Consider the following 288,358-nt stretch of genomic DNA (forward strand, 5'->3'; position numbering starts at 1 on the left):
TGGCTCCACTTCACTTGGGTGTATCCCACATCTGGCCAGGATCCCAGGCGTATCCAAGGAGTTCCTGTCTTCTAGGAAACAACTGGCTTAGGGTCCAAAAATACATATTTTTTTAATCTGTAGTTTTCAGAGGATATTACCATGGTCATATTTTGTGCTGATACGATGCTGGTTGGGAGGTTCACTCAGAAGTCAACTCCTAGGTTCACTCAGAAGTCAACTCTGGTTTGAGGCCTGTGGTTCAGACTTTGTTTTGAAGTCTATGGTTTAGGCCTTTTTATGTCATCTCCCCAGTTGAATGGCAATATCCCAGAATTCAGAGGAGAGAAAACTCCAAGAATGTGTCTTCAGAGGAAGCAAAATAATACAGACCTGCAGGATAATTAGAGAAGTATTTCCATGGCTGTTGAGCTGTTTGATCAGGGTAAGATTGCCGGGGACCTGGCCTGATCCCAGACAGCAATTTCCCAGAGGTAAATAACAGGAACATGTTGTGGGATCAGTCTGTCATCATTTTATAGCACTGCATCCTGTCTAGAAATAACATTGTGAATAGGCTTGAGACCTGGGAGATTAGGACTGCTGTATTACAAGGCAGCTGTGTTACACAACCCGATATTTTTTCCTCCACTTGTAGTAGGGTCCTCATGTCTACGTTTCTGATTTCAGAGTTGGCAAGATAATTAGAATTATTCTTTCTCCCCTTGTTGCCTAAGTGATCTGGGAAAAATAGGAAAGCAGATTTCTTGCCTTCTTCCCCTCCCATGTTCTCTTCTTGAAGACATCCTAATCTTGAGAAGACTCTGGATTTCAAGAAGAGTAACTTAAACTGATCAATCTCTAGCAGCTATGCAAAACCTATTCAGTTGTCAGATACCTAAATATTATAGAGGTCAAACATTTCAAGCCACCGAGCAAATGATCTGGCTTGGCAGATCATCCTGTCAATGTAACAACTCACAGAAACTACACACCATTAATCAGGTCTCATTAGAAAGTTAACATTGCAATCTCATGCTCTTCTCATGATTCCCAGCCTGGCTCAAAATGCTTCAAATCTGAAGTTAAAGTCATAGCACTAGTTTTCTTTACTACTCTTCTTATCTTTTTTGTATTGTATAATATTTTTGCAGTTACTTATTTTTAAAATATCTGAGAAAACTGGGCTCCAGTCTGTGCTGGTTATGTGCCCTGAGTCCCCAGTGTGCACATCAAGGGTTCCAGCAGCAGGAATTCCAGAGGAATAGGGAGTATCATCAGATATAGTGTATCCACATAGCACCTTCCAGTCAGACAGGACAGGCTGCTGGTGATTTGTGATTTTCATAATCCTACTATCAATTGCAAAGCACATGAAGGGCTGAAAATCAATTTAACTGCTGTGCCCATATTCAAAACATGAGAACTATATAATGAGATATATTCTGGTGCTCATGCCCATGCTGGAGACCATCCTCATCTGCCTTCCCACTGAGGTACACCCAGTGTAAGTGCTATGAGCAGGCACTTCAGATTTGGGCTCATCAATATTTACAGGAAACAGCAATGTCCATGCATAAAGCTCAGCTATCTTCCTAATTTACCCCTTTTTCTCTATAGCATGATTTAGTTTCTTCTTCATTAATTTTGATGACATGGGGAAGAACTAGCATGCAGTAATCCTTTGGCCTGCTTAATTTAACTCATGCATTTCATTTTCAATTAAGACTTCTACTTGCATATGCTTGCAATTTTATTCTTTTATTCTTTTTGCTGTCAAATTTGAAGGTAATCTTTGTCTAGATGATTGTTCCATTGCAGGGCAAATTTTGGCCAACCTCGTGACTCAACAAATTAGCAAGATCTGATTTGTGTTCTCAGATATACTTTAAGCCCTGTTTATGCCCCAACAGGTAAAAAGAATATTTACCATATTCTCTACATATCATTTAAAACTGTTGCTACTTCAGTTCTACACCATATCTGTTTATCCATATTAAATTTTACTGCATTTTTCTGGAATAAGCACAAATTTTGATTACTGTCTGTCCTGTGGCGTATTACTTTAGCTGTAGCTACGATGACTTTACAAGTGGAACCCTGTTTGCTAAGCAGGGTTCCTGATCTCTGTCAACCTTTCTGGCAAGGAACAAGTCAAAACAGAATAAACCACATGAGGTAATTTTATATTGTTTTAAATATATATCTACTATTGACTTTCCCCCTTTCACTTATTTAAGGCGGATTTTTTTTTATATATATAGCCTATTAAGCAGTCTTTGTCTATAATTTCACTTCTAGAAGTTGAGCTCTTGTACTTAATGCTTAAATCAAGTTTCCATCTTAATAAGTGATACTCCGCCTGTGCAATTTTTTCCCCTCCATGGAATACAATTCAACTGACAACAAAAATTCTGAACTAGACCCCTACATAACAGATCAATGTAAATCACTATGATGCTGTTGATGTAATTCCTAAAATTTGTGCTGTGAGAATGTGTCTAAGCTTAATTCAACAAGCATATGCAGCCCACCATCCACTGCACAGAAGCTCACAGAAAGGTTTTAGATATGAAATGGGCGTGGTTTAAAGCATTACTATACTCACTGTAAATCATGTTCTAAATACTTTCATTTGAAAATATTATTTTCTTGCAATTATTTGTGACTTCTCAATTTCAATTCTAAGTGCACTCATACTTACCTATGGTCACACACATGAGTTCCTACTGCTCTCAGTAAGGCTAGGTGAGGCTGCGATTTTAATATTTTAATCAGGCTGGGGTTTTAATTGTGCTATCTGTATGTCTTATAGAACAAGTGTTAATGCATGCAAGACTTACTGTAAAATTTTTCTGGGCGTTAAGTGATAATGATTTGCCATTAAAGAAATTTGACCTAAATTAAACACAAAGCATTAAGCAATGTATTGTTGTCATCTTTCATCTATAATAATTAGAGATGTACAAAACATAAATTCATAAATCTTTTCCTGTTATCTGGACTTCTTTACTTCTCTAATGTCCCAACAGCTAAAATGCAGTCCTGCTTCTGACACTTGTAAGACTTACATCATGTGAGGACTGTTGTTCAATGATTTCCAGTTTCTCATTTGTAAATCAGAATCTGATGTTGCTCTCCTCCTGAATGGAGGAGAGGAGAAGGAGGGGGAATAAGCAGCCTTCACTGCATTAATCAGCCCATATCTTCAAAATGAAACCTGTAACAGTAGTCACTCACATGATGGATGTTTTTCACGATTGATGTGCTGAAAGGATGAAAAAAAAATTAGGGTTCTTAGGATTAAGATAGCCACCAGTGCAGATTTGGAATTTGCATTTTGCAGGGAGCAGCACTAGGCCACTCAGGCCATCTTTAATGAGGAGCTAGGAAGCAGCAATAAGTAGAGTGGGATTTGTGTCCCAACTAGCAAAGAACATGGCTGCTCATAGGCAAAACCTGTTTTTAAGAAAAAAAGGACTGTCATCTTATTTACAGAGATTTCAGAGTTTATGCAGTTTCTATATATCCAGAATCTGTTTTGTCCCAATATGCCTCTGTGCATATTTGTGTGTGTATACATGTATGTGCATGTGCATATGTATATATACATGTATACACATAGTGAGAGTATATCCTATTATTGTTAGGCTCACTGTGCCGTTCTTCCAAGGGCCACAACTGCATATGGTCATATGCATAACTCTAGAAATCTCTTCAGGTTTGATCAGAGGAGCAGATATAGAGGAGCAAGTGGTTCTGACTGCCCCCCAGCTGCTGCTTGTCAACACAATACATTAACCTCTAGTATTCAGTGAAGACATATTGCAGATTCACAAACCAGAGGGGATCACTTTAGACCTCAGTTCTGGCCTCCTGCTTGGCTTCCACATATGTCAATATTGGGCCCTTAGACTGGCACCCGACTTACAGTTTTCTCAGAAGAACCATCTGATCTGATTTCAGAGGCTTCAAAAGAAACCACCAGATCTTTTGGAAACTAGTTCAACAACTGAACATTGCCTGTTAAAAATGTGGCAGATCATTCTGTGTCATCTAGCCTTGACATCTCTTGGCTCTTCTTCAGTTTTTCTGCTGAAAATCAAATAATTCCCCAGTACTTTCACCAATCCAGAGAAAGAACTTGTACATTTATAAGTCATTTCAGAGAGTTCCTTTTAGTAAAGCTTCACAGCTCCTGAAGTCTCTCACTGGGAACAAGGTCTTCACATAGCACCAGAAAGAGAGCAGAGACAAAAAATACACCTTGGTATAATTTAATTGGATTGCTGGGGTCATATAGGAGAGAGATTTGATTTATGCAAGAATGTTTGTCAAGTATCACAGTACCACAGGCTCCATACTCCTCCATGTCATAATCATTCTGAATGGTAGAAGTAAGGAACTGGGGTGGAGGATGCGGGTGCAGATTGTGACTGGAAACTTCTGTGAATCCCACACAAAATATCATATTTACTTGGCCTGCAGGAGACATGGCCAACACAGCAGCAGCTCTAGACTGTGGCTTATACAATCCAACTGCAGAGGGCTTCCTAAAATTTCCCTTCTTGCAGCACTGACTGTCTGGATTAATTCTGGATCTTGTCCCAGTATCAAGCTCATGGCTTATAGAATGGAAGATGCTATCAAATATACACTAGACTGGACTTAGGAAACTTGGCTCTACCTCCTACCTTGGCCACAGACTTATGTCATCTTGGACACATCACCTTGACCTTGCACATACCTATGGTCAGAGGGAGTTTCAGTCCTTGCCCTTCCCTCGTGCTTGCTCATGCCTTAGTTCAATGCAAAACACCATGTGGGTGCATGCACCTGATGGGTCCCACAGTGCTCTCCATAAAGTGCCTAGTACAAATGAATGAGGTTCTTTGTTCACAGCTCAGTAAGGTCTGATTCAAAGGCAGGCCTATCCTTTGGCTATACTGTGGAAATAAATAAAATGACCATGGATATAAATAAAATTACTAGAATCAGACATGTGGGTGACCTCATCCCTTCTCTCACATGCCCCCACTGCACACTGGGATGATTTGTCTCTGCCCTGTCTATTGCTCTGCATATGCTCATGGCCCTGCTCACTATAGATAGCTGCTGTCAGGCCTGCTAGGCTTTGAAGTGGGGTGATTTGCACTAATGCATTGTGATGACTTGGCCAGGCAGCTGTTTCATGGCATGAGCACTTTTCTGCAGGAATTTTAACTGATCCAAGCACCAACTCTTTCCCAACACAGTTAATTCAGGACCACATCACTTGCCTTTTCTTTTCTCTTTCCTGGACGGCATGTCAGGAGAGGCAGCCGCTGTGGTAGACATTGTGAGTGAGTTTGATATCTTTCCTGGCATGACAAAGGTGAAACACCAAGTTCTCCTCTGATCCTCTTCGATTTCAGCAAGGCTCTTTCATTTTTGTGAAGAATCTTCTGCCCGTTGCAGTCATTCCAGACTCTCTTTTGACATCTTATGCATCACTGGAACAGGCAATCTGTGTTCAGAGTCCCTGAAGATGTGTATGCTTATTGATCTACAAGTGAAAATTGATGGTTGGGAGTATTTGTTCCTCACTGTCTGGATATACTCTGTGTTCAGTCACAAAAACCCTCTCACAAGCATACATCCCCAGTTCTGTTACATGCAGACCTGTAGTCATAAAGTTATAACAATACCTTGCCCTTCATTATCACTCACTGAAGGCTGGTGCAAATCAAGACTTCTAACAAACATCTGAGGGGTGGGAACTGTTTAATCTCTTCCACTATCAGCCAGTATCAAATTAGATTGCTCATAAGAAGTGCTGATAAAGTCACAAATGAAATTTTGCTTTAGTTACTAGCTGTTGAGTTGGAGTCCTCCAACATGTCTCTTCATCTGGCCAGCTGAGTGGCTTTGAAAGGGCTCAGTGGAAAAGCTGACCAATGACTTAGTCAACATGTTGACAATAATTCCAGCTGCCTCAGGCAAAGAGGCTTTGACCACATCCATACAGAAAATCTATTCTGAGAGAGATATGGCAGGGCTGTACTGGCCAGGAGGTAAAGTGACATCAGTCAAAGAGAAATTACAATATAAATTATATCTGAAACATGGTAGCCAGTGAGGGAGTCTTTTTTTAGAGTCCTGTCCTACTTCCTTTAATCAAGCTACAAAAAGTGTCTTGCTTTGGAGATGATTTTACAAAAGGGATAGGGCTGTTCACAGAGAGCTGTTAAGAAGTTGGGTAAGGCACAGGACAGTTCAACTATTGCACGCTTGGCTGCATAATTGTCTCCACATTTGACTGAATACAGATGAGGGGGGGTTATGTCTAATACACCTGAAAGTCATAGCAGACAACTGTGGGAGAGAGGCAAGTTGACATTGGCCTGTCAGCCCTGCACAGCCTCTGAGAAGCAGCAAGGCTTTGATGAGAAACAGACCTTGGGAGAAAGATAAGAAACTGCCGAGTTGTGCTAAGGTGGCAAGGAAAAACAACGGACGGCTGCAACACTCAACTGTGGAAAAGTATTGAACTGTGAGAAGTTACCACCATGTGAACAGCGCGTGAACAAGAAGTTGATTGGTCTGCACAGCGCGTGTTAGAGTGGTCTTGTGCTGATAGGAGAAAAGGTAGATAGCTGTCTAATTGCTGATTTGCTAATTATGAAGGAAGAGCTTTGGCAAGAGTATAAGTATGTACTATTGTAAGTAAAAAAAAGAGAATAAAGAAAGAAAACAGCCCCTGCCCTGCAGAAAGAAAAAAGAACACTCTGACTCATTATTTTGGCCACTACAGGCAATATATTCTACCACCCCACAGAACTATGTTCTTACCCCATGGTTGCATATCTACAACATTTCCATTCAAAAACAAAGCCATCCAGGATGATCTTTCCTGTGCACCACAACCCAAAATAATTTAACAGACATTATAAAGCCTGCAGGTACTAATTGTTCCTGTCTGTCCTGGGGACACTTTCAAGACCATGGTTGCTCAATGTCCAAACATGCAGAACTGCCATAAAGGACTCTTGCCACAACCTAGTCTGGTGCAGTGCAGAAACCCAGATGTTGGAAATGCCGTACATGTGGATGGTACAGCCCAGACAGAGGATGCTAATAGAGCACTTGGGATTTGCTGAGGAATGAGTAAACAGAGATCAGAATTGCAAGACTCCTATTACAGCATCACTGACTGGACTGCTGATAATGGTCCAAGCTTTCATGGCCTTCGTATAATTTCTTATTTAGAAATTGGCCTTGACATGGAAGGATACATTTGACATTGTTCTGTTGAGATCATCTGCCTTGGCTGTGGGAGATCTGAGGGGAAGAAAAAGATATGGGAGCTACCCAGCTGAGTCAGACTTACCCTGTCCAATTACCAGTTTCTAACTGCAGGAAACTAGGGAAAGAGTATGGGTCCTCTGTAACTTTAATCTAATTTACTAACATAACAGACACACTGAATCAGTCTAACATAAAACTCAATTAATCACACTAATGTAATCAGTCACATTTCCTACTCAAACTACTTGGATTCACACTGGTAAAGCAAGTTGATCTTGAAGTTTCAAGTAAATCTTGAAGTTTGATATTCTCAAGTTCAGGTTCTAAAGCAGAGAAGTGTCAAAGTGCTACTGGTTTCAGTGCATGATGTGGTACAAGCTATTTTTTCCTGGCAAGGCTGCAAAGACAGTGCATAAAGCCACACAAGGCTCAAACTGGGCTACTATTGCTGTGCTAGCACTTTTCCAGCACTGCATTCCAACTCCCAGAAAGGCAGCAGAGTGGCTAGAGCACAGCTTGCTCTGTCAGTGTCAGTGGAGGAACATTCCCATAACTCTGCCTCACCGATGTTACAAAAAAAGAGTATGTGCATGAGTTGACTATTTCAGCTAGAGGTCTCTCGTGGCTTAACCCTAGTAGGCAACTAAGCACCACACAGCCACTCACTCACTCCCCTGCAGCAGGATGGGGGAGAGAATTGGAAGAGTAAAAGTGAGAAAACTCATGGGTTGAGATAGACAGTTTAATAGGTGCAGAAGCTGTGCACACAAGCAAAGCAAAAGAAGGAATTAATTCACTACTTACCATTGGCAGGCAGGTGTCCAGCCATCTCCAGAAGATCAGGGCTCCATCACGTGTAACAGTTACTTGGGAAGACAAGCTCTGTACTTCCCCCCTTCCTTCTTTTCCCCCAGCTTTATATAGCTGAGCATGATGTCATATGGTTGTGGTCAGCTGTCCCTGCTGTGTCCCCTCCCAACCCCTTGTGTACCCCCAGACTACTTGTTGATGGGGTGGTGTGAGAAGCAGAAGAGACCTTGACTCTGTGTAAGCACTGCTCAGCAGTATCAAAAACATCCCTGTATTATCAACATAGATTTCAGCACAAATCCAAAACATAGCCCCATACTAGCTACTATGAAGAAAATTAACTCCATCCCAGCCCAAACCAGTACAATGTCCCTGGGTCTGACAGTGACTATCTAGCAATAATGCTTTTAAGGAAATTCAGCTGTTTCATAGTACAGACATTGCCATCCCCTGAGGCCAGAGATATGAATTACATGACCTCTTTGGCTTGGAGCCTCTCTACTTGTTCACATCATGGCTGGGATGGAGAGGACACTGTATGCAAGGCAAATACATGGGTCCTACATGCATAAAACAGTAGCATTCAGCTCAAACTGGAGTCTGGACAGCTCATGGGGCTGATATGAGCAGAGAGCCTTTCAGTTTCTGGTCAGTCTACGAATTGACAGCCATTCAGTGACCTGACTGAAGTTAACATGTGGTCTTACGCTCTGATTCCACACCCCTAGAGTCAATATAACTCCACTGTGAGAAGGCACTGAGATCCAGCTCTTGGTCCACAGGCAGGCACAAACATGCATAATCTCTGCACTGGTGATAATCATGTAGGAATGCTCCCCATCACCAGTGCAAGCTGATATCAGTCCTCATCAGACATCTTTCAGGACCTGGAATCCTCTCATATAAAAACCTTCATAACACCTTATGAAACATATCAACAAAGTAAAGAAAATCCTGTTTAATTTAAGACATACTTCTCACCCTCATTAAACTCCTTAACAGATTACAGGCCAAATGTTTCAAATCAAACATACACTATAATAACATTATCTCAGTACTCCTATAGAGTGATAATGTACTGCTAAATGTCACTGCCTTTCAACAGAATGGATCTTCACAAATTGGAATTACTTTCACCTTACTTATTAACCACTGTAACAGTATGATACCTCCATAAAACTAGGTTAATTTTTCAACTAGTACTGGTAACCATGCCAAACTGGAGATGGGGTCTCATGCTCTGAAGATATTCTTCCTGGTTGAAGAGGACACTTTTATACTCACATAAATGTTACTGTAATGAGGTATGAATGTTAATAAAAAAATAACAAACTATCCCCATATTTTAAACAGTGTAAAGTGTCTTTCTACTCATTCTCATTCCCTTTTTCTATAAAAACAGGTTCTTTCTACCTGGCTGCTATGTTAGTTAATATAATGAATTATGTTATTAGGGAAGATATATTGAACTTTATGTTCTGGGGCACAGTTTCTGTCCTTTAGACATTATCATCATACCTGGTGGGATGATTTTTACCCTTGCCACGGTTGGTGCTGAGTAGTGTCAAAAAAAGGACTCTGGACTAATGGGTATCCAGCTGACCAATTCCTGCAGCCTTCACAAGGAACATAGGCTATTCCTGACCAGGTAAAGCATTAGTAACTGCTACTCCACATACTCCTGTAGAGTGAAGTCCCCCACCTGGCGGAAAACTTGGTGGATCTGACTTCATCTTCATGAGTGGTAGCCTGAAATCATGGGGCCATGACATAAAAAAATATTTACTTCTATCTTGCTTACTCCAGATGGCCACTTACAATGAAGTATGCTGAACATTTTCCTGGTGATAAATTCTTCCACAAGGGAGAAAAACTGCACCTCTGAACAGAATGCCAGTAAGAGAGAGGGAAAGACAGGTAGGATGGCTGGAATAGTGTAGCCTGTAGAACAAGATAGAGAACTACAGATTAAGTAGTGGCTATATCTGAATACATTTGATGTCCATACAAGCCTCAAAACAGCAAAGTCGAAGGATGTTGGTGGACACTAGGTAGCAGACTTTCATCATTCCCTCTAGGACTGACCCCAGCATGGTATTGTTGTATTTATTGAGGTTTGTGGCCAGTACCTGGTCAGTCACTATTTTAAGTAAATGTCTCATTAATGCCTGGAGACCAAGGTGTCCAGTGTCATGGTCCATTTGGATCTCTCAGATTTACAGGACAATGTACTCTGTAAATTAAACTTTATTTTATGAGCTCATTAGGAGACAAAACAAGCAAACATGACAAACAAGGGCTCAACCCCCTTTGTACAGACTAGTCTAACACATGAATTCACTAATTCATCACTTAAGTAATGAGCTTTCTAACTCAAATTCTCTAATTCATAACTCACAACTTGTAATTTGTAACTCATGCACTTACGAACAAAACAGTTACCTATTCAACAGTGAGAGTGCTCACCCTTCCTCCACCATCATGGAGCTGGTGTCCCCTGTATCACACAGGGAAGCACAAAAGCCTCAGCAGTCCAGCAGCTGATGGATCTGCTTCAAAATCTTTTTGGGTAAACTGACATATTTATACCTTCCAGCTTGGAAGTTTGGTCTATGCCACTTCCATGAGTTAGCAGATTCTGAAGAAACTGCCAGACAACCAATATGCAAAGATTATGCCTGCAAGAGACAGCAAGTTGCAGGTGAGATGGCTGCATAATGACATTTAGCCCTTTCTGGCCATCATGTCTTGCCTGTATGTGTTGCCCTCACTTTGACCTAATGGTGCTTCTCCCAGCATACATCAGGCCTTAGCATGAGGTGTGTGTTATTCAAACTTGGAGCAGAGTTGAGTGAACAGCCATATTTCACCCCACTACCCCAGTGAGTGGAGGTACTGTTACTCCTCTTGTCTCACTGGGGTGGGTGTAGGCGAAAATTTTGAGCACTTTCACTGAAGTCTGTCTTCAGCTAACAATTTATGTTATGTGTTTTCAACATGGTGAGATAAGCAATAAACAGATATACAAGCATAAAAATAAAAATATCTAGTAAACCAGAACACAATGATACAATGATCATAGGATATAACATAAGATGTGATATGCCACTTACAGATGGTGCATATCCCATAAAAATGTCACACCAATGATGTCCAGCAGTTTGTTCAATTTCTGTTGCGATTCTGACAATCCAGCCAGTATCATGTTTGACAGCAATAGTCACTTGTTTATGGTATGTAATAGGTTTTTCATGTCTGGTTATTAAGGTTTCCGGCTCCTCAATTTGAGACTCCTAAGGCTACGAACCAAGTTGTAGGCTAGAATTCCAGCAGTACTGATGTGAGATTTTGGATCTGTTGGACCTCACTGTCCATGTTACAGCAGAAGTTACCAGCTTCTGTGGGTTTGCTTGATTGTTTATGTGGTAGAATGCCAGATTTCCCAATGAAAGGGTTAGTATTGTCTGATACATGAAGCTTCCCGCCTTTTTAGATGTTGTCAACATTGTCTCCAGTGATAACACCTCACCATATAGAGTATTAACAAAGTTCCAGGTAATATTTAGTATACTTTCTAGATGGATACTTTCCATAGTATGCAGGTTGAATGACAGCTTTCATTTATTCATTTAATGGTTCCTAGGGAGGGAGAAAGAAGACTTAGGTCTTGGATCATATCCAAGCCTCATTTAATGATTCATTTAATTCCTACAGTATCCACAGTTTCCTTTATTCCTTCCTCTTGAAAGTGCTGCAAAGTGACCCAGTTTTTTCTGAGTGATAGGTGTTGAATTCTCACCTGATCTCCTGGATACCACACCAAGGTGTTCAAAGCATCTTGCTGGTGTTGTTTCATTAAGAGTATTAACTATACACTTTTACTGGGAACAGCTGCAGTAAGTGGTTCAGTGGATCCGTAATCTAGGGTTAGTCGCCACTTGCCATTAGGTTTCTTTACTGGCCACACAGGAGAACTGTAGGGAGAATGAGATTTGATAATCATTCCCCATTCTTTCAGCTCTTTTTATCAATTCAGTAACAGGACAAATATCATCAGAAGGTAACTTGAATTGTGGAATATTAATTAGCTTGCTATGGGGTACCTGAGCAACTGTTTGCAACAGACTGACAGTCAGGGATGCATTCATACGAGGTGAACTGTGGGACAAATGGTGTGGGGTCCCTACTTCCCATTTTCCCCCTGAGACAACCCATGGCTGCCCCCTCAATGAATTTTAGCCAAAATCTGAGCAGGAATTGAATGAACAGTCACAGTCCAGGAGTCTAAGTGCCTAAAGCTTAGCTTTTAAATCTGCATTTCAACACTGCAACAACAGGCTTACTTTTCTTCAGTGTGGTGTTCCAGTCAGTCTGACTGCACTCTGCCACCATTGCTCAGTAGCTATGACAATCATACAGATTCATACGGGGTTTAACTATTGACCATCATGTCTAATTGTCATTTGAAAAAGCTGGTCCATATTTCTGCTATTACTTGTTCAGAAGCAGTGGGACACATGCACTGTGTTTTACAATGTGGGATAAAGCGGTATTACCTACTCCAAACAGTGTCACATTCTCCATCATAACTTATAAGAGCTTCACAACATCCCTCTTCAGTGTGAGTTTTAATATATCTAAAGACTAGAGTATAAGAAATGTAGAATGACTGAAGTTGTTTTATCTGGGTTTCTTGTGGGAAGCCTGTGTCACCACAGGGCAAAAAACTTGTAATAGAGCCTGGTTCTATCAGGCTTATTCCAGAGCAGCATATATATGGAGGAGAAACATCCTCACAGTGAAAAAGTAAAATGCATGATGAAACTGCCTGTCCTTCGGCCCTCACTGTCCCTCCCCCTTTGTGTTTCACATACTCATTGGAACTGCATATTTTTTCTGTACAAATCTATTTTTATTGCAGAAGAGTTACTTTACCTGGTAAAGTACATGTTTCAGCTTGGTAGTTCAGGTACTAAATGTTTAGTAAATGTGACAGAGGACCCTGTCAGAGCAGCTATATACCAGGCATATATATACTTGTCACAGCCTTGCAAATCAGTTACAGCATGCAGATGTGATAGTATAACACAAGCCTCTTCAATGTTGTTAGTTGCATTAAGGTAACTGGAGCTGAAGAAAGAGAGAATGGGAAGATCCCTCTGCCACCCCGAATCATGGTGATGGAAGAGGTTGCCCATTTCAGGGGTGGGAGAGAGCAAGCAGGCCAGAGAGCACAGCCTTACTTGCCTGCTGCTGCTCATGTGGAACACAAGGGAAAGTGGACAAGGCCAGGGTCTTTTGTCTCCCCATGTAGTAAGGTAGCACAGACCTTGAGCAAATTATAAATCTCCCTTCAGCCTCCACCTTCCTTCCTTCCCTTTCTACCAGAAACTGCATAGCTGTGTGTGCAGCTGTTGTAGCAAAGACAAATCTAGGCTTTTAGTGTTTAGCTAGATCTAACCACTGTTTGATCTGTCCTGTGTGCTATCTATAGAGAGCGAATACCAATAGACCTGCCAGCGGAAGAAGAGGAGAACACCTAGCAGATGTGGACTCATCTGTCTCCAGGACAAGCTTAACTACAAGAGAATGACCTCAGCCCCAAAGCAGGAAACATAATAGCTACAAAAATGCAGCTGAAGTATTCTCTTGTGCAGTCCCTCTGGATTTGCACCTGGTGCTAACAATATAGTGATCATGCATGTGCTGTGAACTAGAGAAACCTGATAGTGTCAGTTCAGACATTGATAGCTCTTGTCTATACCTGCTTTAACAATAAATTTCATTTTTGCTTTTTTAGGTAAAGATGAAAATGTAACAAACACAGGTACTTTCTCCAGTGTGGTAATGAAGAGGAGAAAGGGGAATGACATGCCCTGCAACTTAATTTTAACATTAATTCTTTGATTCTTATGAATTCTGTAATTCATAAAATCTTGCGTTTCCTGGGGTGTGAAGGTAAGAAGCAGTCGCAGCCCTGCTCCTTGAGAGAAGTGGAAGGTAAATTGCTTGCACCACCCAAAAATACCATTCAGAGGGCAAAAAACATATGAGAAAAGAGGTGGCTCTTATGCAGTTACCATTTCCTTGGAGAGCTCTCTGAGAAGCCAGATACTACAGAGCTTGCAGGACAGAAAAAGGATCAATAGGAAAAAACGTAAGCACAAAAAGGTCCTGCTATGGATATCTTCAGACAAGTATGTGGTTCCAAGTACGTGATTGCTCTTCCATGCAAAGGTTCTGTGTTGAGATTCTGTAATATTTCATGTACAGAAAGGAGGAGTGATTCAGGATTGAGCCTCACACTCTGTTCTCCAGAATCAACAGCTTTGAGAACAACAGTAGTGTTGCTGTCACATTTAGTTCACACCTTTGCTATGCAGGCTGGAGGGTGAAAAGGGGAACTTACAGGTGTAGACAACAGGGTCATTAAGGGGCACCTCCAGCTCTCCAGCAGAGAAGTACTGAGGCTAGTGAGTTTAAAGGAAAGCAAAGGAATTCCCTGGATAAAATGTGTTGCCTACCTACGTTGCTTGCTCAGAGTCATGCCACAAATCACGAGGAGCATTAAAAAGAGTGACATAAACGGTGCCACAGGTCTAGGAAGTAATTATTAGAAATCAAATGGATGAGCTACCAAGACCAGGCATGTGCTGCAATTTATCAGTCAGCTGAGCTTCCTGTTCAGGACTCATTTTCTAACAACTGCTTTTAACTCATGAGCATTGAGAAGTTAATATTACCTCCATCTCATGTCTTTCCTTCCTGCTTTCACAGTCCCATGCAACAGCTGGCTTGAATCACCCATTAAGCTGTGAAGCATGAGAAATTGTAGTTGGCATTTTAGGAATGTGACTTTTCCTCTGCTGATCCCCAGAACTGACATTCTGTCCTTAAAAGAGAAACAGGTGAACAAGCCATCTTGTAATTATCAGATTTTATTTTAAACCCAACAAATAATTTGGGAGTCCAGGCTCTCTCCTGGGCTACTGTGCAAGTGCACACAATGCACACAACAGAATGAGGGTAACAGAGGTGATCTTGACAACTTTCTGCCCTGTAGGCAACATTGGGTCTCTGGTGAAACGTGCAACAACCAAGGGGCTGATCTCAGTCCTACTAGCTTGGAGATTTTGGACCTTTCAATCAGCCTCACAGAGGCAGGTAGTGAGACATTATATTCAAGGTTTATCTCTGCAGTGGGGCAGTCTTGCAGTGCTCAGGCAATGGACAACAAAAAAAAAATTGGTATTACTGACATGGTATAGATTTAGGGTAGCTAAAAGAAGAGCTCTCTATTAATGAAGAGTTAATTATTTGCTCTGCTCATGACAGAAGTCCTGTTTGGCTGTCTCAATAACATCAGTAAAGTAGAAGCCAATCTGTTTCCACAGAGAGCAGCAGGTCACTTCAGCCAAACAGACTATGAAAGTCTATGCAGTCAGTCCTCCACTCCTGTGGTGGCATTCTCAAGGGACAATATTAGTTACTTTCAAGGCCTAGCATGTCCTGTGATAACAGGATGTTGTGGTTTGAACTCAGCCAGTAGCAAATCACCACGTGGCCAGTTGTTTACTCCCCCCACCCCATGTGAAATAGGGGAGGGACAAAAGAAGAAATTTGTAGGTTAAATAAAAAAAAAAAATTACTAGCAAAACCAATAGTAATAATAGTAGTCCAAAACGGGTAAAATGAAATAGTGGCTCACCGAGTGGTAACGAGTACAGAGCCCATCCCCAGCAGTGATCCAGCTGCACCAGAGAAACCCTCCCAGCCGATCGGGAAACCCAAAACAAAACAAACAACACCCATGAGAGAGCACGCACCTGCCTATATGCTGAGCTTTGACGTCACATGACATGGAATGCTCCAATGATCAATCAGGGCCCAGCTCTTCATCTGTGCTCCCTCTCAGCCCAAGGAAATTTAACTCTATCCTGGCCAAAACCAGGACACAGGATCTCAAAAAATTCATCTGAAGCTCAAAAAAAAAGTCCATTGTCCATTATTTGAAACTCTCTGCTAGAGACAGAGACAAAATTAATTTGTCAGAGGTTCTCTACAGATGAGTGAAAGCACTGGAAGTCTTTTCCCTGAAATGAATAGAATAGAATAGAATAGAATAGAATAGAATAGAATAGAATAGAATAGAATAGAATAGAATAGAATAGAATAGAATAGAATAGGTCAATTAGAAGGGATCTACAATGATCATCTTGTTCAACTGCCTGACCACCTCTGGGCTGACCAAATGTTGAAGGATATTATTAACAGCATTGTCCAAATGCCTCTTAAACACTGACAGGCATGGGGCATCAACCACCTTTCTAGGAAGCCTGTTCCAGTGTTTGACGACCCTCTCCATAAAGAAACGTTTCATAATGTCAAGTCTGAAGCTCCTCTGACGCAGCTTTGAACCATTCCCATGCATCCTGACACTTGATACCAGGGAGAGGAGATTAGCACTTCCCTCTCCACTTCCCCCTTTATATACTGAAAGGTCACAATAATGTCTCCCCAGAGCCATCTCTTCTCTAGGATTAACAACCCCAACACTCTCAGCCTTTCTTCATAGAAGAAGTCTTCCAGTCCTCTGATCATTTTTACGGCTGTCCTCTGGACCCACTCTTAACAGGTCCATGTCTTTCTTGTACTGAGGACCCCAGAGCTGGATGCAATACTGCAGGTGGGGTCTCACTAGAGCAGAGTAGAGGGGGATAATCACCTCCCTTGACCTGATGGCCATACTTCTTTTTATGCAGCCTAGGATATGATTTGCTTTCTGGACTGCAAGCACACATTGCTGCCTCATACACAAGTTTTCATCCGCCAGTATCCCCAGGTTCTTCTTTGCAGGGCTGCTCTCAATCCATTTATCTACAATCTGTATTAATACTGGGGATTGCCCCCACTCAGGTGCAGGACCTTCTACTTGTTCCTGTTAAACTTCATGACATTCACATGGGCCCATTTCTCAAGTCTGTCAAGGTCCCTCTGAATGGCACCCCTTCCATCAAGTGTATCAACTGCACCACACAACTAGCTGTCATCCACAAACTTGCTGAGGTTTCACTCAATCCCACTATGTCAGTGATTAAGATATCAAATAGTGCTGGTCCCAGCACAGACCCTTCAGGGACAGTATTCATTACTATGGACATTGGGCCATTGACTGTAACTCTTTGGACATGGCAAACCAGCCAATTCCTTATCCATGTAACAGGCCATCCATCAAATCTGTAACTCTCCAATTTAGAGGCATGGATGTTGTGTGGGACCATAGCAAAAGCTTTATAGAAGTCCAGGTAGATGGTCTCTGTAACTCTTCCTTTGTCCACTGATGCAGTCACTCCATTGTAGAAGGCCATCAGATTAGTCAGGCACGATTTGCCCTTGGTGAAGACATTAGCTGTCTCTAATCACCTCCCTGTCTTCCATATTTTTCGACTTAGCTTCCAGGAGGATCTGTTCTATGATCTTACCAGGCATGGAGGTGAGGCTGACTGGTCAGTAGTTCCCAGGTTCCTTCTTTTTACCCTTTTAAAAATGAGTGGGATGTTTTCCTTTTTCCATTCACTGCGGACTTCCTCTGACTGCCATGACTGATGGACAGTGAGTGGCTTGGCAACTACATCAGCCAATTCCCTGAGGACTCTGAGATGCATCTTGTCAAGTCTCATGGACTTGTGTGTGTTCAGGTTCCTCAGGTGGTCTCCAAACTGATCTTGTCATATGATGTGAGGGACTTTATTCCCCCAGTCCCTGCCTTGAAATTCAGGGACTTGAGAGATGTGGGAAGAGAGTTTACCATTGAAAACTGAGGCAAAAAAATTGTTGAGTACCTCAGCCTTTTCTGTGTCAGTTGTTACCAGTTCTCCTGTCTTATTTATCAGGGACTTACAATTTCTTTTGTCTTCCTTTTCTAGCCAATGTATCTGCAGAAGTCCTTCTTAGTATTCTGGTAATGCTTCTCCTCTCATTGGGCTATCTATCCCCTGGATTAAGGAATTATCTTCAATGCAATCTAAGAGTCTCCTGGACTGCTTACAGCTTGCTGTGCTGCTTTTCCAGCAGATGTCAGGGTAGTTGCAGTCCCCCAGCAGGATCAGAGCCCACAAGTGTGATGCTTCCCATAGCTGATGTAAGAATGTTTTCTCAACAGGCTTTCCTTGGTTAGGAGGCCTATAGTAAACATCAACCATGAAGCTTCCTTTGTTGGCTTGGTCTCCAATTTTTACCCATAAACTCTCAAGCTGTTCATTGCTCTTTTACAATGCTCTATGCAATCAATCCATTTTTTTTACATAGACAGCAAACCCCTGCCCCTCCTTCCTTGCCTGTCCCTTCTGAACAGTTTATAAACACTGATTGCAGTGCTCCGGTCATGCAGTTCATCTCTTCACATTTCAGTGAGATTAGACCACAACATTCTAGCTGCACAGTGGCTTCCAGCTCTTCCTGTTTGTTACCCATGCTGCATGCATTTGTACAGAGGCACTTCACCTGGGCTATCAAACATTTTACCTTTTTAGATGAACACATCCTAATTCCTTTGAGGCATTTCACAGGTGTTTCTCTGTTGGTTCCTAACACATCAGCAGCCCTGTCTCTTCTCTGTTACTCAAAATTCCATCCCCTTCCCTGCTAAACCTAGTTGAAAAATTTATAAGTTTGGCCAGCTTGTTGGTGAAGACACTCTTGCCCCATTTGGTCAGGTGAATCCCATCAGCTCACAACAGACCCAGCTTCCCAAAGGTAGATCCATGATCACAGAAGCCAAAATCTTCAGTATAGCACCAGCTATGCAGCCAGGCATTCAGTTTGTCTCCTCCTTCCTAAACCCTGTAGAACTCTAACTGGGAGGATAGAGGAGAACACAACCTGTGCTCCAGGTCCTTTAACATTGCTGTGAGGGACTCTCCTGGTTTCAGATGGGATAGAGTTAATTTTCTTCCTAGCAGCTAGTATAGTGTTGCATTTTGGATTTAGTGTGAGAATAATGTTGATAACACACTGATGGTTTTAGTTGTTGTTAAATAGTGTTTAAACTAAGTCAAGGACTTTTCAGTTTCTCATGCCTTGCCAACAAGAAGGCTGGAAGGGCACAAGAAGTAGGCATGGGACACAGCCAGGACAGCTGACCCAAACTGGCTAAAGGAATATTCCATACCATATGATGTCATGCCCAGTATATAAACAGGGGGGAAAGCTGGCTGGGGGCTGCTGCTCAGGAACTGACTGGACATTGGTCGGTGAGTGGTAAGAAATTGCATTGTGCATCACTTGTTTTGGATGTTATAATGCTTTTATTGTTGCCGTGGTTTGAGCCCAGAGGGCAACTGAGTACCATGCAGTCATTCACGCACCCCTTCCCTCCAGCTCTGGGAAGAAGAAAAATGAATAAAAAGGCTCAGAAATTGAGATAAGGACAGGGAGGGGTTGCTCACCCATTAACAGTCACATGTAAAAGGCTCCTTATGGGAAGAAAAAAAATAAAGGATGTCACTTTAATTCAAAACACTAATGCTAACAACACCTAACAAACATAATGGGACAGTGAGAAGCATTGCCATATATTAAAAACACCTCCCCCCACTCCTCCCTTCTTTCTGGGCTCAGTTTTGTTCCTGATATTTCTACCTCCTCACCCAGTGGCACAGGGGCAGGGAATGGGGGTTGCAGTCAGTCTGCAGCTTCTTCCTCCAAGGTGTGTGTGGGGGAAGCACTCTTCTGCATTATTCCCCCTGCTCCATGTGGTGTCCTTCTCATGGTAGACAGTCCTCCACAAACTTTCTCCAGTGTGACTCCTCCCCATGGGATACCTTCTTCTCAAGATGCTTTGGCATGGGTCACCTCCACGTGTTGCAGTCCTACCAGCGCTGAACTACAATGGTGGGGGCTTCTTCTTTTCATAGAGTCCCAGGGGTCCTCCACAGGCAAATCTCTGCTCCTCTGGTGACCTCCATGGGTTACAGGAAGTGTGGCCTTGCTATCTTGCCACGAGATATAGGGGTCTCTCTCTGCTCTAGTGCACTTCCCCCCGCTTCCTCCTCCTTCCTTACAAGGTTGGTAACTTGTCCTCAAAGTTCCTTAGTTGCTTCTCATGTTTCCCTTAAGTACATTAACACAGAGGTGTTACGAGCTAATTGACTCAGCCTTGGTCAGAGGCAGGTCTGACTTGGAGCCGGGGGAGCTTTCAAGAAGCTTCTCACAAGGGGCCACTGCTGTAGCCCCCTCCCCCACTGCCAAAAACCCCGCCACACAAACCAAGCACAATTATTATTACCATTATTATTATTTATTTTCTGTCTTGTTAAACTGTCTTTATCTCAACCCATGAGTTTAACTTTGTTTTCTGATTCTTTCCCCCATCCCAATGAGTGTGGGCATTTTCCCTCAAACAGGGCTCATTACTGCTGTCCCTTAAAGAGGGTTCATTACCCGGTGTGCAAAAGTCAATCTCACACACAGAGCCGAGATATCTGTTTTATTCCATAGTTGCACAAAGATGGGTGCTAGGGGGTAATCCCACAAAGCTAACATGCTACACAAAGGAACTACAGCCTATTTATTCCATTACATGATTAGTAAAAACCTATCTAAGTTTACACTCATTGGTCCATAATTACCATTCCACTTGCTATTGGTTTTATTTAAATCAGCCTCACTTGCTGTGTAAATTAGCATGCATGTTCCTTGCAGGTGTGGGGGTGGCAAGTTTTTTCGGTCTTGAATGGAGTCAGTGGTCTGCTGCCTCTACTTCTCCCCCAGTTTCCACAGATTTTTGCTGACCATGCTGCTTGGGCAATCACCCAGTTTCTGGAACCAGCTGCTCACCTCTTATCACTTCACCATAAAGAGGTCATTAGCAAGGCCTGGATCCTATCAGGTTTACACAATTAGAGTCACAAAGTATCAGGCTTACACAATGGAGCCAGTGATTAGTGGTTCTTGTGCTTGATGAGAAACATTGGTACGGGTTACAAGGCTACAGGAGGAGTGAGCGAGCAGCTGTGTGATGCTTAGTTGCTGGCTGGGGTTAAACCATAACAGGGACATATAGTCCCCCCCCTACTTTTAAATGATCTACTGCCTTGTCGCGGTATCATTAGACTCTGTGTGGAATAGTAGGAGCTGATGACAATCTGCAGAGTTCACCAGGCTCAGCAGCTTCTCAGTGACATTCTTACCTGCCTCATGGGTGTCCAACCCTCCAGCTGGGTGCTCACTGCAGAAACACAGCACTCACACTCATCCCACAGGCATCCCACACTCTCAGGTCCCCCCAGATACCAGCACAGACTCTCTCCCCACCTGATACCCCAGCCCATACCCGAGGTTCCCCTGCTGTCCAGCTGGTCCAGTCTAAAGATTGCCAGTGAATACACCACCCCAGTATCCCCCCATGCACAGCAGGCTTGGGGAAGATACAGACACTCACCCCTCCAGCAGTCAGCACCAGGCACACACGCTGTGACCCATGGTCCTGCTTCAGCCACCAGTGCTGAGCACCTCACTCACACCGATCCCCCCAGAGCTGGTTTTCAGGATACAAACTCTTCTCACCCAGATGGCTGGAGGTTAAAGACCCCTCTGGCTTCAGTCACTAGCACTAAGACCCTCCACTCACTCCAGTAGCCAACACCACAGGTCAGGGGCACCTATACCCCCCAGTCTCACTCCTGCAACTGGCACCCACTCCTCTCACACCAGTCCCCCAGCAGCTGGCACTGAGTCCCTGAAGCACTCACACACATGGGATAGAGAGTGAGAGTACACAGAGGTAGTTAAGAACAGACAGGACAAACTGCGGTGATCAGCACAGGGCTCAGCCAGACAAGTGTACTGACTGGCCACAGTTTACAGGCAACTGGTCCCTTTTGTACTCTTGTCCATCTACCCCACTTTTTTGTTCCTCCCTGCTCCCTCTTCCCCTGCACATTGCCTCCTCAGCTGGCATAGTCCCACTCACACCCTTCAACATCCTGGACTTTCTGGTTTGCATCCTTATCCATTGCAAAGTTTCAAGTTTGCCTGCAGTTTCTTGATAACCCATCAGCTGGTGTGACTAACCAGGTTTAATTCTGCTTATTGTCTTGAATAATGGTAATTGCTCAGACTTTAAGACTCTCTGTTTTTCTCCCTCCTTTTCTTTATCATGCCAATTTTGCAAGGTCCTTAATCAGATAATCTTATGGTTAAAAAAACAAACATTCCTACACTCCACATATACATACCAATTAGAGTGACTGACCATGTTTGTTCTCACCACTGCTTTTCCTATCATTTGTCAATCAGATTTTTTTCTCTATATGTTCTGATTTATGGCTTCTTTGACAAGATACCCTTAAAGGAATGGACACACTCCTTCCACAGCCCTCAGTGTTCTTCCTATATATTTCACTTTCCATATTTGCCCCATATATTTTTCAATGCAAGCAGAAAAGCAGTGTGATTCAAAGTTCATTTTTCTGAAGAGCAGCAGATAGAATTACTCCATATAAAATGGGATTAGATGAATAACAATGTACTGTCCTGTTATCTACAGTAAAATCATGCCTGCAAATGAGATAATTTTGTCTTATCAGAAAGGCCTACTAGCTTTCTTCTTGTGATTTCTTGTCGGGGGAGGCAGCGGGTCTGCCACCAGCCTGATTCTTCTGAAGAAGAATTTGGCCTTGACAAGATTCCAGTGTACCCTTGAAAAGGGAAACGTTTGCTGAAGTAAACAAGATAAGAGGAACTGTGGGCAAGGGCGTAGGATGGAGTGGCTACAATTCTGCACGTACTAAGGAGCAGAGAAGAAGAGTAAAAGCCAACCAATAGCAATGTTGAAAAATAACTGTGTAACCAATCAAATGAGCACACAGCTTTGTAAAGCATATATAAAAAGAAGAGCGTAAATAATAAAGTGGGGACATTTTGTCTGCATCAATCGCTTGTCGTGTCCATCTCTACCGCAACAAATGGTGACCCCAACGTGATAAGCCGACATGATAAGCCGACGTGATTCTGACAAAGAAGCAAGAAGGCGATTTTGACACAGAGAGACTCTGTGTGGGCTGCAGGACAACGTGCAGCGGAGACGGAGCCCGGTGAAGCTGAGAGCAGTGGGAATCTGCCTGGTCTGGACCTGAACTTCGACACCTGATAAGGTGAGCCAACTTAGTTATGGGCCAACAAATGACAAAAGAAGAAGAAACAATATTGTCCACATGGAAGGCCCTATTAAAAAGAAAAGGGGTAAAACCACAGACCAAGGTTTAAAGAGAATGCTTATGTGGAGTAAGATGCAAGGATTTGAAGCTACTGCAGCCACTGCATTCAGTGTGTCTGCCTGGCAGGAAGTAGGGCAAAAACTATGGGATGCAATTTCAAAAGGACAGAAAGACACCGTCGAGTTAGCTACTATGTGGCGGCTGTTAAGTGAGACTCTGAAAGAATGGAAAACAGAATGTGAGGAGAAAGAGAAATCATTACTGAAGGGGAAAGAAATCAACAGTGACAAAGGACAGAAAGGGAGCTGTTCTGCTCTGTCTGCGGTTGCGGGGAGAAAGCTGCATACTGGGAAGATTAGATCCCATCCTCACACCCAACCTCCTGCTCCACCTGTTCCTAGTAGACATCAAACCCCTTTTGAGCATGTACAATTAACCAAGTCCAAACAGAATAGTATTGAACTTACACCCTCGGCACCTCCCTTAGAGGAACAAGACTCGGTCTCCCCTGAAGGAGGTGATGGAGAGAGTAGGGGGGATAGTGACAGTGACAGTGAAGAGGGTGAAGAACAACAAGAATTGAGTGCAGCTATGCAATCATTACAACTTTCTGGCTCAAAAAATCATACCCGGTGTGCCCAGCCATGGACTTTACCTCCTGCCACTATAACTGTTAACATCACGATCTGATCGATTCTGGGAGGAAGTTAGAAAGCAAGCTGCTGAAGTGGGAAATTGGGACCTAGTCGAAAGATTTGGCCCACCGTATTCTGCACCACCCCCCAAAACTGATAAACATAGTGCCTTCCCTGTATTCAAGGCTGTAGCAGCCACTCAGCAGCATGATAAACACAGCCGAAACTGTCGGGTCAGCAGGATTGGATGTATCCACTGCCGACACAGTAACACTTTTAACAAAAGACATTGTTAAAGTGCTGCTCGATGCAAAAGGACCTATAGGATGGGGATTGAGTGCCCTATTAATCGGAAGATCTAGCAGCACTTTGAACGGATTAATTGTGCATGTGGGAATTATTGATGCCGATTTTACTGGACAAATTTGTGCTATGATTTCTACTCCTTACCCACCAGCAACCATTCCAAAAGGCACTTGCATTGCTCAACTTATACCCTTTCTGAGTTGTGTCCCAAAAGCAGAGCAGCGCCTCCATGGGGATGGCAACTTCGGATCGACCGGATCACCGATTGCCTTGTGGTCACAACCCATAGAGATGCATCATCCATCCATGAAATGCACCATCTACAACCGAGACAGTCATCCTCCCTCTGCTGAAGTTCGTGGACTTCTGGACACTGGAGCAGACGTAACTACTGTCTGTCGCACCGACTGGCCACTTAACTGGCCCACAGTGATAGCAGACACAGGAATTGTGGGGTTGGGAGGAGTGTCTCATTGTGAGCTCTCTGCTCTTCCAGTCATGATTATAAATCCTGAGGGGCAGAGAGCCACCGTTCAACCTTATGTTACAGTAACACCTTTAACTTTGTGGGGACGTGACTGTTTATCCCAGTGGGGCGTAAAAATCACTACGGATTTTTGACGGGGGCCACTGTGTTGCAGGGTGTTGAACAACCCACGCTTGCATTAACCTGGTTAACAAATAACCCTGTGTGGGTGGATCAGTGGCCCCTGCCAATTGAGAAATTAAAAGCCCTGCAAGAATTGGTGGCAGAACACCTAGCTGCTGGGTATACTGAACCTTCTCATAGCCCATGGAATACCCCAGTGTTTGTAATCAAAAAGAAATCAGGAAAATGGTGATTTTTTTACATGACCTACAGCAAATTAATGTTGTCATGGCTACAATGGGGGTCCTACAACCGGGCCTACCCTCATCTGCCACGATTCCTATGGATTGGGAAATTGTTGTGATGGATTTAAAAGACTGTTTCTTTACTATTCCATTGGCCCCCCAAGACAAAGAGAAATTTGCATTTTCTGTGCCTTCTGTAAATCATGCGGAACCTTCAAACAGGTATCAATGGAAGGTTTTGCCACAAGGCATGAAAAGTTCACCAATAATTTGTCAATGGTTTGTAGTGCAAGCTTTATCATCTGTAAGGGAAAAATTTCCTGCTAGTTATTGTTACCATTACATGGATGACATCCTGTTAGCATCAAACAGCAAAGAGCAGTTGAACGACATGGAGAATTTGGCCAGAAATTCGTTACAACAATATGGATTGGTTGTTGACCCTGAAAAGGTACAAAAGGTAGAACCCTGGAAATATCTAGGAATGATAGTTACAGGTAAACAGATAATGCCTCAACCTGTGAAACTTAACCTTGAAGTTAAAACCCTTAATGATGTATAGAAATTAATGGGATCCTTGAATTGGATCAGGCCCTATCTCAGACTGACCAATTCGCAATTGCAACCATTATTGGAATTATTAAAAAATTCCAATGATCCAACAGAACCCAGAATATTAAATAAGGAAGCGTTAAATGTAATTCACATGGTGGAACAATCTATACACGAGAAATTTGTTTCTCGAATAGATCTGTCTCAATTGGTACAACTCTTTGTACTAATTGACAAAACTGTGCCATTTGGTGCTTTAGTGCAGTGGAATCCTGAGTGGGATGACCCATTACATATTTTGGAATGGATGTTTTTATCATTCTGGCCATGAAAAACTGCTCCTGGACTGTTTGAGCTCATTGCTGATGCAATCATAAAAGCCAGAAAACGATGTTTAGAACTAACACGGTGTGACCCAGCTACGATTGTTTTACCTGTTCAAAATTGGTATTTTGAATGGTGTCTGGCGAATAATTATGAGCTGCAAGCAGCCATGGCGGGCTTTCAGCGACAGATATCATATCACCTGCCATCACACCCGCTGCTGAAATTTGCTCGAGAAGTACCATTTGGTCAGAAAAGTTTAAGCCAACCAGAACCAGTGGACGGCCTCACTGTTTTTACAGATCGTTCAGGAAAAACAGGTAAAGCAGCAGTAGTATGGAATGAAAACCATGACTGGCAGAACAAGGTGGTATATCAAAAGGGCTCTCCACAGGTAGTAGAGCTACGTGCTGTGGCTGTTGTTTTTTCTAGTTTCTCTTCTCCTGTAAATATTGTAACTGATTCAGCATATGTAGCCAACTTGGTTGCTCGACTAGACAAAGTAGTTTTAACTATGTCAGACAATTGATTGCTATTTGAAGTACTCCTGGAACTCTGGAAGAGTATTCACCAACGAAAAGAACCCTACTTTGTCATGCATATTTGTAGTCATACTACTTTACCAGGGTTTTATACAGAGGGTAATGTCAGAGCGGACGCTCTTGTTTCTGCTATGGCTCTGAGTACTGTTCCTAACATAAAGCAACAAGCTGTATTATCACATCAATTTTTTCACCAAGGATTTCGAGCTTTACAACAGCAGTTCGGCTTGTCTCATACTGAAGCTCGTTCCATTGTGGCTGCCTGCCCTGATTACCAAGGAACTCACACACCAGTATATTTTGGTACTAATCCCAGAGGTATGTGAGCCTTACAGATTTGGCAAACTGATGTTACTCATGCGCATGAGTTTGGCCGACAGAAATATGTTCATGTTTCTATTGATACTTATTCTCATGCCTTAGTAGCAACAGCACGTAATGGAGAAACAGGAAAAGATGTAATTCGACATTTCCAAAAGGCTTTTTCTATGCTTGGAGTACCACGTCAAATCAAAACAGATAATGGCCCTGCATATGTTTCGAAGAAAGTTCAGACATTTTTTGATATGTGGGGTGTTACTCACATTACAGTCATTCCACATTCCCCCACAGGGCAAGCAATTGTTGAATGTGCGCATGGCACGCTGAAGCAGCAGCTTCAAAAACAAAAAGGTGGAATGATTGGGGAACCCCGCCAGGCACGTATAGATAAAGCAGTTTATGTTCTCAACTTTCTCCATTATGGGGATAATTCTTCTCTGCCTCCTCTTTTTCAACATTTCTCTTTTTTCAAAACAGGACTTGCAAAAGGGCGTCAAACTGCATGTTAAAGATCTAGTTACTGGCCAGTGGAGTGGACCGTGTGAGCTATTAACCTGGGGCAGGGGTTATGCTTGTGTCTCTGCAGATGCTGGCCCTCGCTGGGTTCCAGCTCTGTGTGTTCGGCCTGTGCTGGAACCTGCATCAGGGTGAAGGATGGGTAGTTCCACAACCCAAGCAGAATGTCTGGGTAACTTTGGCAAACATGACACATCAAGAAGCTTTGTGCCTCTCTACTGTGAGCCCTGAAAAATCCATTCTCCATGTGTTTGATGGGATTGCCAGTAGACACATGGCCAAACCCACAAACCCTTCAGCCTTTCTCTCTTTGCAACTCTCCAAAAAGGTGTACAGATAATTGGGATGGTATATATAGTCACTCTCCCAGGTTACGCAAGAACCCCAAGAACTAGAGTTGCTAGGCTCTGTCATAATGGATGCTTGTGTGTTTTTTAATTATTCTTATAATACTTCCACGCGAAGAGGGCAAAATGTTAATGCAACTAATGCTGCTTATCATAATTCAACCGCTTGGTGCAATTATACCTCAACTAACGTCTCACGGTCTTCTGCTGTTCCTCTTGCACTACCTCCTTGTGTCTTTTTAATTTGTAGAGATCGAGCATGGGGAGGTATTCACTCCAAATTAAATGGAGGTCCATGCAGCCTCGGCTGTCTCACCCTTTTGACACCAAATGTCACAATGTAGCTAGGCATCCGAAACGAAGCTGGAGGACTGTTCATCAATTTACCTCTGAATGTAATGACCAAATAACATCCTGGAACTCAGGCAAAATTATTGCATCCTCCATTCTTGCACCAGGAGTTGATGTTGCAAATGCTTTACCAAATTTAAAGAAGTCAGGGTGTTGGCTTAGCAAACAAACTAATGCTACATTAGCCTTTAGTGGCCTTTTAATTGATGTTGATAGTGTTAGACATGCTACTTTACAGAATAGAGCTGCCATTGACTCTTTGCTTTTAGCACAAGGACATGGGTGTGAAGATTTTGATGGAATGTGTTGCATGAATTTGTCTGACCACTCATAATCTATTTTTAAAAGCATACAGCAGCTAAAAGATGGTGTCAAGCGTTTAACAGAAGATGATGGCTTAGATTGGCTAACAAGGATGTTTAACGGTTGGGGACTGTCTGGATGGTTGGTATCTCTGGTCAAAACTGTGGGGGCAGTGATCTTGGTAATTGTATGCTTTTAATGTTGCCCTGTCTTGTCAGTCTTCTGCAAAGGGCCCTGAAGAGGACTGCTCACACAATATTTCTAGCACAAATACAAAAAGGGGGAATTGTCGGGGGAGGCAGCGGGTCTGCCACCAGCCTGATTCTTCTGAAGAAGAATTTGGCCTTGACAAGATTCCAGTGTACCCTTGAAAAGGGAAACGTTTGCTGAAGTAAACAAGATAAGAGGAACTGTGGGCAAGGGCGTAGGATGGAGGGGCTGCAATTCTGCACGTACTAAGGAGCAGAGAAGAAGAGTAAAAGCCAACCAATAGCAATGTTGAAAAACAACTGTGTAACCAATCAAATGAGCACATGGCTTTGTAAAGCATATACAAAAAGAAGAGCATAAATAATAAAGTGGGGACATTTTGTCTGCATCAATCGCTTGTCATGTCCGTCTCTACCGCAACAATTTCTTGAAGAAATGTTCAAAAACATAGATTTCCCTTGTTTTTCCTACTAGTAATTCAGGTTGTATGTAGTTTCAAAATGCTATGATCTTTTCTGGACTTGACAAATTTGTCATACTATTATGCAGATGTGTGGCCTGAACATCACAGTGGCAGTCTGGCTGATTTCATGTGCTGTAACTACACCTTATTTAAAAAACCAAAACAAAGATCCTGTTTAAGGTCAACATGAAAAAAGAGGAAAAAACCCACACAAATCTATTAATTATGTGTATATTCCATTCATGACAACTTTAAAATACTTGTCTGCAAGTAAAAGTGGTAATATTTCCCAAGAAGTCTTCAGACCACTGTAACACTCATGCACAAGGCCGTTACAAAGGATGATATCCCTTATACACTACTGTGAGCTGAATTATATTTTAATCCTCAAACCCAAGCTAAGACTGTTCTAGGTCTGCTCAATATTTAGGATGTAAGAAGTGGAAGAGAATGTGTCAACTACATAGCAATTGCATCTCACTGTGCTTCATCCTTTGAGAGGAAGTAGGTTCAACTTCCACTTCCAAAACAACTCTGGTGACTAGAAAGGCAGGCAACAGTCCATGCAGAGCGGCCAGCTTTTAGACAGTGGGTAGAAAAGCAAGAGGAAAGTACCCACTGTGATAGCATGTGGGATTAAGACTGTATGTTGCTTTGATGTATTTATTTGAGGGGCAAGCCATGCTTTAGAAAGGGTTTGCAAGAAAGCATGGACAGCTCTAGTCTGGTTGCTTTCCCAGCCTCCCAGCTCTCTTGGCACTGTTGCCAAACCCTGTGCTCCCACTGTACTTGTGCATGAAGCCTACTGGTCAAGACAGCTTGTGTGAGGCAGTTTCTCTGCTTCTCTCTTGAGGTAGAAACCACTTTTATTGTGCTTTGAGGCTGCTAATATGAAGAGCTTTGAACCTTGACTTCAGCATGGTCTTCCCACTGCTTTAAGCTTTCTTGTAGGCAACTGACTCCTGTTTTAGCCCCTGTAGGTCAACAGAGAGTGGCAGCAGAGTGTGCACTCTGCTGCACCAGGGTGTGGGTGTTTGTATTATGCCAGGGCAGTGAATTCACTCCAGCCCTTAACTTAGGTCACACTGGTCACTGAGTTTCCTCTGCTAATCAGTATAGTTCCTTCAGGAAGGTGAAGTCCGACAGGAAGGATGGCTCAGCCCTCTGAGACCCTTTTATCTGAAGCAGAGACAGTGACGAATGGGAAGATCTGTAAAATTTTCTCAAAAGGGTTTTGACTTTGAATGTGCATCATAGAATCATCACAGCCACGTCAGTCATTTTGCCTTTATGAGTGGTGATCTGCTTTATCACTTCATGGTTATTGGTGAACAGTCATTAGTTCAGCACTTCTGATGTTCCCAGGCACTGTCAGGGAGGGCAGTGTTCCAAGGTCATTCTCCATCCTGAGGTGAAGTTTAACCAGAGGGAGATGATGTGTATTCAGGCAGCATCAAACTTGAGACATGGGATATGAGGTCCGCCACCAAGATGCCATGTCTCTAAGGGCAAATCATTGCACTTTTCCATGCCTTTGCTTCCCTTCTTCCTCTTTCTTCTGCATATTTAGACTGCAAGATTTTCAGGGATATGGACATGTTTGTACAGCACCTAACATAATGGGGTCTTGCAGTCGACTGAATTTTCTTTAGGCTGTCACACTGCAAATGCAAAGGAAGAGAACCCAGAGCATCTGACATACCTTTATCTCTGAGGTCTACCATTTAGGGTATTTCCCTATTGCACCATTTCATTTGCACCATCAAAGTCACTCTGAATGCTAAAGTGTTTCTGCTCTCTCTGTGTTCAGTTATTGGTAAAGTTCATGAAGGGTGACACACTGGTAGTGATAAGACAGAAGGTAACAAGTATGTCATGCAAGAACTGTCAACAATACAGCCAGTTCTTGGCATGCACAAAGCCCTTCTCATTTCACATACATTCCTTGTGCCTGTTGATGTACAAATAAGCAATTGTGCATGTTCTTCAGCTATGATGTGTGCTTAGCTTCATGATTTTTCTTCTCTGCTCACTGAGCTTTGCCTAGGGTGAGGTATTTGCAACTCAAATGGAAGCTACAGCAGAGTATAGCAATGACTACTTGAGAACTGGGAGCCCACCAACAGTGCAACTTCGAAGTAAGTAAATGCTGGGATGGAGTATGAAGAAGGAAATCAGAAGACCCTTCTTAAAGCTCCAAGATTTCTGTGTGCAGTCTGAGGAAAATGTTATTTTATTGCAGGAATAGAGGACCTGAATATATTTTCATGCATGTCCTGGTTTAACCAGGATAGGCTTAAGTTTCCCCAGCAGTGGGGGAGGGAGCTCTAGCCAGGTTATTGAGATACCATGCTGATGTCACATCTCCTGGCGGGGGAGCGCGGTGCACACGTGGTTTTGTACATCTGCTCCTCTCACTGCTGTATTTGGTAGCTATTTTGCTCTGTTCATTGCTATCACTATTACTGTTATTGTTATTGTTGTTGTTGGTTGTGTTGCTATTGCATTGTTGTATTAAACCTTTCCTTATTTCAGTCTTGGGGCTTTGTATTTCACCCCCTTGTGGGGGAGGGGCAGCGGCCGCGTGGTCTCAGACCCCGGCAGGGGCTAAACCACCACAACGCATTACAAATGCTAATGTTTGTTTCCTGAGAGATGTGTCTTACCTTCTGCCTTTTGCATTTCCCATTCTTCAGTGAGGTCCGCAATGTCCCAGTAGTGGCTTCAACAGACTTGCTCTAGTCCCTGTAGATCCAGTACTTAGCCAGACGCTAAACCAGTGATTCCTGGAGGAGTCCTGTGTCCAGTGACTCCTACAGGACAAACATAGCATCTGGCAGGACTGGCCTCCAACTTAAAAATGGCAATTTAGGCTACCCCTGCAGTAGGCAGCAGGCAGTTGCAGATGTGGAAAATGCAGCAGTCATGAAGTTGGTGTCAGTGGAAATATCTTGTACACCACCTGTACTGTTGCACTCAACAATGAGAGTTTTAAGTCCTGTTGATTTCATGTCTTTCTCAACTACTTAAAAGACAAATTAATGTCTGGAGGAAGCTGGATATGCATTTTCTCCACAAGAAATCTGCAGGTGAACATGTTTATTTGCCTGTGGAGTAAAGAAAACATTTTTAAAATATGCATATCAGCTTTTTGTTGAGAAAGGTATCCTTTTAAAAAATCTGACACAACTCCCTGCTGAATTAGTTCTTTCAACTCACTACCATCTTGTCAATCTTACTTGCAGTAGATTTTTTCTGTGTGTCCCTCTTATAATCAGGCATTTCAGCAGCACTGAGTGGGGCAAAACAGAGATAATGAAAGATTCAGGGTAAAAATCATCTGATTGCAGAGTCTGGTTTACACAAAGCCTTAAACACCACTTCAAATGTTACCAGCTTTTAAGAGATGCCTTGGGCACAGGGGAGGTTTAACTTGTTCATTTTTTTAATGAAACAATATATCTGTATCTATCTCTTGTAATGATATTATTTTGGAAGGGCTTGATTTAAATTTAGAACCAACAGGAAAATGGAACTCCTCAGCTCCAGAAGTAAATGAAGTACAATGCACTGGAACTGTCAGTTCAATGGACTGGACACTGTTATGTGTCTTTAAGACTGCTGACCCATATTGCACAGAAAAAGCCTTCCTGAACTTCCAGATAGACTGTAGTCTGCAGTGCACGCTAGATGAATAGATGAAGTAGCTTCATACTCCAAAAATATCTTTTGTTTGCTTATTTCTGGAAGGCAATCTAGGTGCAAAAAAGTTAGAAAGATTGTCTTAGTTGAAGGACTGATGCTATTTTCACACCTTTCCCTGTAGTATAAAATCCTTCAGTATTCAGATCTGCAGTTTTGGAGGGTTCACAAAAAAGGAAGACTGTGCCACAATGCAGTCTTATGCAATATCTTCAGTATGGGAGTAGTTTTAAAGCAACTTCCCCACAGGAAGTGAGTGAAAAATGAATCATCATAAAGCAATAGTGGCTCTGTTCATCTTTTTCTGCTATCTGCGTATTGCCTGGAGCTTCATGCAGTCTGCATGTGCTTGTCCTACAGCAGCAATCTGAAAGAAGTGTAGACACCTTGGAAAGGCAAAGCAGAACACGTGATGAGAAAGTACTTCAGACCCTTGTGCTCCACAGGATCACAAGATAGGAGCTGGTGAAGTTGTTTCCTGATTCGGGGATGGAGACATCAGGGGTCAGCTCTGTGAAGTTTAAGCAAACAAATCAAGAAAGGCTTTGAATGGCCTTATGTAACAGCTGGGACACATGGATCATGGCAGCAGTAGGCTACATCTCCCAGAGGTTCTAGCTTTCTGGGGAGTCATGGTCACATTTTCCCACACTAGGTGAAAATCTCAATCACATGACATGAAGGAGTGAGGGAAAAGAGTGGCACAGTGGAGTAATGCTGGCAAAGGCATGATTTGCGGAAACCTTTCCCACTCACAGCACTGCACAGGAGAAGATGTAAATTTCGCTAAGTAGTGATTTTTCATTGGTTATGTATGTATCAATTTTCCCATTACTTTACTCTGTCTGAAAACCAAACCCAGCTGGATTGGCTCAGCAAACACAGCTGTTTACTTCAACCCAGAGGTGCATGCACACGTGCACAGAGACACATTCATCACTTTAAGAGAAACCCTTAGTTGCATTCCTGGTATCTTCTCACACAAAGGGATTAAATCATGCAAACTGAATAATGCTTATCTGACAACAAAGCAATAAACTGTTATTCCTGTGACAAATTAAGCTTACTGACATCTCTGGGTTTTTTGCATAAACCGGCAGTTTGCCCCTGCACCGTGAGCGGCCTGTATCAACCGCGCCCCGCTGACGCCTTCCAAGCTGACGGCAGCGTGAGGCAGTCGCTGATCCCCACACGTGCCTGTACGGGACGGCTCCGCCTGGGCACCCCTCATCGCCCGGCATCAGCGCAGAGAGCTTCTCTCTGTGCGAGTAGCAGTCCCGCCCCGCCCGAAGCAGTCCTCTCCTGGGCCGCCGCTGCGCAGCGTGCACGCGCCACCGGTGCCGAGCGCAGCCCCTGCAATCGCCCGGCCGGCCAATCGATCGCAGCCTTTCCCCCCCCGCCCCCACCGTGCGGTCGCCGCCACCGGAGTACCGTGCCGCTTCGCTGGGCATGGGGAGGGGGACGCGAAGCAGAGGGCGGGCGTCTCGCCCGCCGCGGGAGTGACGAGGTTCCTGAAGACCAGAAAGGGGAAGGGCCCGCGGCGGCGCCCGTGCCCAGAGGCCCGCAGAGACGGAACACGACACAGGGCGAGGATGATTCCAGGCTCTGCGCGCAGGGTCTACTCGGGGCGGGCTGAGGCTCGCTGGGCCCCGGCGATCGCGGCGCGGGCCCCATTCCCCCTCCCCCGCCCGGCCGAAGGGACGGCGGGGACATCACCACAATAAAAGGGCGGCAGGCTGCCGCGCCTGTGTGCTCTCCGCGGGTCGTCGCATCTTGCGGCAGCGCTGTTGCGATCGACCTCGGGGAGGCGCCGGACCGCCGGCGGCGCGCTGAACGCTCCCGCCCGCCGGGCTGGCACAGGGCGGACGGAGGGAGGAAGCAGGCGGGGAGACTTCCTCCTCCTCGGCAGCCGGGCGGCTGCGGCGGTAGCTTCTCCCCGGGAGCAGCCGACACGGCTCGACATCGGCCTCCGCTGCCCGGTTAAGGGCTGCGCCCCAGCTGGAGGCTCCCCACGTCGCCCATGCCGTCTGCGTGCCCCCATTGGCGGTCCTGACCGCTCCTCCGTCCCCGTAGCGGGGCTGCTCTCGCGAAGGCGGGCGCCGCTGATTGGCCGGGGCGCGGAGCGATGCCGGTCGCCGCTCGCTCAGCGCCCCGCGGGGCGCAGTCCGACACCTGCTTCCTCGGCCCCACCCGCCGGCGGGACCGCGGCGCCGCTCGGTGCGGCGAGGAGAGCGGCGGCGAGCGACCACAGCTCCTCCGCCAGGCCAGCGAGGCGGTCCGGCCCGGCAGATGGGTGGCTTCTTCCGCCGCCCCCTTCCTGCCTTCCCTCTCCTCCTCCCCTCCGCCGCCCCCCGCCTCCTCTGCTGCCTCCTCCCCCGCTGCTGAGGCCGCAGCCGCCGCCTCCACCTCCCCTTCGGCTGCCTGCCTCCTCCCGGCACCCCCAAGGACCCGCGCTCGCTCTCGCTCCGGCTTCCCCGGACTCGCCATGAGCGGCGGTGCCGCTCGCTTACCGCCGCCCCCCACCCTCTGCCCGCTGCCACCACCCCTCCACGGGCCGAGCCTGCCGGAGTCGGCAGTGCGAAGCCAGGGCCGGGCTAGCCCTGCCGGTCACGGCGCACCCCGCGCCGTCCTGGGCGCCAGAGGCCCGCCACCAGGTGAGCGGGAAAGGGGCCCCGGGGGAGGGGGAGTAGTTCCGGGCGTCCCACTCCCGCTCGGCAACGCAGCCGGACCGGAGGGCCGCGAAGTTGTCCTCCGCAACGCCCGGAGTGGCGGCCGTCCCGGGGGGCTCGTCCCCAGGTGGGTGGCGGGCAGCGGGATGAGACAGAGAAGAAACTCCCGCCGGTCACAGCACAGTGTGAGGCAAGTCGCGGCGGCTGCTGACAGGCCATGTGTCCCCGGCCAGCCACGGGGTGCTTGGGGCCCCCTGCCCATCGGTGACGGGCTCGGCGATGGCTTTTTCCTCACCGGTTGGGATGCGGTGTTGTGAAGCGCAGGCGGCCCGCGGTACTGGCACTGGCGGTCCTACCGCTGCTAGCGCTTCCCTGCCCTGCACCCCCGTCTGTCGGCCGCCGGTGCAGTCGGAGGGGTTGCGTTGCGCTGGGCGTTGGTGCTTGCTCACCCTCGCGGCGGTGGTGGCCGTGTGTTATGCGAGGTGCCCTCGGCAGCGCCGGGGCCTGGCCGGCCCAGCCCGCCCTCCCTTCTCCCTGCAGCGGCCGCCGGGGCTGCAGGGGCGCCCGCTGTGCCGCTCTCCTGAAAGGTTTGGGGGCTGTGTGTCCGTGTGCGCGCCCGTGTCCGAATCAGGAGCTACCCCTCGCAGCGGGCTGCCGCTATCTGTGGGAATCCACGGTTTACAGTGGCAGGTTATCTTACGTTCCTGCGTGTAGTTCCAAAATGCTTTGAAAGTCAGACTGCCTCTGTGGGATCCCCGGCTGAGTGCCTCTGGGGCCCTCAACAGCTGCTCCTTAAACATGTTCTCCTTCAGTTTTCTGTTAGAAACATCCAACAGCAGGGTCTCTCTGAGGAGCTGGTTTTGGGCATGTGGTTCACTCAACCTGGAGCTATGGTGTTTTCAGGACTGAGGTCCCAACATCTGGGTCGATGTGCTTATCGTCAAACGCCAGAGCTGCTTCCAAGACTACACTGGAGTTTCCCATATGGTTAAATTTAAACGAATGTCTATGTGGTTTCAGCACTGGGACCTTAGATGTTTTCCTAAGCTGTTGTTTGTGAACGGCAGCAAGAATGGAACTGTTTATGTATATATGAAGTTAGTAATTAGAAAGTGGTGTGGGAGAATGACAGAAAACCGGACATCATTCTTTGGGTCTGGAAGGTGAAGAAATGAGGTATCTAATTAGTCTTTTCCTAGAATGTATTTTTAGAGGTGCTCCTATCTCCAGGACTTGGGTGATTTACAAGTGTATTCAGTATGGGTGTTTTACGCTGACAGAAATCTTGCTCTGAAATGAAGTAGGTTTTATAGACAAGTTCCTCTTGAAATTTGTGGTTGACAGCATATTAAAGGATTCCCATGTGGAAAGTTGAGGAAGAACTTGAATTTTTACCTTTGAATTCTATTACATTATAATACATTTTAATATATACATTATAATACCGAATAGATTTTCCTTTGTGCTGAGGCCACAAAGCACATGGGGAAGATCAGTCACTCCTGTCTAGCTATTTGGGCCTTCCAAATAAAATACATAGGAGAAAAATATTCTTCCAATATAGGTGATCTGGACATGGACGTTTCACCTGATGAAACTGTATTTCAACTTTTTGTTTTAAAATTGCTTGGACATTCTTGGTGTAGATGATAAGGTTATCTTAAAGCCTGATCTCAAAACCTCTCCTAACCTTCCTATGGTCTTAATAATCTGATAGATGAATTGACTTAGTATGCTGCTATTGGGAGATGAACCCTTAATTTGGAAAATCTTGGTGGAGAAAAGAACTTAAACCCTTATCGTATAATGAATTCATCACAGGCCTAGTGTACAAAGACCTTACTGTTGGATGCTGAGCTTTTTTTTCTCTGAAAAGGGACAGGGCTTTTTTGGTTTGTCCTGAAGTTTTGATATTCACTAGCACAGATCCTGTGCCTAGAAGTCCTGTGCTGAAATAGTCAGAACCAGCTTGTTCAAAAGAGCTCTTGCAGATTTCCAAGTTAAATGATTAAGTTTTACAATATACTTAAGTCACGGTATCAAGTGAATGTTTGTTGTTAGTCGTGATCTCAAAAATACATAAAATGTTTTCATGTTGTATGATCTCTGATTCATCTTCTAATTTTGAGATAACGTGTCATAATTTACAGACAAATCCAGGATATTTCTGGATTGGGGATGAGAATTTGTTTTTTTTTTTCTCCAAAGGGAAAGGCTCTTCTGACTTTATCTAAGTCTACCAGTTTCATTCAAATATTTGCCACCAGAGGAAAAAATTATGCATCAAACTGGCATCAGGGCTCAACTTGGATTATTTTGCTGAGCATCCTCTTGGTCATGCTCTTGAAAGGGTCTTCTCCTGGTGGTCCTAATACATTAACTTTTGATAAAAAACTCTACCATGATTTGGTCTTCAAACATTAGGGGTTAGTGAAATTCCTGTAGTTTACAAGCAGAGTTGAGAGAATGTTTACTATTTCCCCCAGTAGAAAAACATTTAGTGAAGGCTGCTGCTTCTTTTTGTTGTTGTTGTTTCTTCTGTATTCTTCTCCCAAACAGCATGTGTCAACAGAAGGGAAAGTCTCCTTTCATGGCTGTCAGATTAGTGAAAGAATATTGGCCTAGAAAATACTGCACTGAAGAGCTGATTCTTTGATTCATTCAGGAAATTGGTCCTGATCTTAAGAGGCATTTCACCTTCCATACAGCTTTGCTGCCGCTGGTGTACGTGCCACTCCTCAGTGAAAAAGAGAAACCCACCTAGAGGCAAAGTTATCAGCTAGGAAAAGAAAAGTGTGTCCGTAGTGGAAATTCTTAGACCTTTTCAGCTTCACTTTTTTTGTAAGGTCTATATTAACATTCTCAGGTTTTGCAGCACTTGGAAAGATGGTTTTGAAAGTTGCAGTGTACTTAAGATACTGCTGTGATGTCAATAGCAGCTTTTCTCTTGAACATCTTTGTTATGCATATCAGCTTTTTGTATGTTGCCTGGTAAACTTTGCTAAATTTAATTAATATTGCTTGTTCTCCTTATGTTGCAAAGTCTTCAGTTAGAATAACTTTAAAACTAAAATTATTAAGATGCACATGAGGCTAAGTCCTATCAGAAAATACTGTTAAGAGGAGTAATGGGAGGTGCTTATTTAGGCAGATAACTAGGCACCTGCTAAGTCTTTCAGTTTGGAGAAGCTGAAACTGCTGCTGAGAGCATCAGTGCCAGTTTTCAAACATGCATAACTGCAGTGTGGAGAGGATGGACTTGCTTGTAAAGACAGTACTAATGTGTTGATTAAGTGCAGTAGAAAACTGAATTTATAGTGATTCTGCCTAATGCTATATATGCTAAGCAATTGTAATAAAAGTACTAAAACTCCTTGTTATGTTCATATAGACACATGTAATTTTTTGTGCCGTTAGCAGTTGTGCATAGTTAAGCCATCTATGTGTGGTTTTGTTAAACTGGAAAGCAGTTACTGTGGCTTTACAGTGAGTGTCATACTTAATTCTGGCATGCCTGGAGATAGATGTGAATTTTCTGATTTATGTCACTGTGATGCCTTCACAGTTTTATATGTAAAATAAAGCAAGATAGATAACTTAGTAAGAACAAGTGAAGCACATTCAGTATGTAGATGATTTTCAAGAGTTGTGATTGATATTGATAGATTAAAAAGAAACAAAAAAACTGCAAACTAGTATTGCCACACCTTTATTTGAATTTGGTTGAAGTGTGATGTTCGTAAGTAAAGAAGTGGCTTGGTGGTGGTACTTGGTTAGAATTACCACAATATTGTAAACCTGTTACTGTGCATGTTTGCTGGGTAGAGCTAATCTGTCTTGGACACTAGATTGTAATTACTTTTAGTATTATAGAATTATTTATTATAGTGTTGGTGTATTGGTTTTGGTAGTTTTGAATTATAAAGGAAGATACAAGGCCTTTTTACCTAAGTAGTTGTGCTCTGAAAAGATTCTAGTAATCATGGAATGAATGTTAGCAGACATACATTGAATAAATTTATTTCAAGAAGTTAGTTATAACAGAAATGAGTTGCATAATTATGGGATTAATTTGGGAAATAAATGCAAATGTACTTAACAATTGTCTTCAGATACTGTACATTTGTTTTAAGTCATTCTCTGTGACTATCACTTTACTTTTTATTTCACTTTGACTTTCTTTGCTAAATTAATATGTAGTGCTTACATGAACTGGAAATTATAATGGCCTGAAATTGTTCTATGCCATAACTGTTTGAAGTTATTTTGGAGGTATGCTTTTTAGGTGACAGCACCAACCAGCTCAAGTGAATGCTAGCAAATATTGATATTTTCCCCCCGATGTAAGTATTTAAAGACGGTGCAAGACTGAGGTAAATGTATTTTAAGGAAAATTAATAAAATAAAGCAAATATGCAGATCTTTTAATTGTAGTTCTTGTAGTATGAACATCTTCATACTTGCATGTTTCAAATGTAAAATATGCAGGAGCACATTTGAAAAATGAAAAATTCCAAATTGTCTCTGCTAATTTCAGTTTAATAATAACAAAAAGACCAGAGCTAAGCATTTAATTTTGAAATGCACACTCTGCTTTGCAACATCTGCTTATGAAATAATCTGAATTATCCTTTTGGTCTAATCCATCAAGGTACTTACTGATTGTTGTCAATCTCAGTTGGTTCAAACTGGATGATCTACTGGAACTGATGCTTCAGCAGTTAGAAGGACTGTGACTTTGGGCTGCTACACAGAAAGACATCATACAGAGCTGCAATGTAGCTGGCAACTGATTTGGTCTGTAAACTCACTGGTCTTTTGTTAGCTACAAAACTTGTAGCCTTGGGTAAAAGTTCTTAACTGCCTGGAAAATGGGGGAAAGATTAATTTTCATTAAGAGAGAAAGTGTTAGATGTGTTGATTTTTCTACTGGTGTCACTCCACAGGCATTAGTGAAGATGGCATAGATTTTCAGCTGAAAAGCAATTTATGTCTGACATCTTGCACAGTTTTTCGTTAGAGTTTGTCTGGTTTTGAAACTGATGGTCTCATCTCAGTTAAAGTAACTAATAAGAGATAATTGATGATGCAGTGTGCAGTACAGTCTCAAAGAAAAAAAATGTCACAAAAAATTACAGGTATACATATATATATGTGTGTGTGTGTATTAGCTTTGTTCATGTCCTAATAGTTACATGTGCTATTTGAGCCTTGAGCTATTTCTTCCCAAGATGAAATTTCTACAGAAAAAATGTTAGGCAGCAGAGCAGATTTTGTGCTCTCACTGCTTCATACTTTCACAGCTTCACCTGTTCTTTCAGATGGAAGTAAAGACTGAAAAGTCGACGCTCTTCTCAACATAGTTTGAGAAGTTTGTTTGCCTTATCACAAAAAGGTTAAAATGAGAAATTGCGTTAAATAATATTAATAAACATGATTGTGAACATTGTAAAATCTTGGAAAAGCTGTGCTCAATTGAAAAATAAAGTGGGGTTTTTTCCTTGACTTTTTATATTTCCTTTTGCTGCTTTTTTTTCACCCACAATTTATCTTGGCAAAATGAAATCCACACATGCACAGAATCTTTTTGACCTGTGGTTTTTTTCCTGAAAAAAATAGGCTTTAATTCTTTTTCGACCAATAGCATTGCAGCTTTTTTCTTGGATCTTGGACCTGAGGTTTTTTAACTGGTCTGTCATATGGTATCTGCTTCATATCAGAAGTTCAGATGGATATGAGTCATCTAAACATAAGAGTTGTCAGTGTTAATGTGATGCAAGATGTGGGTGGAATAACAAGAAGGTAGAGTACCAAAATGTCAGAGATCATCTTAGGAAGATTGCAGTGGGAGCTCCCTTTGCAAGAATATTCTAATGTGATAGTGCCGCTTTCTCCCACCTTGTTTTTCTGTGTTTTGTTTGGTTTGTGTGGGGTTTTTTGGTGCTTTTTTTTTTTTTTTAACACCTTCTGGTTGCATTCTTCTATGCTTGTTCTGAACTATTTGTTTCTTCTTTCTGTATGTGAAGTATAGTAAACGCTTGTTTGTTAGAATTCCCTGAATGAGGAAGAGAATCTCCATTCTTGAGGGGAAAAATACTGTTGTTCTTGCACTCTGTCAGTGACTTGAAATAGTTTCCTTCTGGACATTACTTGATGTGTAATGTAGAGCAAAGAATGCATACCTCGCTTTATTTAGGGAAAGATGCAGGAAGTGCTTTTTGAAATGGTAAGCTATAGGTATTTTCAGAATACACATTGTATAGCGTTTTTGTCTTCTGAGCTTCTCAAATGCACACGCGTGCTCCAAATGTTCATTCTTAAAAACAGTCTTCCCTAGATCTTGCTCTGGTCAGAGCCTGTCATCCCAGCTCTAAGCTCCTGGGTTGCTGTTGCCATTATCACTGGCATCATGCTTAGGTTGAACCTCTGCATCCTCCTTCTCATGCAAGTCCTTTGCAGCTATGATGTATGAAAAAGTAACGTCTGTGATCAGTCTCTTGGTGGTAAAGTGTCAAGATGTTTATCTGATTTCCTTTGTATTGACTGGGGTTCTTCATCTGCACACATTATCTGTGTTGCTTGCTGCATTGTCCAGAAGCTGTTGTGGTTTCCTTGGACATGGGCTGTCATAATAACCAGCTTTCAGTAAAACACTGTAGAATTTCAGAGCTTACAATTCTAAGCATTTGGTCAACAGCTTCTGGAACAATCCCAAATGGGAAACAATAATCTTGAAGAAGACATACTCTATCACTTCAATTAAAAAAAAATCAGAGAAGCTTACTTAAGACTTTTATTGAATTTTGGTTCTTTTGTGTAATGTACACAACTGTGTTGCACAAGGGTATGCAGCCAGTATCATAAAGAATATTACACTGTTAAAGGGTGTTTATGATTGTTTTCGATATCCCTTATGAATAAGGGAATTGTACTTTTTCCTGTAATACTACTGATTTGTGCTCCAGGGCACACTTTTTTTGGAAGGAGGACAGGAGAAAGGTTGTTATTTATGTCATTTTCTGCCAGCCTGTATATTGAGGAGTAAAGTAGGAATTTTGTGAATCTTTTCAAAATACTTCATAATCTGCATACCTGGAAAATGGCCTGTTAGGAGGACTCCCCTTAATTGCGAAAAGCCATATGCAGTATTTGTTTGCATGACTTCTGTTTGTATGAGAGCCTGAGGAGTGGCTATTAAACCACAGAGTATGGCCAGTTACGTTAACTGTGATACAGAACATTTGGGTCTGTTGAAGAATACATGAACAGCACCAGTGCTGTATGACTGAACCTGCACCAAGGAACTGCAACATACAGTTTGAAAACATTTGCTGCATGTTTTTTCAGCCCAGCTGAAAGTTGTACTCTCTTTATCTTTTGCTGCTTTGCACCTGGCATACATTCAGGTTCCAGAGTGAAAGCATTAGCGATTTACATTTATTCTCTGCTTGGATTCTTGCTCTGCAAAGATTTGTTGTTTTAGGCCCATGGATACTTCTGCTTTCATTAAGAGCATGGGCAAAAGTTTGCAGGATCTGAATTATGATGTTTTTTTTTTTTCCTCAGGTACAGTTGACATTTTATTTTTTTATTCCCCTTAAAAACATCTTTATTTGCCTGTTTTTAGTGTGTGCTGGCTTTCTGTATAGATCTTCTGCAAGGCATCACATTTTTCCTGTTTGTAAGTTGATATGGCAGCAAGCCAAGGAGGAGTAAGCAGTAGCTTTTGGAAATAATTTTTGTGCAGATTTAGTGGTAGGTTATTGAGCCTTTTGGCCGAGAAACCCCAGGGAGTCTGTGATCCTTGTGGTTTGTGTGTGTTTTTAAGCAAGATTACATAAAGTGTTTATAATTTGATTTGAAAATTGCTTTTGCAGGTGATTTTGGAGGTTGGATACAGGTTGGAATTTAGAGCAGTTTCAGAAATTCCTTTATGATTTTTGTCAGCTTGGGAGTGAAGGCTTTTAGCCGCTGATGTGAGAAAGGTGTTCAAAATTAAGAAGTCTGTGACTGTGCTTGTAAAGAAGTAAAGCGGTGAACTGTGGTACATGCTTCAGTGGCATATTCCAAGGAAGTGGGAAGTCAAGATTCTTCATAAGTTGTTGAGTTGGACTGAAAAAGTGAGGGAGACACACCCAAAAAATATTCCTTTCTTCATTAAAACTTAATTTCGTGTAGTAGTCTCTTGTGCCCGTAGGATCTTCCACTTGCTGACTCTGTAATATATTGATTCGTCATCCCTGATGCTAAACCACAGAAGTGTGTATATTAATCCCGGTTTAAACCAGTAATCTGCAGCAGTTTTGGATTAATGAAGTGTTAAATGGATTTATTTTTCTCTTCCTAATTTTAAATTGGTCTAAGGGTGGGAAAATTTGTTCATCCTGAATGACCCTGAGTTTGGTGGTTGGGTCAGTTGCATTCTGAAACCTGCACTGGAGTTCTCAGGAGAAAATGTTTAGCCAGTCTGTAAATTCATAATATGCTGGTTAGCTTCTAGTCTGGAAAAATAGGTATTTTCTCTTTTCTTTTTTTTTGGGGTGGGGTGGGGGGGGGGTGGGGTAGGGGAAGGGGAGGAGGGAGTGGGTCTTAAATCTTACTGATCCTGCTTTTATGCAGTGAGGTACAAAAAATACCAATAATGAAGAATTTGAACATTGAGGAAAAATAAAGGATTTGTTGCATTTTGGCTGCTTTTTTAAAAAGGGGATAGTGAACATGGGAAATTAGGGAAGAACTATGAAAGTGGTCAATATGGTAAAAATGCTATGATGGTGTCACCTTACAAACTTGAAAAAAAACATACTATTACTGAACAACATATCTCTAGTGGAATAGTGGTCCTCCAGCTATTTCACAGATTATGCCGTACTGTGGGGACTAGCCAGTGTGCTGGAGGGCAGGTGTGCTATTCAGAGGAACTTTGACAGCTTGGAGAACTGGGGACCTCATAGCATTCAGCAAAGGCAAATGCAGAGTCTTGCCCTGAGGCAGAATAACTGTGTGCAAATAGTCAGGCTGGGGGCTGAATGGGTGGGTAGCAGCTTTGCTGAAAAGGCAGATACTGACTTAGTGGAGTGAGCTCTCTTGAGGATACCAGGGTGCTGTAGAGGCTGGAGCATGTGACCTATGAGGAGAGGTGGAGGGCACAGCCTGGTGAAGAGATGTCTCAGGGGAGATGTCAGTGCCCTCTACCCTTCTCTCATGGGAGGAGGCAGGAAAAATAGAGCCAAACTCTTGTATACTGGTAGGGCAAGAGGCTGGGAATAGGTCTCAGGCTGGAACACATGAATTTCTGTTCAGATATTAGGAAGAATTTTTTTCGTCCTGGAGGTGGTCAAGTACTGGAGCAGAGAACTGGAGACATTATGGAATTTACAACTTTGGAGATATTAAAAACTTAGCCAGACAAGGCACTGGATAGCCTGCTCTAATTGGCCTGGTCTGAGCAGGGGGATTGGATTAAGTGACCTCCAGCAGTCTCTCTCAACCTGAATAACTGTGTGATGCTGTAGTGGGCATGTTACCTGTGTCTCGGGGATGCCTGCTTCAGTCACTGTAAATAGAGAAGTAACAGTAATTTGGGAGTGTAAAGTTGGCAGATGGTCAGAAGTGATGGTGAAAACTCAATTTGCTTAGGCATACGAGTGTCACCTGTCTTGTGAGATTTTTTTTTTCCCTCAACTTTGATATTTTCACCATGATAACCTTAACATGCTTCCTCCAAACTACCTTTTGCGATGGATATTTTGTGTATAAATGCTTTTGGATAAAACATCAATAGCTGTTTGTATTTAAAGGGATGCTGAAAGCAGAACTACGTTTCTGCCTCTCAGTCCTTCCTCCTAACTTACTTGCTGGTTTATATACAAGCAGTCTGTTTTCTTCTGGAAGACAAAAGAGTGCACGTAAAATTTTTTTTTCTTTTTCAGTCTTAAGAGGTGTGGGAGATGTTGAGTCTTGTCTTTGCTGTCATACTTGGTACACTTTCACAGAAGGTGCCAGATAAATAAATTGAGAGATGTGTTGTCCAGTAACGGGAGAGTTTTTTCCAAGCTTGTAGGGTATGTGAGTAAAATATGTACAAAGAGACAAAAAATATAAAAGATATTCACTGCTGTATTTTTGTCTTTTTCTGTTAGTCTTTACCTAACCAATATTTATGATGTGAGCATATCTACTAGAGCATAAATCTTCTACAGTATTTTTAAGGAAAAAGGGTAGAAACAAGAATTCAGTCTATAACATAAAATACAGGTATAGCAGAAAGTAGGCAAAGAGAGAAAAACTGTGGTATATGACCTCCTCAGATTGCCTACCTGTGTAAATGTGAAGTTGGCGTTCTATGTAAAGCTGTCATGCTTGTTCTTTTAGTCCTGTTTCTGTGTAAATAGCTTCTGAGTTGAGGGAGGCTTTTTCATTTCTTAAAAATAATTGTAAGAAATCAGTGGTTAAGCAGCAGGTAAATCAGTCTGCCCTCTGAAGAAAACACTATGAAGGGAGCTGATGCTGTTCTGTTTGGCTTATTGACCCATGGAGTTAGGTAGTTGCTGGGCCCTTAAGCAGTGATTTGCTTCCAAACAGATGCAGTGTATGGTCTCTCTTACAGGGACACAAGAAAGAATGGAGGGCGTCAAGGACTAGAGAAGCCAAAGGAGTTGCAGGGAATGCGAATTGTAAGGATTTGGAGGGGAACTGGGGTATTGCAGGGAAGGAACATAAAAATGCAGAACAAAAATCCATGAAAACCAGTTTTCATTAATTCTGCTACTCATGTAACTACTGATATCTTTTGAGGATCACTCTTAAAACATCTATATCATAAAAGAGAATATGCTAAGTAAACAAGTTTCCAAATTGTTATGGACTTGTTTAAGGTGAATTAACCAAAGTATCATCTCTATCTCTTGGTAACCAGCTACACAGAAGCTGTGTGGCAAGGCAGGTAGTGAGGCCAAAAGAGGATACCAGAATTTTCTGGAGTTCCTGAGTCGCCAGTTAAGTTGTGGCAAAAGTGGCCTTAAAGCATTTTATAGTAAAGACTTGTGCCATTTATTTCATTTATTATTCTTTAACATTATGTTTCTGTGTTAGGTCAAGTGTTTGTTTCCTATCATTTTTTGGATGCTGCATTTTCTGTTTGGGACTGATGTCCCAGAGAGACAAATAGTAGCTTAGTTTTCCCTTACCTTTGTGTTCCTCCCTTTTTTGCCACTTTACCCTTTTGGTTTTTTTCCTCAAGTTTAATAGTGAGAAAAAGAGAAGTGGCAGAGAAGTCTTAATAGTCTGCATCAGAAGGGAAAACATAGGAAATCATTCTATCATTTTACAAGGCCATAGGAGAGCTTTGTTTTCAAGGAACCATGTCTAGTTTTGGAGGTCTTTTAAGTGTCTAGGGATTTTCAGATTAAGGCAGGTTGTCCAGCAAAGAGATACCAAAATGATTGCCTATGGACTATTTTTAATTTTGATCTTCTAAAGATCTTGAATTTATACAGTTTGGAGAAGAAATGCTGGCTATGGTTTATTGCATCTCTGTAGAGGGTGGGCCTAGAATAACCACTGTAGACAGCAAGAGGTGAAAACACTTAAATACTGCTTAGGACAGTTGGGATGACTGTTGTTGAATGTGTACTGACATGCTTTGGTATTTATTATCTAGCATCTTTGGACTTACTGGTTAGGATTTGTCTGTGCTAGAAAGTTATGCTGTGCTAACTTAATCAGCTAAAGTGGCAAAGATGGTCTAGTGACTTTGAATTCCTCATTCTGGGAGAATTTTTGTTGTTCTGAGAAACAAGGGTAAGTCATCAATAAGAGCATTTTGGTCTGATAACCTATTGTTCTTAGGTTATAAACACAGTGCATCTGGAGAATCGCTGCTTACCAATACACTCGCCTGTTCTCTTAGGTAGACCACCAGCTCACAAATGCTTGAAATTCAAAGTTTCTAACAGTTATGTTGTTACTGAAAAAAAATTTCCAGTCATGTTGGGGGCTCATGTGGTGCTGTTTTGGAGTGCTTCAGCCTCCTTGTCCTGGCTGTCCATTTGATAAAGTTGACATGATTTCCTACAAAACATCTGTGTTTTATGCCTTTATCTTGCTTCTTCTAACTTTTGCTGTTTTGATTTTGTTGTTCCTTGTGTTTAAAATTGTGCCATCTCTCAGCTCATTTGACAAGTCATGCTGGAGCTGCTTAGATTGACCTCATGGCTTTCCAGGCTTTTTCCTTGCTTTTGCTACCTCTCAACCCAATTAAGCTTGGTTGTTGTTGAAGGAAGAAATTTCAAAGTGTAATAAAAATACTTTGGTGGGCTGAGTGTCTTGCAGATTATGTTCATCATTCTTTTGGCCACTGGAACTGTTTATGTTATCACAGAAGCAGTGGCATCAAAATGGGTGAGCTATCAGGTAGCCTTAGGAGAGGGGAAACCAGGACCTGTAGGTATCTGTTCTCCAGGGCTGTCCAGAGGTCTTGATGAAAAATCGAGGTTGTGGCTTGTCAGATACCCATCTTCATTTCAGTGAGGTTGAAGAAACACTTCTGGGAGACGCATTTCTGGGATGTGAAAGTGATTCTGAGCTCTGGTAAACAAAACACTATGTTGTTCCAACTGCCTGGATTTCCTCTGAGGAATTTGTATGAACACTGACAAAACTGGGCTTAGAACTTTTTTTTGTGGTGTTAACAAGGAAACTTTTGCATGTGAAGCAAACTGCTATTGTTAAGAATTTATGACTCTCAAGAAGGGGAAGTGGATCTTGATTGGTCTATATATAAAAAAGAAATGTGGCAGTCTGATCTCTGGTTATGTCTGAACTCCTGGAGTTTTGCTCTGGATATGGCATATTTTGTGTTGCAAAAACTTGGGTAGTGAGAGCTTAAATTCTAAGTTTACTTACCCAGGCAATGCAGCTGTTACTTTCCAGAAAACACTGTGAAACAGAGCAGATGCAAGCAGGTTTTCAGGAGCAGATTTGGTCTACTGTTTCCAGAACTGTAGGCATAATTCTCATCATCAACCACTAATACTCATGCTTCAACTTTGCAAATCAAGTATCATGAAAACAGAATTGATCTGTAATCTATTGGTCTGTGTTTGTTGATTTCACTGTTTATGCCTATATTAAAGGAGGCATATGTGCTCTTGTACTGTGAGGTCTGTATTTGGAAAGGGGTAGGCAAGAGACATTATTTCTGTTGGCTTCCATTACTATAGAGAGGCTACTAGAAGGCTTCATTTCACCTTTGGGGACGACCCAGAGGCTGTTGAAGTAGGAGCAGCCCTGAGAAAAGGGTGGTTTGCTGAAACAAAGATGGATACCTTAAAAGTCACAAGGTTGTTGTTCATTAAAGGTCTCCTTTAATTTACATTTGTGTTGAATATTCTCTATTTTCCCACTTGCTGTTATTACTGTTATTAGCATACTGATGCTCTTAAAGAAGAGTTGGGAGTTCAAAACATGCACAACTGGTGATAAATCCAGTGTCTTGGGTTCTAACTCTTTTTTGCCTTGCATATTCTCAGTTGTTCATTTGCTGCTAGAGACCCCATGCATGTGGAAATGGTCACAGGCAGTCTCCTGAACTTACATACCTCAATATCTGAAACAGGTACCTCTGTGTCTCTTAAAAAGATCTACAGTTTAATAGCGGTCACATTCCTTGACTTCTGATCGCCTCTGTGTATTATTTAAGGTATAAAAAGTGGTACTGCTGAGGAGGAAACTGGCTCCCCAGCATCCTAGATTTATGTGTTGAATGCATTGTAAACTTTATGGGGTTCTTCTGTGAAACTTGTCTACAATATATAACTCTACTAGCTAATGACTTGCTATTGGGGCTGGCTGACCTGGCTACTTAGATACTTCTCTTCCAGGTCTACACGCTGCTTCATGAGATCTTCAACTGAAATATGCCTAAAAGTAAACTAAACTATACATATGTTTTTCAACCTGTATATATACACTGTGTGTAAATCTGAGAGCCCTCTGTTCTGGACTGGATAGAGGTATGCCTTCATTAAAAGCAAAAGCTAACACATTCAGTTGTATAAAGATACTGGTAATAGCAGTCCCCATCAGAAGGAGTTGGTCACTTAAAATGACTGTATAGGCTGGGTATAATTGCAGTAAGTTGTCCTCTTCATCAAAGTTGTCATGTATCTAATAGAATTTGAACTCAAATGGGCATTTTTGCTGTTAAGTTGTTAGATGAACAACTGGAAACTGCTGAGCTAGGTGAATATGTCACAGGTACTGGCTGACGTGCATCTGTGTTGCTGCTTTTGCTTTCAGATGTTACCATGAGTATCAGTTGGAGCACAAGGAGCTATGGTAATAGGAATGTTTGGGAGAGCTGGGTCTTGTTTACTTGAGAAAGGTAAGAGTGTGATGGGATTGTGAGAACTCCTGATGGAACAGAGTGAAAGTGGGTGATAACTAGCCAGGAAAGACCACCAGGAAATAAGATACCTTACAAAGTTCAAAGAAAAGAATATTGGAAGTTGAGAATTGGCAACTACAGAGAAGGAAACACTAGGAAATCCATTAGAAAGAAAAGTGAGCTGATTACTTCTGTATCCTGTTACTGAATTAGACATGAAGAAAATTCCAGAGTGCAGTTTGTGCAGAACATATAAAATTAGAAACAGTGGAAACTAAAATGACATCTTGTGGAGAAAGAAGGTTATCATGTTGTGGTGAAATAACTTTGGCTGGACTCTAGGTGCCCACCAAGCTGTTCTATCACTCTCCTTCCTCAAATGGACAGGAGAGAGAAAATACGACAAAAAACTTGATGGTCAAGTTAAGAACAGGCACATCACTCGGTGTGTACGGTCACAAGAAAAACAGACTCAGCTTGGGGAAATTAATTTAATTCATTGCCAATCGAAAGAGTAGAATAGTGAGAAATACAAACAAATCTTAAAACACCTTCCTGTCATCCTTTTTCTCAGGCTTAACTTCACTACAGACTTCTCTATTTCCTCCTCCCAAATGGTGCAGGGGGATGGGGAACAGGGGATGTGGTCGATTCTTTACATGTTGTCTCTGCCGCTCCTTCCTCCTCACGCTCTTCCCCTGCTTCAGCATGGGGTTCCTCCCATGGGAGACAGTCCTCCATGAACTTCTCCAACTTGAGTCCTTCCCATGGGCTGGAGTTCTTCACAAACTGCTCCATGGGACTTTTCCACAGTGTACAGTCCTTCAGGAATGGACTGCTACAGTGTGGATCCCCTGTGAGGCCACAGGTCCTGCCAGAAGACCTGCAGCAGTGTGGGCTCCTCTCCATGGGGCCACAGGCCCTGCCAGGAACCTGCTCCAGCACAGGCACTCCATGGAGTGACAGCCTCCTCCCATCTACCTGCTGTGGCATGGGGTCCTCCACAGGCTGCAGGGTAGATATTTGCTCCACCGTGGACCTCCATGGGCTGCAGGGGGACAACCTGCTTCATCATGATCTTCACTGTGGTCTACAGCTCTGCTCTGATGCCTGGACCACCTCCTCCCCCTCCTTCTTCACTGACCTTGGTGTCTGCAGAGTTGCTTCTCTCACTTTTCTCTCTTGGCTGCTGTTGTGCAACAGTTTTTCCTCCCTTCTTAAATATGTTATCACAGTGGCACTACCACCGTCACTGATGGACTTAGCTTTGACCAGCAGCAGGTCTGTCTTGGAGCCAGCTGGCACTGGCTCTGTTGGGCATAGGGTAGGCTTGTGTCTTCTCACAGAAGCCCCCAGCTTCAAAAACTTTGCCATGTAAACCCAGTACAGGATGGTGTGGAGCAAAGAGATCTGGAATTATTTGCATAGATAACCAGTTCAGACAAATGTTGCCTATCTGTATGTGCTTATCTCTCCTTTGACTACACAAGGAATTTGAGCTTGTAATTTTGTGACAACTGCAAGACAGGTGCTTGAAGAAGGAGACATAACTACTTTCCATAGGGTGTCCTGTGGCAAGATGAGGTGTATGAAGAGCCAGGTGAAAAAGCCAATGTAGGAGAGTACAGTCAATTCAGCACCTTTTGTTATTTTGTGTGTGATTACTTGTGGCTTAAGCAGTTTGCTGCCTAGAAAAGTTCTACAGCTGAAAAGGGTAATGTAGTTGACCCCAAAGACAGGTTTTTCTGGTTTCCTCATCTATGGCTTGCATCTAAAATTGAAAACAAGATGCACAGCAGCCATTATTTTGAATAAAGAAATGTGTATATACAGAAGGATCTAGATAAAGGCTAGATAAATCCTACTGATGTTCTCTAGATTACTCGCTGGTCAGAACTCTTAGAATGGGGGAAAGTCTGGAATTGTAAAGAAAATAAAATTACCAAAGTCAAAATGAAATGCTAAACCTTTTGATGTGGAGAGAGATTGGTATATTGTGTCTTTTGCTTGGCTTTTGGGGGATTTCAGATTTTTAACTTTAGCCAGAAGGCTTCCAGAAAGTTGTGGTGTTTTTGTGCTGGTGTTGCTTTTTTTAATTTTTTTTTTTTTTTCCACACAGCAGAGAGAAAGCAACTGCAAGACTAACAATGATGCAGAAATAATCCAGCTATATAAATGGAATGTAAACAGTAGTGTTCAGACTGATCTGTGATTTGCAGTAAAATTACTTATGAGTGACTTGTTGCTCTGTCATTTGATAAAATTGCTGTACTTTGTTTTTTTGTAAATGCAGTACCTACATTTTTGTGTGTATTTTTGCAAGAATCTTTTAAATGGATTACATCTGCCTAATACCTATCTTGTGGTCAATGGCAGCGATGTTCAGAGTAAACTTCAGAAAGCAGTCACATCCATCACAAGGACAGAGGAAGCTTTGTTATGTATTTTCATATAAGGACAGAGGTCAGCAAGGTTGTTGGCAGAAATAAAGAGTAATAAACTTGAGTTCTCATCAGTGAAACCATGTCTCTGGAAGAATGCATGGGGTTTATGAGTAAGGAGGAAAGGGAAATGGCTTCTGTCTTATAAGGACTTATAAGGAAGTGCTCCTTTCTGAGTAGATTTGGTTTGCATATGAAGAAGAAATGATTAGGCACCCTTGTATTTGTATGGATCAGTTGGTGTTGCTCTAGGTGACCCATTTTGTATTTTGTACTATGGTGAAAATTGGCCCATTTTAAGCCTTTTCAAAGTGCTGTGACTTATCCAAGGCATCAGTATTGTTTGAAGAAAATTTTACAACATATGTCTGAAGGGATCAATTTTTCACTGGAATGAGTGCTTGTGTGACCTTTTCTTGAACTCTTAGGTAGGTGGTCCCTCCAGGAAGCTATTACCATGATGACACACAGTCTTTTCAGTGTAAAGAACACCATCTGCATCCACTGCTAGGAATGTTTCAATATTGGGCAGTCTCTTTCTGTGTATTGAGTGTGAGGCTGTGGGACCTTTGTGGCAAAACAGGGGAGGAAGGTGAAATTAGGACATGCTGCAAGAGCTGATTTGGTTTGTGGGGGGTTTTTTTGAGTGTTTGGCATTGGTTGCATAAAGGCAGATAAGGACAACTTTGGTCTTTTCAGAGTTCATAAAGCATTTGGTTTGTGTGTGTGTCTGTGTTTTCTCTAGTTCATGTCATGAAGCTCTGAATCGGACATCCATTTGATAGCTTTATTATCTATCTAGAAACAGTATAAAGAATGTCCTAAACACTAACTTTATTTCTAAGGTCATAACTTCATGCATGCTTAAACTGCAGCTAGAGTAGCAGAAAAAGCTGCCTATTATCACCTGGCTTCTGACCACCTTTCTCCTAAGTTGTATAAATGAACTGCTGCAATTTAACACTAGCATTAGGTGTTAACTGAGGTAAATCCCTTGTCCAGGTTCACTGTGTGTTTTTACAGATACATACCTAGAGTATGTGGGAGCTGGAAGTGTTTCCCTCAGTGACAGTGCTGTACTAATGGGATCAAGAAATGAAAGCAAAGAGGTTGCAACCATTTCTTTTCAATATGCAGAGTAACTTCTAGGTGATGTTTGTTTCACCCTCTCTTCATCCATTGTACCTGTTTGGTAGATTGCTAGGAGCACTGAGTAACAGGGAGGGCTGCTAGTTACTACAATGTTGAATGTAGAGATCTTTTTATTTTTTCAATAATCTGAAAGATTATTTGCTGTAACTAGTAATTTATTTTGATAGTCTTTAGGGGCCTGTTAGGACATACAGATTAAATTTTGGGCAGACCCACACAGTAAACAAATGCTTTGTAAAAGTAAATAGTGATGGCATTGATTTATTTATATTTTTGGCTGTTAAAAAAATTCCCCATGTGGAGATAATGATAGAGATAGCATCAATGATGAAGGAATATATACTTGGGAACTTGGGAAGAGGAAGAAAGAGAATAACTTTGTATTTCAGGAAGAAAAGGTTTTATTTTGTGTTGCGGGCAGATCTACAGTAATGCTAAGTGAATGAAAAATTTCACAGATGCAGTGGCCTTGATGTGCAGCTATTTCTTTGAACTTTACCTTCATTTATGTGATTCAGTTTGTTCACGAATCAAAAAGAATAGCTTGGTTTCCACTCTGTACCTGCAATTTTGAGTAATCCTCACTATTCAAGAGACTGAAGCTAGAGGCCACTCATTTTGGGTAGTGATCCTTCCCACCTAACTCTCAATACTATTGCAAAGCATAAACCTGCAGGCTGGTGAATGCCAACCTCAGATGCTGAATGTAATTTTTACCAGGCTCTGTTGTACAGTTTGCTCATGTAGCCCCAGTGCTTTCCTCCTGTACTTACAGTACTAGTACACGCGTACTTTTGTGCTTTTTGCCTCATGTTTGATGTGCGCTGACAAATATAATGTAAACTGTGTTCGAGGCATATGATGAATATTAGATAGCTGTTCTTTCTTAACAAGTAAAAAACGGAAAACCTGAATCACCCTTACCACCCAAAAGTGTGTTACCGTTTCACAGAAGTGTACTAACCCTGTCATACAGAACTAAAACATCTGACTACACTTTTCCAGCTGAACTGTTCATTAGAAACATTTTAGCATCACAGTTATTTTGAACTTAAGAGTTCATTCTCATAAGCTTTGTAGTATGGTTGCCAGTATTGGAGAGAAACAGTTTCCTATAAAAACTGGGAGTTTCCCATCGTACGATGAGCGTTCTGTTATGAAAATAGTGTGGAAGACATTGGCAGTTAGGCAAGTGAGTATCTGTGTCTAGAAATCCAGAGCATAGGTTAGTCATTTGACTCTAGGAGGACTAACATTAAATGGCTTACTGAAACAGGCTGCTGATAGTACTTGAGTTACAAGATCTGGATTGTGGTTTACTCTCTCAAAGTAGCTCTTGAAATGACATCATCATAATTTAAGCCCAGAGGGCAGCTGAACACCACACAGCCGCTCACTCACTCACTCCTTCCCCCTCAGCAATGGTGAGGAGAATGCACAACAAAAGGGTCAGGAATCAAGATAAGGACAGAGAGGAATGACTCACCCATTATGGTCACAGGAAAAAGATAGACTCCTTAGGTGTAGAAAAAGAACATCAATATAATTTAACCATCACCACCACCACCATTTAATTTTCCAGTCAAACAGAGTAGGACAGTGAGAAATATAACCACATCTTAAAAACACCTTCCCCTCATCCCTCCCTTCTTTCTGGACTCAGCCTTGGTCGTGATTTCTCTACCTCCTCCCCTCCTACAGTGCAGAGAGGCAGGGAATGGGGGTTGTGGTCAGTTCATCACCTGTTGTCTCTGTCGCTCCTTCCTCCTCAAGAAGTAGGACTCCTCATGCTCTTCCCTGCTCCAGTGTGGGGTCCCTCTCATGGGAGACAGTCCTCCATGAACTTTCTCAGACATGAGTCCTTCCCACGGTCTGCAGTTCTTCGTGGGCTGCTTCAGCATGAGTCCCTTCCATGGGCTGCAGTCCTCCCAGCAACAGTCTGCTCCAACACAAGCTTCCCTCAGAGTCCTGGCCTTCCTCAGGTGCAGCCACCTGCTCCATTGTGGGGTCCTCCATGGGCTGCAGGTGGGCATCTGCTCCACCATGGACCTCCTACATGAATTGCAGGGGGACAGCCTACCCTTTCACCACAGGCTGCAGGGGAGTTTCCCCTCTAGTGCACCTCCCTACCTTTCTTCAGCTGACCTCAGTGTTTGCATAGGTATTTCCTTCACCATTCCTCCTCCTCTCAGGTTTCTCTGTTATCACAGAGGTGCAGCCATGTTGTAGTTTGAACTCAGCTGGCAGCCAATTGCCACATGGCCAGCTGTTCAACTTCCACCCCGCCGCCCCCCGCCCCGCCCCGCTCCAGTGAAATAGGGAAGGGACAAAAAGAAGAAATTTGTAGATTGAATTAAAAAAAAGAGTTTACTAATAGTAACAAGAAAACAACAGTAACAATAGTGAGTCCAAAACGGGTAAAATGCAGCAGTGGCTTATCAAGTGTGGCGACACAGCCCCTCCCCCACCTCACAGCAGCAATCCAGCTGCACCAGAAAATCCCGCCACGCCATCCTGGAAAAACCGAACACGGCGCACCCAAGCATCTGCCTGTATACACTGAGCATGACGTCACATGATATGAAATACTCCCATGATTGATCGGGACAGGCCCTCTAGCTGTGCTCCCTCTCAGCCCAAGGAAAGTTAACTCTATCCTGGCTGAAACCAGGACAATCTCCACCCCTTATTCCATACCATTTACTCATGCTCAGGTTCCAAATACATTCTAAGGAATCACCACCCCTTTTCCTGGATCTCACATTCCCTTAGTCTATGGACCATCCTTCCAAAATGTCTGCTGAGTTCATTTAGTCCATAACTTTGGGTTCCATCTGTCATGACAGTCTTTAAGGCTGGAGGAATGAGGTGGAGTTGGGTCAGTTGGTGGAGCAGGAGGCTTTGGATGTGGCAGGAGGATGTTGCGGGGCACCAGTTGCGATAACAGGGTTATTTGACAGTTCGGTTCATTACCTGTTCTCATCTAAAATCAAATCTCCTTGAGGCATGCATCGGACCTCTCCGTCTTGCATTATCTACCAAGTGCCTCCAGGTCCTTGGGCAAAAGCAATTCCACGCATGGGTTTACCTTTACCCAGTGCAGGAATAACCCAGATGGTCTTCCCCAGCATATTCCTAATGCGCACTATGGGGTCTTTATCTCCATCCACAGTATGCAGGAGGTTTGATTGAACAGGGCCAGCTTGCTTGGTAAATCCTCTGGTATTGACTAACCAGGTGGCTTTTGCTAAATGCATGTCCCAGTGTTTGAAAGTTCCACCACCCATTGCTCTCAGTGTAGTTTTTAGCCATCCATTGTATCGCTCAATTTTCCCAGAGGCTGGTGCATGGTAGGGAATGTGATATATCCACTCAATACCATGTTCTTTGGCCCAAGTGTCTATGAGGCTGTTTCTGAAGTGTGTCCCATTGTCTGACTCAATCCCTTCTGGCATGCCATGTCGCCATAAGACTTTCTCCTCAAGGCCTAAACTGGTGTTCCGGGCGGTGGCATGGGGCATGGCATAAGTTTCCAACCAACCAGTGGCTGCTTCCACCATTATAAACACATAGTGTTTGCCATGCCGAGTTTGTGGGAGCGTGATATAATCAATCTGCCAGGCCTCCCCATGTTTATATTTTGACCATCGTCCTCCATACCAAATGGGCTTTAACTGTTTGGCTTGCTTGATCGTAGCACATGTCTCACATTCATGGATTACCTGTGTAATAGCATCCATGGTTAAGTCTGCCCCTTGGTCAAAACCCAACTATATGTTGCATCTCTTCCCTGATGGCCTGAGGAGTCATGGGCCCAGCGAGCCATAAATTGTTCACCCTTATGTTGCCAGTCCAGATCTACTTGAGACAACTTAATCTTAGCAGCTTAATCTGCCTGTTGGTTGTTCTGATGTTCTTCAGTGGCCTGGCTCTTGGGTACATGAGCATCTACATGGTGTCTTTCACAACCAGATTCTCTACCCAAGCAGCAATACTTTGCCATAATTCAGCAGCCCAGATGGGTTTGCCTCTGCACTGCCAGTTGCTCTGTTTCCACTGCTGTAACCACCCCCACAGTGCATTTGCCACCATCCATGAGTCAGTATAGAGGAAGAGCACTGGACACTTTTCCTGCTCAGCGATATCCAAGGCAAGCTGGACGGCTTTCACCTCTGTGAAATGACTCGATTCACCTTGTCCTTCAGCAGCTTCAGTGACCCATCACGTGGGGCTCCATACAGCTGCTTTCCACCCTTGATGTTTCCCCACAACGCAACAGGACCCGTTGGTAAACAGGGCATATCGCTTCTCATTATCCAGTAGTTTATTATATGGTGGGGCATCTTCAGCACGTGTTACCTCTTCCTCTGGCGCCATTGCAAAATCTTTGCTTTCTGACCAATTTGTAACCACTTCCAGTATTCCTGGATGGCTGGGGCTCCCTATTCGAGCCCGTTGTGTGATTAATACGACCCATTTACTCCACGTGACATCAGTTGCATGGTGTGTAGAGGGGACGCTCACTTTGAACATCCAGCCCAGCACTGGCAGTCGGGGAGCCAGGAGGACCTGTGCTTTAGTCCCAGTCACCTCTGAAGCAGCTCGGACCCCTCTGTATGCTGCCAGTATCTCCTTTTTGGTTGGAGTGTAACGGTCCTCTGATCCTCTGTATCCCCGACTCCAAAACCCCAGGGTCAACCCCGAGTCTCCCCTGGTGCTCTCTGCTGGAGACTCCAGGTAGGGCCATTCTTCCCGGCTGCAGTGTAGAGCACATTTTTAACCATCTTGCCCTGTACAAACTGGCCCAAGGGCTAGTGCATGAACTATTTCCTGTTTAATTTGTTCAAAAGCTTGTCGTTGCTCAGGATCCCATATAAAATCGTTATTTTTCTGGGTCACTTGATAGAGAGGGCTTACAATCTGATTGTAATGTGGAATATGCATTCTCTGGAAACCCACAACACCCAAGAAAGCTTGTATTTCCTTTCTGTTAGTCAGTGGGGACATAGCTGTTATTTAATTAATCACCTCCATTGGAATCTGACAACGTGCATCTTGCCGTTTTACTCCTAAAAACTGGATCTCTGTGCAGGTGTCTTGACTTTACCACGCTTTATGGCAAAACCAGCTCTCAGAAGGATTTGGATTATTTTCTCCCCTTTCTCAAAAACTTCTTCTGCTCTATTACCCCATATAATGATGTCATCAATGTACTGTAAGTATTCTGGGGCTTCACTCTGTTCCAGTGCAGTCTGGATCAGTCCATGGCAAATGGTGGGGCTGTTTCCACCCCTGGAGCAGTTGATTCCAGGTGTATTGGACACCCCTCCAGGTAAAAGCAAACTGTGGCCTGCATTCTGCTGCCAGAGGGATGGAGAAAAATGCGTTGGCAATATCAATCATGGCGTACCACTTGGCCGCCTTCGACTCTAGTTCATACGGAAGTTCTAACATGTCTGGCACGGCAGCACTCAGTGGTGGTGTGACTTCATTCAGGCCACGATAGTCTACTGTCAATCTCTATTCTTGGTTAGACTTTTGCACTGACCATATGGGGCTGCAAAAAGGGTGAGTGAGTCTTGCTGATGATTCCTTGGTTCTCTACTTGACGAATCAGTTTATGGATAGGGATTACAGAGTCTCGATTGGTGCAATATTGTCGTTGGTGCACGGTTGTAGTGGCAATTGGCACCCATTGTTCTTCGACCCTCAGAGATCCCACAACAGAAGGATCCTCTGAGAGACCAGATAACAGAGACAGCTGTTTAATTCTGTTTCCAAGGCAGCTATACCAAAAGCCCACCGATACACTTTTGGGTCCTTAAAATACCCTCTTCTGAGATAATCTATACCAAGAATACATGGAACGTCTGGGCCAGTTACAATGGGATGTTTTTCCCACTCTTTTCCACTTAGGCTCACCTCGGCTTCCAATACAGTCAACTGTTGAGACCCTCCTGTCACTCCTGAAATACAAATGGGTTCTGCCCCTTTAAAATTTGATGGCATTAGGGTGCACTGAGCACCAGTATCCACTAGAGCCTTATACTGCTGGGGGTCAGATGTCCCAGGCCATCGAATCCACATGGTCCAGTAAACTCGATTGTCCCTGTCCGCCGCCTGGCTGGAGGCAGGGCCCCTCTAATGTTGGTCATAGTATCCGCTAATGACAAATGGGTTAGTGTGCTGTGCACGGGTCTGAGTCTCATCCTGGTTACTTGCTTTTTGTGAATACAAATCAGAAGGTCTTCTCATAGGAACAGGAGCAAAGTCGACCTTTCTGCTCTGTTTGGGCACTTGATTACTGGAAATTGGAGCAGCATTTCTCCTGAAAGGACCCCAATTTGTAGGTGTTCTTCCTTCCAACTCACGTACCCACTCTTCTCGGAGGTAGGTAGGTAGGTTGGTTTTCCATCCCATTTCTTCATGTCTTCTCCATAGTCACGCAGGCAATGCCACAGCTTCCCCCGTGGTGTGTACCGGTTTTCTCGATAGAGAAACGACTGCTCCTAATAGCCGAGATTCCAGTCCGTGCAGGTGGGGAGTAGGACATGTCCTCTTTAAATTGCTGGAAATCTTGAGATAATTTCTTCATAGCCGCGGTGAGGGAGGAAGAGAGACTTTCTTCATATCATCGTAGTCGGCGAGCCAGTTTGGATGATTGTTAGTCACTCTTCGTCTCTCCAGTCCATTACTGCTAATGCATTGGCATGTGATGATGGTGTGCTCCGTACAAACTTCCGACACATGGGCCGGGTGCATTGGACCTAATCTGGATCTGTGGGTAGCTGTACATTATCTGGGTCATAGTAAACTCTCTCCCGCACGGCTAGTTCCCTCAAGTATTGAATGCCTCTCTCTATAGTGGTCCACTTACTTGGATGACATACAGCATCTTCCTTGAAGGGATACCTCTCCCTCACACTTGACAGAAGTTGCCTCCAGAGACTGAGATTTTGCATCTCCTTTCTAATGTCTTTGTCAATGCCCCCTTCCTTAGACAGGGATCCCAGCTGCCTCACCTCCCTGCCCTCTAGTTCCATGCAACTGGCCCAGCTATCCCAGCACTGGAGCAGCCAGGTAGCAAGGTGCTCACGTGGATGGCAGCTGAAATCTTTTCACATGTCTCTCAGCTCACTCTTGGATAAGGACCAGGTGACTATCACTGGCTCTGCCTCCTTCTCCTGTTCTCATGATGGGCCTGGTTCATCATCACCCTGTACGCTGCGAGGGGATTTTTTTGTGTATTTCTTCTTCTGTATGGGAGCAACTGACACCGTCATGGGTTGGTTCTCTGGTTCAGCTGCAGCGCCTGTCCTCAGAGTTGCAGTGGCTGCAGTTTCTGTTACTTGGTTACCAGATCCAGAGCCCTTCTCTTCCTCTTGAGGGTGCTGAACAGTGTTTAATAGCACTCGGTAAGGTGGGCTATGCCCCAGCATGTTGCAGTGAGCTGTGCCTCTCTGGAATTACCCAGGTGACAACATACTTTTTCCAAATATTTCACTGGTTCTTCAAATTTCTGCACCTGTGCAGGAGTGAAGTTCCAATACACCAGAGGTGCCCACTGTTCTAGGTACTTGCCCATGCTTCTCCATACCCCCAGCCACTCATAATTCTCCAACCTTGGGGTAGGTTTCCAAGTGATACTCTTAAATAGTTGCTTAACCCTGAACAAAACCTGAACCACATGCAGGAACACACTAGCTCCTGGCAGCAAGGCGACCATGTTAATATCAACATTCCAAGGATATTTGAACTCCCCAAATTTCTCAAACACAATTGTAAATAGCCCCAGGGCTGATGGCTGCACCCTATCATAGATGAGCATCACATGGTATAGCAAGAATAAAATCTTGACCCAACTCTCATGGACTGTGAGCAACAGCATGGGAAATACATATTGCAGATGAGGTGATAAGATCTTAAGGAGCCAAGCAATCAACATTATTACCCATTTGGTTGTTATCTCAAAAACCTGAGGCCCCGTGCTGGGCACCAAAAACTGTTGTGGTTTGAACTCAGCCGGCAGCCAATCGTCACGTGGCCAGCCGTTCACCTCCCCCCTCCCTGGTGAATTAGGGGAAGGACAAAAAGAAGAAATTAGTAGGTTGAATAAAAAAAACCAATTTACTAATAGTAACAAGAAAACAACAGTAACAGTAGTGAGTCCAAAATGGGTAAAATGCAGCAGTGGCTTACTGAGTGTGGCGACAGGCATGCAGCCTGTCCCATTCCCGCCCCCGCCCCCCCCCCCCCCCCCCCCCCCAGCAGTGATTCGACCACACGAGAAAATTCCGCTACGCCACCCTGGAAACACTGAAAATGGCGCATGTGAGAGAGAGCCTGCGTTTGCCTATATACACTGAGCGTGACATGACATGATATCAAATACGCCAATGATCGACTGGGACATGGCCCTCTAGCTGTCTTCCCTCTCAGCCCAGGGAAAGTTAACTCTAATCTGGCCGAAACCAGGACAAGCCACCATTGCTAACTGGGTTGACCTTGGCCAGAGTTGGGTCCGACTTGGAGCCGGGGGAGCTTCAAGAAGCTTCTCACAGGGGCCATTGCTGTAGACTCTCCCCCATTACCAAGACTCCACAGACCCGACACAAAGGCTGTAGCAGTCGAACTGTGTGATGATTTTGGTGGATCATGCCCTTTGCTTTCTCTGAACTAGGCATGGTTTTGGATTGTAAACTTGAGAGCCTAAGTACAAAATACATTGTGAGCCTTCATGAAACAGTGAGGCGTTTTACATTCTCTTTTCCTTCTGTGAGATCTCAAACGGTGATTTTAGTGAGTCTGCAAAGTGCTTCAGGGAATGAAGTTTCAAACAAATCATTCTGAGTGTTGTGTATTGAAATGTGTTACTGGAGTCTGGACAACAGGGCCAGAACTTGCCTTATAATGAGATGCAGCTTTTCAGAAGGTGCTGTCATGATAAAAGCATTTGTTCTGTGTGGTGACTACCACTGCTGAAGAAACCCTGAGGAATTAAGGAACAGCTTTTTGGTGGAAAATTCAGAAAGAGACTGTAAGAACAGAAACAAGGAAGTTCAAAGACAAGTTGAAAGAAGAATGGTGAAAAGAAGGGCTAAAACGGTCCCTTTGAAATTTTGCATTCCAAAACATGTTTCTTTCTTCTCAGTTAAGGATCATTAGTCAATTTCAGGGGTGTAGTTAAGCTCCTGTTATACATTCAAAAATGAACTGGAAGTAGTTTTATTTTAGATTTCATGACTACAACTTAAAGAAGTATCCAAATGCTTTGTTAATTATGCTTTTCCCTAAACAATGACTGTTTTTCCTAAATAGTGCATACTAGTAGGTCTTACATGCCTGCTTTTCTGCGAATGTTACTTAAAAATGTATTTACCTTTTAATTATTTAATTTTAGCGTTAATTTATTCACCATTGAAGGAAAATTGTATCAACTGCAGCTGTCAGGGTAGTCAGTATTTCTTGAACAGAATGCTTTGGGGAACTGTTCTTGTGACTTTTCCCTTGAAGTCATAAAACAGTCATCAGTTAAGGCAGAGACTATAACACATGATGGTGCCTAACCTTTGAAGTGCTTTAAGATACCAAGATGCAGAGTATCTGAGTTCTTGACATATAAAGCTCTTGACTACAATGTTATATAGTGGATCCTCTGCATATAGTCTGCAGTTGCTGCACTAAGACTAATATTTTTTATGATTTACAAAAGTTATACTTTATTTTAAGATTTATGTCAAATTTGACTATAATATTGCAGATATTTTTTTTTCTGATAGCATTCTAAAAATGTTTTGGAGCTAAAAGCTTCGTTTCTGGTCTTTCATGCAAAGCAGAAGACTGCTTGTCTTTCATTCTTCTGTGGTACATCATCTTTTCTGTCCAGTCTCTGTACTTGTACAGTAACTCATGAGAGAGTTACTTACAGAGTTTGAAAGTAGAGAGTCACCTCCTGATTATTTTGAAAAATTTCAGACTCCAGGAACATTTTGTGGACATTTTGTGTTTCTTAGAACTGTTTCATTAAGAATCTGTAGTGTCTTACCTGTTGAAACTGGTAGTGGATGGGAAGGTTAGTATGAGAATTTTTACCTTCCAAATGAAAGTTTGATCAGTTATGAGTATGCTTGCATATGCCCATACAGACTCTACTGCTGACTTGCCTGCTGGCCACAGGGCACACAGTCTGTATAGCTTGTAAGTTTGACTGCATAAGAACTACTGAAGCAACATTAATTTTTAAATTTCCTGAGCTGAAGGGGCTCTTTTAGTCATACCACCTGGTCCTGCAGAGGTTTATGGTCTGAAAGATGGAGAAGTTTTGACAGAAGGACAAGACCTTACCATAAGGTAGATTCACTTTGGTAAGATTCTCTTTCCAAAGTTGGATTTAGGAACACAGCTGCCTAGTAGGTACTTACGAAGGTTTTACTCTCTTTTATTCTTCTGTTCTGTTCACTGGTCATTGCGGATCCCAGCTGCTTCTGGATGTTCAATTGCTAACTGCAGCTGAGATCAGTGAAAACAGTACAAAGTTGGGAGGCAAACAGCTTGCACTGAGTGCAACATCAACTTGTGCTTTGAAACGTGAGGCAAAAATAAAATGGTGAATGAGCCTTCTCTGTGCTGAGTGTCCTGTGTAACTGAGTGTCCTGTGTAACTGAGTTAGGAGTGCAGGAGAAAATGTGACTGTTTTCACACTGTCATAATATACAGAGAAGTTGAAATTAATGTTGTGCAAGCTATAGTAATTCAACCATTTCCTGAAGTTCACTTTTTATTTGCAATGTGATTCTGTTTTAGAGCATTTTAAAAGATTCAGCTGGAATTTCAAAACATTTACAGTCTTCAAAAACTTCTGCTTACTCTTAGATGAGATGCTTTTTTTTTTTTTCTCTGTAAAAGGCGAAACCAGTGAGTTAATACTTTAGACAACTGTTTAAAGGGTATTGCTGAGTTCAGCTGGACATAAAATTGTTCATATTTGATTTTTCTTATTGTGTCCATGCCCTCACCCCCCTGTTGTTTTTGTCAAATAAGGAGAGGTTCTGTTCTGAAAGATTTGTTGTGTTTAGTGAGAATGTTAATATCAGGTTGAACGGGATCCTTTTTTTTTCTTTTCCCTTCTGTTTTACCAATTTTCTGTCCCTCTCTTGCTGACAGACCTCCTGAGCTGGGACTATGTATATTTGAAGATGACCTCTGAATGAAGTTAAGCACTAGAAGCTTTCAGTTATTTTTAAAAAAGTCATGTATCTAACATTGTATCCCTTTGGGAACGGACAAACCAGAAAATCTCTTAAGAACCTTGCTAGACAGTATACAGGTTGGTGTGTTACTCTCCTGTACACACACCTATGCTTCAATATACATGCGCTTTCTTCCTTCCCCCCACCACCCCCATGGAGGAATAAATGGGGGACAGGTTTGTCATTTGGCCTCAACTTGCTTGGCAGCTGATCAGCTTTTAAATTAGCAGGTGTGAAAAATGTTTAGAAAACACAGAATTTCCCATGTGCCTTAGGAGTGCATATAAAATGTCCAGAGTGTAGAGGAATGTAGGCTGTCCAGTTGCAAACAGTTCCTCACAGCTACAGAGCAGAACTGCTATGGAAGTGTAACATACTGCACACTCTGCTTTGTTCACTGGAGTCCAGACAGAGCACCCAGCTTTGCCATGCACAGAAACATCTTAGAATGATCTTTAAAAGAAACATGAGAAGACATAAAATCCATAATTCTGTTTCGTCTATTTCCAAAACAAGACAGTCCAGATACTTCAGCCTTCTGCTTAAAGCTGATTTAATGGCTAAGCATCTGAATACTTATGCTGTAACAAACAAGCAGGAACAGAGAAAATCAGATGCATCTGATCTCATTTCTTAGTCTTCGCTCTGGCAAACAGATAAAAATGGAACACTAACTTGTGAATGACTCCGAATTTCCAGTGTTAACAGAACTGTTCTGGGGTTTGCACCCTGTAGAGTTAATATTTTGAGTAAACCAGGTTGAGCCAATGGTTGGAGAAGAGTACAGGCTGCAGCCCCTACTTGATGAAAGTTGAGGGTTTGTGCACAAGGAGACACTAGTTTGCTGTTCTATTGGAAAGCTATCTCCAGGCCAGGAACGCATCTTTATAGACTGGTCTGGTTCTCCTCCATGTCTTTTTAAAGGTATTTTATGGTTTCTTCTGGTAGCCATAAAAGATAATGAAAAAAATGTGTCCCCTTACAGCATCTGGTGAGTAAGTTTGGCAGGGGACTTTCTGCAGGCCTTACTAAAATGCATTAGGTGTATTCTCACTTACTAGTTTGGTCTAGGTCATTGTTTCACCTGTAAGGAAGCAAGAACAGCAGGTTCTGCATTTTGATAAATGGGCTGAAGGCTATCTCAGTTGTCTGTACCATCTGTAAGTTGTTGTTAGTCCTTATATTGGATAACCATACTGAATTATACCTTTTTCAGACCAGAACATAGATAGTAAGCAGTGTTGTAATGAATTTCCTTAATATAAATAAATTCTGCCACTGTCTTTATGACTGCAGGAATATGTAAATTCCTTGTTTACATTGGTTACATCTTTGGCATTACATCTCAATTTATTTTGCAGTCAACTATGTAGCGTCCTTCACATGGTGCTCTTACTTAAAACTTAACGGAAATCAGCAACCTGAAAAAAATGGAACATTTTGTGGAAGGGCTTTACAAGGTTTCCAAGTTCTAATGAACAATGGTTGTTCAAGCTTGTAGCTCCTTCTATTTCTGCCACATACACGCCAAAATTAATAGATTCTGCATGCTTAAAATTGTGGATTCAGAACTTTTACTGCAACATAGATCAGCAAGTTTCGCCCAAATTATGCTTTTTTTAGAAGGAAAAAAGGATTAAGGCATAGTTATTACTAGTTCTTGTGTGGAACTTTGCTAAGGATAAATTGAGCAGAAATTAGAAACATGTTTTGCAAATTCACGGCTTTTGTTTGTCAGAATGGGGAACTGTTCTTTGACTATACATTTATTTTCCTCTGGTATACTTACCTCCTCCTGGAGATAAAAATGTTTTTTTATATTTTGATGTCACTGTATACTGGGAGCGTTGCAAATGAACATTGAAAGAACTGCTGGATTTTATTCCTTACTCTCCAAATAGGCACTGTGGTTTTGAAATAGTTCTGTTTTCTGCTGCCTTGGTATGTTCTCAACATAAAGCAAGTGGACAGCATATTATGTTCTTACATCTTTATTTGAGGGTTACATGCTATCTTGAGAAGTGGCCAAGCCAGCTGAAATTTGGAGGAAAATGCCATCAATTTTGCCATCAGTTTAGACAACTCTGGCTGTGGGACTGAGGATGAGAGGCAGTGAACACAATCTGAAACACAGAAGGTTCCCTCTGAACATCAGGAGATGGGGAGACTGACTGAGCTTTGACACAGGTTACCCAGGGAGATTGTGGAGTCTCCCACCTTGGAGATACTCACAAGCCATCTCGACATTGTCCTAGGTGACCTGCTTGAGGTGGTCCTGCTTGAGCAGGGTGTTTGACCAGATGACCTCCAGAGATCCCTTCCCCTTCCAACCTCAACTATTTTGTGATTCTGTGATTCTTCAGTCTTTTTCACAGCAAAAACTTGTTTCCATAGTAATCAGCAATCGTAAGGGATCCACATTAAAAGGACTTGCAACATTTTGCTCTGAAGCATGAAATGGGAAGTTGCTACCTCCAAAAATGTTCTCTTTCTTCCAGAAGTGCTTTCTCTTCTAATACTTGGAGATGATTTTTAAGGCATTTCAAAGAAAAACACTTGACCAGGAATTGATTAAAACTAACTTCAGAAGTTGAAAATCAAATATTGTTTAGCTGCAGTTTGAATGCTGTAAATGAAGAACAGTTTAGGTAGAACACCTTCTGCTGCCTCTAACTATATGACTGATAGTAATAGCACATGTGGATGGCATCTTCCCATAATAAACTCTTTGAAGGTGAGGGAGCAGTGAAGCAAGTACATATTTCTGTTAAAGTATTTGTATGTTGGTAATATATAAAAGTAAAAATGAAAAAGCTTTTCACAGACCAGAAATACTGTTTTCTGACTGTCTCGTGTAGCATACCAGATGAATTTTATAAAGGAAGGTGAGACGTATGCTTTCAATTTGAATGGCTGGGTTTGTCATCCTTGTTAATTTTTCTGTTACTGAAAAGCGTAATCCCTCTAAAGCTTTGTCAGTAGGTAAGTGTAGCATAACTTTCAACCCTCTGGGAAAACTCCCGCTCCATGGAAAGAAAAGGGAGTGGCACAAGATTTCCTCCAGTGAGAGTGAGAACTACTCCTTTGGGAACAACAGAAACCTAAGCTTTTAGCTGGCTCAGAAACCAGCTGGCTTTATTGCAGAAGCGTCTTGTTTTGTTATGACAGTCTTTTTGGAGGCAAGGTGATATGCTTGCTTTCCCATTTTCGGTTGTCAAGAACAAAGTGGCATCTGGGTCGGAAGTTTTGCAAGTTGAGATTATGAAGTTTTAAAGCTCTTTAGTTTTACAGGTGGAAAGTAGCTTTTAGGAAAGAAGAAAAAAAGTTCTTTGAAAAAGGAGGTATTTCTCATGAATCTATAAATTGAAAATGCATATTCTGCCTCTGGAGTGGCAAATAGATGAGATGGTCTAACCAAAGCACACATTCAGATGTGTCAGCAGTGTAAGTTGTTGATCACTGAGGAAAATCTGTTCATTTGTTCTTTAATTCAGTGCTAAGGTAGCACTTTACCTTGCAAGAACTTTCTCCTTTCAGTATGAAAGAAGAGCTGCTAGAAAAAGTGTGCCATTCCAGAGAAATGTAGAAGACAAAAAGATCTGTTGTGCCAGTTTTTAATTACTATCACTTCTCCACATAGATTTTGTGAAATACCATATATAAGAGTTTTAGGTTTTACAGTGAAAACAATTGAGGGTGGGGTGAGGGCGTGGGGGGTGTGAAGTAGTTTGCTCTCTGGAGATGGCATGGACAGCCTGTTCACCAGAGCTTCATAAGGAAATGAACTTTGGACGTTCTGTAGAGCTAGCCTGGGGCACTGGCAGAGTACCTACGCAGAAGCAGAGTTCTTCAGAAAAATAAACCACATCAGACCTTGCAACAGCTACAAGGTCTTCTGTCACAGAGATCATAACAAATTCACCTTGGTTAGTGAAGATTGTGTTACTGGATAAGGTGAACACCTTTTATGTGCCATGGATATCCACTTGGACACTTCAGGCCTGGGTGTTTTGTCCACTGCTGCCAACAAAAGTATTTGCTGGAGTCCCTCTGTTTGGTAACTGGCCATTTCAGCTACTCTGACTCTGAAAGTTGTTCAGAAGACAGGCAAAGAGTTTGTGTGTGTGTGGTTGTTGGACTTTAGCTTACTTTGTGATGTGCCTCTAACTTCTTAATATTGTTTGGTTTATGTAATCAAATGTTGGGGAAGTTGGTGAGGGTAGAGTTTGTGTTAGAAGTTATCTAAAGCATTTTATTCTTTTTAGAAACCAAATGTTCATGTTTTGCAAGAGCCTTGATGGTTTATATCAAACTGCTCACATCCTACAGTAGAATCTGTGCTGTGATTTTGAAGTCAAGCAAACTGAAATGGTTCATAATTCTGTTGTACTGGTATTTTCTTTGAGCTCTCACTCTAACAACATGCTATCATAATTCTGCACCAACAGTTTAGCAGTATTAATTGCCTTTTGGCTAAATTGGAGCTCCACCTGACCAGGAGTGTGGTGCCAGAGGCTTAACTGAGCTCTCTCAAAGGCCGCTCTCTGAGGTTTACCTGCCCGTCAGCATGTCACATACATGGTTATTTAATTTGCTTGTAGCAATTAATGTTTTTAATGGCCAGTGCCCTCCTTTGCATGATAGATCCACTAACAGGTTTATCAAGCCATGGAATTTCCAGCCGCCTACTGCAGGCTTGTGTACTGTAGCTGCTGTGCAGTGACTCACTAATGCAATAGTATAGCAGCTTTAAAAAGACAGTGCTGCAGATGGAGTGCTGTGTGTGTCCTATTATATTTTTGTGCAGTGTTTATTGCTTCTTACCAAAACAGCCTTCATCTCTTCTGATGACAGAGTCTTGTATAGGAAAATGTTACTCTAATATCTGAAGCGCTCAGGAGACGTGTTAGTGAATGTGTAAAACACCAGTCTGGGTCCTGTTACTTATGAGGTATTTCTTATACAGTTCTGTGTTAGGGAAAAGCATTTCTAATGCTCTAAATCTTTGCTGGAGTGAAAGGGACTCTGTCCATACAACCTAGGGGGATGCCAGTCTAGCTTTAGGAATTGAGCACAGAAATTCTTAGTGTTTCCCCAAAGGTAAAATGTACTTCTACTGTTGAAATGTTTCTGTGAACTTTCTATATTGCATGGGATCCTTTTTCTTAAGGGGGAAAAGTAGCTAAGAGTAGGAGTTAAAAGTGCATTACCCTCCATAAAAAACCATTCACCCTCCCGTTACAAAACAAACTTGTCTTTTTCAAAAATCAATCAGAAACTTTTCCTTTGACCGACCCTATTGTTCCCAGACGTCCTCACCTCTAACTGGTCAGATGGTATTCCTAACAGGTATCTCATCAGAGTTTCCCTTTTACTTTCTATGTATCTGTATTACCACACCTTGGAATTTTATCTATGCTTTTTTTTCCCCATTCCCTCTTGCTGTTAGTTCTGAGGCATGCAGAGGCAGGAGTGAGAATAGGGGCAGACTTAAATGGTAGCTACTGTGTCCATTTGCTCCCTAATGAGGGCTCTGGATGTGGTGGGGATGGAGAGGTTGGGGTTTTATGGTCGATTTGATTACTGTGGTAGTTTGTGAATAGGTGGGAGCCTCAGGGCAGTCCTGCAGGTGGCCCCAGAGACACAGCTTGGGAGTATTGTGGTCCAGACTCCTGGAGAACCTGGCTGGCAGTCCACCAACGAGCAGGGGATTTCTGTGGTGGGAGACCAAGGAAAGTCACTGAAGCATTGTCTGAACCAAACAATTTTGAGTAATCGACGGATTCGAATTTAAATAATGTTGAATGAGAATTTTTCATCTCCTTCTGACCCTTGAGTCATACTTTGTGTTTCCTTGCTTTAGTACTCTTCTGCTTTCTATCTGCCCAAATGGCTGATGTCGGTAACTGACTTCAAGTGTCTCTCTGATAACATATGGGGGCTTGATAACATATGGGGGCTTGCTTTCTATGTCAGCTGCAGTATTTAGCAACTCTTAAAGTCTTTCCATTTTTTGTTGAAGTCCTCTTTTTATGTTTTTTAATTTTTTTAAGCTTAGTGTTCTCTCTCTATCAGAGATCAGGAAAAATACTTTTAATTGTTGCTCAGATCTTAGCTGAGTGAGCTCTCCCGAGGCTGATAACCATCCCATGGCTTTAAATGTTAGAGTACTGGGGTGGCTCAGGGTTATATGTTGTTCTCATTAATTAGAAGTCTTGCTTTGTATTAACAGGTTGCTCTGTGGGGAAAACCACATTTAAAAGAAAAATCCATGGAATTCAAATCGAGCTCCAAAGACTTTTTCAAAACTGTCTAAAAGTTAAACATGCTTGAAAGTAGTAGTTGTGTAGTTCAAACTACTGTTCATTTTTCTTTGGAGACCATGCAAACTGAAAACCAAGAGAGGTCAAGTGGGTGTTTATTGTAGCAATCTTTGCTTGTACAGGGAGTTCTCACTCATTACACAGCAGTTAAGTGAGCAACCTTCCCAAGGGGCTGCTGAGCAGGTTGTAGGACTGGTGGTAAACTTGTGATACCTTTATTAGAAGGTTTTCGATACTACCGGAGTGCCAGTAAAGCAACTTCTGTTACTTTAGGCGTATAGTGTAGATGTATATGTACAGTGCAGGAGAAAGTTGAATAACTCACCCCTGTTGTCCAGAGTTAGTTAAAGCAGTGAGTGAATTCCTTCACTCACAATGGCTGCTGGCCAAAAGCAGGCATTCACTCCTCTAAATGCAGATTGAACACTAAGGTACAGCAAGGTCATGTTAAAGCTCTGCATAATGCACCAAGAAAAGTTACAAACCTAGCAATACCAACAAATGCAGATTCTGTGAAATTGTGGGAGGCATTGACTTAGAAGTTATAATGCACTGCTGGGGAGTCTCCTTAGCAATTTTTTTTTTTAAATTTAAATTATTTATGCATGACAAGTTTACTTCTGTGATCATGCAAGTCTCATAAAACATTTATAGCATCCCTCTCACTGGGATGGAGAATTAATGTCTTTTCTCCCTGTGAGCTGGATCTTTAATGAGCTGTGAAAAGAAACAGAACAGCATAATATTCCTCATTTTTGAAAGAAGTAGACTACATTGATCTGAGTGGAATAAATCCTCTTGGAAGCCATTTCTGGATACATGAAGGAGGAAAGGAATAAATCAAGATTCACCAACCTGATTGTCTTCTGTGATGAAATGACTAGATCTAAGGATGATGAGAGAGTAGAAGCTGTCATCTGCCTTGATTCTTAGCAAGGCTATTGCTGTGGTCTCCCCATGACATCCTTTCATCCAAATTGGGATGGTGTCACCAAAACGGGATAAAAGAACTTATTGACACCAATTTGACACTCCTTTATTAATGGCTGGGTGCGCAGGGGTGTTGTCTCACGAACAACACACACCTAACTCGTGTAGCATGCTGATTATATTGGATACAGTAATACATATTAATCAAGTTCTTATACATAAACATGGTAAGTCCTGTAACTCATTTTCTTATTCCCACCTCTTTCCGGTCATGTGCACTTGAGTCCTGAAATGAGTCGGGGGGCTGCTTTTGTGACCACCATGGACTACTGACCTAAGAAAGACCTTCCAATGCCCTTGACTCAAGGACTTTGACTCACATTGCAATTTTAACATGCTTCGAGGCCCTTCACAACTTTTACAGTACCTGGTCAGTAGGGCAATAAATCGTCCTTACCAAACAGTCTAACAATGGTACCTCATCATGGGTCTTATTATTGGTATAGAAATCTAGTTAATGATTATCAGTAGTCTAAATGGCCCCAGCCTGGGACTTTAAAAAGAACTTTGTAGCAGCATAACTGGTTATATAGTTACTCTAAATCATTCCTTATTTAAATGCAAATCATCAAAAATCATTAAAATCAACTCAAATTAATAACAAATCAGTAACAATGGTAAGGTCTGGATGCATGAAAAACTACTAGATGAGTAAAAAATGGGCCAGATGTTTGAGCTCAGAAAGTAGTGGTTAGTACGTAATACTCATTACTGGCCTGCAGATAATAATATCACAGTGGTCTGTCCTGGGATCTGTTTAATGTCTTCACATCTCCTTTTCCAACTGTTGCTAATGCACCTTATCAAGTCTGTGAATGACTCCAGTCTGGGTTTGCAGTTTATTCACTTGGGGTAAGGACTGCCATCCAGAGCAATCTAGACAGGCTAGAAGAGTGGACCAACAGGCATGTTGTAAAATTCAACAGACAAATGCAACAGGATATGCGATTTCCCTGCAACAATACAGACTGAGGCTCTGCTGAAAAGCTCTTTGAGATCCTTGGTGACAATAGGCTACACATAAACAGGGAACACTCTGGAAGTTGTCCTGAATTTGAGTGAGTAGTGGGGGGTTTTGGTAGTGGGGGCGGGGGCTGCAGCAGTGGCCCCCTGTGAGAGGCTTCTTGAAGCTTTCCCAACTGAAAGTTGGACCCACCTTTGCACCAAGGCTGAGCCAATTGTTGATGGTGGCTGCACCTCTGTGATAACGTATTTAAGAAGGGGAACCTGGGAGGAGGAATTGGAGTTGTGAGGAGGAGTTATGAGGAGACCATCTGTGCAAACACTGAGGTCAGTGGAAAGAGGAGAAGCAGGGGGGAGATGCACAGGTGCAGAGCCCCCCTGCAGCCCATGTTGACCTGTGGAGGTCTGTGGTGGAGCAGATGTTGACACACAGCCTGTGGAGGACACCACACTGGAGCAGGTGACTGTGCCTGAAGGAGACTGGGACTCTTTGGGGAGAAGAAGTTGCTGCTGTTGTTGTTCAGTGCTGGGAAGATTGCAACACATAGGGGTGACCCACACCGGAGCAGCTAGGGAAATGCTGCAGCCTGTGGGAAGGACTCATGTCAAAGAAAGCTTGTGGAGGACTGTCTCCCATGAGAGGGGAACCATCCTAGAGCAGGGAAGAATGCCAAAAGTTCCCCCCTCCCAAGGTGGGAGAAGCAGCAGGACTGACTGCACCCCCAATTCCCTGCCCCCCTGCACCACTGCAGGGGATGAGGTAGAGATACTGGGAGCAAAGCTAAACCCAGGAAGAAGGGAGGAGTGGGAGAAGGTGTTTTCAAGCTGTGGTAATGCTTCTCACTGTTCTACTCTGTTAAGTGTTGTTGTTGTCAGTGTCTGTGTTAAATTTATGTTCTTTTTTTCTTCCTCTAATAAGTCTTTCTTTTGCCTGTGACCATAATGTGTAAGGCAACCCTCCCTGTCCTTATGTCAATTCCTGAGCCTTTTGCTTTACTTTGTCCTTCCCAGCACTAGGGGGGGAATGGGGAGTGAGCAGCTGTGTGGTGCTCAGTTGCCCTCCGAGCTCAAACCACAACAGAATTGATGAAGGCTAACATCATCCCTGGGCTGTATTGTCAGGAACATAGCAAGCTGATCAGGTGAAGTGATTTCTCTTTAGTTGGCACTCTTTAGATTGAATGTGGTATACTGCATTCACTTTTGAGCCCCAGTATGAGGAAGAATGCTGAAAAACTACCGAGCTCAGCAGAGGACCGTGAAGCACCTGGAGTACTTGCTTGCCCTCTGAGGAGAGGCTGAAGGACTGGGTCTTATGTGGTATGGACAAAAGGCAACTATGGAGCAGGGGTATGTAGTAGCAGTCTACCTATATCTGTAAAGGAGTTACCTAAAAGACGGATACCAGCTCTTTACTTGGATGTTGTCATGACCTGTACAGGGAGCCCAGGGAGTTGTAAACATTGTGTTCCTCTTGGGTTAAATGAAGGTGAAACACAAACGACTGGCTAAAATACTCTACTTGTGGTAGAAAGGGCTTAAACTTGGAAAAGGATAATAAGCAATGTGGTCTCTCACAAATCTGTAAGAAAGAAAAGAAAGGAAAGGAAACAAAAAGAAAGGAGAGAAAGAGAGTCAAAGAAATGTAGCCACCACCCCTGGATCCAGCCTTGTCTCAGATCCGGTAATCTTGATTGGTGGGTCCACTCACAGCAAAGTTTTCTGTTGCCTTTGAAGTTCATCTTATCAGCTGATTAGCATACTAGTCCAAGAGAGGCAGGTATTCCACAAACTCATTTCCATGAGAGATGAGGAAAAAGGTGGAGTATGGCTTCTGCTCATTCATTGAGGGGGAATGGGGTGCACCAACCCCCTTGTCCAATTAAGTCGGTGGTCATGCTTGCTCTGCCCACCTTTATTTTTTTCTCGGTTCCCACAGATTTTCTGCTGACTTCATGCTTCTTGAGCAATCATCTAGTTTCTGGAGCAGGAATGCTCACGTCTTATCAGATCCTATCACCTCTTCAATGGTGAAGTTGGGAAGTCATTAGCAAGGCCTGCATGGTGTCTGGTTTACACAACAGAGCCACAAAATATTACGTTTTCGCTTATCTAAGGAGTTTGACAATGCAGGTGTCAGTGGGGAATGCATCCTTTCATACATTACAGGCTTCCTTTGGTGACGTTCCCTAGACTAATCACAAAAGCCACAGTTTGTCCTTGAGGTTTTCTGTGTGGATGAATGTTTGAGGCATTACTTCCTTCAGTTCCTTACAGGTGTACAGCAGGAGAATGAGAGGCAGCGATCATGAATTGTATCAGGTCATAAATTGAATAGTTTATTTTCAATAATAGCTTTTCATGCTATTTTTAAATATTTTTTTTAATAATGGCTTTTCATGTGCGGTTGCCCATAAAGGGATATGACAGGGTTTAAGATACCACATGATGTTTGCTTGGTATCATGTAACTTGTCCTGGAGGAGGTGGCTTCTTTAATTAGCCAAGAGTAATCTCTGTCAGTGTATACAGATCATAGAATGGTTGAGGCTGGAAGGCATCTTTTGAGATCATCTAGTGCAACCTCCTTGCTTAAGTAGGGTCATCTAGAGCAGGTTGCTCAGGACAGTGTCCAGTTGGATTTTGAGTATCTCCAGATCCTGAAACTGATTTCTGGGTAGCTACTGCTACAAATTTTGTTACAGAGACAGGGTCTCTCTATAATGGCAAAATTCTTGTGGAAAATTGCTGAATTAAGCATTAGAGAGTGAAATAGAACATAACTTTAACAAACTGGGTTGGACCCATTTTGATTTTTCATTTGTGTTAGATTTTTCCACAGCCTGTAATTCTAACGTGTGCATTTGACTAACACTGAGTTCTATGAAGGCAGAAAGGGAGATTAGTTGATCTTTCTCCCTTAGTATGTGAACAAAATACATTTTCTGGAGAAAGGTCCTCATTGATCCTTGTGGAATGATGTGGGCAAGTGAATTTTTCAAGATCAGGCAGTCCTTCCATTACTGAACTATTCTGTATTGATCAGAGAGATTTTTCTTAGCTTCCTTTTTCTTCCCAATGGAAGAAGCATGTAATCCTCAACAGTTAAATGCTGTCAGTTTTGCACAGCAAAAAGTTTGTGGAGTATACTGTACATTCTAAATTCAAATGTTTTGAAGTATCTATACCCATAGTTATAAACTATAGTGAGCAATTTTGAGGTGATTATAGCCCTTGCCTGTAAGGTAGAATTAATAAATAAGATGGCAGTTTTGGTATACTGTAGCACTAGAACTACTTAAGAGTCTAGTCCAAAAGTTGTCACTGTTGTGGAAAAAAAAAAAACACAAAAGAAAACACAAACAAAAAACCCCCAAACCAATCAAAAAACCCCCACCTACCTATGTGACTTCTTCATGAAAAGAGTCTGAGAAAGGATAGCTTTTTTCCCTCAAATCCTTATGCGTTGCACTACTGTCAAGTCTGATTTTTGACTTTTTCCTATTTGTTTTTAAGCGTGTCTATCCTTTGTTGTGGTATATAGGCAGAATGCAGATGTTACTTCTGTCAGATCCAGACAGTGACACTGGACTGGCCTCCACCAGTGGTGACACCTCACCAGACCCAAGCAGGGTCTACACAAACACAATACACACAAAGATGATCAGAAGGCTTTTATTACCTTGGCATCCCAGTGGGGGTTCCCCAGCAAGTACTCCAGTAAGGTAAACAGCAAGTGGGGAGGTCCGGGGCACCATGGAGAGACAATCCGTGGTGAGGAGAAATGTGCATGGGCTCAATAAGTTTTTATGTAAGAATGCTCATGCACAATAAATGTAGGTGATGCAGTGGCTAGTGAATAGCCTTGCAGGTGGACATGCATGGGGAAACCCAGGCAAGGATGACATAAGCAACAATATGCTACAATGTGAAATGGACATCTCTGCTGTCTTGACAAAGCATAAAGGGATTTATTATAAAGAATCTGGGAAATAGCTGTACTGACCTCCATCACCTGTCTCCTCGCCATTCTTCCACGCATAACCATACAACTTCTATGACCTTTACAAGGTGTATGTCTTTGCACTGTATATGAACTGTTATGTGTAACATTTAAAATGAAGTTTAGAAAACATGAAGGAGATTTTGGAGTATTTTTCCTAATTTGTTTAAATATGTGATGACAAATGACGCATATACTACTTCCATATACTTCAGCAGATCTTTTCTGATTACTTCTGTGTGTGTTTCTTTCATGTATCAATAGAGTAAGGAGAATGATGTTTTCCTGCTTAAATGTACATTCACAAACCCTGCTCAGCAGCTGGTGTAGGTGCCCGCATAAAACCTAGTAGTGTTTTTCACTTATTCTTTAATTAGGTAGAAAATTGGGTGTCATTTCTTAAAATTACATTAATGTTTTGTTTTAAGGTATAATCAGTGAATCTCAATAGCCGAAATGCATTTAACTGTTGAAAAGACAGGGAGTCAAACTTCCTTGCTGTTCCTTATCTACAAAGGAAATGAAATGGGTAGCTTTTTGGTTAACTCAGATAAAAGGGAGCCTGACCTTACATATAGACCTGATTTACTGGCATTTTCTAGGTTTGAAACAGCAGTTAAAAGGAACTAAAGTGTGCTTGCTGCCTGGGTTGTATGTCAAGTGTGTTACTGTAGGACCATTTTACCAGTGTTATCAATGGGATAGTTTAAGGTGCCTGCCAACATAGAGGCTGCTGCTTGTACACACAGCATGGAGCATTGTGAGGGTTGTGAACTCTTAGCCCCTTCAGCGACAATTGCAAGAGGATATTTTTCCCTCAAGAAGATTAAATAAGGGTGCAGTATAAAATTCTAAATTGAGGCTATGGATATGCTTATTTAAGGCTGTTGGGATGAGAAAAGAGAGGAACCAGTTTGATTTAGGTTAGCTTCAAGGTAACGTGAGAGAAGGAAACATGACTGTTCTGATTGCAGAAGGCAGAAGGAATTAGGATATGATCTAGTAGAGATGCTGTATTTACTTACTTTGTGTTACCTGCTTCATGTATTAATACGGAATTTCCAGATCTGCATCCTCTAGGGAACATTTTAGGAATAAGACCTGGTAGTGAACTTAATGTGACATAAAAACAGATGTTCCTTCAGGCTCCTGTCACAAACTAGATGCTTTTTTAGACTAGTCGTGGGAGACAGAAACCTGCTTCAGGGTGCAGGTGTAGCTTTTTCAGTGAGTTTCTACATCTTAACATAAGCTCTTTGATTGCCCTTTTTTTGTGTGTAGACTGCATTCAGTTTTGTGTCTGTCTGTGTTTTGTAGCTACATCTTCATGCTTCCTTGTTCACTTGGAAGCTGGGTGGTATCTTGTGTGTGGGTAGCTTTCAGTCTTGCTGTCCCCTGCTGGGAAAAATACTGGTAAACTGTGCAGTGAAGTTGTCTTTGGTTTGTCTTTGGCTGAAAAAAACTTCAGAAAAGTAGAAAAACCCTGAAAAACAAGTCTGTTGGTAGCATTCAGATTGTGAAATGTATGCCTAACCCATTACCTTATCTTAAAACTGAATAGCCAAGGATTGTCCAAAGTGGTGTTCTTGAATGTTGGAGTTACTGATGTCAATCACCATGTTAGCTGTTTTTTGTAAGTGATTCTTAGCCTTCTCAAATGAATTTCCTCTGGAAATGCAGTTTAGCTTCCTTTTTAGGCTGGCTTTTATTAGCTAGAATTGGGTTAATTGTTAGCTTTCCCTTCTTGATGAAGCCCAGTAAAATGTCCTGCAGCTCACAGTTTGTGTTTTTATGGTTGTGTATCAAACATTAGAATCAGAAATTGTATTGCTTGAGGAACAGCATGTCCTGTATGTAGCAAATAGTTAAATTAGCATTTTCCTCCTTTTTTTTTAATGGTGTGATTTACTGTATATGCAGTTACTCACTGATGACATGATTAGTAGTAGTCATGGCTTAAGAGAAGCTCTGTACATTGCTCTGTACGTTTTTACCAGTATATAGCTCCTTTCCTATTTGGTTTAGCATTTGGGGTATGTGAGAGTGGTGTCATTTTACAGTTTGAAGGTTAGGTGGTTTTCATTCAGCTTTTCTGAGTATGAGCCAGGATGATAAGAATGGTTCCTAGTACGTGGCCTACTGCAGCTGGAGTACCCAGAGATCTAGTTTTGTGTTTTGACATCTGTTTCTGTTGCTTTGATTAATCCACCTGTGCCTGGATCTGCTATGCTTCTAGGTTTTTTCTTTGGTGCTATGTATGATAACATGAGGGAAAACTCTCCCATCTCAGGCCTCCTTTCTTCCCTTTATAATGATGAAAGCATTATTTGCATGTGGTCAAGAGGATAAGGTGTAACAACTAAGAATATTAACGAGCCTGATTAAGATACCAACTTTGTGTACTTTTGCTCATAGTAGGGTGTTACGTGCAAAAAGCACGTGTGGATCCCGCAGGGGTGAGGCACAACACTCGGCAAATGAAAGCTTTGACCTTAGTGAAAGCCTAGTGTTAACACAGTGGGAGCCCCGGGAACACCAATGCTAATCAAATGGGGACCCAACACAGTGGAGCCCTGCTCAGGAGTGAAGCTCAAGGGAAAACACCACAGGGGTGGATGATAAAACTTGTGCTGATTAACATATCATATGCATGCAAAGTTGTGCTTTGCTCATTAGTGAACTCGCTGATGCTGTTGTGAACAGCAGGTGCTGTTGTCCGAATTTCAAGATCCACAGCTGGCTGCCATTGTTGGTGCCTGTGCAAAGGTGGATGCAGATGGAGGGGTTGAACTATCCTGGGTTACTGTCACAACAAAATAAAACATGCTTGGGACTCCACATACTCAAATGGGATGGGAAGAAATGAACTGTCCTAGGTTACTATAACAAGAAGGTAAGATGTGCTTGGGACTCTACATACTCAGGTAGGGGAGGTGAACTATCCTGGGTTACTGTAACAAAATCTTTTCATGCCCTACATAGGGTAACAGGGTTTTCTTGCTAGATCTCTTGAGTACATCAGGAGATCTCTGTGCATGTCACAGTTACTAGAGGAAGCATCTTTGTGAGCTTCATTGTCCGGTGCAGACTGTGTGAGTGAGACAGAAAACCAAACTTTATTTTTACTACAAATCTTCTGCAGTTTTTCTGGTCTTTTTTTTTTTTTTAACATTTACATTCAAACTTTACATTCAACAGTGGGCAGAGGCAGGAAGGAAAATAAGCAACCATGTGTTCACAGGTATTTTTGAGAATGGATGGCTGTTGTCATTTGTTCTCCATTTTTCCTTTCTCAAAGTCCAGCTCCAAAGAGGAGGCAGTCCAAAACATTCTGGCTCATATGCAGATGATTCTCAAACTTTACTGCAGTTTTTGTGTTTGGCATGGGTTGGTGGGTGGGTTGCTTTTCCTTACACTGCTGCCCCTCCAGTTGGTAGTGAAATGATTGAAGTGCAAACCTTGGATTTGCTTTTCTGCTCTCCAGCTCTGCCAGATCTGGCGTTTCTCAGACTAGCTTTCATGCTGTCCTCACACTGAGCAGCAAGCCTTTCCTCTCCATAAAAAATAAAAAAGAAGAAAGGATAGTATAGTATAGTATAGTATAGTATAGTATAGTATGGTAACTAATCCATTCACTCTGCCAACTTAGTTCAGATTTGCTGATGTGCTTTGGTAGTGACACTGTACTAAATAACAAAAACTTAGTTTTGTAACTTGGAACACGTAACCTGAGAATGTGATCAGAGAAAGCCTCTACAAATAGGCTCCTGAAGTTGTTGCATTCTCCTAGAGCATAATGTGTGAAACTCTTTACTGTTATGCTGTGCATCCTCTTATTGCAGTTATGTTCAGATGCCTGCCTTTCTGTGAGTGGGACAGTCTCACCTGCTGATTATTTGGGACATTAACAAGGCAGTTGCCATGGAATCCTCTGCACAATGTCTGTTTTGCAGGTGAACTATAATGTGGATGTTTTTTGAGCCTTACTCATTTGGGTGTTAGGCAGTGGGATCCAGTCTTTAGTATCCAGTCTGATACCCTGCAGCGTGTACTGTTTTTCCAGGCCTATTGCTCATGCAACTTCTTGTCCAGCTGGTTTGTGCATCTACTGAGTTATCTGGCACCATGTCTAACTGCCTTAGAGTACATGGCAAAAGTGGCTCCCCTTGTATGCTGACAAAGTACTTCTTGAACAAATGCTGTCGTAGTGACAAAGCTTGTCTATGCAATAAGAAGTCTGGTAAAACTGGTAAAACAGTTTTGCTAGTATTTCTGCATACTTTCTATGTGTTGATTTTTGCACAATTACCTCAGGTAAGGATCATCTCTCCTTCAAACTGATCTGTGTAGTCATGCTGGTGAACAGGTATTACATAGACCTGATGTCTAGACCCTCAGCTTTTGCCCAGGCAGGATGTGTTTGCCAGCAGATGTTGGTTATAGCATCAGTTCTTTAGGCCTCTCAGTCCTCTTGTGGCTTGAAATGCATATGCTGGATTCATGCAGTATCCTCATATTCCTATGAGAGAAAAATATGTGATGGATCTAAGCTGCCTTATGTTTTGTGGCTCCTAACTTGGCTTTTCTTGATGTCTGTTGTGAAACATACACTGGCATGATTTGTGGCCCTCTCTGTGGCCAACACACTGAGAATATAAATCTGTTGAAACCTGACTCTGAGATGCTTGTCCTAACGTTGGCTCTAACAGCTCCATAGTTGGCTCTAACAGTTCTATAGAGCAGTCTCCGGTGTATGCCAAGATGGCACCCATCCTTGGCTGCAGCAGTGAACTCTTGTGAAGCCTTGAATACAGCAGTATTCAGGAGCTAAGTTAAGCTTTTTAACAACTCAAATAAATGCATGTAGCACCCCTGGAATCAGTCTTCTGAAACTGCAGTAAAAGGATGCTTCATAGTTCTGGCAAACTTCACTTTGCTCCTAGGGGGGTGTTTGGATATAAGGGGTGGGCAGAGTGGAGAGACTGTAAAAGGGATGTGCACCACAGATTCTCAGTGATCTGAGCATGGGTTTTCCGTGAGTGATTTTAAGTCAGTATGATACACAAAGCAGAGCAATGAGAGATGGAATGAGAGGACCTGTATGAAAGTGCAGATTGCTCAGAAGCTTTTAGTCAATATTTCTGGACAGTAATAGTGTAATGAGGGAGAAGCTGACATTTGGAGAATGTAAGCCTCTTCTCTCTGAGGGGTGGTCTGTGTCAGAACCCAAGTACTGTGATGTATGTGTTGGGACCATTTTTGTTTAACATCTTTATTGATGATCTTGATAAGGGCATAGAATGTATCATCAGTAAATTCACCAAGTTAAGCGGGAGTTTTGATCTGCATGAGGATAGGGAGGCACTACAGAGAGACTTGGATAGGTTGGATCGGTGGGCCAATGTTAACGGGATGAGCTTCAACAAGGCCAAGTGCCAGGTCCTGCACTTGGGCCACAACAACCCCATGCATCACTACAGGCTTGGGGAGGTGTGGCTGGAGAGCTGTCTGGAAGAGAAGGATCTGGGGGTTCTAACTGACAAGCAGCTGAACATGAGCCAGCAGTGTGCCCAGGTGGCCAAGAAAGCCAACGGCATCCTGGCTTGTATTAGAAATAGTGCGACCAGCAGAAGTAGGGAGGTGATAGTCCCCCTGTACTCTGCACTGGCGAGGCCACACCTGGAGTATTGTGTCCAGTTTTGGGCACCTCAATGCCAGAGAGATATCGAGGTGCTGGTGTAAGTGCAAGAGGAGGGCAACGAAGCTGGTGAAGAGCCTGGAGAACAAATCCTATGAGGAGCGATTAAGGGAGCTGGGACTGTTTAGTTTGAGGAAGAGAAGGCCAAGGGGAGACCTCATCACTCTCTACAACTACCTGAAAGGACATTGTAGAGAGGCTGGTGCTGGTCTCTTCTCACAGGTAATTAGTGACAGAACAATAGGGAGTGGCTTTGAACTGCCACAGGGGAGGTTTAGACTGGACATTAGGAAAAAAATTTTCACAGAAAGAGTGATCAGACAGTGGAATAGGCTGCCCAGGGAAGTGGTGGAGTCACCATCCCTGGATGTGTTTAAGGGTTGTTTGGATGAGATGTTGGGGGATATGGTGTAGGGGAGAACTTGTAGAGTAGGGCTGATGGTTGGACTCGATGATCCCAAGGGTCTTTTCCAACCTGAATGATTCTGTGATTCTGTGGTTCATGCTTTGGCACTAGAGAGGATGCTGGTGCTGAGGGCCTCTCAGTTCTAGCTGAGTTTTTCAGAGCCACCCGCAGCTGCTAGAGGGAGCTTTAGCAGTAATTTTCACTAACATCTGCAAAGACTCTCCTGTTTAAAAAGGACATTCCTTTCTTTCTGTTTAGAAGGTGTGTTGCAGTTTGGATGTTGGCAGATTTCAGTGGCAAATGAATTGGTTTACAGTAATAGAGGGCAGTTGAGAGCTGTGTATGATTTTTTTTTCCAAATTACAGTGGGCATGTTATTTTGCCTTGCATTTTTTGACAATTAAAAGTATTTTCTAAATACTTGATATTTATTTGAGCTTCCAATGGAGAGCTTTCTGTTGTCCCTGCTTTAAAGCTTGTGATAAAATTTGTATCTCTAAAAATAGTATTTAATGGATATTTGTCTCATTTATTTCATTGCAGTTTTATACGATTGCATAAAAAAAGTGTTCAAAGTGGATGTAAGCTTTAGGACCTGGATATGTACTATAGCCAGTTCTTAAGTGCAGGTTTCCAATTAGAGTGGTATGCTTTTGACTCCCATTCATCCTCCTCCTATCCCTCCATATGTTATTTCCTTAATTTCCTTCAGCCACAGGTACAGATATGCATGAGGTTCCATATTAACTTTATGCCTGGTGACTAGTATTAGAGTGAGGACTGCAGGAGCAAATGTTGACTGTTCACAGTTACCTTTCCATTTGTATGTTCAGAAACATACTCAAAAATAACTCACTTGCTCCATGATTTCACTGAGGACCAGAGTGAAGCTGACCATCCTGTAGTTCCCCAAATTGTCCTTTTGGCCTTTTTTTTAATTTTAGATTGGTGCAACATTTGCTTCTTTCTAGTCATCAGGGACCTCCACAATCTCCATTATACTTCAAATGTGAGAGAGAGAAGCTTTGCCGTGGCATGCCCATCTCTCTCAGTACCCTTTGATGCAGCAGGTCTGATCCCATGGACTTGTATGGATCAAGTTCTGTTAAGCAATTTCTGACTGTCTTCATCAACTGATCGCCATCCTTGAACCCTGTCTGTAAGAAGAGACACTGGATGACCTTGCTGGTGAAAAACAAAGGCAAAGAAGACATTGAGTACCTCTTCCTTATCTGTTGCTGTTGTCATTAAATCACCTACTCCATTCAATAACTGTCCCACGATTTCCTTGTTTAGTCTTTTACTGTTAATGTAGCAGTAGAAGCTCTTCTTGTTATCCTTGTAGTGCTTGCAGGTCTTACCTGCAGCTGAGCTTTACCTTTCCTGATATCATTCCTTCATGCCCAGGCAGTGTTTCTAAATTCCTCCTTTGTAGCCTAACCTTGCTTTCACCTCCTGTATGCAGCCTTTTTGCAGTGGAGTTCCACCATGAGTTCCTTCCTTGGCTGTGCTGGTCTCCTGATGGGTCTGCTTGATTTCCTGAGTATTGGACTGGACTGTTCCTGTGCTTAGAGAATATCCTTAAAGACCTGCTAGCTTTCTTGTGGTCCTTTACCCTTCATTGCAGCTTTCAATGGGATTACACCTACCACTCCTCAAGTGGTACACCTACCACTCCTCTGCTTCCCATGACATGTACTCTACTACTCTCTTTCCTCCCTGCCCTCAGGATCTTGAATTCCCCTATGTCATAGTTGCTACCACTGAGGCTGACTGGTTTTCTGTCCTTAATTGGTACTTCCCTGCTAGTTAATAGCAGATGTGCTTAGCTGTGCACTATCCCAGGTTAGCCTATCCAGTACCTATATCAAGGAGATATTCTTTCTAGAAATCTTGCCAGTGTGTATCCCCACCTGCTCTGTTGCCTTTCCTTCATATGTCAAGGAGATTAAAATCATTCATAAGAACCAGGGCTGTGATCAAGAGAAATCCTCAAGTTGTTTAGGGTGCTTCATCTACTTGGGAGGTCTGTAAGAAAACTATTTCTGCCATGATGCCTCTTTTCTGGTTTGGACCCACAAGTTCTCACCCAGCTGTTGTCCCCTGAAAGAGCTCCATATATCCAAACTGCTCTTTGGCAGAAAGGGACCCCTTCACATTTATCTTCCCTGTCTGCATTTCCTGAAGAACATTTGTCTGACCATCACAACTTGGTGATTCCTGCTGTGTCTGTTACTCCAATCATGTTGTGTTACTGTAACTGGATGCAGAGCTCTTGTTCCTCCTGTCTGTTCACAGGCTGTATGTGTTTGTGCATATACACTTCAGGCAGGTGCCCCTTCAGCCTGTAATGTTGTTCCTGAAGTGCCTCTTGTTCCAGTTACTCTGAGTCCTTTACTATCTACTGCTGTTCCCCAATTCTTCACTTAACTGTAGGACAAAGTCTCCCTTTCCAGTTGGAGATTATGTGAGTTAAAGTAATTTAACTGAAAAAAATTATGTATTGCATTCACTGACATTGCTGTGCAAACAAGTGGAAAGCATAATATTCTGCATCCATTCACGCCAGCTACTTTCTGTCCCTTGCATCCACTGATACCTCACTTGCCAAAATCTTGCTGTGTTGGTTTGGTTTTTTGGGTTTGTTTGTTGGGTTTGGTGTTTCGATTTTTTTAAAGACTATTCAAGAAAAGGAGGAGAGGAAAAATGTTTGCTTACTCAAGTCGAAATAGAATTAATAGTTCATGAAACCTGTTAAAAGCTTATTCCCATTATAGTTAAAAATTGCTGCTTGCCACTGTAACCTCACCCATGGCAGAACTTACTACTTTGTGGTGGAAACATACTGCAGGCAATAGAACTTGGCATTCCTGGCCAGAGCCTGAGGAAATACTACTGTTTGGTTTCTTTCTTTTTTAATTTAAAAACATGATTTCATTTTGATTTGAAAGAGCCCAAGTAGTAGAGGTTTTGTGGATTTGGCTGGTGTTTGTGGTTGCTATAGTTATGGGGGTTTTTTGTATAATAATTGCTGAGTTATTAATTCAACAATGTGATCTAATTTGTTTCCATTATATGTACACAGTGTTAAAATTTTACTTGAATGTTTACTGTTAACTAACAATAAAACTTATGTCAAGAGAATATATTGAGGATTTATTTTATACCCATTTGAATACATTTTAATGCTTCCCTATAAACACACAAATACCTGGAGTAGGACTGTCAACAAGACTTTATTTTGTAGGGATTTACAGGGGTGTTGTATGACAGTTTAGCTAGTATGAGTTTACTGGTATGATTAGGAAACCAACTCCCCAGCACTAACCCAGTTTGTGTTGGCAAAAGCATATTCTGCCAGTAAAAACTGCCTCAGCCTCATATATAAAAATTATTTTTAATCTAGGTTTTGAAACAAAGCTTTTGAAACAAAGTATTGTGTAAGATTTTTTTTTTTTTTAAATATGTTCATGGTTACTGTTTTGGGTTTGTGTGGCAATGTTTTGGTAGTGGGGTGTCCTGGTTTAGCTAGGATAGGGTTAAGTTTCCCCAGCAGTGGGGGGGAAGCTCTAGCCGGGTTATTCAATACCATGCTGACGTCACCTCCTGGCGCCCAAGCCGGCAGCGCGGGAGAGTCAGTGAGCGTGTGTGTTATGTGATCTCTCGGTTCTCACTGCTGCATTGGTAGATATCTTGCTCTGTTCATTGTTATTACTGTTATTGTTGTTGTTTGTTTTGTTGCTGTTGCACTGTTGTATTAAACCTCTCCTTATCTCAGCCCCGGGGCTTTGTATTTCACTCCCTTTGTGGGGGAGGGGCAGCGGCTGCGTGGTCTCAGACCCCGGCAGGGGCTAAACCACTACATGGGGGAAGGTCTACAGAGGTGGCTCCTGTGAGAAGCTGCTAGAAGCTTCCCCAGCTCCAAGTCAGACCCACCTCTGACCAAGGCTGAACCGATCAGCTATGGTGGTAGTGCCTCTGTTAGAACATATTTAAGAAGGGAAAAAAAACTTACTGGGGAACCTGCAGCAGAAAGGGGAGTGGGATGCGAGAGAAATAACTATGCAGACACCAAGGTCAGTGAAGAAGGAGGGGGAGGAGGTGCTCCAGGTGCTGGAGCAGAGATTTCTCTGTGGCCTGTGGTGCAGACCATGGTGAGAGGGCAGGTTGTCCCCCTGCAGCCCATGCAAGTCCATGGTGGAGCAGATGCCCACCTGCAGCCCATGGAGGACCCCATGCCAGAGCAGGTGGCTGTGCCCAAGGAAGGTCGTGACTCTGAGGGAAGCCTGCATTGGAGCAGTTCTGTCGCTGGGAGGATTGCAGCCTGCGGAAGGGACCCACGCTGGAGCAATTAGTGAAGAACTGCATCCCTGTAGGAAGGACTCACATTGAAAAAGTTCATGGAGGACTGTCTCCTATGGGTGGGACTCCACGCTGGAGCAGGGGAAGAGTGTGGAGAGTCCTCCCACATGAGGAGGAAGGAGCAGTAGAAACAACATTGGACAAACTGATCGCACACACCATTCCCTGCCCCCCTGCACTGCTGGTGGGGAGGAAGTAGAGAAGTTGGGAGCAAAGTTGAGCCCAGGAAGAAGGGAGGGGTTGGGGGGAAGGTGTTTTTAAGATTTGGTTTTATTTCTTATCATCCTACTCTGATCTGATTGGTAACAAATCGTTTTTTTTCCCAAGTAGAGTCTGTTTTAACCATGACCATAACTGGTGAGTGATCCCTCCCTCTCCTTGTCTCCACCCATGAGCCTTTTGTTATATTTTTTCCTGCCCATCTCACTGAGGGGTAGGAGTAAGCGAGCGACTGCATGGTGCTTAGTTGCCAGCTGTGCCTAAACCATGACATTTATATGTGTTGCCTTGTCATTTTAAAGCTGATAGTGAAGCAATAAATCACAGAATCACAGAATTATTCAGGTTGGAAAAGACCCTTGGGATCATCGAGTCCAACCATCAGCCCTACTCTACAAAGCTCTCCCCTACACCATATGCTCCAACATCTCATCCAAACGACCCTTAAACACATTCAAGGATGGTGACTCCACCACCTCCCTGGGCAGCCTATTCCACTGTCTGACTACTCTTTCTGTGAAAAATTTTTCCCTTATGTCCAGTCTAAACCTCCCCTGTGGCAGTTCAAAGCCACTCCCTATTGTTCTGTCACTAATTACCTGTGAGAAGAGACCAGCACCAGCCTCTCTACAATGTCCTTTCAGGTAGTTGTAGAGAGTGATGAGGTCTCCCCTTGGCCTTCTCTTCCTCAAACTAAACAGTCCCAGCTCCCTTAATCGCTCCTCATAGGATTTGTTCTCCAGGCCCTTCACAGCTTCGTTGCCCTCCTCTTGCACTTACACCAGCACCTCGATATCTCTCTGGCATTGAGGTGCCCAAAACTGGACACAATACTCCAGGTGTGGCCTCGCCAGTGCAGAGTACAGGGGGACTATCACCTCCCTACTTCTGCTGGTCGCACTATTTCTAATACAAGCCAGGATGCCGTTGGCTTTCTTGGCCACCTGGGCACACTGCTGGCTCATGTTCAGCTGCTTGTCAGTTAGAACCCCCAGATCCTTCTCTTGCAGACAGCTCTCCAGCCACACCTCCCCAAGCCTGTAGCGATGCGTGGGGTTGTTGTGGCCCAAGTGCAGGACCTGGCACTTGGCCTTGTTGAAGCTCATCCCGTTAACATTGGCCCACCGATCCAACCTATCCAAGTCTCTCTGTAGAGCCTCCCTATCTTCATAAAATTATAATTTGTGTCACACTGTACACTGTGTTCAGGCAACTCCCCAAGTTTTACAAACTATTAAACATGCAGGTATAGTTATGCACACACATTTAAAGAAAGAAAAAAAAAAATGGAGGGCACTGTAGTCGGTTTAGGATTTTGGTTCACGTGTTTTGTAGCTGAAGGCACTTGCCTTCTGCCTAATCTCTGATAAACCTGACCAGTATAAACTGTAAAACTCCTAGTTTTACTGTGCAGTGCCAAGTGGAACAGCACTGGGAAATGTTCACAGGCAAACTCTGTGCTACATGTGTTTTGTGAATGAAGGATTTGTCGCTTCTTGATTTTCTGTCCCTTTATTTTTTGTAAGAATAATGAAATGACCAGTCTGTTTTGATTACATCAAGGGACAGTTCTGCATTGAGAAACCTGTGTTAGTCAGTTCCTCTAGGTTATAGACTTAAAGTCTTTAGGACAGAGATAAAAATATTCCTTATACTGAACATACTTTTGATGCTTAAAAAATAGTAGTTTAAGTTATGCTTCTCGTAATACCTCTCTGTACAGTAAATTGGTAGAGAGGGGTAGGGGGAGAAATGCTCTTTTGCCCATACCAGCAAGTTGTACTTGGGCAACTTTGGTCAAAGTTGTTCCAGATGAGACAGTCTCATTTAGAGCTGAGCTTGGTAATCTTCAAACAGGTTTTCAGGTGATATCCCTTTTGGTCAGTTGGTGACTGCTGAGCACAGAGTTAAATGATATCTGGGAAGACCATGGATGTTCAGAGAGGGATTTTTGTGCTGTAGAATGAGGGAGAAGTCACCAATCAGGTCTGTTGGAGGCTGATGAAGGAAGGTAGCCGCAAGGTCCAGGACTTTCTCTGCAAATGCTTGATCACAGATCACTCTTGTCATTGTATGCATCCCAGGTTGCTTGTGCTGATGGCTGTAGGAGAAGGTATGAGGCAGCAAAGAAAGGCTCAGCAAGTGTCTGGTGCCTCGACTTCCATATATCCACTGGTGCATAGGCATGAGTGTATCTGAGAGGAGGCTGGTAACTGGAAAACTTCTCAAATATCAGACTGGAAATCTTCTCAAATATCAGATTGAACTTTTGGCCCACTTAATAACTTAAATATTTTAACAGAACCATTTTTAATAATCAACCTCTTCTTTTGAATTCAGAAAGATTGTGACTGAGGTTATGATGAACTCGGTCGCACTTAGTCAAACTGAGGCAGAGGGCACAGCTAGGCTGAGAGACAAACACATTCCACGCGAAAGAGGAAGGACTGCGGGCTGGGTGCTCAAAATACGGAGGTTAGGCCTGCCCCGCTGACATTCACCCTGAGGTCAAGAGCGCCCCCTGGTGGCTGCGAGCGGTCACGCCCGTGCCGGGCTGGGGGCCGTGGCGGCCCTGCGGGTCGGTCAGGGGCCCGGAGCCCTCGGTTGGGTCCTATGCCGTGCGCTTAGCAGAAAGTAAAACACAACAGCCATGCATGACTGTGAGGACATGTCTGGGTACAAAGGAAATGGAGAACTGGGCTGACTCCATAATGAATGGCTTTTTTCCGTGGTGTAACTGAGAAACGTTACTCCGTTGGTTGAAATGAAGATTTCTGATACTGCTAAGTTACCAACATATCTTACAGAACAGACAACAGCATACCTAAATATATAAACTAAGGAAGAAACACATTAGCTCTGATAAGTAACTGAAGCATAAAAAATAGGGGAATTAAATTAGAAGATTACTTGTGTACATCTCACAACATACCAATTTGTGTCCATGAAAAAAAACCTCAAACAAACCCCTTAAACTGTCACACAAAAACGTCTTCAGATAAAAACTAGGTTAGATTAGTTTTAATTCATTCAAACTGCCAGCTAGGATACCTATTTGAATTATAGTTTCCAGCATTCATCTAAAGAAAACTTGAATCTTACCGGTTAATTACTATGATATTTCCAATTGAACGTAGCTTTTGTACTGTATTTGCTAAATTTTGTGAGGAAAGGCGGTAACTTACAGGCACAATTAAGCAATTTATGTAGCTAGCATTTTATTGGCTTCTTACGGTTCTGTCTTTTAGTCTTTTGGAAAATTGCATGGGTTGGGGTTTTTTTCCTTGATCAAATTAGTTTCTATTTCTTATTTGGTGCTGGGCTCCTGTTGAGTAGGAACACAATGAAATTAAGTTTAGACAACAAGCTTGTTAAAACAGTCTTAAAAGGCAGATATATGTTTATATTTCAGTGTGCTGAGAATAAAACAGCTTAGGAAAATCAGGAAAATTAAGAGTATTTGGGGGAGTTGCAGCTTTAACAGTTTTTTCTCAATATGTAGTATTTGTAGAACTAGTGATTTAGTATTCACTTGCACTTCCCTTTCTTTTTCTAATATATAAAAATTAGACTATATTCTCCTACAACTTATAATAAATTTCCTAACTTTGAATGAGTAAGCTATTAAACCAAAAGAAATTACTCTCTTTTCAACTGAAAGACGTAGAAAAGGCTTCAGGTTTTGAAAGAACACCCTAAACAATTCTGACTTAATTTGGTTAGCTAAGAACTTCCTCCATAGGCTTAACTGATCCTAAAGCTTCAGGACTAACATATACCCTTTGAAATACTCAATTACTATTTCTTTTTTTTTTTTTTCTTTTTTTTTTCATTCTAGGCAACTTAGGCTTCAATTTCGACATTTTAATATAGCTGTGATGGTGTTTAAATTCAGTGTCTTAATTTAAATGTATGCCCCTAGTTTGCAATGCTCAAATACTCTTCCTTGGATCAGGGATTAGAATCAAGGTTGTGCATACAATCTTTATTTTGGTTCATCTTGATTTTTCTTGGGCAATGTATTACTGTGCAATTTCATTGTTCTGCATTTTTCTTGCATTTTTCTTATGAAAGGGTTTGGAATAGACATGCTCTCTTGAGAACTCCTTAGTAATCTTATATTTTAAAATACATGGAAGTGAATGTCCAAAAAGTGGGGCTGTGTGGCTATTTGAATCTCAGGAGACCTCCAGATGGGAGAATCTTTCTGCATGCTGTGAATTAATGAGAACCTGCCTGTATGCTGCATATTTTACAGGAGCAAAAGGGGCCTTGCCTTTAGCCTTGGGATTACTCACCCTACTGATTTTGATCTCGGTAATGTTAGGCCATTTGATTCCATATTTTTAACATAGGGGGATGGGTGCATCCCAGCTTGTGTTGCTTGAACAGATACTTGGCAGAACAGCAAATTAACTTTCTGGTAGGTATTAACTGCAGTGATTTCAGAATCACCTAAAGCAGTTAATTCTGAATAGCTACACAGTAAATGAAAACTCAGTCTTCTTTGTAACAGTGTTCCTTTATCAACAGGTCAGGTTTTGAGTTCTGCTTGTCTTCAGTTGCTTAAATTGACAGTGCGTTTAAGAACGGAGAAAAGCGTGTTAGAGCTAATCTTTTTAATGTGTTCTTTCCAAAAAAAAGATATTCTTTTCTTCTGAGAACCTTAAGGACCTTTGTTAAGAAACTTCAGTGGAAGATGCAAGGATTATCAGAAGGGAAGATTTGAATGAAGTTCAATTTTTTTTATGAAAAGCAGGGGACCCAGGTTGGACAAATTCATGGGGGATGGATCCATCACTGTTCATTGATCAACACCATCCACATGCAACTTGCAGATCAGGGATCCCAGAACTATTGGTTGTTGTGAGCTGATAGGCTGTGCCAAAAGAAGGAGAAATTAAATGCTCACCCTAGACAGATTTGTTATTGATGAGCACTGGGACAAGACTGGAGTTTAGACAAGCCTTCCATCTAAGCTTGAGTATTTGTTCTTAGTTAGCAAGCTTCCAGAGTGCCCTTACTAGAGTTACTAATGTCTAATGTAGGCAAAATAACATGAAATTTTTTAGTTTCTCTATTTGCTTGAGTTTACAAAATTAACCAATTTGTGTCTGACAGGTTTCTAATCTGGGTGTTGGATATGTATCAACAGTGCTTCTGTTAACGTTTAATAAATGTACTAAGACTCAGTAGCCTATGGAGGCAGGAAAGATAGGCCAAAGAATTTCTGTATTTTTAAAAGAGAAAAGGCAACAGCATGCAAAAATAGTGACTGACATAATCATACTGAAAAGTTGCCATATTGCTGTTCAATAGGGCAGTGTGGGGATTTTGCTGACACTGGACAAGAAGCCTATTTAACCCTGGAATCTTTTCACCTTTGTCCTGGGGCATATAGTTATTTTTGTAGCACGTATTCAGAGGGAGTTTTCTGTCTGTTAGTATTGCTGGAGAATGTGAAGTGAATTATCTGCTCTCAAAACGAAGGAAAAAATAGTATGATGAGAATAACAGTCTGGAGTGGTGTTTGGTGGGATGTGCATTAAATGTTGACCAGCTGCCTTTTCGAACAGATACAGTGAGGTGGGATGGGAAGACAATTTAATGTAATTAGTTTGGGTTTTTTAAACTGTGAAATTGAATTAGAAGTTGAAAGTCCTAGAAATAAGAGTGGTGTTTCTTGAAAAGGGAGTTTTTATGTAAATTAAGTATGTGTCTAATTCCTTGATAGCTGAGCTGCTAAGAGTGCAACAGTTCCCTGAAAAATTGAAGGTAGCGTTCGGTTTTTCATAGCTTTTTCCCAAATTTGACATGTTAGATGGAATTTTTCCAGTGCAACGTTTGGGAAGACTTAAGTTCTGTTACCTGTAAGGTCCAAGACAGACAGACAGACATGCATTTTGGCTGGTTAGGTAAGTTTCTTGGAGTATTTCTTGATGAGAAATTTTCTAGTTATGTAACATGCTCTTGGGATTTGAAACTTGGCAAAGGCCTGGACTCTTGTGCTAGTGTTCTGACTTACCATCTCCATGGAAGTCCATTTCAATTAAAGAAGAGCCTTCAAAAATCAAAATCATAAAAAAAGAAATCAGAATTCAGAAATGCTGGAAATTGAAAGCAACAAACATGGTGCTTTCTGCATATTTGGTTGCTGACTGATTTACTGGTATTTTTAACTACATGTTACGACTGTGATAACTGTGTCCTGTGTTTGCATCAGAGCTAAAATTATGGACTCTGTATAATTGTTGATGTCCTTCCTCCTAGACAGTGTGGAAGAAAAAGGTTTTGAAAATCAACATAGTGTAGACAAGAACAAAGTGGAGTCTAGATGGTTACAGGGACTGGGAGCTGTGGAGATGCCTAGGCAAATGGAATTACAGGGAACAGCTGGGAAAGAAATACAAAGATGGGACAATGTGGTAGGGCGTCTTGGTTTTAAAAGCCAGAAAAGAAAGAAAGCATTAGAAGGAATTTCAGTGGTTCCCCATGACAGGCACAACAAATTAACACAGAGCTGCTGTGCTGTAAAGCCTGATGTAATTTGCTTACTGAATGGTAGTCCAAAAAAGCAGAAGCTGGTTTTCCAGAGAAACCTTCAGCTGTGTAGATACCAAATTTGCCTCTTTTCTCAGAATCTTAGCCTCATTGATTACAATGATACTGCTGCTGTGATAAAGTTTCTCAGAAAGTTTCTCTCAAAGATTATAAGACTGAGACATGATATATCCAGAAAGTGAGGAAAACTGTGATATTGTGGAATTTAAATATTTATTACTATGTACGTGCAGCACTGGGATAAAAGGTGTGCTTCAACATCTTTTTCTTTTCTTTCCCTGTAACCTAGGTGTTATAATCATAGCCTGATTTGTTCAGGGAACAAAAATATTACTAAATATTTTCTTTAATTTTTAAAAATGATGTGGTGTCTCTGGCTGCTAATTGCCTTAATCTGCACAAATGAACAAAAGACATAAATAAAATGCTGAATGTTAACATGATTCCTTCTTGGAAACAAGACTTGGACAAGACTGATTGGAGCGAGACCAAGAAAGACAGGAAGAGAAAAAGTTATTTCATGGCCTGTCAAATATACATTAACTTTTTCATTTTCTCTGGATAAGTCACTCCTACTGATTATTTGTGTACATTGTAATAGTAAGCACTTCATCAGCTGCAGGGAAATGGGGGTTGTGGAAACCTCAGAGTAACAACGTACTACTTCGGCTTCTCTCTGAGACCAATTTTAATTGTGTTTAAGTTTTCTCATTTTAGTGGATAAGCTGTCTTTAGAGAGAGCCTGGGCTTTCCCTTGAAATAATTTCCTACAGATAGGTTCATCATATACCTTTAACAATGCTTTCAGAATTGATCCTGTTTCAAACTGATATTTGCAAGGTCAGTTCCTAAGTAGGTAGTGCCTCATGGTTGCCTTTTGCTTTATGTCTAGATTGAACATGCAGTGAAAATAAAAAATTTTAAAAAATAAAATTGAGTTATTTTTAAAATTTTGGTTCCAGGCTTTCACTGACATGGTTTCTTGATAAAAGTAGGAAACTGGAAAAAATTGATATAAATGCGCGCTCTGGATTGCTGTTTCCTATCTGTGTTAAAGGCTGCATGAGTCAGCACTAGAAACATTTTTACTGCTGAAGCTTTATCTTCTCTAGGCTAAGCTGTGTGGGAGCTTTAAGGCTTTTATTTTAAAAAACAAACAAACACACAAAAAAAACCCAAACCAACTTGTGCAAATTAATGCTGGGTTTGCTGTTTTGATGGGGGTTGCCCCAAAGAAACAGGAGAGAGGCAACAAGCTAAAGTTTAGAGTTTAACGTTTAAAGTTTTGCTTCTGCGCTTGTTTTTTGTTCAGTACAAGAAGCTTATGCTGTAAGTTTTAAGCCAAAGAAAGCACTTTATTCATTGCATCCAAAAAGAAGTTGCTACACAGTCTGCATAAGCAGTCTTTGATTTTTCAGAGACTTAATGAGATTCTCAAGAGAAAATGCATTTCAAGAAAATCAGTTTAATAGTCTAGTTACAAATAGAGAAAAACTAATGGCCTGAAATTTCAGGTAGCTTTTGAAAAATAATTTCCATTCAGGAGGTTCAGCAACTCAAGACAGCTGAATCTTCAAAACCATTAATATAAAGTCCTATAAGGATGGGAGTAGAGCAGTGTTAAGAGTATCCATATGCTCTGACCTGGTATTTAATGCAATTGCACTAGGTATTTGTCTGCATCTCTTGCTTCAGCTCCCACACAGCTGATGATAAAAACTAAATTCCATGACAAGATTAAAACATTTTTTTTAAAATGCTTTGTGGCTTGCCGGTTTTATTTTTTGTTCTAGGATTGATTTACTTTCAGCAAAAGTCAGCCTTGAGTTACTGAAATACTTATTTTCTTTCTTTCTATACCTGTTTGCATATGCTTTTAAGTAACTATGTAAGTAACTATCTTTTAGCCTTACAGTACTGCAGTTAGCCTCCTTTTGTAAGATGACAAGGACAGGAAGAAAGTTTACTTCTTTCTGTTAGATACTGAACATGCTGGAGAAGAGGCTTTATGTGAAAAGGCACTGCTCTTTTGGCTCCTGGATAGCATTTTCTGTGGTGGGTCTCACCCCACTATATATCTATATAAATGAATGTTCACTTCACGCTGGAACAGCATCAAATATGCGTGTGCAAGATGACAGCATCCTCTACTAGACTACACTTGCACAGGAGCACACCTGATGAAATAGCCACCAGGGAAAGGGAAACTCTGTAAACAACCTCCAAGCAAAGCTGCCAGAGGGGCCAGACACCATGAACTGGCAATGCTTTTCAGAGTATGTTGGCAATAGTGTGTTAGTCTCTTGGGGAGTTCTGATGCAGAAAATGAGGTTCCTTTTAGTTTGTTAATAAAATATTAATTCCATTTGATACATATCAGAGATAATTCCAGGGTAGGAGCTGTGAATCTTACTGTACAGCAGAGGAGAGAAGAATGGAAAATAAAATATTGCTTGTCTTTAATCTCTGTGTTTTAAAGCATCAACCTTTGTCTCTCAAGTATCAGTTTCTGTGTAGGTAAGTCTCAAAAGAGTCCTGTAATACAGCAGCTAAAGGGAAGTATATTTTTGTGCTCTAGCAGCAGAGGTAGTATATTTCAAGCTGCAATTTCAGTTTGATGTCAATTCTTCAGAACATAACCTCAGAATGATTTTGTTATGTGAAAAGATCTAAGGAGCATGGCTGCTCAGAGAGGAAGAACTGATTCTTGTGTTGTTCATTTGGTTCAGGTACCTGACTGCCCAATCCAGTGGGAATAACTTCTTCTGAATCTGTAGATCTTGTCCTCAGCAGCATGGAAATTATCTGCAAGAGTGTATAGGTAAATCATTCCCTAAGAAACATGAATTGGGTGTGAGAATAAGCAGGTTTTTAGAAAATTGTTCCCTTCCCCACACAAAGGTTGGCGTATGTGTTAAGTGGTATTTCTGTACGTCCAGGGAGCAGTTGAGATGGTTCAGAGTCACGTATCTTTTATCAGTAATCCCACAGACACTTTTATTTCTTGGTTTTCTTTTGCAAATATCCTTGTAAAATGAGTAAATAGGAAAACCTTGGGAATTACTGACCAGTCAGCCTCACCTCCATGCCTGGTAAGATCATGAAACAGATCTTCCTGGAAGCTAGAAACATGTGGAAGATAGGGATGTAATTAGAGACAGCTAATGGCTTCACCAAAGGCAAATCATGCCTGACTAATCTGGTGACCTTCTACAATAGAGTGACTGCATCAGAGGACAAAGGAAGAGCTCCAAAGGTCATCTACCTGGGCTTCTGTAAAGCCTTTGACGTGGTTCCACACAGCATTCTTGCTGCTAAATTGGAGAGAGAAGGATTTGATGGATGTTCTATTTGATGGATAAGGAATTGGCTGGTTTGCCATGTCCAGAGAGTTACAGTCAATGGCTGAATGTCCACATGGAAACCAGTAATGAGTGGTGTCCCACAGGGCTCCATACTGGGACCAATACTATTTAATATTTTCATCAATGACATAGTAGGATTGAGTGGAACCTCAGCAAGTTTGTGAATGGCACCAAGCTGAGTGGTGCAGTTGATAGGCTTGCGGGAGGCAATGCCATCCAGAGAGACCTTGACAGACTTGAGAAATGGGCCCACGAAGTTCAGCAGTGCCAAGTGCAAGGTCCCATGCCTGTGTGGGGGTGATACCCAATATCAGTACAGACTGGGGGATGAATGGATTGAAAGCAGCCCTGCAGAGAAGGACTTGAGGATGCTGATGAATGAAAAATTAGATATGAGCTGGCAATGCACACTTGCAGCCCAGAAAGCCAATCGTATCCTGGGCTGTATAAAAAGAAGTGTGGCCAGCAGGTCGAGGAAGGTGATGCTGCCCCTCTGCTCCACTCTTGAGAGGCCCCATCTGGAGTAGTGTGCCCAGCTCTGGGGTCCCCAGTAGAAGAAAGACATGGATCTGTTAGAGTGGGTCAGCTGTCAGAGGAGGGTCACAAAAGTGATCAGAGTACTGGAGGACCTCTCCTATGAAGAAAGGCTGAGAGTGCTGGGATTGTTAATCCTAGAGAAGAGAGCGCACTGGGGAGACCTTACTGTGGCCTTTCAATACCTAAAGGGGGCTTATAAGAAAGATGGGGAGAGACTTTTTACCAAGGCCTGTAGTGACAGGACAAGGGGCGATGGTTTTAAGGTGAAAGATGGTAGATTTAGGGATATAAGGAAGATATAAGGAGCATGTAAGGAAGAAAGTTGTCATGATGAGGGAGACAGTGAAGAAGCACTGGAACATGTTGCTCTGTTGTGGAGAAGTTGTAGATGTTCCATCACTGGAAATGTTGGATGGTGCTTTGAGCAACCTGATCTAATGAAAGGTGTCCTGCCCTGCAGGGAGGGTGGACTAGATGATCTTTAAAGGTCCTTTCAAAGCCAAACCACTTCATGATTCTTTGAAATTAGCTTGTGCTTTGTGAATATAAACCACAGTGAATCTTCCTGGGGACTGCTTGAGCAGTCATCTGATGCAGGGGTTATGGTTGCAAAATTCTTAAATGGTCTCTTCGTCTCAATTTACTGGCAATCTTCCATGATTGACACTTGCATGAGACAGCCAAAACCTGTGATTTTTATGAACTCAGTTCATCAGAGATGGGAGGATACAAAGATAACAGAGAGGGAATGGTCTAACTCTATCCTGTAATCAAACCAATATTTGAGCAGCTTCTATTTATAAACAGCATATATTAAATAGTTATGATGGAAGTTTTACTCTGAGGTGGCAAAGCAAGTGGGAATGATGTTATAAACAGTGTCATATTTTGTCCACATTGAAGAAACGGCTTTTAAATTTCTACTTTAAAGCAGGCCTTGATCGAAATCTAAAATCCCTTTTGGGGGGATCGTATATACTTGTTAATACATGCATAATTGTGGCAGCATTTTTTTAGAATAGCCTTATAATAACAGATTAGAACTTTCTATATGGTATCGTATTAGTAAGATCACTTCTTAGTCTCAGATCATAGAGGTTATCCTCAGAATAGAAGGTGACTTCCTACTTTTGGCCTTATGATTAAATAGCTTATTTGACACAAACAGTTCTTTTTACCTTACTGCTTTATGTAGTTGTTTTTTCACTGATTGTATTACAAACCAGGCGTAACAGTGTGTTAACAGTACTTGTTGACACTTTGTTTTGTAGTCTCACACTTAATCTTTTGACATTTTGAGTACTAAGAGTACCAGTTAAATAGTGGTACTCTGTTTATGGTCCAATAGTATTTCTGCATTAACCTGATTTCCTGAAGGTTTATTGCTGCTGTAAAATTTTTCACTGGATGACTTCTTACTGAACTGCTCCTTGAATAAGCAGGAAAAACTGATCCCCAGAGCAAAGCACACAGCTGTCAATAAGCTTATGGAAGACGCTACTTGCTTCTGTGTGTGCACTGTACAGATATGAAAATACAAACTTTAAAATACTAGTTTTGCCCTTGCATGAAATCTGAGATAGAATCTGAATAATGTTTGAGGTGGAAAAAGCTAGCAGTAGGGACTTACTTCTGATGTGTTTCAGTATTTTTTTTAAATAACAAAGTTGAATGTTTAAGAATGTTCCAAAAGTCTGTTTCTCATGTACAATAATTTCATTTTTGTAGGGATTTTTACAGTGCATACAGACAGAATTTATAAAAGTTAACATGAATTCCGTAACACATTTGATTTCAAGAATTCTTTAAATGGAAGAGATGTTCATTTTATTTGAAGTCTGACTGAATCCAATTATTTGCCCTAGGCATGCTGGTTAGTATAGTTTATGCATATAAATCTTGTATGGAAACTGTTTTAATAATTTGTCAGGAAAACTTTATATGCTCATTGAAATGCTTTGTATATCCAGTAATAATGTATTGTTGGTTGAGGAAGAAGCTTCTGATGTAGTACTTGATATCTGACTTTAGCTGCAAAGGTATGGTACATGGGGAAGCATGTTCCTGATGGGTTGAATCTCTCAGACACTTTAATGTGGAAGTGACTCAGATTTCCACACAGATATGTGCTTAATGTAAAAATACGCAAATCCTTTCAGAATTTGGACCTTGCATGATGAAGTTGGATGGCTACCAAAGCAGTGGCCTCTCCCTGTGCGAGACTGCTGTGAAGGGAATGAAACAGTGTGGTTGAGACTGTGCCATCTGAAGTGTAGTTGTTCATACTCTTCACTGGAAAAGATGGAGCTGCTAAAGTTAATGCAGAAGGAGGAAGGCAACAGCTAGGCCACAGTGGTTTCCTCTATGAGGTGAGGGGGTCATTACTATAAGCTTGTTTGCAAGCATGGGAAAAAGAGTATGTAGATGGGTTCTATTCAGACCACTACTGTAAGGGCCATTTTGTGGACAGTTCCTGGAGTAAGCAGTCCAGTTTGTATTTGCAAATTTAAATTATTTCATTTAAATCAGATGTTCTTGGTTTGAAGTACTAGTATCTATGCAGACTTGTAGAGACACAGCAGAAACCTCAGATGAAAAGGTGTTTATTGGTTTATAGATGAGCTCTGTTTATGAAGCTCAGAGCTCTGCCTCTGTGTTCAGGCCTGTTCCTGTATTAAAGTAATTTACTTTGTTCCTTTTTTAAGCTCTAGCATTGTTAAAATCAGATTTTAAGTTTTTAAATACAGAGTCTTTCCTTTAGTTTCCTCTCTTTTTCTCCTAAAATATCTGAGGTGTCATTCAGTCAGAAGTGTGACTGGAAGGTATGCTTAACTTACATGAAATAAACATGGGCCCAGATCTCATTGTGAGTTTAGAGTTGTGTCATTTTCATCCCATTTCCTGCTGATTATTAAGCATGCAGTGTGTTTCCCTGATAGCTGCAAAAGAAGGAAAAGCTGAGGGAGCTTTTCTTGCAGACTCTTAGCATGTTTTCTGATGCTTACAAAATACAAGTTCTCACTGGGTGTGTGAAATTAGACTGCATCCGTCAGCTGGGCTTTGTGGTGGGGAAAAGGGGCTGGCAGGTTTATCAGTGAGGCTGACTGGGGCCAGGGCATGGAAGGGGAGACCAGAAGTCAAAAAACACCAGCAGACCTACACTGTCTGCAGTTAATGAAAGCATGGATTTCTTGGCAAGTAGAGGAAGCAGGAAGAAGGGAAGGAGAGAAATTCAGGAGGCATTTTACTTTTTTTTATTCTCTAGTGACTTTAGGCTGCTTCCTGGCTAGGATGTCATCTAGAGTTTTATCACAGTCTCTTAGATATGTGTACTCTATGCTCAGCAGTTGCTTAAAAGTTACCAGTGGTGTGCCATACCACACAGCTGAAAAATACTAGCTCTGCCCAGCATGTAATAAATTCTTTCCACGACAGAAGTTAAAATGAATACAAACCTCTGGGAAACCTGTGGAATTTCAATTTGTTGGAGTTTATAAAATAGAGTGGAGGAAAAGAGGGAAGAATGGCAATCCTAATATACATTATATAATAATTATATAATATATTTTTTATATATATAATATACATGCATAGCTGCAACCCCCAGGAAAGATGCAACGTGTTTCTTCTTCATGGTCAGATTTGCATGCATAGGAAAAAAAAAAAAAAGGTAAGTGCTATAATACAGTTAATTTGCATCCATCTCTTACTTGAACAGCCTAAGTAGGTGTATCATTTCTTGAACTCGCCTCTAACTTTGATGTTGTAATAGCAAAATATTCTGTTTACCCATTAAGTAACTTCTTCACTGCAGTTTGAAAGGCTCTTGAATTAGTAGGAACATCTAAAATCTAGTATGTGGCAAACGGAGGAGTGTTGTTGACTAGCAGATGAGGAATGGCTTACATTACTGTTTTTGGAAGTTGAGGCTCCTGGATCACAGATGATTTAACTTCTTGATTCTCTTCTTGCATCTTTTTAAGTAGACTGGCCATCCATGGTGGTATCTCACCAGAATATGTATACTGCACTCAATTTATAGGCTTTGTAAAGGGAGCAGTTGATTAAGAGTCTAAACTCACTCCAATTCAGACTTTGTTTCCATGCATTTGCTACTTTGCAGACTCTTGTCTGGAAATCTAATGCTCACTCCCAAAACCCTTCTGATTCATGCAAGTTAGTGAGGCTCAACAGCATCACTAGATAAAGTTTAATAGTACAGGTGGCATACACAAATGTTTTCCTAATCAACTGGTGCTAGGGAGGGAAGGCAATGGGTATACTAATCAATATCATTCATTTAAGCAATGAGAACTTCCAGTAGCTCTGAAACGACAGAATTAAAAGGATTGAACTCCCACCTCTTTTTCCCTTGGACTAGCATTGTGTGAGTTTGGACTGTTTAATATTGGCAGGCATGAAGCAAGCTGTTCAAACTTGATATTGATTGTAATAAAAAGTTATTACAATGCATGAGTTAAGCAGAAACCACAAAATTCTGAAGATTCTTTTTGCTGTTCACTTTAATATATGGGTTTAGAAGAAAAACAATCCCTTTCCTGTGGTAGCTGGGGAGCACAGCACTCTCTCTTTCTTGCTTATTACAAAAGAACTGATGTTTTTCCCAGAGTTCAAGACATAATGTCAAGCAGGGTATCTCACTTTGATTTGAAAAAAGGAGTGAAAAAGAGTTTAACTCAATTTAAAGAGGTAAAAAGCAAACTTAAGGAGAAACTTGGTCTTAGAGACTCTGTATGTCTGTGTATTACATATAGATAGATGTATACACACATATATAAACAAGTGCTTGTTATGTGTGCATCTCTTGAAGGGCAGTACTCTGTACCCTGTCCTGATACTGGTAATGCTGAAGGAGTGGCTGCTCTGATGTTTCATGGACGCCTATTGTCTCCTCTCAATGTCTCACTGTAAATTGAGGCTATACTTTTGTCACCTACATATTAGAAGCTGTGAGTCGTGAATAAACAAGTTGACTGTTACAAAGTCCCCTGTTACTCTCTCACAGCAGAGAGACTATTTTGCATCGCAGGAGAGGGAGAGGTCAGGGTGGGATGTTGCTTGAGAAGATCAGATGGGCATTAGACCTCACAGTTGCATCTCCTGAACACTGCAGCAAGGATTTGAGTTTGGGAAGGTGCTGTGGGCAGTGGCCCACATGCCACATTCTGTCGCTTATATAGGAGTCTTATTGGTGTTTTTCCCCACTCTCAGTCAGCTTTGTAGCAGGGATAATGCTTCAGTCAGAATTAAAGCCTTGCTTGTAATAGCCCTAGGATCTGCTAGCTCTAAGGGCAATTAATCTTGAGTTGTCTGAAATTCAGGTAAATTTGGGGATATGAAGGTAGTTTGAATTTCTATCTACTCCCTGCAGTCCAGGCGATGTAAATTGGCTTATAGTTCCTTTCAGTCCTCTAGTTAAGTCACAGTCAAAACCTGTTTCGTGATGCAGACTGGAAAGGTGCTGAGGTCATCTTTGGGATTCTGACTGAACTTCCTTGCAGATGGGTGAAAGGTGATTAACCTTTCTTCAGGTTTATCTCAGTGTAATCTGTTTCTCAGAAAGAAAACCCTTTAAAAACATGATAATTATTAAAAACAGCCCGTTAAAAAAGAAAAAAAAAACAACAACAAAAAAGAAAAAACCCAGGCAAATCCTACATAATTCCCTAGCTGTGTAACTCAGTATTATAGATTGCATCGTTGTGGAACAGAGCCTTTAACTGGTAATCCTCTGTGTTGGTGTCCCCGGATCCAATTACCACTACTGACCCCATTCAAGGGAATGCATTACCAGTGCTGTCTTTGAAAGAAACCCTTTTCCAAGGCTGCTTTTGGTGAGGCTGTTGGTGAGATCAGACAGCTAGTTGGTGTAAAGCAGCCAGGATGTCTGTAAAATCTTTACTTTTGACAGTTAAGGGGTTGTGTCTTATATCTTGCTATTATACTGTAGGGTATTAGTAAGTAGTTGACCAGAAATGAAACAAATACAGTGTGAAGACCATGAAAGACCCTGCTTAAAAAAAAAAAAAAAAAAAAAAAAGCAAGCATTGCCATATCCTCTGCTAACTGCATTTGGTTGTCTGTGGCTCTGTTTATAGAACAGTTGAGTATGATTGAAACATGTAGGTAAAACACAAGCTGGCTTTTTTCTTGGTAACGTGGATATTGTTAGAATTGAAGCTATGGCAACATGAAACCTAATGGGCTGCCATGTGTCCTACATTGTGTTTACTAACTGAAAGCTGTAGTATTCCAGCTGTGTTGCTGCTGCTGGTATCCACTATAGCAAGAACAAAGCCAGTTTATCATTGTGATTGTGTATGTGATTGCTGTTCTTGAAAAGCCTGTCTGTAAAGTGTATAATGTAGCCTGTAATGTAGGGTCCACATTTATGAGTTTAATTTGGTAGAGAACAAGTTTTAGGTGATGTTGACGTTAGATGTAGGCTCTACATCACCTCTGGAAATTTCTTTCATGTTCCAAATGCATAGATGCCCAAAACAAGTATTTGTTGTAATTTGGCAGAACTGAACTATTTTCATTATTTGCTGCCTATCTTTTTTATCTTAGACTAATCCAAGAGGCTGTATTTGACTTTAGTTCTGCCTCTGGGTAATGACCAGAAAACTGTCAAGCCTTATCCTTAACACTGTGTTTTCTTCGGGATTTTTAGCTTGCTTTTGAACTTGAATTGATTCCAAATTTCAAGAAAGCATGTGGAGTGTTCCTAGTGAAAACACTTATGTTTTGCATAAGTCTAAATCAAATGGGAAGGGAACTTTGCATGTTTTGAACAATTTAAAACTGGTCCCTTTTTCCCTTTCAACCTTGAAACATCAACTGTACAGTGATTTCTTTGTTCTCTGTTCCTACAAAAATACATAGCATGAACATGGTCTGTGCTACTGTTCAAGCCAGTACAGTCAGAGTCACTGATTCCTATGGCAAAATAACTAGCTTCTTTCTGACATACCACTTCAGAGGAAAAATTTTATGAAGCTCTGTGTTTGGTGGCAAATACATTTTTTTTCAAAAGAATAATTGTCCAAAAATCAGCTAGCTCATGGGATTTTTGCCAAATAGTCAGTTCTGTATGAAGAAGCCAGCTGGCCAGCTAACTCACTGGGTACTCATGTCTTTAACATATTTTAGTCAATCTTCGCATCTGCATTGATAAAAGTTTCACTAAGGAACCCAACTGACATACCATACGTAATTTGATGACAAAAGTCTTGATTGTGTCTTGGACTGTATACTGATAAATTCACCGAGTGGAAGTAGTGTTTTGTCCAAAATTATCAGTTTGTGGTTAAGTGATTTCCTCACCCCAGTGAAAAGAACTAAGTCAATTTTCATGTTTGCATAAGAACCAAGGAAAGAACTAAATCGGTTTCATGTTTGTATGTGTCTTATTGGTTGTGTTACAATCGAGAAAGGCCCTCAGTCTGACTGTTGTTAATTTTATTTCTCCAGGACTCAGTTTATTCCTTCTTTCTCCTCTTAGTGCATTATTTCTTAAACTTTCTTGGTGGTTTTAAGGTAACTCTGGCTTCTCAGAACGGCAGAGTAGTGCAGAAGTGCAGGTGAGTTCTCAGAAGCCAGAGTTTTACTGCATCATGATCTTCAGCAAAAATTTAAACAGACCTACGCTGGCTGCTTGCATAAATTGTTATCTTCTTTGATAACTTCTGTCCAGGTCCAAAACAACACATGGACTGCAAAGCTTTATGATAAACTTTTTGTGTGGAATTTATTGTAAATACTACAGAATAAGACTACTAGCATTTAAAAATTATAACAGAGGGACCACAAGAAACTTGTGGAGAAAAGTTCTAGGTAGATCTAGGTAAGGAAAATCATGAAATAGTATGGCTTTACAAATGAGACTTTTTTTCTCCTTTTTAAAAATTGTTTTGCTCAGTATTTGCAGGAAGAAGTTATCTTAGGAAAGCATAAATTCAACAATAGCAGTTACCCCACTCCTGTACTTTCCGAGCAAGGGAAAAACACATTAAATAAAACTTTAAAGTGCGAGTACGAGTTCTGTAAATCTGTTTGAGAATCTGTATGGATACAATAAACTTTAATTTGTCTCCTTCCTTGGACGGAAGTCTCAGGATTGGGGTAAGACTTTGTAGAGGTGTGCTGTGCCTTTTTTCCACAAACCTGTGGAAGGACTTTTTAAGCAGGCAGAAATTCCAGTACAAACAAAACAGGCTTCATTAAAACTTTTCTGCTTTGACCTTGGATTTTTCCCGTTATTTTTATTCTTAACTGGGAAGAGACTGCTGTTTTGTGGCTACCCAGGGTGCTGAACATTTTCTGTAGTAAAGGATATGGGACAGGACAACACTGCCTAGAAAATGAAGTGTGTAGCTTCTCCTTATTTATATGTGTGCGTATGTACTTCATATGTTTGTTTTGGATTGATGAACTAGTTCTAGTTTTATTGTTTAAATGTTTAGAAAAAAAATATGTGAAGACATTGTTGGCACACTGTGCAAAATATCTTTCTCATGCTTATTCCATTATCAGAATTAAATGCATGACTTGTCAGACGTAGCTGTTAGGCAACTAAACCTCTCTTCTCTGTGAGGAAAAAAGAATGTTTGCTAAATTTGTCTTTTAGTGTTAGTGTTCACAGGAATTGGGTTATCATTTTAATTATTTTTTATCTCCTCCCCCTTCTTTTGTAGGTAGCATTGGTACATCCTTTCAGTGCCACTCAATCCATCAAGATCACATTTGTAATGATGACAGTGACAAGGTGAGGCTTACATGTTTCCTTCACAAGAGGCATGTATATTGGGTTTTTTTATGTACTGCTTTTAGTATACAAAGATTGGGGTTTTTGCAGGTATAGCAGTCAGTTTTCAGAGTTACTCTTTGAACTGTCTCTAGCGTATTAAGAAGTATATTTTACTCAAGACAATCTCTTGGTCAATTAAGAAGAAATTTGTCTTTAGTATTTTATTTTTCTTTTTGCTTGTATTCTTTGCTAAACATTTGTGATTTGCCATATTGACACCCTCAGTTAATAAAGAGCAGCAATGGTTTTGCTAATTTTTGGGTAAGGTAGGATGTTGGTTCTGACTTCAGAGGTTAGAGCCTAGCTAAGTGTTCAAAGCCTTTTTGCAGTAGCTGTATTTTCGTGTTTTGGAATTGAAACTCAGGGTTTTACAGATAGGAAGCTTCTGTTCAGTGCTGCAAACTTAAAATACCAACCTGTCTAGTAGTGTGCAAGTGTTTTCCTAATCTTTTTCTGACACATTCTCAGATTAGCTTGCTTTGAGTCAGTAGAGTGCTGGATGTTAAAGGTTCAATGATACTTGGTCAGCAGTGTAAGTGTGGCCTACAGAAGGGAAAGTTTTGACACTGAACTGCTAGTGAGAATGCTTTCATGTTCCTGTTATTGTTGATAGTTTTACCTTAAACTTTACTGTCTGTATAATGCAAATTGATTAACATTAGTTCAACATGTAACATGCATAACATTGTTTGCGAGTATGACACTTTATAGTAAACTAACATTTTGTCTTGACATGCCTGGAAAAGGGCATGTATTTGTCAAATTTTAAATTATCTTTCTTGGGAAGTGGAATGAGACCTGCATGGCAATGCCTTCATAAGTGCATCAGTCCTTGTGTTTTGAAGTTCCAGAGTAAGTTAATTTTATAGTTGTTCCAGTTTACCCTAGAGCTAGATTTGTTTTCAGTGCAAATTTATTTTGCTGGTCTACTGCCTTGCTTTCTTTTTCTCCTCTCACTCTTTTTTTCATCTGCTGTTTTTTTAAAATTTATTTTTAGGTTCCATCCTAGATTTGGGGTTTGGTTTAACCTACAGATATTGGTGAAACATGCTATCCAGAACATCGTAAAATTGTTTTCAATTTCCGGTTGATTAACTGGTTAACTATTTTCAATAGTACTCACTGGTTTGTTTTTTGGTTCTTGTGCACTCTGTTCTTGGAAGATTCTTGTGTGAGGAGCAGGTGGAGGAAATTTCCTTTCAGAGCCATCCTAGTGCACCAATTTAACACTGGCATTCCCTTTTAACATTCTTCCTTTTCTGTCATTACATGGAAGATCACCTCTATGTTAGATTGATTGTCTTCCCTTAGTTTTACTTCATATCAGGGTCATTAGAACTGTTTCAAGTCTTGCTGGAAATTATGTTTGTTAGGTGCTTCACAGGTTTGGGGGGAAGGGAGTAGGAAGGGATGTGGCAGCTTACCTGGTTTAAATTTCAAAAGAGTGCATAGTCTTTTGAGTTGTTTGGCAAACCACCTGCCTTCATAATAACAGAGGAGCTGGGCCACAACTTTACTTTTTTGCGTATTTAGGGATGGTGGGAGAAAACAATCTTTCTCACTGGTATTGATTCGGCACTGAATGAGAACTCCCAACTGTAAAAGCTGACTAAAGTGGAACTAATATAAAAAGCAGGAAGAATGTGTTTTGGGTGTATTTCAAAGATACGTTTTCCTTCACGTGTCAGTTTTACTTGGTCAGAGCTTTGATTTTTCTGTGAGAATACATGAAGCTGTTTGCCTTGCATTTTATAGGAAGTTCTAGTTGATCCCTTGATTAAAATGATGACTTGTTTGGAAAATCAGTGAACAATCTTCTGAATAGACATCTGTGCTCTTCGAAGATGTGCTACTGAACTCTGTGCTCTTGTTTTAAAGAGATGATAGAGCACTAATGGTCAGTTAATGTCACTGGAGGGTACAGACTGACTGTATGTCCTGGTTTGAGCCCAGAGCACAACTGAGCACCATGGAGCTGCTCACTCACTCCTTCCCCCTCAGGAATAGGAAAGAGAAAATAAAGCAAAAGGCTCAGGAATCGACATAAGGACAGGAAGAGATGACAGACCCTTTACAATCATGGGCAAAAGAAAGACTTGTTAGGGGAAGAAAAAAAGAACATAAATTTAATACAGACACTAACACCACCACTACTTAGCAGAGTGAGACAGTGGGAAGCATTACCACATCTTAAAAACACCTTCCTCCACCCCTCCCTTTCTCCCAGGCTCAGTTTTGTTCCAAATTTCTCTCCCTGCCAGTGGCATAGGGGACAGGGAATGGGGTTACAGTCAGTCTGCTGCTCCTTCCTCCTCAGGGGGAGGACTCCCCACATTCTCCCCTGCTCCAGCATGGAGTCCCTCTCATGGGAGACAGTTCTCCACAAACTTTCTCTGGCATGAGTCCTTCCCACAGGATGCAGCCATTCCCATGCTGCTCCGGTGTGGGTCACCCCTGCATGTTGCAATCCTCCCAGTGCCGAACTACAGCAGCGGGGGCTGTTTCTTCCCTCAGTGTCCCGGCTTCTTTGGGTGCAGTCCCCTGATCTGGTGTGGGGTCCTTCACAAGCTGTAGGTCAGCATCTGCTCCACCGGTGACCTCCATAAGGTGTCAGGAGGGCAGCCTGCTGTCTCACCACAGGATACAGTCGAGGTGGCGTCTCTGCTCTGGTGCACCTCCTCCCCTTCCTTGTCCTTTCTTCCACTGACCTTGATGTTCGCATAGGTGTCCTTCTCGTAACTCCTCCTCACAAGTCCCAGCTCCTCCTCCCAGATTCCCCTTCTTAATTATGTTATCACAGAGGCACAGCCACCATCACTATCTCGGCCTTGGCTGGAAGTGTGTCTGACTTAAGAGCTGGGGGAGCTTTGAGAAGCTTCTCACAGGAGGCCACCACTGTAGTCCCCTCCCCCACTACCAAAAACCCCGCTACACAAACCCAGCACACTTAATGTCTGTTGTTCTGTGGTTTAATTTTTTCAAGGGATTGTGTATATGGGTATACTTTTTTTTTTTAATTATAAGTAATGCTTCCTAAAAGCAACTGGTTACAGTACTGGGGTACAGTTGCAATTCTCTACCACTCTTTGCTTGTATTTCACATATGCCTATATTTTTCTCTCAGTTTTTTAACTGATTATTAGTTTCCAGTGGGAATTACTTTGAAAATGAGAGTTCTGATTTTTTCTGTCATTACTAAGAGACAGCACTGTTCATTTTGGTAGGAAGGATAAAATGCAGGATTTAACTGATTTATCTAAGAATTTGTATTCATTGTTGGACTTTGTATTCATTTGTCACGTCCCGCTCAGACAAGGGAGACAAGTGACTTAGATTTGTAAATCCCCAATGGAGTGGACAATGGTGAGACAAGTCTCAAAGTCCAGACATTTATTAACTTCCCACAATGTACTAATTGGGTACATGATAATTGGCTAAGTATATAATGAGTTATGGCAAGCAATACAGTATGCCTTGCATTACATAACAGTAATGAAGGAAAAGGGGAAAAAGGAAAGGAGGGTGATAGAATAGAGAAATAGAGATCACCAGTCTGGGTCCCTGTGTCGATCCCACCAGCGAGGGTTCAATGAGGCATCTGTCTTCTTCGCATCACTTCACTCTCTGAACCCCCCTGCTCCTTTGCCCCTCTGTCAATTTATACACACTTTCCTTGGGTCCATCCTCTAGGTCGACCCACATGCCAATATTTTCCATGCATAGGGAGGGGTAAGGTGTTTCATGGGATGATGTAATTGGCATGATCTTGTTAGTCTTTGTTAGCATATTGAGGGGTGTTAACTTTAATATGCATTTCGTGGATAATGAAGCAAAGGTCATTCACCAGACAGATGGTCCTTGAAATTTGTCCAGGTGCACCAGAGCAGAGCCATCCTGTCTCCACAGGGCTCCCTCCTCCAGCTGCATCTTGTGTTATTTGGGCAGCCTTATCACCTTCGACCTCCACACCATCCACCCTGTGACTATAGTTTCATTACTTGCAATTGTTACAGGCATTCCTTAGTTCGGAGGGCCTCCACTCCCCCCACTATCCTTTATCTCTTCCTCAGGCTGTTTTTCTGAGTCTTTGTTTCTTGCAGGTCTGTTTCTTTCAGGACCTATTTTTACAAGTCATCTCTCACATCATTCTAGAAACTTTATGAAAAGCATGTCTTCAGAATAGTTTGACATATCTTTAATTAGTCAATACGCATGTGTGTTTCAGTGAAATCATTTACTGCTCTGTGCCTGACCTGTGTAACCAGTTTTTGCATTACAGGAGAAATGTGAAGGATAGTATTTGACTGGCAATCTGCATATCTACACCACACATTTTAAAAGAATGTTGCAATCTTAATGAAAACTATTCCGAGGCCTCCACCCCAGTTACTTGATTTTGTTAACTTGGCACATGAGAATCTTGAATTCATGTTCAGTAATATCAACAGGAAACCAAAGTCTTAAGGTTTTTTGGTGTGTGTCCTCACTCCATTAAGAAGGATGTGTCATTGTTGAGACCATTATTGGTAGTACTAAGAACCTGATTAATTTCATAGCACCAAAACCAGTACTTTGCCTCATGTCTTATAAGATCATCTAGTATAGCATAGATACAGAGTACATTTCCCATTTTACTTGGTGTTGCAAAGTGAATATAATTGAGATACATCTTAAGATAATCATTGCTTTGGAGGTAGGAGCTTTTAAACCTCAGTGCATGAGTCAGGGGACCCTTTTTTCATGTTTGCAATTTCTTTGATTTTTCTTTGAAGTATAACATGCTGTGTATGTTTAATATCTGTGATTTTTAAATGAATGAAATACTTAAAGCTGGAATTGTCAGTCTTAAAATATTAAATAATAGAACTGAAGAAACTTCTTTACAGAGAATAGCATTTAAGGAAAGTTATTTGTAACAAGGAACTATTATTCCTTGGAATATTGCTTTAATGCCCAAGCAGTGCTTTCCTATTAAACAGAGATAGATGTAGGTATATTATCCTGCAGAGCATTTCAAGCATATTCAGTTTATTTAGCTTTAAAAATATTTTTTGTCCTTTGGGTGGTTGTTTCACCCGTGGTTTACTTCCATTGAAGGATGCTTGCTCAACTTGAAAAGAAACTCCAAAGATGCGACTCTTAACTACTCGTGGGACACCTCTTTGCAGAGATCTCGTCAAGTTACCTATTCCTTAGTTCTCATGCAGTTAAAAACCAAATTGACCACCCAGTAGTAATGAAAAAAATTAAAGCACTATGGGAGCAATTCAGTGGAATTTTTTGACTACCAGTAAGGAGTTGGAAATTATTTCCAGATATTTAGTTTGCTTTACTTATTTTCAACTTCATTTATTTTACTTTCATAGTATTACTCCTATTAGATTTGCTTTCTTATAGTATATAATGAATTTCTTTTTGCTTGGTACTTACAACCCAAATACATAAGTACATGATTTGATTCAGTATTTCTAACCTTTAAATTTCCCAGTTATAGTTAGTACATCTTTCATTTCTTTAGTAATTTTTTGTTCCTGAACTTACTCTCATTTGTCTGTCTTGATGGGCACCCAGTTGTCAGTCTGTAATCCCAGAGGGCTGTCAACTCTTTAGAAAGGTGTTTTTCACAAGAGGGGAAGTGTTTTACAAGTTCTAATAGTAAGAAAAATGATCCACTTGTTTTACTCTTTGGATGGTGCAGTCAAGTAGCATAAGCCTAACACTCATCTATAACTGAACTCAAAATGATTCAGGAATTCACGTATTTTGAGGTCCATCGCATCAATATGTGATCTGTAAAATAAGACAGTATGCACCACAATATGCACCTCTTGCAGGGAACGCGTGGGGGACAATAATACATCAAAAAATGGGAATATTAGGAGTTTGTTTTGCCTACTCCTATTTCAAAACTGGAAAAACTTATTCCTGTCCAATTAGGACAGCAGTAATACATTCCTCTTGGGGTGTGTTGTCTGCCCCTCCACTTAGTTTCAGTTAATTCTGCATATTCTGAGTATCTTCCTGCCTTTTTCATCTCATAGCTGGCAGCTGTACAGATTAATATACTGCTTTTAAAATACTTCTATGCGTGGTGAATTGTCTTCTTTCGAGCAATAGTTCTTTATATCTACAGCAGATGGGTTTGTTTTCCTGGAGCAGATTTGGGGAAACTTTAATTAGACTGAAGCACAGAGAATGGAGGCAGGTTTGAAAGGTGAAAATAGGGTGATGATATCTTACTTAGGGAGAATAGCTTGAGTAAATAATTTTTTTGATACCTCATCTGTTCCGTTTGCTGAGCAGTTCAGCATCAAGAGAGAGTTTCCCTGTGGCACTGCTCGCAAAAGGCTGATAATTTTTCTCGAATAACTTCAGCATCTGACGTTGCTTCTATGGGTTTTGTTGACTTTTTCTAGCCAGTCTCACTCCCTCTTGTGTTATCAGGAAAGCATGATGAAGATCCGGAGTCCGTAAGTATGAGCTGAGCAGATTACAGGCGGCTGTTGTTGAGAGGCTCGATGGCATCTGTATTGTTTTTTTTTTGAGTGGAGAGTCCCTACTGCCCCCCATTCCGGTGAGTACCCCGCCGGTGGCAGCAGCACGTACTCCTAAGACACAGCCGTCCCGCAGGCCTCGTTTCCGCCCTCTCTCTTGTCAGGGGGGTTTCCTGCCCGATGCTTCAGTCCCGCGCTGCCGCGCACAGGCTTGCACTCCAGCTGCCTGCGACTGCTCGCTCTGTTTCGTTTTAAGCTGTGGGGATGGAGAGGCATCGCGGCGGGGAGGCGCTGTCGGAGCGGGAATCCGCCTGGCTGCCCGAAGGTCCGGGCGCATGTGCTGCCTCCGCTGCTGGGGCGGGGAAAAGCCCTAAGCTGTGTCGTGCTTTCCGCCTCGCAGCTGCACAGCCAGAGGCCCCGAAGCGCGGAGCAACAAACTGAAACTAAAAGGTGGGAAGGGTCGTGCCTTTATGCGGCTGCGTGCGGGGCTCCGCCCCGTGCTAGCCGCTGACAAAGCGGAGAGCGGCTTTTACTCCAGAGCGCAGGCGCGTAAGTTTTCGGCTTGCCCCGTCACCGCGAGACCGCGGGTTGGCTGCCTCTCCTCCTCTTCCGGCCGCCTCAGTGACGTACGCTGCCTGGCTTCCCTGCCGCCCCCATGTACAAACAAAAGACGCTTCATGTCGTCGTCTGGGGGCGGGGCTAACTTCTTCCGCCCAGCCCTTCGTGGGGCTGGGCCGGCTGAGGAGTGACGTCACCGGCCCCCGGAGACGGCGGGGTTCGTGCGCCGCTGTAGCACGCCGGAGGAGCGGGACATGGCAGGCGGCGGCGGTCGCGGGCCGCGGGAGCGAGCGACAGCAGCGCGGACGCAGAACGGGCGAGGGGCACGCGGGGGAGTCGCTGTGTGATGGGCGGAGGACGCCGGGCCGACGCTCCCGGAAGCGATCGCGCGGGCAGGCGGTGTAGGCCCGGACGGCAGCAGCGGGGCCCCCGGCTGACGAGACAGGAGGCGGTGCAGGAGCCTTGACGGTGACTGCAGAGGCGCGGCCCCGGGTACCGGCGTGGGGAGGAACGGCAGGTAGGGAAGGAGTAGGGCGGTGAGCCTGCTCGGGGCGTGGCCTCACTGGCACTGCTCGGTGCCCCTGACTTGTCAGCGTTGAGCTCGGCAGACGGTGAGGAAGCGAAGGGGGAGATCTCCCGGCAGCAGGGCAGCGGGCGCCCCGGGGCCCCTTCGCCCGGGACCCGGTTCTGTTGGGCCGCCATTCGCAAAGGTAGAGGGCGAAGGAGACCGCGCGGCTTGGGCGGGAGGTCGCTGCTAGGAAGCCCGAGCGGTCCCGTGTGACTGCATGGAAGCTGTGCTTCCACGTGGGGCGGCCTGCAAGGTGAACAAGAGCTCAGCGAGGTTCATTCGGGGGACGTAAGCATTTGTTCCTGTTAAAATTGCTTTATTTGCTTTGGCAAAAGGTAGAACTGGACCTTAAAAATCAGCTGACTTGACTGAATTGCTGTGTGCTGTCCACAGGAAGACAAGCAGGTTCAATGTGCAGCGTGCAAAGAGGCAGCAAGTATTTCTGAAGCACCGCACGGTTGGTTACCCTCCCATTCTTATAGTAAAATGAAGTTTCTAGGTGTCCTCTCAAGTTAGTTGAGAAAGAACACGGAAACATTGATGTTAGCAAGCATACTTTTTAGGGTATTCTGTTAGTATTTTTCAGTATATATGAGTTAATTTCTATTCGTGTATAACATGAAGGGTATTTTTTTTTTATACTTAAACAGAATGATGCCTCCTGTTTCCTCAAGAAGTGTATTTTAAAACTGATCATGCATTGAGATGTTTTCTGGAGACATCCATTTTAAGTTGTAATTGTTTATAGAAAGTAATTTACCTACTACTTACACAGATGTGCATTGAACTGTAATGAGAATGTTTATGAATGTATAGCATTTGCATTTTGAAATTAATTTTTGAGGGTAGTATTTGGAGCAAATGCGTATGTTCTGATAGGTTCTTCAAATGTATAGTGAGGCAGCTGGGATGGAAAGATGAACACAATTACTAATAGTCTGCCTTATTCAGGTATTGCTTACTAATGGGTTAGGTGCTTCTGCTGATGTGCTGCTTTTTAAATGCCATTTACTGAGGCATATGCTCTGGTTTCATTTGCCAAATTTATGGTATTTATCCACATCTGGGGGATTTCGCTATTTGCTGACCCAACAGGCTCCTTAACTGCTTTGCAGCATTACAAGAATGAAAAATACAAGCCTTCTTTCTCTTCAAGGGGTATTGCAGCCATAGTATTAGAGACGTACTGTTCTGAGAAAGGGAGAAACTCCATTTGGAGACTTACATGTGCAGTAAGAGAAAGGAGGGTACAGTTCTTAAGAGGATTAAGTATGAGGAGGGAAAATAGATGCAGATTTAATAGCTAGTGAGAGTTGATAATGTTGCTGTTCATCCTTAATCACCAAATCTCTAGAAAAAACACCTATGCATACCTAGTATAACAGTGTGAAGAAGGTTTCCAGTGAATTGTTATCAGGAGATAGTGCATGTTAAGAGCGGTAATTGTAAGAAGTCATATACAAATAAAAGGGGCTTATAAATAAGGGATCTCAAGATTCTTCTATATGAAACTTACTTTGTCCTCTCCTTGACTTACAGAGCAAGTTAAACTTTATTTGATTCTCATCTGTTTCACTTTGATTTTTTTTTTTTTTTTTGCTGAAACTATAATAAATTCTAAATTGAAGTTGCAAGTTGATCGGTCCTTGTTTTGCACTTGCAGTGGTGTGGGAGTCACAGTACATAATTGTCTTTTCTTTTTCTGAAAGATATGTTTTTCTCGGAAGCTGACATCAGTAACATTAGTGCTATTGTGATTTATGAAGTTTATGCATCAGCTTATCTAAAGACATTTTTTCAGTATGGTTTATTTACATAATAACAGGCAATAATATAATTTAAAGTCATACTGCTGATGAAGTCAAGTTATTTTTTCAACTCTACTGAGAAAGTCTTTAAAAATTAAACTGTTTCTGTGTAAGCTCTTACTAGAGTTTAAGGAATGGTGCAGCTAGGAAACAAGTTACTTCTTGAGAGCTACTATTGAACTGAGACTTAAATTGTAGTCTTTTTCCATTTCAAAGCTGTCATACATGTTTGTCTGTGGAAACTACATGGGCTAAATTGCTAGTGAATCTAATGTGAATTTGTACAGAGAAGGTCTTAGGTGTCTAAGGAAAGGTTTTCTTAGTCTGTGTGTAGCTCCACCACCCTCACCCCCTGCCCCAGAGGGATTTGAAAGGTAGAAATAAGGGTACAAGTAGGACGTGAAACTTCTTTTTTCTTATTTTTAGTCAGAGAGTTGTTTTGACTATGGAGGACTAATTCTTGAAACTTCTGGAAAAATACAGGTTTGACTTAACTAGTTAATGTAGAAAGACAGCTTGTGGTTTCCTTCTCTGTGTAAGCATCTGTATCAAGTTAAATAATCTAATCCATATACTTAAATTCTGTTGTGGGCAAAGCTTGTCTTGGTTTAACAGGATGATTTTCATGGTGTTTAGTTTCACTTGGGAGTGGGTAGGTTCCTCTTTTACTAACTCTTGAAAGATCAATGAAACTTTCTTTGCTTTTTGGTGCCCTCTACTGATTTTTGCTAGGAGCAGCAGCACTTCAAAAACTGGGAAGGGAGAATAAAGGAAGGAAGCCCTTTTGCACCTTAAGTATTTTGCTGATTGCTGACCAGGCAATTTGCCTGGATTGCAGTGGAACTGTTCCTCACCTGCTAGAAAAATAGTTAAGCAGCATAAATCTATTGTCTTCTGTAGGCATTCCAGCTGTAAAAAGACTGGTGGCTTTGCTCTTCCCCTCTCAGAAAGATAGAGACTTTCTTTAATGTCCACAGTTCTGGTTCTCAGTGAGCACATTTCAGATTTGCTGTCCTAGAACTTTTTATCTCCTGGTTCACTTGCAATGACTTTGGTTGTTGTATTTCCCACTATGACCTCAGATACTATAAAAAGGTGCGGCACTTCATGTCAACGCACCCATACGCTGTATTTTGCTTAATTTCTGTTTAAGTAGACCTTTCATCTTGTCAGTCTTGCAGTTTTGTTCCTGTCCCCAAAAGTCTGTGAACACCTCTGTTGTAGGCACACTCAGCAATTGGAGGAACTCAACCTTACCCTCTCTTCAGAGCCTCTTATGTTAACCTGTTAATCTGTCTTTGCGAGCTCTGTTAGTTTCTGATAGAACTGGCCAAATTTTTCTTTCACATTGCAGTAAGAATAAATCACAGGGATCAGAGCATTCATGGCATGACACGGTGCTGCCGCTGAGCCAGTGCTCTGTCTGGCAGCCTTCATGAAAGCTTTAGGAGATGGCCTTCTCCCTACACAAAAATTAAGAATTTTTCTTCCTTATTTAGGCTGTTTCTTTAGATGATCTGTGTTGAGATTGTTGTTTTAAAAAGCTGTGATGTACTGAATATTTTTGAGCTGCATTTTCAAAATCTGATCTTAGAAACCAATCTCTCGCAAAGACATTTAAAACTATTTTGTTGTTTCAGTTGTGGAAATTTGCTTTTATGTGGGAAATGGCCTGGAAGAAGGAAAGAACAAATTAAGTGTCAGTAATGGGAAAATCAGAACTGAAATACGGGGTGAGAGGAGCCCTGACACTTTGATGTTGGAGACTGCTCTGACAGTTACATGCTACAACTGCAGTTGTACTGTGCCATTTGGGATGTGTTTTCTCCCTCATTCTGTGGGATCTCCCCAGAGAAGAAAGAAATTGAAAAAGGTGGAACTTAAGAGTGCCTTATTCTTAGAATTAAATATCTTAGCCCTCTTTGGATTTTCAGGCCTGTGTTTAAGTACAACTCCTTAAGTTTTATGACAACATTTTTTTTTGCACTAGTACCAGCCTGTGTATACTGCAGTATATTGAAGAACACTCTATATTTACGTGACAGTTTGGTGATACCAATTAGGTAGGTATGTTGTTTTGTGGATTCATTTTGTAGTTTCTAAAATGGACTCTCATTTTTTGAGGCTTCAGATTTCTAGTGATATGGAGAGACTGGAAGAATGTAGACAGTAAATTGGTATGTTCCTGAAGGAAGTAGATCCTGACCTTTCTCAGTGTCTGAGAACACAAAATACTACATTATACACAGAAATTTTTAAGAGTGTGGTGTGCCGTACACCTAAGAATCAAATTCTTAAGAGTGTTTAAAATATTTACCATGTGAAACTTAAGCAGTTTAGGCTTAACTGTCTCTTAATGTTTCTTGTGTGTCCTAAACACCCAGTTAAATGAGAAATGCGTTTCAGAGAAGGAACAAATACAGAGAAAACCCTGGAAATGTCTGTCAGCCTGATGTCAAATAAACAGTATTCAAGTTATTAATGTGGTTTGATCATAAGTACAATGAAGAGATGAATTTGATGGAATATGTTCTATGCTGTTGGTACGTGATATACTATTGCGTACCTCAGGTCTTTTGCAGAAGCACTTTGCATGGAGGATTCATTGTCAGTTCAGGTTGCTGAAGAACAGCATAGGCCATTGTGCTTACCATCAGTAAATAATGAATTAATCCTATTAATTTTGAATGAATTATGGATGGCCCAGAAAGATTACTGATGAGTGTTCTTGGTACAGTTGTTAGATACAGAAACATTCTAATTGGTGTATCCATCATAGCTTTGAAACACAGAAAAATTTGATGGACTTGCATCTTCTTTATACCATGTTTGGTAGTGTAGCTCTTGTTTTACAAATTGTGTTCATTTTACTAAATACTGTGTAAATTTTTGCTGTTTCACTATCGGAAGGACACTTTAATTCGCACAAATTATTAAGAAACCTGATGCATGTAAATCTACAGCAAATTTTATACTGGCAACTTGACATGATATTGTAGATGGTTTCCATTTTAAGATGGAGTTACTAGGTTTTTTCTTACCACATGGTGATACTTCAAAAGCAAGTTGGAGGAAACATTGTAGGCTTCCTTTCAGAATGATGTGCCTTGCTATGGACTCTTACATCTCTAGGAATTGGAATACAGAGTATTTTCTCCCTAATCCCACAGAGATGGTGCCAAGAGCGGTTTTCTTCTGAACTACTTTTTTTTTCTGTGCCTTTTGCTACAGCCATAGGAACAGCTAGTGTCATGCTGTTCCTTAGTGTTTCTTGATCTCTATTTGTGGAATTTTCATGCCAAGTACTAGTTACGTATTGATTTGCTTAACTATTGACAGTCTCTTCTGAAGCACAGAAGGAAATGGTATCCCATTTTAAATACTCAGATGTATTTTGTAGTTCAGTAGGGAAGCATATATGCTCGTAGGGGTACTTTGTGTCTCAAGGGTAGATCTACTTCAAAGTACTATTTGAGTTGTGCTTTACTGCTTTTACAGGAGAACACTTCTAAAAACCTAGTGTTTAGCATAGAGTGAAAATCAGTTACTGCTTTCCTTTGTGCTGTTGCAGAATCACAGATGGCTGAGTTTGGAAGGGATCTCCGGAGGTCATCTGGTCCAACTCCCCTGCTCAAGCAGGGCCACCTAGAGCCAGGTGCCCAGGACCATGTCCAGACAACTTTTGAAGATCTCCAAGGAGGGAGACTCCACCACCTCTCTGGGCAACCTGTGCCAGTGCTCAGTGACCCTCACAGAGTAAAGAAGTGTTTCCTCATGTTCAGATGGAGCCTCCTGTGTTTCAGTTTGTGCCCATTGCCTCTTCTCCTGTCACTGGGCACCACTGAAGAGAGTCTGTCTCTGTCCTCTTTGCAGCCTCCCTTCAGGTATTTGTATGAATTGATAAGATCCCTCCAAGTCTTCTCTTCTTCAGGCTTAACAGTCCCAGCTCTCTCAGTCTTTCCTCGTCTGTGAGATGCTCTAGTCCCATCTTAGTGTCCCTTTGTTGGACTTTCTCCAGTATGTCCATGTCTGTGTTGTGCTGGGGAGCCCAGAACTGGACACAGTACTCCAGGTGCTATCTCCTAGGACTTTTGGACCTACCCCAAGAATTGGCTCATTTTGGCCTTCCTTTCAGCCACCTGGTTTGTTTGAGCCAGCTTTCAGATTTGGGAAGGACTGTATTTCTTTGCCGACCAAATTCAGATCACCTTAGTGTTTCTTTGTCAGGGGCTGTCTTGTATGTGCCCAGCCAGCCATGTTTCCAAGTTGTCTTTTGGTCACAACTCTGAAATCAAACCTAGAAAGAAATGGTTCTGAGTAGTAATGGTAGTGATGTTTTTCAGTAAAATCTAAATAGGACTTAGAAAAGATCTAATGCGTTGTAAAGCAGTTGTCTTGAATGTTTACATTCTAGGGTTTGTATTTGGTGTGTGGAGGATGCAGGGTGTGGACAGCAATATTAGAATTTTTATTTTCTCACCATTTACCCACTTTCCCTCCACTTTACGACTTTGTTGTACCAGATTGTGCTCATTATCAACAGCCATCAAATTTTCCAGTTCTTACCAGAGAAGTCATGATGTCTGTTCCAAATGTTCTCTTACTCATGAGAACAGGTAAAATGGCAATGTGAATGGTGGTGGGTTGAAGCAGGGGTTCTGAATCCTGCATTTTTCCTCCTGTTTCTTTTTTCACCGTGCAGAGTGTAGGTGCGGATCCCACAGGGGTGAGGCACAACACTCAGTAAGTGAAAGCTTTGACCTTAGTGAAAGCCTAGTGTTAACACAGTGGGAGCCCCAGAACACCAATGCTAATCAAATGGGGACACGACACAGTGGAGCCCTGCTCAGGAGTGAAGCTCAAGGGAAGGCTCCGCAGGGGTGGATGATAAAACTTGTGCTTATTAACATGTCATACATGTACAAAGTCCTGTTTTGCTCATTAGTGAACTCACTGCTGTAGTACACATGCTGCTGTTCGAATTCCAAGATCTGCAGCTGGCTGCCATTGTTGGTGCATGTGCAAAAGTGGGTGCAGATTTGGGGGAAGTGAACTATCCCAGGTTACTGTAACATCAAGATAAGATGTGCTTGGGACTCTTCATACTCAGATGAGGAGGTGAACTATCCTGCTTTACCATAACAAAGTTTTCTCGTGCCCTACACTTGTCAAATATTTTTGTTTAGGACCGGGGTAAGGAGCTGCTGGTTTTTTTCTGTATTCTCCTTAGTTTTTACTGTTTTCGGAGGTAGCCTTCATGTCACTCTTCCTGGACTGTAGTACCTGACAGTATCCTTACATTTTTTCTGTGTATCATGAGGGGAAGAGTTGTGTGATTTCTGTAAGTGTGATTTGTGTAAGTGTGTCTGGTCAAGGACCTTTTCAGTGCCAAAGGGGAATAATAAGAAAAGGGGAAATAAATAGGAACATTTTGAGACACAAAGCTGACCAACAAAAAGTAAGGGAGTAAGTAACAAGGACCAGCTCTGGCAGTCACTAGTTGATGAGGGTATCTGGAATGTTGGAATGTTTATTTCTGTGAGATTATTTAGTCAAAGATCTTGTCGAATGGGATTATAAGGAAAAGGGGGAATCCATAAACACAGTATACAGAGACACAAACCTGCCAGACAATTGAGAAAAAGACAGGAAACAAACCTGGTCAGTTGCACTAACTGATGGGCTATCAGGAAACTGCATGCAAACAAGGACTTCGTGACTGATAAGGATGAAAACTTGAAGGTCCAGGATGTTGGAGGGGGTCAGTGGGACTATGACTAACCCTAACCCCCTAACCCTAAGGCCCTAAAGCAATGTGAGGGGAGTTGGAGAGAGACAAAATGGGGCAGACAGAAAAAGGGCCAATCATGTGTAAACTGTGGCCAGTCTTTACACTTGTGTGGCTGAGCCCTGGCCTGATTACTGGTCTGTCCTACTTTATTATATCTTTTCTTAACTGTCTCTCTGTGTACTCTCACTCTTTATCCCATGTGTGTGAGTGCTGCAGGGGCTAAGTGAGACGAGCTTGAGTAGCTACTAGGCTAGCAACTGGAGTCTCACTGGAGATGTAGGTACCACCAGGTGTGTGGTGCCAGCTATGGAAGCGAGTGGGGGTCTAAGTGTCAGGAGTTGGAGGGGCTGTAGCTCTCTGGATTATCTTACTGGTTTCCTACAGTCTTTATAGTGCCAGCTACTGATGTGAGTGGACTGGGTGCCAGCTACTAGAGTCAGACCAGGGATGTGGGCACCCCTGGCCTCTGTCAGTTACTGAAGCAAGTGAGGTCTAAGTACCAGCTACTGGGGTGGGTGAGTGTCTCAGCTGACAATTCCTGGAGCAGAAACAGTGTGTGTCCCCAAAGCCAGCTACTAGGGGGACCAGGGTGATCGAGTGATTCAGTGTTGGTGGCAGAGGTGGGACCACAGGTCACAGCCTGTGTGCCTAGTGCTGGCTGCTGGTAGGGAGTAAGTGTATCTTCCCAAACCTGCTGTTGCAGGGCAGGGAGGGAGGTGGGTGGGGTATGTTTGTATTTGCTGGCCATCTTCAAGCTGGATCACTTGGTGAATAGGGGGGCCTTGGGAACAGACTGGGGTGTCAGGCAGACCAAGCGTCCCTGCTGGTATTTTGGGGGACCTGCAAGTGTGGCGTGCTTGTGGGACAAATGTGTGAGTGCTGTGTGTCTGTAATGAGCACTAAGCTGGACCAGCTGGTGAGTTGAAGACCCATGGTGTGGGTAAGGGGGCCTGGGATTGGGGCAGGGATACTGCCAGATGGGCAAAGGGGCTGTGATGGTACTTGGCGTATTCATGAACATGCATGTGCTTGTGAACCTGGAGAGTGTCATGTATGTGCTGCACTGTTGACCTTCTGTCTCTGCCAGCCCATGAGGAGGAGGGGACTTGGCTGTCTGTCCTTGTGTTTGTGTGCATCCTGTATGTGGGTGCTGTTGGAAGGCAATGCCTTTTCTGTGGCACTGCGTGTGACCAGCTGTGTCAGTGCCCTTTGCATTCTTTGTTTCTGGAATACATGCTCAGTTTTACTACTGGTTGAACCTACAAACTGGTTACTATTGGTTGAACCTGCAAACAGGAAAGCAGCAGCTGTGACCTTCAGCCTGGGATGGAAATACCACCACCACTCTGCTCCCTGAGCACACTGGACTCTGCAGGAGGAATTCCTGGGCCCACAGGAGGTGCCTGCTTCTCACAGGCATCTTATGTTTCTTTTGCTTGCTGCTTCTTTTATTGCTTTGGGATCTGATGTTTATATTCCCAGTCTCCAGTATGCAGGGGATCAAGAGCTCTGTCACCATGGTGGAAAATCATGAGATGTATTAGCACAGTGATGACTTGTCAATACACTAAACCAGCAGGTAGTATAAATAACTAGTTTTGTTACTCATTTTTAACTACAAGTACCTTTCTCCAAAGTACTTCCTTAATTAGGCTAAAGATAAAGATCAAACCACGTTTCTTATGCAGTTAACACATATGTGTACCAAACATGGGCAGGAAATACTGTTTTTGGAGTGGGGAGAGGAAACAAAATGCTCTTTGAAGTGCATTTGAGGGGACAGATAATTTTGGTATTAATCAGGCTGATGGCTTAGCTCTGGAAATTACATACTAGGCAGTGTTTCTGTGAAAGTGTTTTAACCAAAATTTGCTTGCAGATCTAGACAGCTGGCTTTTGTAAATGATTGGCAGACTGCTGGCAAGGACTGGGGAAAACAGACCTAAGATTAATTTGTCTGTAAAAGGAATCTACTTTGTCTTTGATGCCTTGCAGCACATAGAGAAAGATGGTGTAATTAATGCCGCAGCTTTTGTGGCCTATGTTGTCCTTCATTTGCTGTCAGATTAAACCTAACTTTCACACATTAAAGGTGGATGAAATGCAATTGTAGGTGGGTAAAAACAGTCTTCTGATAAGTATCCCAGTCACACACAGAAGCTGACAGATAAAATGCTATTTCCTTTTTCATATTAATAAGTATTACCTACATTTTACCATTTATGTAAAAATTGAAAAGTAGAGAACGTTTTGATGCAGTTTTTTGCTTCTCTCATGGGTTTTGATTCTGAATGCAGGAAAACTTCATAGATTTCTAAAGCAAAGCTCTGCTTCCTTGGAAAATTACAGTTCTTGTTTAATACTGCCAAGGAATAATACCAGTGTGCTAGCATTGATTTTTCAAAGACCTTTTTTCATGAGCTGGTGCATGTCTGTCTCAGATGCATCTTTCAGATAAGTGGTTTTGTGTGAAGCTTGGTTCCTCAAAAAATTTCCGCCTTTAATATTCGCAACTTTTTAATGTAGAAACATCCGTGAGCATCATTGTACACTTATTCTTCTCAGGCCTAATATAGTTAATTGATCAAAAACAGTCCATTGCATCACTCTACATGTACATACGTAGCCAGTGACATGCTTCAAGGCCTGAGGTAACAAAAGCTGAAAGTTCAGGTAGTCAGTTACTACAGTGGTTGTGGCTGTCAAAATATCTGAGTTAGGTAATAATTGCTACAGTTTATTGCATTGGTTACAGCATATTACTGAGCTAACAGTGCATGAAAAGGTTCTGTGTGAATTGTGAACTGCTTCTGAGTGGTATTTTAGGTAAGATTTTGAGAGCCGAATATTACATGTTTACTGAAATGCAGATGTGGGATATTTGTTGTATTTACTTTAGCTCTTGATTCTATCATTGCTTTTTAAAAAGAGGTTAAGAAAACAATCAGTGTGTGGGGTTTTTTGGCAGCTGTTGTGGCTGGCAACTAAGCACCACATGGCTGCTCACTTATTCTTCCCCACCCCCCCTCCTGTGCTGGGATAGGGAGGAGAAGCAGAGGAAAAGGGTAAAACTTCATGGGTCAAGATAAGGACAGTTTAATAGGACAACACAAGGAGAGAAGTAGTAATAATAGTAATAGTAATAAAAGAATGTATAAAGCGAGTGATGCACAACATAACTGCTCACCACCCAGAACCCGATGCTTAGCCAGTTCCGGATCTGCAATCTCTCCTCCCTCTGGCCAGCTCCCCCAATTATATACTGAGCATGATGTCATATGGTATCAAATATCCCTTTGGCTTGTTCAGGTCAGCTGTCCTGGCTATGGCCCCTCCCAGCTTCTTGTGAAAGTTAACTCTATCTCGTCCAAACCCAGGACAGTAGCTTAAAAGATGCTTGGAAATCTTAGACAAATACAGAAAATTGTCTTGGTCTGTGAGCTAAGTTTTATGCAGAGAATTTTAACGGGAGAATTGATGTACAGTAATTCTGTGGAAATAAACTGCTGTGGTTCTTGCAGCAGAAATAAAACATGTTTGGAAACAAGACACCAGTGTTCTTTGCAGCCTGATTTATGCTCCCACTTCTCTGATATACAGACTACAGTAAAGACCAGAGCTCTGTCTCTAATACCCATCCTGAATTAGTTTATAATTGCATGTACATTTTTGTTGTTGGTCAGTAAGCATGTGTTTATTACAGTACATAACAGTTGAGCTTTGTGTACCTTTTCCTGAGCAGGAATAACCACTTCTCTCTTCCCCCTTTACCAGATACTAACTTTTTGTCATAAAAGGTGTCAGAATAGAATGTTTTTTTTTTTTTTTTGACATTGACTAGTTTTCATTGGAGCTAGTTGATGGCTTCATAAAGTTTTGCGAGGGACAGGCTGGTAAAGAGATTATATCTTTCATATTTCTTTGCTGTTGAGTGTAATGACAGATTAGGTGAGTGGTTAGACATTGGAAAAAAACACATTACCCAGGGTATGCTGTGGTGCAGAGACACCTGATGACAAAGAATCACAGCATAGTGCAGTTCCAAGAGCAACAGATTAGTTAAATACAGCTCTGCACTGAACTGGCTTGTAAGTCTACCTTGTAATGCCACACCTGTGTTAAACTTCTGCCTCTGCTGCTTTCTGGGGGTGAGATGGAAGAAGGCAATGCTTACAAGACCTACTTGCGCCTCTGACTCCATCCACTCACATAAGTGACTTTCTTTGTTTTGGTTCTAGGATGGTGGGGCACAGCTCTTTCAGAGCTTATTAGACCTGAGCTATATAATGTACTTTAAATGAGCTTAGTCCTGGCCTATGCATAAACCACTGCATTTGGACAGAACTGTGTGTTCAGCCCAAGAATTTACTATTACTGTAGGTATGATCAGAGTGGTAAAAATGTTGGAATGTAAATCAGATTACTGTTGCTGGAGTGTGTAGATCTTTTGCAGGTAGGATATGTAAAATGCTCTTACTAGTGCATTGGGTGACTTATAAGCATTTTCAAATTTAACTATAACTTTCTGTACTTTTTGTATCAGGGGAAAAATCAGTACCTTTTCAGTATGCCTTCATGAGAAGGGAACATGCAGCTACAGATTTCCAGTCAGCCTGATAGGGTTATATAGGGTATACCCATCAGATTGTACTTACTGTGTAAAATCTTCTAAGGAGAAGGCTGTGCCTGAAAATACTCTTGAAGTGTCAATTTACTTATAAAATAAAGGTCTTCATGGGCTGCAGGAGAGATGTAGTTTATTCCCTAAATTTGAGATTGAGGGTATGGAGTACTTTCTTCTTGTACTTCCCAGGACCATTAAGTGAGAATGTGCAGAGGGTTGGAGAGAAGAGTGATTTTCAGATATTGGCAGCAATTGTTTTGGTAGTAATTCCCTTCTGTGATGGTTTCAGTCAAATCTTTATAATTTGACTGAAAAAGGAGAACGGAAAAGAAATACCTCAAAGGGTGTTGTCCTGGTGAAGATATCCAGGCTTTCCCAAATGAAGTGCAAGAGCATTTAAATAAAACTTACAAAAATTTACTACAAGAAATGTATACAGAAGTATAAAAAAATTTACAAATTTACATATTTTTTAGCAGTATGTTTCCTTTAAAGGATGTTTGATAAATGGATATACTCTTCAATCACCTTTGTTACCATTACACTAGGAGAATTTGCAGGGTATACAGATGAAAATGAGTCAAAACTGTGCTGGGGATGTTTGTGGAATGCTGACTTCTAGGGTTTTAGTGTCCTGACATGTTTCTTCTGTTACTAGTAGCAATCTGATGCCTTTGTCCTGCTATTGTTTCCTTTAAATATGAAGTAATCTGTATTTCTGTTCATCATGCTCTTTTTGTTGAATTAATATTTAAAGTAAGGTAGTGCTTTTACCTTGTTAGTTAAAAACGAGATACAATGTTCTTGATAGCTGTCAGACATTCTGTTCTTGTTGCCTGTTAGGCACGAGAAAAATACATAGTATGACGACTGTAAAAGCAGCAGTAGTCCCAGAGAATGTTTTGGGTATTAGCAAGATGCAGCTAGAGTGGTTTGGGGATTTGAGGAGCTACTGTCATTGCTGAAAGTATCGTATTCCACAAATAAACTATTTAACTTAATGACCAATGATAATGTAGATTGCAAAATTATACTGGCAGTATCTAGTTATTTTACATGCTTGTTGAAAATGACATGAAAACAAATCTTAAATTATACAGGATATGTGTCTGTCATCAGGTCCCTGTACTTTCCCACATGCTAGTATTACCTTGCTACAATCATCACATGAGAATTGGTTTCTTAACAAAAACTAAGATAAAACACCAAGTCTTACTTGAGTTTAGGTTTGTCTTGGGGTTTCTCTATGATAACCGTTTGCAAATAAGTTTAGTTTAGCTTCAGGTTACTTCTTTTTCAGTACAGAAAAGGGCATAATTACATTTTAAATCCATACTTATATATAGTTTTAAAAAAAGATTTTATCTTTATTTTCTTTCTAGTGGGAAACAATTTTGAGTGAAAATACTCTTCCTTAGTACAGAGGGCAATTAGCACTTCTTATGGAGTTTGAAATAGGTAAATTAGTAATTTGGAATGATAATGAAGGCTAACTACTTAGCAGTTTGCATCTCCACAGTCTTTGAAGTGGTGAACTCCACATATAAAAGGAAAAACAGTCAACTGTTTTTCAGAAGTAGACTGCTTTCTGCAGGGCAGGATATATTAGTGTTCATGCTTGGGAAAGGTGCCACGTTTAAATTAGGGCAGTAGTAGTAAGAGATCCCCAGCCAAAGGCATGTATAGAATGTAGCAGGACAGCAGTGGTTATTTTGTTGTATCAGTGTTTTGTTTTCTGCCAGCTTCACTAAACCCTGTGTTTCCTTCCTTCATTTGTCTTTTCCTTATGCACACCCAGGACTCCAGCATACCTTATCTACCTGCGTTTTTATTACCTCTGTTTGTCTTTGAATAGACAGTCACCATGATGTAAAAAATTCTCCCGTCCTGAAAGCTCCATCCAGCTTGGGCCACAAATCATCCTTCCCTCTGGCTCGTTCTATGACAACATTAAAACAGATTAAATAAGCAACTCTGAATGGCAGAACAAATGTAGCACAGTTTCTTTATGATTTGTCCTTTGGCAAGGTTCTCCGAAATCTAACAAAATGCATATTTTCGCAGAAGCTTTGCTCTCAAGGCACTTCTAAGGTATCTCTTCCAGTTTTTTGGTGCTGAGCTCCTGAGGGCAGGCTGCCTTCTGGAAGAGTCACCTGTTGCCTGCACATCTACTTCCATGAACTTCAGGTGCATACCTATCTTTTGACCTATTTTTTCTCTAAAAAATACAAGTGCAGTTGGTTAAGGAGTTCAAAAGAGATTGTGCAACAAGCAGATAATGCATTGTCAGCCAGTTTCAAAAGAGATTGTGCAACAAGCAGATAATGCATTGTCAGCCAGTTTCCCTAAGGAAACCATGTTAATAGTTCTACATCTAACATATTAAATTAAAAATGGACACCCCCATTTACTTTATAATTATGCTTTTGTTGGGTTTTTTGGGCGTTGGGGTTTTTTTTTGATTTGTCCCTTTTCTGCTCCTTAATCGTTACTAGTGACTGCTTGAGAAAAGGTGTAGTAGGGGAAAACTGCAGTTTGTTTAAAGTATTTGAAAGCATGTGGCTGGAAAGGAGTGAAATGTAGTAAAAATGGCCACAAGTCAAAAGGGATTAAAAATACCATTTTTCTCTTAAACACTTGGACAGAATGTTTAGGTGTTAAAAAAGAGTGTGCTTACACTGGAAAGAACACTGGAGAACAAGCTATGTGTCAGTGGTAACCTACCAAGAAGCAAGTGATAGTGTTCAGAAAATGACAGGCACCTAAGAACCAGAAGAGGTCCATAGTCTAGTCTACAAGTAAATCTGAAATAAGACCTTTAACAGTCTGTGGATTACCAGGCTCTTCAAGGGGTGGTTTAGGAATACAAAGCCATTGCAGACAAGTTTAGTTTTCTCTGCATCAATCATGTGCAATTAAATGCAAATTTGGGGTCATTTCAGTTAATTGAAATAATGCTGTGGTGGACTGAAATGAAGTGATGGCGTGAGCGGACAAACTGAAGAGTGGCGTAACACTACAATTTGTCTTGCACCAGGAGTGTTCTGTCAGAGAATTCTCTGTGGTATTTGGACTCAAGGATGGATTCAGTGTGGTAGTTCATGTGTTGCTTTTAGTTTTTCTGTGTGCAGTTGGTGAGCTCTGGAGTAGAACATATATTTTTCTATATTTTCAGTTGTTATCCTTGTTAACAGCATGACATGTTATAATTTTGACAGAATAGTGGGGTGAAGGGGAGGGATGTTTATTGCATTTACTGCTGGATTCAGAGACACTTGAGGGAACTTCTGAGAGGAATGACAGCTCTGTTCAATGATTCAATATCATGGACACACAATGAAGGGGAGCGGTAGTTACTTGTGTTTGGAGCCAACTGGGAGAACATTACCTGGAGGTGAATGGCCTTCATATCACTAGCACTGAAAACTTTACACACTATGTAGTTCCTGCAGAATTTTAGTGAAGTACGCGGACATAACCAGAGGTTGGTGATTAGGTTTTTTTCAGGTTGTAAGTACTTTTCAATGACCATTATTGTACTAATCAGTAGAAGGATGAAGCACCTCTGCTGAGCTAGCAGAATTAAAATAGGCTGCAGTCCAGAGCAAATGTCTGATTAGCTGTGTAAGTACAGACCTGATAGGAAGGGGATACAATGCAGAGCGCATGCTCTGTGTGACATCTGCTTACTGACAAGTACAGATTCCATTGTTGAGAAGACTCTGCTTATACATCCTTTTATGCTTCTGTAGCCTATAAATGTTAGGGCAGGAGGTATGTAAAATAGGTTTTGCCTTATTTTCTTCATGCTGTTTTCTTTTCTGATATAGTTTTGGTTTTGCATGGATGTTAGAATTTTTATCTTTTAATGCTGCTAAAATATAATTTAGCAGTAATTCTTTTAGGGGTTAGGGAGACATCACAAATCTGTGTTATAAAGGTAAAAAATAGTCAACTACTTGAGGTGTTAAATTTCATGTTGTTTTAGTGCAGTCTTCAGTAAGTCATTCCTAATGCTAGCTGCAAAGCAATACGGAAGTATGGATTGTAATTCACTTATCTGGAGGTGGGTTTTGGTTTTGTTTTGTTTTTTTTTGTGCACTGGCATAGAGCGAAGACAGTCCTAGTCCCAAGCGACAGCGCCTTTCCCATTCAGTCTTTGACTATACAGCAGCATCACCGGCCCCGTCACCACCAATGCGACCATGGGAGATGACATCAAATAGGCAGCCTCCTTTGGCTCGGCCCAACCAACATCACTTCTCAGGGGAACGATGCAACACACCTGCACGAAACAGGAGGAGGTAAGCAAGCTGTCCTGATTTCAGGTCAAGGGAGGTGTGTTTCTTACAGCACTGATTAGATCACACATGGTAAACATTTTAATGTTTCCTTTGAGCTGTAAGTTATTATAGTTGTAACTGAAAAGTTAGTGGAAGTAATTCAGGTTGGTGCATCTTCCTGTAATTTGTATGAAGAGTCAACTTGAGGAAAGGAGTACTCATTAACCATTTTACTTATGAGCCTGTTTCACTTTACACTGGAGCAATAAGCATTTGGAAAAATGCGAGGAAAAGTCTCATCAGGATACTTTTAAAGATATTAAGAGTTATTGATGTAGTACTGTAATTTTCACTGCAGTCACAATTATTTTCATACATAAAAAAATCTTAATAAAGATGAGGGGTACTGACTGGGGAGAGCGAGAAGGTTAACATGGTGTCATTGTTGAGATGGGTTATTCATATGTAGTAGGAGTTAGATTTTCATGTTGGTTTCAGCTTGTGGCTCATTAACGTCTCAGAGCAGAGATTTGGGAAGAAGTTCCAATGGTCATGGAAGAGCAGAGATTGGGATGGCCAGGTTGAACTGGTGCCTGGATGGATGATAGTAAAAGAAAGCATAAAACCACAGACTTCTTTACTATTCTACTTAAACTAATTATCTAGAACACAAGCTTTCATTGCCTCACATTCTGCCTCAAAAATGCTGAGTCATCTAATGCAAGTTAAAACACACTGTGAATTTGTTTGCTTCTGAGAAATATTGTGGCTTGGTTTGTACTAAAATTGAGGTGTGTGCTTTTTCATGAATATAAAATATTAGACTTAAGAAATATGTAACTGGTGTTCTTTCACAAATCAAATTTGTCAACCATGATCAGTCAGGGGTAGTTCTGAAGCAAGAGACTTTAAAACGTGCTAGTTTTGTATATTTGCTTCAAGTCTGTGAATCTGAAAACTTTCAGTCAGTGGCATTCAAAATACACAGCTGTTGAAACAGCTTGTCAAACTTAAGTAAGATGTTGAATTGTGAACTTGCAGAGTTACTGTGAAGACAGAATGTTAGGTCTTTTGTACAGTTTGATACAGGGGTGCTCTACAGGGGCACTTGGTCCACAAACTGTTTTTTACCTTGAAATGATTTGAACTGAGATGCCTAGAATATTCTGCATGTGGCCATTTTTGTTTGGTGTCCAGCCAGCCTACACAGATTTCTTGCAAAGTTCGTTAACAGCTGCAGAGGAAGTAGAGTGCTTAACAAGCTAAATGCCAGATAGTTGCATCTAGACGGTTTGGGTATACTGTTGGATGAAGGAGAAGAATGGAATGTGTAGGAGATTAATGTGCATGGGGCAAGTGACAAGACATTCAAATGCAGTGTAGTGTTACTGCGGTAGTGGCCTGTGGCTTGCAAGTAAACTGTGCTGCAAATGAGAGACATCTCAGTGCAGAACCATCTTCAGTCTGACAGGAGTTGTTAGGTTGTCTGCAGCACTGTGGACAAAAAGTGTTAATCTTTCTAGGGCTAGCTCACCTGCTCTTTGGTAATAACACCTGCTTTTGCTCTAATCTGAGACATTTGAATGTGTCAGTACTTTGTTTCCCTGCACTTGAGTCAGGGCATTCAGCTTGGGTTCACTATTGCACTTGAGCTGGCTCTAGGTCAGTTCCAGAGTAGTACTGCACCCAGTCTCCTCTCCTAGAACAGGATTGCTAGGGAGAACAACACATATATATGTCTCTTATTTTGCAGGAGTCTTTTTGAGTCTTAGAATGCTCTGGAGCCATATCAGAACTAATAACCACTCTCATGGATCAAAGCTTGATTCCTTAAGATCATTGTGAGTGCATCTGTTATTAATGCTTTAGATGAGGTTATGCATGTGCTTTTGAAACCAATTTCCTGTTTTTCCTGCTTTGTTTTCTCTCTCCCCATCACAGAGTGGTCTCAGAGTTAATGAGGTTTTCAGATGAAGATAAGGCAAAAGGTGCACTCCGGTTGCAAATGGTCATTCAGCTCAAGGGAATAGAATAGGGCAGGTGCTAACAAAACCTCTGAAGTGCGTGTAGTGTGGACATCCTTCTGACCCACCGTCATTAACATTAACTGTTTTGTTCTACCAGTTCACTCCTGTTGGTCAGCACAGGCTGTGCTGGTTTTTTTATTATCTGGGTTTTTTCCATTGTCTGGGTTACTATTTAGACCTTATCTCTTTGTATCAGGGATTTTGTACTGTGCTTCGCATAACAGTGCCCTAATTCACTGTGGGTTTTTTTTCCAGATTCATTGTAAGCAAATAAATACTGTGTTTAAAAATGTATCCTTCTGGTATGAATCTGCAGAAAGATGTTATTTTTGTCCAGCTACTTATGGTACAGATGAATTGTTAATGTAGCAGTATAATGCATGCCTATATGAAACAGACTGCCATTCCAATTTGTCTTTACCAGTACTTGTGAAATGGAAAGATCTGAACCATTGCTGTGCCTCACGTTTCATCTGTGCTTCCTTTCTTCCTTGTCTTAGATGTAATTCTGAACTAACGGGATTTAAGAATGTGTTACTGCAAAGAAATCATCCTTGTTAGAAAATACTAAGATATGCAAATATTAACTCTGTAGTTATGGATACCTTTTGATGGTTGTTACTACCTAAGGATAGAAATTCCTGCAGTTTTTTCACTGCTTCCATCCTGCCTCTTGGTTTTAACAGGGCATTTACCATGTTTATACTGTGTGTGTACAACCAGAGGAGAATTGTTGTGGCTATTTCTTAAAGACTTCAAGCACAAGTTCATTACTGACATTGAATAATAATTTAGAACCATGTCTTGACAGTTCTTCTGAATTCATTTCCAAGGGCATTTCCATACACAGGTATGTGGATGCTCTGAAAAATATAGTTTCTTTCTAACTCTGCATAGGAAAAGTTTTGCTTTTTGTGGAGAATGGTAACTACATTAATTTAATAAAAACACTCTACCTTCACAGTAGAGAATTTCTTCCTTATATCTAATCTAAATCTACCCTCTTTCAGTTTAAAACTGTTACCCCCTGTCCTACCACTACACTCCCTGGTAAAAGAGTCCCTCCCCATCTTTCCTCTAGGCTCTCTTTACTTACTAGAAGGTCCACTATGAGGTCTTCGCAGAGCCTTCTCTTCTCTAGGCTGAACAACCCCAACTCTCTTAGCCTGTCCTCATATGGGAGGTGCTCCAGCCCTGTGATCATCTTTGTGGCCCTCCTCGGACCTGCTCAAGCAAGTCCACGTCCTTTTCATGTTGGGGGTCCAGAAGAACTGAACACAGTACTCCAGGTGGGGTCTCATGAGAGCAGAGTAGCGGGGGAGAATCCCCTCCCTCGACCTGCTGGCCGTCCTTCTCTTGGTGCAGCCCAGGATACAGTTGGCTTTCTGGCCTGCAAGCACACATTGCTAGCTCATACTCATTTTTTCATCCACTGATACCCCCAAGTTCTTCTCCACAGGTCTGCTTTCAATCCACTCATCTCCCAGCCAGTATGTGTGCATGGGATTGCCTTGACCCATGTGCAGGACCTTGCACTTGGCCTTGTTGAACTTCATGAGGTTTGCATGGGCTCACCTCTCAAGCCTATCAAGGTCCCTCTGGATGCCATGCCTTCCCTCCAGTATGTTGACCACACCACATGGCTTGGTGTCATTGGCAAACTTGCTGAAGGTGCACTGTCCATGTCTCCAATAAGGATGTTAAACAGCACTAGTCCCAGTAGTGACTTCTGAGGAATGCCACTCGTTGCTGCTTCCCACTTGGACATCGAGCTGTTGACTGCAACTCTTTGAGTGCAACCAATCAGCCAATTCCTTATCCACTGAGTGGTCCATCTGCCAAGTCCATGTCTTTCCAATTTAGAGACAAGGATGTTGTAGTGGACAGCACCAAGTGGTTTGCACAATTCCAGCTAGATGGTGTCAGTTGCTCTTCCCTTATCCACCAGTGCTGTAACACCATTGTAGAAGGCCACCAAATTTGTCAGGCGTGATGTGCCCTTAGTGAAGCCATGCTGGCTGTCACCAATGACCTCCTTATTTTCCATGTTACCCAGCATAGTTTCCAGGAGGGATCCACACCATGATCTTACTGGAAACAGAGGTGAGACTGCCTGGCCTTTGGTTCCCTGGGTCTTCCTTTTTTCCCTTTTGAAAAATGGGGGTTATGTTTCCCCATTTTCAGTCAGTGGGAACTTCGCTGGACTGCCATGACTTCTCAAATATGGTGCATAGTGGCTTAGCCAGTTCATCTGCCAGTTCTCTCGAGACCTGTGGATGCGTCTCATCAGGTCCCATTGACTTGTGCACCTTCAGGTTCCTTAGATGGTCTCAAACCTGATTTCCTCCTACAGTAGGCAGTTCTTCATTCTCCCAGACCCTGCCATTGCCTTCTGTGTCTTGGGTGGTGTGGCTGGTGCACTTGCAGTTGAAGACTGAGGCCTCAGCCTTCTCCATATACTGGGTAACCAGGTCCCCCGTTTCCTTTTGGAGAGGGACCACATTTTCCCTAGCCTTCCTTTTAGTGCCGACATACCTATAGAAGCTTTCCTTGTTGCCCTTGATGTCCCTGGCCAGATTTAATTCCATCAGGGCTTTGGCCTTCCTCACCTGATCCCTGGCTGCTCGGGACAGTTTCTCTGTATTCCTCCCAGGCTATCTGTCCTTGCTATCACCCTCCGTAGGCTTCCTTTTTGTGTCTGAGCTTGTCCAGGAGCTTGTTTTCATCCATGCAGGCCTCCTAGTTTTCTTATGTGACTTCCTCTTTGTCAGGATGCATCACTTCTGAGCTTGGAGGAGGTGATACTTCAGTATTAACCAGCTTTCTCGGGCCCGTCTTCCCTCCAGGGCTTTATCCTATGCTACTCTGCCAAGGAGATCCATGAAGAGGCCAAAATTTGCTCTCCTGAAGTTCAGGGTACTGAGCTTCTGTGCACCCTCTTTGCTTCCATAAGGTCTTGAACACCATTTCATGGTCACTGCAGTCAAGGCTGCCCTTGAGCTCCACAATCCCCACCAGCCCCTCCTTGTTGGTGAGAATAAGATCCAGCATATCACCTCTCCTCGTTGACTCCTCTGTCACTTGAAGAGGGCAGTTATCAACGTGTTCCAGGAACCTCCTGAATTGCTTATGCCTGACTGTGTTGTTTCTGTTCTCAGGCAGGCAATAATGGCATAACATCCCTATGTAGTAGGGCAGAAAAATAGTGGCTTGAGACATTGTATCATATACTCACAGTAGCATCTGAATAGCTGGTAGTATGCTCCCCCTTTCCCAGAGTATGTCTGTTTCATACAACACAAAAGTTGGATTTAATTTGAGGAATGTCTGGGATTTGCCAACAGGTTTCAGGTTTATTTCAGAGAATCATTCAGGTTGGAAAAGACCCTTGGGATCATCGAGTCCAACCATCAGCCCTACTCTACAAGTTCTCCCCTACACTATATCCCCCAACATGTCATCTAAATGACCCTTAAAACATATCCAGGGACGTGACTCCACCACCTCCCTGGGCAGCCTATTCCACTGAATTTTTCTGTGAAAAATTTTTTCCTAGTGTCCAGTCTAAACCTCCCCTGTTGCAGTTTAAAGCCATTCCCTCTTGTTCTGTCACTAATTACCTGTGAGAAGAGACCAGCACCAACCTCTCTACAATGTCCTTTCAAGTAGTTGTAGAGAGTGATGAGGTCTCCCCTCAGCCTTCTCTTCCTCAAACTAAACAGTCCCAGCTCCTTCAATCGCTCCTCATAAGATCTGTTCTCCAGGCTCTTCACCAGCTTAGTTGCCCTCCTCTGCACTCACACCACCACCTCGATATCTCTCTCTTATTGAGGTGCCCAAAACTGGACACAATACTCCAGGTGTGGCCTCACCAGTGCAGAGTACAGGGGGACTATCACCTCCCTACTTCTGCTGGTCACACTATTTCTAATACAAGCCAAGATGCCGTTGGCTTTCTTGGCCACCTGGGCACACTGCTGGCTCATGTTCAGCTGCTTGTCAGTTAGAACCCCCAGATCCTTCTCTTGCAGACAGCTCTCCAGCCACACCTCCCCAAGCCTGTAGTGATGCGTGGGGTTGTTGTGGCCCAAGTGCACGACCTGACATCTGGCCTTGTTGAACGTTGGCCCACCGATCCAACCTATCCAAGTCTCTCTGTAGACCCTCCCTATCTTCATGCAGATTGACATGCCCGCTTAATTTAGTGTCATCTGCGAACTTACTGATGATACACTCTATGTCCTTATCAAGATCATCAATAAAGATGTTGAACAGAAATGGTCCCAACACCGAGCCCTGAGGAATACCACTTGTGACCAGCCACCAGCTGGATTTAGCTCCATTGACCACCATTTGATTTTTATTTGGTAATAGCTATGGGAATAGTGAGAGTGAAGAATCCTGAGTTCTTTTCCACGCACTGTTGGAGAAGACATGTTCTAACGGTCACAGACCCTTCTTGTGTCTCTGCAGTTTGGTTCCTTCAGCCTGTTCCATAAGTGGGAAACCATTTTGTCCCATGTAGCTTTAATTTGCTGTTGCTTCTGGGACCTGTAATTTATGTGTTGCGCAGATTGGAAGATAGGCATTGAAAGTACTGGGGGGATGGTTTTGTGCTTTCAGTTCTTTCCACTTACAAATAAAAGAAGTGACTTAATCAAAACTTCTAATAGTGAGTTTATTACCTGTGTGTACCTCATTTTCTGAGTGTTGAACCTGAACCGCTAGTCTCTGATTTATAGAAATCGCGGCTCAAGATAATAGCAGCTCTGCTCAGAACATACACACAGTTAGATAAGAATATGTAATCAAATCCTATGCCTGTAGATTAGTTACCCAAAACCAGTAGGTGCTCTGGTCTAAATCAATCTACACAACAGTTCTGCATTCCAGAAAAGAAAGATTACCACAATCACAATTTCCTGGGGTCTTCTGGACAGAGTTCTATGATGCACTCAGTTATTTAGAACTGGAAAATTCATTTATTTCTTCAGAGGAATCTACTGCTTTGTCTGCCTCACTAAGTGAGCAACCATTCTGTGACCTGGTTGGATGAAGGACCCTGGGAAAATCTATGATCATGTAATGAAGGATTTTTACCTGGAATAAATGCATGGAAATCTCTTGAAGTTTGCTATCTTGACTTTTGAGCTTTGCAATCCAAGTGCCTTTTTTTAACAGGTTGCTATTTAAGTAAGAGTTCTCTTGGTTTCCTTTGCAGTATTAAGCTATGCTCTGTTAAGCATGCTGAAAAAAGTGTTATGCACTGTGTTGAAAAAAGTGTAATTTCTAAGGCTTTTAGTAATTTTGTCAGAAAGAAGTTTTATTTCAGTCTAACAAACCTGTTCTAGTAAAACTTTCCAGTGTAAAAAAATTTCTTGATACTTGACTGTCTTGTGGTTTTAGTTATTAAGAAGGATTTGTGTCACTTACATAATCTCTAATTTTTTTAATGTGTTTCCAGTCCTCCTATTCGACGTCAGAGAACAAGGAGAGATCGCTTGTCTAGACATAATTCCATCAGCCAGGATGAAAACTATCACCATCTCTCCTATGGACAGCAGCAAGCAATAGAAGAGCCCCGAGCCTTTCACCCACCAAATGTATCTCCTCGTATGTTGCATCCAGCTGCTCACCCACCACAGCAGAATGCAGTGATGGTTGACATTCATGATCAGGTAAGAGTTTTAGAGTACAAACAGAAGGGTTTTGAAGATGCGGGGTTTGGTTTGTTTAGCGTTTTTTTTTTTTCCCCCCAAATCTTCAAGATCCCTCTCCTCCCCAAATTAGTTGGCAATGAAAATCATATAACGCTAAATGCCATTGGCCATCTTACAGAGCATTTTTCCTGTTAGATATTACTGGTGTATGGAGCACTGCAGTAGGCAGTGAAAAAAGCAAAAAGAAAGTCCAGACTTTTAATAAAGAAGATTGATATTTAACAATTCGTCAATGCATGTATTGGTATAGTTCTATAGGCCTCTGGCCCAAACCTTTGAAATGCAGTTATGTTGCTTCTGAAGTTAATTTAACATGATAAAGATGTGATATGATAATTAAGAATGTACTGTATTTCATGTGAAATACCTCTCCTTAGCTTAGGCATCTTCAGATAGTTAAAATACATTATTTAGAAGTAAAACTCATAATGCTTATAATTGGCTGCCTACAGAACAGCAGAACTCATGATAGTATTGTCGCATAACCAAATTAGCCATCCAAGCCTAATCAACTCCTTAAATGACATGAAAAATTCAGATAATGTGGTTGGTCCAGAAAATAAATAATTTCTCTCTGCGACAGCAACGGATATAGAGGACCTGTAAAAGAAGTTGTCCTACTGATGTAACCTTTGTTGTTGTTTGTTAAATCAGCAGACTGCAGCACAAGTACATTAGTTGCTACGTAGTCATGAACTGGGAAGTGCGACTGGTTATCCATAGAATGCATAGAATGCAACTCTAACATCCCTGCTTAAAAAATTATTTACATTCAGTGCAGCTGGGTACCACTGGTGTGTTGTGTTATGTGTGCAGAGCAGTTCTCAGTAGTGAAGTATTTGCATTTGGGACCAAGTGCAAGGGTGGAAGCTAACACCATTCTAGGCATCTCACAACCTTACATTTTGATAAACAATTTTACTGCAGCAGCATCTCAAAAATTCAAATCGTGCTCTTTCTTTATGTTGCAAAATTACATCATGACAAGCCTGGAAAAACAGTTATTCTATCCCGCTGCTTCTAATTTCCAAGTGCTATCTTTGATCAGACGTCAGTAGACTAACTGTGAGGTCTTCCATGTTGATGTTTTATACTTCAGGGACATAACCATTTTGAGAGGTCATTTTTTATTATTACTCTGGTGGTAAATATTTCAGAATCACACACAGCATTTCACTGTATTCCCAGCTTTCGTAGCTGAGCCAGGACCAGGTCAAATTCAGTGTCTCTCCTGAGACTGGTTTCTGTCATTTCTGATAGACAGGTTGAGATTTTAAGTTTTGTTCAGTGATCTGTGTTTTGTTTTGGCTGCTATGTCTGACTGTATACTGCCAGTTCAGTAGGTTAGCTGTCTTTACTCATTCTTACCTTCCTAATGAACTGTTCTTACTTGTTCCATTTTAAGCAACCGGGTTCTATTTTAGCAGATCATGAAAGAGGAGGGAGCTTCCTTAAAATAATTACTTGCCGTGCTTCCTGACACTTAAGCCTTTTCAGTTTTATTAGAGCACCAGACTTCTTGTTCAGTGTTTAAAAAAAAGAAAAAACACAAAATGAAAACACCCACATTCTAGGGAATATGACTAGCTAGAAAATTGGGTTACGTGGATCTGTTTTGTAGTATAGATGTGGATACTTAAGAGTCTGCTGCCTCATAGTCATGTTTACTTTTCCTTTTCAGCTTTCCTGTAGCTGTTCTGTGTGCTTACATTAGGAAACTTAGCCTGAGTTTGAGAGTGAATCAAGAGATTGGTCTTTTCAGAAGAAAGAAAATCTACACGCTTTTCTTGTTCTTTATAGATACAAGTCTCTGAATTATTATTGAACCAGTCCCTTCAAAGTTGAGAAGATTCTTTAGCTACTTGGTAGATTAGCTTTTATATGAGAGTTACTGCTTTCTTGTTTTGTAAGGACTAACCTTAGTATGTGAGAGGACAGGCTTAATAGTGTCTGAGGTGCTTCTGAGTGACTCTAAGGTGCCTTTGAAGTTTTAACATTTTAAGCTGAGAGATCCCTTTTGGCCTTGCCAAGAAACTGCTGATCAGTAAGTAATATTCCATTAAGAATAAGATTTTAATGGTCAGGAATTGCAAACATGTGCCTCCTTCCACACCTTCATGGTGAATATATGTTTTTTCTCACATGTAGGTAAAAGTTTGTTATCTTATTCTTCATGCTGTACAACACTGTTAAAGAGTTCACAGTAAGTTATTAATTTTTTTTTTCCTTTTGCTGCAGATCCATCAGGGCACAGTTCCTGTCTCATACACAGTGACAACGGTAGCTCCACATGGGATACCACTTTGTACAGGCCAGCACATCCCAGCCTGCAGCACACAGCAGGTCCCAGGATGCTCAGTGGTTTTCAGTGGGCAGCACCTTCCAGTTTGCAGTGTGCCTCCCCCAGTAAGTGGGTCTCTGTAATTATGACAGCTTCAATCTTAGATATAGGAATGGTACCTTGGAGCTTCAGTGTCTGTGTGGCTTTAACTGTGTTGGAAATAGCCTATTTTTCTTCCCTGTTATAATTTGCAGTGGCATAGCACTGTAGGCCTTAGAGCTAGTAAGCATATGGTACTTGCCTACCATTTTTGTAGAGTATGACTGTTTATAGTATAGACTCCTGATGGTGTTTAATTCAAACTAAATGTTAGTTTATGAACTGACTTCTTATCATTATATGGAAGAAGGTCTGATATTGCAAAGTCATTTTTCTTCTCAGAAGTAATAAGATCCTGAAAGATCACTAAAAGCTGAGAAGGGCTCTTCTGTCTCAAAATGCTCTCATGAAATGAATCAAAATTCTTTAATAATTACGTCTCACTGTGCCTTTCTGGGAGTAAAATAAAGTGCCTTGGCTGGCTAATTTGCCAGCTTTAAATTTGAAAGAATTTGAACTGTTTTCTCAGAGATTTTTATGTATCAGCTCGAAGATACCACTTGCCAGGTCACAGCATTCTGATACTACCATTCTGTGGAAATGTCATCATTAAGTGTTAACAGGCACCAGAGCTGAAGAATTGTACCCCAGGAAGTTGCAGCAGTACAACTGAAGGTTGCAGAATCTGCTGGAAGGGTCACAGCTTTTTTTCCCCCCCTTCTTTTTCTAGTATAAATCTGTAATATCATACATAAATACTACATATATATAGTGTCTAGTAACTGTTTGTAATGTTGGCATAAACACTGGTCTCTGCCAGCTGTGCATTTTCCAGCAGTGTGTAACTTAACTTTTCCTTTTGTGCATTCTGTGACCTGAGGGCATGAACAAGCCTATGACACTGAAACAAAACCCTTGATGTGACCACCTATTTCTTTAAGCTTCTCGGTGAAGAGTGAGAGTGATTTGCATTCAGCTTGTCCAGGTGCCATTTTTCCCCATAAGAGACAACAAAGTCTGCAGCATACTACTGGTCAGTCTGGAATATCTTGTGGGCAATATTTCCCCTTATCTTTCATACTGGAGAACATCTGTTACATGAGTCAATGTGTATCCCTGACATGGGATGAGGCACAACTTTTTCTTCTATTTAGTGGTGGTGTTAGTGGAGCAAAGCAATCTCAGACTGGATATCCAGAGACTGGAACAATACTTGCATAGTAAATTCACCAAGCCAATAATAAAGCAGCATGTCCTAAAAAAAAACAATGGAGAAAAAGCTAAAACTATATTGGGACTTAGGGAAATCCAAACAACAGATACTAATCTTACCCTCTGCTTTCAACAGGTATATTATCTGTGCAATTCATAAAATGTTTTATAATTTAGCAGTGCAGCTCTCCTTTAAATAAATATTAGGAGTAAAGGTCTAGCCAGGTTGTTTAGACTGAATGTACAACAGTTAATCAAGTATGTTGAGAGGATGGATGCAGCACAAGTGAATATAAAGAATTAAGATTGTGTTTATGTAACATCAGCAGGAAGACTTTATGCTTTCTTCTCCTATGTCACAGAATTGAAGAATAATGCAAGTTAGGAGGGTGCTCTAGAGGTCATCTAGTGGTCACCTGCTAAGAACAGTACCACTTTCCAAGGATGGAGATTTCACAACCCCTCTAAGCCTCTGCTCCAGTGTTTGTCTATACTTGTGATGAAGAATTTCTTTTGTATATCTCATTGAATTTTCTTTGCTGCAACTTGGTCCTACTGGTCCTTGTCCTTTCACTTTGCCCCTCGAGGAAGAGTCAGGTTCTGCCTATCAGCTCTCATGAAGTAGCTGAAGACAGTGTTAAGGTCTTTGCTTAGTTTTCTCTTTTTAAGGCAGAACAAATCCAGTTCTGCAGCCACTTCTTTTATGCAGTGTGCTCTAAGCTCCTGGTCATCATGTTGTCTTTCAGTGGACTCATTTCAGTGTGTCACTGTCTTGTCTTTGGCACTGGGAAGGCCAAAACTGGACATGGGACTTGAGATATAGTTTCACAAGTTCCAAATAAAGGGGTGGAATCACTTCACTGGACCAACTAGTTATATTCTTAGTTATGCAGCCCAGCATGCAGTGGGCCTTTTTGACTGCAGGAGTACTCTGTGGCTCTTGTGTAGTCCTATTTGACATGTCCACCAGAACCCAACCTTTTTTTTCTGCAAATGTGCTCACCAACCAGTCAGTCTTAAAATATCCTGCTGCATGGAGTTATTCTGTCCCAGTGCCAGACTTCACTTTGCCTTTGAACTTCACATGGTTCCTGTCACCCAATTTCTCCAGCCTATAAAAATACATCTGAAAGGTAGCCCTCCAGCATGTCAACTTGCGCACCAACTTCATCCATGAACTTCCCAGTATCCTTTTGTTACTTTCACAATGTTTGCCTCTCTCACTGCATATGTAACTGTAAATTAAGCAAATGTCACTTATGAAATACCTTCATAAGTTTTAAAACTTCATGGAAGCATATGTTCAAACAGCAGAATTTTTTTAAGAGCCTGAATGAATAGGTAGTCTTCATTTCTTTCCACTTGAAAAATAATGCAGCCTCAGTTGCTCTAACTTAAAAAGTGCCATGGGCATAGCACAGATTGTTCCAAACATATATTGGAACTATGGTAATACTATACAGAATCTTGGGATGAAACCTATTTTAATATGTTCCCCAAAGTACCTCCTGTTTTAAAGAACACTGTGTGATGTTCTACCTGCAGATATATCTACAACTATTTCAGAGAACAGTTTTCAATTTAATATAATAAAAATGTATCTTAGCAATGGAAACACCTGTTGTATTTCTTTTTTAGAAAAATTATTTAGTAGCTGAGGGTGAACAACAGTCAGCATTGGAGAAAAAATAATAGATCAGATTAATCTGCTACTGTTTCAGTGCATATAAAGATTTATGTTTGGTTATGATCACAGTAAATCAATAATTCCACCCCCACTACTGTAATCTGATTTTAAAGTAGATCTCTTTACCATTTTATGCCATTATAGTCAGTATGCACAATATATGTTGTGTGACGTGACTGAGAAGAAAAAAAAGTGAGATCAGAACTGGGTCCTCTTTCTTTGTAAGATTTTATAAGTATCTTATTAATTGCTTTTTTAATTGTCAAAAAATGTAACAGAAGTGCCTGAAATTCTGATGACAGACTAAAGATCAAGAAAAAGAGAATGCAGGTTTTCTTGCTTCTTCATACCTAGAGTTGGAAGTAAAACTGAACACTTCCGCAAAGAACATTCCTGCTCCCTTGCAGTGCCTTCATCGCTTTACTGTTCAATCTTCAATGCTCAAAGTTGCTTTTGTGTGAGAAATTTCAAAGAGGAGGGAAAAAAGGGCTATTTCCCACAGTAGCTGTCTCTTAAGGAGCTGCCGTCAGAGCGTGGGGCTCCCCTCAAAGTGCAGTACTGAGCAGAGCTTTTGAATTATTCTTAGTATATGAAGCAGCAGAGGTTTTAAGGCAGTCTGACAGCGGGGAGTCCCTCAGCTCCATCTAGATCTTAAAGTTGTTGCAAAGCTGTTGCTTTGGCATGTCATTTTGAAGGTAATATGTGGGAAAAATAAAATTAGCTAGGATAATGTATTTGCTCATCGCTTAGGAGTCTGTCTAATCCTGGAGTATTGAAAACCCTAACTCCCACTGCCCTCATGAGAAGTAAGAAATACTTTGTACCTAGCAGATGTCACACTATAGTACTTCTAGAGCCTGTTCTGATTTAATCACTCTTCCTTGTATATTTGAACGAGTTACTATTTATGTGTGGTTTGGACGCTTTTCCAAGGAGGCAAGAGAACTGCTTTGTTTTAATGATATCTTTGCATAATAAATATAGAATGTCCTATAGGGAATGTTTATACTAGAGACAAAAATGTGTTCTTTTCATTTTATTTCAGATGCTTCAGGCATGCTCAGTCCAGCACCTACCTGTACCATATGCAGCATTTCCACCTCTCATTTCTAGTGACCCATTCCTTTTGCATCCTCCTCATATCTCTCCACACCACCCTCCTCACTTGCCTCCTCCAGGACAATTCGTTCCTTTCCAAGCACAGCAGTCACGGTCGGTAAGTGATGCTTCTTAACCCCTTCTCCATAGAATTGGTAGGGCTGGATGGGCAAATAGTGGTGATACCTGATTGAGGAGACAGAAGGATTTTGTTTTAAAGTAACAGGTTTTTTGCATTTATGCTTTCATAGCAAGTCTGAAACTACTTAGCATAAAGATGAGAAGATAATCCTGAAGTTCACCATGTTTCTCTTCATCAGCTGTTGTCTGTGCTGTTTCTCCATAGGCCTTTATTTCTGTCAAAGAGATGTATATTTACCAACTATACCTTCAGGTATTTCTCTCCCAGGAAGCAGAAGAGAATCCAGAGGAAGTTGTGTAGTAGTGGTCTCAGAGAAAAACTTAGCAGAGAGAGAAGAAAGGACAGAATGTTACTTCCATTACATGCTTCTTTTGTATTACTTCTCAGTTAATTTTTAAATCACCAGTGCTTTTCCTAGAACATAATGACCTTAGGTCATCCAGACATATTCAGGAGTCTACAGTCTTCCTTTCTCTTCTGCTCCCCGCCCCCCCCCCCCCCCCCCTTAAAGTTATTGATGCTTTCTGCTTAAGCAGAATTGGCTTAGTGATAGGAACTATGCAAACATTGGAAAATATGACCCTGTTTTGGATTTGAGGGAAAATTAGAATTTCAGTTCTGGCCTACAGCTCTTACTGTGGGGTGCTCTGTATACTTGTGTCCATTTGTTTGCCCCTCTGACTGGAAGATGCCAGTATTTCACTAATGCAGAAATAGAAAACAGCTTCATTGTTACTTACAAACACTGCTGAGACTTCTCCATGCCACATCTCAGGTGTGGGTAGGGTTGTAATTACATTGTTGTGATGATGGGAGAACAGCTGGGAAAGTGTGGTTTTCACTGGTAACCTTTATAAGACTTTGCTTTAGAAAATGTATGGTTATAGGTTTTAGCTTGGATTTCTTACTTAGGTTATTGACTAGGCTTGACTGTCAACTTTCAGCTCTGCCAAAACGCTTGTATATTTGTGGTTTAAGAATACCTTGTGTTGAAATTTTGCATAACAGGGAAACAGAATATTCTTTTGGTTCCACAAGGTAGCGATTGTGGAATTCAGTGTCAGGAACAGAAAGGTGTATTAACAAAACTGTCAATTCCTGGTTATTTCTTGAGCACTTTTGGGTCTGACTGATGTACTACAGTTGACTGTATTACAATACTGAACTGGAATCTCATGCTTCTGAAACCTCTGGACTGCGTGTGCTTAGTAGGACTGCTTGCATGACCCTCCTAGGAAAGCATCTGCTTGATTACTGAATATCATTAGCAGCTTAATCCACTGGAGTCGCCATGTTTCCTCTCCACTTTTCAGATTTTCTGGCGCAATTTCAGTTCTTGTCTATGGTTGTTTATTTTTTTTTCTCGCATAGTTGTACAGTGAGAGCAGCCTGGCAAGGAGGAGAGCAAATATTTGTCCTGAAAAATGCAAGACACAGGAAATTACGGCCACTCCTATATTTGCTAGATCGCATAAATTCCTGGTCTATAAGCATGGCTAGCTGAAAAAGGTGAATTTGCATCAAATGTGTAGTGTTGTCTTTGCTTTTTGGTAGTGTTAATGACATAGGAATTGTTCACAGAGTTACTATGTGAAACTGAGTACAATTATACCCGTAATTTTTTTTTTTTTTTTTTTACTCTATAAAATTGACCACAGCAGCTCAGAATATACAACTGGGATTGCAGTTCTTTATTGGGGAAAAATTGCATCTCTATTACTGCAACAAAGCCTATCTCTTTTTTAGCCACTTCAAAGGATAGAAAATGAAGTAGAACTGCTTGGAGAACATCTGCCCGTAGGAGGTTTTACGTACCCTCCCTCAGCCCATCCACCAGCATTGCCTCCCTCAGCTCCTCTTCAATTCTTAACCCACGATCCTTTACACCAGGAGGTGTCATTTGGTGTAGTAAGTATTGTTTTCTGTGCTACATTCTCGTTCATGCTGCATTAACATTCTTGATCTTTATTCTATAGTACATTTTGTTGAAAAGTTGCACTTCTTGCAGTTGTATTCCATTATTGGCTATAGCTACATACCATGGTATTTTAAGCTGCTTTAATCAAGTTAAGGGTAACTTAATGATACCAGCAAATGATTTCCAATAACATCTGCAAAGTGTTGTAGCAGTTACTTAGAAAACATTCCATGTTGCCACACAGTCCAGGACTTCTACTGCAGAAACTTAATTAGTACAGTTTAGAAAAGCTGCTGTCACTTTTGGCTAATTCTTCATTGTATGTTGAGGTTCCACAAGTCAGCAAATCTAGAATGCTTTAAAAATAGTTCTTCTCCAGAGTGTTTGCAATTTGCAAGCAAGCAGTTGTATAGTGTGCTTCCATAATTTAGACTGCACTGTGTTATAAAGAAAGCCAGGCTTGCTTTAAGCCAACTTTCTGGGGATCTACAGGCAGTTCAACTGCAGCAGCACAAAAAAAATCAAACTTAGTGCATGATAAAGCCTGTGCTGCATTTTGGGCTTCTGTGGTGTGTCCAGTATCTGTGCTACCTCTAGGATCTTTGTGGTGCACTTCAACCTGCAATTATATTAGTCCTGAGGTCGGTGGTGTTCCTGGTTTGTGTGGGTTGTTTTTTTAAAAAAAACTCCTGCCCGTGTAATGCTTGAAGAAATAACTAGAAGACCAGTATAGACTCTGAATTTTTTTAATGTTTGACCTGTGCATCGAATTGACAGAAGGTTTGAGGGGCGTATTGTTATTTCAAATTTTAAATGAGAAAGAAATTTTAGGTCATGTGACTACAGATACAGATAGCTTCTCTTTAATTAGTCTCCTTGAAATCACACAACCTAGTTGTTTTGCTTGCTGCAATTTTTATAAAGTTTCATATAAGTCTTCGTCATTTAAAAAAAAATATTCAGCTCATTAAACTAAAGGTGTACAGATTTTCAGTGAAGTTTTCAGTCACTATGAGTCACTCTGGAGAAAAAAACACTTGCAAACTTCCATAAACTGCTTATATTTTATTCAGTATGCTTGTTAGATGAATTATAGTCTAATCACAAATATTTTGGTTGGAGTGAGGCTTTCCTGATTTCCAAGTTCAGTCTTTAAAGTAGATAAGGAACAAAATACAATTTTTTGCAGATTATATAACATTTGTTCAGGCTTCAGTTCTGGGTTGTGAGGAGTAGAATAGAGGTGTATTACAAGTAATCATATGGTCTTTCATAAAGCAATCCTAAATCTGTATAAAATTTTATTTATATTAAAATTATGATGTATTTCTGGTTCCCTTTCAGTGGACACAACAGTTTCTAAATATATTGTTGGATTGCAGAATTCACAAAGCAGTAAAATTGCTATTTGCTATGTCAAGTTTGAGATCTTACTTTCAAGAAAAAGACTGGCTTTTTTTCTTTGTGTTTATATTTGTGTGTAAATTTTATGTGTGACCAGGGCTACCTATTAATAATGCTTCCATATAAAGTTAGGGTGTTTTAGGTTAGTTAGTCATTGGTGGTGGTGAGCTTTTGTGTTTTCTTAAATTTCAACATGGAAGAAGAAAAACATGTTAGTAAAGACTTTGAGTGTTCTTTGTTTCAAAAAAAAAAAAAGTCTCAAGACCTTCAGTTATGAATTCAATAGTGGTACATGAATCTCAGTTTTAAAAATAACTAAAAAAGTTTTAGTATTTGAGTATTTCTGGAAAAATATACTTTGCATTTAAGTGGAAAATCTTTACCATGTATGTCCCCATTTTAGTAGGTAATGTAAGGAATTTTGAGCAATTATAATGAAAACTTAAATATACAAGTAAAGAGCTTAGCATGCAAATGAAAATAAGTATGACAAAAAGGCCTGATTTATCCATTAAAATAATACATTGAAGCTTTATACCTTGTCCAGCTGCAAAAATTGGGCTGAGTAAACTCTACAGGTGCAGTTGAAAGTCTTCAACCCTTTAACATAAGTGTAAATATACACCACTGCTTAAAAGTGGGGGTGGTTTTTTAAGAGCTTTTTAAAAAAATCTTATTTTAGAGATTTGGGGTTTTTTAAAGACTTCTTTACTCAACCACTTGTGCACAAGCCTACATAATAGCACCAGGTCTAAAGCCTGGGCTTTTTTATTTACAAGAGAGTCAGCAGTTCAAGTCCAGTTTCCCAAACCAGCCTGCATGTAGACTAAGCACACAAGAACTTGCAAGGATTTCTGTTGTGTGTTACTATTTTTTCATATGCGATGGTATGATGTTATAAATGGTATGATGGTATGGTGTTATCAATGGGAATCATTTCAAATTGAGGCTGAGGTTCTTTTGGATTTGAGCAGAGGCTGGATTTTTTAAAATAATGCTTTATTGAAAGTGGATTTCAATATTAAAATTTCATTTTATTTCATGATTAAGAAAACAAAATGTTGAATCACAGTCTGGATGAGGTTGGAAGGGAGGTCATCTGGTCCAACCTCCCTGCTCAAGCAGGGCCACCTAAAGCCTATTGCCCAGGACCATGTCCAGTCAACTCCTGAATATCACAAAGGAGACTCCACCACCTCTCTGAGCAACCTGTGCCAGTGCTCAGTGACCCTCACAGAGTAAAGAAGTGTTTCCTCATGTTCAGACGGAGCCTCCTGTGTTTCAGTTTGTGCCCATTGCCTCTTCTCCTGTCACTGGGCACCACTGAAAAGAGCCTGGGTCCGTCGTCTTTGCACACTGCCTTCAGTATTGATACACACTGATAAGATCCCCCTGAGCTTTCTCTTCTTCAGGCTTAACAGTCCCAGCTCTCTCAGTCTTTCCTCATCTGTGAGATGCTCCAGTCCCATCTTAGTGTCTCTTTGTCAGACTTTCTCCAGTATGTCCATGTCTGTCTTGTGCTGGGGAGCCCAGAACCGGACACAAGTTCCAGATCTGCAAGTTCCAGTTGCAGCTTATTTTCTTCTTTCTTGCAGCCTTACCCACCTTTTATGCCTCGAAGACTCACAGGGCGCAGCCGATACAGATCACAGCAGCCAATACCGCCACACCCTTACCATCCCAGCCTATTACCTTATGTGCTGTAAGTTCAAAATATGTTTGCTTCCATGTAGGCTATTAAAAAGTCACATGAGTTTGAACAAGAGTCTCGGCACTTTTTATGGTTCGACTCTAACAGAGAATAGGCAGGTTCAGCTGTCCCAGAGAGAAGGAAAGCTTCCGTTTATGTGTAAGTTTTTCAGTCTATTTTGACTGAAAGGAAAAATCTAAGTAAACAGTTTTGTCCAGTGTAGTTTGGTAGGTTTTTTGAGATACAGTAGCCTCTTGTTTCTGATCTCTTAGTAAAATCTTCAACAAATTTTAAAACTTGGTTCTTGGATATTCTTACAGAGGCATAGTTACACCGTAGGATGAAGTCCTAGGAGTCTTCACTTACGGAATAAATTAATTTGGTGTGGTTCTTAAATATGAAACACAACAGTGGGAGCTTTCTGTGATGTGTTACTCTATTGGCTGAACTGCTAATCTGTTAGAGCTGTTCAGTTTCTGTTCTGCCTCTGAGTTGTTTCTGGAAAAGATGTAGACAACTAACATTTAGGAATTATCTGTAGTATGGTAGACTCTCTGTGGGGGAGTCTGGGTATATGACATGAGATATATTACTCTTCTGTGTTCTGTTTTGGAAATAAGTATGAAATGTTTGGAAAACAAAGATTATTTTCTGGTGGCAAAGGTGACATTGAGGAGGAAATAATCCAGTGGTGACACCAGATTTGTAGTCTCTCTCTGTGCAGTTTCAGACATGGCATGAAAATGGCACCAGAAATCTGATCCAGTGAAGTTGTCCAACTTCGCATCTTAGAGTCTGAGAGTGATGTCATAGCTTCTTGCCCATCCATTGAGGACATGATGTAGCATAGTAAATCCTGATGACTTCAGTGGGATTTTAGTATACTTCAGTGCTGTGAATTTGTGATTTCTATGTGTTAAATTTTGACCCATAGTACTATCTTCAGGGGTGAAAACACTTGCTGAATATAAAAACAGAAGAACATCTCTCTCTTGCCTCTCTATCTGAAGAGATTCTGCTTTAACCAACGTCACAGTATGTGAGAGAGTTTGTGCTTGCCTTCAGTATGGAAGTTGGTCCAGTAGCATATCCTATTTATCTTCATTGTGTGTTTTAGGCTTACAAAAGTTTCAAGACTTTTGTATTGGAGAGCTAAGTGAACTTAGGGTTCCTTTTCTTTGTTGGTACTTTATCCACTTAAAGAAATAAAACATTTAAAAAAACAGAACATCAACTCACTGTCAGTTTTAGCTCTCCATAATCTGTGATAATCAAGAGATTAGTTTTTGTAATAATGCTGAGCCTGGTTAGAAGTATCAGTTGAGACATGCATGCAATTAAAAAGGCAGCACTCCCAGTATCAAAAAGTGTCAGAATTAGCTTTTCCTTTGACTCTTGCACTTCAACTGTCTATTCTTAACTTCAGACTTAACATTTTTACCAGTTCTGAGAACTTGTTGATTTGAGAGGGATCAATAAGGTAACTTTACCTCTGCCAGATGTTCTGTGCTTTCCTTCAGCAAGATGCTGAACCTTATCATTGTTTGCTCTCATGGTAGATCAATGCTCCCAGTGCCACCTGCAGTTGGACCAGCTTTCAGCTTTGAGTTGGATGTGGAAGATGGAGAGGTAGAAAACTATGAGGTTGGTGTGTGAACTACAGCTGCCTTTAAAGAACAGATGTTAGTTCAAGCAATGCATAAAATTTTATTATATTTTGCTTTAAATCCTGCTTTTGCCTTCCAAGTAAATGTAATGACTGTGAAGACAGTATCCAGAAACCATTCTTTCAGATTTTTTTTCAATACTGGATATTACAAGTGCTTAGCTTTATTTTTTGCCTATTGCTCTTTCCCAGAATCCACCCTTCCAGGCTCGTAATCACTAAATTGTTCAGCTTTTGTGTTGTACATGTTACTCTTCTCCTTTTGAATTTTGATTGATTTTAAGTATCAAACACAAGTGAAGCACTTTCAAAAGAAGAGAGTAAGTTATTCATGTGCGTAACTTTGCAGAACAGTGCTAGTGCAGAACAGTGCTAGTGCAGAACAGTGCTAGTGCAGAACAGTGCTAGTGCAGAACAGTGCTAGTGCAGAACAGTGTTAACGTCATAGAATTAATTAATCTCAATTTAATGTTTATAAAACTGCCTTACTGATTTTTCTTCTTGGCCCTCAGGAGGGTACAGTAATTCACATCTGTAGATGGAGAACCCTCTTTAATATTCTAGATAATTATGGGGCAATCCCAGCTGTTGTGTCTTCACTGGTTCTGAGACTATTGGATTCCATTTGATTTCTCTTCACACAATCATCATCAACCCTTACTTTTGCACCTCTTTGCCTGTGCTCGCCTTAAGAGCTCTATGTAGTTGCACATTTTCAGTTTAACAATGAGCACTTCTGTAATAACTTCTGTGCTAGTTCAGAAGAAGCATCATATTTCTGAAAATTTGGGCCCCAGGTTTGACAGTATTAGAAATGTCTTTGTGATCAGGACCATTTGCAGCTTTCACCAAGTCTTTTAACTTCTCTATGCCTTGGTTCTCCATCACATTTACAGTGATATTTTTCCTAGGTCCCTTGTGAAGGAGTGCAAGTTACGTACATGACAGAGTGCAAATTATTTACATGAGAGGCTTTTAGTTGCAATGCTTGGCTTACAGAAAATGAACATAAGATTTAGCAAAAAAATGCTTAAAATTTGATGGTATGTATTTGTTTTCCAGATTCAGGATAAAATCTCCGTATTTCAGTTCAGCTACCCCAAGGGTGTGGAGTGGGATTCAGAACCTGTCCCATTAAATTCTTCGTTTCTCTCACATGTCCAGGCTCACATATTCTTAAGGAAATTTGTTGATGATATTTTTCGGTTACCAGTACTATTAATTATGTAGTGATGTGATCATGTATTCAGAAGTAGAATACTTATAAGCTGTGCCTGCAGCCACAGGACTAATTGGAAGTTGAGACCTGGAGGTTTTGAAATCCCAGAGAGAACATCTTACATAACTAGAAAGATGATTGAATTCTGAAAGAATTTCCATGGGGTTTGTCTTGTAGGGGAGAACTAAGCTTCTAAACGTTTCTTGACAGAAGGGTATTTTGTGCTGCTGACTGGGCTAGTGAGTTGTAATGGCAGCCCAACCTCTAGTGGAACCAGAGCATGTTTGAGCAGTGAATTTTTAAATGTCCAATTTCCATGTTTTGCAGGCACTGCTGAATTTGGCAGAACGTCTGGGAGAAGCCAAACCACGAGGATTGACAAAGACAGACATTGAACAGCTTCCATCCTACAGGTTCAATCCAAACAACCACCAATCAGAACAGACATTGTAAGTACATTGGTCTCTTTCAAGGGTCCATAATTTAAGTGGCTATATTTTCATTTCTTTAAGTTGCAGCCTCAGCTAGTCCAGAAGGGCTTTAAAAGCAGTCATGTCAATAAACAGTTTAATTTTCTTTTTTTCTTGGATTGCTTTCGAGATCAGGTGCTATTTATCTTTACTTTAAAACCTCTATCTAGTCTCTCATCATTTAGCTATGTTTCAGTTTAGTTCTTCAGCATTTAAAAAATCAAAATGTAAGAAAGGTGTTCTAGGTTTTGTTCAGCATACATTGAGATTGTCAGTGTGGAATTTAGCCTGTGTTAAAATACCTTCAAGTGTTCAAGTTTCAAGTGCTCCTGGTAGAGCTTGGTCAGTGGTTTAAGAGTGCATCTTCTATTTTTAAAATCCATTAACTTACTGTGTTTGAAAGATCTGCACAATCAAGTGGAAATGGCAATATAGATATGAAGGTAGTTAAAGTGACTTAATACCAAATACTGTCTGATGTTTGATCTTCAACATAAGGATTTTTCGCTGATATTCCAGTTTTAGTGACCCTCAGTGTGACTTACTGGTATCGGTAGGGAGTGAACTTTATAGACCATTATCTCTGCCATTTTGAAGTTTGATTAAACATGTGTTCTACTGATTGGGTCTATTAATTCCTGTGAGCAGGAGCACTTGCTTTGTGATTTGAAAGCACAGCTGGGGAAAAAAAAAACAACACAAAAGGAATTTTAAGTTTATGTTGTCACACTACACATCTTCAACCACAGATTGAACTGTAGCTACCCAAGGAGTAAAAGAGCTACCATGTTGCAGTCATCACAGAATCATCTAGGTTGGAAAAGACCTTGAAGATCACCTAGTCCAACCATTAACCTAACACTGACAGTTCCCAACTACACCATATCCCTGAGCGCTATACCTGTAACATTTTGTATGGAATATGAATATTTACTGTTCTTACATAGCAGATACATTTGAACTTTGTTGTCTCTTTCAGGTGTGTGGTGTGCATGTGTGATTTTGAATCAAGGCAGCTACTTAGAGTCTTACCCTGTAACCACGAGTTCCACGCCAAGTGTGTTGATAAATGGCTGAAGGTAATAAAAAAAAAAAGAGAGAAAAGAATACCCATCTTATAGGGAATTCATTATGTAGTTTGGGGGGAGAGGGTGGTGGTATTTTGCTGTTCCACTTCATTTCATCTTGTTTCACGTTTCTAATACTTAGGCTAAAAATGCCAACAGAGTGGAAGCACTGCCTACTTACGATATTTTTCTGGCAATTGATGAAGGATGTTTCTTTATAGTTTTTGGCACAAGGAAAAATGAATATTAAGAGAATTATTTTCATTGAAAGATTTTACTGTGTTTTACATTTGCACAAAAGAATGACTGAGAATTCAAGTGATATTGAATGAAATTAAAGAAGATTTGAAAACAAAAAAGTAAAAATAATATAGGAAGTATGAATTAGAATTTCTGTGGTGACGTGGGCTTTAATTGTTTTACATATCCTGCATAACAAGAGTAATTACTATTACCTTTCTCTCACACTTTGTTATTAACATTAGATTCTGGGGCAAATAAAATGTGCTATGTGTCTACATACGTGTGTATGCATATATACATATATATAAAAATATATACAAATAGAAATTATAGTTTTACAAAATTATGATATACCCTTCCAAGATAATTTGAGCAGAAAAGAAAGAATCTAGAATCAGGGCAGCCCAGTAAGAGGACAGAGAAAATAGTAGCAGTACAGAAGGTGTTGAAGAACAGAGGATACAAATAAGTAAATGATGATACAGAGACATATCTACAAGCTGCATTAGCCAGATCTACTTCCAGCAAGGTATTGATCCCCATCTTGCCTCACCTTTTTTGGTATTTTATTCTATTCAGCTTTAGTTTAATCTGTGTGTATGTAGTCTGTTGTGTAGAACATTTGAAACTGCAGTGATCCTGTATTAGTACAGGATGCAGTCCCTAGAGAATTACAGATGGTGTCTGTTGTTTCAGAAGAAGAAATTAAAAGCCCTTGCCTTTATGGCTTCTTAAAAGCAATAAAATGCACATCTTAGGCATACGTTAAAATACTCAGTGCAGAGAATTCAAAAATCAAGTTAATATTGACAGCATTCTTTTGGCTAACAAGATATCAAGCTAATGAGAAGGATTTTAAAAACTGGGATGTGAAATTGCTTTTGGGCTACAGTACCCATGGTAGTCTAAGGCTTCTACAAAATCTGAGGCCAGTATAAGTGTTTCCACAGCAACGCTCATAACTTTTAGTAAAACTGGTGTCCTTTAGTACATGCTTGAGAATCCAGAGTCAGATAGGTATGTTGAATTAAGGTTTTTTTGGGACTCAGTGTGGCAGTTCTACAGTTAGATATAGTACTTTCAAGTGGTAATAAACTGGCAGTCGAATTCAGAACAGCAAAGTGAAAAAAGCTGATTTAGTTTAGTCCTTATAATTGTAGATGTACTCTAGTAGTGGTGAAACAGCTTTTTACTGATGTTCCTGACCCAGCTTAGAAACTATGTATTTTCTAACAGATCTTCAACTGTGGTGTTTTCTAAAGGTTGTCTTATCATAAGAAAACTCTATGAGCATGAGAGTGTCAGCTGGGTGGGGGAGTGAGGTGAAAGATACGCAGTGTAAACCTAAATGGGATGCAGTTATACCCACCTAAAACTGCTTGTATTGATAATTGTGTATTCCAGAGCTGGATGCAAAATAAGGTAGACAAGGTTAAATCATCATAGTGTAGGATTGCTAAGGCAATATATTTACACCATGTGGGTTTAGTTACACTGATACGAAGATGGTGTACGGAAATAAAGATAATTTTGCTTTGCAAATTATAACAAATTACCGGTAACACTAACCTAGTTTAGTTACAGCATCTGTCTAAACTTTGTTACAGGTAAGCAGCAAACATCTGCAAGTAAGGATAACTAGAAGATATTTTGTGCTATAGTTTTGCTTCTGTCCGTTCCTTTATGTATCTGACAACTTGTTTTATTTGTTGATAGTATAATTATGTCCACATCCACTGAAGTCACATCATCCAACCAACATCATGTTGATAAATTCTGCAAGGGAAGATAAAAATTGTAGCTTTCAGTACTTGTAACTTTTTTTCCGTAAGATAAAAAAAGAAAAAAATTACCAGTGTGTCCCTATGTTTTACTGATTGTTTTACTGATCTGATCTTCTCTTTTTGAAGAAAGTATTTGCTATCTAGGAATATTTCTAGAACTATTTCTAAAAGTATGGAGTGAAGCTGATTCTTTTTAAGTTTCACCATGTTGTTAGTGAATGATTTAAATGAGATCCAATCTGATTTTTTTTTTTAAATCCTTATTCCATTGTCTGTTGTTGATGATGGAGCAAAAAAAAGTTACCTAAGAAAGTTTTGTGGCTTGTCTGCATGAAAGGTTTGATCTGCCCTGCTAGTATAATACTATGTACAGACCACCTTTTTAGGTAGTGTAAGCAAGTGAGAGGAAATGTTCTTTTACAGTGTATTAGGTTGTCCACTTTAATTTATACTTCCCTGGTTAAACAAGGTTAAAGACTTGCGAGAGAAGATGTGGTACAGTAGAGGAAACAGAATTAACAAGAGGGAGATTATCCTTTTGCTTTTCATAGTATTGTCAACTGTCATATTTCAGTTATTTCTTAATAACCTGAATCCTTTAGTGAAATATGAATACATGAGAAATCTGTTCTTTTATAAAGTAAGAATCATCATTCCAAAGGACAGCTTGAAAACATGACCTGTCTTCACCCTGAGGGTTTAGAACCAGATAACAAGGACAACTTGCCTTAACATTCTGATAGGAAATGCTGTATTATAGATGAGAAAAGACAAACTGTAACTATAGTGTAAGTTGATTCTGATGGACTAACACCAAAGCAGTGCAGTGCTTTTTAGAAGATTCTGGTAGCCCTACAGATCCATTATTCTAAATGCAGTTTACTTTAGCTATAAATTTCTATAAAATACAAAAAAAAAAAAATTGGTTAGTTCATTGTGCAGCTCTCTTCCCTTACAGTACAAAAGGTAAGTTCCTGAAAGAGTGGCTAGTTAGAAGGTCAATATTATGTCCACCTTACTCCTCTTTTCGCACCAAAGAGTCATGTTAAATGCTCTTTTAATGAGTTGGGGGAATTAATTTCATGAAAGGCACATGAATGCAACTAAATTTAAAACAAATGTTCATGTGGGATCTTGAAAAGTTGCTTAAAAAGCAGCTTGCAGTGTCCATGAGATTCATTTGATCGTGGCACAGTGGATTTATTTCTGCAGTTCCTATCAGGAAATTACTCCCTCTGAATGCTCTGTTGCATGCTACAGATGGTATTCATTATTTATCTAAGCGAATACCTCCTTATTCATAAATCCATTGAATTTTGAAGAACATGCCTTTTTATTTTAAAAATTATATTAGCAGAATTATATCTAGAATAATGCAAATACAGAGTAGTGACCAAGTAATTGCATTGTTCTCAAGTAATTTCAAAACTGCTAGTAAAAAAACAAGAAATACATTTTGAATTGAATCGCCAGTCCATGCTTTATAAAAACTATAAAGCAATAATAATTATGATATAAACCATAAAACAGTAATAACAGTAGTAGTTGACAGAAAAAAATATACCCTCACTTTAACTTGCATTACTAAGTAATGTTTTTCAGTAATAACATGTTGCTTTCATTGGCATTTGTTTGGATTTGAAATCTGTGGCAATGATTTCTGAACTCTGGCCTGCAGAGCCACATTTCTTGGTGCTTTCACTTGTATTTTCATTGAAAAATTTGGCTACCTTAGAAAAACCTGGAATTGGCAGTAGTTGGTCCTGCAAATTTGCAATTAAAAATACAGAATTTGGGGCAGGGAAAAGTTCTCTTCTCTCAGCTCTCTGCAAAGGAAATGTTTTATCATAGATGTGCCATGGTTGCTTTGGGCTTTTTCTCATCATTTACTAAAATGAAATTAGCCTTTATTTGAAAAGGGAAATGAGAAGGCAGAAATACTTTCCCAGTAGCTTAAGGAATGTTACTTGTCATCTGTCTTATCTTTTCAAGGAAGCTATAAAAGGGTCACAGGATATTTTCAGTGAGTGCTTTATTGAAGGGCTAAATTTAGACCTGATTGTGTGTGTTACTTCAATACCTGTTTCATCAGGTCATTCATCTCTCTTCCCCACGCCCACCCCCCACACCGCGCCCACCCCCCCCACACTTTTACTACAACCCCTTCCCTTTTCCCCAGGTCTGCTTTCAGCTTTGACCACGTCTGTATGATGGGTTTCTGTGAGAATAAAATTGAACAGAATATGAAGAGATGTGATCCCTGATCAGTAGAGCTTGTGATAACATGACACCCTCATACAGGATGTTTATTTGCAGGCCAAGGTTGCTAGTCTGGTTTTGGTGGATTTCTCTGAAGGACACAGTACAGCTTCTTAGTTGCATCCATCTGATTGCAATATACTGTAACTATGAATCTGCGTTAATAAAACCACCATCACTTAGATAAAGCCTAGTTTGCAGGTTTGCTTTATCTTTAAAGATAAAAGGCACAATTTTTTTTTTTTTTTTTGGTAAACATAATTTTGAATTGGCAAACTTACAACACCAACATAACAAAACAAACTAAAAAAAAAGCATAAGCACGCTTCGTCTTCTCTTGTTTTGAGTACTCTTGAATTGCTTTTCAGTACTCACAGATGTCAGTGTCATATACACATTACCTTAACAGTGTATTTGTCAGTACAGTAAACCCTCTTTTGTTTCTGGTTTTACAGGCAAATCGTACCTGCCCAATTTGTAGAGCTGATGCTTCGGAAGTGCATCGTGATTCAGAATGAACATCTAAGAGCACAAATCTGGTTTGGGTATTCCTGGTCACATGTATCTAAGAACTATCTATTGAATTTACCCATGTGGGTTCAAGCCTACCCTTTACATAAAAGGGTCAATGGACCTTACTTTGCACTGTGTGACGTAATCAGTTATAAAGCTTATAACTAGTCCTTACAGTTATGGGATTGTTATACTAACAGTGTGATTGGAACTCCAAAGATTTTTATTTTTTTTTAGCTTAATTTTGTGTGTGCACTAACATTCCCTGGTTTTTGTGTGATCATTCTGAGTGTTGCTGCAAGATTACTGTGGACGTGATCTTTTAGCATGTGCTTTTATATAAAAGAAAAAGGGAAAAAAAAAAAAGTGGTAGCTCCAAACAATATAGCAATCTACCTTATATAGAGCCTTCAGATACTGTGAGTGGGAAGGAATGGTGGAATGTGTGTTTCCTTGTGAAAGGATGCGTGAAGTGTGCTTGTGACTGAGTGTGCATGTGTGTTTGAGAACCTATATACCAGCATGTACTGAGAATGTATGTGTGTAGTAATAATTATGCTGCAATGTATAATCTTGTGTGTTATTTAAACAGTACTAGTACTGTACACTGGTTCCTTTCCTTGTGTTTGCAGTTGCACACTGAATGCAACAGGTGCAGCAATTACAGACATTTAGTATTTCCTCCCCAATGTACTTAATGGGTATAAAGACCTTTCTACCTACTATTCAAACAGCTGTTATGCTTCCCCTTCACTGGAGGCTTTAAATATGTACCACTAAAGATTGCATTGATTATTCATACATGAAAAACCTTGAGATTTTTAGCATATGTTAAAAAGTCTGGATTTTTAAATGAGTAATTTACAAATTATTTTATCAATGTAAAGTTGCAGTATCACACAAATCATTTAGCAATATTAACATTTTGAATTGCTAATATGAAAATCAATGCTTTTCTGTTGACCTTTTAAATTTTTCTAGCTGGGTTTGCCAGTTACGTGATTCTTCCATGAAAGGAAGCAGAAAGGACATTAAGGGTCTTGTGCAACAGCTCTTCTCTTTTGACCATTGTACTTGCTAAGGATGTAATCTTTTAGCTTATAAACGTTGGCTTTAATCACATACATTCTTTGTTATTTACAAGGGAGTTTGTATACAACTAAAATAACTTGTAAAAGGTTACAATTCCTGCAACTTCATGAAAAAATAAAATGTTTAGCATTTTCTCAGAGAAGTAGAACTTCCGATTTTTTTCATTGTGTCACAGGAGAAGAAGGTTTTTGGTCACTAACTGCAGAATTTAGTTGCCCTGATGCTGCTCCTTGCCCATCCTTACTTCATGATGAGTGTGTTATGAAGAAGGAACTCCCTTGGTTTTTGCAATCGTTTCCAGAGCGCTCCACTGTAGGAGAAAATTGGAACACCTTCCAGGACAGTGCTGTGAAATAGGAGGCGATAACCTCTATTCAGGTGCTTTGAATAATGTTTTATTCGGGCTACTGAAAAAAAAATAGCTTCATTTGTAACATTCAGACTGTTAATATCTTCAGTATGTTCTTACAAAATATTTAGGTCTACATATACCATATTTATTCAAAGGATGCACTTTTTCCAACAAAATTCTTCTCCTAAATTCAGTGTCATTACTTGGGTTGCAGCAGCACAAGTGGCACAATTAGCAGTGTTGCTGCAACTTGCTGCCAGTCTCAGCTTTAAGTTTATTCTTTACCTTTTCTGATGCTTTTTTATGCTGCTATGCTTTAGTATCAGTTATAATCTCAAACAGTGTTAGATATTCTCCATGATGATTTCTCTTTTTGAAAATTCTACAGACCAGTCACAGCTCTTGGTGCAGATAAAATAAAAGCACAATTTTGCCCTATTTCAGATGCTTTTCCCTCTGTTTAGTTATGCAGGTAGTTCTCAAAAACAGTGAGTCTTTCCATACCTATCTGTACTTAAGAACACTAAACAAATAAAAATGCTGTTGCATCAGCTTCAAAATATTAGAATTTCTCCTCTCTTCCAGTGGAGTCATAGAGTAGGCTTTTCACAATAACACAGCAGGTTAAATTACATGTAATAAAATCTATTTTTTTAACAAATAAAATCATGTTGTTTAAAAAGCATATGCCATATATGTCTTAAAAAACTCTTTTATATAACTGCAAAGAAAAAAAATCCGTGTGTACAGATTTAAACAGTTAACTAACACTACTGTGCTCAGTATTCAGTTCAAAGCATGGAAAGAGGGTGCTTTTTCTAAGCTAGAAAATGACAAATGAACAGGACATGTTCTTCTGAAGCCAAGGGAAAGCAGTCCTCTTTCTGGAACTGGAGAAATCTTGATGTATAATGTCCCTTTTTTCCAGTAAAACTCTGTGAGGCAGTGGGAGATCTAGGAGATGGAGGGTCTAAGTTGGTAAAAGCCTGAAAATAATTGCTGCACTCCTATGGCTCATCTTTTCTACAATGGTTCTTTCGTTTGCATGGGACTCTTACAGATGTAAGTGGACTTGCTTCCTGTGGTTAGTGTATAAACAGCACACATGCATATGTTCTGAATCAGCTCAGACAAGCTGCAGCCAAGTCCTCTCTGTGGTGGATGTCAAGGGAGGGGGATTCATGTTCAGCTGTTAACTGCCATGTGCTATGCACATTTGTGTGTAATTCCACAGCTTCCCATGGTGCTTGGCAGCACTAGAATTCAGCAAGACTTTCTTCTATGTTCATTTTGCCTTTCTGCCATCACCTGGCTCCTTCTCAAAAAAACAAAACAAACCTGTAATATGTTTGCTTTATCATATTGGCACTGCTGTGTTTTTTGCATAAACTGTCAATTCAATTTGAAGTGGATGTTAAGGCCTACAGATAATTCCAGTGTCTCATTTTGTGGCTTCCTTTACAGAAAAATTAAAGCTTTTTGTTGTGTGCCATTTTGTACAGGCTCTTGAATGTGATTTCACAGCTGTTAATACCTTGTGTAATACTTGGGATGAGATTTACCAACCTGTTTCATTTTAATTGTAGAAAACACGTTTTTGACTGAGTTATCTTTGGGCCTTTGTAAAAGCTGTGGGGGTTTTTTTGGTACATTGTTACCTCATTTTGCTACTTGTGTTTCAGATTTGCTAATGGTTTTGAAAGCTTATGAGTTTTGTTGGAATCATATTTTTGTCAAGTGTTTTCTTTAAATCATACGCTATTGTATCATTTAACATGTAGTTTTAAATGTATTATAAATACCTGTAACCAAATCATTTGAAGGCTTGATAAATTTTTAACGAAATTTGTACATTTTTTATGAGAGTTACTAGTAATGCTTTACTAGGTAGTGCAATGGATTTTTATTTTTAATTCCTGTGCCCAATTTTGGAGTTGAGAGAGTTGTTCAGTAATAAATGTATGATGTACACTTACACAATTTTGTCCTGTTCTTCTTCTCAGAAAGAGGTGCATTGTTTCCTTTCATTACTTTGCGTATTTCTGTGCATGATCCTGCAACTTTAGATATTGGCAACAGACACTTGTGTTGTAGGGGGAAGTTTTGCCATTTTAATTGTAGGTTATGACAGACTTTTTAATATACTTTGAGAGATCATAGGAAAATTATAGGAAAAGTTGTGTCATATATTTGAAAGTGTAAAATAACTGTGATTCATAGAACTCAGCCTTGCCTAGAAGATCAGCTTTCTAAAGATGTTACTTAGAGGAAAAGTTGCAGGGATGAAGGTGCTCCTTAGACATTGCACTGTGTGTCAGCTGAAGATGTGTTAACAGTTTGCAGTGCCCTAACAGTGGTAAAAAATGCATCCTGAGTTAAGGATGAAACTAAATTTATAAGGAGTTTGATTAGACAGGGTCATACAAGAAGCTGGTGGTGAAACAAAAAAGAGGGGTTTTTTTGTTTTGTTTTTAATGAGATGATGTAAACTTAAGTTGACATGTAATTATTTAAAAGGTTTTCATTTACACAGGGCATTTAATAGCTTCATCAATAGCAGGTGTTCTTGGTACTCAAACGTATTTGAAGATCCACTGGTGCTTTGAGAATCCTTATGCAAAGATTCATATACATGTCTTTTGGATGTCCTGGATAACTGTTGGTTTGTCCTCTTTCATACAGCAGATGTTAATTGTTAGTTACACTGTTGAAAATGGACAGTGTTGCCAGTAGTACCTGCAAAGCTGAAGTACTGGACTGTGCAGCTTCAGTGATGATAGGGGAACATAGAAGCTGAATAATTAAAATCACATCCAGCAATTTCAGTAAAGTTACAAACACAGATGTTTGAGTGATTATTTGTATTCATAGCAATGTCATCTGTGAGTGTAAAATTGCAAGAAGTTCTTATGCAAGCACTCCCTTTTTCAATATATACAAGTACAGTTTCTAAGGTTTCATCAGGATGTATTTCAAAATGACAAGCATTTTGTTCAATGTCAAGACAAATGTCTTGTGTCTTTATGGTGTTGCTTTCACAAATAAATCCTTGTTCTCATGTGATGCAGGCACCAACATCAGCAGTTTGCCATTTATTCCCATTTTCTTGGACCCATACTCTATGCTCTATTGGATAGAGTGTAGTTCCATGGTGATTCAACCGCAGAGCAATGATTGGGTATATGGTGTACGTCAAAGCATTGTGTATCGTTAAGACAAAAGCAGTGGCTTTACTCTTAGTGGGATCATAAGTGAAATTAATAAGGATTGAAATTTCTTCTCAAATTCAATTGCATTGTCCCATATTATTTTCGGAATTTCAGTAGGTAAGGTGCCTTCTTCACCTTCTCTTATGATTGTGGTTGCTGTTGATTGCATCCGGAGTTGGGCTTGGATACAATTTAGAGCCAATGAAATGTTGTTTTGGGTTGCATGAAGTGCATCTATGATCAACTGATGGTTCTTTTCACCATTTTTTTCCCACTGAGGTAGTATGTTTGACAAAAGCTATTGGTTGGTTCCCAAAGCTAAGAGAGTAGATTGTAGAGGACGTTTCAACTTGTTTGGATCACTGGTTGTTGTGACGAGTTTATTTGCGAGTACTTCAGCATCTATGCTGTTTTAAGACTCCTAACCCTGTTCCTAAGATTCTAGTCACAACTCTCTTCTATCGTCTCAAGAGGGTGAGGTTTGTCCACGCAGCCATGCTGACCATCCTGCATAAGATGTGTTCAGGAATGGTGAGCAGGTAGGTTTGATCACAGAAATACTGGTCTGCATTGATAGTTCCACTCGTTTAAGAGAATGAGATGGGTTGAGCACTACTTACTGACCTGTATTTTTGATTATATAAAGACTGATGTTAAAGACGTAAGGAGTTAAAGATGTAAGGATGTAAGAAAGAGGCTGGGTGGATACATTTTCAAAAGTCAGTGGGGGCAGAGGTTTTTTGTTCTTCACAGTTGGCACAGATGTCACTGTGTCAATCATGAACTCAAACAGTAATTCAGTGCTTCTGCAGCACCAGAGACAGTACACAAGTATGGGCTTGGTAAAAGTAAAGGTATACCAGCAATCTAAATTTGGTTCTGTTATTTTACAACATTCGGTATTATAATTTTCTGTCCTGGTAGAGTCAACATGGATGTTTTTTTCATTTCAGTTGGCCTATGGTAGGTAGACCCACTGATCACTTGACAGCTGATTTGTATTTTCTTTCCTGGAATGGCTTGGAGTTTAGCCACCCGATAAGAGTTTTCCCAACTCCATTCATCTGTAGAGTATACCCCGCTTCCTTGTATATACAGGTGGAGAGATTTAAATCCCTTTTGTGGTGTTCCGATGCTTGCAGTGTATCTTGACAATGCATGGTTCCAGGGGTCATCACCAAAGACTGTGGTGTGATGGGGTAGATTTCTAATTCCACTCAGTAATGTGGTCTCAGTGTGGTTACTGACCGGCGTTTCAGATGGAAGGTGTGGGGACTAGGTTAGGCAGTGTAGTTAGATCAGGTTCAATCATACCTATTTTAAACTTAAATGACAGTCCTATTTTGTGCTGTTGCCAAAGACCACAATAGTGGGTTCCACCGGAGTGAAGTTATAGCAGCAATCCTACTTGGTGGTGGTGTAATGCTTTGTTGCTATTGGGTCTGAGAAGGTGTTGGCTGTTCTTATTTATGTGACCCTTTTCGTGGGTTGACCGTCGATCATTCTACACCCTACCTGGATTTCCTCTCCTACCTTGACCCTCAGGAGTGGATACCACCTATCCCAGGCCCACTCGTGTTTTGAAAACACCTCAGTCCCATGCATAACTACAGTGGCAAAGTTTAAATTTTTCCTTGGCATTCCCATAACCCCATTGTGTCTAACATAAGCTTGGGACCATGGCCAGTCTGGGTCCCTTTGGCCATAAATCAAAAGAAATTGCATTGTCAAGATACACATGAATTCAGTTTTCTGGTGTGTCATCTTAAAACCTGGGTCTCCAGGTGCTGATACACAACAATAAAAATACTACTACAGCTGGGATGAGAGACAAAATTCTTTGAATATGCTCAAAGTTAGTGTAGGTTGATGTCCATCTGTGTGCCATTCATTTGTGGTGCTAATCCCATGTATCCTTCCTGAACAATCTCTAGCTTCCCATGCATAGAGATTTGTAGGTGTGGTTAGTACCATTGGTACTGTTCCAATCTCAGGCATTTTCACCAGTGCAGGTTGTCTGGTATAAAATCCTGTAGGGTTTTATCTTTGGGTTTGGTATGGACTTTCGGGGCAATTGTGTTAGCAGATACACAAAAGGCTTTCATTTTGTGGCAGCCATCCCCAATCCATCGGTTATTCAACTGATAGATGACATCATTCAATAGCGAATGCCACTCAGATTCATGAGTTTTTGCAAAATGCTTGACCAATCCATTGATGTGTTTGATGATGCTGTTAGCCTTAGGATAGTAGGGAATGTGGAATACTCACCGAATACTCCCTTCCTCTTTGACCCACTCTTGTACTATTATAGCTGTAAAGTGTGAGCCGTTACCACTTTGAATTCCTTCTGGGAGGGAAAGTGTGCTGAACCACACAGTCCCTTGACTGTTTTCTCCAGTGGCCAATGCAAAATCAGCAGCTATGGTAAGACCAGACATAACTTCTACCCCAACCAAGACATATTTTTTCCCACCTGATGGTTGCAATGGGCCAAGATAGTCAATTTGCCAAGAGTGCCACAATGTTTTCTTGTCCCAGATATGGGGGGGAGGCAGCTTACTTTGGTGGTCCCTGTTAAGTTGTCGTGAACAGGCAGTCACCACTTGTTTGCATAACTTAACTGACACAGGGCATCCTCGGGCCAGGCCTTTTTGGTACAAATCAGCCTGTCTGGTATGGCCACGCTTAACATCTAACCTTTCAAGTATGCATTTCCATTCTTGATCGTTGTCCTGGTTTAACCAGGATAGGGTTAAGTTTCCCCAGCAGTGGGGGGGGAGCTCTAGCCGGGTTATTCAGATACCATGCGGACGGGACGGTCACATCCTGGCAGGTCACATTTTCCTGGCGCAGGAGCGCGGTGCACTCGTGGTCTTGTACATCGTGCTTCTCACTGCTGTATTTGGTAGCTATTTTGCTCTGTTCATTGCTATCACTATTACTGTTATTGTTATTGTTGTTGTTGGTTGTGTTGCTGTTGCACTGTTGTATTAAACCTTTCCTTATTTCAGTCTTGGGGCTTTGTATTTCACTCCCTTTGTGGGGGAGGGGCAGCGGCCGCGTGGTCTCAGACCCCGGCAGGGGCTAAACCACCACAATCGTCTACAACATCACAGCTGCCTGAGGCTGTCCACTTGTTGATTGAACTGAGCAGTGATAGAACTAGAACAATTGTGTCCTTTTACCCAACCAGTGTGTAACTCCCTGTCTCCTATTTCCAACAGCTGTTTCCAACTATCGGTTTCCCAGACTGCGACGCTGTTCACTTGCCAATCATTGGCTGCACAGTGGACTATCCATTCGGTGGCTCATTTAAAAACAGCATATCAGTCAGTGTAGATATAGCTAGCGCTTTGTTGCATGGCTAACAAGACAGCTCTAAGTTCCCCAACCTGTGCACCACCCTCAGCTGTTTCAATCAGTCTTTCTCCTGTTGCCACTTCCAGTGCTATGGCTTTGTATTTCCACTCACAATTTTCTTGATGAGATGATGCATCTGTGAACCACACCCCTGTAAGATTACTGCCTTCCCTCAGCGGGAGTGCTTCCTGAATCAGAGATATTTTGTGTGGTGGAGACTGGGACAACAGAGTACCATCTATATCCTTTTGTAGTTCAGACATTTTAATATTACCCTCGGTAATTGACATAATTTCATTGATGCCTTCCAAATGGACATACCACTTACAAACTGTGGGTTTCTGGGCAATGCCAACTGGTGGCACTGTCCTTTTACAAACTACGTCTAACAGGTGGAAGGGCCCCGGGATGATCACACTTTGTTATCTTCTTATTTCTTCTGCCCGTTCCAGCACTCACACTAGGGACAGCAAACCCTTCTCCAGGTCTGAATATCTGCTTTTGGTATCATTGAAAGAGTGAGAGCTAAATTCTAGTGATCTTTCCAGTCCCTCTGGCCCCTTATGCCATAGGTTGCAATAACCATGTTCACTGAATCCCCATTCTACATGGATAGGGTGTATAGGACCAAGCTGTTGATACAGCCTTAGCTCTTTTATTAACAATTCTCGTGCGTTTGTGTGCTGTTTGGTCCATTCCCATGATTTTCCCTGTTTAAGTAAACTATACAAGGGATGAGCAATAATGGAAAAATCAGAAATATGTTTGCGCCAATAACCCAAGGTTGCCAACATTTGCTGCAATTCCTTTACACTAGATGGATTTTTTCTCTGTTCTGTTTTTTTCAGAGTATCCGAAGGAATGGAAGCAGCTCCTTTGACCACCAGACTCCCAGGAATTTAACTCTCTGTGTGAGTCCCTGGCATTTTGAGTCTGGAACTTCCATTGGGAACAATTCTAATTTAAGTAATGTCCCCCTAATGTTTTCCATTGTGTCTCTTACACTGTCTTGGTTCTTTCCCCCTATCAGGATGTCATCAATATGCTGATACACTGTCTTGTCAGATGGAACAGGAATCTCTGCTAAGACTTCAGCCAAAGCATTGTGAGCGATTGTGGGGGAATGTTTATATCCTTGTGGGAGTCTGTTAAAAGTGTTTTGGATCCCCTTTGATGTGAAAGTGAACTGTGCTTTGTCTTGTTCAAGGAGTGGGATCATGAAGAACATATCTATAATGTCCAAGGCAGCCATCCAGGAAAGGGCAGCTCCTTGTATCAGTGTCACTATTTCTGCAATATTCGAAACTGCATTTAACTGTTGATAATGTACTGTAAACGACCATTGACCAGTTGGGTTTTTTTACTGGCCACACTGGTGAATTATAAGGTGAATGAGTCCTTTTAATGACACCTCTTTCTTCCAACTCTGTTACCACCCTGTCAATCCCTGTGAGCGTCACTGCAGGCAATGGATATTGCCGAACATTGGTGATTTTAGAGGGAGGTAAAGGTATAGGTGTTTCTAACAGACTTGATCTCATTGTATCTCATTTTTCTTCATTTCCTGCAAAACTCCACACAGTTCCATCTGGGAGTTTCCACATTCACCCACACGGTATGTCAAATTTCCCGAGGGTGCTGAAGGAGCTGGCTGGGGTGCTCGCCAAGCCACTTTCCATCATTTACCAGCAGTCCTGGCTGACCAGAGAGGTCCCGACAGATTGGAAACTGGCCAGTGTGACGCCCATATATAAGAAGGATCGGAAGGATGATCCAGAAAATCACAGGCCTGTCAGCTTGACTTCGGTGCCTGGGAAGCTGATGGAGCAGCTCATCCTGAGTACCATCCCACAACATATGCGGGACAACCAGATGATCAGGCCCAGTCAGCACGGGTTTATGAAAGGCAGGTCCTGCGTGACAAACCCGATCTCCTTCTACAACCAGGCAACCTGCTCATTGGTTGAGGGAAAGGCTGTGGATGTTGTTTACCTTGACTTCAGTAAGGCCTTTGACACCGTTTCCCACAACATTCTCCTGGCAAAACTGGCTGCCTGAGGCTTGGATGGGCACACACTTCGCTGGGTAAAAAACTGGCTGGATGGCCAGGCCCAAAGAGTTGTGGTGAACGGAGTTAAATCTAGTTGGCAGCCGGTCACGAGTGGTGTCCCCCAGGGCTCAGTTTTGGGGCCACTCCTGTTTAACATCTTTACTGATGATCTAGACGAGGGTATAGAGTGCACCCTCAGTAAGTTTGCAGACGACACCAAGTTGGGTGGGAGTGTTGATCTGCTCGAGGGTAGGGAGGCTCTGCAGAGAGATCTGGACAGGCTGGAGCGATGGGCTAAGGCCAACTGTAGGAGTTTCAATAAGGCCAAATGCCGGGTTCTGCACTTCAGCCACAACAACCCCCAGCAGTGCTACAGGCTTGGGGAGGAGTGGCTGGAGAGCTGCCAGTCAGAGAGAGACCTGGGGGTGTTGGTTGACAGCCGGCTGAACATGAGCCAGCAGTGTGCCCAGGTGGCCAAGAAGGCCAATGCTATCCTGGCTTGTGTCAGAAATAGCGTGGCCAGCAGGGACAGGGAAGTGATCTTACCCCTGTACTCGGCACTGGTGAGGCCGCACCTCGATGACTGTGTTCAGGTTTGGGCCCCTCACTACAAAAAGGACATTGAATTACTCGAGCGTGTCCAGAGAAGGGCAACGAAGCTGGTGAAGGGTCTGGAGCACATGTCGTACGAGGAGCGGCTGAGGGAACTGGGGTTGTTTAGTCTGAAGAAGAGGAGGCTGAGGCGAGACCTCATCGCCCTCTACAACTACCTGAAAGGAGGTTGCAGAGAACTGGGGATGAGTCTCTTTAACCAAGTGACAAGCAATAGGACAAGAGGGAATGGCCTCAAGTTGCGCCAGGGAAGGTTTAGACTGGATATTAGGAAGCATTTCTTTACAGAACGGGTTATTAGGCATTGGAATGGGCTGCTCAGGGAGGTGGTGGAGTCCCCATCCCTGGAGGTGTTTAAGAGTAGGGTCGACATAGCGCTTAGGGATATGGTGTACTTGGGAACTGTTAATGTTGGGTTGATTGTTGGACTGGATGATCTTCAAGGTCTTTTCCAACCTAGACAATTCTGTGATTCTGTGAGTTTCTAGTAAGGTTAAACACTTGAGTTCTTAATTCTTAATATTGTTAAACAAAGAAAGTTGAATACGCACATTCTTAGAGCATTTCATCCTTATTAATAACTACATTTTGTCTAAGCTACATCTTTCACTAGTGACTAGTAAGCCTATATACTTCATTAAGGAGTTGTAATTACTGTTAGCATTTTCTCTTAAAGGAGTTGGCAACCGTAGTGTGATTAAGGACAGACATAGTGTATTTTGTCCTATTGCAGTAGCAAGCATTACCCATACATTCTGCTTAAATGATCAGTCGAAGAGACCGCAAACTGTTGGCACAGGGGCATCCACAGCACCCACAGCTGGCTCCTGAGTGTCCACCAAAAGCTGCCTCTCATGCCTCAGGTATGGTTGCACACACCTTGCCAGTAACCACCGGGGGTCACGACCTGTGGAGACACAAGCATAACCTCTTCCCCAGGTTATTAAAGGATATGGTCCTTCCCAATTACCACTTTCCAGGTTTTTTGCTAACACTTGAGCCTTGCCCTGGACTTCTTGTTGATCTGGTATCTGCGACAAGAAGTGACGCAATATTGGTGGCACCTGTGAGTCAGGGGAAATGTTTAAAAAGTTCACGACATATAACGCCTTATTTAGCCTTTCGTGAGGTGTAGATTGATACCCTCCATCTCCCCCTTTTTTGTTGTTGTAATAGATGCTTTAGCGTGCCATGAGTACGCTCCACAATGGCCTGTCCTATTGGTGAGTGGGGAATGCCGGTCAGATGCTTGACTCCCCACTGTATGGCAGGACGCAAACACTGCTCCAGAAAAGGTATCAACAGACACATGGACATATTTTAACGTTCCAAATGCAGCAAAGTGAGTGACGTCAGATTGCCATAATTCTAAGGAGGTGAGTCCCCAAGGGTTGACACCAATAGTTGTTGAAGAGAGGGAGTCCTTCTGGCATTCAGGGCAAGTCGCAATGATGTCTTTAGCCTGATGCCTTGATAAAGAAAACTGGTTTTGTATTGCCCTGGTGTTTTGGTGGAAAAAATGCAGAGAGCACTGTTGCTCAGAAAATCTCCATTCCCAGTGAATGCAGGTGCTACCTTTGCTGGGCAGTGATGTTGATGCGACAGATGCATCAACAACTTGGTGGACAAGCAAAGTAGAGAAATAGAAAGTGAAATCAGATTGTTGTCATAAATAGAGGTAGGTGGGAAAAGATAATGCAGAAAAAAATAATGATCTTCCCCTTATTGCTAGTTACAGGGTTGTCTGGAGCAAACAGAACATGTCGCAGAAACAATCTGTGACTGAAGTCCAATAATAAGAGATAAGGAAGAGAAGAACAAAATTAAGACAGTGTAAGATAGAGAGAGTGGTCATATGAAATGCATAGATAACAACACCAAAGAGAAATTCTACATTTCTTAGCCCTAAGTGGCAATCCCTCTCCCAGCTGTATATCCAGACTATGTGCTTACACTGAAACTTGCTGCCTCCTGCTGCCCAGGTCAGTCCTGCTTGATCTGACCATCTCCATGCTGGATATGCAGCCTAGATCCTGTTTGGGACTTAGAACACCATGCACTACAATCCCTCTGCTCATTGTGAAAGGAGTATCCCCTGAGCCGTTGCAAGGCTGTGTGGACTGTGGTGTGGCTCAGTGTCATAAGATAGCAGCCATGGGAAAATGTGTTTTCATCTTTCATCATACGTGTAGCACCTAGTAAGTTTCTTCACATTTGCTTTAAAGTCCAGCTTGTTTCCTCCCTGTAAAAAATGTAGCTGTTGTTTTTTACCTTGCAGACATTGGAGGAGCAAGCACACACAGATTGCTTTGGTGAGCTAGACCTGACCTATGAAAGCATCTTCCCATGGATAACTTTTTCTGTTTAGGAGGGACTATGGCTTTTGCAAAGTCACAGCCTCCTTAACCTTTCTTACCTAGAAAGAGACGCAGCAGTTCTAACCATGACTGAAAGGAGAGGAGCATTTTCTTTCTCTGTACAGTCCTCTCTTTTTACAGAGTGAACTACAAATATGTACTCCTTGATTTGAAAGTAATTGTCTTTGGCTGAACCACATATGAAATTGTTCTCCTAGGGATATTGTGCAAATGTGCTGGTGTGGCTGATCTCCTCAAAAGGGTGATTGTACTTATTTTTAAAAAGCAGGTTTATTTATGTAGCAGCAAGAGCTAAATCCAAGCATTGATCAAACATACTACTCAAGGTATAGCTATATAATACCATGAGGCTGTTGCTGCATTGTTGGCTCTGATGGCTACAGTCTTTGGTGGGTTTTGGTCTCTGAGGCTGAGATGACCAGTCTTGAGAGCTCTTTGACAAGGGAAGGCAGAACTGATGCGATTTTCTTCTCTTTTCCCTGAGCCCTATGTGTCACTGGCATTTATACAGACTGTTCTGTAGGCCAAGACCAGTGTCATCCAAAGGTATGTCTCAAGGCCTTCGATGTGCAGGATGGCCCTGGCAAGAGCAGGGGTTGTTGCTGGATGAGAAGGCTCCAGGGCCGCAGGCAGAGCACTGTAAGGGAAAGATGTAGTAAGGGCTAGACACATTCAGCTTAGGCTTGTAAGAACTGGATGTAGCCTCCCTCTGAACTGGTCTGGTGCCTGGGATGCTTCCTGGGACAGATTTGTCACTGTGCAAGCTGGGGTGTGTGCAGGATCTCAGCTGAGGGTGCCAGGGCAGCTGTGGGGCTCTGATAGCTCCTTGTGATTGCTCTGCAGAGCCCCACACAACAGACTGATGACATGGGGTGCCTGTTCAGATCACTCTGTGTCTCAGTTCAGTTTGGGATATTTACTTGTTACTGGATTAAAAACTGAAATAGACCTGCTGGCAAGAAACAGAAATTTGACTTTTAATTTTCCTTTTCTTCTTCGGTAATTGAATGGTTTGTCGCTGAGTCAGCTGTTGGTATCTTCATATATATTAGTTTCTTTGCTTACTCTAATGTGGTATCTGTGATATTGTACAGTAATCATTGGATTGCCATATACTAAATTCTAAATTTTTTTCTCCTTTCTGTATCAGACTTAAAATGCATGTGTATCCTTGATCTCACTGCTTCCTTTTCAGCTTGAGCAAGGGAAAGATGACCTGAACTTCTGGTGTGTCAGTTTCTCCAGTTCTTCCTTTAACATAAGAAAATAAAGACTAATTATGTAAAGCTGCAAACAAGTTAAATTCTAGGGACTCTTGTCTGTATTTCAAACCCTGAAGTGATCTGATTTTCCTTGAACCACTGCAGCACAACCGTTAATTGTAGTTTTATTTAAAGTAAACTACTCAGGCAAAAGTGTATGTCTTACTTTAGAACAGAACAGAATAATTCCAGTTGGAAGGGACCTACAACAATCATTGAGTCCAACTGCCTGACCACCTCCAGGCTGACCAAAAGTTTAAAAGGCCATTGTCCAAATGCCCCTTAAACACTGAGAGGCATGGAGCATCAACCGCCTCTCTAGAAAGCCTGTTCCAGTGTTTGACCACCCTCTCAGTAAAAAAATGCTTCCTAATGTCCAGTCTAAACCTCTCCTGGCACAGCTTTGAACCATTCCCATGCATTCTCCTCTAGTGAGACCCAAGGACTACTACCCTCTCTTGGTTTTTCAGGTAGGTAGCAATGATATTAACAGAAGTCCTAAATCAATGAAGAGAGATTTCAGGGTCTTGGGGAAACTGGTTAAAGGGTTGGGGGCACAAATTGTGTTCTGCTCCATCCCTCCAGTTGTGGGGATGGATGAAGAAGATTACAGGAAAACTCAACAGATGAACTTGTGGCTCCAAGACTGGTATCACCATAAGGGCTTTGGATTTTTCAATCATGGATTGGTATACAGGACGCCAGACCTTTTGGCATCAGATGGGATGCACCTGTCCCAGAGGGGGAAAAGGATATTGGGGAATGAGTTAGCTGGGCTCATTGACAGAGCTTTAAACTAGATTTGAAGGGGCAAGGGGGTAAAACATCAGCCCATCTGAAGTGCATGTATACCAATGCACACAGCATGGGTAACAAACAGGAGGAGCTTGAAGCCATGATGAAACAGGAAAATTATGATGTAGTGGCTATTACACAAACATGGTGAGAAGTCTCCCATGACTGGAGTGCACCAGTTGATGGCTACAAGCTCTTTAGGAGGGATAGACAAGGAGGGAGAGGTGGTGGGGTGGCGCTGTATGTTAGGGACTGTTATGATTGCTTTGAGTACAAGTGTAGTGAAGACAGGGTGGAGTGTCTTTGCGTTAGAATCAGGGGGAAGGCCAACAGGGCAGATGTTGCAGTAGGAGTCTACTATAGGCCACCAACCAGGACAGAGAAGTGGATGAAATATTCTATAGGCACTTAGGAGAAATCTCACAATCGCTTGCCCTTGTTCTTGTGGGAGACTTTAACTTCCCAGACATCTACTGGAAATACAACACAGCAGAGCAGAACCAATACCAGAGATTCCTGGAATGTGTGGCAGATAACTTCCTGATGCAGCTGGTGAGAGAACCGACCATAGAAGGTGCCCTGCTGGACCTCCTCATTGTGAACAGAGAAGGACTGGTGGATGATGTGGCAGTTGGAAGACGACCAGGGCACAGTGATCACGAAATAATAGAGTTCTCTATTCTTAGAGAGGCCAGGAGAGAGGGCAGCAGAACTGACATCCTGGACTTCCAAAGGGCTGACTTTCTTGTTTAGGCACCTGCTTGAAATGATCCCTTGCGATATGATCCTGAAGGGTATAGGGGTCCAGGAAGACTGGGCACTCTTTAAGAAGGAAGTCTTTATGGCACAGGAGCAGGCTGTCTCCAGGTGCTGTAAGAGAAGCCAGCAGCAGAAAAGGCCACCCTGGTTAAACAGGGAGCTTTGGCTACAGATCAGCAAGAAAATGAGAGTTTATGGCCTTTGGAAGAAGGAGCTAGCCGCTCACAATGATTACAAAGATGCTGTGAGGCTATGCAGGGCGGAAATCTAAAAAAAAATCTGGTCTAAAGTCCAGCTAGAAATTAATATGGCTTCAGCAATCAAGGACAACAAGAAATGTTTCTGTAAGTACGTCAACAGCAAAAGAAAGACCAGGGAGAGCCTCCATCCCCTGCTAGACACAGGAGGAAACATGGTAACAAGTGATGAGGAGAAGGCTGAGGTCCTTAATGCCTTCTTTGCCTCAGTCTTTAATAACAAGACTAGTTGTATTGAGGGAATCCAGCCTCCTCAGCCAGAAGACAGAGACTGGGAGAACGACCCCCCCCGCATTCCAGGAGGAGATAGTCAGTGACCTACTGCATCACATAGACACACACAAGTCTATGGGACTGGATGGGATACACCCGAGGGTGCTGAAGGAGCTGGCTGGGGTGCTCGCCAAGCCGCTTTCCATCATTTACCAGCAGTCCTGGCTGCCCAGGGAGGTCCTGACAGATTGGAAACAGGCCAATGTGACGCCCATAAATAAGAAGGGTCAGAAGGATGATCCAGAAAATTACAGGCCTGTCAGCTTGACTTCGGTGCCCAGGAAGCTGATGGAGCAGCTCATCCTGAGTACCATCACACAACACATGCAGGACAACCAGATGATCAGGCCCAGTCAGCATGGGTTTATGAAAGGCAGGTCCTGCTTGACAAACCCGATCTCCTTCTATGACAGGGCGACCTGCTTATTGGTTGAGGGAAAGGCTGTGGATGTTGTTTACCTTGACTTCAGTAAGGCCTTTGACACCGTTTCCCACAGCATTCTCCTGGCAAAACTGGCTGCTTGTGGCTTGGATGGGCACACACTTTGCTGGGTAAAAAACTGGCTGGATGGCCGGGCCCAAAGAGTTGTGGTGAACGGAGTTAAATCCAGTTGGCAGCCAGTCACTAGTGGTGTCCCCCAGGGCTCAGTTTTGGGGCCACTCCTGTTTAACATCTTTATTGATGATCTAGATGAGGGGATCGAATGCACCGTCAGTAAGTTTTCAGATGACACCAAGTTGGGTGGGAGTGTTGATTGGCTCGAGGGTAGGGAGTCCCTGGAGGGACCCCATGAGGGTGCCCTGGAGGTGTTTAAGAGTCGGGTTGACATATGGTGTAGTTGAGAACTGTCAGTGTTAAGTTAATGGTTGCAGTAGATGATCTTCAAGGCCTTTTCCAACCTAGATGATTCTGTGATTCTGTGATTCTGTCACTGGACACCAGGGCCCTCTCCACTTCCCCTCCTCAGGAAGCTGTAGATAGCAAAAAGTTTTTCCCCCAGCCTCCTCTTCTCCAAACTAGACAAACCCAGTCTTTAGCCCCTCCTCAGAGGACATGCCTTAGAGCCCTTCCACCAGCTTTGTTGCCCTCCTCTGGACACATTCAAGTACCTTAACATCCTTTTTTAAACTGTGGGGCCCAGAACTGTACACAATACTCAAGGTAAGGACACACCAATGCTACATACAGTGCGATAATCTCCTCTTTTGAATGGCTGGTTATGCTGTGTTTGATGCACCCCAGGATGTGGTTTGTCACTCTTGGCTGTCAGTGCACACTGCTGACTTGTATTGAGTCTGCTGCCAACCAGCACTACCAGATCCCTTTCTGCAGGGCCGGTGTCCAGCCACTCCTCACCCAATTTTTACTTGTGTGTGACATTACTCCGTCCCATGTGCAGAATCCAGCATTTGTTCTTGTTAAATTTCATTACATTGATGATTACCCAATGCTCCAATCTATCTAGATCCCTCTGCAAGACCTCTTGTCCCTCAGGAGAGTCAACAGTACCTCCCAGTTCAGTATCACCAGCAAACTTGCTAATGGTGCATTCAACTCGTGCCTCCAGATCATTGGTAAAAATATTGAACAGGACTGACACTAGAACTGAGTCTTGAGGAGTACTGCTGGTCACTGGTTGCCAGCTTATGTAGCCCCATTCACTGCAACCCTTTAAGCCCTGCTGTTCAGCCAGTTCTTCACCCAGCACACCATGTATCTGCTCATCTCACAGCTGGACAACTTGTCCAGAAGAATGCTGTGAGAGACGGTGTCAAAAGTCTTACTAAAATCCAGAAAAACTACATTCACTGCTTTCCCTTCATCCCCTAAGTGGGTGACATAATTGTAGGAGGATATCAAACTAATTAAACCGGACTTTCCCTTTGCGAACCCATCTTGACTGTGTCTGACAATTTCATTGTCCTTTAAATGCCTTCCAACAGCACCCAGCATGATCTTCTCCACAATTTTTCCAGGTACAGAGGTTAGACTAACAGGTCTGTAATTTCCGGGGTCTTCCCTCGTGCCCTTCTTGTAAATTGGAATCACACTGACTAGCTTCCAGTCAGCAGGGACCTCACCAGACTCCCAAGACCTTTGGTAGATGATCGAAGGGAGTCCTGCTTAACATCTCTAGCTTCTTCAGTACTGTGGGATGAATCCCATCTGACCCCGTGGACTTCCAAACATTCAACTGATACAACTGGTCCCTTAGAATTTCAGTGTCCATAATTGGAAAGTCACTGTTTCTGCAGTTGTGGTCCTCCAACTCAGAGGACTGGGCAGCCCAAGGTCTAGTGTCCGTATTAAAGACTGAGGCATAAAAAACATTGAATGCTTTTGCTTTTTCTTCATCCCTATTTTTCAGGAATACTTATTGTTCAGTGGTTTAAAATATTTGTGTTGAAAGGTTTTGCCAGTACACAGTCAACTCAGTAACACTACAAGGAAAGACAGTTTTCATAATGTCAGCTTGAAATAATTCTGACACTTCTTTAACACATAATATCTTTTCAAAATACTGCAGAAAGTATATTTTGAAAAGTATATGTTTGAGTGTATATTTTGCTAAAAATTAGCAAGAAATGTATCATTCAATAAATTTCCAATAGCCTAGAATAATTTTTCATATTTTTAAATGAAATAGTGAGCAATTAAGCCACAAAAGATTTCCTACTTTCATTTACTTTCTTAATGAAAATGTTAAAACACAAAGAGCATTCAGTGCCACTAAAATTAAGAACTTCAAAATTTAGTTTGTTTTTCAGGAAAATAAAACTTGAACATGAAAATTGAACTGATGTAGCACTACTAAGACACCTTCTAATCTATTGCAAAATTAGGTTTCTTAAAATGTACAGACACATGCAAAAGATTCCAGAAGGTTTGTTTGACCCAGAATAAAATAGGGCTTCCCTGCACTACCCCTCTGCAAATGATTAACCCTGAAGAAAATGAAAACAAAATAAACTCTGATTTCTGCAGTAAAAATTCTTTCTCTTCTCAAACCAGAGGGAAGGGTGGCTTCTATTAAAAGCACCCCATTTTAATACAGGATTCTTGGCTTCAGCCTTATTTAACATTAACCCCTTGTGTGGCAGGGATTCAAAGCTGTCTAATGCCTACAGATGTTGTGTAACTGTCAGTTCAAATTACCAGTCTTCAATGTCTTTGCCACGGTGGTGATTCAGTTTTTTGTAGATGGCTGCAAAAAAAGTCCAGATCCTCACCAGAACATGTAAATTGTACACAAAAATAGATGTCACTTGTCCTCTTCACCCTTACACTCAAGTATGAAGATGGAGTCAGAATTTGTATTAGGAATTTTCTATACAAAGAAACCAAAGCCACGTCTCTGTGTGTTGCATGCTGTCAGCTCCACACACAAACTTTGCAGAAATGCACGCCTAGCTTGCAAAAGGATTATGAGATTCAAAGTCAAGAGAAGGAAAGTGTTGTTTCAGCTCATAACACTCAGGTGAAGACTCAGCCCCATTCTGACTCCACCAGCCCACAGCACCCTTCTTCCCCAACTGGCTTTCACAATGAGATGGTGTTGAAGCAGAAAAACGTTACGACTCCCTGTCTTCTTCTTGATTTGACTTTACTTCCCTCCACTGCCTGTGCTGGAGGATAATTCCTTTTGGCTAAGAACAGCCCGAGGCATGCTCTGAGGCATTTAAACCCTGTTCTGAAAGCTTAATGGGGTTCCCTCCAGAAACGTGAACGTGAGAGCTGCATGACCTCTCACAACCACAGTGCATCAACATTTCCTCCCAGAGTTACACAGTTACTCAGGTGAAAGTACATCTGATATTAGTGCATGGTATCAGCACCTGACCATCCACCAGTGTTTATGCAAACATTTCAGTTTTATTGTAACTCTCTACTCTAAAGTAAACAATTAAAACCACTAAAAAGCCCAGAGAGTCTGGCTTGATAAATTCATCTGCAAAGTCACACGTGAAACGGGAAATAATACCCTAGGTACTAATAACCTGCAAATTTTAACACTGCATGTCATGAGCCTCAGTAATGTTTTTACAGACAAACTGATTATGTTGTTTGGATAGGTAGACTAGAAAGTGGACGGAAAACTGCCTGGACTGCTAGGCACTAACTGCTGCCATTAGATGTACAAAGTCCAGGTGGTAGCTGGGTACTAGTGCTATTCCTCAGGGACTGACACTGAGCCCAATGCTCTTTAATGTTCTTATCAACAACCAGGGAAATAAGATGGAATATGCCCTCAACAAGTTTGCTGTGATTACAAACCAGGAGGGGATGGAGCAAGGGATGAGGAATGAGGGTGGCAGGCAGGGTTACTCCTCCGAGGGACTGTGATGTGCTGCAGAAATGCACCAGCATGAACCTCACAAAGATCAAGACAGACCTCTGGGCTGATCCAACCAGTGATGTAAGTCTGCAACAATTAAGGCTAGGAACCAACAGGTTGGGGAAAAATTGTCAGAAAAGGAGCCAGGGTCCTGGGCTGAGCATCTTCCAACAGTGTGGCCTGTGGTGATGAAAATCAACCACACACTTCCCTGGACAAGACACACAGTGACTCTGTTAAATAAACCCTCCTGCAGAAGCAACCAAGACAGTAATGGAGCTGAAGCACAACATGACCAAAAAGACATGGAAGGAACTGGGCTGGTTTAGCCTTCAGCAGAGACCTCAGCGCTGTCTACAACTCCATTACAGGAGTAGATGGCGAAGATAAGGCCACAACACTCCTTGAAAGGACACAGTGAAACCACATGGCACAAGTTGTAATGAGACAAATATTGATTTGACACTAGGAAAAGTTTTCACTGTGAGGATGGTCAAACACTGGAACAGGGTGCCAAGGAGACTGTGAAATCCTGCTCTTTACTCATTTTAAACCAGGCACTAATGCTTTTCGGGGGGGGGGGGAGGGGGGGAAGGGGGGGGGAGGGGGGAGAGTGAATGATTTCCAGATATCCCTAATGATCCTTATAATTCCATTACTCTAGCATGGGGTCCATACAAAGGCACTTTGGGAGAAAGTAATTCTAAATCCCTGATTATCTCACCAGCTCTTCAGCAGGCATGAGATTCCACCTGCTTCCAGAGGGGCTGCCCTTGCTCTTCAATGCTCCACATTCTCAGGTATTAATACATATATTGACTCTCAAACTTTCCACCAAAATGCTTGTTTTAACATAGCTTTATATTTTTTCACTTTTTTTCCTTTCTTTTATGGTCAATATTCTGGATTGCTTTTATTCACAGAAAGAAATAAGCATATTTAAAAAAAAAAACCCCTTATGAATTTGGTTGAATGTAGCTAAGAGTTTTGGTCAAAGAAAGTAAGTATGCAAACTTTGTAAGAGTGTGAGTATTTTATTTTGATTTCTATAAATGAGACGTTACACAGGACAAAAATCTGAGAAATAGAAAGTGAAAAAAACCATACCCTGAAGATGATTTGTTCCATTTTTGGATCAGATTAAGTGTTTTGCTCAGCTATAAAACTGAGGGCATTCCACATCGACTGATGTCGAAAATTCTGCAAAAGAGTCAATTTTCCAACTCGGGTACCAGACGATGGCACCTGCCCATTTGTGCAGATCCTACGGCACTGCCTCTCCCGCTCCCCATGCGCACTGGGAGCCTGACGCAGATCTTGGCAACATGTACTGCCCGGCACCGACCGCTGAATCAGGGCTCAACTCGCCGCTGCCGCTGTGGGGCCCAGCTCCGGCGGGGGGTGACGCGGCTCGGCCCCCCGCCGCCGCCCGCCCTCTCGGAAGGGAAAAGAGGCACGGCGAGGCCGTGGGCCGTGGACCACGGGCCTCAGCTCCTCTGTGCGCCTGCGGAGGCTATGCCTCCCGCCGCCCCAGGCGCAGCCACCCCTTGCCGGGCGAAGCGCGGTATCCCTGCCCGCAGGGCTCACGGCGCCGCCTGCCATCGCACCGCCACTCCCGTTGCACCGCCCGCCCGCCTCTTATCTGGCACCGCGGCCGCCATGGCGCAGGGGGAGCCGTGGGTCCCGGCCCCGGGAGCGAGGGGTGTGCAGCGTCCACGCAAGACGGCCGCTGGAGCCCTCTGCGAGGACTGCGGGCGCTGCGTCTGAGCCCTCTGCTCGGCCCTGGGCCCTCACCACGGACACCGCGCCCGCCACAAGCAGGTGAGCGCCACAGACGGGCACCGGGCGATGTCCTCGGGGCATGCCCGGCCTGGCCTGTGCCTCCCGCGGCGCCGGGCGTGCACGGAGCAGCTGAACCTTGCGGCGGGTTTGCCGCAGCGGGAATTTTCTCTGAAAGACCAGGTCTAGCGGGTCGGCAGAACGGGGCTGGGGTGTAACCAGGAGCTGGGGGGGCCACGGGGCACTGAGCTGGAGCAAAGATCTTCCTGATTTGATTATGTGTCTTGACGGTTTTTTCCTGGTTTCTAGGCTTGTGCAGCTGGGTTTTCTTTTGCCAGGGTGAGACGGTGGCAGCTCTGAGTATTAGTGCAGTGGGCAGCAGTAGGCTGAGTATCTTCAGCCTTCAGCCTTGCATTGCTTGCCTTATAAACAGCTTGTGGAGCTCAGGTTTTGTTGTCACATCAGTTTTGTAGGCTGTACTGGCTAGCAGAACAAAGTTTCTGTACTTTGTCAAGTTCCTTGTAAGTCCAGTATGGACAGGGGTCTGTGTCCTGTCACTGCACAAGGACATGATTCGTCCATGAGAGTTATCCAGTCACACCTCAAGCACACGAATAGAAGGAGTATAAATCAGGGGACAATGGGGAGGTGACATTGAGTGTCAGGTCACATGAAGCAGCATTTTCTTCTCAGACCTAAGGTGGGGGACCAGAGGAGCTTGGTTGCCCCGGGGGACTTGTTTTCATTGCCAGGTTGGAAGTACCTTTGGCAGAAACCATGCCACAGGGGAAGGGGAAAGGCCATTGCTATTTGTCCCCTTCCCCCATTGCTGTAGCTTGCTAGACCACACTGAGTCCCCATGTAGAGAGCCTGTTCTCTGACAACTCCTTGGGGATGGGAAACAGGGGTTGTTGCAGGTTAACCCTGGTAGACAGCTAAGCACCACACAGCTGCATGTTCACTCCCCCTTCCTTGCCCAGTGGGACAGGGAAAGAGGAAAGGAAGACTAAATCCAAGAAAACTCGTGAATTGAGATAAAAATAGCTTAATAAGTGAAGAAGTGGAAGAAGAGAGAAGGAGAACAAAACAAGCGATGCAAAGGCAGTCACTCACCACATCCCAGAGGTAGACCATAGCCAGTTTCCGAGCAAAAGATGGCTGACCCACCTAAACCCCCCTCCTCTGTTTTGTTGCTGGGCATGATGTTATGTGGCATGGAATATCTCTTTGTTTAGTTTGGGTCGTCTGCCTGCTTGTGTTCCCTTCCAATCTCTTGTCCACTCACAGTATAATCATATCTAAAACACAGCAGCATATGACCTGCTATGAGGAAAATTAACTCCATCCCAGCCACAGCCAGCACAGGGGTTCTTCCCTAAGCTTTTTTTATTCATCCCAGTTTAGCTGTCTATCGAGCAGCCCCAGGAGGCTTTGCAAACTTGCCCAATGCTTCCTGCTTGTGCTGTGTTTTACTCCAGAGAGCTTACCAGGAGGCTTGCTGAGGCCTGCATGCTGTGGGGCTAGGCTTGGGAGGCTTAAAAAATAGTAACACAGGGGTTTGATGTTCAGGAGCTTATTTTTCCTCCACAGTTTTAGAGAGCTCCTTCCCACTCCTCCGGTATTTTGGAGCAGTGTTGCTAGGAATTTTCCTAGTTCCCACAGATTGTGAGCAGATGCACAGATCATGCTAAATTCCTTTGGCATTTTATTGCACTTCATGTTAGAGGGCAGTACAAAGTCAGAGGGCAGAACACTAGGCTGCAAGCAAACAGCAGCAAAGGGGAAAGACCACTGAAGACGTCAGAACAACTCAGAGCACTGTTCCTGCCTGCTGATCTCTTTCATTGGAAGTATCCCTGTTGCAGCTGGGAACTCACTACAGTGTTTGCATTCCCTTCATGACACCAGGGCAATGTGTGGATGCAGGTATTATACTGTGGCAGCCTGATTTTAGCCAGGGTAAAGTGCACAAAGCAACAAATTGTGCCAGTTCCCTGGGGGTCTCTTGGACACAGGGGAGCAGGTGCTGGAGATAGTTATTTGTCTCGGTGCCAAAATAGGAAGTGAACAGGGTAGAAACTTGGGTCCCCACGTGACATTGTTCCTAGGAAGTCTCTGCTGACATCAACTAGCTTAGGGCTTCAGAGATTTCAGGCACAAACTGTCAAAAGTCATTGTAGCCTAAGAGATGATATTTTGACTAGTGATTTTGCTTGCTGGGAGCAGTTACTCTGTGCAGTTCTTGTGATGTGCCATCAGCCAGGCACATGTGAAAATCTTTCTTGGTACTTTTAGCTAAGAAGAGATGAGAACTATTGTGCAAGGTCCATCAGCTGGTTTATCCCTGGATCTAAAGTTGTATAAAATCATCTGGAAGGCTGATTAAAATCATCTGGAAGCCTGTGCTTCTGAATGCAGGACATAGGATCATCTTGATATTTGTCTTGTGAGCCTGACTGGAGCTAGGAGTCTCATCTCTCAGAAATCCATGCTTTTACAGTGTTTTCACTTGAGTGAGTTGGGGCATCCAGGCAATCCCTAAAGGAATGTTTCTGGAGTTGGTTCCTCAGAGTGTATGATATGTGTTGCCTGCCAGTGTTGCAAACACAGTGTCTCCACTGCTGGGAAGCAGCTCTTTTGTTTACACCTGTAAAGAAAGTAATGCTTAACCAGAAATACTTGGGGCTGGCATAAGTATTTGCATATGATCACTGTTGTGAGGGAGTGAATGCATGAGGTGACGTGTTTTACTAGCAGAGAAGGAAGACTGGGTTTTGCTTTGTGGTCTTTGTCAGTCTTTGAGGAAGGGAATGAAGTCTAGGCTGCAAATTAAATTGAGGAAGGCTGATCACTAGTAGAACTCCTGAATCTTCAAGTGGTGCAAAACCCTTCTGGACCTTCAGGGAAAAGACTGGAAAATTGTGGCTGTAGTGGATGGCATAACATGAGTGTCTTGCTCCATGCAAGAACATTTATCTGCTTGCATGGATGCGCCTGTGCCAAGGGACTTCCAGATGTGGAGTCTCCAGCTTTTGCTGGGAGCCCATCCCATTTTCTTCTGACTCTGTCATAATCAAATGAAAAATATGTCAGAAATGCAAACTGTTGCCCATGAAGCAGTACTTACGCTCAGTTTGTCAACCCTGAAGCATTTCAATGTCATGCTGACCTGGGGATGTTGCAGTGAGCTGGTACATGTGCATGCAGATGCTTTTGACTGGGCTCCAGCTGCAGAACAGGATACTGATAACAGCTACAACTCTGGAGCTAGCTTATCTGGTATTTATTGAAAGACTCTCTTATAACATTAGTGCACTGAGAGCATGGGGCAGCATTGCCTAGATCTTTCATGGTACTAATGACAAAAATGGATCACCAAGTGCACCAAGACTGTTCAACCTGCTGGACAGAGGACAGCCAATTTCAGAGGGCTGCGGATGAGAAACTGTGGGGCTAGACACAGCAGAACATTAACTGTGCTCTTCTGCTCAGTGCATCTCAGGGCACACCACAAGTATCACAGATACCGTGATTACCAGCCAAGCTGTTAAAATTTGTTCTTGCAGGCATTCAGACTACAGCATCACTGACTGTAGTAATACTGGGGTATTTCTGATAAGTCTTTTGTACACTGGGAAGCATCCTGAACATTCACTGGATTTTGACTCTAGACGGAGCCTCCCACTGATCCTCTTAATAAAAGTACTTGGCTAGCTGTCCTTCCGCTGCTAAATGCATGAGTATGTAGTCTTGAAATGCATAGTGCCATAGATTTAAAGATGAAAACGTTTTTTTCACCATAGGTTTCCCTGTTTCTTGTGAAGGTGGTACTAATTAGCACAGCTCTCCGAATCTTACCAGTATAACCACCATGAGCGGGTGAAATGTTGAAATCCTTATGTTTCATCACTACTGGCCTTAATAAGCCTCATAAACTGGGTGTTTCCATGACGTGCTCCCCTATATGGAAAGCAAGCTGGATACTGATTTCTGGTTTTTACAGATGCTGTTACAAAACAGTGTTTTGTTTTATTTTATTTTTTTGCTGTATAGGAACTCATGGTGTTGTGTTTGAAGGATCTAGAAGAGAGAGAAGAACAAGAAGCTGGTAACAGAAGGAGTGTAGAGCAGGCATCTGAAGGTAAAGTATGGTTTGCTTCTCCACTGGATGGTCATTTTCCAAGGAGAGACATTTTGCTTTTTCTGTAGCTATTCAAAGATCCGGGCAGCTATTGCTTCTCAGGAAAAGAGTGTATTCCCCATACCCATCACAACACATTACTATCAAAGGGAGAGAAGAGAAAAAGAGTCTCCAAAGGTCTGCCCCCCAGTCCCTGATCAGCTGAACATCTCTGGAAGAATAATGTTGAAATTTTTGTACAGAGGAATAGTAAATAGCCCTAGTCACATATGTTATTCTGGCTTCACTGGTGTATGTTGCATTGCACTGAACTGCATTATTGAATAGTCTGACTTCAGAGTTAAGTAAACACAAGAACAGCTCTGTTGATTCTGTTTTAAGAATGGGAATGTATGCTAAGCTCCACCTCATTTATAGAGCATGAAATGGCTGTTGCTCTAAGGAGCATCTCTAAGCATCTCTGTTACAGGAACGTGAGTAAGAGCTGAAAGGAACTCTGTAAGAGGTTTGGGACATTGTGGTTTGATGTCACTTTGTTTTGGAGGCTTTCTTTTCCTAGCAGCTCCGTGCCCCTAACTTGCTTTAAAAGGGGGCAAAGTGTTGCTATCAAAGGACCAGGTCTGCTGCTTCTAGCAGTTAGTACCTGACTCTCTTACATTCCAGCTGAAAACAGCATTTTCTACATAAATAAGCATTTTGGAATCTGCCCTCAAGCTTTTCCAGGCAAGTCCTGGCTGCATTCCCTTAAGGGGTAAACACCAGTTTCCCAAGAGATGCAGCTAATCAGTAAAATTCAACCAAAATGTAACTTTGAAAATCTGGGAGAGAAATGCCTGAAATGTTTATGGTCTGTTGAGTATTGGAGGGACACTCTTTTGCTTCATCTATAGGCACATGCCATTATGAGCAGAAGGCAGATGTCAGACAAAGTGACAGAGCTCCAGTGACTACTTCAGAAAGAGGAGAATCTGGCAAAAAAACTTCATTGATGAAAAGACTCAGCAAGCCCTGGAACACATGATCAGCAGTTGGAGTCTTGTCGAGAAAAGCTTGCAGCCCTGGAGAACTTCTCACATTGAATCAGACAAATACAACAGCACAGTGATCCTATTCAGTTGCTGAAGGTTGTATTGTATGGTCTCTTTCTACCTCTTATCCTCATAGTCCTTGGTAAACTGCTCTAGTGATCTTCTCTGCAGATCCTTCTGTATGTAAGCAGCGTCTTTCTCGCGGCTTTTTAATCTTCTTTTTGTTGGTATTTTGGTGAACCAGTTTGGTTCCTGATCTTTGAGCTCTTAGGTGTTCCTGCTATGACATTGATTTCAAGTCTGCATGAAATTCATGTTAATTTTAAGCATATATGAAACAGAGTTATACTTGTCTCTTAATCTTGAAGACGAACACTGTATCAGGCCTTTCCTTGTGCAGTGTAATATGGAGGTCTGAGGAAAGGCAGCTCCCTTGGGAACCTTAGGAGGAAGGCTAAATAAATTGTTTCATTTCTTCAATCACAAGAGATCCTAATCACCCTCAGCAATAGCCGTCGTTTTACTGAAGGGGTCAGTGTTTTTCTTTTTGCCTACAGATAAAGGTCAGCCTCTGTTAATGATCTTCGCCTTCCTTGGGAAGGGTGTGTTGCCATGTGCTCATGCCCTGACACAAGCCAAAGGATGCTTTTCATCACAGGATGGCCTGTAGTGCATTTTACATCCTTGCAACTTAGCAGACTTGAGAGTTTGCATTGTGAGTGATATGGCCCTGGCATTTGTGTGTGCTACCAACATACCTCCAGATGGAAAGCTGTTCTTCATGGTTTTGGCGAGGTTTATTGTGCAGGAGGTTGGATTTTATTCTTTAAATTGCTTTTTAAGCTTAGTGGTTTAATTTTCCCATTGTTGGGATTTACCACAAAGGGTCCTAGCCAGGTTAAACTCATTCCCATCTTGGAGTGTCCTGGAGGACCCTGTTTTAAGCATGACTGCTGGGTTTTCCATCTCTGGAGTAGCCCCTGGCTCTACTGGCAGGAGGAGCTAATGGACAGGCTAATGAGCTAATAGGCAGGCTGAGCACTGCAAAGCTTGCCTGTTATGGCCCATATGTTTACTTAGTGATGGAGCTGTCCTTGCTCAGTGGTGTGTGGAGCTGGGAGTGAAGAGTCCATTCATGTCACTGTCTCTACTAATTCAAGAATTTGGCTTTCTGTCCTCAGAAATATACGGAAATCAAGAACAAGATGCAGGAGCCCAGGTACCTGTTAGAACAGTGGCATCCAATACCTCTCTCGTTTGAGCACATGCTTAACTATTTGTGACAGTTCTTCAGTCCATTCTACAGAAACCACTAGAAGCCAGGCTTAAAGAAGGTACCTGGGAGAGTGCTGTGAATTTTGCTTTCTCCTGCTTTCCTTTTAAATGAAGTGTGGTCTGTAAGTAAGATAGCAGGACTTTTTACCAAATCACCTGGAGAAAACAGCAGCTTTTCAGACATGGGTACCGTTCTCTGACAACATTGGTGTAATGTTGCTATAGCAGTGGTGATTTAGAGGTTTCTTTTTCAACTCTGAAGATGGCCTTTTGTGCCTTAAAGTTTGTCTGCTGCTTTTTTCCAGCTCTATCAGTTATTTCAATACAGCTTACTTCTTCCTGCAGAGCTTATCTTGCTTATATCCCTAGACCATCACACCTACACAACATAGCTGTTCTTGCCTTTCAGTCACTGTTGGGTGTAAGTGCTTTTGCAGGACATCTGGCAGGCATGGAACATCGGGTGCCTGTAAAATTTGAAAGCTTTTTCTAGTTGATGTACCTGGTGATCTTTCTGTCTCAAGCAGTCTGAAAAATGCTCAGGGTTTTGGCACTTTGAAGGTGGGTTAACATGTTCTGCTTAGAGCTCCTTTTGTCTTTGAGCTGGTATTTCATCCTTAAGTGCCCTTTGGCACGATTAAGGCAAGGATTTTCCTAACGGGACGCAGAGCCTCAAAGCCAGGGAAACCCTGCTGCTTATTGAGGTGCAGGTGAGCAGGGCAACACCAGCCATCACATTTCACCCAGCTACCTTTTAATAATCCCTTTTCTGAGAGCTGCCACCAAGAACAGTGTAGCAGGGTGCTGGGGAAAATGTTCAGACCAGATCTGAAAGGCCACTGCAGGATGTGTGGAGAATTGCTAGACAGTACCATGCAGGTGCTCTGTAGCTTAGCATCTGCAGTTGTCTTCAGCTGCCTGACTGTTCTCATCTGATAGAGGAGTGCTTTTTGATGTATGGGAGGTGCTTACTTGGGGTTGTGCTTGATTATGTAGTTTCGTGGCAACACTGGAATCCAGCATCTCTGTGCTATGCAAAGAGCATAAGGTCGACAGCATACAGAGTGAGCAGCCCTTCCCCAGCAAAAGTAACACAGTTTGTCCCATGAAGTTGGAAAACTGAGTGTTACAGTATGTCCTTCCACAGGACATTGGTAGAATTTATGCCAAAGAGGCAAAACCCAGATACCTTGTCCAGCAAAATTGCCTATGGTGTTTTATTTTTAAAATCTTCTTGACAGTACAACCATGTTCTTCCACTGGCAGACTCCCTAAACTGTCCCTTTTCATCTCTGACCAGATGTTTTCAGTAGCCTTAATGCCACTGCAAAGAAGGAGCCTGGAAGAGTGTTGAAAACCATATCTCCTGTTGATCGGTTGCTTTTCTTAAAACATAAGTATGGTTGAACAAAAGTTAGAAGCACTCTGAACACTTACGGCTCATCACTGAAACAGTCAATGACTATCTTAAAATGGTATCTTACCTTTAAGATACCCTTTGTTTTTGATGTTTACAGTGTCTGCAAAGAACAAGTGCTTGGCGTTGCCTGAAAGTCATTGCCCTTTTCTGTACCTCAGGTTGGGAAAGAAATTTTACTTCCTGTCTCTGAAATCTCAATCCTTTGTTTTTATTCAGGACTGCCAGTGTGTGAATCAGCTAGTGGCTAATTTAGTTTCTGAAGACTTTTCTATTCTCCAGATCACTGTGGTCTGTCTTTAATTATATGTCCATCATGTAATGTGTTAAGGGTCAATCTCCAGGTGATCCTTTCCTTCTGGTGTTGGTAGGAAAGATGTACAGTGAATTGTTCTGTCTCTTTGATGGGAAGCTAATGGACATTTCAGTGGCCTGCAGCAGATGAGGGCTGCAGCTGGTTTTAATCTCAAAGCTGTAATGTTCCCTATTACTGTGGTACCTGGTGGCAAAGGCCTGTTGTAAGAGAACATCTGTTTTCCAGCCTGGATCCAGCCCAGTGGAGGCCATAACTGTGGCTAAGTGAACACCTTGACTTCTGGCTGTTATTCAGTAGGGAGGGCAAGGGACAGTACTGTGCTGGTAGAGTGGGTTACATACTGTCCCTGCTCCTATAGGTTGTGTTCTAAGAGGGGTATTCTTCAGTGTTGTTACCTTCTCTTGTTTCTGTGCTGTCTTGAATGAGCTTCTAAGTCCAAACACTGCAACTTTTTCATTCCGATCGGGTTATCTCAACTGGAGATGAGCAAACAGGTGTTGCACTTGTAAATGCAGCAGGTGTTAAATCAGGAATGCAACAAGTAAAGTCTGTCTTCTTGGCTGTGATATCATGGGTCTTTTCCCCCTTGTGTCATTCCTAAGCTGCAGGATCCAGACTGAGTCATCACTTTGTAACCAGAACCTGTTAAGGTGCTACTAAGCAAGCACTTCAGTTTTTGGCTGGCAATGAACTAGGCTACTGAGTTTCATGAATGCTGCTCTGTATCTGCTTCAGGCTGCCTTTCATGGAGAAAGCTTCTATATTTGCTTCAATGTGAGCAGTCACTTTAAGGGCTGAAAAGACAAATTCTTAACTCTGTTAAAGCTAGATATGACATACCACCTAATTAAGAAAGATGTGCTCATAGGCTAGTGAAATTAAAAAATCTTGTCATAAATATTTGGACTTAAAGTCACTTAAAATTTTCATTACTTAGGAAAATTGGAAGAATTGCAGTCCTACAATAATCCAAAGAACTCTAGCTGTTTTGCATTATTTTTCTAGTCAAATTCACAGTTATGCTTCCAAACATTAGCACCTGGATGCAGTTCGTTCCTTGGGTTTTTGTCCTTTTTTTTTTAAACCAATGGAGGTATTTCCATTTGCTTGAGATTTAGTAGTTACACATTTTATGAAAGTCTAGGTTTTCAGGTAAATGTGACTGACATCCATCACTACTTATTGGCACAGCTTTTCAAGTGCTTACTGGAAAAAGCAGACACTGAAGCTAGGCCTTTTAAATCCTTCCTACTTTAAGTGTCTTTTGGTCTCGGTGTCACTTGTGTTCTGTACAAACCTATCATCCCCATTGTTTACCTGCTGGAAGTGACTTGGAACAAAGACAGTCATGAATGACAGTCATTCAGAAGATAGAATCCTGTGGCATGCTGTTTTAACTGCATGAATAATTCCTGTTTCCTGTCTTCTGTCACCAACTACGTGCACAGACGTGACTGAGGACCTATTCAGACCACATGAACACCAATATTAGCTTTTCTGGCTGAAGTGTAGTGGAGATCACAACAATAAGTTGTTGCGTGTGTGAAATGTACTCCTGTAGTGGTAGTTTTGGAAGTTTTAACATTGATTACAGACTTAATACCAAGCTATTTGCTTCTCCATTTTGTTGCAGTATATAGGTGCAGATTGCAGGGGGCAGAATATCAGCAGTGGGCTCTCTAGCACCATGACATGCATTTCACACATGAGCAACTCTGTCCGCATGTCTTTGACTCAAATGAAGCAACTGCTTCATTTCTGGTACCAGGTGTGCGCAGTGATCTTACCCAGATGAAGATGATCTGTTAGTTAGGCTCTGTGTATAAAACAACTGATAATGTTGCATCACTTGTTCCTGTATTTTAAACATAGCTGATGTTAGGGGCCACAGCAAGGCAAGGAGGAGGTGTGGGGTCCAGCTGTATCTTATAGTCATAACACATGCGTACTACCTCCTTTTCTGAAACTTTACAGACAAGTATAGAGCATAAGTCTTTGTTGCAATTAACTGTGCAGTGAATGGGCCCTCACTTAATGCAAGATGTCTTGCAAAAAGAGGATGTGGTGCTCTTTTACAGTGAATTATGGGAAAACTTAGAATCACAGAATGGTTTGGGTTGGAAGGAACCTTGAAGATCACCTAATTACAACTCGCCGGTCATGGACAGGGACACTTTCCACTAGACAGATTGCTCAAAACCCCATCCAACCTGACCTGGAATACTTCCAGGGAGGGGACAGGTTGGATGACCTTATGTTGCCTTCCCTGCTCATGGCAGAAAATGGTGGGAAAGTAACAGAGGACCAAGAGAAAGTGGAGTGGTTTATGCATTGCTCTGACAGCAGAGGGGAGGACTCCAGCCTGAATGAAAACAGCTTCTGGGCTTTAGACAATGGAGTGTGCCAGCTAGCCCAAGTTAGACACATGTAATTTATGGGAGAGGAGTCTATGTGAGAACACAGGAGAGGAAATAGCAACAAAGTCAAATGAGTGACAAATTAATTCAGTTGCAAAGACAGATTTCTCTCATACAGTAATCTGATGTATAATTACCTTTCATTTCTAAATTCAACAATGAAGAGCAATGAAAATACTGAAGTTCTTGTTTCAATGGGTCTGTTGCCCCCCATTTTGTGTTTATTTAGTACTATGCTGCCTGTAAAGCACAGTGAAAGACTGCACTCTGTGAGATCACATGTCTAAACACGTAGTTCTGATATACTACACTGCACAGAAATCAAAGCAATCTGGATTTCAAAATATTATAAACACTTGTTTCCCTAACTTTCATTTAAAAAGCAATTTACTCACTCTGAAAAGCAGCTTCAGGATATTAAATGTATTTGTCATCTGGCATTTAAAACATTAAGTTTCAAAGTTTATCTAAGCTAAGATTAAAATCATGTATTAGGAAAAATTCCTTCACTGAAGGGGTTATGAAGCATTGGAACAGGCTGCTCAGGGAAGTGGTTGAGTCACTGTCCCTGGTGGTATTTAAAAGATGTGTAGAAGTGGCACTTAGGGACAAGGTTTAGTGGACTTGGCAGTGTTAGGTTGTTGCATTTAAGGTGATGAACTTGACTCCCTGACTACAGTCACACCCACACACTTGAATGTCTAATTAAGGTCTTCAGGACAAGGGATGTTGATTGGGTTCTTCCCCTCTAAAGGGATACAGTTAGTTAGTTGAATCGTTCTTATGCTAACAGTTTTCATTATAGTTGATTTTATATACTGTCCTGGTTTAACCAGGATAGGGTTAAGTTTCCCCAGCAGTGGAGGGGGAGCTCTAGCCGGGTTATTCAGATACCATGGGGATGTCACATCCTGGCAGGTCACATTTTTCCTGGCGCGGGAGCGCGGTGCACTCGTGGTCTTGTACATCGTGCTTCAAACTGCTGTATTTGGTAGCTATTTTGCTCTGTTCATTGCTATCACTATTACTGTTATTGTTGTTGTTGTTGTTTGTTGTGTTGCTATTGCATTGTTGTATTAAACCTTTCCTTATTTCAGTCTTGGGGCTTTGTATTTCACTCCCTTTGTGGGGGAGGGGCAGCGGCCGCGTGGTCTCAGACCCCGGCAGGGGCTAAACCACCACATATACCTAGGAGAATTATAAGCACAATGAACATTAACACATATTGTATCAAATTTTGGATCCAACCGGTACTACCAAGTCCAAACGAAGTGAACAATTTCGAAAGCCAGCGTGACTCTTGTAGCTCGCAGGTGTCTTCTGCTACTTTCTGTATCTTCTTTAGCTGGATGTTGAGGTCCTGTGTAACATTAGAGATGTAAACACAGCAGTCAGTACTGGAGAGGTTTAAATAGCCACAGAGTCCATTTTGATGTATTAGCATTAAGTCTAGTGCCATGCGGTTCTGCAGAGCTAATGTTGAGGTGGCTTGTAATTGATTGTTGAGCAGATGCAGACTAGCGTCAGTAGGATTAGCTAATTTCTCTACTTGATAAGCTAATCTGTTTAACCATGTTCACATTTGCATAGTGGCATATCCAAATGTCCAAAAACCTTCCAGTCCCCAGTCCAGGTGAGTGGCTGCTCCTGGGTCTTGCCATCCCTCTACATTTCCATCCTGTGTTATTCTTGCCCACTTCGTGCGAGTCACCCAGTGGGGATGGACAGGAGTCCTTTTCCATGTAAGACACAAAGTCGGGATTCCTAAGGTGCATTGGAGTTCAGGCAACCCAGCCCATAAAGAGGTGTACATACTGCCATCATTGCAGGCCCAGATCAAACCAGCTGGAGCGTCACCAGCGGCAACTTGGCAATCACTACGAGGTGCAAAATCTGCACTGACCACTTTGTCACCACTTGCATATGTTACCATCATCCAGATCCGCAGATGCTGGGGAGCCCTGGTTACAGCGAGGATTTGGAGAGCCTTTCCCAGCAAGTGGGAAGTCCTATGCGATACGTCTATCCATAGGTGAGGCATCCAAAGTCGCTGCAAGCAGGTCCAGCCTTATATACCAAAAATCATCAAGCCAGAATAACTGGCACCTTTGTTTTGAGCAGAAAATATCTGGTTTCATTCTCCTGTTGGATTCCACCCAAAGCTTGGCCAGGGCTTGGGGTAGGGGGAAACTAAGGGAGTTTCTAACAAGGCTGAATACTTGGGTTCTCAGCCTTGAACAAGGTTGAGATCACATGTCTAAACACATAGTTCTGATATACTACACTGCACAGAAATCAAAGCAATCTGGATTTCAAAATATTATAAACACCTCAGCCTTGAACAAGGCTGAGAAAGGAAAGTTGGATACATTTTCTCAGCATTTCATCCTCACTACTGATTATATTCTGTCTAAGCTGCATCTTTCACTAGTGAGCTTACATACTTCGTTAATGTCAGCAGCTTTGGCTTGGGGCCTGTTGTTCAGGCTTCAATACTTCAACACTTTAGCAGTTTTACATCAGCATAGGTGGTTTGTTATAACCTAGTACAATACCTACTAGCACAATGGTTATCAGTTATAAAATATACGGGTCAACTCTGGCTTGGGCTTTCCTGCAGAGGCCATAAATCTAAAGCCTTTTGAATGGTTTCTTTAGCTAACTCAAAAGCAGCTTGCTGTTCATTTCCCCATTCAAATTCATATTTTTTCCTTGTCACCTTATACAAAGGGGTTAAAATTTGTCCCAAATATGTTGTCTCGAATATGTTGTCTCCAGAAACCAAATAGCCCAATAAATCTTTGAGCTTCTTGTTTCATGTGATCTACCACTAATTCAAGAACTTATTGTACCTTCTCATCATCATTTCCTTGAATCAAAATATCATCTATATAGTGACTTAATTGTGTGTGAGGAGGCAGCAGTATTTCATCTAAGTGTTCAGCTATAATTTTATGACAGATAGTGGGACTATGCAACCATCCTTGTGGTAATCTAGTGGAGGTGTATTGCCGGCCCTGCCACGTAAAAGCAAATTGGTCCTAATGCTCTTCTGCAATCAGGATAGTAAAGAATGCATTAGCTAAATCTGTTGCAATGCACCCAGTTCCTGGATGTTTCTGAACTTTTTCTATTAAAGTGACAGTGTCTGGCATGGCTGCTGCAAGCAGTGCAGTATGTTTGTTTAGTTCTCTAAAATCCACCGTTATTCTCTAGGATCCATCACTTTTCCTGGCAGGCCATATCAGATTGTTCCAAGCCAAGGGTGGTTGGCTTTAAACTCCTACACCTAATACATTTCTAATTGTTGTAACTAACTTAGTTGCAGCTGGAATCTGCATGGGAGGCATTTTTACTTTGCCGACTGTAACAGGTCCAGCACTAATACAGGGTTTAACTCCAGACTGATACTGACCATCAGAAAGATTTAAGGTCAGTCTTTTTAGAATGTCTATACCTATTATATATTCAGTAACAGGGACAATCATGACTGAATCTAATCATTTTGGGAGGTTTCTTATTTTCATTTCTATTTGTGCTTGTACAGCTTTAATTTATTTTCCTCCTAAACCTGTAATAATTACAGGTTGTCCTTTAAATTTCTTGGGATTCCCATATATTAAGGAGGCTCCACTCCAGTGTCAATTAGGGCATTTATGGTTTGCGGGGACCGGTTGTTCCAAAAAAAAAATTTTAGGCTCTACATGAGGTCATCAGGCCTTCTGCACCCACTGCCCTGGAGCTTGGTCATTAATTCCTTTGTACTGATCATATTATTGACTCACTTCCCTTGCCTTGTGCAAAGGGTACAAGTTAGAAAACAGTGCCCAATCCTCTTTCACCCCCCCGGAACCAGTGATCCACTCACGGGGGTCTGCGAGTGCATGGAGGGTCCCATTGAGGTTTGAGAAGGGGTGCCATAGGCTGAGTTGTCCCTGGATTCTTAGTTTTAGAACTCTGCACTCTCTTGCTATGTTTATTTAGCCCTCTCTGTGTATATATTCACCACAGCTCGTTAGTTGGAACACCATAAATTTTTCATGAGACATGCTGTCTTTTAACAGAGCCGTAAACATTTCTTTATGAGAAATCCTGTTTTCACTGCTTTTAGGGCTGTCTCGAGTATTTCGATTCCCAGCATTCCCTCAGGGACCCCACTCTCCAAGGTCACCCAGCTGCTGTATTTTTTCTATTACATCACAAAGGGGATTTCCTATCTCAGTAATCAAAAGAGTCATGATAACAGTTTTATATGCTGGTGTGAAGGGAAGTTGCTACAAGTGTACTTGAAATTGCTAATGTACAGGGACCTGTAAAGTAGGACATTTAGTTTTAACATTAACCATCACTTGTGTTTTACTAGTTTTTATTTTTTCTGTATTTTACTGCAATGTATGTAATTTCATTTTTACTTTTTCCTAACTACCCTCTGTACTCATTACCCACTTGTAAGATGTTTTGAAACCTTTAACTCCTTGCCTAGTAAACATAAGACAGACCTTGGACAGTCTGAAAAACTCCCTGAGTACATCCCTAATAGCAGGAACTTAAAAACAAGTGTCTAAGAAGACGCCAGTGTCAAGATAAGTGACTGGAAGCTGGTCTAGACTAACCTCTTTGGAACAAACAGGAGCTGAAGGACGGATGAGGTAACTCTATGACCATACATGGACACTAGAAACCTAAAGTTCACTAACGGACGGTGTGCGAAAGGCTATATGGACCCCTAAGGAGGGGAGAAGACCCTCACTCTATTTTTACTATGCATGCTCAGACTATGTAAATGAATTCTGAGAACCAATTTGCATAAGACTGCCTTTTCTAAGAAATTTGATGCATATGTATGCTTTTTGTGTATATTAGTCAGAGTGTTTTGTTAGTAAGTGTGGCACTCATATTGGAGCGATCCCCAGTGCTGCCCAGCGCTGTGAATAAAGAATACCTGCTGAACAGTTATACTCAATTCTGACTGTTAAATGAACCTCTTTGTTTCAGGTGGAGCAGTTTTAATCACTCTCTTTCTCACAGTGACCGACAAAGGATGCCACATCATGAAGTCAGCATCTCCTACAAAAATAGCTGCTTTCATCCCTTCCTTTTTCATTTGCTGTATACAGTCTTGCAAAGCAAACCACTGACAGTCAGATGCCAGCCAATAATTTTCTGTAGGATATTTGGTATTACATTCCAGAGCAGCCAGTGCTAACAAATTAATACCCCGAGTATTGTTTCGAAATGCATCCTGCACAAGAGAATATGAACTTAAAATCAAAAACCTTTTAGAATCTCCTGTGTCTAGGGTTATCCCTGCAGCTCCCTGATCGTGCAAACGCACCATCCAAGAGAGCAGGGATTCCCCCGGTCTCTGCTTAAATCTTTCAATTATTTCCACCACTGATTACAATACTTTATTAAAGTCTTTCTATTAGTTACACCACCTGTGGACCTCCCTATATCCTTCCAATGTTTCAAAATACATCCCAGGGAACTTTTCTTTAAAATTCCCCCACTTCGCTTGCCTCTCTTACATTCCTCCAACCACAAACCATCTTTATCACGTACAAACTGCATTCTCTGTTTTCCCAGGAATTCCGGACCTGACACTTAGGGCAGTCAGTATCCTGCCCAAACTCAACCCACAGCTCTTGCTCACACCACATACATTCTAAAACATACAAAGGTTTACAATTGTTTTCTGGGTGTAACAGACACCACTCGGGTTCCCACATTCATTCAAAACTGCGTATTAAGATCACAACAGTTATTTATCAAGTATTTCAGACAGTTTTCACTCACATTCATATAGCTTTTTTGCTTCGTCCTTCTCCAGCCACACCCCTCATGGGATCACGGAACCGCAGATTGGGACTCCACACTTGCTTCGCAGTAGTACCGCGTCTCACACACTCTTAGATTAAACAGATCGATCTTATATTACTATACAAGGAGCTCCCTTACACCATTTACACAAACAACACAGAATTACACTTACAACCACAAGTACCACTAGGAAACACAGTAATACAGAAAGCATACAGTAAGAAAAGACAGAATAGTGCACTTAAATAGGAAAATACAGGGTAATGCATCAAATCATTACTACATGAGAGAGAGAATAGTGATTAAGAAAGATACATCACCACTTCTTTTCCTTTTCCTATTTTTACTTTTTGTCAACTCTTACACTGTATTATTTGTTTCACTACTTTATCCTCATCTTTCCAAGATTTCTGGGCCCATTCCGTCCCTGCCTGGGATGGAGCACAACTATGTTCCTGTAGCAGTTTATCCATGGCAATCTTGTCAGTGACGCCAATTTAATGTTGCATTTAAGGTGATGAATTAATTTGGTAAGAGATAAATCCTCTTGCATTCTAGCAGTCCTCAGGGATTAGAGGGGCTAGGGGCAGCTGGACTCATCTCTTAATAGGTATGCCAATTATGGCTGTAACTATAGGTCTGACCTGGATGCATGAACAGCCCGTATGTTGTAGGTCTGGTTGCGTTCTGAGAAGCAGTCAAGTTCACGAATAGTACGGTTTATTCTTATGCAACATCTACAGATTCTTTGAGATTGCCTACGATAAATGCACAAACTGCAGGTTGGCTATATAGCACTACACAAAAGAAAAACAATTGCAATCACACACACTTAGTTCCCGGGTAATCACTTGGTGTAACCAAGGGCTCAAATCTTACCAAAAGGTGTCCCTTCTGGGGGGGGCAGGCAAGGAGCACAAACCCGTCGATCTGTGCCTCCGATTTGGTGTTGGATTATCGTCCCTCTGAGTTAGACACAAACTCGGGGTAGTATTTATCTTAGTGTGCATGGGTGAGTGTGTGGGACTGTAGATAAGCCATTATCTTTTGAGTAACGACACAGTACATTCCTTGGTGCGAGGGGTACAGCTGGTTTTTGTGGGAAAAAGAGGGAAGATGAGAAACAAGGCTGGCTGGCTACTGCAAAAATCCTTGAGATAAGCGAAAGAACGGGACCACGCGGCCCACACTTCGCTTCACAGTCCTCCTTGGCGCCACGACAAACACCAATCACTGGACCTCCATCCTGTCCTGTGCTTGCTCTGGGCACCCTGTGTCAAGGAAATGTGTGTTTTACAGATATTTCACTGTTTTGCTTTTCTTGTGCTTCCAAGACTTAACATAGGTTAATGGTTGGACTTGATGATCTTAAAGGTCCAACCTAAACGATTCTTCGATTCTTAAAAAAACAGCTATGAACTGAGTGAAATATGACTCAGCCAGTTTTCATTGCAAGTATGCTGCTGTTCAGTTCTCAGCTGGATGTTTTGTTATACTTTTTTTTCAGCACAAGAAAAAATAGATGTGCTCATTATCTGGAATAGTTTTAAGATACCAGTTAAGTTTACATTTTATCACCAGTACTCTAGAAAGTACTGTAATTCATGACAATGTACGTTCCTTTAGGTACCCAACTTTGACATTGCTTTTATCAGAGATAAAATATTTGACAGAAAGAGTGAAGGGGATTGTTTAAGAATACCAGATCCTGTTTTCAAAGGGAGTATCCTGGTTATTTCTAGATCATGAAACCAGAAAACACGTTAACATAGTAAATTATTGAGATAGAGTACATTATGAAAACTTCTGTGAGACATGCAGCAATTCGATATTAAAATTGTAGGACAGTATCTACAGAGAAAAATCTCACCTTAAAAATCCTGTAGCTTTTTGACCTGTCCTGTGTGATTATGTCATTTCAAACTTGTTTAATTTGATTATAGATTTGTTTTTTCCTGGCTTTGTGATTTCCAGTCCCACAATAGCTGCTTCATGGTAAAAATATTCTAAACTGCTGCTAAGACAGTGAGTTCCAGGGTGTAGTTTCAGACTGTTTTTTTTTTCTTTTCTAAATGTCAGGTTAGGTGAACTGCTATAAATTCTCTGGGAGCTGGGAGGTTGTTCCTTTGCAGTGTACACAGTGCTGCTGCTCAGACCTGTGGTGCCTCTGTAAGAAACAGACTCCTAGTTCATTTTCAAATGAGATTTCAGTGGAATGGGATTTCACAACCCAAGAGTCCACTCCAGGACTCCTAAGGCTCTCTAAAACCCTTAGGCTGTAATCCCACCAGTCTCCAACTATTCTGCATAAAGCAGAAGTGTTTGTTCCCTACCTAGCTGTATTCACCTTCTCATCTGTGAACCATGCATATATTGACTTACATATTTGTCTTTTACTGACCTGCTTTAAAGCCTATGCAACTTTAAAGCGTCAGTGCATGTAAATAGTACAATGCTTTCTACTAAAAATGTCAGCTTTTTCCTTGCAAAACTGCAAGTTCCAAGACACTGCCAGCTGTGGGCTTCTTTGCAGGTGTTTTGTAACTTGGACTTCTTTCAAGAGTCATGATAAATGTAGCAAGTTTTTTTAATGGTTTTGACTGCAGATGCAAGATCACCAACCTGGGAATATGGCAGCCTTCACCCAAGGCTGAAATTGTCTGATGACCATCTTGTAGTAAGCTGTAATTGGAAGAGGATATTTTATCCTTGTGGTCCCCAGAGATTCAATAAATTATGGCAAGTGTTGAGCAGAGATGCATTACTCTCTGGAAGCCATTACTGGGAAGTTGACTTGCTTCATGCTGGAGCAGGATGGTGGATTGGCACAGCCTACCCTTCCATTGGCAGGAAAGGAGACTCTGAAACCTGTCGACTGGGCTGGAACAGAGCATCTTGGTGCCTTAAGAAGTTTAATTTTGAATACTGGGCATTTCACAAGGGGGAGAGAAACCCCATCCTGATAGAAGATGATCCTGACTGCACTGGCATTTTTCTGGATTATGAAGCAGGAATCCTTTCATTCTACAATGTTACTGATGATGGCTCATTTGCACACCTTCTGCTGCAAGTTCACAGAACCAGTTAACCCAGCCTTGAAGCTCTGGGAAGGGTCCATTGGAATATGCAAACTAACATAAGGAACAAAACAAAAAAAAGCCTACTATTTCATGCTTTTTCTGTGAAAGCCATTTTAGCAATGATCTACATGAACTAATCTCTTGTCATATTAAAGTTATAACTCTGATGCTTTTAGAACATAGCACTTATGTTCAAGAAAGCCAACTGTAATTTTTAATGTATATGCATTTTTCAATGCGGGTGAAGGTGATCTGGCTTTTATAAATGATGTCAATGTACCACCTAAAGTGCCATATATAATATTTTTTGTACTTTTTTTTCAACTCAGAAAATGGAATAAGTCTGGTTCAAAGAAGCATATTACAACTCAGATTTGAACCTGGGTATTGCCATCTTTTTTTTTTTTATGAACTCCCTCCCCTCATCTGCCTGGAGCAGCTGCTATTACCATATTGTGTATGGTAATAGGCTTAGTTTGGTTCAAGCTTTAAGTTCATATAGTGCATATTGTTATAGTTGACAAGGTCAGATTTGGATAATAAATGCACTATGCTCATACTTAAGTATCATCTTGGAAAAATCAAAGATAGGCACCAACTGTTGGAAAGGTCCCTTCAAGTAAAGCTGAAGTAGGAGCTTCTGTAGCCATACTTAACAGCCTTTAGCTGGTCTTACTTATGACAGACTGAACTGGGTTTCTGGGGGGTCCTGTTCTTCCCACACAGAGTGGAAGTACAATAAACAGTTGTGTACCACCCCCAATAGAAGATGAAATGCCTAGAGGAGCCACAGGTGCAGTAAAAACACTAAGTCAGGGGGGCACTTGTGCTTAATTTATTTTTGTGTCCTATTTGCAAAGGATTTTTAACTGCAGCTGGATAAAGATATGCTTGTATAAAACTAGGTGAGACAGCTTGCAAGTTTCTGTATAGGGATAATTTATTTTTTTCCCCAAAACATTAATTAATAAATCCTGAAAATTTCTGGAGTCTATGTTTACAGCAGCCTCTAGAGTCAGCCCTGCTGGAGTGAAGAACCACTGCTACTTGAAACAGGTCAGGTAATCCTACAAAATCATCACTGGTGCTGGCAAAGGTAAGATCATAGGTTGAAACACAGAAACAACAGCTTATTAAGCTAAATTTATTTTTCAAATTTGAAATAAAAAAAAATAATCTTTTACCAGTTGTTTTTCAATGTAAGGCAAGCATACTGCAATCAATCAGAACTCACATACAATCAAGCACATGATTTAAAGAATCTCTTCTTCCCAGTTTAAAGATATGAATACAGTTTCCTCTGAATTGCGTACGGGTAAACATTTTGAAAGTAAACAGCTCACAGGTACAGAAACACCACCATCAAATTCAAGATACTTCACCAACTCATCACCAAGAGGTAGCAAGTTCCAAATAACCATCACTACTAAATGATTCCACCACAGAAAAATGCAGGTAAGTTACACCAAAGTAGTTTTGTGCTAATGAAACTATAATGAAACTAATTGAGGGATGCCTGGTTTGCAGCTGCTGCTATATGGCTCCTTCCCGGACAAAGGGAAGACCAGCAGGCTGACAGGAGTGGGACTGCATTTCTCACTTGAAAAATGAGAACTGTGATGCAAGGGCAGAGCACACAAGAGGAACACTGACCATCATGCTGAAGTATAGTGATGCGATCTAGTCAAGCAGCCAGCCTCAGCTGTCTCAAATGCTAGTGTCCCAACCCAATGTATTTGATTGTAGTACAGGAAGGAGGTTGCTGAATCTTCACCAGCATCTGCCTTCCTACTTGAGAAGCTGCCCCCAGGTACAAATAGAGGTATCAAAATGCACTGCAGAATTAAGATTCCAGGCTTCACTCACCTCACAACAGATGCTTTTGACATTTTTTTGAATTTTGAAGCATAGGTTAAGTTTATTTCCACTGATCCATCTCAGATCTAGTTTTCCCCCCTGAATCTGTCCGGCTTGCCCTCTTGCCTTTCAGTTCACAAAAAGTAAAATGAGGCTCTTTCTCTTGCACCTTGGGACCTTTCTACATATCCAGTTTGCTTCCTTTCTTGCTACTGTCTCTTGAGAACCTAGTTTTCTCAAGCTCATTTTCCCCAGAGTGCAGATTCCTGCAACCCACTGCTTTATCTTGAGACTTTTTATCTTAGGGCTTTCATCTTGAGAAAAATCCATCAGGTTGTACGTATAGTTTTCTGTTCAGTGTATGTAAACTTTCACTTATCTGCATTCAACTCCAACTAGCATCTTGTTATCACAGGGGTGAGGAAAACAGCAGAAAAAGAGAGGAACATCAAAAGATACGGGGTTAAAACAATTCAAAGTGTAGACAAAATTACTGTGATTTACTATATTCTTACCAGAAAAGGGAAGCTTTCGGAAAGCAGCAGACTTAGATTTGGCAACACTCCAAGTTAATCTAGGTTAAGTGGAATGGAGAAAGGAGTATATTTTCTAGACACAAGGCTATTCAGTTTCTAATAAAATTGCTCTTCATAATTTACATCCACTTGCTTCAGAAACTTCCTGCTAATAACCTGAAAATTCTAACCTGCTTGGATCCTCGTAATTACACCCCTTAATTTACCATGCTGCTATACTTAAATATTTGTGCCATAATGCAGTACTACCTCATGAAATATGGAATGGAGTGCTTTGGTTTAGCACTTCACTTTTTTGACATGATTTTCCACTGCTTGCTCAGTGATGGTTTCATCTTCTTCAATATTTTTTTTAACCTTCTGACCCACCAGATCAAAGATGGCTTCTGGGGGAAATCCCTTAGGCTCTCCCACCTTCACTGTAAGCATGTCAAGTGTCAGTACTGCACCTTCAGGAATTGACACTTTCGCCACAACAGACTTTCCCAGCTATAAAGGAGAAATAAAAAAAAAAAGTTTAAGTAAGTCAAACACATTCCTAGACTTAGTATACCAAAAAAGGCTAAAAAATATTCTGCAGTTACTTGGGAACAGGTTGTGTGAAACCGCCCTCCCCATTAGTACTTAATCTAAATGAAGGTTGAGTGAGCATGGAAACCTTCACTGTAACTAAGCTGCTCGGAACATCTAGATCCTTTCTGAAACTGGATAATGGCTCAGTGAAATTTTTCAGAATCAGAATAGAGGAAATCTCATTAGACTGACTAGTATTCTAGCTTAGAGTAAAAGCAGCTCATATACAGTCATAGAGACCTATTACTCCTGCTACTATTACAGAGTACTTTGTACTCAGCACTACTGAGACTGCATCTTAAATACCGTGTTAGTTTTGGGGTCCTTACTACAAGAAAGACATTGAGGTGCTGGATCACATCCAAAGAAGAGCAACAAAGCTGGTGAAGGGTATAGACCACAAGTCTTATGAGAAAGGGCTGAGGGAACTGGGGTTGTTTAGTCTGGAGAAAAGGAGGCTGAGGGGAAACCTTATTGCTCTCTACATCTACCTGAAAGGAGGTTGTAGCAAGGTCAGTCTCTTCTCCCGTGTAACAAGCGATAGGACAAAAGGAAATGGCCTCAAGTTGCGCCAGGGAAGGTTTAGATCAGATATTAGGAAAAATTTCTTCACTGAAAGGATTGTCAAGCACTGGAACAGGCTGCCCAGGGAAGTGGTTGAGTCACTGTCCCTGAAGGTATTTAAAAGATGTGTAGATGTTGTGCTTTGGGATATGCTTTAGTGGTGCACTTGGTAGTGTTAGGTTAACAGTTGGACTTGATGATCTTAAGGGTCTTTTCCAACCTAAATGATTCCATGATTCTACCCAACTTAATTAACCACTGGATAATATACATAAACTCCATTATACTCAAAATATGCTTTAGTAAAAATAGTTTACTGAATGTTAGAAATAGCAGTTTATAGAAAATGACAGGTCTATGCTAATGTTACAGTAGGCTAAGCATAAGCACTGTGTATGCTGCTACTTAGCAGGAAATTTCTGAGTGCAGAGGCAGAAACACTAAGCAAGCTGCGATAAACAATGAGCAAGCTATTTTTCTGAATATAGAGTTATTAGCTATAGGTCTAAATGAGTTTCAGCTATATGTGACTCAAAAGCAGAAGTTACCTTTTCATTGCAAGCCATTTCACAAGGCAAGAGTTGTTTGACTGGAGAACCCATTGCTTTTTCCACAGTACGGATGGCTTTCACTAACTCCGCCAGTTCATTTGGCTCCAGGGATGCTTGGTGGTCACTTCCTTTCCATGTTTTGTTGAGAGTCACATGGCGTTCCACTACTTTAGCACCCATAGCAACAGCTGCCACTGAAATGGCTATGCCAGTTTCATGCCCGGAATAGCCAATGGGGATATCAGGAAAAGCTGACTGATATGCCTTGAATCATGACAGAGTTGGTCTGAATTACCAAGGCAGCAATTTCAAAGACAAAGCAAATTTAACAGTGATAACTACAGTATAAACCACGGACAATTACTGTGTCACAAAACAAGCAGTTGGTTATATTGAGAATGAATTTTTTTTACATTCAAAAAGTCACACAGCATTAGCAACTGTCATGTTTTAAGAATTTCACTAGGAGAAATGAAGGTATGTTCTATTCTACAACTTCTGTTACGCTTTTCTTTTTAATTCAGTTGTACTCTTCAAAACCTACATCACTTTAAGTTACAGTAACAGAGTAGTGCTCTATTTTCATCCAAGAACCCAGTGAACTGGTTAAATTTAACCTGTATCCAAAGCAGATTTCTTCAACACTGTATTTAAAATCTTGAACCCTGGCCAATCCGGGAAAATTTTCTTGCATCATTATCAGGCTTATCCAAGTAATATTTTCAGTGAAGGAAACTATACATGGGTCTAATCCATTTTCTTCATTGCTCTGATACTCACATAAAGCATTTTTAACAGAAGTTTCTGGTCTAGACCCCTATTTAGAATTATGTTCTCAATTCCATACAGCTTAATGGTAACAGTCTACATAATTTTTCTTTGCTCTACAAAGCACAGGGTTAACCTGTTAACTGTATGTCATATTTTCCTCTGTTTAATTGTGAACACTTCAGAAATGTGCTTTATTATATTTCTCAAAGCTGTGTTCTGCTAAAAGAGGATCCATTGTATACTTTTACTTCAATGCTTGCACGAATTATAGGAAGCAAATTCCAGCATGCGTAAGATCTGGAAATATATCTCAATAAAAGTGCATAGTGCTTCTCTGGTACCCTACCCATGGCACATTCTGTGTTACTCACTGACCGATATAACACGGAGATTGACATCCTCTGGCTGAAGCGGGTATGCACTGGTGCATTGCAGGAAGCAGAAGTTTGGATTGATGGGCTTCACAATCTGATAAACCTGATGCATTGTGTTCATTGACTGCATCCCGCTGGAAATCACCATTGGACGACCTAGCCATTAGAAAATATGCACATGTTCTTAGGTCTGTAAGAAAGCTACACAAGATTAAATTAAATTCTTGAAGTTAATTAATTCAGTAAAACTAGAAAAGGAAGCTGGGTGAACCTTTTTTTTCCAAGTCTGAAGGTGATTTTCTTCTAAAGGTACTTTAGATTTTTTTCCAAAATCAACTGGAGGGAAGATCTAGTACCTGATCTAGTGAGACACAGTGATGTTTACCAAGAGAACTCAAAAGAAAACGCTTACCTTTCTTTGCAGTCTTTTCCAAGTATGGAAAATTGTTTGTATCTCCTGATCCTACTTTGAAAAACGGAACATCCAGTTCATGTAGAAATTCCACAGCCATCTACAAGGAAAAGAAATCACTGCATTTTAACACACCACTTCAGCTGGATCAAAGGTAAAGAACTACCATGCTGGGAAATAAACAACCCTTCAAAATGGCAAAACCAAAGCTTAATTAAATTGGTCATCCATCGATCCATCCATCGATCCATCCATCGATCCATCCATCCCCCCAAAATACACTGCTCCTGAAATAAGGTTTACTATTCTGAGGATACTAGTTTCTGACTTAGCAGGTGAGCTCCACTGCTCCTCTAACTTTAAGATGAGCTTATGGGCCATAGCATTCTTGCTTTTTTTTTTGGCATGACCAGAGAGAGCAACTACCTGCAGATGGGAGCTTGCCTGTTGAAGAAGAAATGTACTGCAGGCAGGTAGGCAGTCCTCCTGCCACATACTTCCCGCAGGTCAGAAATATGAAACCACAAACAGTGTTTAAAACTACAGGTAGTTTTCCTGAATAAGATCTGTCACTCTGAAAAATTATATGAGTATACTGAATAAGCACATGAAAAAAAAAAAGTACCCAAAAAGGGAAGTCCCAAAATGGATTTGCTTCTAGGAGAGATACTAGAGAATAAATATAAAATAAGCCAAAGACTATAAAACAGTTTATTCAAATGTTAGTTATACCCTGCTGCCTTCTAAAAATGTGTGTGCTATGTTGAGGATAATTCAGGAGTTATTGGAGGCTCCATGAAAATCAGTATTGCATCAGTAAGTGGACTTTTGAAGTTAGTACTTTTAAGGAAGAAAATTCCAAACCTATCACAAGCAAGAGAGATTGAAATCCTCCATTCACATCCAGGGGAAACAATGAAATAGTTATGTAACTTTGTTCCAATTCAACCACCCACAAACACTTTTAATTTCTTTAGCTCACTTCTTGTTGCAGTCAAATTTACTTAGTGCCAGAGAAAGAGTGCTAACGTCCAGAAGGCAATCACATCTTCAGTCTAATTTTTCCATCATCATTATAATGTAGATCCAGTTTCTTGTACATAGGATGCATAACATCTCTTTATTCACTAAAATGCATTGTGCATGAAGACAATGAATATGCTATATTAAAAAGCCACATATCTAATCTGAGGAGATTGCATAAAATGCATGACAGATAGACCTCATATCTAAGGCCACTCTTCATTAGGCAAAATATCTCTTGAAAATTAGCAGCTTTTCTGTATGAGATTCAAGGAACATGAAGTAATCTCAAATAATAGGGATGACATTAAAGGGAGTGGTTCAATGGGATCCTGTTTTGTCTCCAGTACACACTGGAACAGAGTGGATAAAGGGATTACTCATAGCCTTTATATTTACTTCACCCATCACTTCACTGATTTCCTCATATAGTTAAACACACAATTTAACCTCTTTGACATAGCTGGAGTTCTAGAGATTATGTTCAATTTACAGAAGTTAACATATTCTCAAGGATTTATTACATAAATTCATGCAATATTTGCTGTAAGTTCCAAACCAGTGTCTTGCAGAAATGCCACCAGAAATCTTAGGAGCTGTGTAATGTAATTGCTGTTCAAAACAGAAAGTACAAACACGTATCACTACTGTTAATTAGCTGATGATGCCACACACAAAGGAGCACAGCATCTTGAGAAAAAGAGGGATCCCAGTGGTGGAAAGTGATCTTAGCTGCTGCATATGAAAGGTGTCCTGCATTGCACTACAGCCTTTAGAAGATGGAGGTTTTAACATCAGAGTGTGATTTTTTTCCCCCCCTAAAGGCATATGGGTCTGTTAGATCCCAGACACAGAAGTCCAGTACTACCGAATTTAATTACTCTTTTCTTAAAGGAGTAGGTGTTCAGCAGGTCTCCTAGACATGAAGATAACATAACAATACAATAAACTGACAACACCTTCTTTTTGCAGATCTATTTCCAAGTCCATGGCACCAGGCTATTGCAATACATGGAAAACACCTTTTTGTCTGTCAGACATCTAAAGTAATTTTTTATGGTATTTGGTGCTCATACCATCTCAGTTGGGGCACAGCAATTCAAGGATTTTGGCTAACAGGACAGTAAGTTGATAGCAGTGAGAATGGCCAGAAGACTAGAAAAGACAGCATAAAAAGTTTAAAGGAATTGAAATTGCTTAGTCTAGAGAATACAAAACAGAAAAGAGATGTGATAATGGTGTTCAAATACACAGAAAGGAGATACAAGGAAAGTATCAACTTTTATGTCAGATGAGGCAGGACAAAAAAATTATGAGAAAGATTAATCTGATATATCAGGAGTTCTCTCTGATGGTAAGGAGAGTGAGGGACTGAGCAGATCACTTTAAAACATTAAATAAATCCCATCCATGTCCCATCCTGGATAAGGCTATTTGCAGAAAGACAAATATTGCTGTGCTTGCCTTGTGCAAGAGTGGCTAGCTTACTTCTGGAAGGTCTCTTTCAGTTTGTACTTTCAGTTTGTACAGGTTCTCTGTATTTTCTAGGTCACAAAGAAAAGTCTAAAAAAAAAAAAGTAATCTCTGATCTATACTGAGGTTTAACTGTTACCTGATCTTTCCAGCTTACGCATTTCAATTGTACACTGCATTTGTTAACACTGTAATTGACATAATTTTGAGGAAGGCAACATGCTAGAGTTAAGAGAAATGTACATCTCTTAAGGGAGAACAGCAGCAGGTGAGCTTCATGGAGTTTACAAGCTGGTGACTTAACTGTTCAAGGGCTCACTGACAAAAATCAGTAAATGCTTCAGGACTAACAGGGCAAGGTGGAGATCCTTGCATGAGATTAGTAAAAGAAAGGAATGTAAGCATTTCTGCTGCTTAGAAACACCAGCTGGGTCTAGTAAACAGCAGAAAGGAAAAAAATAGGGAAATAATAGGGATTAAGTTGAAAAATAAATCTGGTTTAAATACAGAGGGAAGTCTGAAATGCTTGGAGCCAATATTCCAGACAACACTGGATAGCGGTCAGACTGCAGTCTGGAGCTAAACTCTCAAAGCCTTGATTGTTTATGGAATTCAGCTGAGGCCTTGTCTCTAATATGATTTACTCTGCATAGATACCGCAGCATACATGGTAGGTCTTCCAAAATGTTCAGCCATCTACTCAACCATTGCAGAGACACAGGTGAACTGAGACAATGATTCTAGTCTCCTCATTTAGAAATTCAGCATCCACACATAGTGTTCTTTTTATGTAAGAACTATTGTGCCTAAGTAATAACCAATAGACACAACAGCTGGACTCTGATTGTCATTCCAGTATGACTTACATACCTCATCCATGCCAGAAGCTGTGAAGAAAATGCCAATGTCCTCTGCATATTTCTTTAGCTCTCTATATTGGTCATGACTAAACTCCAAGTGGCGCTTGTGCTCTCCGTAAGTCTTTCCCCATGAGTGTTTAGAGGTATAGGGTCTTTCTAAGGCTTTCTTGTTGAATTTGTACTCCAGTTCGCTCTTCTGGAACTTAGCACAGTCTGCTCCACAGTCCTGCAAAACAAGTTGGTGCACACTGAATGGAAGTGCAAATGAAACTGCACTCATCCTAAATTTGAACATACGGATTGTGCAACTAATGTGCTCTTTTTCAATGGAGTTTTCACATCATCATCATAGCAATCACAGGAATGGGTCAAACACAGAGTGACAGGATCTGCACACACAAGCCGTTTTATTTCAAAATGTCTGTATACTTAGTAGAGCAGCAGTCTAGAAAAACTAAAACTATAACTAAAACACAATACTAAAACTACAGAACTGAACCGTCTCTTGCTATGCATGCCACTTACTTTGAAGAATTGATTTCTGTGGCATGTTCCAAGTTCAGCTGTCACATGATAATTTTACATGAAAACAAGTGACAGGATTCTCTAGAACAAGGAGTATGAATCTGAAATTTGTTTGGTCACACAAACAGTGAAGTTAAATTGTCACTACACTATTTTGCACTTATACCACAGTCATAAGCCTGAACACACTACGCCCTGACTTCTTCAGTGATTATATGCTGTTTTGTAACATAGGTATATCTTACTGGATGACACAAGTATTACCTCAAAAAACTGTAATGCAATCAAGTCAAATTAGAGGTTCATCAAATTAGAGGAACAGGCAGTTCAGCAGTTACTTGATTCTTCCCAGATGCACAGTTAGTTTATGACACAACTGAAGGATTTCTGTAACCCCTCGGAGACTGTATTATCTGCCTGTGTCAGTCCGTGTATGCGCACGTACGTGTGCCGTGAACGAGGTAGGGGCTTCCTGAAAGCTAATGCCATGTGATCACAGGCTGTAAGTTACAGATCCAAGGCTACAAAGCATTCGCTTTGTTGACCCTCGCCACGACTGCCTCCTTGCTGTTACCTTATTTTAAAAATTCCTCCTGTAAATCACTCCCCTCCTCCCACGCGGTGCCACCGACCGGAGACGAGGCTCCCCGACTGGAGTGTCCACCGCGGGGATAGCGCGAGGCTTCACGACCTCCCCCGGCTTTCCGGGCCCCCGCCGGTGTCCTGGGGCTCTCGCTCACCTGCACCTCGCTGCCCATCTCACCCGAGTAAGCAAGCCTCCGCAGCCAGCGGAGAGCAAAGCCTGGTTGCCGCGGAGCCCCGGCGGCCCGGTCACGCTCCCGCCCCTCGGCCACCCCGCCCACCGGCGGCAGAGCAGTCCCGCGCGCACCTTGGCCATGCGGATCATGCGCTTGGCGAGGGCCAGGTCGCCCTGGTGGTTCTGCCCGATCTCTGCGATGATGAAACACGGCTGCTCGCCGCCAACGCGGCGCCCAGGACACAGCTCGAACTCCCGTGACATGATGGCCGTCACACCACTGCCCACGCGCGACTGCGCGGATGCTCTCCAGAGCTGGCCACTCCACCGCGTAGGCCGGTGGCGGGCAGCCAATCCGCGCTGCGGAAGGCGGGGCCGGGCGCCACCACCTTCTCCATTGGCCACATCCCGGGAGGTAGGCGGGGCTGCTTCTGCTTGCAGGGCCGCCAGGTGGCGGCGGGCGGACGGGTGTGCCTCCGGGAGGCCGCGGCGGGGCGGGCCCGGGGGCTTCGTGGCGCTGTACGCGCGGGCGGAGTGTGCTGGACGTATGGGCTGTCTGGCTTCCGGCCTGGGCTCTTTGGAGGCCCTTGGAGCTGGTCGGTGTTCTAGCGAGAGCGACTCCGGCACCTCTGGGGTGCGGGCGGCGCTTGGCAGGCGCCTGGCCGGTGAGTTCCTGTGGCCGGGCGTGGCGGAGCAATGAGCAGTCTGTTTGCATTTGTTGCATGTAGTGGTTTATTGACCATAATTATTGGATAACTCCATTTTAACTCCAATAAAAATAAAACAACTGTTTTACGATAGTGTTATCAGTCAAGAATTAAAACAAACCAGGCTATGCATGGGCAGTCCACCCAGAGATCAGTGTAATCTCAAAAAATGTGATAAATTGTCCTTTCTCCCTTCCTCCAATTTTCTCTTGGCTGAACCTGGTAAGACTGGAAAACATTGAATTGCTTTTTACTTACATTAATCACAGGTGGTTTTTTTTCTTTAATACAAATGTGTGTCTTTGTTTGGAGAAAAATGATGAGTTAACAGCTCTGAAGAAAGAAATACTCTGCATTCAGAGGTATTCACATGCTTAGTTATTCCACATTCCTGTCATTCCTCCAGGGTGTATATGGCTTACTTTCTGTCTTGCTCCAGTATCTCTTCCATGCTTTGAAAGATTAAAAAAAGACAGAGGCCTGTAAAAAAATCCAAAAACAAACTGGAAAAATATCTTGGACTCTAAATTTATTTGTAAACACTCAGATTAGCATTACTGGCACCCACAGGAGATAATCAAACAGCAGCTATATCTCATGGAACCAGCTAAATTATCTACCATGGAGCTCTCCTTCCAGTGAACATTTGGAAGGTTATTAATGATCCCTGTTGAGATCATCGAGGTATTCCCCTCCTTGATAATTAAGAGGCAATATCCAGGTGATGAATTAAGGACAGGGGAAGTGGGTAGTGGCTATCTGGACACAGGGTGCTGGAGAGCTGTTACCATAAATCCAGTCTCAAAAGACTAAGACTTAGTTTGAAGTCTCTAAGACTTAATTTGAAGTTTTAGAAGGCAGGCATTCTTTATTGCAGTGCTGGATGCACGTTAGGTGGAGTGATCCCCCGGATTTATGGTAATATTTTGGCAACCTAGATGGAACACTGCTTCTGAATCTCGATGGATCCATGGGATCACAGGACCTCCAGCTGGCACTAAGGGATTCTTGGGGAGAACTTCTGACCCCCAGACCAAAGACCCCAGAGCAAATCCCCTGGTAAAGGCATTCTTTTGGGATTTCTGGTTGCCTGCCTGTAAGACGTGGTGAAAGCCTCGCAAGGTTGGGCCAGAAGGGTACCTGAGGGGTTCGAGTCCCCTCCTGGACAACTTCTACCAGACGAAAGTTTGGAGGACATCCAGGTTTCTGGCTTGGGGTTAGAGTCCCCCAGTGGGTTCAAGTCCCACTGAAAGAGCCATAGAGGTTTGAGTCCCCTTACTCCATATGCTATAACAGGAATGCCCAGAGTATCGAAGAATTGTGGGTTAGAGTCCCAGCAATGGGTTCAAGTCCCACTCGGTCTGAAAGAGCCATAAGGCTTTGAGTCCCCTTTGGGAGGATTATGGGTTCAAGTCCCACTTGGTCTGAAAGAGCCATAAGGGTTTGAGTCCCCTTTGGGAGGATTGTGGCTTCAAGTCCCACTTGGTCTGGAAGAGCCATAAGGGTTTGAGTCCCCTTTGGGAGGATTGTGGCTTCAAGTCCCACCCCTTGGTCTTGGTAATTTTGAATTACGTGCTTTGTTTATTGTTTATTGGATTGCGATTTTTGTTTACTGACTTTGTGCATTGGATTACAGTTGTTGGCTTTGTATATTAATAAGGTTTAACTAAGATCTAAAAATAATATTTTGAAAAAGTCTCCATTAGGATGTATTTTAAAGAACTGGGAACAAATAGTGGAGTCCCCTTTAGGTTAATATGCTAAGCTGTGTATTGTAGTTCTGTGTTAGGTTATTGTTTTGTGTTGTTATTGTACTATTTTGTTTTGTGTGCTATTTTGGGGATGGGTTCTGTCCAATCACAGAATGGAGAAATTCTAAAGGCTGGTTCTTTGGGCTGCATGTTGAAATGCTGGAAAGATTGGGGCAGGGAAACTACTGACCTGAAAGAAAGTGATTGAATATTGTAATCAATGATGGTCTTTATATACTTCAGATGATCAGGAGAAATGGCTTAAGAACAGAAGTATAAACTATAATACTGTATTGCAATTAATGTTGTTTTGTAGATGTGAAGGAAAATGGGATGAGATGCTGTATGTGAATTTGTTCTTTGCATTGTATTGTAATTATATGTAATTATGCTTAAGAAATGTGGTTTGATTATAAGTGAAAGTGGTATATTTGCACTTGAGACAGAAAATAAGAAATCGCCTAAGTGGTGGTGGTGTTCAAAATGTAGCATTGGCAGGTGATGCAAAGGATAAATGAGCAGGAAATGGCAGCACAGGGCCAAAGAGGGGGTAAACGGAAGGCAAAGGGAACAAAAGGATAGTGACTCGGATAATTTCGATAAGGAGGAAGGTTTCAGTCTGGTGGTGGGTAGGACTAGGTGGGGAAATGCTCAGAACATACAAGTCCCTCTCAGGTGAGCAGTAGGAACTGATAGATCGGTTGAATAAAGGTGCCATTTTCGGTATCAGATCTAATGAATTGGAAGAAATCTGCTGGGTCCTGCCTGAGGAAAAGGGAGTGGTGCTGGAAGAAGCTCAGGAGGAGGAAGACAGGCTAAATACAGGGATGGTCCAGACTGTTTTATGCCAGCGCAAGAGCCAGACTGGAATCTAAATACAGGGGCAGGCAGATCGATGAATAAACAGGATCAATAGTTGACTACCTGTTCAACAGTTAACTACTAGGTCAGATGGTGTTAAATACCTCTATGAAATGAGTATGGAGCGGAGAGACTGAGATCATGCCATGTACCTCAGAAGAGCACCTGGCATTCCTGAGTTGGCTGAAATGCATGTGATGGCTGGTGAAGATGAGATAGTCTGAGAAGCTTAAACTAGCCATATTTCTGCCCACCACTCAAAGATACTGGTCAGTGTTGCAAGGCAGTACAAAGCATTCTAGCAGATGTCTCCCTTGTTCTGTATCTTTAGATTCCTATGTGGCCTTTCAAAATCCTAATATTTCCCGGGAAAAGTAACATACTTAGGTAGATAACTTGGCAAACAAAAGACAGAGTGTATTTCCTGCTAGCAGTTACCTAATAAATTGAGACTTCCTCGAGAGGCCAGCGTGCACAGTCTCTGCCAATGCTGTGCCAGATCCTGTTCTTGTCAGTGTTCAACCTGTGCTCCCAACTATGGGGCAGTACTGATTTTCTCTGACACAGTACATATAGCTCTAGTTGTTTTACTCCAGACTGTTGAGAAAGTAGTTTCATGAGAAAAGATCCTAATTTTATTTTTCTTCTACCTCTTATTTGACCTGTTCTGTGTTCTTATGCTAGAACTTTACAGATATCCCTAGCTGATAGATTGTTTTCCCCTCAACACTTCAGTACCTGTAAACCAGGTCCTGTGTTCTAGCAGCTGTATCTTATGACACCATACATCTCACCATAACAACTGGTATCTGCAAGCTCATGCTATCATCTCTGCTTTCAACTTGCAGGGCTAAATGTGGGAAGATGCAGTTCGCAGAAAAGAAAGAACATATCAAAATAATATGGAGGAACTGCTGAAAGTCGCAATGTAATTCAGGTATGATTCTGTGAAAGGTCACAGCTCTGTTTTTATCCATAGGTCCCTTGTGGAGAAAAGTTGGCTGTTCTACATACTTATAACCTACATGTGTGAACTTGAAGGAGTGGTGAACAGTGTATACACATGGACTTGTGGGTACTTCAGAACTCATGCTCGGTCCCTGCCAGATATATGACAGGCTCCTCAAAGAGGATTACCTCCATGCACAGAATAAGAACCAGGCTTTCCTGGCCCTGATCTAGTAATTCAGAAAAGAAGAAAGATAAAGATATTCTAGTCAGATTTTTGCCTATATCCACTTACCTGGGGTCTCAACCAAACACTGGTGGCTCCCAGCCATGACATGCTGATGCTCAACAGTCATTCTGGCCCTCTGGCTAGGATGGAAATGATTTTGAGTGACAGGAAGCAAGAATGTGCTTGAAGACTGCTTTCTTTTCCAGGGGAAGAGGTCATTAATTGACTCTGTAATGATTTTATGCGGCCAGAAAGAAGGTGTAAGATTTAATGACGAGGGGTTTGCTTGTACTTTTGAGCTTACATGTTTTGCTTACATGTAGCTGAAACTGACAGAGATGCCATGTAAATCAGCTGCTCCTAGTGCAACATTAGCAGTTAGTGTCATTGGAGAAATAACACACCAGATCACTACCTCAAAGACAGCTCAGACACATGACAGAAAAGAATTCCTCGTCCGAGGTACTGCCTATAGGTTTGGTCTTACACATTATGGTGACCTGTGGAGGAGTAGTGTACTCCCTTGGGGATTGTGCTGATGCAAGGAAATAGGTCTCTAACACTTGCGAGTATGGTGATGGGAGGACAGAGAACTGGACTTCAGCTGGGAAAATAAGCACTCCCATGGATGCTACTGCCTTTTCACCAAGGGAAAAAATTCAAATTGATTTATATTGTGACAAGGCAGCTGAACAGGTGCTTCCTATATGTTCAGATGGTAGATTACTTTGACAGACAGGGAAAGTGGTGCAGTATCTCACCTTCTGTACTGAATTCAACCATAAACCTGTTGTGCTTTTCCACAGGGAAACATCCTGAGTGCACCCAGGTCAAAAAAAATTTTTTTGGTATCAACTTGCAGAAAAAGAAGTGAGCAAATTAATGAACATGGTTCTGATACCAAATACCCGCACTTTAGATTTGTTGCATACAGTGTGTTCAGTTGGAGACCACAAAGAGGTCCGTCCTGTATGGAGGCATTGTTTATGCAGATGAAGGATGACAGGAATATTCTCTCAGTCCAAATACCTTCTGACTACACGAGAAAGGAGGGAAATGGGAGAATTCTGAGAGATCCTTCGGAAGATCTTGGCTACTCAGTTTACCATACAGTCAAACTACCTTTCACAGTTTTTCTAAAAATTGCAATTAATTTGGAAAGGTGAAGAGTCCCTGTCAATAAATAATGACTTTTCACTTGTACCAAAACCTTTTTCACTTGACTTCCTTACCTTGCAACAGTCTGCAGTAAGTTGTGACTTCTACTCAGCGTGTACTTCAATAATCCCTTTATTTCAAGCAGCTGTCATTCATTCATCAATTAAACCAATTTTAAAACATCACACTTTGAAAAATAGTTTACAGCAGAAATAGACTCAGAATTAAAGAGTTAATTATAGTAGCTTTCTTGCATGAGTTGTTTCTATGCAGCCAGATTCTTCTCAGGCATTTGTGACCTGTGTTGTGTTTAGGCAAGGTGAGATACTCATTCTGCACCTCGTGGAATGCTTCAAATCAAGAAAAGGTCTCTGCTTTACCGTTTCTAAGGAAGCCAACAGGAATTTAGTCCATGGAAGAACTATTAGATTATTTGCTAATATTTTAATTAGATTTACAACATTAGGGGATGCAGAAGTTCCACCATCAGTGATAGTGAAGGACTTGGAGACTGTACTGTGAAGAAAGAGCCTTAGGAATCCAATCTGTAGAACAAAGGTATAATAGAGATTGTCCAGAAAACTTGATGGGAAACAATGTAGTGAATGGATTTTTTTATATACTACTGAAGGGAAATCTTTCACTGAGTACTTCTTAACAGTGTTGGGGGAATTTACAATTTCTGCTGTAAATTAAATAGGTCCCTTCAGTTATGTCAGAGAAGATGAGGGTGAGGTCATAGAACATAAAGATAGGGTCTTACTACCTGCACAGTTGCAATCAATTTGATCAGACATGCTAGGAAATTATCCTCTGTGGAAAACTATTTTTTTCTCTCAGGTCAGTTCTGTTAGGCAGGCTGACAAGTCTTTTGATGGAAGAACTTGACAAGCAGTGTGGGAGTGTCAGTGCTGCGCAGCTGTGGGAGATTCAATATGTTAAGAGTCATGTGTTACTGATAAATGATTAAGAGGCAAGTTGGCATTGGCCTGTCAGCCCTGCACAGCTGTGGGAGATTCAATACTTAAAAGCCAAATCGACATTGGCTTCTTCAGGGAAGCTCTACTTGGTGAGCCAGGTGGGAGCTCTGTTCTGTTCTGTGCTGGCTTGGAGAAGTGCCAGCTCTGCTCTGCATAGGCCTGGAGAAGCAGCAAGGCTTGGAGGAGAAGCAGGCCTTGGAAGAAATAAGTCAGCTTGGAGAAAGTATGGAACTGTTTTTGGGGGAGAGGGTTGATGACTGTGTAGTTGCTTATTTGCTTATCATGAAGTAAGAGCTAAGGTAGCGAGAGCATAGCAAGAGCATAACTATGTACCATTGTAACAATAAAGTGTCTCCTTCTGTGCTTCAATGGAGAGTCTGTGCCTCAAGTGCCACAATGCAGGGCCTGCTAAAAGGACAAGAAACTATGAATTCAAACATACATTTCAATACTTTGCAGAATCAGGACTATCTTTCACTAGTTGTCTTTCATTAGAGAAGAATTCAAGAGGTTTTTCTGTGAACTTGCTCTTGAAGATATGAGTAACAACTGCTATCTTCCAGTCTTAAGGAACTCTCCCAATTGCCATGACCTTTCAAAGATGATTGAATGGCCTCACAATGACATCAGTCATCTTCCTAGTTATGCTAATGATGACAGAGGAGAGTAGATTAAATAAATATAATAGGCCAGGGATTTGGGGTTTCTTACAGGCTACATGGTGTAGTGCTAGAGCCTGAATAATAGGCCCCAAAACAAAGCTGACCTCTAGATGAACATCACAACCAAACATTATCCATTATTAGTATCTGCTAATGAGTAAAATCTGTATTACCATTAGCATTTATTAATTAGTATCTGATCATTAACAAAATATGTATGCTCACTAGTGAAAAATGTAGCTTAGATAAAATGTAATTAGTAGTGAGGATGAAACGCTGTGAGAATGTGTATCCAACTTCCCTTGTTTAGCCTTGTTCAAGGCTGAGAACCCAAGTATTCAGCCTTGTTAGAAACTCCCTTGGTTCTCCCCCCTGAGCCCTGGCCAGGCTTTGGGTGGAATCCAACAGGAGGATGAAACCAGATGTTTCTTCTCAAAGAAAAGTGCAAGTCATTCTGACTTGCTGGTTTTTGGTATATAAGGCTGGACCCTCTTGCCATGACTTTGGATGCCTCACCTACAGATGGACATATCGTGTAGGACTTCCCACTTGCAGGGAAAGGTACTCTAAATCCTCGCTGCAACCAGGGCTCCCCAGTGACTGTGGATCTGGATGTCGGTAATGTATGATGTGGTGATATATCTTTCTTATTCACTATTCTCCCCATTGTGTAGTAATGATTAGCTGCATTACTGTGCTTGTTCTTATTTTCTATAATTAACTGTATGTAGTAATAATTAAGTGTACTATTCTATATTTTTCTTATTGCTTATTTTCTGTATTACTTGGTTATATACTTTAATTATTAACAGTAAAATAAGCCTACTCTTTTCACTCTGGTGTCTTGAGTTTAATTGGCGTCCTCAATCAGCAAAACACATGGTAAGATGTGTTTTGCTGATCCCATTTTTCGTCCTGGTAATGGGAATCAATCAGCTGACTTTCAAATGTGTTCCAGAAATGCCCGAAAATAGGTAATTTTTTTCTTCTGTCTCTACATATCGCTTCTTCTTTTGATAATTAATGGGTTTTACCAAGAACTAAAATGGGTTTTGTACCAAGAACTAAAATGGACCCTTTAAGTGCATTCTCTCATGTTATTTATTTCACACAGCTCTTTAATAACAGCACAAAAATGTTGACCCTCACTATCTTTATGGAAATGGAACATGCTATAGGAGTAACTTTTCTCTGTGGATTTCCTCTGATTTTGCCGCCTTCTTTCAGAAAAGCAGATGGTCTTAAGAAAAGAAATTACAATAGCATCAAAAAGCCAGTCCTAGTTCTCCTTTTGCTTCTAAGGAAATATGATCCATGGGGAGCCACATGCTATTGTTTTACTACCAGATTTGTATGCACCTAAATCAGACACTCCACCTTAGATTACGAGTAAATTTGGAGCACCTTATTAGGTCTGTGTGGAGGTTTGAACTCAGCCGGCGGCCAGGCGTCACGTCGCCGGCCGTCCACCTCCGCCTCCCCCCTCTGGTAAAATAGGGGAGGGACAAAAAGAAGAGAATTCGTGGGTTGAGTAAAAAGAAAGAATTTACTAAATATAACAAGAGAACAACAGTAACAATAGTGAGTCCAAAAAGAAATGCAGCAGTGGCTGACCGAGCGCAGCAACCGCCCCTCCACTGCAACAAGAAGACCCGATGAGCAGACGGCACGCGCAGACAGCGCATGTGCAAGCCCCAAGTGAAAAGCCCAGCCAGAGTGAGAGAGCCCCCCCACCTAAATCCCTGGTCATGACATCACATGGTATAAAATACTCCAATGGAAAATTAACTCCATCCTGGCCGAAACCAGGACAGTCTGCTGTAAGCAAATGATCGTACCCTCCAGGAATCCCAAGGCTCTGCAACCACAGGAAAAAGTCTGGAGCAATGAAGACTTACCCTGGTTGGAGGAGGACCAGTTTAGGGAGCACTTAAACAAGCGATCTACCCTGGGGCATGACAGGTTGCACTTACAAGTGCTGAGAAAGCTGACTGAAGTCATTGGGAGGCCACAGCGATTGGGAGTGTTTCTCAAGACTGGAAGAGAGCAAGTGTCATGCTATCTTCCAGAAAGGCAAAAAAGATCAAGGGAACGACAGGCCAACCAGCTTCAGGTGAATCCCTGGGAAGGCAATGGAGTAACTAATCCTGGACACCATTCCCAATCTCAGGAAGGACAAGAAAGTAATCAGGAGTAGTCAGCATAGATTTACGAAGGGGGAGTCATGCTTAACCAACCTAATAACCACAGTGAGCTGACTAGCTTGTTGGATGAGTGGAGAGCAGCAGGATGTTATCTTGTCTTTAGTAGGGCTTTTAACACTGTCTTCCCCAACAACCCAGACAAGCTGACAAAGTATGGGTTAAATAAATGGACAGTGAGGTGAATTGAAAACTAGCTGTACAACCAGGCCCAGAGGTTGTGATAAGTGGCACAAAGTCAAGCTGGAAGCAAGTCACTAGTGGTATACCTCAGGGAGTGATACTGGGGTCAATGCTGTTTAACATCTTCAATAATGACCTAGATGATGGGGCAGAGTGCCACTTCAGCAAGTTCACAGATAATACAAAACCAGGAGGAGTGGCTGTTACACCAGAGGGTTGTGCTGCCATGCAGGGGGACCTTGATAGGCTGAATAATTGGACAGAGAGGAATCTCATGAAGTTCAACAATGGGAAATGCAAAGTCTTACATTGGGGTAAAAGTAACTCCAGGCACCAGTACATGTTGGGGGCTGAGCAGCTGGACAGTAGCTCTGCAAAGAAGGACCTTAGGGTCTTTGGGGACAAGAAGCTGACCATCCACCAGCAATATGCCCTCACAATGAAGAAGGCCAAGAGCATCTGGGCTGCATTAGGAAGACCATTGCCAGCATGTCAAGGAAAGTGATCCTTCCTCTGTACTCAACACATCTAGAGTGCTGAATCCAGTTTTGCACCCAGATTACGAGAAAGACATGGACATACTGGAGCAAGTCCAGGGCAGGACCACAAAGATGATTAAGGGACTGAAGCATCTTTCATATGAGGAGAGGCAGAGAACTGGGACTATTTAGCCTGGAGAAGTGATGGCTCACAGGGATCTTATCAATGTGTATAAATACCTCATGGGAGAAAATGAAGAAGAGGGAGCCAGGCTCTTTTCAGTAGAGCCTGGTAACAGGACAGCAGCAGTGGAGACCAATCAAAAATATAAAAAAAGAATTTTAAAATATATTCAATCTGAGCACAAGAAAACATTCTTTTACTGTGAGGGTGGTCAAACACTGGAACAGGTTGTCCAGAGAGGTTGTTCAGTCTTCATCTGTGGAGAATACTTAAAACCAGACTTGGAGACAGTCTTGGGAAGTCTGCGCTTGCTGACCCTGCTTGAGCAAGCAGGTTGGACTAACCAGCCTAAGTAATTCTGTGACTCACGTGCCACTTCTTTTGATAAAAAAATGCACCCTTAATGTCTAATTCCTTATAAAAAAGTCTACATTGCATTCTCTTCTCGGGGTTCCTTAGCCCCACTCAATCCATTCAAAAAGGGGTTTCACAATCTTGTAAGTTTCCAAGACCTTCATGGTATTGCTTCTTCTGTAATTCATATTATTTCAAGTATCTTGTCCTCATATTTGCAAAGCTGCCTCTTTATACCACTCACCCCTGATCTCTTGTCATATAATTTCCTACTGCTCTGCTCTGGCAGTCTGTCCCCTGCTCTGTTGATCTTTGTGCATCTCTGTGCACCTTAGGGATGGAACAATCTCTATCCTTTGCTTATTCAGATTCTACTTGAAAACCAAGCACTGCTGTGATGGTTAGAGATACAGCTGTAACAGCAACAAAAAGCAGCAGCACTGCACCACATATTTATTAGTTGTAGGTACATTTCTTACTTTACCTTCTATTTCTGGGTGTTCTTTGGAAAGCAGCTGCACCTTTTGGGATGTTTAACACAGCAGACACTACCAACAGCACTTCCTCTTTAGCCGATCCTGTTAAATTCTCATGGCAACAAATCAGCATGGCCTTGTAGCAGAAGACATGTTTGTCAATATGCATATGAAATAAGGCCAAGACCCTTCAAGCCCCTCACCTGGTTGGTTAGCGTTTCCCAAGGAGTCTCTCTCATGAAACAACTGCCTTCCTTCTGGAGATGAGAACTACATATATTTGAAGGCTAGCCTCTCTTGGGTGTTGTAGCAATAAACTTGTGTCTCCAGTTTGATTGTCTCAATGTGTGAATTGCTCTCTGCTCTTCCAAGGTAGGCAGAGTGGGAAGCTGGCTTATTCAAGCTGTTAATGTCAGTGTGAGTTATAGACCCTGGCTTAGCTTTAATTGCAGCCCTATCAAATCAAAGTGAGTAGCTGCAGCATGCGTCTGTAGTGCAGATGGGCTTAAAGCGAAGGACAGTGAAGTGTAAGCATGTTTTCTTTGCGGGCTTCAGTCTTCATAAACCTATTTAGTAGAATTGTAGCTGTAGCTGCCCAAGTCACTGTATGTGCAGTGATGTCTACAAATCTGCTGTGAGGGAGCTTCCAGATTGACGGTAACTGATGTGCAGAGTAGCTGGTGTGAAGCAGATGCTGTTAGCTTTACGTGCCTCTCAAACCAGTTCTTTTTGACTTCAGTAACTTGCAGAGGAGTAGCAATCAGACAAAGTAGCTACCGCCTTTCAGGTGTAGGAGTGTAGTTATAAAATACTGGGTTCTCTTAACTGAAAAGCTATTTTTTTCTGACTTCTGTCTATAGCTATAGCTTGAAAGTCTCTAGCCATCAGCAGGTTGAGGGAACCTCTTAACTGATTTCAGCGGACTTGGACCAAACCCTAGTCATTATGTGCTCTCACCTTCTAATTGCTATTATTGCTGTTGGCAATTGTAATGAGGTTCTAGTCCGAGAGTTTTCCTGAGATGTGGTTCATATTCAGATGTCAGTTGTACAGTGCCTTTCTTATGTGCATGCTTTCAGAGTTGGAAGGACTTGCACTTAAATTTTCTGCTCTGAAAACATCTGTTCTACTAAATATTTAATGTCTTAAATCAAAAACATTCTGAAGGCGTCAGTAAAAATCCTACTACTCCAATGCAATGATTTCCTTAATGTTGGAAGTGCAGAACTGCAATCCCATATTTTTGTATAAACGCTTGAAAACAAGCCAGCAAAGCTTCACTTAACGGGGTGGTCTGACAGAAGTGCAACGGAGAGTCAGTCCCTACCGCAGTTGCTGTTCGCTGCCTGACCCTGGAGCAGAGGCCTATCGGCACCGATGCGGGCTGGGCATTGCGCGCGCAGGAGGCTGGACCGAGGCCAGGCCCCAGACCTCATCGCGCGGGCCAGGCGCCTAGCACCGCCCACCTCCTCCGCGTGCCGCCATGTTTCGGGGACAAAAGGAGCCGCAGAGTCTGACCGCCCCCCGCCCGCAGCGGCGCGGCGCTCTGGGCGCTGACTGGCTCGAGCCCAAGGCATCGCGGGGAGAGTCCAGCCCCGCCTCTGTCTCTCGCTGATTGGCTTTACTGCTGGGCGGTGCTCGGCTCTCATTGCCATAGGCAGGACGCCCTCCCCTTCCGCGCTGATTTCTGGTGTAGGCGCATGTACGGAAGTTGTAGCCACTCGAGTCACTATTCTCGTCGTTTCTAGTCCTCATGGCCGACCTGGAGCTCTTCGGTACTCAGCAGCAGCCGGCGACCGCTGCCGATAACGGGGCGCTGGATGGCGCCGAGGAGGATCCTGCCGCTGCTTTCCTGGCGCAGCAGGAGAACGAGATCGCAGGCATCGAGAACGACGAGGGCTACAGCATCCTGGAGAGCGGCGAGGTGCCGGCTGCGCTGCACGTTCTGGATGGCTTTGTCTCGGGTACGCGCGAAGGGACGGGGAGCCCCAGTCCACCGCCCCTCCCCGTGGCGGGGAGCCCTGCGAAGGGAGGCGCGGTGCCTGGCGCGAGGAGGAGAGAGGTGCTGGCATGATGGGGCTTCATAGCTTCACTTCTCCCTGGGAGGCCCAGTGACCGGGAGAGAACGGTGGTGATGGGACCCTCGCCTTGGCTTTCTGCTCGAGCACATGCTGCCGGTGAGCAGGGCCTGGCTGCCTGGGAATGGTCCCGGGATTAGGTCTGGGCTGTGCAGGTATGCCGTCTTGGTCGTCCTTGGTGTGCTCTGCCTTGTGTTAAGTTAGCTTTCAGTAGGCTGTTGAGTACCCTGCAGAGTAACTCTTTTCTCCTCTAATCCAGGAGCCTGCCTGAAATGAAGATCCACTGAAAGCAGGATAAGTCAGTGTGTTCTGCCTCTTGTATTTCTGTCTTCAGAGTCAGTGATCTTAGTCTTAAAGTATGCTAGCAGTTGAGCTAATGTTTAATTTTCTAATTCTCTAGCCTTTGTTCCTTGCTAACCTTTGTACTGAATGTGAGAAAGCTGACACTGCAGAATACACATTCTGAGGAGGGTGCCTCTGTATGTTAGGAAGTAGAGGTTAGTGTTTTCAGTTAGTCTGATGGTAGCTAAAGCAGCCCTGAATGAATACTTATGGTTATGAAACGTTTAGTTTTTTTACTGAAGTCTAAGTTGAAAGGAGTTGTGACAGTAGGATGACGCGCTTAACTGATGTTTCAGCACTCTTGAAAGACTTTGCTTGTACTTGTCACTGGGACTGTAGGAACATACTTGCTGTCATGTGACATTCCTATGTCACTTCAGGAAGATGCCGCTCTTCAGATTTAAGTTGAATAACTTTGCTCCCCTGTTTTGTTGAAACATCTTTAGAATTAAGCTGTCATTATGCAACCTTATTTCTGAAATGACTGGCATATCTTATATATGAGGATGCAGGTTCATAGTATCTCTTGGAATAAATCGAGTAACGGAGACCTGCTGCTTCCAGTGCTTATTTAGTGGTAATGCAGACCTTAGAGTCAGCTCATTTGTGAAGTTCAAAACATATGGACTGTATGCTTCCTGTAAAAGGGTGTTTACAGGGGAGTAACTTGCTCAAGCCCTAGAACATGAGGATAATCATCCTGTTTTGATATTAGACATAACTTCTGTGTATAGTGCAGAAACAGACACAGTGGATGCTTCCTTGCTTACTTTCAGAAGTCTCAGACAAGCATTATACCTTATATGGTCTTTACATTCCAAACAGACCCTGGAACATCAGAGTAGCTGTTTGAGGACTAACTTCTTTGGAGAAAGTTTTGACACTGGCCTTTCTCGCAAGGTGCTATATCCAACTATATCCATACCTTCTCTACATGTATGTAGTGTAGCTATTGCAGAATGATTCCTTGCAAATATCAACTTGTTTAATACTTCTGGATTGGCTTGATATGTAAAAGTAGTTCTTAAGCTGCTTTTCAAGAGTTTTTCTCAAGTTATGTGAGTTCACTTGTCATGGAATGCGAAACTGTTATTGGAAAACTTTATAAAGAGGGTCATAAAATAATTAATATGTTAATATGATCTAAGGATCTGGGAAATCTAGGTGTGATCTGTATGTCATCTTGCTTTCTTGTATGCTTTGGGATTTCATTTATGCTCTAGCCTGTTAAGGAGGCATAGCAGATTGTGCTTGTGGACTTCTGGTGGTCCCTTTTTTTAACAGAACATCCAGTTAACAGAACCTTGTTGACTGTCAGAGCCAGTACTCACTCCCTTCTTGTTAAAAAGTGTGAACTGCAGCAGTGCAAAAATATACTGGTTCAGGCATAGTGACAAATGATCTCATGACTTCTGTTGCCATTTGTGTTTGAGGTTTCTTGTCTGATCGGTATCCTAACAAATACCAGACAGCTCCAGTCTCTAGTGTGTATTAGTTTATTAAACTGTTTTGTAATTAAGTAGGTGAATGCAAATTTCTTCTTGAAATAATACAAATTCTTACATGGAACCTTAAGCATCATGATCAAGGATTTGTGGATTTACTTTAACTGTAACCTTTTTGAACTCCTTATTTACAGGTCTGTTGGATAAGTTTTCTTTCTAAATACGCAGCCAAAAGCCATAACTCAGGCAGCTCTTAAGTGAAGTTTGAAGATCTTCAGATACTGTGAGAAGCAGTCACCAATGTTTTGAAATACAATTGTAAGAAACATGGTGTCTCACACAACAAACAGTTTTTAAATTGCAGCCTTTTAAAAAAAATTAGACAAATATATGGACAGTAGTGAACTCCATGAACATCAGTGTCTGGAACTGATGTTAGTATATATTTCTGTTGTGTAGCAATGGTTGATACTGGATGAGTGTGTGGGGGAATGGCAGAATGTTGCCAAGCTCATGTGTCCCCTTAGCATCACTTCATATTGCCATGGTCAGGATTGGAATACCGGCCTGAATCAGTAGGCAGTTTATTATGTAAATAGATATCCTGTTCAAGCTTCCTGGGCATGTGAAAACTAATCTTATTTCCCTTGAAATACGAAGCATAATCACTGCTTCAGAAAACAGGAAGTGCTGTATAAATCAAGTAATACAGTGCTGTTGCCTAGTTATTAGTAAGTTGGTCTTTTATTAGATTTCCTTTTCAGTGATAAATCAATCAATAAAATGCATTTATTTACAGTTAAATTTGTTAATTCTCTCCAGTCTGACAATACTAGGTCTTCAGGTTATAGCAGTTCACTTGCTATGTCCTCTGAGCAGGAGAGAGTGAGTTCAGGTTGAAGTATATGGCTTCTAGAACCTGTTTGTCAATATAAAAACCTTGTGACAGCTTGTCAAGTAGCTTCTTATGGAGAATTACATTCAAAGACAAGCAGTTTTATATGTTAACAATCATGGAAATACATACAAGTTTAATGCAGGCTGTCTAGTCTCAAACATTGCCTTTACAGTTTCAAGGTCTGTCATTTTTATATGAATTTGAATGAATAACATTTCTCTATCTTCTGAAGAGGCTCAAGAGCCTCTCTAGCAATTAAGAAACTTAATTGCATTTGATGGTTTGTCCATAAACCACAATTAATACCCTACTCACTTGAAAATGATTTAGAATTGTTTCCTCCTGTCTCTCTAGTTAGCACCACAGACAGGAAGAGTTACTTGTTTGTGACTGGATATTTTTTCTTAATTGTTTGAACAGCCATTGTTTTCAGTTTTTCTATGCAATCGGTATCTTAAGTCTTCAGTGCACCATAAGGTAGCACTGAGAAAGGTATAATAAAGGGATGGTATCTGTTTAACTTGTATTTGTTGACTCGTGGTGACACTGCGTTATTATGAAGCTCATGACAGAAAAGCCTATTTTTCTGTTTTCAAGGTAAAACTACATCTATTGGGAAATGACAGAAGCTTTTATGGCACAGCATTATTGCAGAGAGAGGAAGGTGTGGTCTAGTACTAGCCTACTGATTATATTGAAAATGAGGGAACTGTAATGGGTTTTGATATGACAGCAGGTTAGAACTATAACACAGGAAAGAAATACTCTCTGACCTGCTTCCCTTTATTTTGCACACACACATGAGAATAAGCTATGGCTAGAAAAACTATTTCTTCCTCAGTTTCTTGCATAACTATATAAACAAAAACTTCTGAGAAGATTCTTCTTTCTCATCCTCTTATGGATTGAGAGGTAGGTGAAGAGGAAGCATGATTTGTGCCCTAAAGAAGAGGGATGGGAAGCAAGGCCTTGAGTGGTGAAGTTACTCAGCCTTATGCCATAATATATTAAAGCTGGTTATGCTCTTTTGTTGCTTTAACTATAGCTGCTAGTTCACTCAAAGTGTCAATAAAGAAGTAGAGTACTTATTGTTTAAAAGAGAAGCTGAAAGTAGCTCATAAAAAATACTTTTATGTATGGTCATATTGAAGTTCATTTCTTCTGCATGAAGATATTGTTCAAAGCACACCTGGATAGGAAGACCTGAGGAGGAACTAATCCATGTGTTAGGAGATGGTTGGACTTGTGTTAGAAGAGCTACCTCTGCAAAGTCCTGCCTTTGTTCAGGAAGCTGTTGTCTTTTACCTTGAGAACAAGGCTAAGCAAACTTCCTTTTATGCCAAGTAGTACTGAGTCTGGTATTAATGCAAGTAGTTGCCTTCAGAGTAGTTGATCATCATTGTGATAAACCTCTGTAGCCATATGTTGACTTGTAGGACTGAAGTGACAAAACTGTTACTGTATTTATCTTTGAGCTACCTAGCCATTTCTTTTGTAAACTGTAGTACATGTGGAGGCACTGATTTTAGCTGTCTGTTTCTGGCAAGCTTGGCTGTTGTTTCACTCCTGCAAATGCAGGGTAGCTGATATGGCTTATCCTCTCTGAACCTTTCCAGAATCTAAAAAGTGGGTGGAAGTTCATTATTACCCTATTGTCAGAATGTGTTACAGAACTGTAGATGTTTGGACATGTTCTTTGCAACAGTATCGTTAGAAATAAAGCTTTATCTTAAGTTCAGAAACAAACACCAAGGAATATGGACCATCACTAATTAGAACAGTTCTAAATGTGCAATGTTAACTTCATGAGCTTCAAGATGCATTAGAATTGGATGGACTCTGAAGCCAGTAGAAAGTTCTCATTGTCATGGTTGATGAAAGCATGACGATAGCAGTAACAGGCGTTTTCCATGGGAAGTCAGGTATGAAATAACATGTTTCTGTGGACAAAAAAAATCAACTAGCATTGATTACTGACGTGAAAGCTGGCAAGCAGATAATTTTTCTAGACTTTATACTGAATTATACAAACACTGAGATTGGAGAGCTCAAATGAGAGAATGTTTGACTATTAGTCTTGTTCTAGTTAGCATACTTGTATTGGCATATGACAGTGTGCTGGTACAGTGCCATTTCCTCTTCTGCCTGCAACATGCTCAGTCAGCATGCTGACTCTACATCTTAATCACAAGTTCTAGGGAGCTCAAAACAGATGGGAAGTTTTTAATATTTTTAATGCTTCTAATGTGGGTGCCCTCTGGAAACACTTAGCTCTGTGGCTGTTTCTTACACAGAAGAAAAGTGGCCCTAAGACAAACACATCCATTTTATCTCAGCTGCAGCCCTCAGCAATGCTGTTGTTCCATCAGCAGACTACTAGTCTGAGTACTGAAGACCTGAATAATTTTTTTTTGTGTGTGACAAGAAAACTTAATCGTATTATTACATTTCTTGGAAGAATCTTCAAGACTTATTAGCACTTTCACCTGGTTGGTTGGTCAGTGTTTCCCAGGGAGTCTCTCTCATGAAACAACTGCCTTCCTTCTGGAGATGAGAACTACATATATTTGAAGGCTAGCCTCTCTTGGGTGTTGTAGCAATAAACTTGTGTCTCCAGTTTGATTGTCTCAATGTGTGAATTGCTCTCTGCTCTTCCAAGGTAGGCAGAGTGGGAAGCTGGCTTATTCAAGCTGTTAATGTCAGTGTGAGTTATAGACCCTGGCTTAGCTTTAATTGCAGCCCTATCAAATCAAAGTGAGTAGCTGCAGCATGCGTCTGTAGTGCAGATGGGCTTAAAGCGAAGGACAGTGAAGTGTAAGCATGTTTTCTTTGCGGGCTTCAGTCTTCATAAACCTATTTAGTAGAATTGTAGCTGTAGCTGCCCAAGTCACTGTATGTGCAGTGATGTCTACAAATCTGCTGTGAGGGAGCTTCCAGATTGACGGTAACTGATGTGCAGAGTAGCTGGTGTGAAGCAGATGCTGTTAGCTTTACGTGCCTCTCAAACCAGTTCTTTTTGACTTCAGTAACTTGCAGAGGAGTAGCAATCAGACAAAGTAGCTACCGCCTTTCAGATGTAGGAGTGTAGTTATAAAATACTGGGTTCTCTTAACTGAAAAGCTAGTTTCTGTTAACTTGAGACTTCCCTTACAGAAGTTAGTAATGATATTGTTGGAGACTAACATCTTCTAACTTAACTACCATGTTTGAACTAATGACTTTACAGTCCTCTACCTAATACAGTTAATGATTGCTATTCAGGGCTCAGGGATAAGGACTGCATAATACTTGCCTACTTCCTTGATAAAGAGTATGAAGAGCTTCCTGTGTGTCATTAACGCTGCTAGCATGAAACTGGGGCATACATAGTCACAAAGAAATAGAGGATACAGCAGCATAATGCTCTTAGGTTTAGGTGAATTAGCTATCTTATTTAAGAAGTGCAAAATAATTTTATTTTCTGCTTGCTGTTGGTGACTTTGGTACAGTCTGTTCTTTCACTGGAGAGTATATAGACATGGTAAAAACACTTCTGTGTGATAAATTTATCCATGGTAGCACATTGAGACAAAGGTAGTAACATGACTTGTTATGTCACACAGGCAAATGTTATGTTGCATTGTTGCAGAGAGGTGCCTTACTGAGATTTAGTGGTTCTTGAAAATCTTGGTGTGTTTTACATAGAGATTTAAATACTTTCACAAACTCAAATATCTGTCTCACAACTGACATATGTTCCCTATGGTTGTGTTTTACTAAGGTGAAATTTTAGGGTTTTGGGGCAAAGATTCCTCACTGATCCTGTTCCTGAGGCTGTACTGCCAGTGTCACTTCAGGGGGAATAATGCTGTAGCTGAAGTAGGAAGCTATCAAACATGTCATCACAGAAGGTAGCAGAAAGGTGACTTTGCTAGTAATGTTAGCTCTATCTTTTGAGCTGACTAGGAATTAGGAGGTAACCAACTAGGATAAGAATTACTAAGTGTTGGCTGCAGGATTGTTAATCTTCCAGGTAGAGACTAGAACAGCAAGTGTCATGCTGCTTAACTTCTGAACAGTTGTCTAGTAGTCTGTCTCTAAGACAGGGAGGAGAAAGTGGGAGTAACTTTAGGACACTGTTTGTATCAGGTCTGCTGTTTATGTAGCCTGAAGCATGATCTCATGATGAAATGACCTTGTATTACTGGTTCTGCAGAATAATGGCTCATTTGATTTCATGTGCCTGTCCAGAAAAGTGCAGAGACAAGGAAGTGACCCTGCAGGGTATCAAGTAACACTTATTGTAAAGCTTTCCATACAAGTTACTGAAATCTGTAAATCTGGCTGTTCTGTCTTTTCTCGAATGGCTAAACTACAGTCACTTCTTTACAGGTGCTGTTGATGGGGTGATTAATGGAGATGTCTATAAGGTAAGATGTACTTAGAATGTGCTGTTCTACTCTGAGAACTTTACCTTAATCTAGACTAATATTTCCCATTTCTTGTCTCTAATGTACTTTTATCTCATCTCTGAAGAGGAACTTACATTCTGATAGTTTATCTCATAAAGCTGTTAATGCTCTTTATAGGCCCCTCCTCTGAACTTAAGAGGCAACTTAAAGCAGCAGTCCATTTTGAAATATGGCTTAATAGGACATAACCACTGTAAGCAGACTGTCAGGCTCTGTGGTGTGATTTAACATTGACTTGCCACTGCCTAAGAAGGTGAAAGCATGCTCTGACTACCTAGCTTAAAGCATATTTTTCTGAATTGCTTGTTCTTTAAGGATAATTCATGCATCCTGGTTGTCTTACCAAAATTGGTCTTACAGGGAGCTGACTGAAAACATTATACCCTTCTTAGTGACATAAAGTTGCATTAAATTAAGGTGCTGGCTAGGTAGCTCATGTGAAAGCGTGGTAGTCATGGTAATGACAAAAGGAGGAGATACTTGCTTTATTAGTGTCAGGGAGGAATGAGGCATGCTAAAACAATCACTGTGTTGTAACTGAATTTCACGCTAGTTTGGGTAAGGCATTGTCTTTGCCTGGTATCAAAGTCAGATAGATAGCCCAGATTAAATTAATTCTCGGGAAAGGGGCAGTGTATGAGCTACTTCTCCATAGAGTTTTAAGTGAATGCTGAGCTTTGTGGAGAAACAAACAGCTTTCACTGCTGCTAACATTTTTATATCCTCACCATTGCTGTGAGATTGATGCGAAAACTGTATCTTACTGGCCCTTTGTGCTTCCTTATACAACCAAAGGTAGATGCAATACCTTGATTTTGTGTTTGCAATTCTAAGTGACCAGCTGTTCTGGGTGATAGGAATTCCTCTTAATGAGGAAGAACAGACTGAATGGGCTATACCTAACTTTTTTTTTAGCTACCTGTAACTAGTTTGGCTGTGCAACTGGCCAATTTATTTTGGTTTGGATTGCATGTGAAGCCTGGTGCTATTGCAACAGTGTAGCTCCCTTTCTTTGGATTATTCCTTCATTGAGGGCTATAGGAGGTCCAAAGATGGGCAAGATGCAGCCAAGTCTGTCATTAGCTGCAATCCATCCGGTACTGTCAGGAGTGGTATTTCTTAGGTCTGTTAAGAGTAGAGTGAATGAATAAAAGTTGTTGGACTTGGACTATCCTCTGTGGCAAATAGCACAATATTCATTAGCTTTGAGAATCTAGTGTATTAATGATAGCCCTTTCCATTGGAAGTTTTTGAGCTATTGTATAGTAAAAGGTATGCTAGTACTCACACTGTTTTGATGCTTAAATGTTGAAATGCCTCCTGTGTTCTAAGCTGAATACAGCAATCAATATTCTGTAATGTCTTTAAAGGACATTGCCTTTTAATATCAGTTAAATTCTCAAATGTGCCCAGTAGACAAATAAGTTACAGAGAATATTTTAAGCTCCTACACACAAAACTGTAAAAAAAATAAAAATTACTTTCACAGCAAATATTTAAGGTGAAATGAACTGGAGGATCTCTAGGCCTACAACTGCATAGTGAGGTGCTGGGTATTGTTTTCTGCTTTCTTCAGGTGCAGAGCTCTGGCACACTTTGTCTTCCCAGTTGACTTGAATTTGTGTTTGATCCCTGATTGCTAGAGGCAGTCCTGTCAATCCTGCTGTAATTTGTGTCAAGATGTTTTTCATGTTAATGGTGGAAATGCAGTATAACATCAGATGGATGTGTTATGTGCTCAGTTCAAATAGAGTCTTAATTTTATGTAACTTGCAGGCCGTTACCTGAAATATTCAGTTGTCATGTATAAATGACATTACTATTCCTTCCCTTTAAGGAGAGTAATGGTCCAACAGACTCCTGTGCTGCCATATCCCAAGTAGATCGACTGCAGTCAGAACCGGAGAGTATTCATAAGTGGAGAGAGGAGCAAAAGGAGCGTCTGGAGCATCTTGGTAAGGAGGCTGTTTGTTGCAGTAGTGTTCTTGCTTGTGAGTAATTTAATGGCAGCTTCTTCAGCAGCAGAATTATCAACCGTGGCTTCTGGCTCTTTGGAATCTAACATGCTTATTGAGTTTGAGCAGCAAGCCTGGATGAGTCTTCCAGTAAGCAGACTTAATACTGGTGTAGGAGTCAGCAAACAAGTGACCCTCTGAACCTTAAGAGTGTTCATGTGGTCTGCCCTTTACTTACAAATAAGCTGACAGAAACACGAACAGCTTTTATCAGAAGAAAAGAGTGAATAAATACTGCAGCCATCAGCACTTTTTTCAAATTATAAAGATTGCTCATTTTGTAATTGTTGAGGCCATCTGTTGTCACATGGATCTTAATCTAATAGTTAAGTAATGGACTAGTAACTAGACTAAATACAGCTGTCAAATGCAGTGATACCTACCTGTGGACAGCTTCTACAAGCCTACAAACTGATATGCTTTCCACTTATATTAGGGAGGAGGCTTTGCTTGAAATTGTTAGGACAGAACCTTCTGTACAATGTGAATCTGGGTAAAGCTGAGCCTGTTGCTCTTCTTCTGGGCTAGTTACAGCAGAGGAGCTTGTCCTGAACTGTAGGCTGGTTGTAAAAGCATGCTGAGTGCCAGGCTTCCTCACTTTGTCGAAGCACAGAGTCTTTACTGAGCTTTGTTCTAGTGCTAGCATAGCAAAGTGACTGTTTCTGTTTTTGAACAGTTTGCAGGCAAACAGGCTTACTGAATCTGAATTAGTCTACAAATGCCTATCCTAAACTGGAGTGTCCCAGTTACACAGTGCAGGTGTCCTGTCTAGCTAATCCTCTGAATATTTAGAGTTGTCATGGTCCAAATCAGGAAGTCTGCACCCTGAGCCATCAGCTGAAACGTTAGCAAGATCCAAACAAATCAATTCTTAAATCTTCAGATGTGAACTCACGAAAGCAGGAAGCAGAATGGAAGGAGAAAGCAATAAAGGAGTTAGAGGACTGGTATGCAAGGCAAGATGAAAAGCTCCAGAAAACAAAAGCCAGCAACAGGTAAGTTTCTCCAGCCATCTGAAGAGTTATGGTACTGGGTATGAAAGTGGGGGAGAGATTAAAATAGTTCTAGTATGTCATAAAGCACTAGGCCTTCAGATCATTAAAGTAACCTGTCCTACTAAGAAATGGGTCTCCAGTGGTAGACTATCTTTTTAAGTTATCTTTAGAATCTAGATTAAATGTCCAAGAATAGCAAGATAAAACATGAAGATAATGAAGCAGAATTACTGAAGATTCTTTAAGACACAAAGTTTGAACGTGGCCAGAAGAAGTTTTAGTCTGCCCACTTGTTTGCATCCTCCTAGCTGCACAGGTCTTCAGTGACTGTAACTACCTTGAGACTAGCAATCTTACTTGTTATCTTTAGAATACATGGAGGTGGCGTTCTAGTTAGTCTTTGCTACATGTTATTTCGTTAGGTATCTTAAAACCTTTGGCTGCTCCTTTTGGAAGTGTTTGAGAAATAACCTGACTCAGTTTTGCTAGTGAAAAACTAAATGCTGTGTCTATGTTGGGTTTGAATTGTCTAATTATGAACCCTGGGGCAGAAACTAATGGCTTGGCTGCTAGTCTAGTAAGCTCTTACACTTTCTTAGAGGTTCCCTGTGAAGTTTCAACTTCAAGCTATGTAAAGGTAAATATGATAGTACTGACTTGGTACCGCTTAGATCTCTACTTCTGACCTAGGGTTGCCAGTGTCATTCTGTCCAGGTAATCATCAGGGCTGCTTTATAATTTGGGAACCCACAGACATCAAGATGAACTGTTTTTTTGAAACACCATTTTTCTTATCAAAATGGCCAGCAGGTTTTTCTTGAGTAAGTAGAGTCCTAAGTAGACCCTACTTTTTACTAAAGGAAAAAGGGAGGCCTACATTTCCTATAGAATTATGGATTTGACACTTATATTCACTGAGGTACAGTCTCTTGGTTGGGCCAAGAAAGGGAAACGGGATTGGTAATCTTCTAGTTGGTGGCCAGAGTTCATAATACCCCCATATCTTTACTGTGGCCAGTGTTTGAGTGCAGGGTATGCATTCTGGAGCATGGTCCATATAGCAAGTGTTGCGCAGGAGTGTTTGGCATTCTCAGCAGCCTGGTGAGATCTCTCTCTTAATGGTAGTTTCTGTTTACTGGAAGTAGCCTAATGCTAACACTGGCATTCTAGTCCTAAACTAGCTGGTCCCAACTTCTAGGATGTAACAGACCTTTTGTGTTGCCCCTCTGAGCTTAGTTGATACATGCTATGTGGTAGATACTTTCCTGTTACTGTAAGTCTAGGTGATACAAGGTTAATGTGCTTGTTAAAACTGCCTTCAGCTGTGTTCCGTACTTCTCATCCTTATCTCTTTTCTCCTGCCTGCTTGCCTGCCTGTTGGACTACTTGCTACCTAGGGTGGCAGATGAAGCTTTCTACAAACAACCCTTCGCTGATGTGATTGGTTATGTGTATGTTGCTTAACTACTAACTCTGCTTGCTAGTCAACTAGGTGATGAGGAGGATCAGAAATAGTGCTGAATGTCTGAAGGTGACTTCTGAATATTTCAGGACAGTATAAGTTAATATAAGTAAATAGCCTTTATTTTTTGGACTGACTGTGATCTGCAGTATTAAGTGCAGTTTTCCTATAAGGATCCCATACACTGTACAACATCCAGCACTTTCTGATTACATACCACTGGAATTTTGGTAGTTACTTAAGTACTCTTTGGATGTACGGGTTTACAGTTGTTTCCAGGCCATATGCTTTGCTGGGTATGTGGTTTAGTGTCTGCAGTCTCACACAGGTGCTGTATTTAGTCCTAGTCACTTCCACAGAGAAACATGTTTAACTCTGCATTCTCTGTAATAGGTATTGAGCTCCTGATCTCTGCTCATTGGCCTACATAATCAGAAAAATATTCACATAAAGCTCTGCAACCCAAGGCAGGTAGAAGGGAATCACTTGCCATAAATCAGGGTAGAAGAGGTGCATGCATATAGAAATAGGATGCTATTAGAAAACAGATTAAAAGTACAAGGAGGTGGTATTGAAAAATCAGTGTTAGCTGCTGGGAGAACGTTTGGGAGCATCTCTGTGCCAGCCTAGTGAATCAATGCGAATATAGCCAAGACCAGGTATGTTAGTTTCCATGAGATGGAAGTATTGCAATGTTCATTGGCTTGTTCATGTATTTTAATTTCTTCCCTTAATTTGTAGACTTGAATTGAAAGATGGTCATGTCACAGATTCTAAGGTGACACCTTTAGAAGGTGCATTGGTGAGCCATGTTGTGGCTTTGAGTGCATTAATATTGAAGGTCCAGTGTGGAATTCCTTACCTAAGTTTAGGTAGATGTAAACAAAGACTTGTGAAATGATGGATTTACAGGTGGTGTTTGACTTTTCTAAAGTCTTCTGGAGTTGATTTTGATAGATTTTTTCCAATAAAACCCTTATTTTCATATACTGTGCAGTATAAGTGCTGCAGAATAAAACTGGCAGCCTGTTTCATGCATGTAGGCTAAGCTACTAGTGCATGTTCAGCCAGCTGATCATCTGCCTTAAACTCATTCTCATTTTCTATATCTGACTTAAACTTTCTCTCCTTGTTTCTTTTCTTCTCTTCACCTTTAAGCACAAACATAAATCATCCTTGCTACAGCCTAGAACAGTTAAGTAAAAAAATCTTCACTGCCCCTTAAAAGTGTCATGTCACATAAAGTAGCAGTGTTGTAGTGACCCTTGTCTTCAGTGGTGTCTGTAACCTTATCATCCCTGTGAACAGTGCTGAACCCTCATGGGAGAGTCATCTTCACTGCTTTTTCTGTACTGCTTGTTGGAGTAGATGGATTTGGTTTGATCTCTTGATGCTTACTGCTCTTGCACTCAGGCAGCTACCAGGGCCTCACAGTTCATGTAAACTAGATGCTGGAGTGTTATCACTGCATTGAAGCAATGCTGCTGGCAGCATAACAATGCCTAAAGGATACAGCTGTGAAGCCACTGGCACTAACCTGTACATAATGTACAACATCTCCTTAGGGTAAGAGGAGGGGAAATGTGTTTATCCCAAGAGCTGACCTCAAAAAAAGTCACGCCCTCTGCCAATCTATAGCACCCGCAAGCATGGATTTATGACTTAATTCCTTTTGACTCATGCTGCTTCATTACAGCATTGGGAATCATCAGCAGATAGATTTATGATGGCCTGTAGGCCTTGGGGCTGATTTAAATCCTCAGATGGAATCTGTTTTAAGATATGCTTGCAGGGAGTTGTAAATTTCCAGTTGGCAAGTGCCATCAAATGGCAGAGGCTTAACTAGTTAAGACTTGGGCATTTTACCATAAATACATTTTACCATAAATAAACTTCCTGGCAGTTTGTGTGGTGACTCCTTAGGCAAAGACTCAGTAACTATTCTTAAAACCAAGCACCTGTATTCCAACATTTTACACAACAATCCTCTGCACTGCTTGTGCATAGCATACTACTGCAACCTACTTTCATCTCCAGGGTTGGGGCAGAGGGAGCTTAAGTAGCCATAATGACTGCAAATAGCTGTCAGGTCACATTTATGAAACATGCTGAAAGAAACTGCATCCTGTAAGAGGGAAGGAGTGCCTTATATGTTGGGCATTAACACAAGGTGCATTGCATTGCTTTTAGGGCAGCTGAAGAAGCCTTTGTGAATGATGCAGAAGACATTTTTCCAGGCACTGAGTGGGAACGTGTGGCTCAGCTCTGTGACTTTAATCCCAAGTCTAGTAAGCAGGCAAAAGATGTGTCCCGCATGCGTTCAGTCCTCATCTCACTCAAGCAGGCTCCTCTGGTTCGCTGAAGGAAAGCACAGTGGAAACACTACAAATGCAATATCTTAACCTTACTCAGAGAAGCTATGTTCGCAGTAATTGGATTAACTGTTTCAATGGGTTTTTTGGACCAAACCTCATTATGTATCTAGAGCTGATCATTGTCTGATTGCATGTTCTTCCTCATGTTTCCTTTCTGTGTATGAAATGGGAGAACCTCCAAAATTGTAGTCTCTGTGCTGTTGTGCACTGAGATGTCACTTCCCGCATTACTGATATTAAAGATCTGTTAAACAGCAAAATGTGTTGACTTTGGATGAATTAAGGTCTCCTACTCCCTTTTGACAGGGGGTGTTTGAGTGTGAGCAAGCATTTCTTTTAATTGCTAGTGATTTCACCTTGCTGATGACTGACCAGCCAGCAACGGTCCTGGTCTCTGAGAGTCCATTCTGCTTGTCTCTATAAGCATTCTTAAAGCTCTTGAGGGCTTCGCTATCCAATTTATCACACAGGATAGAAGCTCTAGGAAACAGGAGCAGCAGGCATGTTAAGGTGCTTACCTCACTAGCAGAACTGAGGACACTGCCTTTGGCAGATAAGCAGTTCTGTGTAGTTTTCTGCTGTCACTGCAGCTGCACATCTTAGGCTAGAAATAGAATACAGGGCACTGAGTAGTTAAAGCCTTTGATATTCTACTGCATATTCTAGTCTGCCCTTGTGTTCAGTGCTGGCTTCATATGCAAAGTCCTGTTGTGCAGAGGCTGTTTGGGTCTTTTTGAACTGTGTCCTTGTCCTTACTAACTCTTGCAGACACTTTTTTCCACCAGGGTGGTGGACTGGAGATTTGGAGAGCAAGAGAAGGGAAGACTTGCTCTTAACTGCTGCTCATCTACTGGGTTGGAGCTCTGTCTGCCAAGGTGTTCGAATTTGAAACAAACTGATCCAGAAAAATCATTGTTCTACTGCTTCCTTGGCTCTCTAGTCTCACCCAGCATTCACAGGGGCTGTATTCTAGCCTTGCTCTGGTAAGACTTACCTTAGCTGTCTATCTTGTAAGAATAGTCTGTTCAGTCTCATACATTATTTCACCATTTTTTGTCAAAGATACAGTAGCTTAACTAGTGTGTAGCAGAATTGCTTTAATACTTTTTTCTGTACAAGCTGGAAGGTTAGTCCAGGCAGTTTGAAGCGGGCTGCAGATGCAGATTAAAACTCACTAAGGTTCAGGGAGTTACTGCACAGCAACTCTCTTACTACAGCTGTGTCCCTTTGGTGGATAAGATAATGAATAAACGGTTGCCACCTGGACTTCAATAGTTAATCTGTACCTTACTGTGGTCTGTAGTGACTGGAGCTATTCTCATGTTTGCAAGTGTATTTACAAGCACTGAGTGGTCATGAAAATGGTAGTAGACTACAGGTCTGGAAGCTTAATTCCATGGAAGATTAAAGCGGGAAAATATTTCCTGAACTGCACAGGGATACCACAGGTAAGTTGAATAGGACTGAAGCACAGAGCAAATCCATAGAATGCTGATATAATACTTAATGCTAGCCTTGACCAATTATGCATTCACCTTCACTGAAAACTTCATTTCTTCTACTCACCCCAAGATTCTACAAGCAAAGGCTTTTTAAATTAATTGGTAATTTAATAGAGAAAACTCCACTGCATTAAATATACAATGTTTAAATTGTTAATTTGAATTTACCGGGATGTGAAAGATCAGCAGATTAGAGGGGTTCCTGTACACTGGGTTATGCAACAATCACCATGTTGTCCTATCTCATAGGACATTTATCTGTGCTAGGGCATGGTTTTGAGGTGCAATCCAAGAAAATGGGCAAAGACTCTCAAATTCAAGGCCAAAGCAATGTTACAGAAGTTGAAGCAGTGTTTTATAAGCTGCTTTTGCATGGACTAACAATGTCTCTGCAGGTTTTTTTGAGTATATCATCTAGCTGGAACACTTAACAAGCAGCTCTGTGAGATTTGGTTACCTCTTCTAGCTCTTGTGCTGAGATTTTGTAGATTCTCTCTTCTGCCTTGATTTTATGTTCAAGTATGCTAGCTCATTGTCTCCTTCCTACCTCCTGTATCAGTGCTGTCACGGAATTACAGAAAGGCTGAGTTTGGAAGAGACCTCTGGAGGTCATCTGGTCCAACCTCCCTGCTCAGGCAGGGCCACCTAGAGCTGGCTGTCCAGGACCATGTCCAGATGGCTTTTGAAGATCTCCAGGGAGGGGAGAGTCTACCACCTCTGGGCAGCCTGTGCCAGTGCTTGGTCACCCTCACAGTGAAAAAGTGTTTCCTGGTGTTCAGGAAGAACCTCCTGTGTTTGTCTGTGCCCAGTGCCTCTTGTCCTGTAACTGGGCACCACTGAAAAGAGCCTATCTCTGTCATCTTTGCGGCCACCCTCCAGATATATGTGCACATTGATGAGATTCCCCCAGAGCCTTCTCTTTCCCAGGCTGAACAGTCCCAGTTCTCTCAGCCTTTCCTCACAGGAGATATGCTCTAGTTGATTAAATCATCTTTGTGGCCCTTTGTTGGACTCTTTCCAGTATGTATGTCTGTTCTACTGGGGAGCCCAGAACTGGACCCAGCACTCCAGATGTGGCCTCCCCAGTGGTGTGGCCTCCCCAGTGTTCTAGTCACACTTTCTGTGACTGAGAATTATTTTATATACTTAGACCTTGTGAGCAAAGGAATACTTGGCTTTATTTGGGCAAATCTGAGCCCTTGTTTCTACTTCTGAACATTGACTTTGTTTCCTTCAGAGGTCAGCATTTGTAATTTTGTTTTGTGACTTCATGTGACAACTCTCTGGTACCTCTGGCCTAGTTGAGTGTACTCATTCCTCTGTTTACTGGCCTTAACTTCCCACTGTTGCTGTTTATCTCCATAGCATGTAGCTGATGCAGAAAACTGAATGAGTGAAATTTGGAAGAAAAACTGGACACTTAGTATCCTACATGTATCTGCACAAAGATCTTATGCAGCATTGAGAGAGAAGCTGCAGACTCCTGCTGAATACATTCTGGCATAGAAATTGCTTTGTTTAGCTTGTGATCAGGTGGCAGCCAGCACCCTGTCAGTATGAAATAATGGGCACTTGTAGAGAAGGGGGATGGAGAGAAGGTCATGGGCTCATTAGAAAGCAGGGAGCCTGAAAATGATAGCACTGCACCTTCTTAGCTTGAGGAATACTTTTAAGTGGTCATAAACCAGCATGCTCTGGCTTGTCTGTTTCTTGCTGATGGTTTTTTTTTTTCTGAGCAGCTGGTAAAGAGGGAAATGTATAGTTTACTGGTTTGTATTTTAGAATGGATAAGGTGGGTGTCTGTCTTTGCCAAAAGAGAATTCCTCCAATAGTACCTGTCATGTGGGTAAGCTTGTTCATCTACAGAACAGTTGTGCTGCCGCAACACACTGGCACTGGGTGGTAGTGTGCCTGCGGCTGCACCAGGTCTGCAGGGTCCTCAGATGTTACAAGGTTACTGACAACTCAGGCCTTTGTAGTCTGACTTCATAGGGGATGGTCCATTGAAGTGTTTGGTATCTTCTAGTTTGAGAGAGGAAGGGCTACTCAACACTGTTCAACATGGGAGAGTTGTAGTATATCTTGCATCAGTAATGCAAGTTTCACTGACAGTTATGTATGATTACAGTGTTGCAATGCCTTTGCCTACAGTTACAAGCAAACATTTAATCTTGTGCTTCGTGGGGCTGTTTACTGGTCACAGCTGGTTACCATGTGCAGAAATTTTACCTGGCTGAAGGCATGAGATGTGGAGGAGGTTAAAATCTTACTAGCTGTTTTACAAGTGCTGTATCCTGTGAGGAACTGAAGGAATTAATGCCTCAAACATTCATTGACACAGAAAGCCTCAAGGACAAATTGTGGCCTTTGTGATTAGTCTAAGGAATGAATTATCTGCCTAGGGAAGCACTGAGTGTATCAAAGGGTGCATGGCTGTGCTTCCTTGCAGTTGAATAGCCAAATTGCCTCGATAAGCCTCGAAGGGAGGAGACACAGACTGACTAAAACTGTGTCAGGTTAATGCCTACACTTTATGACTGTAGACTTGAATAAGAGCTAAGAGAGAAAACCCTGGCACCAGATGGAGCTAAAGGCTGGATAATTGCCAAGAAGTAAAAACTGAGGAAGAGGTAAAGGTGGTGGAGGAGGTAATGACCACTGACTCAATTGGACCGAAGGATTAATGCACCCCATTTGCCCTCAATGCACGCAGAACCCACGCTCCACCTTTTCCCTGTCTCATGCAAATGAGTTCATGGAATACCTACCTCTCTTTGTCTACTATGCAAATCAGCTGATAAGATGAACTTAAAAAGGTGACAGAAAACTTTCCTGGGTATGCACCCACCACCCAAGATCACTGGACCTGAGACAACACTGGAACCTGGGTGGTGATCTGGATTCTTTGACTCTCTTTCTCTCCCTTTTCTTTCACTTACTTTCTTTTGTTTCTTACAGATTTATCAATAAGAGACCACATTGCTTATTATCCTTTTCCAAGTTTAGGTTGTTTCTATGCAAGTAAAATATTTTAACTGGTTGTTTGGTGTCTTTTCACCTTCATTTAACCTGAGGGGATCACAGAACCTTGATGACTCTCTGGGCTCCCAGTCTGGGTCATAACAATCCATCCTTACTGTAGGGTTGTAGAATTGAAATTAAAAGAACCTCTGGAAAAAATCAGGCTACTTCTTTATAATTTTACCTTAAATACAGTCTTCATACAGTTTCTATTTAATTAAGCACAAATTTGGCATTTTATCGGCATTTAAAATTTCTATGTGATGTGCTTTATACAAAAAAAAAAAAAAAGGAAGACTTAGTATTCAGAACATCTGCAGATACAGAGTTACAGCAATGGTGGTCTAATAGTACAAGCAAGGCAAAAGTGGTGTGGAGATGCGTTATCTCTTTTTAGACTAAGGGACAAAAATGTGTGTTTCCAAGCATGCAAAGCTTTCTTCAGCTACCAGTAACAGCCTGACAGTAATTTGTGATTTGTTTGGGATACAACTGCTAATCTGTGTGAGGTCAGAAGGAGGGCTGTGAACCCAAAAACTTTCCTCAATTATGACAACAGCAGAAAGAACAGGCTGTATTACTTGTCTTCTCATTGCCTTGCTCAATCTGAAAAAGCAGGCATCTTTCACTTTATACCAAACTGCAATGTAGAAGCAGCGGGTGGTTTGGGCACCACAGCAAAGAATAGGGTTTGATCTTGTTTGTGTGAACTTGCCAGATGAACCAACCCACAAGTGCTACAGCTGTATGCGCAAACTTAAGCAAGGCTTCAGAATCTCATGAGCATTTTTTAGTTGTTACTAAAACATGTTATGTGCCCACAGTGCAAACCATCTGCTTTCAGATTACAAAGCAAACATAGCTTGGTGCTACACGAAGCCAACTATACTAAATACATGGTTTTAGCACGTACACATCAGCTGCCAAAGCACTAGTTCTAATGTGCCTTTGATAAATCATTTTCCAAATACAATTATCTGGAATGGTTGAAGGGGTATACAGTCCAGGTGTTTTGCCTTTACTAATGCCTGTGTACTCTCCACAGAATTTGAAAGGGACACAGCAATCAGATGCAGATTGAATCAAAGTATAAACTCTGTCTGCACCTTACTGTCTGTGTTTTTGTGATACAAACTTGACATTGCCTCCATTGTTAGTATGTCCAAGCTTATGACAATTTTGATACACTTAAATGGAGGAAGGACAGTGCTTCAAAACCACCAGAAGGCCAAGGCATTTGTTAATTCTGAGTGTTTGGATGGCAGACCAGAGATTCAAAATACTGAATAACTAAACTTGATGCTCAGGAGACCAAATTGAAATTCCAAACCTTGATGCTGTTCTGATTAGCTATGTGGCTTGCAAAGCATCAGCAATAATCTGTAAAAAAGATAGCTAGCAGAACTCAACTGGCCTCCTCATGGTACCAAGTCCTGGCTGGTTGGGTTTCTATGCTTAGGCAGAGCTGTCATGGACAAAGCAGTCTTTTTCCACCAGCTGCGAGGATGAGGAGCAGTGCTGTACAGGGACTAGTAGAGGACTTACAGTGGTTACATGAATTACAAGCTACAGCACTAAGAACTCCAGTTTTAAGTCACTTTGCAACTCTGCTGTTTTAAGTACTACTGGTGCTTGCTCATGAATGCTATTATAAACATGCGTGCCCATGAGAGGTCTCCTCCTGCCCAAGCTCTTGAATGTCATATGCAATTCTACTTAAGGAACAGGACAGTGGCATTCTACTGCATGCGCTTACCAGGGACTGCAAAACCAAACCTCCTCCTACAACAGGTACTACTGGCAGATGCTGCCAGTGCAGGTAGTGAGAATGCACTGCTCTTTGGGCTCTGAAATGCTGATAATAGATGGGGAAAGGGAGTTCAGCTATTGTGCTTTCACTCCCCTTCCCTCTTGGTAATGGACATAAAGGCTGGTTTGTCCTCACTGGAGCCCATGACTTTCATGGTTTGGGCTGCTCTAAAGGACATAGGGCCACATCAAGTAATCAGATAGCACAGTATTGCAGATGTTCTGTGAACACCTGATGTTTGCTCCCCCTAGGACTAGACAGAAGTGGGAGCTAGTGTCCATAAAACCTCTGATCCACAATAAAGTGCCTGAATAGGGTAGGAAGGAGAAACAAACAAAATCACTATTATGCTATTAAATAAGAGTTTTTATTCTTTCTGATTTTATAAACCCACAAACTTCTCAAGAAACAGTGCAAGGGCTTCTGCAGCAGGTTCTTGTCCAGTTGACAGAAAAAACTTCTTCAAAAACACTTGAAGAATCATTTTAACAGGACTAGACATTAAAGGTGTTTAGAGTATAACTTTTCAAATGTGTTTTAGTCCTTCATGTTTTGCCTATGCCTGCACCATCCCTTCAGCTGCTAGGGAAGAACAGGACTGGAATCTGAGATATCAAAAATAAAGAGCTTCAGGAGGTCTGTAAAGCAAAAGCCTGGTCCCACTTTTATTCAGGCATTCCTTGTGATGGTAGAGGATGAAAAGATCAAATGACAGGGCTGTTAGAACCTCAATCCTGTTACTCCTGACATGAGCTACAATCACCATACAGCAAAGGTGATTTCTCCTTGACCTGCTCAAGGAGCTACTGCTCTGGTATTGAAGTTAGTGGAAATCACCAAGTAAACCAAGACACATAGGAAGAAGAACTAAGAACCCCAGTGACATAAAGCCTGCTATAACTTTGCAACTGGTTAAGAGCTAGCATTGGCTGATTCCAAGAAAAACTATGGTATAGAGGCTGTGCCATTATTCCTGAAGACATCAAGAAGGAGATCTGATGGTGTTTCTAAAATCTGCTGTGAAAATGTGAGTTCTCAGTAAGCATTCCTTGCAAAAGAGAGGATGAAGTGAAGGCAACTTCTGTAGATTATATGCCAGAATTAGCCAGTACAGTGGTTCACTATACTAACAGCTATTCAGTCCAAGATTATTGTACAGAAGAGGGCAGTGGTTGTAGAATGTTGTTTCATTTTGGTTGGAGAAGTTCAAGTGTGGAAGTAGCCCCTTTTATTCCCCTGTACTAGTACATTCTGGGCTTCTGAGAATACATGTCAAAATAGGCCATTAAATGCAGGACAGAGGATGGTCATGTGGCTGTTCCTCCACAGGTATCTTCTAACTGATCAGTTAGATGGGTCTATTTTTCAGTTTCTCCTTCTGTCAAATATTGATTAATACAGTATCTTGAAAGTGTGCCATATATCAAGAAGGGCTAGTTAAAGAAACATAAACCATGGTTTACCTAGGCAAGCCTTCATTGGTATTTGACATACTTTGCTCCCAGGTTTCTGAATGTCTTGAAGGTGAGGATGAGGCTCAGATTTGCCTTTCCATCCTGTGAGCTGATGGTGAATGCAGGACAAGAACAGTGTACCTGCAGCCACCCAGAACTCCTGAGGAGATGCACTATGTCACTCTTCAGTGGAAGATTTTCTTGAAAGGTAGAATCTTTACAATCAGATGTGCCACACAGTTGAAATTCATCTAACCAGCTACCAAGGAATAAACAGTCCTCTCTCTGCTAATTTGGCAGACAATGTAAGACTAAGTCCTTTGAGAAAACCCTGAACAATAAAATTCAAATAATTTACTTCTGGCCATAGCCAGAAGACAAAGATGCTCGCTGCTACACTTGTCGGTTTGTTTGGATTGCTCTGTAGGCTGTAAGCTCACTAGGCCATGGTCTTTTTCCTTCATATGCAAAGCTTCTAAGATGGGACTCTGCCCTCTAAAGGTGATGTAATAAATAACTGCCTCCACTAAGTCCTTCACGAACCACAATTTCTAGATGCAGCCTTTTTGATTGTAGAGGCAACTTTCCTTATTTCCACCCACTGAAATTACTACCTGCTATTGGTGATTACATCATATTTACTTTGTGGGTAGAAGTCTGGAAACTGAAAAGCTGGTCACATTGTAGACTTCTCATTTTACACAGGTAGGAAATGAGATATGGATCCCCAAGTGTTAGCTATAATTTGACACACCATACATCAAGATTTGCTCATAAATAATTCAGCTACACTTAAAGCAACATACGGGCTTACCAATAATTAAAACCAGAACTGCAAATTAGTTCCTAAAAAGTCAGATGAAATTTAGGAAAAATACAAAAAGATAATACCTCAGTTAGGAAATGCTGAAGTCATCACTAACTATTCAGATCACTACTCTGATTCAGCAGCTGCTGTCAAAGAAAAATTTGGGGCAAAGTATTCCCTCCACCCATTGGGAATTTGAATAGTCCATTTCTATAATTCTTCCATGTACCTAGTATATTCTACGTGTAGTATAATCCAGTACCAGACTGGCAGCTCCAAGAAGAGCAGGATCTGCTAGATTTGAGACCACCACATCCACAGTTTTAACAGAGGACAGAGCCTGTTGATTTATCACATCTTTGACAGCATTAACATAGTGGCTAGCTAGAACTCCAGAAAGGATCACAAGAGAGGGGTTCATGGTGTGCAGAATGTTCACAACTCCAAGGCCCAATGCTGTCCCAGCTGAAAAGATAAAGTAAAAAGAAATTAAGTAGAATACTCAACGCAGTCCAGGCATCAGTAGTTGAAATATGTCTGTTTGTTAGCAGCAAAAGACACTGTCAGGAAAATGTTCTATTCCATATGGCAGACAGTTTTGAGTTTATGTTATCAGACAATATGAGTTTGCCATTAATTTTTCTTTCAAAAGTAAAAAAAAAAGGCAATTTTATTGCACAATAATGCGTAATCCAATGATATGGATGTGAAAGACAAAGCAATGCATTACCACATTTGTAAACTAAGAGAAAATAGGAAAGCGTTACTCTACCATCTTAGTGGTATCAGCTACATATGAGGAAAAGGGCTGTGCTGAAAGCTAGTAAAACAGTAAAATATCTCATGTAAAGTAATATGTAAATTGGCTTTGCTTGCTCAGGCTAGCCATTCACCTGCCTACAATGAAATGTCCCTAAATTTTCCAATATGAGAATGTTGAGACTTCCCTTTTTTTAAAACTGATCTTTGCAGAAGCTTTTCATCTTCTCATTTATTGGTACGGAGACCTTTAATACACACTTCTGCTCACATTTTCTCCAGCATTTGTATTTAACATTTCATTACCATTAGTAAATTTTATATAAAGATGTCCTCAACATGTAGAGTTGTATTTGTAGGGTTACAGTGCATTACCATTTCTGTATCCCCAAAAATATAATCATGGGAGTGTTCCATCCTTTGGTCTACGTTCTCACCTGTTCTGAGAATGCTGTCTGCTTTTGTGTTCCCAAGTTTAGCTGCTTGAATGAGATGTGCAGCACTAACAACCTCCTCCTTCTTCATTGACATTCCTTCTACTAAAAGCAGATCCTCTGTTTGAAGAGGAGAAAAAGCCAAGAGAAAAACATGGTGATGTGGTAAGTCAAGAAATGGAGGGTGACAAACAGGCAGTTAAAATCTTTGTATCTCTTACTTGCAAGCTGAATCCAGAGCAATCTGTCCAACCCTGAGTTTAGCCAAAGCAGTCATATCCGTATGATTTAGGGAACTACTTGCAGAAGTAGAACAAACTGAGCTATAGTATGGTAATTCACTAGTCGTGTCAGCTCCAAAAGTTAATAAAATCAAATATGAATGTTCTCAAACTTATCTAAGACTGAGAAGCTATTGCTGAGAGACAATCCCTGTGAAACCAAACCTCACAGAATGCCTGTCAGATTATATTACAGCACACTTAAAAAGGAGAGACTAAACTCTACTACATGCTTCTCATAATTTTGAGACCAGTGGTTCCAAATGTGGCTTGCCCTGGGTATTGCTATCAGTGAAAGAGAATGTATTGTGCTATGCGGATTCTGGCGGCTCCTGGGTTAGCCATACACAGAAATTCTATCTGGTTGCCTGTACACCTATTCTCATCTCCTCCTAGAAAAAAGATGGTAGGTCTATTTTTCTTAACATCATCTTTGCAAATTTCTTCCAATACTGCAATTTAGTAATCTTCTTTTCAAAAATAAAGTACATAGATACCGTCATGCAGTTTCTTAGCTTCTCTCTGTAAAGCTATTCCAGAGGCATATGCTTCTATACATCCTTGGCTACCACACAGGCACTCTGGTCCATCTAGAGATACAACAATATGCCCAAGCTCAGCAGCACAGAAAGAACTGCCATGGATCAATTCGTGTTGATGAACGATTCCACCTCCAATTCCTGCAAAGATGTGAAAACTTCTACAATTAAAAAAAACTCAAACAAAACCAAACCCAACAGTTTTTAAAGGCCCCAATTCTGCAGGACATTGACATTTGCTTACGCTATGACAGACAAGATAAAGTATGTGCATCAATGGTCTTCTATACTGGAAACCAAGAATTACTGGTTATTGAAGAACACTTCGACACACCTAATAAGCAAGCTCATAGCCCCCTCCTATTCATGTATATATCAAAATGGTATATAATGCTGCTCCTTTCTCAAAAAGCCTATGGATGGCACTGAACTACTATGACAGATCTTTTATGCTTGTGAGTTACACTCTTTATGCACAAAACTAACCTTTCAAGTGGCCTTAAAATTTTGCATTTCAGAGGAGATGTTTTAATGTTGTATTTAGACAGCTAAACTTGTGTACTAAAGAGCCAGGACACTTAAATCTGCAATCCTCTGCTGCCCCTTCCCAAACCCTAGGTGGGGATTCACCAGCTAGTTATTACTGTTACCAGTAATATGACTCTCTCTCTCTATATATATATATAAAAACCTATATATATATATATAACTATATATATAGACAAAAATGACTATATACTTAACAACTGAGAAAAGTTAACCCACATTTGCATTTGAGATGTAAGAATCATGTCTCATATTCAGTTCCTTATCGTCTAGATACATACCCTGATCTGACTTGTATTTCTGCAGCTGGAAGAGAATTAAGCTATAAAGCTGAAAAAAGCAAAATTATTCCAGCTAAAGTTGCTCAGATTTTCCTAATTTAAAAAAAAAATGGTTGCCTTATAGCTGTATCAGCAGAACTTCTTTTATCAAGAAGCTTATGGTATGCAAAAGGTTTCATTTGCCTGAATAAATTAAAAAGTACCCTAAAAGAAACAAATAGTTACAGTGGCAAAAGAATTTTTGGTTTAAGAACCTAGTGTATTAGGGTTTTCCAGGCACAGTGGTGGTGTTTATGCTTTTAACATCAGCTGATCCTCTGAGTGATGGTGCTGGTATTTTGACTCTGGGTTTCATTGCACTCTTAACATACCCACCTGTACCAGTAATGAGTGTTACAAAGTTTTCTATTCCTTTTCCATGACCAAATTTCCTCTCTGCTAGAGCAGCACAGTTTCCATCATTGTCCACCCAGACTGGCAGGTGCAGAGCATCAGATATTGGAGTTCTGAGATCCACAGAACTCCACTCCTGAATGAGTTTTGTAGAGTGAAGCACAATTCCTTCTCGGGGGTTTACCCGTCCACCTGTGGAAATACCTAAGTCCCAGAAATACAGGAGACAAAATCAAAACTAAGTTCATATAGTACTTTAAGTAAAACATGTTTTTCTCTTTGCAATGACAAGTATTTTTATTTCTACTAACAGGCTTTGAAGCAGAACATGAAAGTAAAAATTACTATTACTGGCAGTGCAATTTCTTAACATGTGAAGATAATTCATAGAACTCCATTGCTCTAATCACAATGCACCCAGTTATCTTAACTAGATGGGTAATGGTTAGGGTTAATGTTCTACTTCAGGCAAGACTGCAGTAAATCACTTAATACTTATGTTTCTTTTTAGTCATTTATGAAAGACATACAGTAGCAAACTGTATAAAATAAATTGTTCAAACCCTGAAACAGTAGAATTATCCTGAAATTTGCTGTAACTCTCAAGATTTAGAATGACTAAAAGTAATCACTGGACTTTGAGTAGTGATTTCTATTTAAAAATACATTTTTTTCCAGAAAAATCAAGACTGTATTCAGAGATTTGTCTATGGAACAGAATAATGGCTAATAATAGGCCAAACCAGTTTTCTCTAGCTGGAGAGGCTTCCAAAGTTGATGGACTCTGTCAGGACCTTTGAAAAGTAGGCCACTCTATTATGTAGGTGTTTAGCTCTAGACAACAAAGTTTGAACATTTGATCTATTACAGAGATTATGTAATTGTGTCACTTTTCTGAAGATGTTCAGAAAAAAAGAGTCCCAGTGTTAACATTATAGTAGAAAGCAGCCACAAAAACTACAAAGACTACTGAATTGAACTAAAAAACTACTGAATTGAACATTAAAGCTGTAAGACCCTAATCTCACTTTGTAAAGAACAAATATCATCTGAGAACCTGTCAGCAAGTACCTAATAGGAATGACATTCCCAATGTCAATCTTTGAAGGTCTCCCTAGGATTTTAAAAACCAAATGTTTATTACAATAAAACCTTATTTAATACTTAGTTGCTAACTCAGCAACAGCTTACTAGAACATGTCTACTTTTTCTAAATGGCATAATTCTGTAATTGAGGTAAACAACTATGGGAATTAGCAGAAGCTATCTCTTTATCCTCTTTTCTCTACTGTCAGCTCCAGAAAGATAACTTAAATACTGCCTAATAGCAGTAAATAGATAGCTCTCACAAGTACCTCTATGAAACGTTTGTGTATAGATCTGGGCATCCTTTGGTTTAAAATTTGTGTTTTGTAAAAGTAAAAAAAAAAAAAGAGTAACAGCTGCTAGTGTCCTTTGGCCCTGATAGTCTTTACTTTTCCCTCATTTTTATCAAACAGTTTTTAATATAAATGCCTTGTTTTGAAAAATCAAAACTAACTGCAGAGCTGTTGCAATCTAGACTTATTTATCATCAAGACAAAAAGATGTTGAAAATGATGCTTTTTTTTTCCTCCAGAGTCCTAATTTTTAATCACTCTGCAAACCTGTTTTGTATTAGTGGGAGTTCTTCAACTGAACTTATGCTCATATAGCTAGTATTTTGAGTGCCTGACAGCAGTTTATAGGACTAAAAGGAGGAAACACTTTTTTTTCATTGCTTTCTGTTAGTAGCTCTTTTCTCCTTATTCATTTCTGGTGCTTATTACCTTTACACTTACCTACGATATCTGGAAGGACAGTGTTACTGATAAAAAGTCCAGGATTAAGTCCCGCCCTTCTGCTCAGTCTTGCAAAAATTTCTCCAAAGTTATATGAATTCTCCCTTTTATGATTATTAGCCTTAAGGAAATTACTAGAATCTAACACATTAATTATTCCCATAGGAATTATATATTTATTCTCTAAAGAGAACTTTCAATTTCATCTAGTATTCTTATTCCAATCCAACTGTGAGTCTGAATGACAAAAGGAGCAGCTAAGAAAAACAGCCAGGTAAGAAATTTCATATTCTGTAGCACAACTTTTGCCCTCATTACTCAGTAATTGAACAGTAAGCAATCAGTCACATAAGGAAGGGGTCTGAAGAATAAATAGGAATGTAATTCTTGTAAAATGACAAACAAAAGGTGAGTTTTTTCCCCATATACAAACCTCTGGTTTCATTATACTAATAAAGATAGCTGACTGTAAACTTTCTTAGATACTTGCAATAGTGACTGCTGCAGAATTTACCATCTTTTCTACAGGAACTATGAGACTTTCAAGATTTAGCCTTTGAGCACAATAAAATAATCTGGGTGGTTATGTGTACTACCCAGCAGATAGTCTGAAAGATTTGATTTGAAGGTCTGACATTTTTCTTCTTATGGCTTTGTGTACTTAACATTGTTCTGAATAATACTTTTAAAAGAAGTTCAAATTATCTTTTCTTCATATTGTGTGTTTCAAGTAAATTTTGGTCTGGAGCAAACTTATTTTCTTTTGGAACATTTCTCAGCTAAAATGAGGATTTTACCTCCTTCTTAAAAATCCAGGACACATGACTTGACACCTACATAAATAATTGTAATATCTAAGCCCAAAGTTCCCAGTCATCACTAAACTGAAGAAGTCCTGTCTGGTATAAACACACAGTTTAATTCGGAACTCTAGTACAGTATAAGTAAACTGGAAATCAACAAAAAGTCTGCTTGTTTGTTAGCTGCAAATTTAATCTAACATTTTAGCCTTCTACTCTGCCCTAGTGTAACTGAGAATTCTGTTTCACAGTTTATCCTGGCCATAAAGAAAGGCTTACAGACAGTAGAGGAAACTTGGCTCAGCTGCAGTTGTTTCAAGAGCTGTTTCAATATACACTAAGCATCTGACTCACAATTCTGAGACTGCAGGGAGCTTCAAAATCCACAAAAATCTATATACCACACATTTTAGACATAGTTTAGATATAACTTAGCAGATTGCTTTTGTCGTTGTTACAGACTGGGGCAACTTCAGTCTTTATAGTCGGCTTCTTATTTTCACAGACATTTTAAAAAGTTTTAGCGTTAATTTAAGAGCTTAAAATACACAAAATCTGTTTTAAGAAGGTGTTTTAAATTAATTGGTAGTGATTTCATTTCATGTTGAAAAACTTAAGATGAAAAACCAAAGTTATTATTTGTTAACTTACCTACTCCCAAAATTCTGCAGTTCACATTTACTGCCTCTGATGCAGCCTCTACACACATCTTTAGAATTAATTCTAGTCTGTCTTCATAAGTTTTAGGGTTGAGCTGGGTATACTTCTTAACTATTTCACCCTAGAAATTAAAAACAACAAAACATGCCCCACAGAAATGTACTTCATGATGAAATTTCTCTTCACTTTAAACTACAGGTCAACTTGAAAATGGAGAGTCATAACTTCTCTCTTAAAAAAAAAATACAGATGCATGCCTTAGATCTTGGTCCTACAGGCAGTTCTGTGCAAGATTCCCGACAACTCTGCGGGACAAGTTTGCAAGATTAGGCATTACATTCTGCTTCTGTAATCAACCTCCCCTGGCTGAAATAAAATACATATTTTAAGGAACACATGGATCATGTAAGGAAATACCACAGGAGCTACTGGAACTGTTGTTAGGAGTAAACCATGATACAGCAATGCACTTAAGCTCAATACTAAAGTGTTGGAAAAAAGTAAAAGAATAGCAATTGCTGAAAAGAACAGAAAACCCATAGTGCTTTAAGAATAAAGTGTTTCCAATTTAACTACGTGAAAATTTTGCACGGTGTCACACAGATTGCTATTTTACCAGCAGGAGGAGAGTCAGCCAGAGAGAAATTCTAGAAATTTCAGTGTCAAGATTACTATCCTTTCAGAAATAACTTCTTCTAAGCACTACTGAGTCACTTGAAATATTTCTGGAGTACCATCTACTGTGATTTATGTTGTATGGGGGAGGGAGAGTCCAGGAAAAAGGGATCATTTTCAACCCTAGGAGTCATGCAGTGGTAATGAAAGAATTCATTATGCATGCCTGAATCTGTGGGTACTAAGGAACTAATCTTAATGTAATGTTAATATTGCACAGAAGATATGCTGCTTAGCTATTATATCCCCCATACTCTACAAATTAAACACCATTGGATTAATACAACTGAGCAAAAAGGAGTAACAAAGACAGTCTAGATCCAACATGGCCGATTCATTGTTGCCAAAGTAACTTAGAAAACTCCAAGATGTCAATGGTTTGATTATTAGATCCCACCATTTCAGCATCACATCTGCAATAGAGTTTATGTTTAGTTTCCTCTTCACTTTTGGTTTGGAGCGGGAGGGGAATCAGAGGAAGTTATTTTGGAAGACAAGGCTGCAGCAAACGTTATCAGAAGACACAACAGGTTTTAAAAAGAGCTTTTCAAAACTCAAGTTATTTTCTTAATAAAAAGAAAACTACACCTTTAACTCTGCCATCTTCTGTTAAATGCTAACACCTATTGTATAAATTTTATTATGTAATACTGATCCTTTTCACTCTGCTTTGCTACATTCAACATTCATAAATGCCACCTCAAGCTACACTCTTCAAAATGGACAGGATTTTTTTAATTTTTTTTTTTTTTTTTTTTCCACAGGCTCTATTGGTAGAAACTGTGGTGTCAATTTTACATCCAAAAAATTACACTGTTAAAAGTTGACTGTAAGACCTTTAAAGATCTGCCAGACATCTTCTTTTAAATGAATGCAAAAATTCTAGACCATATCAGGTCCATTTACATAGACCCTCACCTTTCTGCAGGCAACTTTTCTTTCTGGGTAACTGTATCTAACTGATGTAGTTATCTGGAAGCATACAGTGTAACTGTAGGAGTCATTGTCCAATACTGTTGGGAATAAAAGCCAAAGACTTCTCAACATGAGTTTTATTCACATCTTTAAAGTGCTGCAGAGTTCAGGACTTTCATAGTTTTTTTTTTCCCCCCCAAACAGGAAGACGGGTGTCTAAATGAATTAGAATTCTTCAGTCCTAACTATCCTTTCATTCATCAACCTGGATAAGAATTATTTCAAATATTTTTACACCATCACCAAGTAATTTTTATCCCATAAGCTTGAAGCTCACAAGTTTAAATAGAAATTTTGTATTTTTTCTGTTGAACTGGATAATCAGCTGATAGTCATAGGTGTATTTACTTGTTTCACTATTAGATGCCTTTGCAAGTGATTTGGCACCAGATTGATACTGATGCCATTTTGGTAGCCTCACTTGCTGTTTTTTAAGACTTCAATTTTTGTTGTGTTTGCCAAGCATGAACTTTCATCTTTTTAAGTTAGCTGACTGGCAGAGCTATGCAAGCAGTGCATACTTATTAGTGCTATGACACAGGCAAAGGAAAACTTCTGACTGTGCCATTACCAGAGAAATGGGTTGAGGAACTTCAAAGCATAGAGACAATTCAATCACACAGTACTCCTAAACCTGAACATCTCCATACAGCCTTTACAAGGCTGTAACTTCAAGCCTATTTCAAATGGGTTACTTCTACAGGAAGAGAGGCACTTTCAGACACAAAACTCCCTCAGTCTTTAAAGTCTCTACAAATTCTAGTGTATGTATCAAATGCTGTTTATTCTGATGACAGTATAAACCATCAAGCACCTCTTTTCATACATTAAAGGACACGGTCAACACAATTAAAATAAAAAACAAAACAAAAACCCCGATAGGAATATTAGAAGATCATCATACAACTCAAATCTACCACCCTTTTCCAACGCAAGATGAAGAAACTGTAATTCAGCTCGTTTTAAGAAACCTTTTTTAACCAGTTCCTACTATTCAGCAATGAAGACACCATACCCTTCCAGACTATCTATTCCAGCATTCCCTTGCATTTTTAGCAAATGTACTTTGCTAGCTTAACAGCAGTCTCAGAAGAGCACACCAGCAGGCAAGTTGTATCAAGACTGTATTAGAGGTGCAACAAGCAAGGGAAAATTTACTTTACCCCTCAACAGCAAAAGCCAGTGGGACTGCTTTGTTTTGGAGCTCTTTTGCATCACAAGCCCATATCCCTGCTGTAGGAACAGAACCACAAAGCCCAATGGAATTTGCAGAATATCTAAAAGCACCACAGAATATTTACCTTCATACTGACAATTGCTACTCGGAGATTTGTTCCGCCCAGATCCACAGCTAGAGCACTCTGTGTCTCTAGAATATGGTCAATATCTTGAGAGATACTATCTTTCACTGGAGGAAAACAGAATTTCTTTTGCAATGGCTCTTTGAGATCAATAGATTTAAGGAACTTCAAAATCCTTGGAACAGCATTACCATCTCCATATATTTTTGAGCTATAATATGAAAAAAAAATCCATTTAATTGGAAATAACACTGCAATGTATAAGTTGCAATGTATATAACTTGCATGGAAATAACAATGGAAATAACACTGCAATGTATAATGTACATGACAGAAGGCTGTAACACTGTGTCATTACAAAATCATGATATGGCTACTACAACAATACTGCAGCTCACACTACTTGAGTCTAACGTGGGATATTGTAGATAGTATCAGTAGTTTGAAGATCACGCAACAGATAGTGCAATTTTGGCATTAGCTCCATTTTGGAATATGAAACATGGAATGTAGAAAACTGGAAAGTTAATGATGCCAGAAAACATAAAATATTAAAAGTTTAGTGAAAGTACTCACATAATAAAGTTCTAACAATATGGAAAGTTTATGTATGTGCAACAAGATGTACTTAAATCAAAGATGACAACTGCATAATAATACATACATGTCAATTTCCAACATATGTCTGGTTTTAAAATATCATCATACAAGTGCCAGACATTTGGCATTACATAATTCAGTTTTATTACTCTGTTGAGGTTCTTCAGAAATATACTTTTGATTGTTGTCTTTAATTAGACAAATATTATCTCTTCAACTTTGTAAGAACTTATATGTTAAAGAACTGAGGGTAGGTACTGTATGGCTGAAGAATAACAAAAAAGCATCTTGCAATAATCCTGAAGCTTCCCTGGAAGCTTGCACTCAGGACTCTCTATGTGTCATGCCTGAGGTCAATCTAGCCATAGAGTAGTGTGTCCTTCAGGCACAAGTCAGAGGTAGGTTGACAGGCTATTTGCCCCCATGCTGTTCCTATGGAACAAGCTCTCTTAATTATGCTAGTCTAAGCTAACACAGAATTTTGTGTTCTTGACTTTCTGTTGGATATTAAATTACTAGTTATATCAAAACATTACTGGTAACATTTTGTACTACAAATACTAATCTGTATACCGGACATGGCACTATGATTCTGAAAGAGGTATGTGAAATGAAAAATAATTTGTAACCTCACATTAGTGTATTAAAAGCACTCCAGATACGATGAGCCACCTCAGGACTAAATGCCTTTTACTCCACTGCTTTAACATCCCCTCCAATAAGCAAGATTTACCAAGATTTACTTACCATGGATACTGTTTACCAAACTGCAGGTGTAGAGCATGCAGAATCTTATCCTGGGTATCAGCATCACGAACATGAAGAACATTTTCACCTAGATGACAAAAGTTAAAATAATAGGACAGGTCAGCTCCTCAAATTATACTAGAGGATAAGAACTGCTTTAGAGACAAAGAAATAATTATTTTTATTTCCTCTAAGCAGGAAAGACTCCAGCCAGATCAACATCGCTTTTCATCAATTATGTGCCTCCTCTTGCTCCCAGTAAAGCAATGGTGACTCCTATGATACACCGTCATGCATTATGAAACACTAGAGAGTAGCATATTAGCCTTCAACAGAATTCTATTGCTAAATTAAAAATGCATAAATGAAAACAGGGCTATTTGTGTCATACCTGCATATCTATGAAATACTGTAATACAGTTAGTTCCTGAAGTGGTGAAAAGTTTGTATTTTTTAAAGTGAAATTTTAATACGTGTCAAACACCAAACTAGCTGTAAAGAAAAACAATTAGTTGTCTATTCTGCTAAATGGAATCCACTGCAAATGGAGATGTATTTTAACTTGTCTATAGATACAAACCTCATTATCTTACATAAACACACAAGCAGCACTAACATGATACAGAAATAACCAGTGAAGCTTTAAAATGGGTTAAAAATTATGTTGCACTGATACTGCAAGATGGCCTCTGTCAAGCATTCATTTGACTTTATCCAGTGGAAGAAAAAAAACCTCAGAACCGTAAGGAAATTAAAAGTTAAGCAAACGTGTACCTGTTTCTCTTCCTGTCTGACGTGTCCCCAAGTTGATGACCGGTGTACCGAACGCTCCCACCTCTCTGACACCACAACTGCTGTTGCCAATCATACAACCAGCATGAGCAACTAACTGAATGAACTGGTCAAATGGGACATGTTTTACGGCCCGAAAATTAGGATGGTGTTCAATGCCCTTCTTCCTCATCACCCGAACCATCTCTTTGCTTCCTACAGAAAAACAAGATGTAGAATAAATGATTCAAGTTATATTGTTAAACTGAAAGTCCAAACATGCAAAGGAGCTAACAGCTGTTCATTGAATTGCCAGCTCTGAGTTGGTTTTTTGTTCTCTTTTTACCCTCACAGTATAAGTTGCAGAGCTGGGCACTTAAGCCCAAATTTGACCCCCAAATCCACTGCAAAAATCTTTATGTAGTTTTTAGTTAATTTAATAGGCACTGATATTGCTTTTACATGTCACATGGTTTCCCTTCATCTTCCCACCACCACTGAAAAGCTGGAATGTCCTCCAGGAATGTGAACATGGAACTGCAGCAGATGCACAGATGATGCTGAGACCATCCAGCTATTTCCACCTGGCTGGAGGTTCCAGGATAAAAGCACTCCATAAGAACCAATGTATGCTTTAAAGACAATCTGTTTTGTGTCCTTCTGTCATGAAGGTATTTTACTCACCTGCATCCACATTAGGGAATAGAACAAGTGTTCTCTTTTTAAAGGAGATGAGTGCATCTAGTGTCAGCTCAAACATCTTTATGGAATGTTTAATATCTGTGGTTACAGGGTGTTGCAGAGCAACTATATAATCTCTGGTTTTGACATCTTCACCTGTCCAAATGAAGCCCAAGAAAAGTTTTTTTTATTGGCACAGAATAGTTCAGAGGAAGGGAGGACATACTTTTGAAACTACAGATGTGAAAGCCTGAACAGTCAAGGCACTGAATGGAGTATCTAACACAAATTTCAGTGCTACAATAAAAGTCAAGGGAGTAACAGGAGAATATAGCTTGTTATTTGCCTCTCTAAGCAAGTCTCATAACTTCAGAGACCACTACCTAAACCCCAGCAAACTGCTAACTTTCAGGCCTACATCTAAAGCTCTCACCAGTACAAATCTAGAATAATATAAAAGCCCTGAAGCTGCTCAGGTTTTCTGTCAGTTGCCCATCTTAAAGCAAAGATTCATTCCCATTGCTTTAAAAAAGTCAGTCATACTTGTTTTAGTACATTTGATAAAAAAGTTTATCTGCAAAATATTCACCTACTGATCTAAGAAAATTCCAGCTTCCAACTATGTGCCATATAGGAGATTGCTTTGTCAAAGATAAAACGCAAACACAAAACCCCACTGTTTACAGAAATTATTTGTAAGTCAATGAACGTGTATTCCTCAAAAGAATGTTCACAATATAAATTCCCTTTGATTTCTTTTAGATTAGCCCTGAACAGCTTTGATTCTATTTAAAGACATCCTTTACACCAAAATAACTGTTCACATAAGACTGTTTTGTTTTTAAATTGTTCAGCTCAGAGAAGTTACCCATTTAAGGGGTTATTTTTTTGATTTGGCAAAAGGACCAGATATGTTTACTAGGAGAGATTTGTAGCTTTCCAGCTGTACATGGTAGAACACAGAACAAAAGAAAATGTAGAAAGAAATACAAGATACTATTACCAAATATACTATTTTTTTGAGAAGCAGGTTGATGCTTGATAATCATCTCCAATTAACCAAATTTAAACTGGCTAGCATGAAGTCTGTCTCTTTCTTTCCTGTACTTTTCTCAGAGTCACTGGTCAATAGATCCCATTGACTGATAACCTAGTTACTGACTTTGTCTAATGTTGAAAGTCATATGAAAAAAGTAAGAAGTGGACTGCTCACCTAGCCACATGCGTATAATACTCATGTAGTCCTTATTTCTGGCAGAGAGAAGCTTGTCATACGAGGGACAGCCTGCTAAAAGGATGCGGTCATGGTCTTCACACATGGCTATCAAATGCTGCTCTGCACTCCTTGTGCAACACACATGGTAATGGGCCAGTTTGGTTATAGCGTGTCTGATAGAGTCATCAATGGTCCCACTGACTTCCCCACCTTCAATGTGAAGAATGCGAATATTCATCAGGGCTGCAGATGTGGCCAGGGCCAAAGCATCAAATCTGTCCCCATGAACTATCATTATATCAGGTTTCAGGCGGTTCAGGACATCTGGTAACTTGACTAATGCAAGGCCAACTGACTCCACCATAGCTGCCTCATCCTCTCCTCTCACAATGGTGTGCAATCTTGTATGAATATCGAAGTCATCTTGTTCAATCATACGGTAGGTATTACTGAAGGTAAGAGCAAAAGGGTTAGAGTAAATACAACTTGGTTTTACAGCAATACAGTTTGACAAAATAACTGTGTATTAGAATAGTTGTACTGGGTTTGAACACAGGCCTGCTTATTATACCTCCTTCATTGAGGAAAACAGTTTTTAAGATTTTAACAGAATGTTCTCATCCATATGAAGATCTTCCCTCATATACCAAGCATCAAGTTTTCTAGACACCTTTAATAAGCAGCTTTGCTGAACATGTTCTGGAAATCCTCAGAAAACAAACTCTTTGTTCATGTGTTTGCAGAGCCTTTTGGAGAATAGATATGGTATGGTTTCCATTCATGAAAGGTATGTTGACTCCTCACCAATTTATCGACTGCTGGACGAATGTATAAATACAACAGATATGATGCAAAGCTGAGGCCTGTATGTTCAAGGAAAACATCCTGCAGCTAGCATTCATTTTTCAGATTCTGTATTTGAGCTGTATAAAGACTTCTAGACTTAAGAAATCACTGCACAAAGGCCTTAAGTTCAAAGGAAACAGACTAAAAAAACAGCACTAAAAAAAAGGCTTTCCACACATACTACGAGCTTCGTTTCATAATGGGGAAGTTAAAACATGCCTTGAATACTGAGAATTGATACTGTTTAAAGTTAACATGTATGAAATATGAAAGATCACACATCTGTATAATACCTGTTTTCCACATGCACTAAATCTGATCTAAGAAGTCTGGACACTCTGGCTGGAATAAGAGAGAAAAAGACCCAGAAGCTTTCCAATTTTGTCTTTAACCCATCTGACACATTCACTGTCTTATTCAAAGCATTACACTTTTAAACTGATTTAAATCAGATTTAATTTTCATTAACTCCACTCTGCTACTCATACTCTGCAAACGAAAATCTCACGATCTGCAAGCTGAGCAAAGATAGCAAGGACTATAAAGTGCTCCAGCTCAAGTAAAGAAGCAATCTACATTCTGCATAACTAAAGAAAATCCTAACTATTCAATTCTGCTCACTGCTGAAACACATAGAATACATTCCTACAAGTAACTAACTTGTCAGGTAATTTGTTTTTTTAAAAAGGAAAATCCTTTTTATGTGACTGAGTGAAGCGGCTCAGATTTTTATAGCATAAACCGCATTACATTTCCAACTCCATTTACAATTACCCTTCACAGACCTACCTTTTTCTCTACTATGTACATTTATCTCAAAAACTTTCTTCTCTTCTATATTCTTTCCCTTCTGAAAGATCAAAATCTAGGGAACAAGACTGCATTTTTGTTGTTTTGTTTCTTTTACTGTCCTCTAAATATTTTAGTGAGAAACATTTCACAGGATCACTATTATTTGAATTTTGCTACTGTTGATTACCCTACTCAAATCATTAGAACACATACATTTTGAGGACCTTTAATTCTCTAGGATCCCCCAAATTAAGGAGTGCAGGGCTAGGTCCCCCCAAAAGCCCCAAGCAGTACCAGGGTTTAAGAATACTTACCACAAAGCAACTAAAAGCAACAACATTTTTTAGATCAAAACCTTTACTGCTTTGTGCATTACAAATCATTTACATCAGAAAGACGGGTGTTAAACACCTTGGAATTGGAAAAGTAGTATTTCATACTACTTTGCACAAGTCTTGAAGACAGCAAAAGATTCAGGACTGTAGAAAAATCAGGGTCATATTTCTCCTCTTCAGCAAATAAAATGGTATCACCTCATTTCTCCAATCAGACAGGATGTAATTCAACATGCTAACCTGCCAAGAAGTTTGATTGGGGTTTTTTTGTTTGTTTTTTTAAATTGGGTTTGTTTTGTGGTGTTGAATTCATCTTGACATGTTATTAGATGGAAAGATGTTATTAGCAAGGAACAGAGAACTATACTGAGAATGAAAGTTCAACAATGCTAATATGCTGCAAGCCTTATGCTAAAGTCTGATTTTGACTTGTAAAGTAAGCATTTTCCTATCTATTTCAGTTACTGGGCCCAATCTGGTAAATGCAGCCTGAGCAAAACCAACCAAACAACCACAACCTCAGTAAGAATATGTACGCTGCTCCTTCTGCCTTTTCCCCAACAAACAGCAGACTATTCACCTGGATGTGGAAAGTCCTTCCAAAGGAAGGGATTTGGACCAAGACATTCCATCCTCCCAGGCAGGTGATCTGACTGCTTACTTATAGGGTGTTATGGAGGGGACCCTAATCTCTCCTGCCAAACTATACCTAATAAATCTATCAGTTATTCATTTTGTCAGAAAGAGACAACTACCCTTTCCTTCCTCCACAATCCTGGAAGTAAGAACTAACAGTATTCTCCTGGGATATGGAATATATAAGTACTTTCTCCAATAACTATACAAAGTGGAAGAGCTACAACATTAAATGACTGAAGATTTTCTTTCCTCTGTGAGCATTAAAAACTATAGCACATTTTTATTCAATAATCACCAGATTCTTAGAGAAATCTCAATTAATTGAGTTTCTCACTTCATATAGTCTGGGATCCTGTTGAACATCTCAATTACAGCATTTACAAAAAACTTTCTAAAATTCCAGGACTTGTTGAAAAAAACCCAGAAATATGCAATCACAGAAGGAGCTGCAAAATGAAATAAAATCTGAAAAAATACATTTAAAATTTTGTTGTATACATTCATGATGACAAGGATTTTGTTACCTAACATTCATGATGTTATCGCTAACACCCCAGAAACAGATTGGCAGAGAGACAAAAATTCACCTTACCCATAATCATCAATCAGGTGGGAACCAAGCACTACAACATCAAGCTCAAAGAACTGTGGTTCTGCCTTTATACCAAACATAATGGGAGCTAATTTTGAATAATCAGCACGGTTGCAAGTAGCAACGCAAACACGAAGTTTGTGGTTGTTACCATTCTTCTCCATGACTTCCTTTTGTTTCTGCTTTGAAAGATTCTTGAAATACACTTCCTGAAATAAAGGGGGGGGGGGGAGAAAGAAGCAACATTAATAATGATTTTTATAGCAAGTACATGGTACACTTCATGAAAGGCATACAGAAGTGCAGCCCAGAACTGTGACACATACTAACTCATCCATTGATAAAAGACAGTACCTATCATTAGAAGATTTTAGAAAAGGACATTTATATTTTCTTTTTAGTTAAAGCTTACTTAATTTTAATACCTCTATTTCTGTAAATAATATATAAAAATTCTATATAAACAATATTTAAGTAATAGGAAGTTCAACTGTAATTAAATAGTAAACTACTTTTTCCTGTTCAGATGGAAACTTCTGAAACATTGATGCCTTAGTAAGTGAAATAACCTCATATTCCAAAACCACAGAATGGAACAAACAGCTAAAAGATACATTCACTGACAGACTCTCTGAACAAAAAGATAAAGTTTTTACCTCAGTCAGTTTATGTACCTGTTAAAAACACTTTGGTGAGGTAAAGTGAGTTAAACATTAACTTCTAAACCCTTCCATACTGTTTTGCGGGCCAAAGTACATCAAGATATTCAATAATACAAAATTAGGTTACAATAAGACAACAACTTTTAGGAACAAGTAGACAAATAAGGGTGATGATTATCACCAGGCAATTTGGAGGCTATTGAAAAAAAAAGTTTCTGACAATTGAAATGCCACAGAAACGCAGTATTTTCGCAAGCAACATCAAGAGTTATTTTAACAAGACATTTTCTCTAACCAAATTTAACAACTTTAGTAGCTGATTAAACTATGTAATAATTTTTAATGTTTACCCATCCTCTGTTTACCATTTTGCCTTGATGTTTTTATTGTGGGTTTTGTTTCCATTTAGCAATTGGAAAAAACATTTCAGAGAAAAAGAAAAGCCTATTAAAATAGTATACAGCAGTGACTCCCCCTCAAACAGAAATTACTAAATTGGTAGCAGAGCATATCAGACCAGCTATCTATAAGCTTATTGTTGTCCTCCTTCCAAAGATAACTGTATTTTAGGTAAGTACCATCTTTTCAGTATGAAATCTAACATTGTGTCAGATTTTTACTACAGTTTAATGGCAAGTAAACTTTTTCCATATTAATGCACAAGGATTGCTCGTCTCTGACTCCGAGTATCAATCTCTCTACAGCTAGGGAAGCTCTTTCTGTGCAGCTCCTAAGCAAGCATGACAATATTGACATACAATGTCATGCTCCTTTTATATTGCATTTCATTTTTGTCAGTAAATTTTAAAGGAAAGGCTATTGTGACATCCCATTCTTATGAATCTTAAAATTTAGCAACTTTTCAAAGATTACCCTATTTTAAACACAGATTAGTTTAGGTTTTATCACAGATAATGAAACGATGTTTTGGTGTAATGTTAGGGTGATCACGAATCTATCCCAAGTTGTCAAAGGTAAGAGATGTTTCTAGTCTCCGCTTGCTATCCACTATGGCTCTGCAAAACTATGATTGGCAGTGATGTTTTTCCTCCAACAGCCATGATTCCTGATTTTACACTACCTTTCAGAATAAAACTGAAGTGGCAAAAAGCAAAGATGGCTGCCATCACTAAACTCACATGAAATGGCACTTCTCATTTACTGAAGCAAAGCAGCTATGGCTACGCTAACCAACTTCAGTAAAATAGATACAATTTGGAATTTCAGCATTTGATTACTATCAGGACAAATTAAGCTGACTTCTATGGATTCAGTCATGAAGTGATAGATATCCTTCATTTGAATTTACATTTGAACCTTACTTCAAATGGTCAGATGATAATCCTTCCGGCAAATTATCTCCTCATGCTGAAAGCATCTGCAGTTACGTATCACAGTATATACGATAACTGTTTTAATTTAATCTTGTCTTTTTTTTTTGTCCAACAGGCTTGAAATATTTTAAAAGTATATAAGAAATTCAGTACCTCATTTTGAAAATGTAGAGGGAGTACTTTGCAGGATTTTAGATGCTGTATAAAGGTAGATCAGAGAGCATGTTATCCTGTATCAACGAGGGAAACCTGAAACCACATTAGCTAGATTCAGATCTGACTGAACCACTGCTTTCTCGTTTCTAAAACAACCTCTTTTTGGAGATCACTCTGAGCAGGACATCCTGTCATTGCATATGTAAAAACAGCCACTAATTCAAATAAAAATCACATTCAAGATGTGAGGGCCACTTCTGACATCCCTATAAGCTTATCTTTGAAACTGCATGAATGTTAGTATAATTAGAAGCAAATCTCTCACAAGACTGCATATTCTATACTATATAAACTGAGAAGCCAAAGTCAAAGGGCACTGAATGAGGAAGTGACAAAGTGAGTTTACCCAAAGCCTGCTTACTTCAAGTTATCTGAGCTAGAACCATCAGTTCTGACCCTCTGACAAAGTAGTTATCTTTTCATTTATGCAAAGCAGGCTTTTAAGAAGTATAATAGTTTTCTGTCCCCCATGATCTTCAAGCAGTGTCTAAAATTCTAGAACCTTTCAATCCAAATCCAGAAAATACCATCTCCTGAAATATTGTCTGTAAATTATTAAAAAAAAAAAAAAATCTCATGGTTCACCATAACTACAGATCTACCAGAAGTGAACTGCTAGATCACACATCTTTCCGGCCACACAGATCACATTTAATTACAGTTGCTATGGGCTGCAATAATGGTCTCTTGAAATAATTTCAGAGATACATGTGGAGATACTTCAAAGGCATATGAACTGACCAGAATCAAAAAGCAATTCATGTTATTTGAGCATTTCAACTTCTGTTAACATTAAGTTTCAGCAAGCCCCAAAGCAGAATTATTTTTAGTACTGCCTTAAACCTCTGTAACACAATAGTTTCAAAACCTTGCAAATAAGCCACACACAGGCCTTGGTGCAGACACAGTTCTTCTACTGCTGTCAGTTTTAACACGTTTTTCTGAAGAACCAAAATATTTACCCTAGCAAAAGGACTGAAAACAATCTAATATGTGTTAACTACATGAGGAATATTTTTTTACGTGTTTCATGTAAAGAAAAATATTGCTACATCACAGTTTAAAAAGACAGAATTCTAGCTTGACTCTGACTTATTCTGAACCTGTAAATGCAAAAATAATTCTGTATTTTCAGATAGTATTCACTGTCAACGTAGTGGCAAAGTCCCTTCACTAACAGTATATTCCTTCAAGCAGAGCTGTAATGTCCTAGCTACATAATTTTAAGTTTGTTACCACTATGATTTTAGAATTTAAGAGGTTTTTCAGGCGAATCACTCTTTTCAGAACAGTTCACTGAAATTCTTTTAAGTAATTAATCACTAACAGTTGCCTCCTAATTTCTAGGTGTTTGATGGTATACTGAATTTGATCTACACAGCCTTCTCTAGTCCGGAATCTTCCTGTTCCAAGGTCTACATCTTCCACCTTGCTGGGACTAGTAATCTTCAGCAGAAAGGAGAAGAAATAAGAATGCTCCATGAAGGGCTACTTGAAATAATTAATCTCTACTTGTTTTAGTCTACTGCTCTTCCATACCCCATCTTAAGGCTTTTAGAGGTTCAAGGACTTTTTAAGACAGCAGAATTCTGGGCCAGCTTTTACAGCAACCAAGTAGCTACTATTCCTGTCAGCAGTCTCAAGTGCATGAGACACCCCTTTATCAGTGTTTCACAAATAATACCGTCTGTATATTCGACATTCACATTTCTAAAGCAATGATTTTTAAAATCAAAGAGCCTGGAATACTCCTCTTTGCAATCTCTGCACATGCTTGCGTGCTTGTGGAGTCATTCCATCTTCTCATTTGTTTCTCTGTGTGGTATGTATATAGGCTATTCTGTCCAAAACTCTTCCCACACCATGTACTAGTATGTGTATTCATGCCACTCTACTCATGGGGCCATTGCTTCTGTATTGCCCATATGCACACACATGTGGGGCCTATTGCTGCAGCCCTATGCTGGTGGCCATATACAAAATCAAATCTTTCAACAACCCCCCTGAACACATCAGTGCAAGTGGAAAAGCATTCTGTAACCTTGCGTATTTGTTTCTTGTCTCACCCTGTGCACATGTTACCCCATGCTAAGGTGAGAAACCCTTCCCACCACTTCCCCCCACAAATGGGATCAACCTCTTCACTGCCTGCCTTCTTTATGTGTACATGGGATCACCCCCTCTACACCTCTCAAGTATATAGATAGATTTATTACCCAAGTGAAGGGTCTGCCCTTCTGTACCTCCTTTATTCCACATCTGCAAAGTATCATTCCCGATGTACACCCCCAATACACACTAGCACACACTTCTGCATGGAAAACCTTTCTGCCATGCAACTTACGTGTGTGCACATATCCATGTGCAGGGTCATTTCCTCTATAGGCCCGTTAAATCCGTGTGTGCAAGGACAGTCCCTCAACACACCTCCAATACGCAGAACTGCACACATGCCTTTCTGTGGTCAATCCTTCCATTTTCCCCCCATTTGCACATGTGTATATACCCACACCTAAGGCCATTCTCTTTATTCCCTCGGAAAAGACTCACGTGCACCTTTCCATGTGCAGTATCTCCCCTAGACGCATCCGTGCACACACGCCTTGGCAAGGCCGTTCCCGCTGAACTCCGCAACATACCCGTGCACATACTCCCGGCGCAGGTCCCCCCGCTGCATACCTCGCCGCACAGGTGTGCGTACGCCCAGCCCGCTGCCCCCAGCGCTCACCCTCACAGCAGCGCCACGGACGCATGCGCACCCGCCCCCAGCCCTGCGCCGGCCGCGGCGCGCAATAAAGCCTACGCACAGCCGGCGGAGCTCTTCCCGCCCGATGACGCCCCGGCGCCGGGGCGCGGCCACCGGCGGCTCTGCAGAGCTTCTGCAGCGCTCCTGCCACCCTCCCCCCTACTTCCCCCGGGCCGGTAAGGCGATGCCGCGCGACCTTCCCCGCCCAGCAGCACGACCTGAGCGGCCCCAGTTTCTCTGGGCCCCCAGGCACCCCGCGTAGGCCAAGCCAGGCCAGCGTGACCCCATCTCACGATCACCTCACCCCACAGCGACGACGCTGGAGCTTGGCTCATCAAACGCCGAACCGGGACGAAAACCCCGCCCTCAGCAGGGCGGTCCCGCCCCTCCCGCCTCCGCGGAGGGCTGGGGGCGGGGCGGATGGGCCCAGTTGAGCGGGCTTTCACCAGGCTGATAGGCGTCCTACAGCTTGAAGCCAGCCGCGGGAGCCGGGGTCTCTTCTCTTGGCCTGGCACTGAACACCTTCTGCTGCGGGCGTCTGCGGAGTGACGGGGTAGCAGCCCTGAGCAGCGTCGAGCTGGACGTCTCCCTGGCAAAGGACTGAGCATGGGGCTGTTCGTGGTAGTGTTTGTAGGGTCATGTGCTGGTTTGCTTCTGTAGTGAGGAACTGTATCCTTATCTCAGGACAGCCTCTTGCTCTTGGTTTATATATGGAATAACGTGATGCAATACGCATCAGAGCAATGCTGTTAAAACTGCTTTAGTGGGGATTACCATCATGTTAAGAGCTTTTAAAATGAGGGCTGTCAGAAAACTATGAACTATGAGGTTGCCTGTACGAGGTGCAAAGTGAGGACAGGCACAGCCCACAGCAATGCATGGAAGAATAAGGAGGTTGCCTGATCTTGCAGGCTGTGAGGAACTATAGCCCTGTATGGTTAGAGCACCTGCCTGTAGCTCAGAGAGTTTTCAGGCATGCTGCAGAATTCTATTACTTTGGTGTTAATTCAGCCAAGAATGCCTGCTCCTTAAATCCTGTTGACTCCACTGGCAAGTGACACAATCAAGAGAGCTGTTAAACCAGCTGTCAAGTCTTGCTGATCATCTGTCTTTCAGTGGATTGTAAGAGATTTGTCTTGTTTCCTCACACTGAATGTGTTTTGGGGTCAAAGTGGTCTCTTACTAGTGAGACTACTGTGACTTGGATCCTAGTTCAATACCCTAGGCATCATGTGTGACAACAACAACCTATGCCCACTATATTTTGCTATGGAAGCACCAAAACAAAACGTTTAGGTAGCTGGTGGCACACAATCCCAATAAAATGAGAATTCTTCACCCACTTTTCTCCCTCTGATAGATCTCATGTTTGTGTGGCTGAAATGTGACAGTCTAACGTGGTACAGTCTGATCAAGCCTGTGCCGCATTCAGCTTTTTGGTACCTGCACTCTGACATAGTTTTTCAGTCCAAATTGTATCTTTGTTCATCCATATAATATCTGAAGTGTCTCAAATCCCTTCTGCTCTCACCCTCTATGTCTCAAGAAAATTAGCCTTAATGGTGACTCCTTGTCTGACATACCTAAAAGAAAATAGAGGCAAGGAATTGGAATGGTTGTCTTCCTGTCCTTTACTAGGGAGAAAAAGTTGACTTTCTACCAGTTATAAATATTTGTTTAGAAAGGCTTTGAGGAATAAACACTGAAATCTCCCAACTAAAAAAAGATCTTAAATAGGAATTATGGTGATTTGAAATGTAAAGTAAAAAACCTTTAAGATTTGCCCTTGGGAATTTAAAACTCTGAATTGACCACTCTCCAAGAGAAATAGAATATCTTATGCTGATGTTCAGAAAGTCCTGGGACAGCTGTGGTCCAATGAGTCATAGCTCTTCAAAGCCTCAGTGTTTTGAGAATATTGCAACACACCCACTTCTCAAATTACCAGGGATCTTAACTTGAAATACTGACCAGAGGTACTAATAGCAACTGGAAGGCACCTTAGGTCCAATTCATGTCCCACTTAAGTTGTTTTCATTGTTCTCTGCATCACTAGATTTTCTTTACGCATATTGCACGTTGCTTAGAAACCTATGTGCATTCTAGAAATGTCATTATAAGTAAGTTTGAATTGTCTCCTCTAAATGCTTTTGGGTTATGATAAGCTCACCAGTCTACCTACAGCTGGTTTCACTGAAACAAAATGCTGAGCCTGAATCATATTTGAGCATGAGTGTATGAAAGTGTGTATATATTTACAAATCCTGAATTAAACTAGTACTTATGTAGCTAGAAGCAAATGCACTGAGAGTTAATTATTCTTACAACAGCATCTATGCATCTCTTGATATGTTTTTTCCAGAAGTGTTCTAATGGTGTTTCGGCATCTTGCAGCACAAGCTGCAGAAGGGGGAATGTTTATGCTCCTTTTGGTTATTTCTCCCCCACAGACCTTGTGTATTACATAAATACGATGAAATTTATCTTGTGTGAGTAAGCCCTGCCCCAAGTCTCTCCAGCAGGAAGACAAACGCTATCCAGAAAGGTGAGATGGGAGGAGAAGCTTCAGCCCATAATCTGCCTGCTGCTGTCAGTCTTACCCTTTACTGCTCAGAATCTTCAATGATGCTGTGAAGATGGCCTGCTGTCCTTGCCAGACAGTACTGAGGCTCATTAGAAGAGTAGAGTCTCAGTGTTTACATTAATTCATTGGCCCTATCCTCACCAAAAAGCTGTGCAGAAATGGTAACACCCATGCAGAGAAATACTGGAGATGATGAGCTTATTTCTTTCTAGAGAGGTCATGCTGCTTAAGATTTGAACAGAAGGACCAAGATCATCTGTTTTGGTTTTCAGCTGGCTGAAAGATCAGACTCTTTGGAAACCTACCCCAAAAGAGGTGAAAGATGCTAAACTGTGGTCTGAGAAGGGATTTGTCAGTGCATGACTATGTTCAGGAGATGGATAGTGTGGACAGACAGTCAGCAGTACTGTGATCTTCTGCACTGGGGCTAAGCACCATGTTACTTCTTACCTCCCGAAAGTAAAGTAATGTGTCTTTTTAAATCAACATCTACATGAGGTGGAGCTTTAATTACTTTTTTCCTTAACTCTTAATTTACATCCATTTTATTAATGTCAAAACCAGCTGCTGACTGTAAGAAAAGGAAACCTTGGGCTAAGATTTTCAAAAGCAACTAGAATCACAAAATCACAGAATCATGTAGGTTGGAAAGGACCTTGAAGATCATCTAGTCCAACCATTAACCTAATATTGACAGTTCCCAAGTACACCATATCCCTAAGCGCTATGTCGACCCGACTCTTAAACACCTCCAGGGATGGGGACTCCACCACCTCCCTGGGCAGCCCATTCCAATGCCTAACAACCCGTTCTGTGAAGAAATGCTTCCTAATATCTAGTCTAAACCTTCCCTGGCACAACTTGAGGCCATTATCTCTTGCCTATCGCTTATTACTGGGTTAAAGAGACTCATCCCCAGCTCTCTGCAAACTCCTGTCAGTTGTAGAGGGCGATGAGGTCTCCCCTCAGCCTCCTCTTTTCTAGACTAAACAACCCCAGTTCCCTCACCCGCTCCTCGTACGACATGTGCTCCAGACCCTTCATCAGCTTTGTTGCCCTTCTCTGGACACGCTCGAGTAATTCAATGTCCTTTTTGTAGTGAGGGGCCCAAAAATGAACACAATCATCAAGGTGCGGCCTCACCAGTGCCGAGTACAGGGGTAAGATCACTTCCCTGTCCCTGCTGGCCACGCTATTTCTGATGCAAGCCAGGATACCATTGGCCTTCTTGGCCACCTGGGCACACTGCTGGCTCATGTTCAGCCGGCTGTCAGTCAACACCCCTAGGTCCCTCTCTGACTGGCAGCTCTCCAGCCACTCCTCCCCAAGCCTGTAGCGCTGCTGGGGGTTGTTGTGGCTGAAGTGCAGCACCCGGCATTTGGCCTTATTGAAACTCCTCCAGTTGGCCTTAGCCCATTGCTCCAGCCTGTCCAGATCTCTCTGCAGAGCCTCCCTACCCTCAAGCAGAACAACACTCCCACCCAACTTGGTGTCATCTGAAAACTTACTGAGGGTGCACTTGATCCCCTCTTCTAGATCATCAGTAAAGATGTTAAACAGGAGTGGCCCCAAAACCGAGCCCTGGGGGACACCACTCGTGACCGGCCGCCAACTGGATTTAACTCCATTCACCACCACTCTTTGGGCCCGGCCATCCAGCCAGTTTTTTACCCAGCAAAGCGTGTGTCCATGTCAATTCTGTACTGTCCAGCCTATGACACTTGAAAGCAACTTGAATTTTAATGATAAGACTCATAGTGCTTTCAGAAGAGCAGGTCCTTCTGACAGCCAAACTGATAACTTTTGAAGATTCTGGCACAATAGTGCTCAGCTGCTGTGAATGCACTCCATTATGAGTATTCTTTATAGGAAAAGACCAAGTAACACATACTACATGATATAAGGAGAATATAAACAGATACACATAGCAGGGAAAGCATAACAAGTTATTACCTTCCTGCGTTTTCCTGTTTGTTCTTCCCAGATGAGCTGTGCAGTTAATAGCAACTGTAAGCAACCACAGGAGTATGTTAGCTAGGCCAGTATCACATCATGGGCTTGCTGCTTTTATTTGATGTTTCAGAGAAAGGGAAGACATGGAGGATAAGACAATGACATACATGCCATGCAAAGGTAAATCTGGGGTTTTATTCTCCCCTCACCACAACACAGATCTCTCACATCTTTGCTCAGGGTCTTATGCTTGCACAAAAAGGGGACCTGCATGTAGGTAAGATTGTTAGGCACAGAATTACCGGCTAAGGGAAAGGAAATCCAAAACTATGTGAAAATTTGTTCATTGTCTCAGGGAGAATATGTGTCCAAAGAAGAGCAACGAAGCTGGTGAAGGGAGCTGTCTTATGAGGAGATGCTGAAGGAACTGGGGTGGTTTAGTCTGGAGAAAAGGAGGCTGAGGGTCAACCTTATTGCTCTCTACCTGAAAGGAAGTTGTAGCGAGGTGGGTATCAGTCTCTTCTCCCAAGTAACAAGTGATAGGAAAGAGAGGAAATGGCCTCAAGTTGAACCAGGGGAGGTTTAGATTGCATGTTAGCAAAAATTTCTTCACCCAAAGGGTTATCAAACTGGAACAAGCTGTGCAGGGAAGTGGTGGAGGTACTGTCCCTGGAGGTATTTAAAAGATGTGTAGACATGACGCTTAGGGACAGGGTTTAGTGGTGGACTTGGTAGTGTTAGGTTAACAGTTGGACTCGATGTGTGTTTTCCAACCTAAATGATTCTATCATTCTACATTGAAATCAGGTGCATCAAAACACCAGGTAACAAGCAGAGTTGTGAATCTCATTGAAATAACTAGGAATTAGCTAAAAAGTATCACAGGATTTTTTTTTAGAGCTGCCGATGTTCTATAACAGATTGACAGCCTCTTTTTTCTTATTGGAAAGATGGCATATGCTGATGTCTGGTGTATTACGATATAATTGCATCTGCTTATATCCTATAAAATTTGAATCATGTTTCCAGTAACTAGCTAGAGTCATAGGATGCAAAAGAGTCATGGTATGAAAAGCAACCTCCATTCTAGGGAATTGCTTGGTCAGGGGTTGGGGGTGCAAAGCACTGGAAGGAATACTGATAACCTCAATAGGATTTTTTTTCAGTTTGTTCAGTCTCTAACAACTTGAGCCTTTACCTTAATTTCATGTGAAGAAAATCAAAAAACTTCTTTCCCACTCCCTCTCTCTAAAAATAAAACAGTGGAACTGACCCACTTTTTGCTGTTACCATGTGATTCACTCTGCTTGTGTGACCTGTTTAATCCTTCAAAAGGGTCTATTTTTTTTATTTGGATTAAAACCTCTGAAGGTTATGGTTTTTCTATTTCTTCTGAAGCTCCACTACTGTTCAGTCCTACTGGAATAAACATGATTGCTATTGCTGATTGTTGACACACATCAAACAGCCACTAGGGAATATGACACAGTTCAACATACCCAAGCTGGCTTCAAACCAGTTGGTCTTGAACAATGATGGCAACCAAGGCAGGGGTGATTGTTGTGGTGGAATTCTTTCTCTTACTGTGCTGATGCCTGTGCTGTGCATCTAAACCCCTTCTTTGATCAGTAGACAACATGGTTTACTTAAAACAACTTGAGGTATATTCAGACAGGAATGAATAGAGCTGCTGTACATTCTCAGAGTATCTGGACAAAAGCCAGCAAGTAATCAGCTTGATTGGAAGCTGTCATCACTAGGTAAGAACAGTGGGTAAGTTTGCCAAATACCAGATCCCAGTTTCCGCCTCAGCTACAGGTGGGAGAGTTATTTGTTACGCATACTTGGTTGAGGAAACCATGCGGAAGAAATAAGCACGTTATCTGGATGCAAATGGCTCTCATGTGAAAGACCAGAAAGCAAGTTCTGTTAAGCTTTCTCAGTTCTGGTTACTTTGGGCTTTTATCCCAAGTTGTTTATATTGCTTTAAGGAGGCAAGTTTGCAAGACTGAGCTTAAATCTCTACCCATCTTTCAGTGGAAGCTAAACCTACATTGTTTCTGCTTCATTCCTACTGTATTACCACAATTTTAAAGATGGAAGATACCAAAATTACCATACTCCAGTAATGCTGTGGTTCTAATCTTGTGTTCTGATGTACACCATGCAGCCCTCTCTCCTCACTCCAATCTTCCTTTCAGCAGGTGTAAAGAAACTAAGGGTGGATTGTGTTGCCTGTCCAGACAGAAGCAGCTGTGCATGTAGGTCCGTGAAGACTTGCAAGCTCTAACAAAGGTGCAAGAGCGGTGCTGTCTTGGAGCAGGAAGTCCATCAGGCCAGAAGCTGGGAGAAAAGAAGGGGAGGAGCCAGAAACTATCCTCTAGTGATAAGACTGCCTAATTTTTCCACTTAAAATTGACATACAGTGTTGAAAAGAAAATTAAATGGCTGGCAGTAAGGAGGAATACTGGATCAAACTCTGGCCTCTTGTCACTATTAATAAATACATCCTTGTTGTGAATAGGTCTAGAGGTCCCTGTTTGCCATTCTTGTCCAACTAGTATCTCTTTCTTACATCTTTCTTATCCCTTTTGAGGCTGTGTGGTATCCTACTTGCATGCAACTGTGTTTTCAATGTGACTGTTGGCTTACAAATATTTGAAATATTATGTCTTCACTGGTAGTTCATAATTTCTAATTTTAAGGGGTACAAATGCTACTACATAATTAAAAAAGAAATCTGTTAAGCAGAGATCTAATATCAGGACTAAAGAATGCTAATAGTAATCATGTATTTCCACCTTTTTTCCATATTAAAATAACTTGGTTTGTGTGTAGTTTGTGGACTTTGGCTATTAACTGCACTAAGACAAAAAAATGTGTAAAAGAAGAAAATGTGGTTGTAAAGATGGTTACAGTACAAAGCATATAATCAGTTTACAGTTGCAAAGACAGATAAGGAAAATTTGAGAGACAGAGAATAGAAAATCAGTAAAGAAGTGTAGCTGTAGTTGTTCACTAAGTAAAGGGTAAATCCTGTCTTGGAAGCTTGTAGCACATGAAGTATCATTAGCTGAGTTATTCAAGTGTCTTCTTTAATCATGTGACCTTTAGAGCAATCTTAAATCCCTAACTATTACATGGCTATTATATTTTCCTGAAAAAATTTCAGATTTTTCCTTTGAAGAAGCTTGCAAGGATGTAATGGAAGGCTCAAATGCCAGTCAAAAGCACAGTGTTTTCAGTATCAGGCATTACACAAAAGTACATCTTTGTTTTTAAATCTGGGTCAAGAATGAAATGTCCTCATTTTTTGTTTGGAGTATCTATAGCACTTATTTTCATTACCAGCAATCTTCAGAAACAGTTTTGTTTGTTTTTTCAGGCAACAAGCAAAAGTCAAGGAAAAATAAAAACAAGCAGAGAGTTTTAAAAGAGGTACTATCTCTGAAGAGTGTATAGAAAGCTTTCAACCAACAAACCTTCTGTAAATGTGCTTTACTTGGACAGGAAGCCAGGACCTTGTAAATGATGAAAAGCAAATCTCTGGAGTTCAGGATGACATTTAGGAAAGAAAAAAACCCTACACATTAAATGGCCATTTACTTATTTCCTTCCTTCTCTTTGATACTTATCTGGAAAAAAAGTCACATGAAGAGCATCTGAGTCAGCTGTTATTCTGACTCAACTTTCATGATAGTCTAATTTTCTCACTGGATTTGCTACCCATGTTCTTTTATTAAAGCTTTGATTTAGTACTCGATATTTTAATGAAATATAGTCCAGAATTACAAAGAAATAAAAGCAACTGCTAAAATATTCCCTGATGTTGCAGGAAAAGCAACATCTCCCAATAGATGTTCTAACTTCAACACATATGCTCATAGGCTATGCACACATGCCCAGAGTGCCTCTGGGAAAGACCACACACCATTGAGAGACTAGCAATTTTCCTAAGGCCCTCGATGTACCAGGATGTAGGAGTTTACTCAGAATCATGTGGTTACAGATCACTTTCTGACTGGCCTGGCTGCTGAGGCAGTATTTATTAGAAACTCAGCCTGAATGTCCCTGCCATGTGGCTAGTGAGACTTCATGTTATGAGAGGCTCCCCCCTCTTACCTTTCCTGTGCTTTCTGAAACCTTGGGTATCTCTGAAAAGCAGTTATGAAATACTGACATTGTGTATCATGCTCTCATGCCTGTATTTTCTCATACAAAGTTCTACGATCCACCTCAATCTTTTTGCAATGAAATTGTAAGAAAAAGCATCAAATTTGAACAGGATTTTCAAAAGGACATTTTGTATTTCCAAAATACTTAGTGGGAAAATCACTGTGATTGGCTTCTACCACATGAAATCATGCTGGTTTATGGAAAAGATTACAGGGATGCTTGACTCTACCCTGGTCTCTATTTTACACTACCCATAAAAATCCCCTTTCCCTGAGCAGCACAGTGGTGATGGGAATCTCCTCTCCTTAATTATTTCCTTAGTGTGGGCTGCCAACATCCTTACTTGCTAAAGTTCTCCAAGCTGCAGGTAGACTTCTTAAGTATAATATGCTAAAGGAGCAATGCACTAGGGGTAAAAAATCTTCTGGTAGAAGAGTGCTTCCAAGTCAAAAAGTCTTTTAGTTTTTGTGTACTAACATTCTAATATAAAGCCTTGGGGGACATGCAAACATTAAGTGCCCTTGATTTCCTTAATATGAATTAATAAGCTTTGTTAACTTTCACTTCTGTCCCTAAGTTGCTTTACTCTTTAGCGTCTCATGTACTGACACAGTGATGTCACATTTGGCCTCAGAGCACCACAGGGAAACACTGCTACAAGAGGGCAAAAAATGTCAATTTGTTACTTAAAAATAAGAACAACGGACAAATTTTCAGTGCTTGTTGAAAATCCATATCTTTAAAGCCTAAATCTGAGTCCTAGATAGATGCCTTCATTGGACAATATCCAAGGTGATGATATTTCTCAGCACATCCAGATCTCAGGGAGACCTGGAACCAAATCCGAAGCCAAAACTGGCTGGGAGGCAAGACGAAAGGGAGGATATGTTAAAAAACACTTCAGAGAAAGAGGCATTTCCAGCTGACCTGGTAAGACATTCATATTCAAATAGCACAGGCCTTCTTTGCATAATAGGCACACACCTTTTGTTTTGTGTTTTGGCAGACATCACCTTTTCCACACCCTTCCTACATGCAGAGAGCCATATCCCCCTGGTAGATTAAAACAGCTGACAGGCAGCCACAAAACCTGCTCTACAGGTGGCAAAGTGATCAGCCTGGGGCACAGTATCAGCAGAATTTCTTCCTGCAGTGGGAGTGCTGGCCAAGGGGCAAGGAATCAGGACCATCCCAGGAGGGCTTGGCTGTCTCTTTGGCCCTCTCTCCAGTGCCACCTTCCCAACTTGTCTGGACTTGCTGTCCTTCTCCCTGCTCTATACCTCTCCTCTGCCTTTCCCTCAATGTTGTGTTCACTTCACTTGTTAGTTGAATGCCTTGTGAGAAAACCGACCTAAAAAATGACCCTACTCAAGCCCACTTGTTACCCTGCCTGCGTTCACATCTCTTCTATCCCCTGTCCATATCCTGCTTGAATGTGAATCCTTTGAGGGTCCATGACTATGCCTGTACAGCACCTGGCATGCTGAGGCCATTCCTCATTGCCACCGCTACATCAGCAAAATAGAACTGATTAATAATCCTAAAATCCTGCTGAGACCACCCTACAGATAGTACCCCAACATGGGTGAGTCCAAACCTAATCTCTCCTCTCCCAAATAATATACAAGGGAAAAGGAATAGAGTGCTAGCTTTGGGAAAGTCACCAGCTTCTCATAGCTTGCTATGGACAGAATAATGAAAAGAGAATCCAGAGATAATGGGCACAAATGGGGAACCATTTAGCACTGTTCTCCGGAGAACTTCTAAATGCCCAGCACATTATCCGTCACGGCCACAAATCCCATATACGAGACCGAAAAAAGGAGGGACAGAGACAGGTCCCGCGTTGGCACCTGCCGTGGTAACCTCGTCGAGGGGCAGGGGAGCTCCTTCCCGGGTTTCACCATACGCCGGGTGCCGGCTCGCCGTCCCCCACAGGGCTGCCCTCGCCCGGGCCGCCTGTAGGCAAGGGCTCGGCGAAACGCTGCCTCCCCCGGGGAGGGCGCGGGTCGCCTGGCCGCTGCCCGGCGCCCCAGCTCGCTCACCTGCCTGGAGGACAGCCGCTGAGCAAGAGCGGCTCCCGCAGCCCCTGCACGTTGGGCACGCCCACAGACGGTCCCCCGCCCGCACCGCCGGGCCCTCACCCCTCGGGACCCCTGCCGGCGGGCAAGCGAAACCGCTGACTTACGTGGGGGCCGCGGGCGAGCGACTCCCGGTGCGGCGGCGCGTTGGTCCCCATGGCCGCCGGCGGGTCCCCGGCGCCGAGCGGCTTCCCAGGAAGCTCTGCTGCTGCCAAGCCGGGACCGCCGGGCCGCCGCGGGAGCGGCACCCGGAGCCGGGGCCACGCCGGGACCGCCCCACGCCGCAAGCACCGCCTCCGCCCGCCGCCGGGCCGGGGCCGCGCTCTGTGGTGGAAAGGCGCCGAAGGGTCGAGGGATACCGGGCTTCTGCCGGGACTTTCCGACTGTTATGGGAGGAGCCTGCGCCGAGCCGAGCCGGGGGTCGTCAGGCGTACTAGGGGTCAAGGCTTTAGCACTGCATTTACAGACGCCGTGCCGGTATCCCTGCTGGGCAACGTGGGAAGCGGGGAGCTGTACTCAGGATGCCTCGCGTTTTAGGCGGTATTGCCTCTTAATGTGTTTCTGTGTCTCAGGGAACTATTTCCCTGCTGGGTACCACCTGTGAACGCACAGCAGTTAGGAGATGCAGGCAGCCTTGCTGCTGCTAAGCCTACTCTGTGGATATTACTAGCTAGTATCGATGACAGTGACACCTTGTGTACATTGCCAAGCCTACCCAGATCCTTTCAGAACAGGAATCTGCAGCTGTTCCAAGTTCCAAGGCATGGAACTTGGGAAGCATGTATGGCACCTGCATCAAACAAGTGAGTCTTCCAAACACAGGTCTGGAAGATGACAAAAGCCTGAGCTTTAGAAGTATGATTCCAGCTTCTTCTTGGCTTCACATACACCCTTTCAAGGCTGTGTCTTGCTGTGGCTTGTTTGCAACTGTACCTCTGACCCCTTTCAGGTTGCAAGGGAGCCCTGCAGTCGCTCTTCTTACACAGGGCCCCGAGATGCTCTAGGCACCTGTGTGACCCCTGACTTTTAGGGTCATCTTGGGATATTTGCAGTTCTTTCCTAACTGTCTTTTGATTTCCAGTATGTGAGCCTTAGTGTTTGCAGAGAAATTACTTGTCTTCAGCCATTCTCTCCTTTCCTCCTTGTTTTTCCTGAAATGCACATGTTCAGACTAACATAAATTTGTAGCAGAAGCACTCCAGGAAGCAGGTCAGTTTACAGCACCTGTAAATTTTAATGATTCGCTCTTTTTCTGTGACCAGATTTACACCTATACACAAACAATTCAACAGCAGTGGCCATGACTATTGCTGAGATATTTTTTTAACTCAGGATCAACATGCTATGCTGATAACTGTTTTAATTTATCCCTTTATAGCCATGGCAGTTTTTGCATTCTGTTAGCACAGTGTGTTTCTAGCTGCTCATTTTATTCTGTTATATACCTACAAGGCAGGCTGCTAAATAAAGCATCAGAAGAAAAGGAACAACAATACGGCACCAACAAAAGACTTCAAAAGCATGGGCACCTGTAGAATCAGAAAACAAGGAGGTACTTTGTTAGTTTGCTGTGAACCATAAGTTGTAATTTTTCCCATTTTCCACATACTTACATATCTTCATGATTCTTCTTTCACAAGGTATTTTAACTGTGAGTTCTTTTGCTGTTAAGTTCTCTGCTCTTTGTTTCAGAAAAATACCTTATTTTTTCCATTTGCAATCTAGTCTGAAACTCTCCAGTGTTACACTCTGTTCTACTGAAGGCACATCCTCCACACACATCTTTGCAGCTCTTACTGCTTCTCAGCATTGAAACATTCACTTAACAGATTTTCTTCTCCCAGGGCTGCATTATGCACGTGTATATGTGTATGCATACACATAAATATATATACAGGTATATGTTTTTTAAACATTTTTTCCAGTTGTGGGAGATTTCAGAAAACAAGCTATATTAAAATTTCCCTATATCTGATACTTGGCTTCTAAAATTTCTCCATTGTTGACAAAAAGGACATTACATTTGGAGCTTGAGGCTCTGTTTTTTATGTGAGACAATATTACATCGAAAGAAAAGTCCAAATTCCCTTGGGCTTCCCCAAGCCCAATTCCCTTCCTACAGTACTTTTCCACTTTAGCAGACATTTGTCATCCTGCTTCTCCAAATCTCACTGATTTGTCTGGCATGGGACCTTTGCTTCCTACTCTCCTGATGCTTAATCCACTTGCAGAATAATGGACGTTTGTTTTGGATTGATACCAATGTAAGTTCATTTATGTAATTCAATTGTTCCTTTACTACTCTATTATGTAGCACAGTGTAAAATTGAAGTCTGCCAGGAACTGTGTTTGCTGGGCCACTTCATGTTAGCTTTACCTTCCAGCATAAGGTCTCTGTCTATTTCTTTTTCTGAAATTTTGCAAAAGCAGGAGCCACAGAGCATGGGATGTCAGCCTGAGACATTCTTGAGTCTGCTCTGAAAACTAGTCAAATGCCTTCAGACAAATGAGCATACTCGAGGGCTTGTAGGAACAGTCAAGTGTTCTTGTCCTGGTCCCTTGTGCTGTATGAGTTGTATGGATGCTTTCCCCAGTGTGCAGGAAAACATGACCACAGGCTTTGGAGGTGCAGTAAAGTACCCCCAAGGTGTTTGAGGCTCTGCACCAAAGTAGTATGAACAGCTCAGTGTTATGTGCCTTTGTCTTGGCTTCCCTAGCTGAAAGGTCACTGTTAGTCTCAGGCAGACTCTACAAACATACCTGTATAGGCATGGTAACACATAAGTGTAAGGCTATGCAGGAGGGACAGCTGGGGCATGCATAAAGTGAATCTTGATCAAGGTTTTCCCTCACTATCCCCTGGCTCAGAGTAGCAACTCGTTTCTGTGATATGCCCACCACTCCTTCCCTGCACAAATGAAAAACATAGGAGAGGGTTGTAGTCTCCCTGATCTTGACTGGGCTTGTGAGTCACCTAAGGATGTACAAGTTATTTGGGCCTGAGTGCCTGTCTTCTCACACAAAAACAGACCATAGGGTGCCATATCTGGCCTTGCCTTCTAGCCTCTCCTTTAGAGAACAAGTCTTGGTAAAATGTTGCCCTATGTCCACTCAGTCTACAGTCTAAAAAATTAATACATTTGTAATAATGTTTTGATCAATTTTTATCAATTAGGCAGAAGTTTCAATTCCTTCCCCTCTTCCCGCCATTTGATCAGACCAGTGGCTTTGGGATGGAGATAACCCCAGTGAACAGGGGTGTTCTTCTTAAGAACAGGCTGCATGGTGAACTCAAACAGTGCTGCTTGCATTGCTGGCTAGGGTGGGCAGCTGGCACAGAGCTGACAGCAGTCCAGCTGTCTGGTAATGAGACAAGAGTAAAAAAGGCTTTGCCTTTGTACAGTTGTATGGGATATTAAAATGAGGGATAGTATAGTGATAGATAGGATGTACACTGATGGCTTCAAACATCAGTGCCTATTCTCCACACCCCTCCACTGGCCTTTCCTGTTGGAAGGTAGGTAGCACCACCCTTTGTCTAATTTTGCTTGGGCTTTCAACAACATCTTACAAGTTCACTTGATCTCTGTTTTGCAGTTTATACAGTCTAGAGCCCTCTGCCCTGCCTGAGTGAGGAGGCATTGAGCATGGAGAAAAATGAAGTATGGATGTGCAAGTTTTGCAAAAGGTTTTTTCTGCTCCTGTGTGGGAATTCAGAGCCCTGAGCTGGTATTGCAAGTTGAGAGTATATGTTAACTCCTCTGACCTCTTCTAGGTTATACTTCTCTCTGCTTTGGTGCAAGGAGGGATAGAAGGCACTTTTCAAGCAATCTCTGATTAAACAATTAACCTTGCTATACTAGCTTTTCTTGTTCTACCTTCCTCTCTCTCCCTTTATTTGCCTCCAGGATGTTCTTGTGAAAATGGCATGTGAACAAAATGCACTAAGAAAAGAGCAGACACTCTTATGTGGGCTCAGTTACAAAATGTCACTAAAAATACTGCAGGAATTCAGTATAATAATTAGGGTAAAGTTACCGAAGGAGAAAGGAAGGATCTGAACTTCCAGAAGGACAGAGAAAAAGGTGGTTTCTACCAACCACTGCAGTGAAGGGCAATGGACTCCTTAGGCCAGCTGGGGCCTTCCACTGGCCCCTTTCATTCCCTACATAAGAGTCTGGCCAGACTGTCTCACAGGAGTGGAAAGGGGATCCTGGGCCCACAACACTGGGGACTCTGGGTTGAGAGGGAGGCAAATGGGAAAGTTCTGTGTGGAAAATCCCTAGGCTTGCAAGCTTAATAAGACCTAGTAACTTGTTCAGATTCAAATAGGCAATGAATATTAGCTCACTCATATTTTAAAAAAAGGTCAAGGCTCTATCCAAAAGTCCAAGGCTGTTAACATGGTAAAGGCACTTGAGTTTCTATAGCTAGTGGCATACAGTGTGGTGAATTGCTAATACATTTAGTTAGCCACAACTCATTAAAAGTAAAATCAATAGCATCTGAAATATAATAGCATCTCTCTTCTACTAGGAAAAAACCACATTTATTTACATGTCCACAGCCTGTTCCAATGCTCAGTGAAACCAGATCTTACTCCTCAGTCAGGTTTTGTTTTGTTGTAATTAATAAGCCCAATAATGTGGCTGTATTTAATAAGCTATGTGGTGCCAGAGGAAAGCATGTTTGCTAATTTCACAAGCTTCAAGCTCTGCTGGACCTGTAGGTTCCTGCACAGATGGAGTTCAAGGAAGTACTCGTAATGGTGATTATCTTCTGACTGTTCAGACAGCACTGAACTACAATCTTGTTACATTTTTGTGAAGCAGGAATCTGGGAACACTAGATTTATATAGTTAAATATGTATGCAAGCAGCCTGGAGTAAGATTCACTGGAAGACAGCATGGGATGTTTACCTAGAAAACAAGAAGGGCCCATCTAGTGTCCTGTATTAAAAAAAGGGTCACATTTTGCTTACAGGTTTTTACCTGGGAAGATTGCAGATCTCCATATACTTTGTGACTCAGATTGACAGTTGCTCTGGTGCTAGAAAAGGCAAATGAGAGCAACAAATATTTTGAAAGAATTGAGTGATTAGCTCAAGGAAAGCCACGTGGATTTCAAAGTTCTCTAGGGAGACCTATGACCATATGCAGGAGTCATGAGATCTAATGAATCTTTCAGGAAACTGATCCATGTGACAGTTAGGCCAGCTCGCACATGATTTTTGGTGAGAAAAAATATGCAGAAAAGAGTGCTTGTTGTTACAAAGAGAACACCTCTCTGTAACATGGACAACTTCTGCCCTTAACCAAACTTGGGGAAGATACCTTTACCTGCCTTCTACCTCACTGCTGTGATAGGGTATAGCAGGAGGACCAGCCAAGACCTAGCACTTTCCAGTAAACCCTGGTTCTTCACAGAGTTGGCTGTTTATGAAGGGAGCACCATGGTCAGGTATCTGAGCATGAGGGAGCTCTGGCTGGTGGTCTCAGAGCTCTCTGTCAGGTCTCCCCTGACAGACCAGTGAGAGGCACTGAGCACTCCTGTCCCAAGTCTCAAGATAGATGCCTGAAGGTGGCTCACACCTGTGGCAGCATATGTATAGGCTTGAAAGTTGCCCCGGAAAGATTTAACCAGCTGCTCTGGTATGACCCTCACAACTGCTCACTCCCTGTCCTTGGTCAGAGCAGGAGAAACATGAGTTTTTCTTCCACAACGAAAATATCTGAGCAGCAGAGGACTGATAAGGATCCAGATGTGCAATTTTTTGGTTAATAGCAGATACACATGAGAAACAACAAGCTTCTGTCAGAAAACAACAGCGATCCAAATTCACATGGGTGTTTTGTCTGAAGAATGGTGGTCACTCCACAGTTAGCAACGAGCCTCCTCCCAGCCCTATCTGAAAAGTGTCATTCTGAATAAGCACAGGCATAGACAGGAAACAGCCCTCCCTAGTCTCCTAATCTTGTTGTTTAACATTAAGTTCTTACTTACTTCTTCTATGTACATGCACAGAAGTGTCTGAGTTATTGATGCCAGTGGATTTGTGCAGTTCCTAGCACTTGGGAACAATCAAAACACTTTCACTTTTGTCCCAAATAACATACCAAGGAGCCCAGAGTTGGACACAGCAGACTGAAAATGCCTTTCATGCATTACCAACAGTCAGAAAGCAGGTCTGTGGCTTCACCCATCTGTGGTCAGTAAACAATGACCGCCTTATTGCTTGCAAGGAACATTTTGGCCTCAGTTTGGCTGTTTGCTTATCAAGCACCATAGGAATAAATTTGTTCAAATGTCTGAGAGACTGGGGGAAAGTCTGAAGGAAGGAGGACTTGGTTCTCTTCTTGTTGAAAGAGATTCAGGTTAGGGAATGCTTAAGTAAATTGGGCATACCTAAGGCCATGGGCCCTGATGAGATGCACCCATGAGTACTGAGGAAGCTAGCAAATATCATTGTGAGGTCACTCTCCATCATCTTTGAATGGTCATGGTAATTGAGAGAGGTTCCTGAGGACTGCAGGAAAGCATACGTCACTCCTGTCTTCAAAGAGGGCAAGAAGGGGTATCCAGGGAACTACAGGCCAGTCAGCCTCATCGGACTGCTGAGAAGGTGGTAAAACAACTAATCCTGGAAACCATTCATTCCTGGAAAGAAAGTAATTAGTCAGGAGGGATTTACAAAGAAAAAGTCCTGCTTATGAAGCAAATAACCTTCTGTGATGAAATGACTGGCTTGGTAGATGAGGGGAGAGCAGTAGGATGTTGCCTACTTTGACTTCAGTAAGGCTTTTGACACTGTCTCCCATAAGATCCTCAGAGAAGTTGATGACGTATGGGCTTGATGAGTGGACAGTGAAGTGGATTGAAAAATGCCTGAATGGCTGGACCAAGAGGATAGTGACCAGTGGCACGAAGTTTGAGGCCAGTAACTAATAGTGCATCCCAGGGGTCAATACTGGGTCCAATACTGTTTCAACATCTTCATTAATGATCTGGATGATGGGACAGAGTGCACCCTCAGCAAGTTTGCTGATGACACCAAACTGGTAGGAGTTGCTGATACACCAGAGGGTCATGCTGCTGTTTAGTGGGACCTTGACTTCATACAGCTCAGCAAAGGGAAATGCAGAGTCCTTCACCTGGGAAGGAATAAGCCCATGCACCAGTATATGCTGATGGCCAACTGGCTGGAAAACAGCATTGCAGAAAAGGACCTGTGGTCCTGGTGGACACTCAAAGTTGAACTTGAAACAGCAATGTGCCCTTGTGGCAAAGCAGGCAAATGGTATCCTGAGCTACATTAGCAGGATTGTTGCCAGCAGGCTGAGAGAGTGACCTTTCCCCTCTATTTAGCACTGGTAAGGCCACACTTGGAGTACTGTGTTGAGTTCTGGGCTCCTCAGCCCAAGAGACATATGGAGCTACCAGAGAAAGTCCAGCAAAGGGCCACAAAGATGATTAAGGGCCTGGAGCATCTTTCATATCAGAAAAGGCTCAGAGAGCTGGTACTCTCTCAGAGAAGGCTCAGGGGAGGGATCTCATCAGTGTGTACCAATATCTGAAGGGAACATACAAAGAAGAGGGAGCCAGGCTCTTTCAGTGATGCCCAGTGATGGGCAGTGGGCACAAACTGGAACTCAGGAGGTTCCCTCTGAACATCAGAAAACACTTTTTTTACTGTAAGGGTGACTGAGCACTGTCACAGGTTGCCCAGAGAGGTGGCAGAGTCTCCCTCCTTGGAGATTTTCAAAAGCCACCTGGACACAGTCCTGACAACCAGCTTTAGGCAGCTCTGCTTGACCAGGGGAGTTGGATCAAACGAACCCCAGAGATTGCTTGCAACCTCACCCATTCTATGATTCTGTGATAGGTGTTGTGAAGTATTGAAGACATGCAAAAGATCTTACAGGTCACATACTGGCTGCTGAAGGCCATGAGGATGCTTAAAGGTCTCTAAAATTATATCAGACACCTATGTTTAAACACCTGAATTACTCCTTGAGAGTTTCTTGACAGTAATTTTCCACAGAGCAAAACTGTTCCCCTCAGTGTTCTATCTGTTGAAGGGCAGGGGCAGGATGTGGATCCTGTTGAAGAGAAAGAATATATTTGACTTAGAGGTGTTGGCTCATTTGGTGTGTCAGATGACACATAGCAGATATTCCTGCATTTTTTTCCCAAGCGTGAAGTTTTTAGTGTTGTTTTTTCACTTTTTTTTCTTGGTCGGGTTTTGATTCTGTTGGCAATTTGGATCTTTGTAGGACCAGGTGTGTGTTTAGCTTTTATGGTGGCAAGGGACAATTTGAAACATG

General features: G+C 41.6%; 6 protein-coding genes and 1 long non-coding RNA gene across 30 annotated transcripts; 4 read left to right on the forward strand and 3 right to left on the reverse strand.

The window, feature by feature from the left end:
• Positions 1–34,862: 34,862 nt before the first annotated feature.
• On the forward strand, positions 34,863–162,905 carry RNF38 (ring finger protein 38). 13 transcript variants are annotated; one of them, XR_012621780.1, is made up of 13 exons: positions 34,863–35,354; positions 106,744–106,814; positions 130,810–131,003; positions 138,474–138,687; positions 140,968–141,135; positions 145,054–145,224; positions 146,995–147,156; positions 150,166–150,272; positions 151,820–151,904; positions 153,473–153,594; positions 154,595–154,694; positions 159,424–160,951; positions 161,854–162,905. XR_012621780.1 is itself a non-coding variant. In XM_074813529.1 (13 exons), the coding sequence occupies exons 4-13, from the start codon at positions 130,897–130,899 to the stop codon at positions 159,484–159,486; spliced, it is 1,299 nt and encodes a 432-aa protein (XP_074669630.1). In that variant the 5' UTR covers positions 114,018–114,425; positions 114,870–114,933; positions 119,856–120,168; positions 130,810–130,896; the 3' UTR covers positions 159,487–162,905. The 13 variants fall into 13 exon arrangements, 12 of the variants coding, with proteins under 12 accessions (XP_074669625.1, XP_074669637.1, XP_074669635.1 ...); XM_074813529.1 differs by lacking the exons at positions 34,863–35,354; positions 106,744–106,814 and adding exons at positions 114,018–114,425; positions 114,870–114,933; positions 119,856–120,168 and having other exon boundaries at positions 159,424–162,905; XM_074813527.1 differs by lacking the exons at positions 34,863–35,354; positions 106,744–106,814 and adding exons at positions 114,018–114,425; positions 119,856–120,168; positions 128,764–128,886 and having other exon boundaries at positions 159,424–162,905.
• Positions 111,850–113,540, reverse strand: LOC141918707 (uncharacterized). The gene is made up of 2 exons (XR_012621781.1): positions 113,135–113,540; positions 111,850–112,646 (listed from the first exon to the last, which is right to left on the reverse strand). It is a non-coding gene; the product is annotated as an uncharacterized LOC141918707 (long non-coding RNA).
• Positions 162,906–181,257: 18,352 nt separating the features above from the next.
• Positions 181,258–201,744, forward strand: LOC141917936 (tripartite motif-containing protein 14-like). Its single transcript, XM_074811702.1, is given in 10 exon segments — positions 181,258–182,041; positions 186,053–186,145; positions 187,031–187,114; positions 187,116–187,152; positions 187,155–187,264; positions 188,350–188,443; positions 188,446–188,502; positions 189,744–189,845; positions 201,020–201,452; positions 201,454–201,744. Coding segments are annotated over 10 exon segments (1,743 nt in total). The 5' UTR covers positions 181,258–181,408; the 3' UTR covers positions 201,554–201,744.
• Positions 201,745–202,621: 877 nt separating this feature from the next.
• Positions 202,622–212,083, reverse strand: NANS (N-acetylneuraminate synthase). Its single transcript, XM_074811700.1, has 6 exons — positions 211,902–212,083; positions 210,498–210,713; positions 207,132–207,231; positions 206,721–206,875; positions 205,572–205,838; positions 202,622–204,375 (listed from the first exon to the last, which is right to left on the reverse strand). Exons 1-6 carry the CDS (start codon positions 212,031–212,033, stop codon positions 204,166–204,168), a joined length of 1,080 nt encoding a protein of 359 aa, XP_074667801.1. The 5' UTR covers positions 212,034–212,083; the 3' UTR covers positions 202,622–204,165.
• On the forward strand, positions 212,032–216,817 carry CCIN (calicin). The gene is given in 5 exon segments (XM_074813659.1): positions 212,032–212,434; positions 216,173–216,337; positions 216,340–216,461; positions 216,463–216,704; positions 216,706–216,817. Coding segments are annotated over 5 exon segments (1,044 nt in total).
• A 7,625-nt stretch (positions 216,818–224,442) lies between these two features.
• Positions 224,443–252,909, forward strand: CLTA (clathrin light chain A). 6 transcript variants are annotated; one of them, XM_074812924.1, is made up of 8 exons: positions 224,443–224,906; positions 232,077–232,114; positions 233,994–234,111; positions 235,055–235,166; positions 236,564–236,617; positions 237,787–237,822; positions 239,789–239,986; positions 248,832–248,859. In XM_074812924.1, the coding sequence occupies exons 1-8, from the start codon at positions 224,696–224,698 to the stop codon at positions 248,842–248,844; spliced, it is 780 nt and encodes a 259-aa protein (XP_074669025.1). In that variant the 5' UTR covers positions 224,443–224,695; the 3' UTR covers positions 248,845–248,859. The 6 variants fall into 6 exon arrangements, with proteins under 6 accessions (XP_074669025.1, XP_074669026.1, XP_074669027.1 ...); XM_074812925.1 differs by lacking the exons at positions 239,789–239,986; positions 248,832–248,859 and adding an exon at positions 238,819–239,263 and having other exon boundaries at positions 224,452–224,906; XM_074812926.1 differs by lacking the exons at positions 237,787–237,822; positions 239,789–239,986; positions 248,832–248,859 and adding an exon at positions 238,819–239,263 and having other exon boundaries at positions 224,453–224,906.
• Positions 245,682–275,911, reverse strand: GNE (glucosamine (UDP-N-acetyl)-2-epimerase/N-acetylmannosamine kinase). Of its 7 annotated transcripts, XM_074812919.1 has the most exons (13): positions 269,544–269,580; positions 266,431–266,526; positions 264,282–264,490; positions 261,075–261,526; positions 259,865–260,017; positions 259,184–259,396; positions 258,410–258,497; positions 257,063–257,273; positions 254,103–254,232; positions 250,814–251,035; positions 249,570–249,752; positions 248,795–248,911; positions 245,682–248,063 (listed from the first exon to the last, which is right to left on the reverse strand). In XM_074812919.1, the coding sequence occupies exons 3-13, from the start codon at positions 264,443–264,445 to the stop codon at positions 247,828–247,830; spliced, it is 2,169 nt and encodes a 722-aa protein (XP_074669020.1). In that variant the 5' UTR covers positions 264,446–264,490; positions 266,431–266,526; positions 269,544–269,580; the 3' UTR covers positions 245,682–247,827. The 7 variants fall into 7 exon arrangements, with proteins under 7 accessions (XP_074669020.1, XP_074669018.1, XP_074669017.1 ...); XM_074812917.1 differs by lacking the exons at positions 266,431–266,526; positions 269,544–269,580 and adding an exon at positions 275,893–275,911; XM_074812916.1 differs by lacking the exon at positions 266,431–266,526 and having other exon boundaries at positions 264,433–264,490; positions 269,544–271,492.
• Positions 275,912–288,358: the final 12,447 nt, after the last annotated feature.

The sequence above is a fragment of the Strix aluco genome, chromosome Z (assembly GCF_031877795.1).
Source record: "Strix aluco isolate bStrAlu1 chromosome Z, bStrAlu1.hap1, whole genome shotgun sequence".
Taxonomy (NCBI): domain Eukaryota; kingdom Metazoa; phylum Chordata; class Aves; order Strigiformes; family Strigidae; genus Strix; species Strix aluco.

Coding starts and splice junctions, on each gene's coding strand:
- RNF38 (XM_074813524.1), top strand. CDS start 35,186: ATGAGCGGCGGTGCCGCTCGCTTACCGCCGCCCCCCACCCTCTGCCCG. Junction 138,688..140,967: donor TGGTTGACATTCATGATCAG/GTAAGAGTTTTA, acceptor CTTTTGCTGCAG/ATCCATCAGGGCACAGTTCC. Junction 154,695..159,423: donor GTGTTGATAAATGGCTGAAG/GTAATAAAAAAA, acceptor CTGGTTTTACAG/GCAAATCGTACCTGCCCAAT.
- NANS (XM_074811700.1), bottom strand. CDS start 212,033: ATGTCACGGGAGTTCGAGCTGTGTCCTGGGCGCCGCGTTGGCGGCGAG. Junction 210,714..211,901: donor GCATGATCCGCATGGCCAAG/GTGCGCGCGGGA, acceptor CTTGTTTTGCAG/GACTGTGGAGCAGACTGTGC. Junction 205,839..206,720: donor TCAATCTCCGTGTTATATCG/GTCAGTGAGTAA, acceptor TCATGATTCAAG/GCATATCAGTCAGCTTTTCC.
- CLTA (XM_074812924.1), top strand. CDS start 224,696: ATGGCCGACCTGGAGCTCTTCGGTACTCAGCAGCAGCCGGCGACCGCT. Junction 232,115..233,993: donor TTAATGGAGATGTCTATAAG/GTAAGATGTACT, acceptor CTTCCCTTTAAG/GAGAGTAATGGTCCAACAGA. Junction 235,167..236,563: donor AAAACAAAAGCCAGCAACAG/GTAAGTTTCTCC, acceptor CTTGCTACCTAG/GGTGGCAGATGAAGCTTTCT.
- GNE (XM_074812916.1), bottom strand. CDS start 269,847: ATGCTCAGTCCTTTGCCAGGGAGACGTCCAGCTCGACGCTGCTCAGGG. Junction 259,397..259,864: donor ATTCCCTAATGTGGATGCAG/GTGAGTAAAATA, acceptor GTTTTTCTGTAG/GAAGCAAAGAGATGGTTCGG. Junction 254,233..257,062: donor TAGCAATTGTCAGTATGAAG/GTAAATATTCTG, acceptor TTTAATTTCTAG/GGTGAAATAGTTAAGAAGTA.